Source organism: Grampus griseus (assembly GCF_964374135.1).
Source record: "Grampus griseus genome assembly, chromosome: 17".
Taxonomy (NCBI): Eukaryota; Metazoa; Chordata; class Mammalia; order Artiodactyla; family Delphinidae; genus Grampus; species Grampus griseus.
In genome coordinates this window covers 6,336,546-6,624,903 of record NC_139011.1, presented here as the reverse complement: position 1 = coordinate 6,624,903, position 288,358 = coordinate 6,336,546, and the positions used below count along the sequence as shown (strand labels likewise).

Genomic DNA, 288,358 nt, shown 5'->3' with positions numbered 1-288,358 from the left:
GCCATCGACTGGGTGGCTGAAACAACAGAAATGTGTTTCCTAACAGTGCTGGAGGCTGGAGTTCTGAGATCAAGGTGCAAGCGTGGTTGGATTCCGCTGAGCGCTCACCTTCTGGCTTGTAGACGGCCTCCTTCTTTCTGTATCCTCATGTGGCCTTTCCTGGGCACTAATCCCATCAGACCAGGGCCTTGCCCTCATGACCTAATCACCTCCCACAGGCCCCATCTCCAAATACGTTGAGGGTTAGAGCATCAGCATATGAATTTTGGGGGGATACAAATAATCAGTTCATAACAACTGTGAATTCCTGTCCCCCTACTTGGCAGACAGGAGGACTCAGGTGTGCAGAAGGTGATAAGCTTGCCTACAGCCACCCCGCCCACCAATCACAGATCAGGCCTTCTCACTCCCACCTGCGTGCTCTTCCCGACACCGTGTTGGTCTTCAGCAGCCATTCCCATTCCTTTCTGCCAGGATCGTTATAAGAATATGTATTATTAATTACTTTCTTCCATAGTGCTGCTTCCCACTCTTCCCTATCCCAGTCTGCTTGTCCAGGATATAACTGGGAATATATGTTACCTCTGCATCCCTCTCCTATCCCTGGGAAGGAGCTTTTCTTGGTCTCTGAGGTATGCCTACGAGCCCCTGCACCTTCTCCCAAGAGCTGTTTGCATGTGTACTCATTTAGTCCACGACTGTTTACTGAGCACCTACTATGTGCCAGATACTATACCAGCAGTGGGGATTCAAAAATAAGATGTGGTCTCAGGTCTAACAGTGTTTGGGGTTTAGACGTGAATAGTTGGAAAACCCTTACTGTGTGCCAGACACTGTTCCAAGTTCTTTACTGAAATGGATTCATTTAATCCTCATAACATTATCATCCCCATTTTATGGGTAAAAAAGAAATCAGGCAGAGATGTTTAGGTCAACTTCCGAAGGTCACGCAGGTAGCAAGTGGCAGAGCCAGGATTCAGTCTCAGGGAGTCTGGCTCCAGAGTCTAGCCTGACGAGATATCCCCAGGTAGGTAAGCAGACAAAGACAGGGCACTGTGATGAACTATGAGACCCAAAGCTCAGAAGGCTTTGGGAACCCAGAGAAGGAGGTGTTCATGGAGGGCTGCCTGGATGAAGGGACCTTTGAGCTGAGTCATGAGGATGGCTAGATTTTTTTCTGGGTGAAATTGGACACATGTTCTCTACACAAAGCAAAAACACATGCAAAGACCCAGGGTATGAGAGAGTAATTAAATTCAGGGTACTGTGAGATGTTTGATGAGGCAGGACCAGAAGGATTGAGAGAGGGAACATGCAATTGATCCATTTCAAAATCATTGCCGTTTAAAAAACATAAGGCAGCATAATATATTTTCATGGCTAAGTGGCCATGTTTTGGACCCAAAAAATGCTTGGGCTCAGATCTCAGCCCCAAAGCTTCTTGGCTTTATGAACATGGATCTCATGATGTCTCATTTCCTCATCTGTAAAACGGACATGATGATGTTCCTGCCTCACAGAGTGGGGTGAGAATTAAATGAGTTAAAACACGTGAGGCTCTTAGAACAGTGTTTGCACATGGTAAGTGCTCTTTATCATTGTCATCATCATCACCATCATCATCAGTTGGTTCATTCATTTATTTGGCCTGTTTATTTTGTCCCAGGGCCATGTGATGGAGCACAGAGTTATGGAAGGCAAGTCCTGAAACTCATGTTTAGAGCCATTGTCACTAGAAAGTGTCCTCAAGGCTAGTGAGGAGAGGGACATTCTTCCAGCCTGTCACTTGCAGGAATGCAAAATGTCCCCACATGTCCCTGTTTGATGAGAGCAAGCAAGGTCACTGCTGAAACACAAGGACTTCTATTCACAAGGAGCGCAAAGGCGCTGGGTATATTAACATTTGACTTTGCAGAAGGAGAGACAGGGGCGCTGAGTGGGTCTCAGAGGCAGATCCAGCCTCATAGGGCCCTTCGGGGATCATGGTCAATAGAGAGGTGCTCCACAGGGGCCTCCTGCAACAGGTGACCCTGGAACCCACAGGAAGGACCCGTTAGTGATCATCTCAGCATTATCATCTTTGCTGTTTTGGACAAGTGAATCATAACTTACATTTCTAGGATTACTGTCAATGGGCACTTACATCTGTTAGTTTGTCTGAACCTCACCATACCCATGTTAGTGAGCAGAAGCTGGTCTCATTTTTCCTATTTTGAGTTGTAAACTGGGGACCAGTTATGTGACCTGTTTAGTAATGAGCTGAATCATGACCAAGACTCTCCACACTTCAGGCTAAAGATCTTTTTAGTATAAATATATCCCTTCATATCTCTGACGTTCCCAAAGTACAGACAAAATCCAGGCTACTTCGTGTTCAACTTAAAGAGAATTCACAGTCCACACGGCTGCTGCTAGCTGGCAGCTGCATGGCCTCCCTCCACTAAGGATGCTGTGTGGAGGGAGGAGCATGGCTTCCACCCATGGGCTCCCAGGCTCTGGAATTTGATGTGTCAATGCAATTTCAAAGAATATTCTGAAGACAAACATAGGGTGGCCAATTTGTACTTTTCAAAATGAGGATATACACAAAATATAATTTAAAAAATATAATATTACAAAGAAAGGATATTTCAGCATTCCCACAAAACCCCAAACAAGTAGGAAGCACTCAACATCAGATTCAGGACATTCTCTGCAAGACGGGCAAGAACTTAGACAAATGCACATGCTGCTCAGGACTGATGGGAATAATCGCACAGGTTGTGCACTGCACAACTCCAGGGTTGTGAGTGCCGTTCACAAGAACTATGCTGATTTTGCCCTTATTTTCTCATTTCCCCACAGACAGGCAGAAATTGCTTTAGAAGGTAAACCGGCAGATGAGAGTCCCTTCTAGCATGCCGATTCTAAATTTCTCAGTGTTCCAAAGGAATATTGACACATTCTGGTCCAGAAACTTTAGGTGTGCTTTGAGAATCACAAGAAAAACCACCAAGTCTACTCAAGGGCCCCACACTCTAAGGAAGGCTATGCTTTAATTCCCTTTTGTTCAGTAGCCTCTTAAGCAAACATCTAAGAAAGTGTTTTGCAGTGAACAAAAGTGGTGAAGCCACTGCTCCTGCCCACCCACCTCATTTTACAAAGTCCCTGAGGGGTCACATGACTTGTCAACAAACCTAGTCTGTTTGGCCATGGCTGGAAAGATGGCGGTCATCTTTGGGCACTAAACATTGACACATCAATCTAACCCCTTCCTATACCCATCCCAACTCCACAGGTTCTCAGAACCTAGGGAGCCTACATATATTCCTGGGTACTTCTACCATATATGACCCAGCAATCCTACTTCTGGCTATTTATCCAAAGGCAATGAAAACACTAACTCAGAAAGGTGTATGCACCCCCATGTTTATTGTAGCATTATCTACAATGGCCAAGACATGGAAGCAACCTAAGTGTCCATCAATGGATGAATGGGTAAAGAAAATGTGATATATACAGTTGACTTTTTAAAAATACATTTATTTATATATCTATTTTTTATTTTTGGCTGTGTTGGGTCTTTGTTGCTGCACGTGGGCTTTCTCTAGTTGCAGTGAGCGGGGGCTACTCTTCGCTGCGGTGCATGGGCTTCTCATTGCGGTGGCTTCTCTTGTTGCAGAGCACAGGCTCTAGGCGTGTGGGCTTCAGTAGTTGTGGCACGCGGACTCAGTAGTTGTGGCTCGCTTGCTCTAGAGCGCAGGCTCAGTAGTTGTGGTGCACGGGCTTAGTTGCTCCGTGGCATGTGGGATCTTCCTGGACCAGGGCTCGAACTCGTGTCCCTTGCATTGGCAGGCGGATTCCCAACCACTGCACCACCAGGAGAGCCCTATACAGTTGACTCTTGAACAGCTCAGGGGTTAGAGGTGCCGACCCTCCACACAACGGAAAATCTGTGTAGAACTTTACAGCCTGCCCTCTGTGTCCTCAGGTCCACATCCAAGGATTTAACCAAGCACGAATTGTGTAGTACTGTAGTATTTACTATTGAAAACCATCCACGTAACAGTGGACCTGCACACTTCAAACCCATGTTGTTCGAGGGTCAGCTGTATATAGAGTGGAATATTATTAAGTTATAGGAAAGAAGGAAATCTTGCCATTCACAACAGCATGGATGGACCTTGAAGACCTTAGGCTGGGTGAAATAAGTCAGACAGGTAGACTGTCTGCTTTCACTTATATGTGGAATCTAAACAAACTCATAGCTACCTGGAGCGGATTGGTCGTTGCCAGAGGCGGGGGTTGGAGGTACAAACTTAAGTCCTGGGGAATAAATAAGTACAGCATGGTGACTATAGTTCATGAGGCTCTACTGTATATTTGAAAATTGCTAAGAGAGTAGATCTTAAAAGTTCTCACCACCAGAAAAACAACTGTTAATTATATGGTGCTGGATGTTACCTAGACTTATTATTGTGATCATTTTGCAATATATACAAATATCAAATCATCATGTCTTACACCTGAAGCTAACATAATGTTATAGGTCAATTATATCTCAATAAAGAAAGAAACGTTAATATTTCGAACAAACAAAAAAAGAAAGTCTCCTTTACCCTTTCTCCTCCCCAAAAGGAACAGATTCAACGTATTACTGCACGGTTTTCTAGTTCTTTTCTAAGCCCTTAAACACACACACAAATCTGTATATATATATCCAGGAGATAATAATGTAAGCATGGTTCTGAAAATTCCTGTTTTCACTTAAAATATTTCTTAGCAATAATTCCATGTAGTGCCTGACTCTTTTCGAGTAGATGAAGAGATTTTCCTGGACACGCCATGAATTGTTTTAACCACTTCCCTTCTCATGGGCTTTCAGGTTGTCTGCACTTTTCAGTGTCAAAAATAGATTTCCAGTTAATATTCTAGAGTTAACATATTTGTGCCTAAGAATGAATCTTTATTTAAGATGTTTTCAGAGAAGTAGAACTCTTGGGCCAAAGGTACATTTAAAATTTTATAGCTGTAGTCAAATTTGTTTTAAAAATGTCTTTACCAATTCATCTCCCATCAATAACATATGAAAGTGCCTATTTCCACACATCTTCCCAGCCCAGGATTCTCAATCTTTAATCTTTGCCAAACTGAGAGGTAAAAAATGTTAACTTATTTTCATTTGACTGTCTCTAGTAATTGGATAAATTAAATATTTTTTCACGTGTTTATTGGCCGTATGTGTTTCTTCTGTGACTTTGCGCATTTTCCTATTCTTCTTCGTTTCCTTAACAATTAAAAAAATTCTTTACATATTTCAGATGTTGATGAAAATATTTATAATTTTTTATTTCAATAATTTGATTGTCTTCAACTTTGTCATGTAATTTTTCAAACATAACGATCTTTTTCACTTTTTAAACTTTTAAATTTAGAACAGTTTTAAATTAATAGAAAAATTGTGAAGATAATACATAGAATTTCCATGTACCCCACACTTGATTTTCCCTTTTATTTATATGTCACATTAGCATAGTACATTTGTTACAATTAAACCATTGTTACATTATCACTAACTAAAGTCCATATTGTATTCATATTTCCTTAGTTTTTACCTAATGACCTTTTTCTCTCCAGGATCCCAAGCAAGACCCCACGTTACGTTTAGTCATCTTTTTTTTTTTAATTAATTAATTAATTAATTTTTTGGCTGCTTTGGGTCTTCGTTGCTGTGCGCGGGCTTTCTCTAGTTGCAGTGAGCAGGGGCTACTCTGTTGCAGTGTGTAGGCTTCTCACTGCAGTGGCTTCTCTTGTTGCGGAGCACAGGCTCTAGGTGCGCGGCTTCAGTAGTTGTGGCACGCGGGCTCAGTAATTGTGGCTCGCGAGCTTAGTTGCTCTGCGGCATGTGGGATCTCCCCAGACCAGGGCTCGAACCCATGTCCCCTGCATTGGCAGGTGGATTCCCAACCACTGTGCCACCAGGGAAGTCCCACATTTAGTCTTGTCTCCTCAGGCTCTCCTTGACTGACAGTTTCTTGGATGTTCCTTGTTTTTGATGAGTACTGGTCATGTATTTTGTAGAATGTCCTTTAACTGGAATTTGTCTGAGAGTTTCCTCATGATTAGATTGGGGTGATGGGCTTTTGAGAGGAAGACCACAGAGGAAAAGTGCCATTTTCCTCACACTGTACCAAGGGTACATACCATCAACATGACTTACCACGGCTGGTGTTGCCTCGATCACCTGGCTGAGACAGTGTTTGTCAGCTTTCTCCACCACAGTTACTTTTTTCTTCCCCCTTTTCCTTATTGTACTTTTAAGCACAGCCCACGCTTAAGGAGTGGGATGCTACCCTCTAATTCCTTGAGGGCAGAGTATCTACACAAATTATTTGGAATTCTTCTGCACTGAAGAATTGTCTATTCTCCCCCATTTATTTATTTATTGAACCATTTATTCATAACAGGATGGACCCATGAATATTTACTTTATACTTTAGGTTATAATCCAGTAGCATTTAATGTCTTGCTTGAAGTGTTCCAGCTCTGGCCACTGGGAGTCGGGAATTCTTTCAGTTGGCTCCTGCATCCCTTTGATAGATGCCTCTCCGTCACCGTGACTTTATTTTTTTAACACTTCCTAACTTGCCAGCATTACAAGGCTCATCTTGTATATTTCATGACCCAGTCTTAGAATCATCTGTTTCTCTAAGGAATCCTGGTTCCTTTTATTGGAGAATGATATTAGCAACCACGATCTGGGTGGTAGGTATGCTTGTTGCCAGAAATTGGTATTGCCAGTTTTTTTGGACTTTAACCACTTAATGGGTGTGAGTAGTCTCTTATTGTTGGTTGAATTTGTGATTCCCTGAAGTCAAATGATGTGCATCTTTCCACATATTTATTTGCCTTCTATATATCTTCTTCGGTGAGGTATCTGTTCAGATTTTTTTGTCCATGTTTTAAAATTGTGGTAAAATATACATAACAGGAAATTTAGCTTTTTAACCATTTTAAGTGTACATTCATATTCATGTGCAAACATCACCAAGATCTATCTCCAAAACACTTTTCATCTTCTGAAACTAAAACTCTGTACCCATTTAACAATAATTTCCAGTTCCCTCCTTCCCATAGCCTCTGGCAACCACCAATCTACTTTCTGTCTCTATGAATTTGACTATTTTAGCTGTCCTCTTGCGTCTAGCTTATTTCACTTAGCATAATGTCTTTAAGGTTCATCCATATTGTAACATGTCTCATAATTTCCTCCCTCTTTAAGGCTGAATAATATTCCATTGTATGTATGTGTCTCAGTTCATTTATCCATCCATCCATCAATAGAAATTTGGTTTGCTTCCACTTTTGGTGATTAAAAATAATACTGCTATGAACATGGGGCATAAATATCTCTTCAAGTCTTTGCTTTCAATTCTTTTGGGCTTGCTGAAGTGGAATTGCTGGATCATAGTATGGTAATTCTGTGTTTAATTTTTTGAGGAAACATCCTGTTTTCTGTAGTGGCTGTACCATTTTACATGCCCACCAGCTATGCACAAGGGTTCCAATTTTTCCACATCCTTACCAATACTTGTTATTTTCTATTTTGTTAACAGTAACCATTCTAATGAGTGTGAGGTGGTATGTCATTGTGATTTTGATTTGCCTTTCCCTAATTATTAGTGCTTGTTGGCCATTTGTATGCCTTCTTTGTAGAAATGTCATCTCAAGTACTTTGCCCATCTTTTAATTGGGTTGTTTGTTTCTTAGATACTGAGTTGTTTGCCCATTCTACAATTAAGTTGTTGCTTTTATATTGTTGAGGTTTAAGAGTTTTTGGAATGCTTTGGATACAAGCCCTTTACTAGGTATGTTCTTTCTAAGTATTTTCTTCCTCCTGTGGCTTGACTTTTCAACATCTTAACAGTATCTTCCACAGAGCAGAAGCAAATGTAGATTCTCTCCTATGTTTTCTTCTAAAAGTTTTATAGTTTTGCATTTACATGTAGTTCTTTGGTCCATTTTGAGTTTATTTTTTGTGAAAAATGTAAGGCATGTGTCTAGGTTACTATAATTATTATTTGCATGTGGACACCCAATTTTTCCAGCACCATTTATTAAAATGGCCTTTCTTTCTCCATTGAATTGCCCTTGCTCCTTTGACAAAGACCAAATACTGTATTTGTGTTGGTTCATTTCTGGACTTCATTCTGTTCTATTGATTGATGTGTCTGTTCTTTCACCAATACTGTGCTGTTTGATTACTGTAGCTTTTATAGTTTGCCTTGAAATTAGATATTGTTAGTGCTCCAACTTTGTTCTTTTTCTTCAGTATTGTGGTGACTATTCTTGACCTTGTGCTTTTCCATATAAACTTGAGAATTATTTTGTTGAGATATAAAAAATACCTTCCTGGGATTTTCATTAGGTTGCAATAATTTATAGAATAAGTTGTAAAGAATTGATTTCTTAGTAATATTGGGTCTATCAATTTGAGAACATGGACTATATCTCCATTTATTTAGATCTTCTTTGATTTCTTTCATCAGAGTTTTGTAGTTTTCCACATACAGGTCCTATACTTATTTTATTAGTTTTATACCTAATTATTTCATTTTGGGGGTGCTACTGTAAAAGATACTAATTTTCAATTTTTAATTCCAATTGTTCAATGTTGGTATAAAGGAAAACGCTTCACTTTTTATATTAATCTTGCTATAATCACTTATTATTTCCAGAAAAATTTTGGCTATTCTTTAGAATTTTTGATATAGGAAATGTGTCATCTGTGAACAAAAAAAATTTTATTTCTTTCTTTCCAATCTGTATAACTTCTGTTTCCTTCTTAGGGTCTTCTGTGTGTGTGTGTATATGTGTGTGTGTGTGTGTATGTGTGTGTGTGTGTGTGTGCATCTTATTCCACTGTTAAGACTTCTAATGTGATGTTGAAAAGAGGATATCCTTGCCTTGTTCCTGATTTTAGAGGGAAAGCACCTCATTTCACTCCATTAAGTTTGGTGTTAACTGTGTGTGTTTTATAGATGTTTTTTTTTTATCAAGATGGGGAAGTTGTCCCTTCTTTCTAGTTTGCTGAGAGTTTTTATCAGGAATGGGTATTGTCAAAAGCTTTTCCTGCATAAATTGATTTGATCGTATGAGTTTTCGTTTTTTTAGCCTGTTCATATGGTGATTTGCATCGATTGTTTTTGAAATGTAAAACCAGCCTTGTATATCTAGAATAAATTCCACTTGGTCATGGTGTATAGTTCTGTTTATACATTCTTGAATTTGATTTGGTAATATTTTGTTGAAGATTTTTACATTGATGTTCATGAAAGATGTTGATCTACAACTTTCTTTTGTTATAATTCTTTGAATTGGGTATTAGGGTAATGTTGGTTTCAGAGACTGAGTTACAAAGTATTCTCTCTGATTCTATTTTCTGGACGAGATTATGGAGAATTGGTTTCATTTCTTTCTTAAATGTTTGTAGAGTTTACCAGTGAAACCATCTGACCTTGGTGTCATCTTTTATGGAAGGTTATTAATTATTGATTAAAATTCTCTAATAGATATAAACCTATCCATTTCTCTTTGTATGAGTTTTAGTAGTTTATATCTTTTTAAATAAATTGACCTATTTCATCAGTCATCAAAGAGAATTATTCATAGTATTCCTTTTTATCCTTTAATGTGCATGAGAGCAGTAGTGATGGCATAATTTCTGATACTGTAATTTGTGTCTTCTCTCTCTTTCTCTTTTTCTCTTGATTAACCAGGCTAGAGGTTTATCAGTTTTTAGAATCTTTTCACAGAACCAGCTATTTCTATTGTTTTTTGTTTTTTTTTTTTTTGCTTTCAAGTTCTTCAGTTTCTGTTCCTAATTTTATTACTTCTTTTCTTCTGCTTTAAGCTTAAACAGCTCTTCTTTTTCTAATTTTATTGATTTTAGATCTTTCTTCTTTTTTAATATACGCATATATTGCTATAAATTCATCTTACAGTACTGCTTTTACTACATCACATGATTTTTGATTCGTGTTATTTTCAATTTAATTTAGTTTGAAATATTTTTAAGCGTCTCTTCAGATTAGGGGAGCACTTAAGGTGAGGGCATTCTGAATCAAGGACACAGCCTACCAAGGAGGAGTGAGGAAATATGCCAAGTTCATAGGAGGAAGATGAAGTTTGTATTATAGGTACAGAATATGAAGTGGTGTCCAAGCAGAGGCAAGATACGAGGTAGGAAGTCAGAGCCTGAGCGCCCTCACGTGCCATGTGCTCAAGAGTTCAGCTTGTGTCTTGGAAGTAATGGAGTAGAAAGCATTCTACCTATTAGTTTTGAATCTAGACACTGTACTTCAATCAGAACGCTATGAATTTTTGCTACCCAGCATCTAATCAGTGTGGCTTACAAGAGCCAGTCTTCACAATACCCTCATGTCAGGGAAATGTGGAATGCTCGTCCCTCTCATGCTACTGAAGCCTAAACAAAGGAATTAAGAGGAGTCTATTCCTTATGCCCCATATTACGCTAGTTCACCCAGCTGTACCCTCTCAGAGTACCCCAGAACTTCTTTTTATATAACATGCATCATAATATTAAACAAATAAATACAATTGCAAGTTAACATCTGCCTCTCCCCTCCGAAGGTTGGGATGAGGGTGCAGTGGATTTCATGACCTTTCATCCCTAGCATTTACAAGGACTGGGCAAAATTCTCACTGCCTGTATTAAATCCATTCCTGCTCAGAATACCTGGAGGGATTTCTCTTTTCCTTAGACAAACCACAACTCTTTTCGTATTTGGTACAGGGATGGATCCAAGAAACAGGACATTTGATGTGGGTTAGATCTGAAAATAGTAATGGTCTCATCTCTGGTGGAAAACTGAATGTTGGAAGTGCTTGGCAAATGTTGGCTGTTTGACAAGGCATTGCAAGACGCACCCAGGGGACCATTAGGTGGTTTCTAAGCAAGAATAAAAGGGAATTGAGAGAGTCCAGAAATGTGGGACCTTGAGGATCAGTAAAGCTGACTGATTCTAGACTCCAGATGGTAGAAAATAAGAATTAGAAAGCCTTTTGTCTAAATAAACAAGCAAACAAACCTTGCAACAAAGATCAGATTAAAAATGTGGTCTTCCGGGCTTCCCTGGTGGCGCAGTGGTTGAGAGTCCGCCTGCTGATGCAGGGGACATGGGTTCGTGCCCCAGTCCGGGAAGATCCCACATGCCGCGGAGCGGCTGGGCCCGTGAGCCATGGCCGCTGAGCCTGCGCGTCCGGAGCCTGTGCTCCACAACGGGAGAGGCCACAACAGTGGGAGGCCCGCGTACCGCAAAAAAAAAAAAAAAAAAAATGTGGTCTTCCCATTTAACCTTGACAGCCTCATGTACCATGAAGTTGAGAGAGAAGGGCATAGGGATGGGGAAGCAAAGAAATAAAGTAGATTTGAAAAATATATCCAGGAAAGATGTTTGAGTATCATTACTGGCTCTTCGAGCTGACTGGAAGCAAAAACATCAGATGTCTACTAAGGTTTGGGAAGGATTGTATTACCAAGGAACCCGTAATTTCAGACTAAAAAGATCCTTGATGATTTAATACTTAAAACAACACTTTGTCCTCCAACCTTCCGTAAGGAAAGATCAGGCTCCAGAAACTTACAGTTCCCAAGAAGAGCTTCTCCCCAACACACATCAGAAGTGGTCATGGAAGAGAATGAGCAAAGAAAAATCTCCCTCGGGGGTAAAGCCTGGACCACTGGGAAAAGTGGACATCATGATTCTGCCCAAAGAGCAGAACAGAAGTCTAGGGAGCCTCCCCCTGTCCTAAAACAAGGAGGCTCACAGTGTCTGCACTACAGGATTCCCACATTGCTATGAATCCGTGACTATTATGTGCCTTCTTTTGCGAATGTGAGACTTTACTGTGGAATTTCTGTTGCTGCTCCACCATCGTACATCAGGAGAAAGAGAGAATTTGTAATTTTAGTTTGTAAGTCCCAAGATTCCTAATATCCTTTGTGGTCCTCAACACCCTTTCTCTCTTTCCCACTGGCAGGTTAGAGGTTAATACCAGGGTGATCTTGAGAATCATGTGCTTAAAAATGGTAGTATGTCCATCAGCCTGGGCCCCTGAATGACCATGTCGAGCAAAGCCCTCTGTTAACCCACATTGCATGATGATATCATAGGGAAATGCATGTTTAATGTGTTAGTATGCTAAGAGTATGGATTTGTTTGTTACAGCATCTGGAGTTAATTACCCTGACTAGTATATTGAGTGACTATTTTAAGCCACACAATAGCTCAGAAAAAAACAGGTCCAGAGCCCGGGTCTCCGGATCCCTAGTCCAGTAAGTTTTCTACTTTTGGAATATGTCTTGTGCTGACTCTAAAATGACAAGTCACTCCCCCGAGGCCCTGCCTTTATTCACTAGAATAATGACATGGTCCCATTGTTTTTCCACTGGCCCAGCTTGTCCAGGTTAGCAAGCGTGATGGAGGCATCGTCTGCTGACCCAGTTTCTCTCCCTTTACTGTGTTGAAGGAGTTTATGAAGGTCTGTAACTACACAATCACGCTCCTCCTTTATGAGCTCAGACAACATTTCCCCCCTTTTATTACATTTACTGTCCTTGCTTGCCGAGGCACTTTTATGACTGTGGGAACGATTTCCTCGCTCTTGAGAAACTCAGGAATATCCCTCAGTGCTTCATATAACTTGTCACAATATTTTTAACAGCAATTCTTCTTGTGTTTTTCTGTGAGAGCCTCTCGCCAGCCTCTCCCCTGACAACACTGTGAGGGGCCGGTCTGACAATGGGAGTCATCCTTCTTTGCAGAAGCAGCTATTTTCCAAGGCTCTGCCCACAGCCGGCTTCTCCATTCTTCTAAACCCACTACCCATGGTCTCAGGCTTGAGACCTGAGTTAGAGTTTGAAGGTTTGGGGTTTTCTTTGCATGGGTAGAGAAAAGAAACAGACCATCCTGAAATTAGAGGCTCAGAGGAGCAAGGGCCAATGTACAGCCTTAGACAAAGGTTACTAGCAACAACATTAAGAGCAAAAATTTGTTTACAAAGCCGTTTCATATGTAATCCATTTGGTACAGCAGTTTGGCTGGGGGGACATTACAATTTAGTACATGGTCTTCGAGATTCAGGTGCTTTTGGCCACCCTGGGAAGATTCTGCCACCCCCATCATCACCCCATTTTATTCAATATATGGATGTCTTTGTCTATCCTTTGTTCTCCCATAATATCCTAAGCTTATCTCTCTTGCAATATTTATCTGTTTTGAGAACAAAACAGCCATTCATCTCTCTGAATCCCGGACACTTTAACTGGTGCCCAGCACACAGTGAGCGATCAATATTCATTAAGCCAACATTGATTGAGCACCTACTCTATGCCAGCACATGTCCTAGGCTCTGGTGATACAAGGGTGACCGATAACATACAAAACACCTGATCTCAGGTTTAATTCAGTCGGGGAGAGAGATAGGAAAAATGATTAAAAAAAAAAAAAAAAAGAGAATGTTTGGGAGCGAGAGCTGCCAGGGAGACAGTAAAGTGCTCATGGTCAAGAGGTGATTGGGCTGGAGGGGAAACTAGGTGGTCAAGGGGCCTCTTGGAGGGAAGACATGTGAACCGAAACATGAATGAAGAGACAGAGGAGCCAGGAAAAATCCGGGTGAAGAAAAGTCCAGGCAGAGGACACAGCCAAGTCCTTGCTGTGTTAGAGGAACAGAAGGACAAGAGCGTTGCCAGGTGGGAAGAGTGAAGGGCAGAGCCCCAGCAGGTGAGGCTAGATGGGCAGCCGGGAGGGGCCCAGGTGGGGATGGTGGATTCACTCTGACAGCAACAGGAATTACTGGAGGGTCCAAGCAGGGGGCATCATGATTTACTCCATATTTTTGGAAAGATCCCTCCAGACTGCTGGGCAGGGGACAGATGGCAGTCTGAGTGGCTGTAGGGACTTTAGGGAGGAGTTGGCTGCTCCCAGTAGGGGCTGAGGTTTGGACAAAGGCATACGGTGGGGCTGGATGTACTTTCAAAGGTAGCGCTGAAAGGAGCACAGTTTACCCGTCGAGGCGGAGATACTCCAACCCGTAAATACAGTGTGACATTTTTAAAGCATCTGCTACGTACAAAGTGCTTTCCATTTGTTATCTCATCCCTGCATTCATAAAACATGTATGGGCCTATCCCATAGGCCAGGAACTACGAAGTAGAAAGTATCTTTGTTTCTATACTTGGGAAACTCGATGACAGGAAGATAAAGCCAAGGTCTCAGACGGGGGACAGGATACAAGTCTAACTCCAATGTCTGTGCCACTTTTATTACACTCAACTGTGTTCCCTCCCACGGTTTTCAGGGAGGGCAAGATTTCCCAGGGCTTTATCTCTTCTTCAAAGTACCGGAACTACGAAAAATAATCACATCTGACATTTCTTGAACACTTACTATGTCCTGGGCACTGTGCCCAGAGAATGATGGACATTATCTCATTTAACTCTTGATAACCCTGTGAGGTAGAGGATGGGACTGAGGCTCAGGGAGCTGATTAGCCCAAATTATATGAATAATATAGAATGTTTGCAAGAATCAGTAAGTAGTAGAGCCAGGCTTTAAGACCCAGCTCTTTTGGACTCTTTACCACCATGGTTTTCTGTCTCCAGTAATACACAAAGAACGTCTGCACTGTTCTTCACAGTTCACAGAGCTCCTTCTGAAGTCACATCAGCTCCTGTAGGATTTGGACTTTGGGCCAGAGCAGGCTTAGGCAACCGAATCGCCCGACACACAAGGAGGCCCCATGCAGATGTGATGTCCGCTGAGACCCTCTCCGGTTCAGCCACCTTGTTTTCCGGAAAGAAAGGGGCAGCACGGCATTTCCCATGTGGGTCAACTCCCAATAAGCACATCAAAGCCCTGAAAATGTATCCCAGACATCTTTTCAGACTGACATAGGAGAACCACCCCCAAAATGTTATTGAAAACGTTGCCAATAAAAGTGATGAACCACTTTTGCAAGTGACCCAAGACTAAAACTTTTTTTCTTCTTTGCCTCGAAAGGCATCCCCTTCATCTGTCTTAAATTGTAATCAGATACAACCTTGATAGAATGAAAGCAGAGGTCACACTGAACAAACTGGCACTTTACGTGCTCTGAAAAAGGCTCCTTTGTAACAGGGAAATTATAGCATTTCTATAGAGGGATTTTTCTTAAAAGGACAGGCTGCTTTGTTCAAATGGTGCTGATTTCAGCGCTCTGAGGAGAGGGCGCTTTCAGACTGTCGGCCTGCTGAAATGTGTGGGGTTCCTTTTGTTTGTAGAAACCTGCATATATTACAGGGAATATATTCAAATAGAAATTGTAAACCATTTCTAGGCAATATTTTGCTCGTCCAGAGACATCAGACAAAATGCAAAATGGTCCCCACTTTACATCTTGCTTATCTATAGTATCAGATGTCGTATGAGCAGAGGTAGAATATGGTTCCTGGATCTCTGTGGGACCTGAGTTATACATTTTGTCCACACACGTGCTGCTTCTCTTGGGAGGGGAGCTGACATTTGCAAGCAGTGGTATTCCAGATCACAGAATTTGACTTGCATTTAAAAGGGAAAACAGCAACAAAACAAAACTCTTGAGTTTAGGTAATGTACAAGAAGAAAGGAAATATAACTTGGACCCACGGCACCCTGCAATCTGAGGGAGCGAGGCCAAACTTTGGGAAATCATATTGCAAAGGAGAGTGTGAAAGTCTGAAATGTGTTTGAACTAAAAAACAAGGTTTTGTGTCAATTGAAATGCCAGACATGTCATGTCTCAACATGTAACATTATCAGAAATTAAGCAAAGTGTTTCATTTTCCCGGTGTCAATTTTAACACTTAACAATATTTTTGGCATTGTAATTACTGTTTTCATTCCATTAGGTCTTCTGTGAGTAGGAATGTTTTGTCTGCAACTCTAATAATCATTTATACTTTGTATGAGCAGATGTATTGCTTCATTAAATCTGAGTGTTTATAGCTAATCATAAAAGTTTTACCAAGCCTACTAAACCCCATATTTGGGTTTTAAGTGTTTGTTTCTCACCCCGTTAATTATGTCATGAATGAAATCAGTATTGTCATTTTTCATGAAACAGCTATATTTGTGTTGGGGTGAAATGAGACTTCTAAATTTCATTTCCTAGGTAATAAAAAGAAGGAATTCCAGGGTGATACTCTTTAATTTCATGCACAATGAGTGCTTTTTAATCTAAGTCTGGGCAGGAAGGGGCTGCCTTTCCCCTGGCATCATGAGGCCATTGTATTATTTCCCAAGAAATAAGGTATAGGTTTCATTAATAGGAAAGCTGTGAATGTCTTGTGTGGTCTAGACCATAAATTAGTAGAAAAGGATCAATCCTAGAGGTAGCGGGATGAACTTGATTTTAGATATAGCAGGAGAGACCTGGCCAAGAGAAAGAAGACCCTGTAATGCATCCATTTCACAACCCAGTCTGGGTTTGCGTGACTTGTAAACTTTCATTATGTGCAGCCACTGAGATTCCAAGGTTTATGCATTACTATCACAGAGCCTAACCCGTTCTTTTTTTTTTAATTAAAAAAATTTTTTTAATTAAAAATTTTTTATTGAAGTATAGTTGATTTATAATACAATGTGTTAGTTTCAGGTGTACACAAAGTGATACAGTTATATATGTGTATGTATATATATATAAAATGATATTTATATATTGTTATATATTCTTTTTCAGATTCTTTCCCATTATAGGTTATTACAAGATATTGAATATAGTTCCCTGTGCTATACAGTAAGTTCTTGTTATTTATCTATTTTGTATATAGTAGTGTGTATCTGTTAATCTCAAACTCCTAATTTATCCCTCCCCCGCCCCTTTTCCCTTTGATAACTATAGTTTATTTTCTAAGTCTGTGAGCCTATTTCTGGTTTGTAAATAAGTTCATTTGTATCACTTTTTTTAGATTCCACATATAAGTGATATCATATGATATTTGTCTGACTTACTTCACTTAATATGATAATCTCTAGCTCCATCCATGTTGCTGCAAATGGCATTATTTCATTCCTTTTTGTGGCTGAGTAATATTCCATTGTATAAATGTACCACACCTTCTTTATCCATTCATCTGTCGATGGACATTTAAGTGGCTTCCATGTCTTGGCTATTGTCAATAGTGCTGTTATGAACACAGGGGTGCATGTATCTTTTTGAACTAGAGTTTTCTCCAGAGTATGCCCAGGTGGGGTTGCTAGATCATATGGGAGCTCTATTTTTAGTTTTTGTTTGTTTGTTTGTTTTTTGCGGTACGCGGGCCTCTCACTGTTGTGGCCTCTCCCGTTGCGGAGCACAGGCTCCGGACACGCAGGCTCAGCGGCCATGGCTCACGGGCCCAGCCGCTCCGCGGCATGTGGGATCCTCCCGGACCGGGGCACGAACCCGTGTCCCCTGCATCAGCAGGCGGACTCTCAACCACTGCGCCACCAGGGAAGCCCCTATTTTTAGTTTTTTGATGAACCTCCATACTGTGCTCTACAGCAGCTGGACACATTTACATTCCCACCAACAGCGTAGGAGGGTTCCCTTTTCTCCACACCATCGCCAGCATTTATTACTTGTAGACTGTTTGATGATCGCCATTCTGACCGGTGTGAGGTCATACCTCATTGTAGTTTTGATCTGAGCCTAGCCCATTCTAACCAATAGATACTCACTTCTCAGGCTGTCATGAGGATCGAATGATGTTCACGCAGGGTGCCTAGGGCAGTGCCTAACTTCTTGCCTGTGATCGGTAACCGGTGCGCCTCCCTCACCCAAGCTGCACCCACTGGTTCATCAGCATAGGTGTGAAGAGGCTCACCTCTCACCCCAGTGGCATGTTGTTCCTGCCTCACCTCTCTGAATGTAGTGACAGCCTAGGAATGTTATAGAGCCTACGGAGGCATATGCAAATGCCACTGCCAGATTTATAGAGTTGATAATAGAGCTCTTGGGCTAACAAAGGCAGTGCTGGAGTCAAAGGTTGCAGAGCATTTTGATGCAAATGTATGAAGAGGTGTTTTGTCTCCTAGTCAAGCCTTCCTTGGCTGAGATTATCGATAAACACCTGAGGCAGCCTGGTCCTGTCCTAGGGCTGTTTATCAGTTATGGCATCCAGTGGAGAGACAGCCAGCTGGGTCCTACCAGGCCACTTGCTGGAACTCGGGAAATACCTTGGGGGGAAACAAATTCTTCCCGGAAGGAACTCATCCCATTTGTTCCCTTCTGGACGCTAGGGAAGGGTGCCAGGCTGAAGTCCCTTGTCTGCCCCAAACTAGCTGTGTGCTCTGGGAGTGTTCTGCTCACACGAGGACTTCCTTTCTTCCTCTGATGCACTGGGTGAATCAGAATAGAGCAGAGCTTTGCACATTTCCTGCAGCAACAGCAGAACCTTATGCAGAAATCCAACACAAAGAGCATAAAAGTAACAGTGTTTAGGTTGAAATAGGAACAAGGGCTGAGAGACACTCCACGGCCACCCCTCCCGGCAGCTCTGCAGCATCCTGCGCTCTGCAGGAGAAGGTTTGAAAACTTCAGGCACAGACCATCTTTCAGGTCCCTCTGAGCTCTGATATTCCGTGACTCTCCGGTTTCTATAATGTGAGACTCCCCCCATAGTGGGACCCCAAGCTGCCTACTTTCATGGTTCTTGCTTCCCAAAGGTCAGTTTTTCTCAAATCTAAAGATAGGATTCTTTTCTTTGAAGAGACTGGAAAGATGGTCTTTAACAACTCAAGACCAGCTCCTGTTCCTGAGTTCCTACCTCTCTCCCTCTTCCACTCTGGAGAGACAATGAAGATTATAATATGAACAATCTCGTGTGGTTTTATAGTACTTGTAGTTTACACAAGTCATTGTAAAACCTTTATTTGGTTTAAGAATATGGAAAAGGATGAGAGACGATCAGGCCACCCCCCTTCCCCTAGAAGAGGGTCCACAGATACAGCTCATAGAATGCCCCGGGGGCTCTGTGAGGGGTGGGGATGCTGGCCAGGTCCCATCATTAACCTTCCTCTTTGAAGCCCTCTTGACTGCATCTCTACTTCCTTCTTGCTACCGAAGGTCTGACTTTCCTCTTTCTGGATATTGCTTTCGATTGCAGTCTCCTTGACTCTCACTTCCAGCTCTGCTCTGGACACTGGCTCTGGTCTCGATGGCGTTAGTCCTCACTCCTACAGAAAGCAGCCCGAATCTAGTGCCCTGGTCCTCTAGAGAGTAGGAGACCCCTCCCCAAAGTCATTCTGGGCACCATGTATGTTGGATTCTGCTACCTCTTTACAGGCACAGCCTAAGTGCCCTCCCCTACCCGCCCTGCATCTATCCTACTTGGAGCCCTCCCAGCTACGGAGGCTCTGTCCCATCCTTCCTTTCCAGTAAGACATGCAATATCATCTTCACAACTATGACCTTAATTTCTGTGCGGCTTTTCTCATTCTCCACCCCTGAAATAAGCCTTTGAAAGTGTCAGATAACCCCCTCCAATTTCAGCTGTGACACCTGCAGGTGAAGCTCTCACCTGGTTCTGCCTGTTTCTGTCAAGAAGAAAGTAGGAGAAAAGAAGGAAGGGGAGAGGGTAAAAGGGTGGTTTGCCAGTGCCCTTTAGCCTCGAGATATGGATTTTATTTATTCCTCTTCTCTCGAAAGGAAAATGGAAACTATGAAGAGGACAGATAAAACAATAGGACCGCTAATATGAGTAGTACAGCTGCCCCTTGAACAACACGGGTTTGAACTGTGTGGGTCTACTTATATGAGGATTGTTTTCAGTGGTAAATCCTCTAGTACTAGAGGGTCCGCGGTTGGTTGAATCCGCAGATATGGAACTGCTGGATACAGCAGGCCAGCTGTAAATTACATGCAAAATTTAGACTGTACAGAGGGTCAGCCACTAATGCCCCACTGTTCAAGGGTCAGCTGTGTATTCTGTGCCAGGAGTTGTTCTAGTCCCACGTTACCCATTTGATCCTCACAGCGCTGTGAGCAGGCAGCCTCGTTGTCCCCGCCTTCTTTTCCCAAAGTAATGTAGCGGATCTAGTGTCGGACGAATATGAATTCCAGTGCAGCTTTGCCACTTTTTGGCTTTTCAACCTTGGAAAAGTCACTTCATTTCTCTGAGCCCCAATCTACCCTACGTGCAATGGAAATGATAATGCTTCGTGTCTCACAGGATAATTGCAAGGATTAAAGGAGATTTTCATCTTAATGTTTAGCACAGTACAGGACATAATCAATACATATTGGTACTTTTCTTCATTCATAAACTTACTCAATTCTTGAGCATTACAGAAATTAAGAGACCTTAGTGACAAGGGTAAAATCATAAGTTAAATGGATCTCAAGCCATATGGATCCAATTCATTCATTCATTCATTCAACAAATGCTTCTGAGCAACAGCTATGGGTCAGGGACTGTGCTAGGTCACAGGGAATACAGTGATGAACAAGACAGGCAAGTCTCTTCTTTTATGGAGCTTATATTCTAGTGAGAAAAGCTGACAATAAACAAACAAGTCATGTTAAGTATCTTGAAGTAGATACAATAGGGACAATTTTATGTATCTCCATAAGTCAATACACATAAGTGCATGTTTATACGTTCACACATGGGCACACACATGACACACACACACACATGCACACAGATGACACACGCGCAGGCACCAGTCACATGCAGACTCACAAACTCTCACACATGCTCCTTCACATGTACGTTTTTTTAATGCTTCCTTTTACACCATCTTTACACTAAGCCAGAGGAATCCACTGCTTTCGGGAGGGTTAGGAGACTGAAAGCAGGAACGCTGAGAAGGACTCCATATGGAGCTTTTGATTTCCAAAATAGTCACCCCAAACATAAAGAGACTGGAGATGTCGGGCAAGGCAAGTTCCCACCTGAGAAGGGGAGGAAGTGGACTACTCTTCATAGCAGGAGGAAGCAAAGAGACCTGGAGGGTTCCCATCCAGGCTGGAGATGCTGCCTTCGTCTCTGAGAAGCACCTTCCCCACACAGAGCCTTGAGTCAGCAGCAAGATGGCGCAATGCAATAGAACCCCATGTGAGTGACAGCGGGTGTGACGATGTCCAGCTAGTGCCCCTCTTCTCCACCTTCTCTCGCATGTTCATGATGAAGTGGAGCCAGTAGAGCAGCAGGAGCAGGGGGAGGCTCATTGATGGATGGCCCCAAGGTGGTGCTGCCAGCCCCCATCCTTAGGCAGTCCAGAAGTCCCCAAGTACACTGGGGGAGGGGCTGGTCCCTGAGGTCCTGAGTGGACAGTGGACCCACAGAGGTTTGAAGCTGGAGAAAGAGTCCACAGAGAGCTGCATCACCGTAGCTAGAGTGAAATGGCAGGGATTTTAGCAGCTTGTCCCACCTGACATCCAAAAGAACCAGACAGGATTAGGCATACCTCAGAGGACACTAGGACGCACACTGGTGACCCAGTATTAGACCAAACTGGCCACACTACAGTGGAAACATCAGGAGATGAAGCACACAGAGACCACCTTCTCCCAGTTCTGGCAAAAGCATCCCTGAGTACCTAGACAGTATCTGGGAAAATGGATGGAGAGAGGAGAACAATGGAAAGGGGAAGGGGATCGTTCTGAGAGAGAGTTTGGACTTAGAATGGATGGAGCATTTTCCCAAAAGAGGCTGAACTTACCTGAAATAAGCTGTTTTAGAATGGAGGAGGGTGAGTTTATATTCTCCCCATCACCTACGACCGTTACTGGTTCCAACAGCCGAATAAGGAGGACTCTAGGGAAGACTGAGATCTCCTACAGAGAAAAAATTAAGCTATTGTTTTGCATTTCTGAGTTGTAGTGTGTAAATTTCAACTCCCGTACGTAAACAACAGCAAGAGCGGGACGCTGAGCAAGAGGATTGTGGGAAAGGGAGATTGACATTCTTAGCTAGTGTGGTCAGGGCAGGTCTTACTGAGATGGTGACATTTAAGCGATGACCTAAAGAAGGAGCCAGACACACAAAGAACCTAGAAAAAAAAAAGGATTCCTGGCAAAGAGAACAACATATAGAATGGCCCTAGGGTGGCAAAGAGCTTGGCATGAGCCAAGGAGATGGAAGGAGGAGGGTGACCTGACGTGGGATTGGAAATGTAACAAGGAGCGGATCATTAAGTTCTCATTGACTACAGTGGAAAATATTGACGGGCTTTCAGTAGGGCAACGACAGGATCCAATTTGTATATTTTTATTTATATATATATATTTTTGCGGTATGCAGGCCTCTCACTGCCATGGCCTCTCCCGTTGCGGAGCACAGGCTCCGGACGCGTAGGCTCAGCGGCCATGGCTCACGGGCCCAGCCGCTCCGCAGCATGTGAGATCCTCCCGGACTGGGGCACGAACCCGTGTCCCCCGCACCGGCAGGAAGACTCTCAACCACTGCGCCACCAGGGAAGCCCCAATTTGTATATTTTTAAAAGATCCCTCTGGTGATGCATGGATAGTATAACAGAGGAACTTTGAGCAGAGGGTCTGTTGGGAAGCACTGGACATACCCCATGCAAGAGATGATGGTGGCTTTGACTAGGGCAGCAGGAGACAGGGAGAGACATGGATGGATTCACAAATATTGTGGAGGGAAACTCAGCCAGATTTGCCCATTGCTGGTGAATTGGGTGTGAGGTAAGGGAGAAGGAGAGATGCAGAATGATGGCCAAGTTTTTGGCTTAAACTGCTGGGTAGAAGCGGCTGTCGTTTATTGAGATGGTGAACACTGGCTGTGGAGATATTAAAAATCTTGCAGCAAATTGTTACCTCCGTGCCATCAAGAGGTAGGCCCTGGCTCCTCTTCCCTCGAATCTGGTGACTGCATTGACCAATAGAGTACGGCAGAAGTGACTATGATGTCCAAGATCGGGTCATAAAAGACCAGGAAGTGTCCCTCTTCTTAACTGGAGCATATGCACACTCTCGGGTCCCTAGGTTGTCACTGTCCCACTTATTTTGGCTGTAAAACAAGTTACACAAAATTTTCATGGTGTCAAGCAACCACATACTATGCTCACGGATTCTGAAGGTCAGAAATTCATACAGGACACAGTGAAGAATGCTTGTCTCCACTCAGCCATGCTGGCGGCTTGAAGGCTGGGGGCTGGAGTGATCTGAAGGATCTCTCACTCATAGTGCTGGTGCCTGAGGTGGGAAAACTTGAACAGCTGGGGACAAGAGCAGCCTGGGCCCTTTGGGCATCTCTAACTCTGTGTAGTCTCTCCACCTGTTCCCTCCAGCATGGCAGCTTCCAGGTTGCCTAGCCTGTATGTATCTGCCCAGTACTGCAAGGCCCTTCCTAAGACAGTGAGCAAGGTGGAAACTTTATCACCTTTTCTAACCTACCCCTGAATGTCACACAGCATCACTTCTGTTCACTAGAAGCAAGGCACTAAGACCAGCCTATGTTCAAGGAGAGGTAATTAGACTCCGTGTTTTGCATGTAGGAAGTACACAGTTTCAGCCATGTAAGAAGTTTGACTACCTAGACCACCCGGCTGGCTCCATAGGCCATATATGGAGACTTCAGTTGAAAGTCCAGTTAAATCCAGCCTTCCCACTATGCCCATCGAGCACTGGACGTGTGAGTGGACCCTCCAGAACCGCCCATCTGCCAACTGAAAATCCCCCAGTGACCTCTGTCAAAGCCACGTGGAAGAGAAGAATCCCTCAGCTGAGTCCTGCCCAAATTCCCGAGCCGCACGTTGATAAGATAGAACAAAATGATACTTGTTTTAAGGCACCAGGTTTCGGGGTGGTTTGTTACGCAGCAGTACATAACCGTAGCACTGTGGGGGGATCTAGTTTTGGACTTGGAGGATGGATGGGGCGAGAGAATCAAGAATTTACTTGTAAACTCTTTTGCTTGGGGTTAGTGTCCTGAACAAGGCGGTCAGAGAAGTGAATCTGGAGCTGCAGGGGAGCCTTCGAGGTGCCAGGGCCTCGTCAGTGTCGGGGCAGCTGTGAGTGGTGGGGAAGCACCGCCTGGCACACTCAGACTGCTCCTGGATACACTTCGTTCATTCATTCCTTCATTCACTCATTCACCGTGCAGACCCAGGCAAGGTATTTAAACTCTCTGAGCCTCACTTTCCTCATTTAGAAAGTGGAGAGTTCTTGAGGACATGTGACCCAGTATTCCCAGTACAAAGGCACTCAGCGGAGCCTCTGTACCTCCGTCTTCCCTGTAAGACTAAAGAAACAGTATAAACTGAGGCCTTAGGTGAGGATGGAAACCCTCACATCCCAGTGTGACCTTAATGATGTAGAAAAGATGGCTATTTACATTATAAGTGTTCTTGAGAAGAACAATGTCCTACAATAAAATGTCAAGTCTAAATAAAATGTAAAATATCGAGGTCTCAGGTGACTTCCTCAGCCCCCTCCTCCTGTCTTACATGAACCTTCAAGAATCCTGGTTTGATTTTTTTTTTTTTCACTCAAAATATCTGAAAAATAAAATCCTTTTTTTCTTTTTTGCTCCTGAACCATATTCACATCCCTCCCTACCCATCAGGACTTTTTTTTTCAGCTGCAACTGATAAATCTGAAAAGCTCTCCCTTCCCACCGGAGACTTTGTTTAGGAATAAGAAGGAACGAGGGTCTTGCTGTGACCTCCTTCTGCCTCTGTCTTCCTTTCTCTCATGCAGGTGACATAGAAAGAGAAGAAGGAAAATTACACATCAGGAAAGGCCCCGAATGTAAGACAGCAAACAGACACAGTGAAATCTAAACCAGGGTCAGTGACCTTCTTTCCAAGTTGGATCCTCAATGGGAGGGTGAGAACGGAGGGGCTGCTTTATGGAAATCTGCTGTGGCCCCCCGGGGAGCAGTGACTGTGCCGTCATCACCCCCTCCCTCCCCGTCAGCACCCCACCTTCACGCCCTGCCCGGACACAGTTCTCCTACAGAAAAGTAGGATAATAAGGCCATAATGTTGTTTTCCAGAGGTAAGTGAAAACACCTTAAATGTGTTCCTGGTATTTGGGGGAAAGGGAGATTAGGCTGGGGGTGGTGCCCGGGAAGGGTGGTGGGTACGCTAATTGAACCTCGGGATTAAACTCTCCGGGCCCTAACGCTGCCTGCCCCCTGGCAGAAACATCACAGAGGTCTCAGAAGCGGCTTTGAGGCTTTTCCGGGGCTCGGAGATGATCCTTTGGAGCCCAGGTACGATGATACCTGAGTTTGTCCCGGCCTCACAGTAATGGGGCCACTGGGAGTCTTTCTTCTACAGAAGAGAAAGGTGGGGCTGGCAGGCAGCAGGGGCGAGGCGGGTGCAGCAGGCAGCCGGGCAGCCGCAGGAGGCTCTGGCCGGCGCTGGGCGAGCCAGGTCTGAACCTCAGAGAGGGCTGCTCGCAAATGAGCTCAGCCCTGGCGTGGTGCCTTCACCCGACAGCCGCTGGCTGTTAGGGGCATTTTGAAGTCAGACAAATATATCTCCCAGCGGCCTGGAACGGAGCGGGAAGAGGCACAGAGAGTGGGATGACAAAGCACAGAGTCGAAAGCTGCTCCTGCTGGTTTTGGCAAAAGGGAGGGTGGGGAGAGGTAGGGAAGAGCCCACCCTGAGCTTTACAGGTGCTGTCGGGGAGCACAGCCGTCCTGCACCGCTGTTCGCCCGGACAGGGAGCTCAGGGTTGGAAGGGACCTTGGTACCAGCCGGTGCAAGGATGCTGCCGCCGGGGCCAGTGCAAGACGGTGGAATCCAGCGCATCACATCTCTGCTGCAACTCCTTCACACACCCCATCTTTCCCAGGCGCCGAAGGAATTTATCCTCCTCATGCAGCCCTTCAGACAGATGAAGGCAGTGTCTGAAACCTCCCCCTACTCTCCCCCTCCCCCAGACCTTCCATCTTCTTCATGATGACCGCCATGTCATAGTGACTGTCACGTGGCACCATGACTGGTGAGCTCCTGGGGAAGGAATGTGGTTTGCCTTGTGTTTATGAGGGAAGCATCTCATCCTGGAAGTCCAGCTTCCCTCTGGCTCTGAACTTTAGGCAAGTTTCTCCCCATCTCTGAACCTTAGTCACCCAGCTGTCAAATGAGGGGATGGACTGGGTGACCCTCAAGTGCGCCTTGCACCTCCCATGCCCAGTGGCCCTCTACCCTGGCCACGCTACCAGAAACCAGACACTGGGCTGATGGGTTCGACCCCCTGTGGCTCCCCCGATGCCTCTGGGGTTGGTGTTGAAGCGAGTTAAAATGATTAGAGGGGCTCAGAGCACACGGGATAGGAGACAGGAAGTTAACACCCCAGGAACCAAAGGCTCTGGAGACAGAGTTGGATCTATATTGGTTTCCTGTGCTTGCTTGAACAAATGACCACAAACGTATTGGCTTAAAGCAACACAAATTTATTATCTTACGATTCTGGAGGGTTGGAAGTCTGAAATAGGTCTCACTGGCCTAAAATCAAGGTGTTGGCAAGGCTGCGTTCCTTCTAGAAGCTCTGAGGGAGAATCCGCCGTTCGCTTGCCTTTCCAGCTTCTAGAGGCTTCTGCATTCCTTGCCTTGGAACTTTTTCCCTCATCTTCAGATCCAGCAAGTAGCAGCTCCCAGTCCCTTCCTGACCCTGAGGATCACCCTTGAGCCTTGCTTTTCCACTTTAAAGGACCCTTGTGATTGCATTGGGCCCACCCGCCCAATCCAGGATAATTTCCTTATTTTAAGGTGAGCTGATTAGCGATCTTAATGCCGTCTTAACAGCCTCTCGCTGTATCACACCTGTATCCACAGATTCTGGGGGATTAGGACATGTGCATCTTTGAGATGCCATTCTTTCACCTTCCATGAGACCCACATCCCAGCTCTTAAAAAAGCCAAGAAACTGCCCAGGCGTGTAGGCTGATCTGTGGCCACTGACCCCATAAATGGGATGTGGTCTCCGGCTGCACGTTCCCATAGCCCCTCCCTCGTCCACCATGGATCACTTTGCACAATTTATTATAACTACTTTTTTTTTTAATAGATCTTTATTGGAGTATAATTGCTTCACAATACTGTGTTAGTTTCTGTTGCACAGCCAGGCAGATCAGCCATATGCATACACGTGTCCCCATATCCCCTCCCTCTTGAGACTCCCTCCCACCCCCCATCCCACCCCTCTGGGTCATCGCAAAGCACCAAGCTGATCTCCCTGTGCTGTGCTGCTGCTTCCCACCAGCCAACTGTTTTACATTCGGTAGCGTATATATGTTGATGCTACTCTCACTTCACCCCAGCTTCGCCCTCCCACCCCATGTCCTCAAGTCCGTTCTCTATGTCTGCCTCTTTATTCCTGCCCTGCAAGTAGGTTCATCAGTACCATTTTTTTTTTTTTTTAGATTCCATGTATATGCATTAGCCCACGGTATTTGTTTTTCTCTTTCTGACACTCTGTATGACAGACTCTAGGTCCACATATAACTACTGTTTAATAGCTTCCTCCTTAGATTATAACCTCCATGAGTTGGAAACAGGGTCTGTCTTGTTCAGTCTTTTACCCTAAGCACATACTGTATTAGTCAGCGTTTAATGTGTTAACAAACACCGGCCAAACCTCAGTGAGTTACATTGTTTTATTCAATGCTGCAGATTGAATTCAGGTCTGTCCCATGTGTTTTCACATTCAAAGACCCAGACAAAGCAAAAAAGCAAATAATTGACAATAATAACACATTCTGCCCCCTTAGGATCTGACAAAAATATTACCTGCTGGATAGATGAATGAATAGATGAGCTGCCATCTGTAAAAAGAGGGGAGAATCGGGAATGATTGGCCCATTCCTGTATATGACCATTTCTTTTAATTTTTTAACAAGTTTGCCAGGAGGTCTTGTAATTTCTGTCTTCAGACGAAACACCATCATGGTGGAATAAGAATTAAATCTGGTTCTCTCTGGCCCTAACGTCCATGCCCTTCATCTGATCTGTTTTTCCTTGAAGAATTACTTGGAGGATAAGGCGTGCTAAAATGTTGTCTTAAAGGAACGAAGTTTGGTGAATATGAATATGTACTGTGGAAGCAATAAGGAGCTGATTCCTTAACCCTTTCGAGTCCTGTTTTACGAACATAAGCAATGCTCAGAGAAAGAGCCCGCATCTGGGTTTCTCATCCATTCAGATCCTTTCCCACTATGTCTCTCTAGGCCAAGGCTTGACATGTAACTGGTGAAAATTACATTTGCTTTTCACTGTCTAGTAGGATATAAGAGTCAACAATTCAGTAATCCAATTGTCTGGTGCCAATTTCATTTGAAATAGTTGCTAATAAAATCGAAAAGAAAACTTCAGCAAATCTGAAAACAGATTACAGCAGAACTCAGTGGCACGACGGGCTGATATTAAATATTGTTTCAGTGCTTGGGATCAGATTTCATATTGAATCTCAATGAATGCTGGGTCACAGGCTTTGGATTAAAGCCAGGCAGAGTCAGGTGTTCTGTCATTCATGGTACTTGGATCCTGAGCTGGGAGCTGATGCCTGAAGCAACTTACCTGTCTCCACCTCAGGTTCACCATGATTAAAGATTTGCATTCAAGAATAGCAGTACCTGAAATTAAAGTAATTCTACTGAATATTCCACTTACATCCTCATGCCATCACTCATAAATGGCACGTCCTAGGAAGTAAATATTATTTCCCTCGTATGGCAGCGGAAGAATTTGATTCTTGCCCAAATTCACACAGATGGTGAGGGACAGAGCAAGGATTCAAACCTTGAAGGTTTGTCCAAGGGAGTTGATCATCCCCCTGGACCACACTGCCTCTTAACCTGTCCCAAATACTGGTCGCCATATCATATAATTGAGGGTCAAAATCGACCTTGGATAGTCCTATTTAGCTTTCTACACTGATTAGTTTAGTTATTACTGCCACAGTCCACTTCATAAATGTTGCACAGGAAAAGCTGAACGTAATTAAAATAACCAACTATTGATGTGCGTCTGCAAAGCTGAGCACAAATTGAATTTTTAAGCAACATATCATGTTTTATATGCAAAAACATTTCTATTAATTTGTTTATTCAACAAACATTTATTAGTGCCTTGTTGCTGACAGGCACATAATAGGCCCTGAGAACAGAGAGATAAGTGTGACCCAGCATCTGTTTCGAGAAGCAGAGGCTCTAGTGAGGGGAGACGAACCAAGGAAACCAGCGTCATGACGAGGCTCCCCCTCTGCCTCTCTTCTCCTCCCCACCCTATAGACCATCCTGTCTCTGGATTCCTGCCCCAGAGCAGTCTGCAGCCCATCCGTGTTCTCTGCTTTAGCCAGCGAGTCTGTACTATCTCCAGACAGTGGTTTGTTCTCATCCCGGCTGTGAGGGTCCCCTGACTCTTTGCATAAGTACTTGTTCTCAGGTCACGTGACCCAAATGTCAGTCGTGGTCCCCTGCCCCCGGGAGACCCTGGTGCAAAAATGTCAGCCACCTTCAGATACTTCCCTGGCCCAGGGAGATCCACATGCACCTGTGCTATTTCTGCTAAGCCCAAGAGGCTAACTTTCCTCAGCCTCTAAGTCTCTTAACTTTTTGTTTGTGCTGTTCTTACCTACCCCGTGCTGACCCCAACGTGAAATCAAGCTTGTTCCCCACTTCTGCGTGACACACACACACATACACGTGCACTCCACGCACAGGAAGCATGTATGAGTTTGGTAAACTTTTCTGAGGGTTTAGCAGCTGCAAGAAGGGCTAGCTAGCGTCATACACTGCACAGCTTCCTGCAGACCAGTGTCAAAGTACATAGAGAGCTCCTCGTCCCCTTCCCTTTCTGTCCTTAGTCTCACGTTCAAGCTCAGTCCAGAAACCTTTCTCATACAGTGGCCGCTTGGCCACCCCTCAGGCCTGGGAGTGTCCGTGGTGCTGTCTGCCCGAAGGAAGACAGACTAGGTAAAAAGTCCTGGAGGCCCGGCAAGTGGATGGGTTAGAGGCTGCCTGGGCTGGGAATTCTGGAGTCCGGTGCACCCAGAACACCGTGTGGAGGGGAGAGTTGAGGATGCCAGTGGAATGTCCCCTCGGTCCCCTGGGAAGGGCGTGGCTGGAGGAGGCCAGAGCAGGTCTTCCCACAGCACAGGAGCCAGGTTGCCTTGGTCTAAGGCAGTACTGTTACTATCATTGTCTCCATTCTTACAGATGAGGAAACTGAGGCACAGAAAGATTCAGTAACTTGCCTAAGGTCACAGAGCTAAGAAGAGGCAGAGGCAGGATTTGAACTCAGGCAGGCTGGTTCCAAAGACTCAACCATTTACTCTACTGACTCTCAAAGACAGGGTCTCCTGCCTCTTGAAGCCCAAGATAATTGTTGTGTGTGTGTGCGTGCGTGTGTGTGTGTGGTGGGTGTATGTATGTGTGTGCATGCATGTGTGTGCATGTTTAAAATGATTGCTGTCCTCCATTCTATGGGCTACATGCTAGGAAAGCAGAAAGCCAAGGGACAGGGGTTGCCCAGGGGAAAGAATCCCTGACCTAACTGTCCCAGGGAAACAGTGTCTGAAGGAGGAGGTCAGGGAAAGTGACCCAGGGGACATGACACAGGGCCTGAGACTTAAGGGGAGGTTAGCGAGAGGTAGGGAAGGGAGTTTGAGGCAGAGAAAACACCATGTGCAAAGGCTCAGAAGGTTAAGAGCATAATGCTAGAATATCATTATAGAATATATCCTAGAATATCATCATCATCATCATCATCATTTATATTTATTGAGCTGATTACTCTCCACTCTTCATTACAACCTATAAAGGAGGTATTGCTGTTAATCCCAGTTTTAGGAAAAATAAAACCTGAAACTGAGGTTCAGAGATGCTAACCCAGGTAGTAATAGGATCACCCCGAGGTCAGTCAGCTAGTCAAGGATGCAGCCTGTGTTTTTACCACTCGGCAGGGCTGCCTCCAGCTAGTCAGGAAATGTTTGTTGAGCTGGGTTAGTTGGATTGAGTTGGACTGAGAGGGAGGCAGTGGCCAGGGCACCACACTCTTGGTCAGGGAAGGGCCCCCCAAACGTTCCCCATGAAGTTCCTCTTAAGGGGCTCAGGATCAACCCCCCCACACACACACAGTGGGAAGTGGCTAGTAAATGTCAACTTTAATCTGAAAAATTCGAAGTTTGCTTGCTAGACTGAAGTATCTCACTGCTTGTTTTAAGTTAACCACAAAGATTCATTAATATTCAGCACAACTCCCACTGCAGGAGGGCATCTGTGTTTTCCGTATCCTGCCCAGCACACTGCGGAGGACCCCATTTGAGAGCAGCGGGGTGAGTGATGGAGGCCCACGGAGGTGTAGGGCGGCTTGATTAGATTTCCCTTCTGAATTAACATTTTCTTCTCTTGTCTTATCTACACTGATCAAATTAGCTGTCAGCTTCCTTCATTTTGAGGGGTGGATGCTACCGGCTTCCACTGGCAGAAATTCTTTTATTCTTCAGCCCCGTATGAGGCACCCCAATGAACTTCGGGATAAACGTTTCAGAATCAGGCTTTCACTGGAGCTCGCGGTGTTCGTTCGGGTCTGTTCCTTATCTCCTTACCAACTGTTGGGAGCAAAGCCCAGGGCAGCCTCCTGCCTCCTGATGAGCCCAGTAACCCCAACCCAGCCCATTTCCTCCTGTGCCCTACCTCACCCCACTGCCTTAACCTAGGAGCTGAGATACACATAGAAACTTGCATTCTGCTCTTCCTCCTGGGTCTTAGGGCCCACCCCGCCTCCTTGGCTCCCTTGCGAGGACAGGCTGCCTGCCTTCTTTGATCGCTTCAGGAACAGCCTCTGGGCTGTTGTGAATGATGATGCTGTGCACATTAGTGTGCAGGTACCTGTCTGAGTCCCTGCTTTCAGTTCTTTGGGGTATAGATCCAGGAGTGGAATTGCTGGATCGTATGGTACTGATCTGTACTTTTCATACCAGACTAAAAGTAGCAAGAATATAAAGTGAATCGTTTTGGATACAATCCTTGCCCAGGGCTGTAGGACCAAGCAGGGTCGTGCCTATTGTCAGCCAGTGAGGGTCCCTCTCCTGTCCAATGGGAAGCCCCTGACCCCTTAGGATGGAACATTCAACAGCTATCACACGTGATGCCTATGTAGTCTTTAGTAAACAGGAAAATGCTTATGTTTCCATAAAGTATAAAAAAGCAATAAAAATTGTCTACGTACAGTGTGATGTCTAAGACCTGAGGAGGGGCAGGAATCTTTGCTAGACCCCTCTTTCAGGGTGTAGCTCTCAGAAATTGGATTGGTCAGATTCCAGGCTGTTGATTGACTGTACCCTGAAGGTCAGGACATGAGTGTGACCCCCTCTTCTCTCTCGCCGTTACTTAATAGGATTCTCTTGCCCTCTCCTCTCTTAACACCCACGGCAGAAGTAGTAAGAGATTCCCTTGCTTTGACTTGCAGGTGATAGTCAAGGTGTGATAAGATTGGAAATCTGGTTTGGGTTGAGGTGGTGGAAGATCTCTTAGGCTCCTACTTGAGGCCACCTGTTCTGGTCCAGCTTCCCAGAGTGCTCCTTTGGGGTTGGAACCCAGGCCAGCTGGCAATAAAATATTACATTAATTTTTGCCTTATACTGTTTCTTGTGTATACAGTTGACCCTTGAACAACACCGAGGTTAAGGATGCAGTCCCCCATGCAGTTGAAAATCCAAGTATAACTTATAATCAACTCTCTGTACCTGTGATTCCTCTGTATCTGCAATTACGTGTCCGTGGATTCAACCAACCTCAGATTGTGTTGTACTGTCTTATTTATTGGCTAAAATTTGCATATAAGTGGACCTGTGCAGTTCAAACCTGTGTTGTTCAAGGATCAGCTATATATCTGCCTTATGGATCTCACTGGGAAGGACGTCTATATTTGGACTAAGAATCAGATGGTCCTGTATTCCTTGGCCATTATATCATCTTGATACCACTAAACAGCACCCTAGTCCAGTCTTTATTCCTTTATTTAACATACGTTTATTGAGCACCTACTGTGTGACAGGCACTTGAAATACATCAGAGAACCAGGAAGTTGAAAATTGCTAACCTCATTCTAGAGAGAGACGAAAGACACTACATGGAGAAAAGAAAAGTAAACTATATAAGATGTCATAAGGTGACATAAGATGTGAATAAAACTTTGCCTGTGCAAATGCCAGGAGCAGGAGGGTGTGACGAGCAGAGACTGTGGCGGGGGGGTGGGATGGTAGGAATGGGGTGGAAACAGAGGGCCAGGTCAGGCAGGTCCTTGTAGGCCTTGTTAGGACTTGGGCCTTGACTCGGACTGAGGTGGGAGCCATCGGAGGTGGACACAACCTAATGTCTGCTTGCAAAGGCTCCTCCTGGCTGCAGAGATGAGAATACAGTCTAGGGAGCAAGGGCGAAGCCCCGGAGAGGGGTTTGGAGACCCACAGCAATTCACTGAGAGTCCAGAGAGGGGTCATGAGAAATGCTCAGTTCTGGCTTTATTTGGAAGGAAAAGGCAACATGAGTTTTTGACGGATTGGGTGTGGAGCATCAGAGAAAAAAAATTTCAGCCTGTGCAACAGAAAAAACGGACTCATCATTGAAATGAAGTGGGAAAAACCATAGGAAGTGAAGTTTTGGAGGGCAATTCCCTTATACCCCTTAATAAATACATTTTTTATGTGCATGAGGACTATTTTGGAATTAGAATTGGACTCTGCTTTTTACTAATGGTATAAATATGATTAAATTGTTTAACCTCTTGACCCTCAGTTTCCTCATCTACACAACGGGAATAATAATAACTACCTTACAGGTCTGTAGTATGGATCGACAATAATCTGGTAAAGTACCTTGCACAATGCCTGATGCATAGGACATGCTTTGTTTATGTTAGCGAAATAAGTGCTCGAACAAGTGAAATACCTGTGGGCTTGATAATTAAGTAGGAAAGGTCAGAATTATGGACACTGTATGTTCACTCATTCACTTTTTAGTATGCATTTAAAAACACTGGGACTCGTAGAAAACTTTGATTCCTAGTTCATCCCATAATCCACCCAAAGGTGCATCACTTTTTTTTTTTTTTTTTTTTGCAGTACACGGGCCTCTCACTGTTGCAGCCTCTCCCGTTGTGGAGCACAGGCTCCAGATGCACAGGCTCAGCGGCCATGGCTCACGGGCCCATCCGCTCCGCGGCATGTGGGATCTTCCCGGACTGGGGCACAAACCTGTGTCCCGTGCATCGGCAGGCGGACTCTCAACCACTGCGCCACCAGGGAAGCCCCCAAAGATGCATCACTTTGATGGAGATTTTAAACCTGTAAGAAAATGGGAAAGTAGCTGGTGAGTTTCTTGTCCTGTCTAGCTTGGCGATGGGCCAGAAAGACAAGGCAGCTACTGTTCTTGTTTCTCATCCAATGTTTCAGACAGAGAGAAGGCAGTTTGTTGGAGTCAATTATTTAAACCCTTCTTTCCATTTGCATCCAGGGGAGTTTGCTGCTGGCCCAGTTTGTTACCAAGTAATGAGATGAATTAAATGATCGAGTCAAACATAATGATTACTTCCTTGATGGCTAGAGCCCTGTGTTAGTTTTTTTGTTTTATCCCTCATAGCAGCACACCTGTGTAGGTAGAGCAGGTGCAATACGCCAGTAGAATTTTGTTTGTTCAGCAAACAGAACAAGGCGGAGCCTCAAGTTACACCTCACAGCTCTACCCTCCAGGTGGTAGAGGTGCTGAGGCTCTGATTGTAAACACGCATTGGAAACCTATTAGGTGTCAGACCCTATAACAGACCTGGTTACGACCTTCTCCCTAATTCTCCCAGTGATCCAATGAAGTATTATTATCCCTGTTTTAAGATAAAGACACTGAGCCTACCAGTGTTCGATGATTTGACTTAAGTTTTACCACTGCTGTGAATCAGAGTCAGGACTTGAACCCCAGTCTGTCCAACACTTTTAATCACACCATGAAAAGAAAAGACTTGTTCCCACTTGAATAAATATTTTCTCATCAGCCAGCTGAGCACAGTAGAACCAGATTCAAATTCTATAATTCGCAGCCAGCCAGTCTAGATTGAATTCGGTTCAATAGCGTCATTGTTTGAGCAACTAGAGGGTGTCAGGTGCTGTTCCGTGCACTGTGCAGAGGCGAGGAAGACCCTCCTCTGGGGCTGCCATGTGGTCTAGGCAAGCTGGGAGCCCTGGACTCATCCTGAGCCTATAGGTGCTTTGCTGGCTTTGAGTGGGCAAGGTCTGGGCAAGGGTGCTAGAGGAGATTCAGTTTCCATTTCGACCAGGAATGCTGAGATATTTTGATATTTGGGTGGAATGGAGATAAGGATGGAAAGATGTAGGGTTAGGAGAAGGGGAGGAAGAGAGGAAGAAAGGGAGGAAGGCAGGAAAATGTGAGTTACCTCTACCAGGGCATTTCTGTTCAATTTAAAACAAAGCCTTAGCTAGAAAGAATGAAACCACCGTGGTGAAATCTCAGAGAACAGTTAGTGGAAGAAGATGGTATTTGGGGATCTGAGACACACTCCAAAGATAACGAAAATACTCTGATGAGAACTCTGCCTATTTTAAGAATTTCACTGCAGTCAAGTACTAAAGAGAGAGAGAGAAAAAAAGAGGGGTCAGATGCATTATGGGAAAAAGCACTTTGTATCAGAAAAATAATGGTGTTGTTATCCTTTCAACAGATCTTTAAATACAGTTTGTCCCTTTGCTTAATTAATTGCAGATTGCAGAGAACTTATTTTGTAACAAGACTTTGTTCTATGAACACTACCATCTAATGAAATATAGATTATTTCAGACTATTTTAGAAAATGTCTTCTGCATATACAGTCTGATTACATAGATATCAGAACAAGCATGGGTTCCCTGGTTATATCTTTCCTTCCCCTAATTTCACCTTTGTGGATCTTCATTCAGTTGTTTTGTGTCTGTACCTGTTAACACAAAGTTAGAGTTAAGTTGTGTAAGAAGAGAACAGTTTCCAGATATTATGAGAAAACATTTTTTAAAAGGAGGGTGGGAATAAACATAATCCCATAATGGAATTACTATGATTGTTTTATTGTCAGTGGTTCATAATAGGATCAGAAAAAAAGGGAAATAGTCAAAGGGTGTCTATCTGAGTGGATTTAATTGAATAAGATCACTGACCGCTAGAGGTGGACAGATCTTAGAAATAACCAAGCCTTATGCTGTGTTTGTGAAGATGAATCAGTTAGGTAAGGGAGGACCATGACTAGTGGAGAAAGCTCAGCTTTGGAAAGAGGAGGCCTGAGTTTTCCCTCATCTCTGTCCCTTGCCTTGTACAACAGTCTTAAACCCTTGGGTCTCTATCTCCCCAACTGTAAAACGAGGACGGGACAAAGTGCTCTCCTTCTAGCCTGTCACTTCCCTAACCACCTGGTTTAAGTGGGTCACCTGCTGTTCTTCATTCAGGGCACTTATCACCATTTGTAATTTCCATATCGATGTGTGAGCTTATTTAATACATGTCTTCCTCAGGGGACGAGCAGAGACTATAACTCGATGAGGATGCAGCCATCTCCCTGGTGCTCCCCAGTGCTCAGCATATGGTACCCATTGATGTACTGAATGGATAAGCGAATGGACAATTGAAAAATGTTCTAATCATTATGGAGGTAGAGACTATAACCTGAATTTCCTGAATAACTGTTAAAGGAAAAAGAAAAGCAAGCTGTTTTGGCTCACATAGAATCCAATGTTATTAAAATACATGTGGACTTTTTTTTACATAATTGGCTTTCTAGACCTGATATGTAACAAACTATTAAGTAATTTAACACTCTTTTTTACACTCTTAGCTGCTAAAAACACAGAAACTTGATGCTTCTCATAAGTACAGGGAAAAATGCTCTGTATTTGAAGCCCTCCCCACCTCCACCTCCTTGAAAATTTTCTAGATAATACCTAGAGGAATTTTCTAGATAATACCTAGAGGAATTTTTTTTTTCTAAATGCTGAAACTGGTTATCCATAAGCAGTATCTTTTCCTTTTGTATTTGAAGCTGCCACATCACAGAACAAATCAGCCTAGTACAAATCTGTTGGATATGAAATGTATGCAGATCGCTTAAGTAGCACACATTAAAAAGTGTTTTTTAACCGATTACATTGGAAAGACTTGCCCCAGACGCATGGCTACAACAGTAATGGGTCATTTGTCTGTTTATCCAGCTCACGTGTACGGAGCAGGAAAACACGGCCCAGGTGGGAGAAGGATGAGTGTTTGGAGGAGGTCGCTCTACAATGTGGAAGCCCCTCACTCTGGGAGCCCAGGGGAGGGACACCTCCCCAGAAAGGGCGTGCTATCCAGAGGACTTCTCGAGGATGAAAGCGAGGAGCCAGCGGAGGGAGGAGGACTGGGAAACAGGAGAAGTGATTCTTTAGAATATAGAACAAGGGCAGGAGGACGTGGCTGTCTCGGATCCCGGAGCACAAACATGAGACAGACAATCTGTCATGGGCTCACGGTCCAAGGGGATAGGGACAAGTAAATAGACAAGATGAATGCTTTGATGGGGGAGGTCAGAGCCTGGGATGGGCTCTGAAATGGGATGAGAAGTCATGGCCATATGTAGACCGAGGCTCACATCATCAGTTCTGTGGACCACGGAAGGCTTACAATGGACCTCGCAGGACAAGATGTGAACACACAGAGCGAATAATTCTCAGGAGGAGGGCTTCACCATTTAGTTCAACACCTCCAGCAGCTTAGAAGCTAAATGACTTTTGGCCTCAATTTCTGTCTCTGTGAAATAGGAATGATAACACCCTTTGGTAGCTACTCCACAAAAACTAATTTCAACTGCTCCCCCACCTCAATCCGAAGAATCCCAACATTTTGGCCATCTCCTAACCTTCCTGCTCTGAAATGCATCCTGATTCTTATTCCAGAAAATACGGCCTCCTCTGGAAAAGTACTGTTTTAATTCCGAGATTATTCAGACATTACTTCTGGCTGTGAAGAATAGAGCAATTCACACATGCCAGAATCACGGGAATCATTTTTCTCTCCTCGTTCCCCCTCGCCTCTTATCCAACATCATATCCAGACTTGCCAACGTAGCAAATCCCCAGACCCGTGCAATGCACAAAAGGAGATGGAGGAGAACAAGAATGAAAAGGGAGGAAGGAAGGAAAGAGGCGAACTAATCGGGAGTAGGATATCTTGATAGGTGGAGGGAGCCTAAGGACACGGGAGAACACCCTTCCAGAAAGAGGTCTGTCAGGGGGGCAGGGGCTTGGAAAACAGGCTGCGGACGCCTGGGCGACATACTGCTGGACACGCCACCCATCCTCAGGGCCCCTCTGCCCTGTAAAATGAGGGCAGAGAATAGAATCCCCTCTACCGAGACACCGTGAGGGGTAAAGAGAGCGTTCACAAAAAAGGCCCGGGTTAGGGCAGGTGCTCCACTCATGTGGTAGCTACTGTGATTGTTCTGGATGTGACCGAGTGGTGAGGTGGGAAGGACCCGGGGTTTGCTGGGCTTTGAAGCCTGGCTGACCGGTTGTGTGAATGACCCCAAGGAGGCAACTTTAAATTTTGGAGCATGCCTAGCACCAGGCAGCAGATGCAATCCGGCGTTTACTAAATTGCCTCTGATGCGTAAGCTCTCAGCGTGGTGACTGACGTGAGTTCTTCTTTAAAATCTACCACGCTGACTTTATCTTCTTCATTCCTATTACCTTCATTCTCTTTATTATTGACGTTGTAATTTTCATTTTGCAGATGAGAAGACTGAGCCTCAGGGAAGCGACGAGGCTCTCCTGAGGACACAGGGCTGGAGAGCCACAGAGAAGGCGCTTGAACCACATCTGGGCATCTAGGAGGCCCGCACTGGTTCTGCCTCTGCTGACCCTCAAGGCTGATTCCTTACGTCCTAGCAGTTACCTCTTCAGAGGGGCCTTCCCCGGCCACTCCTCCTACGTAAGTCCCCTGCGTCATTCTTTGTCACGGTGCCGGCTCTTCTCCCTTCAGGGAGCTGATCACAGTCTGCAATTCTGTGTTCCTCTGTTCACGCAATAATAAGATGAATCCATCATTTATGGAAGAAATATTATCCTGATACGATTCTAAGCACTTTTCTTATATTATCTCATTATCTCTCACATTAGTTTTATGAAGCCAGCACTAAGCAATTGACATATGCTATTTTACCTTATTCCATAACAGTGCTGTAAAGGCGACATTAATATTTTCATTGTACAGGTAATGGAACTGGGATACGGGGAGGTTAAGTAACTTACTCAAGGTCATAGAGCAGATAAGTAGCATGTCCGTCTCCTCCACTAAACTCTGTGCTTTATGAGGGCAGAGACCCTGTTCCAAAGCCTGAAGCAGACACATAATATACAGTCAGCAAACACGGAGTCAATAAAGAGATGAATACTAAGGAAAAAGAACATAGATGAGTTATTAAGTGGTGAGGAGGCATTTCCTCTCTGCTCAGAAATAGCTGCTTTGTCTCTGACCACACTGAGTCCAGGCACTGGTTTAGGTGCTATAGTCTGGGGAGTGGTGTGTAAGAGTGTGTGCGTGTGTGTGTGCATAATATTAGTTAATCAATCTCAGTATTTCTGTAAGGTAGGTATTTACAGTCAAGGAAACTGAGACTTAGAAAAGTTGTCAGCGGTCTTGACTCTTCAGAAATTAAAAGACTCTTTAATGATAAAAAGAAGGAAAAAAGAAGAAAATTTAAGTCACTTGCTACAGGCTACGACACATCAGGGAGTTGAAAAGCTGGGTTCCAAAGTCTATGTTCTTCCTACTATGCCTCTGAGGCATCAGCCCTTCTTTCATTCAAAGTAGAACAACAGAGCCAGAGCCTTCTTCAGATTAGCACAGGCAAGAAGTATCATTGTGCATTGCTTAGTTAAAAAAAAAGACAAACCCTGCTGTACACTTGGTTTCAAATTTGTTAACACTTAATTAGCTGGTACCATCTGTGAAATTCAGTCTCCCAAACTAGTTCTCTCCCAGACTTTCTCATCGTTTATAGACTTAGAGATACAAAAGGTAGAAGGGGGACTTCCCTGGTGACGCAGTGGTTAAGAATCCGCCTGCCAATGCAGGGGACACGGGTTCGAGCCCTGGTCCCGGAAGATCCCACACGCCACGGAGCAACTAAGCCCATTCGCCACAACTACTGAGCCTGCGCTCTAGAGCCCACGAGCCACAACTGCTGAGCCCGCACGCCATAACTACTGAAGCCGGCGCACCTAGAGCTGGTGCTCTGCAACAAGAGAAGCCGTGGCAATGAGCAGCCTGTGCACGGCAACGAAGAGCAGCCCCCGCTCGCCGCAACTAGAGAAAGTTCGCATGCAGCAACCGAAGACCCAGTGTAGCCAAAAAATAAATTAATTTTTAAAAAATCAACTGTTAAAAAAGAAAGGTAGAAGGAAAACTCTTCCATTGACTGAGTAACTATTGTGTAACTGAAGGAATATTCGATAGGAATTAACATCCCCATTTTACAGATGAGAAAATGGAGGCTCAAAGAAAGATGAAATAACTTGACCAAGTCATACACACAAGGTAGTAAGGGAAGGAGTGAGAATTTCATTTCCTGTCTGCTAAATCTGTTGTTGGTGATCAGGAAGTATTGGCAGAGCTTTGTTTTGTTCACAAGATGAAAAATCAAAGCATTCTCAGGCTGTCGAATGCCAAAGAGTGATGTCAGTGACTTGTATCAATGAATGGACCTCTTGATTTTGCTGACTTAAGCATTTTCTATCTTTTCCCCTGAACAAACACAGTTTTGATTTGCTCTTAGCTCCCAAGGGAGAACAGTGTCTCAGACCAGTACTGATCACAAAGGAAATCAATTGGTCAAAATTTGTTTACAGAACTGAGATTATTCTATTTATTCAAGAAGCCTTTATAAAGCACATACTATGTACCTGGCTCTGTTCTAAGCACTTACAAATATTAACTAATTTCACCTTCATAACAATCTGAAGAGGTAGGCACTATTGTAATCCCCTTTCTACAAGTGAGGAAACTCAGGCACAGAGATGTCAAGTAACTAATTCAAAGTCACACAGCTAGAGAGGAGCTGGCTCTTTATATTATGGTCTTAACCACTATACTAAACAGCCCTGTACTTGAACTAGGCTTGGATATTTCTTGGGCAGAAGCAGGGAGCAGTGGCTTCTGTATTCATTTTCCTTTTCCTGAAGAACAGGGAGCCACCCCTCATGAAACCTGTCATATACTTTGTTCCTGGTCAGATGCTCTGTTGTATCTAGCCTAACAGGGTAAAGGAGGAAATTCCCACCCTCCCTTTGGAGGAGTCCAGGGAGGGCGCTGTCCATGCTCTCGGTGCTGATCATGTAGGAAGGCTGCAGAAGGGAGCTCAGTATGTATTAAGCGCACAACTGCATCTCAGTGCTTTACTTATAACAGAGTGTTGATGGTAAGAGTCACATGTTGTTCTAATCACTTTTCATGTAATAGCTCATTTAATTCTCACAACAACCTTATACAGTGGGGACAATTTTCCTCTGCAGTGTGGATGAGAAATCTGAGATGCTAAAAGGTTAAGTAACTAGTCCAAGGGCACAGAGTTTTAAATAGCAGAGCTGGGATCTGAATCCAGTCATTCCATTTCCAGAACCGGCACTCTCAGCCCACCGTGCTTCCACAGAGTAGTAAAGGCGTAGGAATCTTGTGTCGTTTCATCTCATGTTCGTAACTAGCCAGCGAGACAGCTGTTTTTCCTCCCGTGATATGGATTAGAGAGCTTGGTTCAGAGTGGCCTGTTAGCTTGCACTAGGTCACTGGCTAGTGAGTGGGAGAGGCATGGTGTAGAATTCTGGGTAAGGGGCTCTAGACCTTTAACACCATGATGCCTCTCTGCCTCTGGACTCACAACAGAAACCATGTGTTCACATAACCTGAACGTGGATACCAAACACCCCAAGCAGAAAAGAGAATTAACCGGAGCGCAAATCCAGCAAGTCAGTTCCAGATAGTTAAGGTGAGACCTTTTACTGTAGCACGTTGCAAAGTAACTGGGTCCTTCTCCTTCTGCGCCTCTGGATCCATTCTCCACCCCTTTCAACGCAGCTCTCTGCCCTGGGAGGCTGGTATCTAGGGGATGCATCAGTTGGGCTTCCCCAGTCTCTGGCTTCAGTTTGGACTCAGTCGGTGAGGGGCACCTGCAGGACATGAGCGGGTAGAAGACTGAGGTCAAGGTGTGAGGTTCCCTGACTCCTTCCGGGTCACATCACCGTCTGGCAGGGGTTGTGCTCTCTGTCTGCAGCTGTTGCTCCTACTGCAAGTCTTCTCCTACTTCTACAGCTCTTGCAGGTCTGGGACCTGTCCTCTCTCTTGCCTCCCCAGGCGTAGATTGGCAAGGTTACCCAGACTGCTTAACGCCTCCTTCTTAGCTTCCCTTTGCCCTGCACATACCTTGTAAAGAGCCCCTTTATGAAGCTCTCTTTATGACTCCTTCTGAGAGCACTGTTTGTTTCTTGCCAGGCTTCTAACCAATATACAACATGATAGGGTGGACAAAAGGAAACACAAAACTCACTCTAGCATGATAAGAGAAAACTCAGAATAATCATTTATTGAGCACTTTCTGTGTGGTAAGGGCTGAGCTAAGCATTTGGAATGCATTAGCTCATTTCATCCTCACAACTGGACTATTAGGTGGTCCTATTACTGCCCCCATTTTAGGATGAAAGGGAGGCTTAGGATGAAAGGGAGGCTTAGATTTTAAGTAACTCTCCAAGAACAAACAAGGTCATCACGTTGGTGACATTGAGGTTGGTAGTGTATCTTTTCCTGCTCAGCGATGAGCAGGGGTGTGGTGCGGAGTCCGGGGGATAGGAATTCAGCTTCCCAAGAAAGCCCTCCAAGCTGCAGCTGAGCCCACAGAAGCACCTTTAGTGTCCGTGAGAAGGACCCTCAACAGGAACTACACTTGCTTTCCATAAAGTGACCCTCCCGGTTGCTTAAGGCACATTTCCTTCCAACACTCTCTTGAGCTGTAGCATCTGCCTCACCTGCACAAAGGAGTTGTTTTCTGCCCACGCCACCCCTCGTTCTGCCCACCCAGGGAAGCGGCCAGTCCTCCTGCCTTCCCTGCTCTGTCTATCCTGATTCCCTGGACCTTACCCAGCTGCATTCTAAGATGTGATGCAGTAAGGGTATTTCTGTTTTCTTTATTCAGCCAAAAAAAAAAAATACACAACTCTATTATTTTCTTTAAGGATTCTTTGTGAGTGCCCCTTGGAGTCTGGTGGCATGAGTAATAATAATTGCAGGTGCCACTTCGGGTAGAGGCTGTCAAATGCCTACCAAATATCCATTGTCCCCCATTCTGTACTGAGGAACTCCACTTTTGTTGGAGGTGCCAATGTGCCCAGGTAAAACACTATGTTTACCAGCTCTGCCCTGTGCAGATAAGGGTGTCCGTGTGTGATACAGTTCTGGTTAATGACACTTAAGCAAAAGCCATTAGTTGGGGCTTCCAAGAAAACTCCTTAACAGCTGAGCAGACTCGACAGGTGATGGTCATTTTCCCTTTAGCCCCTTTGTTCCCCCCCTTTTCCCTGCCTGGAGTGAGGTCAGATGCCCAGGGTGTCATGGGGATAACCCATCCTGCCATCCTAAGGTGGGTGGAGCAGAAAGACTGAAGGAGCCTGGCTCACTGATGACATTTTGTAGCCATTGCACCAGCCCCGGGCAGCCTATTTTAGGCTTCACGTGGGGTGAGACCAGGACACATCTCTTTGGTTAAGCAGTTGACAGCTGCGTTTTCTATTCCATGCCCCTGAATCCCTTCCTCTGATCTGCACTGCCTGATACCATAGCTACTAGTCACATGTGGCCAACAAGCACATGAATTAAGGCTAGCATTATGAAGAACCAGTGTTAATGTTATTTAATTTTAATTAATTGAATTTGAATTTAAAAATGCAAGCAGTGTTAAATGTTTTTCCATTAAACACAACTCTTCATTAAAATGTAGGACCATGTTTTACTTTAACTGCTGAGAATTCTGCTTCTGGATTGAGATGTGCTGTAGGTGCAAATACACACATTTTCAAAGTATAAAAATTTTTAATGTGAAATATCTCATTAATATTTTAAAAATTATTGATTACATGTTGAAATAGTATTCTGGATATGTATGGTTAAACCATCTTATTAAAATAAATTCCACCTGTCTCTTTTCACTTTGCTAATGTGGCTGCTAGGAAATTTACAGTTATGCCTGTGGCTCATGTTATATTTCTGCTCTATGGCTATTCCATCCATTCTGTGCCCACTGAGTGCCAGCTCTCTGCTAAGCGCTTTATGTACATTTATCTCAAGGAGATCCTTAAGGAACTCTTTGTGACGAGAGGTATTCCCTTCATTTTACAAGTGGGGAAAGAGAGGCTGGAAGAGGCAGCTTTGCCCAGAGCACCCAGCTGACTAAGGGCAGGCCCAAGCCTCTGTTTGGTCGCTCAGCTGGTGGCTCCAGCCATTACCTGCTCAAGGGTAACTTGCCAGGTCGACCTGGGCATGGATCACTGTGGTTTGTACATCTAAGTTGCTGCAGGTTGGCAGACCTGTTACCAGTGAGTGTGGCTAGGAAGACCGGGAGAAAATTGATTACCAGGATAAGATCTGACAGAGGAAGCTGGAACTTCCCCACATACCAGCTGCCATCTGAGGCTGGATCAAGTCCACCAAGATTGCCTGAGTACACCTGGCACCCTACTCCCCTCCCCTATCAAGAGCAAATAAGAGATTTGGAGGTGTTCCATATCACCCCGGTATAAACCCAGACAGGGTAGCAGTGAGGGATGAGATTTGTGGGAAGGCTAGTGCCATGTTACACAGAACCCAAAGAAAAAAATCCAGAGACACTTAGGAAGTCCGCAGATGGGATACTGACAAAAGTCCACATTTGTTTTGAGAAGAGATGTTTTCTAATGTAATTCCATGTACATGAGTATACAACTTCAACTTTATGTCCGTTTTTCTTCCACAGCCATTTTTTGATAAGATTGTCTCTCCATTTTTTAGCTACAGAAAAACACAAACACAAGCTGGCATTTTTATATGAGACCAGGATGTGTTTACTTTTGCAGTGGACTCTAAAAATGTCATCACCCCCTTGGTAGCTGTTTGGACACTAAAGGTACCTTGACACTTCCAAAAATATTTTGTTTTGTGATCATTTTGCCGAACTCAGACATGTGCAGTTTTATTGCAAAGTATTCTGCTAATGTGGACGGAATTGTTTTGCGTGTATCTCTATGCATACTGAGAAGAAAGAGTGGGTTAGGAGATGGACATAGATCTTTTTACTACTGTGGCAGTAATGTTTTACATTTCAACAGCGCCTTTCAAATCATGGCATCTTATAAAGTACCAGAGGTCGTGATAACTTGATGCATTGTTGAAATATAGCAAGTGCTTTGGCAGTCCAGCATCACATATCACACTTTTGGTCCAGGAAGTAGAGGATAGAGGGCTGCTGTTGCATAGAGGAAAACAATAAAACACATTCCTGTGATGGTTATATCTGGGAATTTTTCAGAGCACTTTTTGGGGTTTTCTCTGCAAATCTTTATTGTTCTCATCAGATCTCAATAAAACAGGAAGAGAACAGCTGCTATTAGCACACCTTTTAGAAGCTCAAAAATAGAGACAGAGAAAGATTTGGATTTTGAAAAGATTGCCAAGTCAGGCTGTGATGGGGTCAACTACATTGTCCCTGGTCCCTTCTTCTCCCTGGCTCCTCTGTCCCCGCCTGATGGTGCCACAGGGCAGCCAACTGACCCTAGGCATGTCAATTCTTATTTTCCATTACTATTTTCTTGAGTGTTTATCTTCGAAATAGAGAAAGGCTGAGCACAGAGAAATGTCCCTCCTTTAAGCCTTCCTTATTCTCTTGCTCTGTCTCCTATTCTATGTGTCTTCTGCTTTCTCTTTTTTCTTTTTGTTCTCTTCATCTTCTTTTTCTCCCTTTTCCCCTCTCCTTTCCCCTTTTTCTTTACCTCCTATCTTTTTCACTCTCTTTCACCTAAGATCATACTTCTCTGTCCCCTTTGCTGGAAACGAATTAAAATCCTATGTGAGGTTCCCTTTTGGTGGAGACCAGGTTCAACGCGGGGGTTGTCAATCTGGTTCAACACTAACTTTGGGGGGCATGTGCTTTCACACTTAGCCACTAGGGGGGGCCTGCGCAATATCTGTGGTTTTATTAGCTCCTGCAAGAAAGTACCAGGATGGCTCCCTTCCTGGAGAAAGAAGAAAGTGGCTGGACTCTAGCCGCTAGAGGAACTGGATTTTCCATCCACCAACTAGCAAGAGAAGGAAACAGGCTTGTAGGGAACATGGACACAGAGACAGGATAGGACTCTTCAGGTATGTGAGTGACTGGGCTGAAAGGTTTGATCCCATTCATCCTTAGACATGGCTGGAGGGTGTGTGTGTGTGTGTGTGTGTGTGTGTGTGTGTGTGTGTGTGTGTGTGTGTGTGTGTGTGTGTGTGTGTGTGTGTGTGTGTGTGTGTGTGTGTGTGTGTGTGTGTGTGTGTGTGTGTGTGTGTGTGTGTGTGTGTGTGTCCTATTCTCCACTGAATACTTTTGGGTCACTTAAATGTTCTGAGCAACTGTTTCTTCATCTCTAAAAACTGGTGACTTGTGAGCTAGCAGACCTCTGTGGTTCCTTCTAGGTGTATTTCTATATCTTGAATGCAGGAGGTTATGGAAAGTTGGTTGAATAAAGTAGGAGAGAGCCACCAACAGACTAGCCAGTCCTCGGTGAAGGCGTTCCCGATTTATGGATGGACTTTGAACTTTGCAAAGGCTCCCAACTTTGAAGAGTTTCTCTGTGCCCTACTCCACGTGTGCTAAGCCTTTTCAGTCATTCTCAAGGTTTGAAAATGCATTTCCTGCTGTAGCTGACTGGAACCGGGATCACAGTGAACATTTGTGGCGCCTTTCTCCCTGACACATGAATGACTGATTTCTAGGTAAGGCTGTGCCATGTTCTGGTGCTTGTCTTACACGACAAACTCATTTATCTCTGGTCGCTGGGAAGCGGTGCTGTTGGGGGACTGCATTTCAGGAGAAGTGGACTTGAACGAGTGTTGAGTACTGGCTGTGAACTGACCGCCCGGCTGGGCGCTGGGGCTGTGGAGGTGAGCAGGCTCCGAGGACAGCGTGGTGGCAAGAGCGGTCCACAGGTGCCCAGAAACTGATGTGTTAAGTGTGAACAGGAGCCCTTGACTGCTTAAATGCTGGCGGAGCGCAGAGGAGTGAGGCCCAAAACGCTTTAAATGCCATCAGTGCATATGACAAGCTTAATGCTTCAGTTGAAACCTCACAGAATCCTGGGAGGTTGGTATTTCCTCTCCCTGTGCTCAGAGACATCAAGTAGTTGGCTCAAGGTCACACAGCGAGTAAGCAGGAGAACCGGGGGCCAAATCGAGATCCCTCAGGCCAGTCAGATTTGGACACCATCACCCATGGCCCTGCCGGGTCTCGTGGTAACTGGGATAGGATTCACCTTTTTTAAACAAAAGGAATAGGAAGCTTGTAGTGTGAGCAGCAATTCAGTACAAACGTGACAGTGACCTCACAGACTCTCTTCATGTTTGTTATCCTCTGATGACATGGAGTTTCTTTGGCTGTGTCTGACCCACTGCTGTTAGTGTCACAGAGGCCGGGGAAGTGTTGCCCATCTTTCTCCAGAGGTGGGCGTGGTGGTGGAGAGGGTGACAGGCGGGGACTCTGGCACACGCTGCCATGTGGTGGCTGGCTGGAGATGGAGGGACTTGCTGTGGGAGCAGTGCAGTGCCTGAGATGGCCTAGTGTCACCTGGCGAGGTTGATTTGGGAAGTGCCCCTCTGTCTCTGACGCCGAGAGGTTGTCTCCTGACTTGTGGATGTGAGGAGAAAGGGCAGCTGGAGTTTCTTACTGCAGCTTTGGGCCTACGGTCCAGGGCAGACACAAACCATGCAGATGGAATAAGTGGCCCAGTGCCTCTGGCTTGAAGCGGCTTTGGAGAAGCCTGTTTTGTGCACGGCTAGTCCTTTGTACCCAGAGTGGTGCGTGCACCAAGCCTGTGCCCAGCGAGTCCTGGTGTGCGCCTGGAGAGATCTCTGTCTGGCCCGGCAGTCATTAGACCTGACTTGGAGCATTACCTATAGTTGCTTGAAGAAAATCCACGACCTTTCCCAAGACCTGATTTTCTCATCTTCAAAGGGATCAGAGGGTTAGTGCCTGCAGGATGGCCATCTCAGGAAGACCAGCAGAGTCTGGTCAGTAAGGCGTGGAGGTGCCCCACAGCCAACAGCTTGGCCAGGTTGGTGGCTGGGGATCATTTCATGAGCATGTCACAAAGACATTTGTCTCCCTTCTCCCTGGAGAGCCCCACGTGGATACTTGCGGTGCTGGGCACCTGCCCTCTTGGAAGGTTCTGTGAGAAGGAGGGGCCGGAGCAGAAGATTCAGTGCTTTGCTGTCAGCTTCCCAGTATACAGCCCTCCTCCCCAGCTGCTGGCGAGACATGTCTGCCAACTATTTGGATGCGGGAGGGGTGGGGTGTCCCAGACTGCTACCTGGGAGGGCAGGACAGGGAGGGCAGGCAGAGGAGGCTTTGGAGTCCCATGGGCCTGGGATCCCTTGCTGACAGTGGTGGCACTTAAGCAAGGTATTAAACTGCTCTAAGCCTCGGTTTCCTCATTTGTAAGTGCTGATAAACAGTATCTTCCCTACAGGGTGTTGAGAGAACTGAAAGTAGTGGGTACAAAGCCCCTGGCCTCCCACCTAGCACATAGTAAATGCTTAATAAAAACAGCAACTACTCCAGGGCTGGACTGTCACTGGGGCAGAAGGCTGGAATGGAAAGGAGGGTCTTAGACAAAGTGGTGAGGGGAGCAGCTGAGCATCTGGTCCCCTTTACGGATCCCAGACTCTCTCCTTCTTCCTTCCTCCCTCGAAAAGTGGCTGCCAGGGAATCACACCCTAGAATGTAAATCCTGTGTTGTAAGGCATGGAAGCCAAAGGTCTGTGCATTCCACTCTAGTGTTAAAGGAGAAAACATTTCCCCTCAGACCCTTCCAACTGCCCTCCAGGACTGCCGGCGTAAGTTGGGTTTTGGAGAGGTGGGCTCCGAAGCTCAGACAGGTTATTTGACTGAGGGTGCACAGTGGGTCCTGGAAGATCTGGGACTGCAGAGTGTCTGCCCAGCTACACTCTGGGCTCCTGGTCCGAAACAGAGATGTGTGGTCCCAGGTCCTTCATTCAGTCTGCTGGGGCGATGCAAGTGCCCCCAGGAGCTAAAGCTGGTTCAGAAAACCGAGAGAGCAGCCATGCATAGGGGAAAAACTCAACGAAGAACGACGAAGCACTTTCTATGTGCTGGAGACTGGGGATTTCACTGAGAGTTGATACGCTTAATCCTCACAATTCTCTTAGAAGATAGGTTCTATTATCATTTCCACTTTACAGATGAGGAAATCAAGAGGTGAAGTAACTTGCCCAAGATAACACAGCTAGTGAGCAGCTAAGCCATGATTCTAAATGCAGGCTGTCTGGGCCCAGAGGCCACACATTTAACTGTCGCACCTGACTGGCTCTTGCAAGTTTAGCCCAAAGAAAGACGTGAAGAAGATTCTTACCGGGGACTCTGAAATGGCACCGCACCTGGAGCCAGGCCTGTCTAGGGGTGGAGCTTAAGAATGAGGGAAATCCGGCTGGGACTTACGGGCAGCTTAGAGGTCCTTGATTTCCACTCCCAGCATCTTTGGGTGTAGAGCTGCCTCTGTTTATATCAGGAGTACAGGAGGTTGCCTGGGGGGCTGGGAGGAAGATTCACTCCCGGAGGAGTGTCACTCCCGGAGGAGTGGCATGCCCATGGCTTATTCCTTCATCAGATATTTCTGGTGCCTCTCCATCTGTCCTAGTGCACTAAGCGCTGGGAACTTTCCCCATAAAACAAAACTCTAGCCCTGTCCCTGAGATGCTCGTGGTCTGATGGAAACAGAGTTACAGCTCTCTGTGAGCGAGGCTTGATCAGCGCTGGTGGGACACAGAACAGTAACCAGCTTTGCTGGGGAAGTCCGGGAAGGCTGTCCAGGGACAGTGACATTGAGGTCAGGACTTGAAGTGGGGATTTGGTGAGGCAAAGGCAGGACAGATGCGGAGTCTTTGGCCTGCTGGGGGACACTGACTCTACATGGGAAATCTGAAAACGGCCTGATGGAGGATTTATCGGGGATGGGGGTCGGGGCGTGTATGGACGGAGAACATCAGTACCCACGTGTGTCCAGGGGACGGGCCTGGGGCGCAGCTCCCTCCTCCGCATCCGGGCACAGTAGGTTTCTGCGCGAAGAGAATGACAACCCGGCGGCAAATTGGGATGACAAGGCCGACCTGAAGGGCACGCGCTTTTATGTAATCGACCTCGGTACCGAGGGTCTCGGGGGTCGGCGCTGAGCGCGGGAGGCGCCGAGGGAGGACGGCGTGCCCACGTTATTTCCTAGCACATAGGAGGGGACAGCAACGCGAGATAAGTTAGGGAGATTAAAGAGCAGGGCGGCTCGCCCCTTTGCCTTTCCCCAGAGCCCGCTGCGCCGAGCGCGGGCGCTGCTCGGCGTCCTCTCTCCCCGCCCGGCCCCTGACCCGACCCGGGGGCCGAGCGCGCAGCCCTCCTCCCGGAATCCCTCGCTGGGTGACCTTGGGCGAGCCGCTTCACCTCTCTGGGCCTCAGTTTCCCGGTCTTTGCGTCTGGCCACGCGGTAGCCGAGCCGTGGGGCTCCCCGCGCGTCCCGCGGGCCGTGGGAGAGCGCGGGGCGAGCGGGAGGCGCCGGGACGCCCCTCCCCGGCCCGTCCGCGCAGCCGGGAGCGGCCCCCGCTGGCGGCGCGCCGCGGCGGGCGGCGGGGCGCGGGCGCAACGCGCAGGCGCGGCGGGCGGGGCCGCGGAAGGCGGGGCGGGGCGCTCGGCGGGGCAGCTCGGAGAACGCGGGGCGGCGCGCGGCGTGCGGGTGGCGGCTGAGCTCGGCGCTGGCGCTGGCGCCGGCTGGCGGGGTTCGCCCGGGACTGCCTCAGGCTCGCAGAGTGTGCCGCCGGCCCGGCAGGAGGGCCCGCCTGACCGCGCCGGCCCGTGGCGGGAGCTCGGGGACCGCGTCCGGGAGGCAGTGGCCGCCAGCGCGGGGCAGTCGGCGGCCACCCCCTGGGGACCGGAGCTGCGCGGCCGCTTCCCGCCTCGCGGCGCCGCCGTCGCCGCCGGCGCCGCCGCCGCCGCCGCCAGGCCGACCGCCCGGCTTGGCTCCGCCGCGCCCCGGCCGCGGCGTCCGGCCCGGGTTCCGCGCCGCTAGGGCGCGGGCGGGGTCGGGGGTTGCGTGGCCGGCGCTGCTCGCCCGCCTCGAGTCCGCGTCCCGGGCCCTGGCGGCCGGCGAGCATGGAGGAGAAGTACCTGCCGGAGCTGATGGCGGAGAAGGACTCCCTGGACCCCTCCTTCACGCACGCCCTGCGGCTGGTGAACCAAGGTAGGGGCGCGCGCCGGCCCGCGGCCGTTGGAGACCCGGGAGCGGCGGGCCAGGGGGCCGGGGACCGGGAGGGTCGGGACCGGCGGGCAAGGCGGGAGCGTGGGGCTGGCTGGCCGTCGCCCTTGGGGCGACTGGAGGGGACCCAGGTCGCAACCTGGGGGCGTTCGGGTAGGGACCTGGGAGCGTACCGGACACCTGGGGAGCGCCGAGGTGTGTGTGCACGTTGGGGAGACTCGGGAAGGAAGGAGGCTGAGGCGTTTGACTAGGACTTGAAGGAAACCTTTGGGGCCTCGAGGTACCCAAGGGAAACTTATGAGTGGGGGACGGCGAACATCTGGGGGCTTCGTCAGGGCGGGGTTGAATGATCTCATTGGAGGGAGAGAGTGGGGCGGGGGACTCGGGGAACTAGTGCGTTTGGCTTGTCTGGAGGGAAGGAACTGGAGCAAGCTGGAGGGAAATGGAAGGATTTGAGGGGATCGAATGCAGAAGAGGTGAAGGGAGCAGGTGCTTGGATTGTTGGTGAAGTTTGAGGACCTTTGGAGGAGGTTTGGGGTCAGACCTCAAGCACTTTGGAGGAACAGGGCCAGCGGTCCCAGTGGCAGAGATCCGTCTCCTGTCGCATCCCCTCTTTGTCCCGGGTCCAGGCTCTAACCGCCCTCCCTGGGGGTGGGCAGCTCATGCCAAGCCTTGCAGGCTGGCCCTCGAGGGCCATTAGGGGAGAAGAGGCCCACACCGGAGCCCGCTTCTTGGCTTGCCTGTCCTCTCTTTGGGAGGCTCTGGCTGGGCCGCCCTCCTTGGGGGCTGGCTGGGGATTCGGAACGCCGGCCGCGGAGCCTCTGATGCCTGTGCCATCTTAGCACTACTCCGGCCAGCTCAGGGTGTGAGCAGCCCTGGGGAATGCAGGCCACGGGGTGCAGGGGGTACAGGAGGCGTGCGGGCCCAGGACAGTGTTCCCAAGCTTGTTCCTCCTCAGGCTTCCTGAGTAATCTTCTGGGATGGACGGTAAATTAAGCCTGCCTTCCCGGGACCAGCCCTTTATTCCTCCTGGATCTGGAATACGTGTCTCAGAGAAAGCTGGGTTTGGGAGCCGCTGGTCTGCTGTTTCTCTGGGTGATGGCAGAAACATTATCTGGTCAGATCTGTTACCTTTTGCCTGAATCACTCACTGTGCCTTGACAGTCTGTGCTTCCTGACTTAGGCGGGTCTGCTGGTCTTAGTGCTGGCCTTGGCTCTTTTATTGTTGGAAGTGAAAGATGAGGCAGACATATTCTGCTTGTGTATAGATATCTATATTTTAAAACAGCGACCTCCGGTATTTGCGTGTTGCAACCAGTTCTTCCGAGTAGGGTGTGCGTGTTGTTGACTGAGGGTGGTGGTGGAGAGACTCACTGTCTCCAGGAATTTCAGCTTGATATTTAATTTGTTGAACAGAGATTGGTTCACAGAGCTTCCCCATTTTATTTTAATTGTAGGCTTATTTTTATTTCTTTAATAACATGGGCTTGTGAAGAAGTAATTGGCACGCATTAAAGTAAGAGAATTTTAAGTTTTATTGCCCTGCTCTTCCGAACAGCCCTACAGTTAGGTTTGTACTCCTTGCTCTTTGTGATTTACATATATCTTTTGTTGCCTGCTGGGCTGTCATCTCTTTGAAAGATTTTTCTTTGTACATTGTGTGAGATCACTGGCGTTAGAAATATTCTGGATTGTAGAATGAGTGCACTTTTCTTAATAAAGAAGCTGAATCAAAGTTACGTTGTACTCAATTAAGGAAGCAGTTTAACAAAAGTGTAGTAAGTTATTTTATTTTAAAAGTCAGAATTATTTTTCTGTGCCAGGTTGCTGCAGTACATTCATTCTCATACATTCAAAGTTCTTTTGGTTTCTGAGTTTGTACCTGTGGTAACTGCCTCCAGTTATTTGAAACAGATCTTGGACAGTGTTGCCATTTAGTGTTTTTTTTAAGACCTTAAACCGGATTACCTTACTTTTCCATCAAAAATGTAGTTCTTGTAAGAAGTACGCTTCTCACACCGAACAGTTATGTGGAGGAAGAAAGAGATACTGCTCAGGTGCTCTTATTACTGTTAATTTAGATTATTTCAGACTAAAATGTTTCCCCCTTAAATCACAGGCTGGTGTCTGGAATGCAGAACCCTGTCATTTAAAATATTAATTACGCTCTGTTACGTAACTTCAGAATTACAAGTGCATTGCTAAAACAGTGTCTTAAATCTGAATTGGCTATTAGGAAATTGATTTTAAATCTGATGATCATCTTGTGAGTGGCTGTTGAGAGCATTTTTATTCTTTTTTACCTGTATTTTTGACTGTTTGCATCTAAAGGAGGCACCTGGTTTTTCAGATGTTATTCTGAATCTCGATACTGGAATCCAGATCCGGACACTAACTTGTTCAGTGCTGATGAGTCAGCAGTGCACACCTCTGTTTTATTATGGAGTGACATGTAATAGATAGACATGATGGTTAACACCTCCAAATGCTAACAGTACCTTTGTGTGCAGAGTGTTCTAAAGTTTCTGAGGCTCTTTCAGGCACATGCTGTCTACTTGTGTTCTCACACTTGCACGCTGGTGAGGCAGCCTTTGATGTCTCCATTTTTCAGGGGAGGGAGCTGGGGACCTCAGCTATGGGAGCTCGTAGGTAACTGAGATAGGTTAATCTGAACTCAGGTGTTTGGTCTCATAAGGCCCTTGTTCTCCCTACTTATGCCTTCCTCAAAAGATGGCTCTGAAACACTTCGCACATGCTAATTTACCTGCAGAAATCGATATAACTAATATGCTTGTTTCCTGTCGACTCCTGTCGGCTTCCTGTTGATTTTGTTAAAAAGTTTGTTTCTGTGCTTGTCTAGTGATCTTCTTTGAAGAAACAAACATTCACGGTAGATTTATGCTACACGATTTTAGTGCTCAGGTCAAGGGGCATTTTTGAATTAAAGCTCTCTGGAGACCAATATATGATTTCAGTAATCAACACACTATGATAATGAAACAGTTGATAAATGAGGTTTGGTCATTCTTTTAAAAAATTCAGCATTTTTCAACTTCCTAGCTGAATTACTTTTTTCCTAATAATGCTTAAGTAAGAACTTGAGCTGGGATCACATCAAGATGTGTGCTTCTCTGCTAACATAGGCTGGCTTTTACACTTTCCAGGCTTGTGTTTTGTAGTGGACATTAGTTCCTGACTTTTATTTCTGTTTTCTCAGGATAACTGATTTTCCTTCCCCCCACCCGTCGAATATCGAATGCTTTTGTTTCTTTGCCAATAGTAATGGGTAATATTTACTTGATGTTAAACCGAATCAAATAAAATAGACTTTTTTTAATCGCCTCTCTGCCTCCCCCCAAACATCACTGCCTATAGAGTGAGTTGACATTGCAGTTTCTTGCCAAGGAGGTTAATTGGAGATGAAAGTAGCATTGCATGTTTAATATTATATTTGCTGGTAGGGGGTGTGCTGCCTCTTACTAAAAAACATCTTCAGAAATGTCTTACGCTTATAATTTAATCCAGTTCTCTGGTATTGCTTTGGATGTTTTTCAATCCAAGCCAACTAACCATTAAATAAGATTACATAACCCTGTATTTTTAATTATCTGATATAATATATGGATTGGTGGCTGGTTCACTGCCAAGTTATATTTAGCGGTTGGTTACAAGAGGAAGTGGAGCAAAGGATTCCAGATTATGGTGGTCTATTCATGTCGAGATAAATAAGTGTTGTTCGTATTACATAAATGTCTCTAATAATAGGACTCTTAGCATTACTCAGGATATGTGTGAGGGGTAAACATGTATAAAGGAAGGATCATTATTTTGCCTTAAGTGCATCTCTTTGTTCAACAAAACTCAATGGCTTAAGAGTTTCATTTTGGGGGATCCTTTTTGTAAATGTTTTTGATCGCTTGCGTGTTGTCAGGCATTTAAAGTAAGAGAGAAGAATGAGAACGAAAATTACAGAGTTATATTTAGCTGTGGTGCCTTCACGCCACAGTGTGAGATTCTCTGCTTCATCCAGAGAAAGATGTGGTTACTTACGTTTTTCATAGTTTTTCTTAGGGTTATCAGGTTTTGTTTTTTGTAAGAAAATGGATGCATGACTCACATTTTTAGATAAACCATTTCTGAATTTTTTATGGTGTGTTATGATTGAAAGGGATCCAGTGACTGTCAGTTACCGTGTTTTGGTATCTGGACGTTAGTAGCAGGTTTATTGAGAACCTGCCACGCAGGGCATTTGTGCTGGTCCTGAAGGTGGAGAGGGAAAAAGAGTCTCTGCTCTTGAGGAACGTCGGCTCTCTCTGCATTAGACTGAGAGTGAGTTTTAAGTTTATAGATGCCCTCTCCTTTCCTAAGGAATGTCTTATTAGCTTTCAGCTATTCTTTTGAAATATTTAGTGACAGGCAGTTTAGATTTAACTCTCAGTCTAGGAACATTTTCGAGGTGCTTCTCCGTGCCCGGTTAGGTCTATAATCTCAATCTTGGGAACGGCCCAGAAATGTAGAGGCTATTAGCCTAATATTTCACTTGTAGAAACCAAGACTCCAACAATAAAGTTGAGTCACCTAGAGTGACATACTTATAAAATGTCCAAGTGGAGGTTCAGGCTTTGTTCTTCTCCAAGCCCATTGTTCTTTACCGTATCACACTGAGCCTTGGACGTATAAAGGGTCAAGCTCTGATGGTACAGTTAGTAATGACAGAAGGGGGATTCATACCCTGGCCTCTTAGGCGCAGTTTGTTCTTTTCTCCCTGGCCTGTGCCGGAATTGAAATATGGGTTATGTAGCATCTGTTGTTATACTTTATCCTTCCGATTTCTGCTGTAGGTATCTCCTCTGACCACTTACCTCCCCCCCAAGTGGGTTAGAGTGCCTGTTTTCTGGTCCCGAAGCAGCCGCTGCCTAAGTCTCTGATGGGGTCACAGTCATCACTGTACTGATTGGATCTCTTTGTCTTCCCTGGGAGAGTGTGGGGTGCTTGGGAGGCAGGGCTTGGTCTTACACGTCTTTGTGTCTTCAGCACCTCATATAATTCTTGGTACATATCCCTGGCAAACTCTAGTCTTCGTTTCAGTGTTGTGTTTTAATTCTCATAACGGTAGAAGAGTTAGAAAGTATATTTGGAGTTTGGCAGTCATTAAAGGCTTGACTCTTTGCCACTTCAGAGCCCCTGAGTCGTGGGTAGGAGGAGGTCACCAGCAGCTCTGCAGACAGAAATGAAGGGAAGTTCTAAGTGAAATGCAGCGTTAAACAAGCAGAAGAACATCCCAGGGCTCTGTGCCCGTGGTGGAACAGTAGGGGTCCTTCTCAGGAGGTAATGAGAAGATGTTATCAGATCTGCTTTGAATCAGATGCTTATTTACTTTTATTTCTTGAGGAACTTGTTAGCCAGTGCACTGTAATACAATTAGCTCTCCTTCCCTAAACTCCTAATGAGATTTCTTATGGCAGGATTGAACCAGAAATTTGGAGGCCCTCCTCACTTGCCGAATAAGCCTTCTTACCTGAAGGAGTTAATCTTCAATCTCAGATGCCAGATAGACCCCCAAAGCCCAAGGAGCAATTGGGGTCACAGATGCAATGCCAGCAGCAACTTGGACGTCACAAGACCCTTTGCTTGTTGTCATGGCTCCCCCTGAGTGGAGATGGAATGGTTTTCATGTTTCATCAGAAAATAGAAGTAGCGTGTTCCTTAGCTTTGGAATAATGATTATAATGAGGGCCTCTGTGCCAGGTGCTTCCTGTGCATCGTCTCTCATCCCCACGAGGTCTTGCAAGGTAGGTGGTTTTATCCCCTGCCCACTTCGTTTATTTTTTCCAGTGAGGCATCTGAGGCTCAAAAGGGTGAAGTAACTTGCCCAGTCTAGGTATGCAGCTTTAAGTAGTCAGGCTGAACTTTTAAATCAAGTCTGTAGTGTTTTGATAGGATACTTTAAGAGGCAGAGGGGTGGAACCCAACATTGTTGTTTGTTTTTAAATAAGAGTTTCATTGTAGTAAGAAGCCAGTTTGGAATTTCCATTTGTGATGATGAATTTTTAAAAGAGATTCCTGAAAATGTGTTTTACCAAAAAAGGCAAGCTCCTTTTTTTTCTGTGTTCTCTGGCAGTACTTTTCAGTGTTCAGTAAGCATTCAAGGTAAGCATTTTTAATTATGTATGTTTCAGTAGTCACGGAGGAAATGGAAAACTTCCTGTATTGAAATTAATCAAGTGTCTCTTGATAAAGTTCAGTGTCTCTTGAGGGAATCTCTCAGGGACACAGGGCTGTTTGTGTTGGTATTTTAATACTCTATCACAGACACAATTGGTATGATATCAGGGATTTATAGTCAGTTTATGGTATGTTTAAAAATTCTCCATCTTCTAAAAATAGGTCCATAAAAGGAAAAAAGAAGTGCTAGAACATACAAGAACATATTCCTGCAGATAATGGTTTTGGCCTTCTGAAGGGGAGTGGGGTTTGAATATACTTGATTGCAATTGTTAATAATCATAGTTACTGTTAATCAAGAACCTTTTCTGGATTAGATGCTTTATGTACATTATTTCATTTAATTCTTCTAACAGTTGTCTTAAAAGAGTAAATCATTTTACCTTATTTTATAGGTGAGAAAACTGAGGGCAGGAAGGTTAAATAATTTGCCTAAGGTCAGACAGCTAACAAGTGGTAAGCCGGGATTCAGATCTGTATCTGCCCACCTCCAGGGCGCTCGCTGTACCGCAAGCTTACCTGCGAGCTCCAGGCAGAGGTGGGAACTTTCTTCGTGGCTGGGTTTTCATGTTGACTCCCCTGGGAAGATCTCTGTCATGCAGCTCTTAAAATGCACTGCCCGGCATCGGACTGGTCATCCGTGAGCAGAGCCGACTGCACAGAGGGGCAGACAGTGGTGCGAACACGTGGGGTACGAGCTGTGTGACCATGGGCAGCGCGGAATGTCTGGTGGATGCGTTTCGATGGGGAGCGGCGTTACTTCACAGGGAAGAGCTTCTAAAAGGGCCGTGGGATTATGGGAGGCGACAACTTTCTAGTCTGTAACCCTGTGCCAGTTACTTAACTTCTCGGAGCCTCAGCTTCTCATTTGTAAAGTTGGAGACCTTATACCTGCCTTGTGGGGTGGTTGTGTTAGGCGTGAGGTAAGTACAGTGTCTGACATGCAATGAGTGCTAGACAGACATTACCTGCTCATTTCACAGAACTGCCTGAGACAGGTGTGTGCGTACTGGCGGCACTTTGCAGAGTAAAGTATATAATAAGAACTTAATACATAAATTATCCAGTTTCATTCCTCAGGTTAATTTTACGTTTTAGAATGATTTTAGTTTTCCAATCCTGGAGATACTGAAGGGGAAACTCATTCTTTAGGAAGCCTCTTTCATTAATATCATGTACAAAATTAGCAGCAGCTCTGACTGATTTTTATTATGCTATTCACGACGCAGCACCTGAAGCTTCCATTAACAAATGAGGTTTCCATAAACAGATTTATGACTGCACATCTTAAAACATGTCTGGGCACTCAGCAGCCTCTCTCCACAAGCACAAGGTATCTTACTCTGAATTGGTAAGCTTTAAATTTCCATAATTTTTTACATTTCCATAATTTTTCACCCATCAGCCCCTGCTGCTATTTTAAGGACTTTAAAAGGTGTTCCTGGCATATTATTGATGTTCTTCCTTGGTATGATAAAGAGCGTGAGTGTGTGAGAGCACCCTTTTTGATCTCTGTGTTTGATACGAATCTTACACTTGGGGTCACTGTTGGTTCAAGCTCCCATGGAGAAATTGTAATGGAGAGGAGGAGGGAGAAGGGACAGTTTGCATCCCCGTCATTTTTCCTTACTCTCCCCGCTCTACTTCAGTTACTTATGCCACTTGTGCTCTATTCTTCTTCCACTAGATGGCGCTCCACATAGCCAGGTCACCCTCTTCCTCCACACAGGTAGCTTCTCCTGAATCAGTGTTAGTCTTGATCCATCAACAAGCTTGCATGGCTTTTGAAATTCACGTACTGATATTAACCTTTCATATTTCTGACATTTTAAGAGGCATACTCTGTAGCCAGCGCTTGTGAACCATTATGGCCTCTTTCTGTTTTGTGCCTAAGTTGTGCCTGGCACTGCTGCAGGTTCTTTTCCACACGATACCTCCTTTAATCCTGGGGCCTCAGGAAGTCGTGTGGTGGTTCTCATTCTACAGCTAAAGAAATGGAGGTGAGGGAGATGCATAGCTTGTTCAAGGTCATGCAGCTATCTTACGTTATAGGGTTTACTTACATTATAAGGTTTACTGTGCCCTAAAGAAAAAATATTTCAGAAGCTTTGAATTGAAATTGTTTTTAAGGAAAGTATTAGGGTCATCTGATTTATGGCTACCGGCCATTGTAATCTGTTTATTTTGTTGGGGAAAATTATAGTCCTGACAGTTATTTGCATTGGAGTATAAAAGTCAAATTCTTTGATTTGTGTAAAGAAGCAAGCAATAGTAACAAAAGCTTTGTCAGCTGGTGTGGAAATTGCTGCTTCCTCTTGCCTTCCCTTGTCTACTGACTTGAGTGGGCCAAGGAACTTGATCAGTACCAGGAACAAAACCATGGGGAAATTTGGACAAGGCCATGATTCTACTTTTAGTAATTTTAGCAGAGCTGAATACTGGATTGAGTCCATAGGAATTCAGAAAGTTATACTGAGGTTTCCTTCACTCCATTCATTTATTTAATATTTGTTGAATATCTGCACTGCTATATTGAACCGTTTGTTCTGGGCCAGTTACTTCTCTGAGCCTGTGTTCCCCTCTGCACATGTCATTAGGGTGAAATGACAGTGATTATGTATTTGTTTAATTTTACTAAAATTTTTTAAATTAGAATATGTTCTTACATCCAATATATGTTATTTTTTTCTATCTGAATTTCATACATCAACTCTTGGTCGCCTACCAGTGCAGTGGACTATCTGCCAGTAATTTTCTGAGGGCTGGCTTTCTCCTGCCACCTTTTGCCACCCTTGTCCCTTGCTCTCTGGTTGGGTGTGCTCAGCGAACACAAATGCTTAGAAAAATCCCTCTCACCTTTTGTTTGCTTCCTATGTGCAAGCCACAGCTAACTAAAGACTCAGGCGAGAGTGGCTAAGGACATAATTTTAAATCAGACAGACTGAGTTCACATCTGAGCTCTGCCACTTCTCCTTCTCTGGGCTGTGACTTTGGATACATGGACCCCTCTCAGCCTCAGTTTCTGTGATGGAGAAATGGTGATAAAAAATTAATAAATCCCCTTTGAAGTTTTTTGAGGTTTAAATGAGATACGTGTTAAGAGCTGTTTAGTGTCGTGCCTGACGTTTAGTAAGAACAGGGCGAATAGCTGCTGTTCCCGCCATCATCCTCCCCGTCCTCATTTTTTATCAAGGAATTTGTAATCCAACGGGGGAGATAAACATGTGGGGGAACAATTTTAAGAGTGTGTTAAGCGCTGTGATAAAAGAAGGCCGCCTCTCTCACTCAGGACCAAGATAGGCTTTATGGAGGAGGCTTTTTCAGAGAGGACTAGCTGGATGCAGACGTCGTTGCGAAGGCCGGGCGAAGGACTTGGGCAGGGATGGATAAACTGCCTGACTCCTCCAGGTTATTCATTTCCGTCTCCCATGTTTCCATAACTTCTTCATATTCCTACGTGCCATGGCATGTTGTAGGTATTGATCTGTCTTCTCCTTTCCTCTCCCCTTCCCGTTATTTTTTTTTTCCTGGCATTAAAATTTTTATTTCGAAACAACTTTAAACTTACAGAAGAGTTAAAAGAGTAGTGCTAAGAAGCCCTGTATACTCACTTGTCTGGATTCACCAGTTGTTTACATTTTCCCACATTGGCTTTGCCATTCTCTCTGTGTCTGTGTATTTTCATGACTCATTTGAGAGTAAGGTGTGTGTGTTATCTCCCCTTTACCCCTAAATACTTGAGTACCTTGGTGTGTATTTCCTGAGACTAAGGGCTGTCTCTTACATAACTGCAGTTGCAGATAACAGTGATGACAGAAGTTAGTCATCGTTTCGGTACTTTTATTATCTAACCTGCAGTCCATGTGCTACTCTTGCTGGTTGTTCCCATTTTGTCTTTTATAGCAGCGGTCCCCAACCTTTTTGGTACCAGGGACTGGTTTCATGAAGACAAGTTTTCCACGGACCTGGGGTACGGGGGATGGTTTTGGGATGATTCAACCACGTTACATTTACTGTGCACTTTACTTCTATTATTATTACATTGTAATATATAATGAAATAATTTTACAGCTCACCATAATGCAGAATCAGTGAGAGCCCTGAGCTTGTTTTCCTGCAACTAGATGGTCCCATTTGGGGGTGATGGGAGACAGTGACACCCGAAGTGTGTTGCTTATGTCCAGTCTACTCTGTAAGATGCAGCTTAACTGTCACTTGCCATTCACTGATATGAGTCTGCAAGCACTTGTTTATTATGGTCTCTGTGCAGTCAAACGTCTCTGCTCATGATCATCTGTATTTGCAGCCACTCGACTCCACCTCAGATCATCAGGCATTAGATAGATTCTCATAAGGAGCGAGCAGCCTAGATCCCTCACATGCGCAGTTCACAGTAGGGTCTCTCTCCTATGAGAGTCTAATGCTGCTGCTGATCTGACAGGAGGCGGCGCTCAGGCGATAATGTAAGTGATGGGGAGCGGCTGTAAATACAGATGGAGCTTCACTCGTTCACCCGACCGCCGCTCACCTCCTGCTGTGCAGCCTGGTTCCTAACAGGCCATGGACCGCTACTGGTCCCTGGCCCGGGGGTTGGGGACCTCTCTTTTATAGGACCCAGTTCAAGACCACACATTGCTTTTAGTTGTCAAGCCTTTTAGCTTCTTAATTTGGAACAGCTCCTCCGCCTTCCGTTGCTTTTTGTGGCATGCACGTTTGAATATTGCACAGGCCAGGACTTTGTGGAATATCTCTCATTTTGGGTTGTCTGATGTTTCCTTAAATTTAGCTTCATGTTGTGCACTCTTTTTTTTTTTTTTTTGCGGTATGCGGGCCTCCCACTGCCGTGGCCTCTCCCGTTGCGGAGCACAGGCTCCGGACACGCAGGCTCAGCGGCCACGGCTCACGGGCCCAGCCGCTCCACGGCATGTGGGATCTTCCCGGACCGGGGCACGAACCGGTGTCCCCTGCATCGGCAGGCGGACTCTCAACCACTGTGCCACCAGGGAAGCCCCATGTTGTGCACTCTTTAGGCAGGAGTTCCACTGAGGTGATGGTGTGTCCTCCTCAATACATCGTATCAGGAGGCACACAGGGTTGGTGTCACTTTATCCCATTATTGAGGACATGAAGCTTGATCACTGGCGTAGGCGGTGCCAGTTTTCTGCACTGTAAAGTTACCATTTTCCTTTTGTAATTAATTAGTACTTTTGTGGGGAGATGCTTTGAGACTATGTAAATAAATGCTCCTTATTAAACTCTCCCTCACAAATTTTAGTATCCATTAATGTTTCTTATCTGAATTATTACCATGATGGTTGTAAAATTGTAATTTTCTAACTGAGATATTCCATCTACATTTATTGGTTGACATTCTGCTGAAAGGGAACATTTTCATTTTTTTCTTTCCTTTTTTCTTTACCTCTCTCCTTCCCTCCGTCAGCTGTCGGTCTGCATTCAGGGATTCTTCTTTAATTCAATTGGTTGTAGTCCTTTACTATCACTATATAAGTTGATGCTTAATTCGTTCCAGATTTGGCCATTGGGAGCCCTTTACCCTGACTCCTGGGTCCTATTGACAGGATCGATCCACACATTTTTTGAGTTTTTTTTTTTTTTTTTTACACTTTCTAACAGCATTTTGTTCCAGGCTCACCTTGTACTTGCTCTGCCCCAGCTCTGGAATTGGCCATTTCTTCCAAGGTTCCCTGGTTTCTCTTAGTGTGGAATGGTGTTTAAAAACCACAATCTGGGCTGTTGGCGTGTCGTGGCTTCTAGGCCTTTCACCAGACAGAGCCAGAAAACGGATATGTTTCTGTAGGTGTGTCACCATCGTCTTCATGTTAAACTTTAAGTCTAGGGCTAGCAAACTTTTTCTGTAAAATGCTCAATAGTAAATATTTTGTGGGCTCTCTGTTCTACTCAACCCTGCTGTTGTAGCAGAAAAGCAGCCGTACACAATATGTAAGTGAGCGAGTGTGGTAGTGTTCTGACAACACGGTTTGTAGAAACAGGCAGTGTGCTGGCTCTGGCCCTGGGCTGTAACCTGCTGCCCTTCCCTCCTCTCAGCTACTAGAGAGTAGGGACCGGGCCTCATCTCCACTTACCAGTGCTGTCCACATACCCGCACAAAGCTCTTTGATGAACGCATTCATGACTGTTAGCTCTTTGTATCACAGACTATTTATTTCTCTTACAGATCTTTTGGATGTCAATCTCTCGTGACTTGCCAATTTGTTGAGGTCCTTATTTGCAAGATGAGAGTCTTTAAAACATAATATGCACAATATACAAAGTAGTACTGAGAAAAAATAATTTTGTAGAACTCCTGAGGGTGTTTTTCTTGTCATGGTAAAAAAGTTACCTTTTTCTTGATGAAAGCATGTCAAGGCAGAGCCTTCACATGCAGGCGTTAGCACAGGCCCTGCTCTGCTCTGACGTCACGGTCACCCCTGTAGTCTCAGCTACAAGGCAGAACTCCAGCACCAGTCAGGTGGGCGAAAAATCTTGAAATTACACTCCTTTGATTGTCTCAGAGCTGATTTATTTCTTTGCAGTTTTCTTTATGTAATTTATTGCTTGAATTTATTCCAAAAGAGACTTCATTACAGCAGTGACAAATGGGTTTTATGAGAGAGTGAGCCCTTTCTCAGGAAGACTGTGTCGTTAGGAAAGACCACCTGACTGTGGTCAAGGTGGTGTGGACACTGGGAAGGAAACCACACGCGTCACGGCAGAGAGCAGTGGCCCTGGCATAAAGGTGCAGATTAAATCAGGTTAAGTGTCTCTGATGACTAAGTCAATCAGACTTTAGTTCCGTCAGTTGTAAGCTTGCTGGTGAGCAGTTTCTCTGTTTGTCACCAAACCATGTCATTGTTTATCAGAAGCAGCACAAAGTTTTGCTCCATCCTTTCTCTAGAATCCAAAAAAGTGGTTTTAAAGTTCTGTGTCTCAGAGCAGTTCACGGTTCTGCAGGGAGTCCTGGTCTGGTGAGAAAGGGGAAGGCGAGCATGTCTCCTTCCCCCTGGGCTTTTGTCTTACAGGTCCTGAGGTGCCTCATACGATTTTGATTTGCTTAATGAATTTTACTTTTTGTTGTTGTTTTAAGTGTGAAAAGTGCTGTCGAGGAAGTTGTACCTCAGTGACGGACTCTCGGCCAGAGCCCGGGCTCTGTCCACTCTGTGGCTCACGGCCCCTCCCTTAGTGCGCTGAGGCCATCAGTGCGGAGCAGCTGCGGAGCCGGGGCTGCACGCCCTGTTTATGTGGCCTGCGGTGGCGCAGGGGGCAAGGGGGCAGAAACATCCAGGTCATGTAGCTTAACACAATAATTGGTTATTTTCTGTATTGTACTTTCTTCTAGTTTCCTTTTCACCCCCGTTAGGGCTGTGCTCCTTACCTGCTAAATGGGTGCACTCCTTTTGGTAACAGTAAGCTCTCTGGGCTTCGGTTTCTTCATGTATAAAGTGAGCACGAGAGAATCTGTGTCCCGCGCCTGGCAGGTTGCAGGTCCTCACAGTCAGTCCGCTCTGCTCCGGGGCCCTTGGCCAGCAGAGTGCTGCACCTTGTGCCTGTCCCCGTGGAGCCCAGCGTGGGAGGCGGGGACACGGCGCGGAGCCGACCCCTGGACAGTGTGTGCATTCCTGGCTGCCGGTCCTTGTGGTACCGGGCCCCACGTTCCTTTCCACAAAGGGTGCACGACAGAAAGCAGTGCTGTCGGCTTTGGGAGCCAGCATCCTGGCAGGAATAGCACAGTCTGCTCATCGCACTGCAGACTCTCAGACTCTCGGAAACCACTGCCCAGCTTCCAGGGAAAACCCTTACGAGGAGGCTCGTAGGGTGTGTATTTCTCCGCAGTTGTCCCCGCTGGACCCTGGAGGGTGTTCAGTTCTTTTTCATCAAGGATCGAGTTCTTAGGCTGGGCTCGGTGCTGGGACACAGGGCCGGTAATCCTTCATTCCTGCTTAAAGAGTTTTCAGCCCAGTGGGGAAGCAGCCAAATTAGAAGACGTTTACATTGTGAGGTGGGGAGCGCTGTACCACGAAGGTCACGCAGGGCTCTGCGGAAGCCCAGGAGCCCCGCGGCGTTCCCGGGGTGGGGGCGGGGTCCTGACGTGGTGGTGGTGGTGGAGGAGGAGGGGGCCGGGCTGCAGAGTGTGCCAGACCCAGGCCACGCTGCGGAGCACAGGCCTGGCTGCCTGGTGTGTGGTCCCTGTGCCCGTCCCCCTCCCCCTCCTCCCCCTCCGTGTTCATTCCCAGTGCCCAGTACAGCCCCTCCTCTTTGCAGCCTTGGTTGTGTTTGTCACACTCTAGATTACAGTGATTTGTTGGGAGTTACTTTTCCCACAAGAGTCCCAGTTCCCTACAGACAGGAGACCTGCCTTCTTAGCTTCAATTCCTTCTCTAGTGCCGAGCGCAGTGCCTGGGAGATGGTTGGTGCCCAGGAGATGTCTGTAGAACGAAGGGTCAGCTGGTCTCAGTTTCTTCTTCTGTGCATTAGGGCAATGAATTCATCATCTCAGGACGCTTTGGTGAAGGGAAACCGAGAAAGGCTGCTCTCCTTTTGCTTGAGTTTCTGGCTGCTGGTTTTCAGGGGAGATCCTCCATTTCTCAGGCAGGTGTGCCAGGCGTGTACATCCCGGGGGTGTGGGACTCAGTCAGACCTGTGGCGAGTCTCCCTGGGCTGCTTAAGAGTTTCTGGATCTGGGCACATGCCTTCACCTCTCTAAACACCAGTGCTTTAGTTTGTTAAGAGAGGCATGAAACTACCTATGACCCAGACTTCCTGTGAGGTTTCAGTGACAAACACTGAGACTGTGTGTAACCAGACTCAAGGCTTCTGAGCCAGCAGCATCAGACTGGGTGTATCTGTTCACGCTGCCTTCTCTGTGGTTCTCTCTCTCCTACTTTTCTCATCCATTTGTAAGGTCCTTTGTGATGATATTGGGCTCGCCTGGATAATCCAGGATGATCTCCCCATTTTAAGGTCGGCTGATCAGGAAACTTGGTTTTCTCTGCAACCACTAATTCTCCTCTGCCTAAAACTTAACATTCTCCGGTTTTGGAAGTCAGGATGTGGGCATCTTTGGGGAGCCACTGTTGTGTCAAGCACAGAGGGATTGGGGAGGCAGGAGAAACTGATGTTCATCGAGTACCGAGTGTATCTTCAGCCTGGTTTCAGGGATTTTCATATATTAGGACATTATCTCAAACTATACAGCAGAGGTTTTAGAGATGTTAAAATAACTTGTTCGTGTCATGTAATTATCAATAATAATGAGGTATTTTGTTGAGTTCTTGCTAAGTGTCATACACTGTGTCAGGAGATTTACAGAGCATATTTTTCTCAATTCTCCATACAGCCTTCTGAGATGAATGACATAAATTCTACTTTATAGGCGAGAAAACAGGCTTTCGTGGAACTATGATTGGCTCAGTGTCACATGGCAAGCTGGTAACTGAATGCTTTGGACTTTGTCAGTCTGACTCCCAAGTCCATACTCTTTCTGTTAAGTTTCGATGGGTTAAGATAAAAGGGCCTTATGGAGCTGACTTCTCTTGCATCCCACCTCATATTGAAGTTTTTGTCTGGATAACATTCAGAGTACCTCTTAGGGTATTTGTCAGAGATTATTTGGTGTCACATATCACAATGACCAGGTAGTTAATTGACTGACTTGACAACTTCTCTTTCCTTTCCTCTACACTCCAACTTTTTATCCCTTTGTTAGACCATAACAGCCTTTTGTAAGTATTTATTGAGCTCCTCCTCGATTACCATTCTTCCCATCGATTTTCCATATTGTTTCATACATTATTTTATTTAATCTTTGCAGCAGCCTTCTACAGATAACTATTAATACTCCTATTTTATAGATAATGAAACAGCCTGACAAAGATTAAAACCAAGCTCTGTTTTGACTTAAAAGCCTGTGCTATAAAAAGGTGTATCTTATTTACAGTTTTTTGCTTCAGTCCTACATATTCAACATGATTACTTGAAATAATTTCATAAAATATGAGGAAAATATAGATAGAAAAAACTAAAAATGACTGATGTAGTAGTAATTAAATAGGTAAAGAATGCCCAAAGAGCACAAGTTTATATATCAAAAGTAGGGCTAAAAAGTGCTTGGTTTATATTGACCCTGATGAGCTCAGTGACATGGAATAAACTAGGACTTGATTCAGCAGTGTGCTTCAATTAATGTTTGTGGTAGGCCGAAGAGTGGCCCCCAAATATGTCTATATCCTAAGCTTTAGAACTGGTGAATGCTACCTTATATGGCAAAAGAGACTTTATAGATATGATTAAGTTAAAGATCTTGAGATGGAGAAAGTATCCCTGATCATCTGGGTGGGCCCAGTATAATCACACTGGTCCTTATAAGAGGAATGTGGAGGAAGAGTCAGAGTCGGACAGAAGACAGTGTGACAGTGGAAACAGATTGGAGTGATGTGGCCACAAGCCAGAGAATGCTAGCAGCCTCTAGAAGATGGGAAGGACAAGGAAAAGGATTCTCCCTTGGAGTCTCTAGAAGAAATGCTGCCTTTATGTGCCCATTTTAGACTTCTGACTTGCAGGACTATAGGGCAGGGGCCCCCAACCCCCAGGCCACGGACCTGTAGCGGTCCGCGGCCTGTTAGGAACTGGGCCACACAGCAGGAGGTGGGCAGCAAGCAAGCAAGCGAGGCTTCATCTGCCGCTCCCCGTCGCTCTCATTACCGCCTGAACCATCTCCCCTTCCCCCTGCCACTGGTCCGTAGAAAAATTGTCTTCCACGAAACTGGTCCCTGGTGCCAAAAAGGTTGGGGACCGCTGCTGTAAGGTAATAATACGTTTGTGTTGTTGTTTTAAGCCACTAAGCTTGTAGTAATTTGTTACAGTGGCAATAGGAAACTAATACAATGTCCTTAAATAATCATGAGCCGCTTAACAAAGTCATAGTTGGGGACTTCAGTGCCCTTGTTTAAATAATGGAGGCAACAACTAGGTAGAAAGTTGGTAAGGAAATAGAAGACGTGAACAACACTATAAGTTGACTAGACTTAAGGAACATTTATAGAACATGCAGAAACTACATTTTTCTCAGGTGCACATGGAACATTCTCCAGGACAAACCATATGCTGGTCCATAAAACAAACCTCAGTACATTTTAAAGGATTAAAATCATGTAAAGGATGTTCTCTGACCACAATGAAATGAGATTGGAAATCAATAACAGAGAGAGACTTGGGGAGTTCACAAATATGTGGAAATTAACAGACTCCTAAGTAACCAATGAGCCAAATAAGAAATCACAAGGGAAATTAGAAAATATTTTGAGATGAAGGAAAATAAAGACACAACATTTCAAAACTTATGGAATGCAGCTAAAGCAGTACTTGGAGACAAACATATAGATATAAACCTTATATTAAAAATGAAGATAAATCTCAAATCAGTTACCTAACCTTCGATCTTAAGACACTGGGAAAAGAAGAGCAAATTAAATCTAAAAGAGGCAGAATGAAGGAAGTAATACAGATTAGAATGGAAATTAATGAAAAAGAGAATAGAAAAACAGTAGAGAAAATCAACAAACTGAAAATTGGTTCTTAGAAATGGACTTGAGGACACAGGGAGGGGGAAGGGTAAGCTGGGACAAAGTGAGAGAGTGGCATGGACATATATACACTACCAAATGTAAAACAGATAGCTAGTGGGAAGCAGCTGCGTAGCACAGGGAGATCAGCTCAGTGCTTTATGACCACCTAGAGGGGTGGGATAGGGAGGGTGGGAGGGTGACGCAAGAGGGAGGGGATATGGGGATATATGTGTACGTATAGCTGATTCACTTTGTTATACAGCAGAAGCTAGCACAACAGTGTAAAGCAATTATACTCCAGTAAAGATGTTAAAAAAAAAAATTGGTTCTTTGAAAAGAACAACGGAATTGCCAAAATTTTAGCTACATTGACTAAAAGAAAAGAGAGAAGACTCATGACAAAAATCAGGGATGAAAAAGGTACATAACTGCTGACTTTACAGAAATGAAAATGTAAGGGAATACTGTGAACAATTGTGTACTCATAAATTAGATGACTTAGGTGAAATGGGCAGATTCCTAAAAAGATACAGACTACTGAAACCGACTCAAGAAATAGAAAATCTGAATATAATGGTAAAGAGATTGAATTGGTTAAATAAATAAATAAATAACCAAACTACTCAGTAAGAAAAGCTCAGGTCCAGATGGCTTCACTTGTGAATCCTATCAAACATTCAAAAAACTAATTAGTACTAATTCTTGACAAACTCTTCCAAAAATTAGAAGAGGAAGGAATATTTACCAATTCATTGTATGAGACCAGTATTACCCTGATTCCAAAAATCAGACAAAGACATCACAAGAAAACTACAGACCAGTATCTCTTATGAATATAGACACAGAAATCCTCAGTGAAATACTAGCAAACCAAATCCAGTTACCATATAAGAAGGATACACCTTGATCACATAGGATTTATCCCAGGAATGCAAGGTTGGTTTAGCATCTGAAACTCAATTAATTTCATATCTGTGCTAATAGAATAAAGGACAGAAACCACATAATCATCTCAGCAGTCACAGTAAAAAACATTTCATGGATTCTAACACCCTTTGGTGAGAAAAATGCTCAACAAACTAGGAATAGAAGAGAACTTCCCAAAACCCGATAAAGTGCGATCTGTGAAAAACCCACAGGAGACATCATACTTAATTTTAAAAGACTTTTGCCCTAAATCAGGGATAAGCAAAGATGTCAGCTTTCGCCCCTTGTACTCATCATTGTTCTGGAGGGTTTGGGCAAGAAAATGGAGTAAAACATCCAGATTGGGAAGGAAGAATTACAGTTAACTATTCATAGATGACATGATCTCATATATAGAAAAGCATAAGGAATCCACTAAAAATCTGTTAAAACTAACAAATGAGTTCCTCTCTCCCTTCCCTTTTGTATTTAAAATTGAATATTTCTTCTGATAATACGTATAGTACAAACTTTACTGGACTATAAGTTTCACGAGGCCAAGATTCATATCTGTTTTGTAGACCATTGTGTACCTAGCACCTGCACACATGACTTGTCCATAGAAAGTGTTCTTTACATACTTGATAAATGAATGCTTGGAAAAAATAGAAAGTATAAAAAATAAAAAACAGTTGTACTCACCATAAACCAACCATTTGGAGATAGTCATTGTTAATATTTTAGACAGTTGACTTCTCCATAGAAAATTTCATAATTTCATTTTTTTAGCTTAATTTTTTTTTTTTAGGGCTGGATCTTTATTTTTATTTATTTTTAACATCTTTATTGGAGTATAATTGCTTTACAATGGTGTGTTAGTTTCTGCTTTATAACAAAGTGAATCAGTTATACATATACATATGTTCCCATATCTCTTCCCTCGTGCGTCTCCCTCCCTCCCATCCTCCCTATCCCACCCCTCTAGGTGGTCACAAACCACCGAGCTGATCTCCCTGTGCTATGCGGCTGCTTCCCACTAGCTATCTGTTCTATGTTTGGTAGTGTATATGTGTCCATGCCACTCTCTCACTTTGTCACAGCTTACCCTTCCCCCTCCCCATATCCTCAAGTTCATTCTCTAGTAGGTCTGTGTCTTTATTCCCGTCTTACCCCTAGGTTCTTCATGACCTTTTTTTTTTTTTTCCCTTAGATTCCATATATATGTGTTAGCATACAGTATTTGTTTTTCTCTTTCTGACTTACTTCACTCTGTATGACAGACTCTAGGTCCATCCACCTCACTACAGATAGCTCAATTTCATTTCTTTTTATGGCTGAGTAATATTCCATTGTATATATGTGCCACATCTTCTTTATCCATTTATCCGATGATGGACACTTAGGTTGCTTCCGTGTCCTGGCTATTGTAAATAGAGCTGCAGTGAACATTTTGGTACATGACTCTTTTTGAATTATGGTTTTCTCAGGGTATATGCCCTGTAGTGGGATTGCTGGGTCGTATGGTAGTTCTATTTGGTTTTTTAAGGAACCTCCATACTGTTCTCCATAGTGGCTGTATCAATTTACATTCCCACCAACAGTGCAAGAGTGTTCCCTTTTCTCCACACCCTCTCCAGCATTTATTGTTTGTAGATTTTTTGATGATGGCCATTCTGACTGGTGTGAGATGATATCTCATTGTAGTTTTGATTTGCATTTCTCTAATGATTAATGAAGTTGAGCATTCTTTCATGTGTTGGCAGTCTGTATATCTTCTTTGGAGAAATGCCTATTTAGGTCTTCTGCCCATTTTTGGATTGGGTTGTTTGTTTTTTTATTATTGAGCTGCATGAGCTGCTTGTAAATCTTGGAGATTAATCCTTTGTCAGTTGCTTCATTTGCAAATATTTTCTCCCATTTAGCTTAATGTTTTGTCGTTATCATTTTCTTAGATCGTCAGAATGTTGGAAATACTGTTTTTCATGGCTTAGTGGTACTCCATGGTATGTATGTCATCCTGTACTTAGCTGATTCCTCACTAATGAGCATTTCCAACTCTTTGAATTATTGGTAATTCTGATTCGTCTCTTCTGTGTCCTTACATTCTGTACATTGCTGCTCTTACCTAGATCTCTGCAAGAGCCTGAATTTGTTCCTTACCACTAGTGTTCTTCTCTCTTTCAAGATATGCGTTTTAAAAAGAAGCAGTACAAAATGCAAATCTTTTTAAACATGCAAATCCAATAAAGTCATTCCTTTATTTAAAGTTTTCACTAGTATATCATATCCTCAAGGTAACTTGTATCCTCAAGATCTTTCTCAGGATGGTGTTCACTCTCCTACTTACCTCTCCAGTCTTGTATCTGTCAGTCCCCTCTTTGATCCTGAGGTTACAGTGATGCTGGATTTCTTGTCTGATTCATGAAAGCCAGTTGTTCTTTTCTGTAAGGACTTTTGTTTGCTCTTCCGTTCTGTTTTGTGTAACACAAATGCCCTCCTCCCCCCTTATGTGCTTAATCCACTTATGTTCTTAGGGATTCAACTCAGGTGTCACCACCCAGAAGGAACCAATTTGCTACCCACTCTCAATTTTGGATTGGGTACCCCCTTCTGTTCTCATCTTTTAGAGCGCTCTGCATAACTCTGTCATAGCCTTTATCACCCTGGATTGTCATCTCCTTATGTTTCCCCTTAATAGGGTAAGCTCCTTGAAGGCAGGGGCTGTATCCACTGTGCCTGGAACACAACAGGGACTTAGTGAATGCTGCAGGGAACCTCTTTGCACATCAGTCTGCACTGGCCATTCAGATAATTTCTTTAGCATAGCCTCCCACAAGTTTAATAACTAGGTCAGAGTTCATCAATATTGACAACTCTCGTCAAATTGATTTATAGGTGAGATGTACCAGTTAAACTTTCTGCCAGTAGTGTTTGTGAATGTACTTAAATGGGACCTTCTGAATCCTATTTTGAGGTAAGATATGTTGGATAGTTTGTGTTGTTTCTGCTTAGGCATGGTTGTTTAGGGAGATACTAAGTAGAAAGTGTTATTTGGCAGGCTCTCAGCCTGTCACCTTTTATGAGTAGTTGGTAATGGGGGCATAATGTACTAAACTGGAAAGCTGGGTATTTGGTTTTCCATTTCCCATTCTGCTGTATGGTTGCCTTTCAGATGTAATTTGTTGCTCCTTGATATTGTAGACAGGCAGAGAGCTTTCTTTGACACTCAGTGTAATGATCAAAACGGTAATAGGCACACTGCCAGGATTAATGCTTTTTCAGAATTTGGAGAAACTCTTGGAGAAGCACTTTTGTCTGATCTCCCTATGGTTTTTCAGAGTTACAAAAAAGTGTTATGGTATCGTTGAGTATTATATTAATATATAGGTTCAGAACTGCTGGTTGGGCTGATGAACTTATAGTGGCTAAAAGTTGTCCATAGGGCAGAGAGAAAAATAATTAGCAATGATGTGTATAGCATTTAGATTTGCATCTGATAAAATCCACAATAGAATTACAAAGCATTTCACAGTGCTGCTTTGGGAAATAGGAAATGGTTAGGTCTATAAGGGTTAATACTACAGAAAAGGGGTGGTGGAACCGAGCTCTTGGTTACCAGACCAGTTTGTGGAAGAATATTCTCTATCAGTTATATGTCCATTGTCCGTATACCTCCACAGTCCCAAATGTAACCGGTGCCGTCTTTTTTCTCCTTCACTATTTCTTTCTCTAAGTTTTTGATCGGGTGTTTGTGTGTTGGGATGGGTGGGAAGTGCCTGTAGGGCCTGGGAAAAGCTTGCTATGTGAGATTCCGATTTCACTGTTTGAATAAGTAGTCTGACGCACAGCAGATGGGCTCTGGGCCAGCTATTAGCCACGAGGATGTGGGCAGGTATATTCCCTGCAGCACTGCCCTCCTCTGTGAAAGGGGTAAACACCACCCAGCCAGCCGAGTTGTCACAAGATGCGTGTGAAGATCAGGGAGGGAAAGGAACTATTCGTGAGGGGTCTAACCAGTGCCTGGCACATAGCAGGTGCCCAGCCAGCGTTTAGTTTATTCCCTTCTTTCTCATGAGGCTTTTCCCATCAGAACATCCAGAAAAGAACCCAGTGCATTAAACAATAGGTGTTGCTTTGTTACTGTTGTTGTGCTTATCCCTGGGGATGACAGCATTTTTCCTTCTCCCGAGGCATTCCTAGACGTCAAGTCTCTTTCGTCCCTTTGTTTCTCTGTCTCCCTCTCTCTGTAAGTCAGTCCATTAAAAAAAAAAGGTCAAGACTATTGGGTTTTCCCTATTGAAACATTGTATTTACTAATCAAATCCTCTCTGCGCCTGGCTCATGTTTGAAAGTTGCTGATTATATTTTATGGACTCTTTTTTTTTTCCCCACATTAAACATGTGGCACAATGGTCAGACCTGTCTGAAAACGTCATCTTCTCAATCCAGTAATGATTGTGTTATAGTTGCATTGTCGCACAGCACCCAGCCCGAAGATGATGGACTGTGGCGAGGAAACACATGCGGCTGCGGTTAGCGCGTGTGCTTGTGGTTTGCAGCTGCCCACACTGGCTCCTAAGTGCTGTCACATTGTGGCTAGTGCGGCGTTGTCATGGCAGTGGTGAGGGGAAGTGGGGGGCATTTTCTGTACTTTAGAACCTTTGAAGCTAATTAGTCTTTGGAACTAAAAGGTATAAAGTATGTGAATCAGATTCATACTCTGAATTTACATGATTCTGTCCCTCGCCATTATCAGGGCACCGTGCCACGAGGCCGTCGTGTCCAGGCGCCTGGCGCTGCCTCGCCCAGAGCCCGCTGCTCGCCCACTGGCTCCTGCGGGGCCACGCTCACTCTCCCACATCCAGACCTCGGAGTGCTGGGGTCCAGTCGGGACCTGCCCATTCTCGTCCCTGGCCAGGGTTGTGAGGACTCTGTTTCTGGGCCAGTACAGGACATTTTAGATATATTACAGAGCACAAATGTACAATTCCAATCTGTTTGGATGTGAGATGACTTTGAACGTCCAGTATTTTGGAAGACAGTCGTGGATTGTGACTAAGAATGAGGCCTCTAGAATCAGATGGCTTAGGTTTAATTCTGTCTTGTCACTCCTACTTGCTGCCTCTATGCCTGGGGAAAGTAACTTAACCCTTCAGTACCTCAGTTTCCTCAGTGAGGTGAAATGTGGAATACTGTAAAACTTCAACCTTAAAGGACTGTTGTGAAGATAGGCTAACATACGTAAAGCTTTCATTACATGGTAGGTGGTAACATTCAATTAATGTCAGCTGCTATTATTGTTATTTTTACAATTTGTATTTGTCCAGCCCTGAGCTAACTGCTGGGGAGGTGACGATGAATAAGAAAGGAGCTACAGTCTACTAGAATATGCGCAGCATGATAAAAGCTGTGCACAGAAATACCCTCCCCCCATCCCAGTTATCTTCCTCACTTAGTTCACTTCTCTTCAGAGCCCTCCTTTACCTTCTGGCAACTGATACATTTACGATCTGTCTCTCCCTCCTAGAGTGTAAACTTGTAAACAGCATGTTGCCTACTTGTGGCTGTATCCTCAGCACCTGTAATGGTGACTGACACATAGTAGGTATTCAGTAAAAGATACAGGATGAATGAATGCCAAAAGTGCCCCGGGAGCCCTGATGAGAAAGCAGTGCATTAGTATGGATGGGACAAGGAAAACTACAGAGATGATACTTTTTACGTTGGGCGTTGAAGGGCGAGCAAGAGTTTGCCAGCTGTCTACAGGTACTGCAGAGAAGGGCATTGCAGCCAGAAGAGCAGGGGTTTAAAGATAGGAAAGTCTCTGGTGTGTTAATGAGAGGAATGACTCACACCTGTTGTCACATCGGATGCTCTGATGGGTAGTTTGCATGGAGATTATAGGAATTCATTTTCTGTTTGGTTACTTAGTTTTCAGTACCAAACTCTTCCTTTGCTTATTGTAGGAAATTGTTTTTGTAAGATTTCATATGGTAGCTTCATCTTTTCGGGTGAAGTTAATTTCTAGAATATTAGCTATTCCTTAGTGATACAATCAAGCACAAATAGGACGAAGTAATGCTGGAGATGATGATGATGATGATGGCATTTGCGGGTCACTTTACAGTGCTTCTACCAAAGACTTTTACGTGTTACTTCACTAAGCCTCTCGATAGCATGGTGAGGTGTGCAAGATTGAGTAGCATCCTTGATCTGTATGTTTTCTTCATCTGCCTAGGCCTTTGAAATACATCCTTTTATTATTACCAGAGGCCTTAGCTCCTGAGTGCTATGTGTTGTCTTTGCTTCACCTTTGCAGTCCTGGACCCAGGCCCCCGGGGGTGAAGAGCAACGTGTCCCAGAAGCCTGGTCCATGTGCTCCATTTGGTGTCGCCCTAAACTTTCCAAGGGTGGGGATGCTCATGGTCCCGAGGGACTCCAGGGCTCATTGCCAGCATGTGGACCTTGAGTGTGAGAAGCAAGGCAAAAGAAGAGGTCAGTGAGACTGTGGCTGATGAGCCCAAGTCCCTCTCCAGTACCATTTATAATCCTTAATTTTTCTCTCCAGAGGCATCATCCCTTCCACAGAATGTGAGCTTTATGAGGGCAGAGTCTTTGTTATTCACTCCTGATGCCGAACTCGGTACATAGAAAATGCTCAGTAAACATTTTGGATGGATGAATAGTAAATGGGCGGTGGCCTCGTATTGTCTACCAGAAGTCCGTTTTGTTCCTGGCCCTTGTCTGAGCTCCTGTTAGTGGGTCAGGGGGAGATTGGGGAAGTCTAGACTCCTCCCAGAAATTAGAGGTTTGTTAGTAGTCAGGGCGGATGTTACCTCCATTTTCTGAGTGACAAGACGGAGGCTTAGAGAGGTTAAATAACTTGCCTTGGGTTATATGGTAGGCAGGTGGCAGAAACTACTCAAACACAGGTCCCTCCAAAGCAATTGAATGGCTTTCTCAGCTCCATTAGAAAGGAATAGTAATAGTTTATTATATAATATGTGCACATTTAGATATGTATGTCTTGTGTTTTGTCTCCCAGATGTTCCCAGTATATGAGCATATACTCATAATGACAATCATGTTTATCTGTGTAGCAAAACCCATTCTTGTACAGTGTATATTCATTTATAAGTTGGCGTGCTTAATTGTGACAGAACTTGATTCGTGGAAATACTGTTATCAGATCTGATCAAACATCAATAATACTGCACAAAAATACTCATTTTCACAAGCATCTCTGATGAAAGACAGCAGTTTGATTCTTCTCTTTTATGTTCTCTCTTTTTCTAGAAGAGGGTAATTCGAGCTCATCTGTTTGGACAAAATGATTTTTCTCTTCTCTCTGGTATTTTGACCTTGAACCTTTAGACCTATGTAAAACAAATTTTCTTTCAATATTCTTTATGTTTCTCTTTAATTTTTCTCAATATTTTAAATTATTTAAATATTTTTATATAATGTCTGAGTATATTTATCATTTGACATCATTTGTCAGTGGTGGTTAATATATTTAACATTAACACTTAAGGTCCAACGGGGCATGTGATATGTCTCTTTCTGCTCACTGTTGATTTCCTATCACATAGTGGGCTTCAAATGTTTGTGGAATAAATGACATTTGTGTTGTAGATACAGAAACATTTTAGCATTTCCTCGTTACAGAGCACTTGTCACAGTCCTGATCCCTCCAGATGGGCCCCTTGTGTCTGGGAGAGACTGGGGTTCTTACTTGGAAAAGAGAAGCCATGGATCTGTATCTATACGTGGAGGGAAAGTGCCTTATAATCCAAGGCCAATGACTGTTTTGATGACCCCTCCAGCTCTGAAAAAGGACACGTCTACCCAGCGTCACTTACTTTTGACATATGTTGTCTACAGTTTGGGTTTGTAGCTTTTTACCGTAGAAAATTGACTACACTTTGTTAAGTGCAGTGTTCTGGTTCAAGAGGTGTTAGGCCTGCCCTTCCTCGCTCCACACCTACATGGATGTCTGATGGTGTAGTGCCCTTCTTGGAGCCCTGTGACCGCAGACAAATGACTTCCCTGCCCTGCTCTGCTTCCTCATCTTTAAAGTGGAGATAGGGGCTTCCCTGGTGGCTCAGTGGTTGAGAGTCCGCCTGCCGATGCAGGGGACGCGGGTTCGTGCCCCGGTCCGGGAGGATCCCACATGCCGCGGAGCGGCTGGGCCCGTGAGCCATGGCTGCTGACCCTGCGCGTCTGGAGCCTGTCCTCCTCAATGGGAGAGGCCACAACAGTGAGAGGCCTGCGTACCGCAAAAAAAAAAAAAAAAAAGTAAAGTGGAGATAGTGGTGTCTAGCTTTCTCACCCCCATAGAGCTGTAGGTTGAGATAAACTGGAAAAATCTGAAAGGCTTGTAAGCTGCAACACAAAGCCGGAGTATTATCATTACTGCCATCACTGTTATTATTAGAGTTATTAAAACACAGGTGTGGGAGTCAACATCTTTTATATAATTAGGTTTGAAAAGATTAATAATATGAAAGTGAGTGACTAATACAATGCATTGTGCAGTCAGGTGTTAAGAGGAAAGCCAAGGAGCAGACTGAGGGTATGTTGTTTAGAAAAGGCTGTGTCACCGGAGCTTGAAATTCTGGACTTCACTGTCTGTCAACGTTAGTACTAGTGAATGATGGAGAATTGTTCTTTATTTTTTTTAATTGGATTTTTAAAAAAACCACTTCTTTGTTTAACACCTTTAGGTTTAAATGCAGATTGTTAAAACAGGCAGTGACAATAATAGCATTGAAAAATGGCGATTAGCATTTGACTCTATGTGTCCGATATTTATTTAGTATATGTTATATGCCACTTGGTACACATACTTTTTTTTTTTTTTTTTTGCGGTACGCGGGCGTCTCTCTGCTGTGACCTCTCCCGTTGCAGAACACAGACTCCGGACGCGCAGGCTCAGCGGCCATGGCTCACGGGCCCAGGCGCTCCGCGGCATGTGGGATCTTCCCGGACCGGGCCACGAACTCGTGTCCCCTGCATCGGCAGGCGGACTCTCAACCACTGCGCCACCAGGGAAGCCCCACATACTTATTTTGAACGACATTTTAGAACCAAATAATTATTTTTAAATTAATGTTTTTAAATTTCTCAGTTTTAATTTACAATATGGTAAATACTGATAGATTGTAACACATAAACAAAAAGTTCTCTGGGCTTCTTAAAATTTTGTATGAGTCTTAAGTCGAAAGGGCTCCTGAGACTGAAACGCTGGAAAACTCTTGGGTTTGTGAGATCATGGTTCACATCTACAATAATGCTTTGTACTTTTGCAGGGAAATGTAGAAAACTTTGTTCCATGAGTAAAGTGTTTCTTGACCAGTAGCTATTAACACGTTGTTTGATGTTGTGATGGTTGTCTATTTAGTAACTGGTTACTCTATAAACTGCTATTCTAATGTGATAAAGTAGACTGTTCTTAAAATTCTTTTGCACATTTGAGAATTTTGATAACAGGAAAAGTCACTAATTTTTTAAGGATATGTTTTAGTACCTACTGTATACTTTCCCTACCCACAATCACCAATTTATGATTATTTGACAAGCATATAGATTGGTAACCAGATAAATAAGCCTCAAGACTGGAAGTAGCAAATGAAATGCTGATAACCATTTGCCAAAAGTCAGGGATTTCTATGATGCAGTCATACGATGTAATGGATACAGGAGCACTTTGAGTAGTAGATTAGGCTGAACAAATATATGGGATTATTAGCACTACACTTGTGGGTTGTAACACTTTGCTCCATTTTATATTTTTTCACCTGAACTTTTTGTATCTTAAAGCAAAATGCATTTTTCATTTACTTTTTGACAGCAATTAAAATACTTGTGTATCTGTTGAACTAATCCAGTTAGAGAAAGCTCTATGTATGGAGAAAGAGTTAAGCATCAAAGAAAACAGGAAGCAAAAAGGGAATATTGGTTATTTCTTGTATATGGTAGAGCTCGAGATTAATTTGTTTGCATATGTATATCTAATTGTTCTAGCACAACTTGTTGAAATGACTATCCTTTCTCTACTGAATTGTCTTTGAATCTTTTTCAAAAATCAGTTAACCATATGTATGGCTTACCTAGTGTACATGTAGGACGCTGTTCTTTTGTTCTGTATGGCTTTCCTTGAGCCAACACCACAACTGTATTACTTACTGGAGCGTCATACTAAGTTGCTGAAATCAAATGAGTCCTTCAACTTGTTCTTTTTCAGAATTTTCTTCCCTATACTTATAAGGACCTTATACATGCAAGGTGCTTTGAACATGCATATACACTTTAAAATCAGCTTTTATCAATTTCTACAAGAAAGTTTACTGGTCTTTGACAGGGAATTACATTAAATTTATAAATCAGTATTGGGAGAATTGACATCTTAACAATATTGAGTCTTCTGATCCATGGACATGATTCTGTCTTAATTTATTCAGATCTTTAAAAATTTCTACTAGCAATGTTTTGTAGTTTTTAATGTATAGGTTTTACTCATATTTTGTTCACCTTATCCCTCAGTATTTCATACTTTTTGATGCTAATGAAATGTTATTTTTGAAGTTTCTTTTTTTTTTTTTAACGCATGTGCTCTTAGAAATATAGTTGATTGTTGTGTAGTACTTATATCCAGCAATTTTGCTAAATTCACTTGTTACTTCTGGTGGCTTTGTTGTAGATTCCTTGGGATTTTCTAGATTATTTTTTCTTTAAATAAAGGTACTTTTCCTTTTCCAATCTGAATTATTTTAATTTTCTTCTCTTAATTGTGCTGGCTCTGTCCATCCATGTCAGTAAGTAGATGTTCCTGGTTATGGGGGAGAATGTTACAGTCTTTTAATTGTGATGTTATCTGTAGATTTTTCATAGATGTTCTTTATCAGATTGAGAAAGTTTCATTTTATTCGTATTTGCTGAGAGTTTTTATCATAATGAAGGTTTAATATTTTTAAATGCCTTTTCAACATTTATTCAGATGATCGATCACAAGGTTTTTCTTTTGTAGCCTGTTAATGTAGTGAATAACATTGAATAACTTTCAAATGTTAAATAAGCCACTTACCTTCTTGGGACGATCCATACTTGGTGATCTTGTCTACTCTTGTTTAGATATTGCTAAATTCAATTTGTTAATATTTTGTTAAGGACTGTTTCATCCTTGTTCAGGAGGGATATTGAGATATAGTTTTCTTTTCTTCTGAAATCTTTGTCTCACTTTTATATTAGGCTAATGAAATGATTTTGGAAGTGTTCACCTCTTCTCTCTATTCTGGAAGAGTTTTTTTAGAATTGGTGGTATTATTTATGCCTTATGCGTTTGGTCGAATTCACCAGTGAAGCCATCTGGGCCTGGGGTTTTCTTTGAGAAAATTTTGTAAGCTGTGAATTCAGTTTCTTTAATAGATAGAGGCTTATTCGTGTTGTCTTTTTCTTCTTGAGTGATCTTTGGTAGTTTGTGTCTTTTAAGGAAATTGTCCATTTCATCTGAAATATCCAATTTATTAATATAAAACTGTTGGGTAATAATTGTAGGATCTGTGGTGATGTCACTGTTATTACTGATGTTAGTAGTTATGTCTTCACTCTTTTTCTCGGTCACTTTGGCTAGGGGCTTATCAATTTTATTGAGCTTTTCAAAGAACTAGCTTTTGGTTTTGTTGATTTTTTTTCTCTATAGTTTTATGTTTGGAATTTTACTGATACCAGCTCTTTAGGATTAGTACATGATATCAGTCAGAAAGGCGGTATTGTCTCCTTGCTGAATTTGGGCCGATAAACAGCAGTTATACTCCCTTTTCTTTATGGTGTTGGTGGGTCCTTTGTGATTCCGTATTTTCCCTTATATTGTAACATGACTTTGCCTTTACAAGTCTTGTTTGTTTTACCAGGGTTGAATTCCTTAAGGTGAGGGGTTGTTTCATTAAGCTCTGTTTCCCTGGCTGGAGCACAGACCTGGCACCTGGGCAGTCACTGTAGCGGGATGAATGGGCAACTGAACATGTGAGTGATGGGGAGAAGGGCCGTGTGCGAAAAGCCTATTTTTGCCTCTAGGGAGGTGATTAAGAGAATTTGGGGAATGAGTCACTGTGATACAGAAGTAGTTACTTGTGTTTTAAGTGCAGATGTGTGGTATTTTTAATATTTTAGAATGTATAGTTTAAGCAAGTAAATATTCCTTTTGAAATGTAAATATGTGCTATGGAGAATTGTGTTCCTTCCTAGGGAAATAAAAGTAGACTCTGCAGAGAAGCTAAGGGCCAGGTTGGGGACAGAGCTGGCAATCTCCAACTGAGGGGTGCGTTTAACCACTGATCTCTATTAGCAGGAATTGGAGGAAAACTGCAGGGAAATGGAAAGGTCAAGCTGAAAAAGAAAAAAAGCTCCTCAAGAAGATAGATCAAAGGAATTGAAGGAAACTCTTCAGAAGCATTTTTTAAAACAAGTACCAGGGTTTAAAAAAAAGCAAATGTCTGCCATGTTGAACTTGGCAGAGGCGAGTTCATACTGCAGCCAGGGACTGCGGGGGGAATAGTCCCCAACTTCACACCCGCACACCCTGATAGATACGTGTGTTATCTCAGGCCGTGTCATACGCCACCCCAAACTTAAAGTGGTTTAGAACAGCGTGTTGTGGACTCGCACAGTTGTGTGAGTGGCGGGGTTTGGCCGAACAGCTCTCCCGTGGAGCGTCTCATGTCGTGGCAGGTAGAGTGGCTGGGCTGCGGTCATCTGAAGGCTGGACATCCAGGTGCTTCCCTCCCGCAGCTGGCAGGCGACGCCAGCTGTTGGTGGCTGGGACCTCAGCTGAGAGCTTAGCCCGAGTTGTCGGCCATCTAGCCTACTTACAGCCTCGCCGTGCGTGGCTCGGGCTTCTTAGAGCTCCGGACGGGATTGCCAGAGGGAGTGTGAGCGCTTCAAGAGGCCGGGCAGGACCTGCAGTGCTCCTTACAACTAGACTGGGAGGTCCCGGGGTGCCACTTCTGCTGCATTCCATTGGTTGACTAAGTCACTGAAGTGAGCCCAGATTGAAGAGGAACGAATTAGCCCCCCATCTCCCCATGGGGGTAGTAGCAGAGATACCGCGGTCATCTGCGTTATTCGAACTGGGATGAGCACAAACAAGGTCTCAGCATTTTACAGGACACGCTGCTCTCTAGAGCACACGGCACGGTCCAGTTAGGGTTTTCCTCCTTCACTGCCATACTGAGCTCTGAGCGCCCTTTGGGGGCTTCAGAAAATCGGTTGTGCTGTCACCAGTGGATGTGGCAGAAGTGTTCCATATGTCCTAATGGTCGATTTGTAAGGGTATTTCTGAGAGGACAGTATTTCTCAAGACCTTAGCAGCAACCCTTCTGCATGCCTTTTCCTCGTCTTTGTTGCTACATTTTAATGGCTGTTTTGGAGGCTTTCAAGGTTTGTAAATGTTTGCTTTCTGCATGAATTCAACCTTATTACCTTCAGTATAAGCATCTTGTGGTCTGTTACTAATAGGAAGTAACATATGTGAAAGCTCCTTTCTTGGGCTGGGAGAGGGAATGAAAGGCACACATCCTGTAAGTTTATTAGGCCAAGTCTATACAGATGAAGTGACCCATCGGAAGAAACTGATGATGTTTTAATGGAAACGCATATGAAAGCAACAGTCATTAACATCTGCTGTGTGTCAGATACTGTGCTTAGTAGTTGTTTTTCCCCCCAAATAGTAGGTATTCCTTTATACACTGAACTTATTTTTTTCAATAATCATGAAAAGTAGGTAGTATTTTCTCTATTTTTAAAAGTGAGTAAAGTTGTAACCAAGTGAATAACTAACTTACCTGAGGTCATGAGGGTAGAAATTGGCCATTCATTTTGTACTATCCTATCCAACTCCTCAAAAATATATTATTATTCTGTTAGTAATCAGGTCATTGTCAGATGATTTACACGTGATGGTAAATCCACAGACTCACCATGGCACCGTGAAACTGTGTACCTTTTCTTTATGCTGCGCTGTGGTTTGCGGTTTCATTCTTAGGCTAATGTGTTCATTTAAGGATATTTCATGTCTCTATGAAGGGAATGAATGGGCTTCAAGATGTTCACAAACTCAAAGATGAAAAAAACCTGGTTGTGTTGTATCCATATTGTATTGCTCTGCGGCACTGAAGCCGTAGTACATAAAACACGCTTTCTTTGGGAGTTTTGGGGGGATGATAAAGAGAGCTTTTGGTCATTAAGAAATGTCTCAGCAGCCATCTCCTAAGTGGTTCATCCGCCCTACGGAGTTGTTCCTCCCTGGCAGACCCTCCTCTCTAGGGCGGCCAGAGTGATCTCCTAACATCCAGACCTGAGCATATAATTCTTGTGCTGAAAACCTCTCAGCAAGTCTTAACTTGCCTGTCCATCGCTGACCCTGCAGCGGTCTCAACTGAGCTTTTGGGCTTGTCTTTCACAGCCTGTGGACCCCCAGCCAGAACACTCATCGCCTTTGCTGTAATTGTCTCCCTGATGCCTGCCTTCCCTGCTCTGCCTTAAGTTTCGGGATCACCGAATCTCTGTCTTGTTTCTGGAAGAACTCCGCAGCCAGCAGAGCCCCTGGCATGCAACAGGCATTCCATACATAGGTGAATGGAAATGGTTTTGAGGGAGTAGGTAACGATTATACTTGTTTTCTTCCGCTGTTGTTTGTTTTGAATATAAGTACACATGTATTAATCATTTCTTCATTTAGTTGTCTAAAATTCATTGAGCACTTATTCTGAGGTGTAGAGGGTATGGAAGAGGTAAGAAAGACATTATTAACCTGTCCCCAGGTGCAGGGTCTGGAGCTGGGAGAAGACACGCTACTGGGAGTGCCATCACAGCAGGGGCTCCGGCGCACCTGTTTCCCTCTGTGCCGGACCGGGCCAGGGTATTTGAAAGAATCCTCATTATCATAAACTTGGGGTACTTCTGTTTCAGAGTGGTTCTGTTCGTTGTGCTTTACTCTTAGAATTGGCTTGCTTTTCCTATTTCTCTTACCCTACAACCCACAGGTCAGTTTTGGTGCCTATTCTAGCAGGCGGGCACCTGACTGTGCTGGAAGAAAGAGTTGGAAGATGGCAAAGAGCTTTGTGTTTGGGAAGGGTCGATATTTACAGTGTCTTTTTTTGGGGGGGGAGGGGTATCACCTTAGATGTGCCTAAATGAAATATAATAGCAATATAAATAGTAAGTATCTACTGCCTGTCGGGCGTTGTTTACATTTGTTTTCTGTTTTAGTTGCGCACCACAGTGTGCATATTAGACATTATTATCTACATTTTGCCAATTAAAAGACAGACTGTCAGAGATTAAGTAATTTGACCACAGTCATGCAGCCTTCTGTGTTGGAGATACAATTCAAGTCCACTTAACGCTTATTGTTAAGTTGATTTTTCTACTGATCCACTTTCTTGCTATTAAAATTCCTGAATTCTTGGCTATTTATGTATGTGTTTATCTATACAAAAAGGAAATTGCAGTTCTTATCTCTAACTTTGTCTTTCATTATAATTTCCCGTTTCTGAAGATACAAAATTTTAGATACAGGATATGGCCAGCAGGTCATCTTTTTGTTATGGCATAGTGTCTACACATCTTAGTTTTTAAAAAGTATTAATTTTTACTCCAGAGACACATCAGAGTGCCTTAAACTCATTTATCTTACTTACTTTCTCTTCCTGAGTTTTTAACCTTGCCTGGCGGGAGGAGATTTACTCTGGATTTTATTTGATCAAAGAGACTTTTTATATTAGGTGGCAAGGAAAAAATATTTTTTAAATAGTTTCCTTTTATCTTGTTCTCCTCCCATGCTAGAGTTCTTTTTCTTTTTCTTTTTTTAACATCTTTATTGGAGTATAATTGCTTTACAATGGTGTGTTAGTTTCTGCTATATAACAAAGTGAATCAGCTGTACATATACGTATATCCCCATATCTCCTCCCTCTTGTGTCTCCCTCCCACCCTAACCCTATCCCACCCCTCTAGGTGGTCACAAAGCACGAAGCTGATCTCCCTGTGCTATGCGGCTGCTTCCCACTAGCTATCTGTTTTACACTTGGTAGTATATATAAGTCCATGCCACTCTGTCACTTCGTCCCAGCTTACCCTTCCCCCTCCTTGTGTCCTCAAGTCCATTCTCTACGTCTGCGTCTTTATTCCTGTCCTAGTCCTAGGTTCTTCAGAACCTTTTTTCTTTTTTTTTTTTTAGATTCCATGTATATGTGTTAGCATACGGTATTTGTTTTTCTCTTTCTGACTGACTTCACTCTGTATGACAGTCTCTTGGTCCATCCACCTCACTACAAATAACTCAGTTTTGTTTCTTTTTACGGCTGAGTAATATTCCATTGTATATATGTGCCACCTCTTCTTTATCCATTCATCTGTCAGTGGACACTTAGGTTGCTTCCATGTCCTGGCTATTGTAAATAGAGCTCACGCTAGAGTTCTTATCCCCTTTATGCTGCCAAAAAGTTAAATGAAAAAGAATTGTTACACTTAAAGTTTACCTTTGTTAGTTCTATGATAGAATTAAGACTATCATTTAATGGCTACAATGACTTTCAGGATTTTTTAATAGAAAATCATATTCTCATACTTAATGATACTATATCTCTTTTATTACTATATCATTGATCCTAAAAAACCACTGCAGCTAAGGCAGGTGAGACTTAGCCTCAGGAACACGAACAAAGGGCTCCGTAAAGGTGTGATTCCTTGGCATTCAGACTTTTGAAAGCCCATGTATAATATCAGTCATGATTCTTGGCATTGTTGGTTCTTGTTTCACGCAAAGTTTTTTTCTTTTAACATGTTTTTTCTATGACTTGTAAAAATCATTTCTGGAAGAATCAGGTGTAGCAATTGAGCAAGAAGCTTAAAAGGTATCAGAGAATGTTTAGGAGATCTGAATGCGTTTGAAGGAAATAGGCATGAATTCAACAGATTTAAGCTAGAAGTAGATTAGAGGAAAAGAAAAATGAAGTCACACGTTTTTACCCATCCTTCAGTACGATTTGTATCTGTTTTACCAGTTAGTTATAGCTTATCATGTTTACCAGACATGTCGCTTATCACTCCTTTTCTTCCTGTCGTGTAGAAAAGTTGTAGTGTAGGGATTTTTTGGTTGTTCTCTCAGAGATGTTATATAACAGAATTTTCTTTAATATCTTGTTTTTTAGTCTCAGAGTAAAATGACCTTGTATTTACAAGAAGGCATTGCGGGTGCTATTGTGTAGTAATTCTCACTTTTTTCGGTGTTCCGCCCACGGCCTCAGGTTTAACGTATAATGTGTGAGTTTTTTCACTGAAATTCATACCAGCACATCTTGCACTTTTTGCATGAATTATTGAAGTTTGAAAATTTGCTTCACTCTTCTGATGTAGGTAGTTACAAGGGCCTGTAGAGGGTCTGAAGACCCACATTTTCTTTATCATGTTTTTTCATTCCTGTGCAGCTTTTATGGGACATCTTTGTTTGTGAAAGTAGCTTAACCTTAGCGCAAACAGCTGCGGACACTAAAGCACCAGTTCCGACACAGTCGCCGTGGGGCGCTGCCGTCCGAGGCCGCTTCTCTTCTTCTGGACCGTGAAGGCCTTCCTGCTCTTGCCCCGTGTCAGTGCCTCCTGAGGCTGCAGTCCTGACAGGAGGGCTGCTCACCCAGCAGAGCGCTGGGAGTCTGTCTGCAGTCTCCCCGCCTTCTCAGCCGCATCACCAGGTGCTCCCGCCTTTGCACCGCGTGGGTTTGTTGCACTCCGCTGCTCGGTGGCTTTGCAGACATCACCACGGCCCTGTGTGCACGGGGCGGCTCGTGCGCCCCCCTGCGTAGGGCTCCCCTGCACGGAGCCAGGCCCGTTCGTTCAGGGCCAGCTGAGGGACCGCCTGTCCAGAAGTTCCCCTTGATCTGCTGACCTGGAAGTGTTTACTGTATCCTTTAAGTTTTGTAATACTTCATTTGTACTTAAAATGTAAACTTCACACTGTGAGTAGCCACGTGTAGGCTTTCCTGGAGTATGTATTTCCTGAGAGTAGAGTCGGTATCATTGTGTTACACAGTAGCGTGCCCAGCGCTTACTGAGCCTGGCGGCCTGGCTCCAGAGTCCGTGTGCGCTTGTCCAGCTGCTGCCCACGGACGGTAGGTGTTTGCTAGGGAGCGCAGCTGGCATGTTGTCCGCACTCAGGAACTGGTTGTTGAATGACCAAGAAGTGTCCGAACTTCGTGGCACCTCTTTCTGCTGTCACAGGCCTTTTCACGTCCTGTCTAGTGTTTAGCTGTATTCTAGATCTGTGTTGGGGTGGCTTCTAGCCACTTGGGGCTATTTACATTTAAATTTTAATTCATTCACTCATTACAATGAAACAAAAGTGAACATTCAGTTCTCCAGCCCCACAGCTGCACCTCGGGTGCTCGGGAGCCGTTTCCACCCTCACAGAGGTTCCCCCAGGACCGCGCTGGTCCAGGTGGGTCTGACTCCCGTCTGAGTGGTCCCTGCGCACATGTGGAATGACTGTGTGCTGTGCTTCTAGCCTAGGAGTCACGTGGCAGACCAGTGTCCTGTGTCAGAGTCGTCCCAGAAGCACAGTTTTCTGCACACCTTGTGCAAATGCACGGTTCTGTGAGCTGTAGCAGGGAAGGTGTCCTTTACCCAGCACACCACCCTCACTGCTCTGCGGAGGGAGCAGATCTGCTTTTCCTACAGAGCCCTGAGTTTAGAGAGCCGGCCGAGCCCTGAAGGGCAAAGGGAAGGTCTAACCTGCCAGCCCTCTGTTAACTGCAGTTGGAAAGCTTCCCTGTAAGGACCGATGGCCCTGCAGCTTGCTTACTTATCCCACTTAGAGGGACCCTCCCTCCCACACAGGAATCACCTCGGGGCCCTTGCTGTGTGGTCCCACTGATGTTTGCGTGGCTCTTTCCGGTGGTCTCAATTTCCACCTCAACTATGTGAGGTAATAGGGAGTCCTCATTTGACAGGCAATGAAACTGAGTTTCAGAGAGAGGATAAGCAACTCACCCAAGTGAATCCTAAGCAAGGAGTGAGTTAGGACAGAGGACTTAAGGCCCTCCGACCTCATGTTCAGAGAGCTCCTGATTTGACCGTTGGTGCCCAGACCCTGCCCAGGGGCGGCACGACCACGAGTGACCAGATTTCTCACTACAAGAGGATCTAGATGACTATGACTATGATTTCTTCTGATGATCTTTGCTTTAATTATATTAATATTTAAATTTTCATTAAATTTGTATTAGCCTTCTCTTCATATATGCCTCCGCTTGAATTAATATACAGAAATCTGGAGTGTGCAGGAGGCGAGAATTCGTTGTGTGTGGCGTCGAGGCAGGGCACTTGAGGTGTATCATCAATCCCTGCAACTCCAGACGTAGGTCTCAGTATCCCTAATTGATAGTCCAGGGGACTGAGAGCCCGCTGACTCGCTTAGTTTTTTCCCAGTGTCATAGTGTAAGTAAGTGCTGGTCTGTGATTTGAACCCATGTTTTTATTACTTCAAGTCTCACTAAATTAAGCTCTTCTTTCCATATCATCATTAAATTATACACTCTCAATGCAGGTGTCAAAGAGCTAGACAGTCGTGCTTGTCTGCAGGCTGTGGGTTAATGGGCTGCTCTGGGAGTGCCATGAGCAAAAACAGGTGAGAGAATAACTCGATTAAGCATTCACTTCGGGCTATTTTTGAACTCTCCTCTGAGCAGCTTAATTTTACATTCATTTTATGCTCATGTTTTGGCTTCATTTGTTCCCAAGCTTGAGATCATGGAATTTAAAGGACTTGGATGGTTGTAGCATTTGTATGTAATACCTGTAATACAGTTTCTTTGTCAGAGGCATAATTAACAATATGATTTGTACATCTCCTGCCTTCTGGTATTCACAGTACCAGACTTAATTAGTTTGTAAACTTAATTAGTTCTTGGAATAGCAAATGTTTTGAAGATGATAAACACTTTCCCTCTGAATAATGTGTTGAATGGTTATATATTCGTGCAAGTTTACTCTATACGTCTCAAATTAGGGTGCCGATAGGTCTGCTTCTCAAGGTAAACATCACCTGCAGTTGCCTAGTCCCAGATTACATTGTCTTCCTGTGCTTTTCACAAGGGAAGTCAGAGATGTAGCTCAGATAATTCAGCCTCCAGGATATTCATTACATTACCCTGAATGGAGACCGTCTATGCTAATGTCATTACGTAGGTGCCGTTTTCCCACACGCTGATGATCATGGTGGTATATGCTGCAGGGGGAGTGGGAAGTAACAGGCACACCACTCCCACAGTACTTGAGTTACCTCCTGTTCTCAGCTCTCCAAGATGTGGCTGAGACCCAGGAAGCAAGCGAGGAAGCGCTCTCAGCAGGTGAAAGAGATGCTGCCCAGGAAGGCCTTCTTACCATTCATAAATCACTGGTCTGAAAATGTTTATTGGGTTTCCAAGTAATAATGAACTAGAAGCATCAAATTAGAAGGTGCTGATGCCATTAGATTAGTGATGTCCACCCCCCAGACTTGGGGATAGGTCACACAAACCTGGGTTTCCCCCCATTTTTACACACGCAGAAAGGAGGGCCCAGCGAAGCTAGTGACTTGCCAGAGACTCTCCTATGGTCAGGCTGGGGCTGCCCCCCGACCCCTGTGTCCTCCTCACCACTTCACTGCCTGCCTGGTTTGTGGCTGATGGGGGCCCAGCGTGGTGCCTGGCACATAGTACTGAGACGTCCAGCCTGTGGAGTCCAGGGACTCTCCACTGTACTTCCAGGAGCTTACCAAGGTGGTGTGTCCGTCAGCATCTAGTCAGGTGAACAGGAATCACAGCAGGCATTGCAACAAAGGAGATTTAATATAGAGGATTGGTTAGGGAGGTGCTAGAAGACTGAAAAAGCAAATGAGGAATACTGAAGTAACAGAAATAGTAACACAGGCTGTGCCGCGAGCCAGCACCATCAGGGCTGGAGACACAAAGAGAAGACACGTAGGAGGAAGTGTTCTGTGGAGCTGGGACCAAGGCCCGTTGAGTCTGGCTACTAAGGAGCTTGTAAAGGGACCTCAGAGGGCTGGGACTCGGGCCTCTGAGGAGAGGGTCCTGGCTTACTGAGGAGATGCAGAGAATGTGGGGGAAATGTGGAAATCAGTCATGCCAGAATTTGGAAGCCCTGTTCTGTATGCTGCCAGGAACCTGGAGCAAAACGGAAGGGATGGTGCCCCTGCCTCCCTCCTCTGGCACCCCTGATGCAGAAGCTATAGGGAAGCGCCGGCAGCGGAGAAACGGGGCTGGTAGATTCCCTGCCCAGCCTTCCCGATGGTGTGTATGGAGCTGAGATGATAGCTTAGTAACTGGCATAGATGGTTTGCTTATGGAAATGAAAGATAGATGACTTCCGTTTTGCTTAATTTGAACCTTGGGTGTTCTTAAAAGTTCATCAAGTCTTACTGGGCCTTTCCGTGAAGAATATCATCATTCATTCTCACTCAACAAATATTTTTTGAATGCATGTTATATTAATGATGAAGAGCCAGGTACTGGGCATGTGATGATTAATAACACAGTGTTATTTGTATAAGAGCTAGCCAGTGAGACAGATGACAGGGACGTGTGTAAATCTCAGGGTCGAGAGGAACCTTCAAGTTCAGCTTGCCATCAGGCATTTGAATCCTCTCTAGAACATTCCTGCCAAGTGGGTCCAGCCTGTGCTGGTCAGGCCTCTATAGATGAACTTAAAATCTCTTCAGGGTAGCTAGTTCCCTCTTCAGAAAATGCTGTTTTTAGAATCTTCATCTCTAAAATGAGTGGTAGCTCCTTTCTCTATCTCTGCCTTTTAGTTTTAATTCTATGCCACTGGCCTTCTTACCGACCAAATCTAATCTCTCTTTTGTATGACATGCAGAAATAATTGTATATAAGTTAATGATTCTCTCCTGAATCATTTATCCTTTAGGATAAGCATTTCAGTTATTTCAGTTGGTTTTTTTAGATAGTACTTTTCAATTTTTCCCATTATTTCCTCCCTTATAGAGCCTTTTAGACTTCTTTTTTTCCTCTAATCATCCTCCTCCTGTCATCCCCCTTCCCCGATGAAATAGTGATACTTTACATGTACTGTATATCTGATTATGTATGGGGACCATTTGGTGAGCCAGTAACCATTGTTGCTGTGAAAATTGGTAGATTCTTGAAAGTCTAGGGGAACACTTCTCTGGATTCCTGTCCATGTTATTAGTCTCTGTGTTCTCATCTTAGTTTGTTACTCGTTCATAGAGTAGATCAATAAATTATCCCACCTCTGTGTTTTAAGAAAAGAGAATAGAGGACAGTCAGACATTAACCTAACATGCTAGTTGTTAGTTTTAGTCAAAGTAATGCTCTGTATTTATCCTTTGATTGTGTCTCATTTACCTGGGTAGGCCATGCAGTGCAGTTCTGTGAAGTTAAAAGTTATCTGTATTTTCAGCCTTAAAATAGATGGCCCAGTTGTCAGTAGATTTGACAAGTGGAACCCACTAGAGTGCATGATTGCTTAACCAGATACTTCATGGTTGAAGGACAAAATGAAGACAGAAGAATGCTGTTTACTGGCCTCAGTGTAGTTATCTTTCTGTAAGACCCTAGATGATTTTAATGTACAGCTTGGTCTAGAATGTGGAGATCTGTATGTAACTTGACAAATCCCTTTAAGAAAACCCCCAGTGGGAATGTCCACCGTGGAGAGATAGCATCTGACTCATAAGGAGAAGGAAAATATGAAATGTGACTGGAGAATGACCTAGTACGGGTAACACATCCTGGCTTTAAATTGATGTGGGAAGGTGTCCTCATTTTCAATACTTGTATGTATCTGTGTAGAGATATATCCTGTCCTCAGAGGCTGTGACTATTAAATAGTGTGTACAGCTGGATTGTTTATCAGTGTTTTAACTTTCTATGATGATTAAATCTAAGTGACAAAATATGTTTCTGCTGTAATTGTATTTTGTTTTTAAAAAGTGTTTTATGCTTGTTCGGCAGTTTTTAGTTAGCTTAGAAGAGCATTGAGTTGTGAGGGAAATATAGTATTCTAGGCATCTTGTATGTTTTTGTGTTTTTTTTTTGTGGTACGCGGGCCTCTCACTGTTGTGGCCTCTCCCGTTGCGGAGCACAGGCTCCGGATGCGCAGGCCCAGCGGCCATGGCTCACGGGCCCTGCCGCTCCGCGGCATGTGGGATCCTCCCGGACCGGGACACGAACCCGTGTCCCCTGCATTGGCAGGCGGACTCTCAAGCACTGCGCCACCAGGGAAGCCCTCTTGTATGTTTTGTACTAATATTAAGCTGCATTTTTTTTTAGTGACGTTTATTATTCTAGCATTATCTCTCATGATTTCGTCAATATGCCTTTTAAACAGCATCAGAGTCAGTGTTCTTGGGGATCTGGTTGTTATCCTTGATCATGCTATTTATTTTTAGAATTATTTTTATAAAGGTGAACCTGTAAGTAATCATTATATGAAGAAATAGGATTTCATGTCTTAAGGATTATTTTCCCCCAATTATTCTAACTCTTTGCTGCATAAATAGAGACTGGCTATGATTCTGAAACTGACCTAAAAATGTAGAGCCAAAGCATGATCGTATCCTACTTTGAATTTATTTTGAACAGTCTGTCACACCCATAGAGTTTGTATTATTGTATATCTAACCAATAGAAAATATTCATTGGTAATCTTATTAGATATGAAAGTAAAGGAGAGCAAAATGCTTATATTATATGGCTGTTATAGAATATCATTAGTACAGTCATATTTCTATCTCAAAGTGTGATAATGCCTGCGGGATAAATGAGAAAGACATTGACTCTTCACACAAAGGAAATGGGTTTTATAATGAGTGCAGTCTGAACAGAACTAATCTCTTTCTTGGATCATTACTTCACCTAATCATAAAACCTTTTTTTAATTCAAGTCCTTGCAGGGCTCTAATTGGTGACCTCTGGAGCCTGATAATTGTTTAAGATAGCTGGTCTTTTGCAGTATACTTAATGATGTTTGCAATTAAAAGTGAGAAATGTGGTTTAACCCTTAGGCAGGTAAAACTAAACAGTAGATTTTCCTTTTCTTGTCTTTAGTAGTTAATCCCATTCCTCCTCCCAATAGTTACTGACTTAAGTCATTATTGACTTCAATTAACCTGATCTATTGTTGTCTTCATTTAGTCTGTGGGTTTACCGAATCTTCATTTGACAAATGCATTGGGATACATTAAGAATAATCCTGGGCTTCCCTGGTGGTGCAGTAGTTAAGAATCCGCCTGCCAACTCAGGGGACGTGGGTTCGAGCCCTGGCCCGGGAAGATCGCACATGCCGCGGAGCAACCAAGCCCCTTCGCCACAACTACTGACCCTGCGGCTGTGCTCTAGAGCCTGCGGGCCACAACTGCTGAAGCCCACGGGCCTAGATCCCGTGCTCCGCAACAAGATAAGCCACCGCAGTGAGAGGCCCGCGCACCGCAATGAAGAGTAGCCCCTGCTCGCCACAACTAGAGAAAACCCATGCTCAGCAATGAAGACACAATGCAGCCAAAAATAAATAAAATTAAATTAAAAAAGAGTAATCCTGAATCTTTTGGAATTGGTCAGTTTGTGTTGACAAGAACTCCTAGCCTTTTCTTTCTCTGTTGTCTAGGTTCATCTTTCTGCCTTTTTTGGGTGATTTAAGTAGAAGCTGAGACATTTCTTTGCAACCAGTTTCAATAAATGCTTATTTCAGAACTTTCCTTACTACCAGATGAAAGTGAATCAAGAGAGAAATTTGCCAGTGTTAACCATTAGGACTGGTAAAACTGGGGGACCCCGAGCCCTGATCTTTTGTTGTGCCTAGAAGCATCCTGGAAATTAGTTTGTGCTGTTGTACTTTTATTATGTCTTCGTCTTCCTCTGTTGCTCCTGTTACGTTTCTCAGTAAACAGCGGGTATTCAGTGAATGCAGTTGACTGACTATTCCTATAAAATTCTGTTCGTATATTGGAGGTGGAATTTAATCTGTTATGTTACCTGTTGGCTCAGGAGGTTTTGTTTTGTTTTGAAGTGTCGACAGAAATTAATCAGTCAATCTGAAATTTTATTTGAGCCAAATTGAGGGTTATAACCCAGGAACAACCTCTCAGAAAGTTCTGGGAACTGTTCTGCCGGTTCAGGCTCCAGAGGTCACGTATATAAACCAAAGCGCAGTTATATACGTGTTTGAGACAGAGGGCTGTATTCTAAATGATGTATTATTGACAGTTTACACAATCCAGATCTCAGCTTACAAAGCAGGTAGTGGGCCATGGGTCAGCGTGACCCCTTACAAGATTCAGAAGGAAGGGTATCTTTTAAGGAGTTGTCCTGTGGATTCTAGAATGTTGCTCCTCATGGTTGAGCAGGTATTTCTGCCAGTGGGGAGGTTTGGTTGATGCCTAATGCAGTTCCACAATGCACGGTAGAGGGGAGAGAGGAGGCCAAAGGGCAGAGAAAACTTTTTATGTTTCAAGTTTTCTTTTCTTGCCATAAAACATGAATTCTATTTCACAGAAGCCAGTTGTGAGTATTTTGAGGGAGGAGCAAACCTTTTGAGAGTCAGAGAATCCTGCAGTCAGACTTTAGCTCTGCCACTTACTAGGTGTACAGGAGAAAAGGGGGTGGTAATTCCTGTCCCAGCGCTCTGAGAAGTTCTGTGGCCTTCGTGTGTGCAACCAGGGTAGTGTCTAGAATACTGTAATTGTTCAACTTGTTAGATTCCTTCTACCAATTTTGAGGAACATCTCACCTCTGATTTACATTCCTTGGTGTTTATGGTTTTAAAATTATAAAAACCCTTTGCAGGCTTCCCTGGTGGTGCAGTGGCTGAGAATCTGCCTGCTAATGCAGGGGACACGGGTTCGAGCCCTGGTCTGGGAGGATCCCACATGCCGCGGAGCAACTGGGCCCGTGAGCCACAACTACTGAGCCTGCGCGTCCAGAGCCTGTGCTCCGCAACAAGAGAGGCCGCGATAGGGAGGGGCCCGCGCACTGCGATGAAGAGTGGCCCCCGCTTGCCGCAACTAGAGAAAGCCCTCGCACAGAAACGAAGACCCAGCACAACAAAAAATAAATAAATTAAAAAAAAAAATCCTTAAGCTTTCCCATTGCCATTACTAATAAGGCTCAAACTCTCTTAAAAAAAAACACACACACACAAAAACCTTTGCAATCAGAAGTTTATTTTGAAAATTGTTAGACTTTAGTACCAAAATCCAGTGACCTCCTCATTTCTGAAGGTCTTTGAGTCTTTCCCCTTGTTTAGATGATAAATTTACATTTCACTGGGGCATTGAATGATCAACATGTCTTATCTTTGTATTTTTTTTTTCTGCCATGCCTTTTTTTTGGTGAATGACTGCATATATTTAAGGGGATGAAAAGGGGCCAGTACACTGGAAGCATGTTTTTTCTCTTAAAAATAATTTGATAAAATTTGTTATAATAATTCTGAGTAGTGCTCAGAGTTTTTTAGTTAACCTTGATTTGAATTTGTAGAATCATATTGCTTTCACAAATTCTTCTTGAAATCCGTTCTACAGTGAGATACATGTAAATCAGTCATCACAATTTAGGCTTTGTATTGAGTAAACAAGAATAACCTGTATTTGCATTATGTGTTATAGTTTTCAAAGCACTTTGATAAACATCATTTCTTTTGATACTTGTAATAACTAACTTGGTTAGTTTCCCCCAAAACTAAGTAATAATCCAAAGAATTTTTTCTCACTCAAAATCAAGATCCCTTTACTACAGTGATACTAAGAAACTGGAGGGGAGCATGGCTTTAGGAATCAGATACACTGGGGTTGGAATCCTAGATCCGGGCCTGCTCTGGGATCTTAGCTAAATCACTGGATTCTGTAAGCAGCTGTTTCCTTTCTGTAAAATGAAGATTACATCTACTCTGCTGCATGGTTACAAGGATTAAATACCTGGACAATAGTTAGTAAATAAATTCCAGCTGCCAGTATTATTGTTATATTCTTGTTAATTATCCATGATGGGTAGAATTACAGTTGACTATTGAACAACATGGGTTTGGACTGTGCAGGTCCGCTTTTTACCCAGATTTTTAAAGAATAGAAAATAATGGTTTTCTCCGCAGGTGCGGAACCGTGGATACAGAGGAACTGTGGATACGGAGGGCCAACTATAAGTTACATACGGAGTTTGGACTGTGGGGAGGATCAGCGCCCTCGACCCCTCCTTGTTCTAGGGTCAGCTGTAATTCCCTCCTCTCTCCCTCCCTCCTTATCAATCTTCCTTTTCCTCCGTGGAGGAATTTGACTGTCATTTCCTTGTGTGTATGTTTTAATCTTATGCCTTGTGTATGTATTTAAGGAGACTTTGCGTACAACTATTAACACTGTCTTGTCTTCATAAAAAGAGGTTTACTTCCAAGCATTTTAGTATTTAAAGTATTGACTGTTTTTTGCTCCCCGGATGATATATTTTTGTGTATTTATGATGAGCTTATTCTTACCAGATAGTGATATGCATCTCTATTCTGCTGTGCCGTTTATTTCTGTTTATGGAAGATTATTTGCAAGATCATGAGCTGTATGAATCAGTCTAGTCTGGGCAGGTTTTAGTGTACTCAGCTCTGGTTTGAATCTAATTGGTGTTCTGTTAGGTTTGGTTTGCTTAAATAAAATAATTCCGTTGTGAAAACATTTGTCATGTTGGAGGTTAAGGAATATCTTTTCTGACCAGAAGGCATAATAACATTTTAGTAATCTGTCAAACAGAATTTACAATGGCTGTGAACACTATATATATTTTAAGATCATTTTAAATCCTCCAACTAGGCTCTTGTATTATTTTGAAATAGCTGTCTGAATGTGGAGCATGTAGGTATTATCATTCTGCTTATGTGGACTTCTTGTTTCATTATAGATCCAGGCTAACCCCTGTCCTTTAGTAAGTTCACACATAGTTAAGGTCCTTGGGAAAGGGCGGGGGGCAACTTTTGACCATGTTACTGTCTGCCCTAGTAGTTAATTGTGCAGGCTGATTTGCATTATTTATACTTATCTGAACCTTTCATGAATTTTTATTACATAGCTTTTAAACAGCTAATGAAACAGGCTTTAATGTTAGCTGAATCTTAGCGTGAATCCTGCCTTGGTACTTATGAACTGTCCAACCTTTGGCAAGCTTCGAACCCATTTGAATCCTCAGGGTCTTATTCTGTAAAATGAAGGTGATAGATCATAAGTTCATTAGAATAAAGAGAGACCTTAAGTCAAACATGCAGCCCTTAACCTGGTGAACCATTGTCAACAAAGTCATGATAATTATTATTTACTTAGTACTGTCGTAATAAGTGATCTCTAAAATGATTTTCGTTACTTTTCAGTATTTTGCTGTGTAATATTATATGTGGTGTAAGCCCAAAAGGAAACTTTTGTATGTATCGGAGGCATCAGACACTGTTTAAAGCTTCCTTCAGTTACCAAAGATGTGGGGCTGGATTGCTGTTTTTTGCCTCACCAGTTCCTCTTTCACCCTCCTCCGCTCTGTGCCCGGGGCTGATGTGAGTGCCTGAGGGCTGCATCAGCAGACACTGTCACCCTCTGGCTTCTGCTTGGGTTGCCCCTCCCCCGTGGAGCCACCAGCAGCAGGTCTGCAGGAGGAAGTGAGATCCCAGTGTGTGTCCTCTTTGGCTTCCCCCCTGTTAGGTTAGCACAGGCTGGCTGCTTCCTCTGGGGAAGTTGCAACCCCTGCCAGGCTGCCCTCTCCATGCAGTCCCTCGTTCCCTTTCCTTGCCCCTTCCTGCCTCCCAGCTTTGTTAGGACCACGAAAGGAGTTAAGTGTGGGGAGGGGACTGGCAGTCTGTTGGAGAAGACGGACATTTAGTTGGAAGTTAACACCTGTGGTGAGTATCATGCTGGAACGCTGCGTTGTTTTGGGTAACTAGTCTGGGAATTCAAAGACAGTCTTTCTAGGAAGTGGAATCTAGGCCGAGGCACCAAAGAGAAGGCTGTTATTCCAGGAAAAGTCCCCAGAAGTGTTCCAGTCTTGGGGAACAAGTGCAGAAGCCTGAACCTCGGTGAGCTGGTGCTTTAGAAGCCGTGAAAAGCTGGGCATTAGGTTAGGGGTAGAGGGCAAGGGAGGGGAGAGGTGTGCAGGCACGCCTGTGTGTTTGCTCCAGCCCGGGTGTCCTGTGGGCTTGATGCCTCCTCTGAATACGAAGGGTTTGCCTCTCTGGTGGCTTTCTGTCCAAATAGAAATAAGCCCTCTAGTTCCATCCATCATGCGCTGTTCATGGGACAGATTGTCTTATCATCCAGCTGTGATGTCATCTGCGCTCTCTCTCCACACTCCATCCATTCCATTTCTGCTCAGGCCCCCCTTTCCTTGAGGCTGGTGCCCATCACCTCACTCCTTAGCTGACAGCTCTCAGTATCTCCCTGTTGTTACAGGACCCTTAGTATATCAGTGCTGACCTTAAGAACCTGGCCTGCCTTTTCATGCTTTTGCCCTCATTTCTCCTCTGTGTTGGCCGCAGAGAACTACCCCCTCTTCTCACCCTGGTTCTTTCTGCAGGAACCCAGGATGTGGGATGAGGAAATGGAGTCCATGTCTCAGCTTGTTCACTGACTGGCTCCACGGTGGCAGGAGCTCGTCATGATTACTTGTGTGATTTATTCTATTTTGTACTGTTAAAGGAGAAAAAGGTGGGGGGGAGTAAAACTCCATGTATCAACTGCACCGTCTAACTGGTCAGATGAGGTAATGTGAACTGGTGTTACCCAGGGTTACTTTACTTCACAGAAGAACTCATCGGCTCTTTGCCTGGCAAACTCTGTTCCTCATCCTTTAAGAACTTAGCACGCATTTGCTACCTTTTTGAATAATTTTCCAAGTTCCAAAGCTGTTAGTCCCTTTTCTGCAACGCTGTGTACATTATATTAAATTCATTTGTTTACATGCCACATATTCTGTGTATTTTCTTCCCAGCACCCAGTACAGTTTCTCCAATGTATCAGACCTCAGTCAGTGTTTTTTGGATAGATACCTGTTCCTCTCTCCCTCACTATGTGAACCCCATTGCATTGGAAGTATTATTGGATTCTCAAGATAAAATATTGTGCATGTAGTTTCCAGAAACACGTCTGTTGCTTCAAGTGGGATAGGCAGTCCAGGTAAATTCCTCATCACAGTTTCAGTGAAAGAATATTTTAATGAAGAGCTTAAATGAATGATCAAGAGAGAGTCAAGCTCTGGATTTTCAGCCAAGACGCAAAATATAAACATGGCAATCTCTGTATACATTCTTATTTTATTCTGTTCCAATATTAAAAAAAAATTCTGCCAAAGTGTTTAAAGATTTAAAATTTGAAGGGTAAAATATTCACATAATTCAAAATTTTAAAACAATGTAAAAGATACCGCGAAAGACCTATTTCTGTTTCTTATCCACTGCATTTCCCCCTTGACAGTTAATCACTGTTACTCGTTTCTTATATAGAAGAAGTGAGCTATTTTCTGTGCATATACAAATGAATATGAACATATATTCTTACACTGTTTTACAGTGTGTGTGTGTGTACGTGTACTAAACAGTTATTTGGTGGAGACCTTTTCCTATCAGAACATAAAGAGTTTCCTGACGTTGTAAAGTGGCTGTATGTGATTTCGTTGTATGGCTGTGCCCTAGCTTAGTAACCAGGTTCTTAATTATAGACATTTAGATGATTTCCAGTGTTTTGCTATTAAAGACAGTGCTTTAAATGGATAACTTTTTATGTAATATTTTATAATCTATCCAAGTATATTTGTAGGGTAAATTTGTAGAAATGGAGTTGCTGGGACAAAGGAAAATGTCAATTTAGATGTGTTTGATTCTGTGAGAGAATTTAAGCAGTTTTTTTTTTTTTTTTTTTGCGGTACGCGGGCCTCTCACTGTCGTGGCCTCTCCCATTGCGGAGCGCAGGCTCAGCGGCCGTGGCTCACGGGCCCAGCGAGATCTTCCCGGACCGGGGCACAAACCCGCGTCCCCTGCATCAGCAGACGAACTCTCAACCACTGTGCCACCAGGGAAGCCCTTAAGCAGTTTTAATGAAAATTCACTAGTTTTTCTTACATTGGAAATTTAACTTATTTAAATTCAAAGATTATTTTGCTGTGTTTTAGAGGATTAGTGGATTTTAGTATATTTGGTAGGCTAAAATGTAAGTGGCCATTGCTTAGGGAGGCTCCGTACGGGACCAAGACAAAAACAAAAAGAAATGGAAAAACAAAAGCCAAAAAAGACATAACTGACACTAGATTTCCAGGTTGACAGAAATTTGGTGTCCATGGTTTGAAAGCATAGCATTTTTAATCCCCTCCATCATCTAAAACCTAATCACACATTTGCTTATTATTTCTGCACTGGGAGATGGCATTGGTACATTAAACTGTATGTAACAAATGTAATCTAGGGATTAGTGAAAGTCAGATCCCCTATGTGTTCCACCTTGAACATCTGGCTGGATTTTCTATGGTTGACCTTCATATGCTCCAATTTACTAAAAGGTTAAATCCACCTTGGTAGGTGTCCAGTGCCTTCCCTTCCCTAAGGAAGACCGGAGGGGTAGTAGCCTGAGTTTTAGAATATGAAACTCCCAGTTAGGGACAGTTTCAAGATTTCATTAAATCATCTTGTACACTTCTGTTACTTTGCATATTACTTTATTGGACTTCATAAAAACATTAACCTACTTATAATCTTCAATCAAGCAGAAAATGCAAAATCGTTGATTGAACAACGCCTAAAAAAACAGAAGTTTTGAGCAGTTTTGAATGTTACCACAGGAGGTCACAGGGGCCTGAGCTGTGCTGAAAACCAGATCTGTTTGATGCCAGTGACAGGAATGGGGCTCTTTCCATTGCTATGTGGTGTGTTAGGTCCAGTACATGCAGACCTACGTGCTTTAACATGACATCGGGCTTTACACTTTTTTCTTAAATAAATCTTAAACAGTGAAATATTATATTTCATCATATTTCAAAGCTTAATGTAACGACTAGGTATTTTAGCAATATAAGATTTGCAAAGTTGACTGGAGAAGAAATGAGGTATTTTATATATTTTTCCTTGTAAATTTTACTTTCCTCTTTAAAATCATAGATATATCTCAAACTTTGATATATGGTAAAATATATAATTTTTTCTAATTTTTTAATCTTACCTTTATGACTTTCCATGTTACTTCAAATGTTAAACATCACTGATGCAAGGAATAACATTTTGAGTGCTGATTAGGGAATTAAATATTAAATTATGCATCTAAGTTCTCAAAATTATAAGAATGCTTTGTTATTTAAAAAGAAGATAGGTAGTTAGATATTTTGGCAAATGTATACATAACATTAAAAATCCTTTTTTCTGATAAGTTTCAGTGTACCTAATTTTGTTAAATCTTCTAACTCGCTAAAGGTACTCCCAATTATAGCATAAATGGATAAATAAAAATAAAATGTGGAATTTATTTTCTTCTACTGATTAAAGCTGAAGTCAGTGGAGCAGGTGACATGTGACTTATTGCTTTTTACTGAGGAAAACAAAGCTAATTTAGCTCATATCCACCGTTAGTTCTACAATTTTCAAACAGATTGTATATGTGCATGCCTGTGTGCTGATTTATCCATGGAAAATTTCTGAAAGAGTATATAACATTCTTTATTATTACCTCTGGAGTATGGGTAAGGGGGAAACTTTCTTTTACTTTTATATTCTATGATACTGTTTTAACTTTTCACCATATGTATATTTTATTTTTATAGAAAGATGTCAAAATTAAAAGTACCCTGGAAGAATTTTTTCCAGCAACAATAACAAGAATTATCTATGTAAACGTTTACATTTCACATACTTCTGTTTCAGTGTATATTGTTCCCATGCAGATTCTATATAGAATGATCAGTGTTACAGGATCAAAACTTAGGATAATACAAGAAAGGAAACAAAATGATCAGCTCATTTGGAGACTTAGTAATTATCTTTATTTTTAGAAGCTTTGGTCGGAAGCTGCAGAGCTAAGCTAGAAATGGTAGTAGCATTGTGCATGAAGTGCTTTGTGAGTACCGTGGTGGGAGGGACTGATTTTCCCACTGCTGCTGCTGCTGCCCAGTCGAGGAAAGGGACCGTAACACATAAAAAGTAGTATTTAATGTGGTTGAATCTCGAAGGAGATGGGTGACATTTAAATCATCAGAATAACATCACAAGAAGAGACAAGAGCATTAACAAAGCCATGAGCTTGTAATTGGGCTTGTCACTTGTGAGGAGGGAGGATTTGGTTGGGGAGGTCGACTGACAGAAGGTTGTCCAGGGCTTTTAATGCCACCTTGGAGAACCCATTCTTGATGGGAAACGCCTTGGAGAGCCAGGCGGGGTTTGATAAATAGGGATGTCGGTGCTTGGTCGGTGAGCTGAGAATAGTTTCTGGCTTTTCTTTGCCATTTGATCGGCCTTTTCTTAGGATTCCAAAAGGCCCCAAAGAATCTATTTTTATGTTTGTGTTTGTTCCCTTCCATTAGCTTGGGCGATCGAGATTTCACGTTGTAGTGCCCTGGTGTGTGCGTTTTCCCGCTGTACTGGTGGAGAATCATCCAGACAATGGGACATATGTCATTACCTGAAAAAACTGTAGCCATCTGAAGTCCATATTCTGTACTGGGTTTCTTGCCACCGTATAGCTAAGGAGAACCCCCAGCCTCTGGAGTTCTAAGTCAGACACTTCACAGTTGTCTGTTTTTCTTCCACAGAAATAGAAAAGTTTCACAAAGGAGAAGGCAAGGACGAAGAAAAGTACATTGATGTGGTGATTAATAAGAACATGAAGCTGGGACAGAAAGTGTTGATTCCTGTAAAACAGTTCCCTAAGGTAAGACCGTGAGCCTGCACTGCAGGTGTGTCAGAGCTTATCACAGGGGAGCGCACGCTCCGTTTACGTTCTGTTTGGTGTGTTCTTGAGGTGTTCTCCCTTAGCACGATGCCCCAACACACATACTTTTACAATCAGGTGAAACCTTATTTGGTGATTCTGTCCCTCCTGTTTGGCGTGAGTTGCGGAACTCTAAAATTTATTCTTCTGAGTTACATTTTGGACTTTGGACAGCCTGTTCAACTTCTTCCTGCTGTAGTTTCTTCGTTTGTAAGATAAGGTTGGATGGATAAGAAATAAGGTTATCCATGTTAAATGCTTGGCCATAGGGTTTGGCACATAAATGCTTAAAATATTCCCTAATTATTCTAGAAAAAAGTTTGATTTTTATTCACTGTGTTATTTTATGACATTTGGCACAGTTACAATAGGTGCTTTAAAGTCTAATTCTAAAATCTTGATCATCTCAGATTTGGCCTAAATTGATCTTCTTTTTACTCTGCTTTTCTTTTTTCTTTCCTCTGAGTGTCCATGTACATGATTTATGCATACTGTTGTATATATTAGTAGTTAATTTCTTTTGATTGCAGAACAATAATCCAGTGCCTGAAAATACCACAATGTATTTATCCATTTGCCTGGGCAGTTTTCAGTTTGGGGTTATTATAATTAAATTTCTGGGAACCTTTTCGTACATTTTGTGACCATACGTTTTCATTTATTTTTAGTAACTATTTAGGGTTTAAATTGCTGTGTATTTAGTTTTATAATGAATTGCCGTAATTTTTTTCCCAAAGTGGTTGTATTTGTGGCATTTCTAGAACAGTGCATGCAAAGTTGTGGTTGCTCCATATATCTAAATCCATATTTGATGTTGTCAGTCTCCTTAATTGTAGCCATTCTGACAGGGCATTGGTATTTTCTTGTGGTGTTAATTTGCATTTCCCTGTTGATTAATGATTTTGTGTACTTTTTCATGCACTTATTGACCATTTATATATCTTCAATTTTGAACTCTCTTTTTAGATCTTTTGCCGCTCCCTGAGTGGGCTGTATGTCTTGTTATCATTGAGTTGTAGGAGCTTTTTTTAAATATATCCTGGCTACAGATCTTTTGTTGGATATACGTTTTGTGAATATTTGACTCAGTCTGTGGCTTGCCTATTATTTTCTTAACAGAGTTTTTTGATAAGCAGAAGTTTTAAATTTTGATGACGTCTAATGTATCAAGTTTTTCTTTTATGATTTTACCTTCTGTCAACTAAGAAATCTTTGCCAACCTCAAGGAAATGTTAGAGTCCTTTATAAGTTATAGTCTCCTGTGTTTCCCCTAAAAGCTTTACCATTATAGCTTTTAATTTTACGTCTGTGATACATCTCAAATTAGTTTTTGTGTATGGTGTGAGAAAGACAGTCAAAATTCATTTTTTCTTCCTATGGATATCCAGTTTTTTCAGTACCATTTGCTGAAAGATATTTTCCTCCCATGGATTGTGTTGGCATCTTTGTTGGAAACTGGATGACTGTGTTAAGTGAGGGTCTATTTCTGTACTTTCTGTTTTGCTTCATTGATCTATTTATGGATCATTATGCCGGTACCATACCATCTTCATTACTGTTGCTTTTTATAGTAAGACGTGAAGTTAGGTAATGTAGTCCCTTCAACTTTGTCCTTTTTCAGGATTGCTTGCATATAGATCCTTTGCAATTCTATATAAATTTATTGTTTTATTTTCACAAAACATTCTGCTGGGATTATGATTGCCGTTGCATTGAATCTGTTGATCAGTTTAGGGAGTTCTGACATCTTAACAATATTAAGTCTTCCCTTCCTTGAACATGGTATATCTTTCCATTTAGATTTTTAATTTCTGTCAGTAGTGTTTTGTACTTTTTAGGGTAGAGGTCTTGTCTTTTGTTGAACTTATTCCTAAGTGTTTCATGTTTTTTGAACACTTTTGTAAAGTATTTCGAAATCTTGTTTTCCAATTTTTTTGCCTCTACTATAACCTTTTGCCTCTAGTATAAACCTTGTATTCTGCTACCTTGCTAATAAATTCACTTGTTCTAGCAAGTTGTTTTATAGATTCCTTAGAATATGCTATGTACATAATCATATCATCTGCATAAACAGTTTACTTCTTTCTTCCCAATTTTTATGCTTTTTATTATCTTATTATTGTATTGGCTAGGATCTCTAGTATAATGCTTGAATACAAGTGGTGACGTTAGGCAGTTTTCTCTTGTTCTCAGGCAATGTGGAAAACACTCAGTATTTTACCATTAAGCATGATAAAGCTGTGAGGTTTTTTTTGTAGGTGACCTGTATCTGGTAGAGGAAGTTTTCTTCTATTTTAGTTTTGCTGAGAGATTTGATCCTGACTGGGTGATGAATTTTGGTGAATACCTTTTCTGCATCTATTGAAATGAACACAGGATGTTTCTCCTTTATAATGTTAATATAGTGAATTTTATTGATTGATTTGGCTAAATTAAACCAGTTTTGCATTCTTGGGTTAAACCCTACTTAATGATGTATTATCCTTTTTATACATTGTTGGATTCAAATGCATCTGTATTCATGAGTGATAGTGGCCTATAATTTATACACACACACACACACACATATAGAAGTGTTCTTTCCCTCCTCCCCCCCCCCAAAAAAAAAATGCATGTCAGTTTGGTGCTATTGTTTTCTTTATTATTAGATAGAATTCACTAGTGAAGCTGTCTGGGGCCTGGAGTTTGGTGGTGAAAAACTCTTTTCAAATACATATATTTATATATGAATCAAATATAAGTTCTTCAATGTCTTTAATTGACAAGGCACTAATCAGATTTTCTATTTCATCTTTTGTGAAAATTGTTTTGTGTTTTTCAAAGGATTTGTCTATTTCATCATAATATTTCAGGTATTGCTTCTTTAAATACTTTTTCTGATCCTTTCACTCCCCGCCCGTTGAGACTCTAATTACAGGTACTTTCAACCTGTTGATATTCTCGAAAAGATTCCTGTGACTCTGTTCACTTTTGTTATTAGTTTTTTCCCCCTCTTCTTCAGTTTGGATCATTTCTGCTGCTGTATCTTAAACTCATTGACTCTTTCCTATGTCATCTTTATTTTTTTGGTAAAGCCTATCAGATAAAATTTTTGTATCACGTATTGTACTTATCTGTTTCAGAATTTATATGTGATTCATATATAAATATATGTATTTGGAAACATGTTTTTTTCTTTACCGGGATTTTCCATTTATTGCAGGTGTTATATTTTGTGTAATTGAGCACAGTTAAAATAGGTGCTTTAAAGTCTCTAATTCTAAAATCTTAGTCATCTTAGATTTGATGTGAATTGATACTCTTTTATCTTGATAATGTCACATATTTCCTATTTTTTATATGTTGAGTAATTTTGGATTGTATACTGGACATTGTGTTATACTGTGGAAATTGGATTCTGTTATGTTTCTTTGAGGGATGTTGATATTTTTGGATTCAGATGCAGACTCTGTCGGATAGGGGTGCAGAACTCAGTTTACTTCTCAGTTTGACTTTTGCGTTTATTTTTGGCATACATGACTGACAGATTTTATACACAAAATTTGGGGCTCCTCAAGTCTAACTCTCATTTCTAGTATTCCTCCCACACATTTCAGCACTATGGTTGCCTCAAACTCTGCTACGCAGCTAAAAGCTCTACAATCAGTGAATTCACCCAGCCATTCCCTTCTTCCAAGTCTTGACTCCCTTGTAGAACCTCCTTGCTTTTGAGCATTCTGCAGAGGCTTTAGATGTTTGCTTTTTGTATTTTGTTCAGCGTTTGAGAATTTTTAGTTGTTTACCTAGAGACAGTCAGCCTGTTAGGAACTTACTCAGCCATACTTACAAAACTGAAGATATATTAATACATTTTAGTAAACAGAAAACTGTTGTGAGCATTTTATAGACACACTCATGACTAAACACAGCATGGATTATGGAAACTTTTATAAATTGATTCACCAGGCTTGATGTGCTCAATATGCAGTTAGGTAGAAAGATGCACAGACACCATCCCCAACTTTAAAGAGTTCATAGTCTGGTAGATAATTAATCTGAAGTTAATACTCTGTTGTGTATGAGTTAAGTATGTGAAATAAAACCTCAAATGTTGTTTTTCAGTGTCAGCTTTGATGAGAGTAGGGGAAGACGAATTATAATTTCTGTGTCTCACAGAGAGCAGAGTCCGTGTCAAGTCCTCCTAATGTCTGAAGTAGGCTGCTTAGAAATCTGCTTTCAGAATGCTGAAAAGGATATTTCTGCTTAGCAAATTGAGCATTTGAGTTTCAAGCCAGCCTTGTGGAAAGGCTAATACAGGACTTGCATCAGTTCTAAGAAAAAGCTTTCATGCTGGTGTCCGTTAATAGTCTGAGATGGAGGAAGCTGGCAGTACTTGCCCCTCTGGAATAGCAATGGGCAGAGGCAGCTTGGTGTGGAATTGAGGCTATTGTACACTTTCAGCTTCTGGGGCAAGAAAGAAGCACTGTTTGTGAAACTCCAACTAATAAAATGATTTCCATTAATTGAGTAATTTCTCTCAATGAACCATTTCAGCACTCTTTCAATGGTAAAACACCGAACATGAGTCTTTAAGTATTCAAACCCAAAATATATTTGCTCTCTTGAGCATATGTGCGAGCTTGCAAAGTGTGAAACGCAAATAAACACTGTTTCATGATTTTTTTTTTTAACGACTTTAAGCTATAGAAATTGTCCTCCAAAGTTTCCCCGTGGGTAAACCCTAACCCTTGGTTCTGGGCAGTGACTCGATGTAACAGAGTTAATCTAAGTGCCAAATCAACATTGGCACACGGCACCCTGTCTGTGAGGACCTTAAATGCCTTGCGGTTTAGATTTTACGTTGATTTTTTTCTTTAATTCACTGTTTCCTTCATCATTGATCCCATCTATCCATTCATATACTAACATTTATTAAGGGCCTTCTCTGAGCCAGGAATTGTGCCTGGAAAACAAAACTGATTAAGACATGTCCTTTTGTCACAAGAAGCTCTCCGTTTTGTGGGGAATACAGATGAATAACTTAATTTAGTATAATACAGTGTGAGGCGTTCAATGTTGGGGTGCTCTAGAAAGACAGAGGATCATGCTGACAGTGTCAGAGAAGTCTTCCCTAAGGCTCTGAAGGAGCTGGCTGGGTAGGGGTCAGAAGTAAGACAGGGTGAGATGGAGGGATGGCCACGACAGGGGGATACAGGGCAGAGGGCATTTGAGAAACTACCAGCCGTTGTACTTGGCTAAGCAGGTTAATTTCAATAAGATGTGCAGGTTTTTATTGAGGATTTATAAATAAAGTGATAAGGGAGCAGTGAATGGAGGCTGATCCCTCATCACTTTACTTATATAAGGTAGGGTGGGCCAAGGGGGGGCTGTGAAGTTAGAACAGGAAGTGACCTTTGAGCTGCTTTGGAGTATGAGGTGGGTTTCTCCAGGTGTTTAATTATTGGAAACTATTTCAGGAAATGGAATGCCACATGTAAAGTCATGCTAGGGTAAAAGAAGGCTTATGCACCATTTTAAAAAGTCAGTTGTCATAGGAAATTGAATTATATCTGTATATATCATTATGCATACATGCTCTACTGCTATGGTAAGATTGTCTTTATTATACTGTTAAATAAAAGAAAGAAAAGCAACATGTAGGACAGATAAAACCCTAGTTGAACATTTATTTTAAGAAAAACTAACTTGAATCTTACTAGCAGTTATTTTCTGGAGGGTAAGGATCATGTGCTCTTTTCTACTTTACATGTTTCTGTACTTTAATGTTTTAATAATAACTTGGTGTCACTTTTATAATTAGTATAAAAAAAAAAAAAGATTCCCATTTTGGGGGAAAAGAAGTGCCCGAGATTGTTAACTTAGGAGATACCTGTGTACTATGATTATGGTTTTTAAGATTTAGTGTACTGAGTTAGATTCTACCGGTTTAAATTAGATGTATTAATTTTCATACTTTGGTAATTGTTGTCTAATCTCTCAGCATTCTAATGCTTACATATTATTTTCAGTAACTTTATATTAGGCAATATGGGTTCTTACATTAAATATTTTCCTATTATGTGCATATTTTAAATTTGATATATTTGCTGTCTCACAGAAGTTCTTTGGTTAAGAGTCTTTGAGAGAGAAGAACGAAGTATTTATAAAACATGTTTCCTCTGGAGTTTGAATTAAAGCTCGAGAAGCTTTCTTTTTAAAGCTGGCTTGCATTTTTCCCCTGTAGTGAATTGCAGACAGTTAAAAACCCACGAATTTACTACTGGGCGGAAGGAAGCCTATTCCATAGAAATCATCATGGCTATCAGAATTTTCCTAGAATGGTAAATATTTGACAGTCACATCGGTATGTTAAAAGTGGCCTTTTCTGTGACTCCTAATTAATTTTTGGAGGCAAATAATGTTTTTTCAAGAGGATTCATGTGAAAATCCTTTTTATTTTTGGTGTCCAGTTGATACTTTACCTGTAGAAATAAAATGATAATGCACTTGTTTGTTAGTCCTTACGTGCCATTACCGAAATCCACAATGCTGTCTAGGGGGGATTTTGAAACTTGTTGGTGTCGAGGAAGCCTGATAATAAAAATCATCACTTAAAGACACATGTGTTTATGACAAGTCCTGGTCAGTGTCCCTCCTGGTATCCATTACATCTTGGACCCTCTGGGGAAGCAGAAAGGCCACTCTGGAACACGGAGCCTTAGGAAGATGTCTTGGCCCGCAGTCCGTTGCTTCACTGAGCGCAAGTCCCCTTCCAGGCCAGCCCTCTGCCACCTTGACAACCCGTGTCTTACAGTGGGAGCGGGAGGAAAGCGCAGCTGTAAGTAGAGATGAGCCTCTTCGAGGCTACTTTCGTTCTTTTCTCAGAGGTCTTCTCTGGACCCGTGAGGGCTTGCGATACACGCCCCTATGTCATGAGAATTAGAAAGTTAAGTTGGTGTTTGTGAATATGATAGCTTTCAAAAAACACTGTGAAGGAATTTCAAATCTTATGCTGTGACTTTTCCCTTCTTCTCTTTTAAAATGCTTGATTATTGACCCAGAAAGCAGCCCTTGAACTTAAGGTTGTTAAGTGGACTTCAGAAACAGCAATGCATATATTAGGGGGCTTGTGACAGAATTTACTCACGTTTTTTTTGGAGGGGGTGTTATTGTTATTACTATTTTATTGAGCCAAATGAAAATTTGGTTATCTATAGGTCCCCCAAAACCTCATTACATTTAAAAGAGTAGAAATGCTACCACTATATGTGCTTTGGTCACAATGCAGTGCATTTAGAAATTAAAGTCCGTGATGAATATTGTTCTGTGTAAATCTTTTGTTGCATCACTGCTTATTTTTGAGAGGTGATGGAGGATCGGTCTCTTAAGTGTGTTGCTGAGCCAAAAGGTAAAACAACTTTAGTGCTTAGCGATATGTTACTGGCTTAGATGTGTTCAATGTTATTGGACGGCTTATTTTGGCTCTGGGCCCCATGAAGACCTCCCAGTTGGATCACCTGAAAATTGCACAGCTGTACTGTTGGACACAGGAAATTTGAACAAAGCTTAACCCCTCTCTTCTAGGATTCCACCCACCTCACCTCCACCCCCCACCCCCGCAGTGGAGTAAAATGGCAGAAATTCATTAAATGGCCCAAACTGTGAACTTTTATCAAAACAAGTAATTGACACACAATTACATGAAACAGAGGGCACAGTATATACATTGATACTGAGACACTTACAGAGGGGAAAGCAGTCAGGTTTAGAAGTCAGCCCCTCTTTGTTATGCCTACTAGCTCTGCCATTTACTAGCTTTCTGACACCAGATGTGTCACATCTTCCTTTCCCTCCCTCCCTCCCTCCCTTCCTTTCTCTCTCTCTCTTTCTTTCTTTCTTTCTCTCTTTCTTTCTTTCTTTCTTTCTTTCTTTCTTTCTTTCTTTCTTTCTTTCTTTCTTTCTTTCTCTCTCTCTCTCTCTCTCTCTCTCTCTCTCTCTCTCTCCCCCCCTCCCCCCCCATCTCATCAGGCTAAACACTTACTGGACCACCTCCACTTGGATATCCTGCAGACTTCTTATCTTTGATGTGCCCATAAGTGAACTTCATACCTCTTCTTGGCAAACCTGGACCTTTCCCTGTGCTCCTATTTTAGTGAATGACAGACAGCCCCTGTATCTAAGAGCCCATGCCTAAAACTAGCATATCATTTTTGTCTACTAATTTCTCCTTCATTTACCTCTCCCCCTCCATTCTTGAAGTACAATGACATATACACTTTATTACTTCTACTTTTAAAGTAATTCACATCTATTTCTATCTCTGCATTCCACTGCCACTCCTTACTTTAGACCACTGTCATCCATCACCCGGTCTTTTGTAATAGCCTCTTATCCAGTTTCAAATCCTCCATCCCATTCTCCACACTTGAAGCCAGACTATTGCAGTCTGGGATTTTTCTGGATTAACAGTTTCAAACTTAAGTATATATGGGCTACATTGCTTGTTTTATTTGTTTTGCTGTCCACCCAGTCCCCCACCCCTGCCCAAAGAACATAATCCAGCTTTGAGCATATAGAGATTAAAAAGTACATAAAGTAGATGATTTCAGATGGTGTGTCACTGTGTGTGTGATTTTGCCCATGTCATCTCCTGAAGAAGTTACTTGTGTACTTTACTTGATTGATTTTCAGGGTTGCTGATGTCTAAATAAGTAGGGTTGTTTACCATTTGAAAGTAGATAACTGTGTTAAAATTACAGTCAGTGGAGCAATACCAAAGAATCTCAACCACTACCAATAATGCTTAGTGATTTCTGGTTGGCAAATTAATAAATTTAAATAATATTTATATAGCTCTAATATGTTGCAATAATTTCTGCAGCAAAGAAAATCAATAAAAACTATGTTGACTAATGCCATTTGGTTTGGGGCAAAATAAACTTTAGTTTCACAAGTATGTATTGAGAAATCATTATGCAGGAAGGATGATGAATAAAATACGGGTCCTAATTACTCTACAGGGATTTATAGTCTAACAGGAGAACCACAGTAAATTTTACTAAATAATATAGGGTAAAGACTGAACTAACATAAGAGAAATAGATGGACACTGCAAGATTTTAAAAGAGTGAGGAAGAGTTATTTCTGGAGAAAGAATTGCAGGTGGAATTAAATGTAGTCCTTAAGTATAAATTCAGGATGTTAACAAGCAGAGATCAGGGGGAAAGACAGAGTAACTCTTGGGCCAGAATGATTTAATTATGGGGAATGGTAGTTTGTAGCATTTGTTGGAATGGTGATGACTAGCGTGGAAAGCCTTCAAGTGCTGTACTTGCGCATTAGATTTTTATATGGCCTAGGGAGCCCTGAAAGATTTATGACAGGTACAAATAAACAAGTAGAATATATAGTAGGAAATATTCTGCATTATAAAAGATCTTACTTTTTTTTTTTTTTTGAGTCCTCAACATTTAGGAATGATTGATTTAAACACAAGTTGGAATGACTTTTATTCCCTAGAAATTCAAGTTCTCATGTAAAAGTGATTGTTATTGTTAGAGGTGATTATCAGAATCGTGAAAATTATTGTCAGTAATCCAAAGCCTGACTCAGTTACTAACGATCCTAAGAAACAAGTGTTCTGTTACCAAAGAGGCTGCTCCATTTCATATGAATGCCACGCTCCCAAGCTTGTTGTTAGGTTTACTACTGTTTGGAGTCTTGCATTTATGACATTGGCTTAATTCAAATGAGATCAGTATTCTGAATACCAACTAAGCGGTGGATTTATTTAATTAATCATTGTGTGAGTGGTTAAATTATTGGAACCTAAAATGGCTCGTAAAGCTAGTGAAAGTAGTGATCTGGTCTTTTCCTTTCAAGAGAAGAAGATAGGTAAAACAAACCTCGTTTATTTTCTTTTCATTCTTGCCGTTGGGCAGGAATTAGGTGAATGTGGAGGTGATGAACCAAGTGTGTTTCCTGACAGTTTAATTCTTCCTCTCCAGTAAGGTCTAGAAAGAGAATATGGGGTGACGTTTTCCAAAGAGGGATGTGATGTCCAACCTTACATTTGGGTGCTAGAAGAACATGCTAGAACTTCTATTTTAATGTATGTATGTAGCGTATGGTTTCTGCATCTCAGGCCCTGTTCTAAGGGCCTTACATGTATTAACTTTTCACGTGTTAATCTTTACAGTTTTAGGAGGAAGGAATGATTATCTCCTGTTCACTTATGAAAAACTAAAAAACAGAGACGTTAAGTAACTTGCTAAATGTTATTACACAGTAACAGGCATTTGAACCCCAGAAATCTGGCTCCAGAGCCCATGCTCCTGTTCAAGAGATTAAGCTTTATTAATATTTATTACACAGGTTAACACTAGTCCTATTACCTGGCACATGTGAGTCCAGGACAATTGTGTGCACAGTGAGACAGGATGCTGGAGTAGAAGAGGGGATTCTCCGAGGCAGAAGCTCCCAGGTTTTCATCGCTCACTTGCTTTCAGTAATTGGGGCAGATAGCTGTGTATGTGCCTGCATATGGATTCTTGGATTGCATCTACTAGTTTTAGTTCACTTACCTTTTTCAGTGGACAAAGATTGTTGCAAGAGAGACTGCGACTTCAGGGCCACTGTAGATGCAGTCGAAATGAGCAGGAAAACGGCAGAGCCGCTCCGTCCCCGTGCCCAGCGCAGGCTCGGCACCGGGACAGGGGGAGAGCAGCTCCCGTCCAGATGGGCGTAAGAAGAACAGTCTTTTCAAATTGGTACTGTTTTTTTACATCCAGTATCGTTAATGATGCATCTCTTGACCTAAGTAAGGATCGAAATATTATTACCCAATGGTAGATCAGGTGTAGCATTTTAAAATAAATGTATACATACATATATATGCACACACACTCACATCCATTTTATGTGCATATAAACTGTAGTGCAGGGGCCAGGGATCCTTCTTGGCTGCCTAACTTAAGATTTGGAACACTGGGCGTGATAGTCTGTGGGGAACACTTAGTCTCCATGGACTGCACCGGTGGACCTGCTTCCTTTCACCACCTTCCTTTCTCACAATTTATTAGCTCTTCATTAAACTTGAGACATATACTGTATGCAAACAAAGGTTTTTTTATTTCTTTATATCCTCTCGTTTCTCACATCCTACTTCAGACCTACCTCTACAGAAATGAATTACATTGTTTATGTATTACAGTACCTCCTTATTTTAGTCTTTGTCAGATGCCTTTTTAATCATTTTTAATAAACACGTAGATTTTATACAACGCTCAATTACAAGATGTTGGACAGTTAGGACCATGTACCCAAAATACGCCTCCCTCCATCTGTGCCTGTGTGGTATACTTTAGGGTTCGTTTTAATTAAATCTTGGATAGCGATTGGTACATTTTGGACGTTGATTTTGGTTGGTAGTCATCAGTCACTCGCAGCGCATGAAATGCTGCTTCCTGTTGGGAGCTAGTGCGGCTCTCGTCTGTGGCCGAGGCACACGGCGGGTGACTCAGGGTCCCTGCCTTCAGAGAGTGCCACCTCCATCCCCTCTTAAGGGAGGGAAGGCAGGCAGGTGATTGCTAGGCCTAGAAAAGACCGTGATGTTTGAGACTCTTAAAACTTTTTGATAAATGACTGCTTCATCGTTTTTTGTCTGGGGCAGTGCGCCCCCCAGTGGCCACTCCCTGCGTTCATGACCTGTATCGCGCGTGCCCTTCCCTTGAGTCTGTCCTGACCCTGCAGCTCCCTTTAACTGACAAGATATGAACTTCCAGGCTGGAGCTTTAAGGGAGCCTGACAGCTTCTGCTTTTCTGACCTTGGAAGACATATACCATGCCAAGGTCCTATCACCCCGAGGCCACCATGGGAGGTGGAAGCTTGGGATACCCAGGTGGAGGAGAATCAAACCAATAAGAACTGAGGTCCCCATCTGACAGCCACCACCAACTTAAGAGACATGGGAATAAGCCGTCTTGGAAGTGGGTCCTCCAGCTGCAGTTGGTCTGGCTGTTGCCACATAGAACTCCCCCCAGGGCTCAGATTGCTGAACTGTGAGCAAATAAATAAAACGGTGGTTGTTCAAGGCCATTACATTTTGGGTTAGTTTGTTATGCAACAGTACATGCCCAAGATGTCATTAAAGCATAACCTAGTCCCTCATTTTCTAATTACCAAGGCAGATGCCGCTGTGTGTATGTCGGCTGGACCGGGGTTTTAGGGTCAGGTGGGGAGGACGCTGAGGGGGAGAAGGGACTGTAATGGACCAAAGGAAGCTGCTTTTAGCGCATATGAGATTTATCCCAGACTGTTCTGTCGATGAAATAGTGAAGTACATTTAAGAAAAACAACTAATGTACCAGGAGCGTTAAGTAGTTCATGTTATAGTCAGGAAAGATACCGTAGCGCTTTTGAGCATTTTTGCCATAGTGAACAGGAGGGACTCTACCACTGAGAAGACCTTTATGTTTTGAAATTCCTTTCCTTTTGTGCCAAAGAGTGTTTTGACTTTATGTTACTGCTGATACAGTTGTGGCCTTTTTAAAGTAAAGCAACGATAGGCAGAAGACTAGGTTCCTGGACCCAGAATTTATTAACCTGTTCTTTTGCTTTTGTTGATCCAGTACAAGTTTTCTTTTTCTGAGTATTACTGTGTGTATTAAGACTGATGACTGGGGTTAAGATGTGAAGATTCCACAGTTGAGTAAAACACATTTTCTCTTGTCCAAGGAGTACAACCTGAAAGGAAATGTTTTAAACTGTAGTTTGGTAAGTGGGAGAAAAGAAGGCAGGAGGAGAGGGAGTGCGGGGGGGCTAAGAGGGTCGAGGTGCCTGGAGGAGCCGCCCAGGCTTGCCAGACTCTGCTGAGCCCGGGAAGGGCTGGCTGTGTTGCGTTTGTCCTTTACAAAGAAAAACTGAAACCCCCTTAGACCCCAGATTAAGTCCAAGCTCTTACCCTGGATGTATGACTCTGCCCCTTCCTTCCCCACCCTGGCTGCTCTGCTCCATCAGGCTGGCCATCTTCTTATTTTAGAGAAGGTCCGTAGTGCCTGAGGGCTTTTGCACTTGCTACTCACAGTGCAGGAAAGTCTCTGTTTCCAGATCCTTGCATAGGTTGCAGCTGAGCTGACCATCACAGGCCAGCCTGGTCTGACGTTGCCCAGCCCTCCATGACTACCCACGCTCTCAGTAGTTGGCTTCTGCCCACCTCCATAGACGCTTAGCAGTAATTAACAGACGTTGTGTCTGCGCTTCTGTTTTTCTTGTTTGTCATCTGGCTCTTCTGTGAGCAGATGGGGCTCAGTACGGACGCGGCCATTGCTTGTTTCGGTTCTTCACCCAGCACCTAGAACGTGTCTGCATTTCACCAGTGTTGTAGCGAGAATAACACTTCCTGAGGGCTGGACACTGATGTCAGTACCTGTGTTGTTGATTTTATGAATATTTTAAGAAACAAAGCAAAGTGGGTTTTGTTGCCCTTCCTCCTGCAGATTAGGAGGGGAGATGTAGGGGATGTGGCTCTGAGCAGATTTCAGTAGAGGCTGTTTTCCTCTCCCCCACTAGCCAAGGCAAGTGGTCTCAGGATTCTTCCCTGATCTTGCCTGTGAGCACTTGGGGGTTGGGGGTGGGGGTGGGGGTGGGGGTGAGTTCCTGCAGGAAAAACCTTTGAGAAGGTATCAAGTTTCTTAATTCTGGGCTTTTGGTCTTCTCTGCTCTCATGCTCGTCCCCCGTCCAGAGAAGCAGGTGCTTGAGTCTTATCTCTCCCCGCAGGTGTCTGTACTCTCTCCAGCCGTGTGGTTAGTGTTTGCCTTGGCACTTCAGCATTAGTTTGTATTCTGTTCCGTTTTCTTCCTGTTTTAAGGGTGAGAGTGACGTTCTTTACAAGCTCTACATCTGAGCTGAAATGGGTACTTCTTGGAACACGGTAATTTTGAGAAGCTGCAATGAGTCCAGAATGGCTAAAGTGAAAAGCAGGAGAGTGGTGAGGCTGGGAAGGTGAGCAAGGGCGGTGCTGGAGAGGGCCTTGCACGGCAGTTCCGGGGCATGAGGACTCCTCGAAGGGGAGTCGGACAGTCCCGTTTGCAACAGAGATGTAACAAGGTCCCCTTTGGGTTAAGACCTCTCTGCTGATCCAGGGAGATAGAAGTGGATGCAGAGATGGAATTCTGCAGTGGGCAAGGTGAGGGATGGTGATGGCGGGACTAGTGGTTGTGGTGAGGCTACAGGAAAATGGGCAAGTTTAAGAGAGCTCTAGGAGTTAACATTGTTACGATACAATTCACTGATTCACTGGACATTGACTGAATGCCCTCGCCGCACAGGTGTTGGATCAGTGACTGCAAAAGGCCTCGTCACTGCCCTCATGGAATGAATGTCAGGTTTCTGGCTTGAGTTGCTGCATGGACGGTAGTGCCATTTGCTGGGAAGAATAACGTATCTGCTGCTGCTACGTTGGCAGAGATTACAAGTTCAGTTTTAGTGTTGAGTAAGAGGTCGATAAAGCATCCCTTTGTTAGACTAATCCACTTTTTGGTGAGCACCCAATTAAGGGAAACGCTTTAATGGAGACAGTGACATGTCCTTGATTGAAGCTTAGTTGTTTATGAAATGACAGCTTAACTTTAATTGTCCCCATGGAACAGCGTCATGTCACAAATGTAGTTTAGATCAATTAAAGCGAGTTCTTCCTTGATCTTTACTGGGGAAGAACATCATTATTGGATCTTGTCCGTTATGTGGTAAAGCTCAAATATACTGTATATTGGTTTACCATCTTCATAATCATTTGAAAAGTTTCCTATTTACAGTTGTAACACTTGTAATACGATAGTATTTGTATATAGTATAATATGATAGTATTTGTCATATAATAATTGGCATCTGGAGAAAAATCTTTGGTCTTGGAAATAACACTTTTACCTGCGATTCAAATCTGCACACAAATGAAATCATTAGTAAAAATGAAGGCTGAAATGTATTAGGTTCTTACTGTCTGTCTTGCCAATACACTCGTCAAATAGAAAACAAATCCTGGCTTAAGGAAGGACAGACTTTGTATTTGGAAGGGTTTCTGGAAGATCAGGGGAAGGGGCTGCTCTTGTGATAGGGAGAGCTCTGAGCCTGAGGCCTGTCGGTGTCTCAGAGGTCAGACCACAGAGAGAGAGAGTGGACGAGGCCGGGAAGGTGCAGGGACGTGGGTGGAGGACAGGACGGGGGGCGGGAAGGGACAGGCGGCAGAGAGCGTCTCGCCCAAGGCTGGTCCCTGGGAGCAGAGGGCCTGTCGCAGAGGCCTGTGCCAGCCCAGGTTGCCTGTGTGAGGAAAGGACAGAAGCTTAACTGGAGTTCGATCACGTCAGGTTAAGGGACATTCTCTGACTGATCAGTGGAGACAAAAAGAACAGCTAATCTTTTATGGCGCAAAGAAAGGAGGGTCTGTGTCCAGCCTAGAGAAGCAAGGGGGTCGCCCGCGTCTGGGGAAGAGTAGTTCTCTGCAGTGAGCCGTTCCCAGGAGTGCAGAGAGTGCGTGGGCTCAGGTGGCTTTCAGCAGGTCCCAGCCCTCAGCGCTGGATGCGCTACCTCTTCGTCTTCATGATGCCCCTTCAGCTTAATGACCCCTGTGAACCTCAGCCATGGTGGACTCGGTGGGGTGAGGACACTGCTGGGGTCACACCGCGGGCGAGAGGGAGCCCTCGACGCGCCTCAGAGGTCGGCAGCAGGTGGCCGGACCCTCGGTGGGTCGTAGAACTCGGCAGATCGGAGGGCTGTGCTGCTCAGTTGCTCATTTAAAGTCTGAACCGTGCTCAGCCCGTAGGCCCTGTCGCAGGTGCAGGCCGTCGTGGGCTTCAGGGGTGCGTGTGTGTGGGGGGTATCTTCTAGAACCCCTGGAGGAAGTGAACTTGTGATCTGAGGGAGACAGCAGCAAGGGCTGCGAGCCGAAGAGGCAGAGTAAGCAACAGGTCTGTGGCTCCTCCTTTCAGCCAGCAGGGCTTCTGAACAGGCACGACTGACGTTTTACACAGGCCCCTTCCTCGCTGTGCAGGGCGGCCCCATCCACGCTGATGTGTGACGCTAGGCCTTTGACCACTAATGCAGTGGTGGCCCACAGTCATTGTCATCAGGTACTCTGGCCATCTCCAAACGCCTGCCGGGGAGGCGACGCAGCCTGGGTGGAGACCCCCGTCGGGCAACCAAGCCCATCGCCGTTGTGTGGCTCAGCTGTGCAGACGGTCAGCATCCACATGCCTGGTTCTGCCTCACACCCCGACTCCCAGACAGAGCTCAGCCCCTCGACCCACCTGGGTGGCCTGGGTGCGGCCGTGTTGTTCCAGGTGGTGGCTTCTCGGCAGCCTTGTACACGTACAAGGTGGGCATTGTTCACCCCAATTTATGTATGTTCACAATAGTTAAATTCATCCATTCATTACCTACTGATTTGTCAGCACAGAGAGTGCACAGCCTGCCGGCTGCTCTGCTAGGTGATTTTTGTGCATTTTCGTATTAATTCATACATCAGGCGCCCTCAGTAAGCGGTTGACCCCTGTGTTGTGGATGAGGCGTCTGCAACTCACGAGGGTAACTTGACCAGGGTGATGCAACTAACGCGCAGTGTGTGGTGACAAAGAGGAGAGCAGAAGTGCTTCCGACGGTCAGAATGCGCGTCTGTATACTTCTTGTGAGCAAAAGACTAATAGAAGTTAAATGGAGAAAGAAAACTGCAGATAAAATGCTCTTCCTTCTTATATGGAATCTCGTGGTTTTATGTTTTATCAAGTGACTTTGAGTAAATCATATCATTCTGTGGACTTCAGTTTCCTCAGTATGAAATTAGATGTTTGGACTGGATGTTTTCTAAGGTCTCTTAATTTTTATTAATTGGGAGATATTTAACTGTTACAGACGTGATATAAATATGGTTGTTTGAATACAAATTAATTTTTATGCTATCCTTGAAACCTGCTAAAATGAATATAAATGAATTAAAAAGGCACTGATCTATGAAGGTAAGAACGGGAGTGTGAGACAACAATGGACAAACGGTGTTAGTAAAATTCGGTGCTGCACTGTGTTTACAGTAGCCAGGACACGGAAGCAACCTAAGTGTCCACTGACGGATGGATAAAGAAGATGTGGCTCATACATACAGTGGAATATTATTCAGCCATAAAAGGAAACGAAATTGAGCTATCTGTAGTGAGGTGGATGGACCTAGAGTCTGTCATACAGAGTGAAGTAAGTCAGAAAGAGGAAAACAAATACCGTATGCTAACACATATATATGGAATCTAAAAAACAAACAGAAAAGGTTCTGAAGAACCTAGGGGCAGGACAGGAATAAAGGCACAGATGTAGAGAATGGACTTGAGGACACAGGGAGGGGGAAGGGTAAGCTGGGACAAAGTGAGAGAGTGACATGGACATATATACACTACCAAATGTAAAATAGATAGCTAGTGGGAAGCAGCCGCATAGCACAGGGAGATCAGCTCGGTGCTTTGTGACCACCTAGAGGGGTGGGATAGGGAGGGTGGGAGGGAGACGCAAGAGGGAGGGGATGTGGGGATATATGTATATGTATAGCTGATTCACTTTGTTATGCAGCAGAAACTAACACACCATTGTAAAGCAATTATACTCCAATAAAGATGTTTAAAAAAAAGAAAAAATTTTTTGGTGGCTGCAAAATACATGGATAAATGGTAATGACCTTCTCTGGTAAAGACCAGAGAAAGCAGAATCCTGAGCTTGCAGGGCAAGAGAAAGCCAACCAGAAACATGCCTATTAGTGTGGGAAAACCTCGAGAAGACTCGGGAGTTGTAGCTACCAGTTAGCTGCATGTGAATTTACGGGGTGGAACTGACAAGAGGGAACTTGGTGGAAAGTGTGCATGAAAGTAGTTAGACCCCTGGATCCTCTCCCCAGCTGAGAAAAGCAGGCGTCTGCCCTTCTTAACCTAGCAACAGACGGGAGATTTCCTGAAGAGTTTGAATGAGAGAAACTTTAGGTTCTAAGACCCAGATGGATACGGCTGAGGGCTGCAGTGAGATGCCACACTGAAGATGTGGGAATTATTTCCTTTAAACAGAGGTGTGTGTGCTTCATAATGGGATTCTTCGTATTCTGGCAGCCAGGCTTATATACCTCCTCCTAGGAAGTTGGGTAATTCCTATTCAGGGAAATGCCTAGCACAAGGAAAAAGAAGTACAGATATCGATATTTGAGTAGCTTTGGGTGAAAAAACTGGGCTGCTGTGTTGCAGTGAATCGTTATGTCCAGTTGTCAGATTGCATGTATGAAAGCAGAACATCCAGTTAGCCTGTTTGAGCCTCAATTTAAAATTTTTAGAAACAAATAGCAGAGGATTACCAGTCATGTGAGGAAAGGCCATAGTATAGCAAGAAACAGATTCTCAGAACGTGGAGGGTAAGGGGAATCTGTGGGGAGAAGCAGGCTCTGTGAGCTCCACGGCGTCGGGGAGGGGACAGCCACCGCCTTTGACGCCTCAGGAGGATAAGAATTTGTATGACTTCCAAAGTGCCATAAGGAAGGGACAGATATAAGAAACTGCTGTTAGTAGTGAAACATGTGATAGCAGAAATGAGAGAATCAGTAGAAATGTAGGAAACGTAATTAAATCTCCCAGAAAGTAAGACAGAGGGAGGTGAAGGAGGGAGGAAAAATCAGAGAAACTTAGAGATCCAACTCAGGAGGCCCAATATCCGATAGTAGGATTTCCAGAAAGATAAAGCAGAGAAAACAGGGAACAAGAATGAGGGAGGGTGGGTTGAGACATTGATTCCCCGCCCCCCCCCACCCCTTGTAGTAGTATTTGATATTTTAAACTCTGTAGACCTCACTTCTATATTTTTAAAAGTAATTTACTTAAAATTAAATTTTAAAAAGCAGGGGCTTCCCTGGTGGCGCAGTGGTTGAGAGTCCGCCTGCCGATGCAGCGGACGCAGGTTCGTGCCCTGGTCCAGGAAGATCCCACATGCCGCGGAGCGGCTGGGCCCGTGAGCCATGGCCGCTGAGCCTGCGCGTCCAGAGCCTGTGCTCCGCAACGGGAGAGGCCACAACAGTGAGAGGCCCGCATACCAAAAAAAAAAAAATTTTAAAAAGCAGAAAAAAAAGATGACATGTAAAGGTTAAAAATAGACAATTTAGTTTTTGTTGAAGACCAATAAAATTGAAAGTGGGCGAGGAAAAAATACCATTTTGACTTTTTAAAAGTACATATTTCAGGAAAATTACTTTAATTACCATAGTTAGAGACACGAGGAACGATTTTGTCTTAAAAACAGCAACAGCACAGCAATGGCATGGCTCATGGAAGGTGGCTGATATCACAGCAGCAACCACGTGAGTTTGTGATCAAGAATCCTGCCAAAGAGAACAGTTTCTCTCGTGGTAAATAGGGCTGACTTTCTATTTGGAAGCAAGAAGAATTCATAATTATTGTAAGGCTTTTAGAAGTTGTGTGAAATTCCTATCAATAATTATTTCATTCAGTTGTATGTATTTATTCTCTATTAATGTGCTAAACATTGTTCTAAATGATTTGTTTATGTTGACCCATTTAATCCTCAAAATACCCTGCAAGGGTAGGTCCTATTGCCCTTCATTATTCCCACTTTACAGATGAGGAAACCAAGGCCTAGTGACCCCGAGCCCAGGGTCACTCAGCAAGAAAATGGAAAAGCCAGGTTTTACAACCATGGCAGTCTATCCTCAGAGTCCATAGTACCCTTAATTAATTCACTGCTACTCTGCATGCTGACTAAAGAGTCCTCCGCATCTAGGCTAAATAGATAGATAGATAGATAGATAGATAGACAGGTGGATTTTGTCATAAAGCCTTGGTCAGCCACTGAAGGCGTAGCGCTCATCTAGGCCAGTGCACTCAGTGGTTGATTAACTGAGGCTTAAGTGCTGACCAGGTAGAAGAACCCAGACACTCCATGGTGACCAGTTTAGTGCACATTACAGGACACTTGGTGTCGTTTTTCCTCACCAACAGTCTAGTTCCAGCACTGTTCGTGGTTAATGTTGAATGTGTGCTGAAATTGTCAGGATGGCAACTAAGGAATTCTGGGAATTAACTTCATTTATTGGTACAATTTGTAAAATACAGCCATCACTGAAGTGATTTGGTAGAAAGAAATACATCCTTTGTTTGTTTTAGCCCTGTTTTATGTGGTTTGTGGGAAACATTATAGGGTGATGCATGTGGCAGTAACTTAAATACTTGTCGTTAGTCAATGACGTGTAGCATACTGACTGCAGTGTTCACTAAAATTCAAGGAATAAATTATTTTCCTCAGATATGCATGTTACAAATTTGTCCTTTTGTTTCTCCTAGTTCAACTTTGTGGGAAAACTTTTGGGGCCACGTGGCAATTCTCTGAAGCGCTTGCAAGAAGAAACCTTGACAAAAATGTCCATCCTTGGAAAAGGCTCCATGAGAGACAAGGCAAAGGTAATACTTATTATAAACAATGGCTACTTTTTTAGTCAAGTTATATAATGTACTTTTAGATCATCCATGGTATGAGTACATATGATATAAAAGCTAACTAGGACCTCAAATGAAATTATGTGAAAATGCTATATATAGTGATATATTTGTGATACTATTTAGAAAATTGGGTCACTCTGGCCAGTTTCGGAATATGTAGTACCTTAAACCAAATCTGTAACTATTATTTTTATTTATAGAGTGAAATTGTAGCACCTGTGCTTTTGATTCTAGAAGCAATACCTTCTAGAAAGTACAGTGGTATTGAAATTATCATGAAGAGAAATGAAAGTTATCTATAGTCTCACCATTACTATTTGCATTTTAGATTAGTTCTTTCAGGTCTTTTTTTCTATGCCTGTGTTTCATATTGTTGACTTTATAAGGTATATGCTTTTATTTGCCCTTTTTGCCTTTCTTTTGATATCCTATGCATTTTACCAAGTTAAAATTGATTGTAAATGTTTTAATAATTACTTCCTGTTCTAACACATAGTTGTTCTTCGTGCATGTATTCACATAACTGCCTCCTCTTCTAAATAAGCTAAAATTACTGAGTTATTTTTATTGATCACTTTCTTAAATATACCAATTCTGAAAGAAATTTTCACATTTCATAATGTGCTGTCGCTTATGTAGTTCTATTATTACTTTGTTGTTCTCTCATTATTAAAAAGATTTATACTACAGAGAACAAAATCCACATTGAGTGATCACTTTCCATGAAATGATTGTGTTAGAAAAAAAGTTATTTAGACAAAATCCAGCCTCCTCACAAAAAAGTCCATTTAACAGTAGCTTTTATAATTAAAAAAAAAAGCCACCATTTGTTTATTGAGCAGCCACTGTGAGTCAGGTACTCTGTGAGACATTTTACGTGCATTACTCCATGTTACCCTTGGAAAAATGGTGACAGATACATAATAGTTTCCTTATTTTATGGAAGAAAAGTGAGATTCAGAGAAACTAAATATATTATTGGATTAATCAGGGAAGTTCATTATATTATTTGATTAAAACATGGCTATATGTCAGACTCATATGGGATGCTGTTTAAAAATATAGAGTCCCGGACTTCCCTGGTGGTCCAGTGGTTAAGATTCTGCACTTCCACTGCAGGGGGCATGGGTTCAGTCCCTGGTCGGGGAACTAAGATCCTCCATGCTGCGCAGCGTGGCCAAAATTATGTGTGTGTGTGTGTGTGTGTGTGTGTGTGTGTATAGAGAGAGAGAGAGAGAGAGTCCCATGCACCAACCTGTTTAGGGTGAAACCTCAAAATGAATTTCCAGTAGGTGTTTAAAAGATTCTAATGCATGGCCAGGTTAGGTTGACTGCTCACTAAACATCACTGTCTCCAATGATGTTACTCTGGTTCCCTGACTCATCTATTCTGGCAGTAGGAGCAAGTGGAACTGTATATTGGTCAGTTGGTCAGAAATTATGTGTATCTTGTTGGAAAGCATCCCATCCTTGCTGATATCTTAATTAAGTTTTCAGGAAGGCCATCTGGTAATGAGGTCCATGATATGACCAGTGAAGCCCATAGACTTTGTGCTGCTCTTGTTTGTTATTAAGGGAGTTCCTTGGTGAGAAGCAACATTTTGTGCTCTGGCGGCAGTGATCAGGGCCCCCAAAGATCCTTTTACAGGTAGAAGGGAAGCAGGGAAGGCAAGTCTTTAGCCAGATTATATGTCCAAAACTAGCAAGTGCCTGGCTGTGCGTTTAATGAAAGGGATGCTAAATAGCATAGCAGGGCTGGGTGGTCCTCCCAGGCCATATTGCCATTTTAAGGGCTGGTGGTGGTTCTCTGCTGCTGGCATATTAGACAGTCAGCAGTGGCAGTAGCCTGGAATCCTTTTTGAGGGGAATCCGTGTTGTGGAGTAATGCATAACCGCTCTCCCTGTGAGGGTGGGATGAACTGGGAGATTGGGATTGACATATACACGCTACTACATATAAAATAGGTAACTAATGAGAACCTACTGTATAGCACAGGGAACTCTACTCAGTGCTCTGTGGTGACCTAAATGGGAAGGAAACCTAAAAAAGAGTGGATATATGTATACGTATAACTGATTCACTTTGCTGTACAGCAGAAACTAACACAACATTGTGAAGCAACTGTACCCCAATAAAAATTAAAACAAACAAACAAAAACAAGACCTCTTTCCCTGTCACCATAGGTACTTTGTTCACGAGTCCTTTGAGTAGCATTGAGGTGGCTGGGGAATGAGGTGCTTTGACGTCTGCTGCAGTGGGTCCCCGTGGCTGCCTGGTCACCGAGTGCATGCTCTGCCTCACGTGGGGCTCCCTGTTCTTACACACTTGGGCCTCTTCCCAGACCACTTATCACCCCTTCACTAATCCTCTCATTTCTGTGTCCTTGACCACAGGGGTCAGCAAGTCAACAGGGGGATTCTGCAAGTGGCTGATCATTTACGTTCCATCAAGACACCTAGAAACTGAGGAAGTAGCGTAGTCCATTGGGCCCACGGTCGACGGCCTGGGAGCAGAAGCCCTTCACCTCTCGGCCCCTAAACCCCACTTCCATCGGCGGCCTTCAGTGGGGCAGCAGTTGCTCAGAGCCTAGTCTGTGAATCCTCAAACTGCATGAGTGTTTCTTCATCTCAGTGTGCAGTCATTCTAGTAAAAGGTTCCAGATCCTTACTGGGAAGACTGGGAGGAAGCGTCCAGTGCATACACACCAGGAGACGTTACAGTTACTATACTCACGCAGCCTTCTCCTCTAGATTTAGCTTAGCTCTTTTGTTCTCTGCATCTCTGGGGCAAGCAGGGATCTGATCTTAGGCCAGGAGGTGATAAAGTGTAGCAGTAGTAAAGCATGAGAATTGTCGTCTCCTTTCAAGGAACTACCTTGGCTGTTCGAGACAGGCTTCTGCCAGTGTGGAAGGCTCAGTGGGACTTTAGCGTTCGTATACTCAGAGTTATTTGAATCTTTCCAAATGTTGCCAGTCCAGCTCCCAGATTTTCACTGTCCTCCGGACACCGTCCTAAGCTTCCCATAGCGATGACCAGGCAACGTGCTGGTCGTTAGCACACGCCTGAACTCTGCCTGGTCTGTTGACTCCATCAGCCTGTGGCCATAAGCAGTAGAATCTTCCGGGATGCTTCTGGCTCTGTGGGTCTTGGACTGATAATGCCGCGTGCTGAGTCTGTCATGTCCTTCTTTAAGTTCTTCAGTACAGTAGGAACAGCCCCTTTCACCCCACCCAGCCCACCGTGTCTCCTTCTCGCCCGTCATGCTGTGCCAGGTGGTCCATCAGTTACACCTTCAAAAGCATTTCACTGACAGTAACCACAGGTGATAATTTAAGTAGACAGGTGTCCCATCTGCTGTATCGTAATCAGATCCTCACTGCCTGAACTCTTGAATACTGATTTCAGTTGATCCTTTTTACTAATTTTTAGTCTACAGAAAATTCTCAGTTAACAGTGTTTATTTCTAAAGAGATTTCCATTCCTTAGTACTAAAATTTCATCCTTTTAGATTTTCAGAGTGTTCACCATTTAAATTCTAATGTGAACATAATTCATTTTCTTCTTGTATTTGCTACATTGACGATATTATAGGAGTCATTGCTGACAGGTATCAGGTGGTTACGTAGCATAATAATCAGTATAATGCTGCGGTCTGTGGAGCCTTCAGTTTGTGCCAAACATGCTAGACGTTTTGCCCACCTCATCTATATTATAGGATAATAGAATAATTAATACTGTTGTTATGTAATAATAGTTATCATTACTGTATTTATCATTTGAGTGCTTATTACGTGGTAGGCATAATTCTAAAGACTTCCTGTGTCTTTCGAATTACTCCAATTCCTTTATTACTAATAACTCCTAATGACTGTTATAATCACTCCTTTATTACTACAACAACCCTTTGAGCAGTAGGTACTACACTATTATTATCCATTTTAAAATCACCTCTTCAAGATGGGGATAAAGTAACGTCACCAGTCATTGGATTTGGGGCTTGAAAGCAGCACTTCAAACACAGTCTGTGTTCTTCCCCAAACACTGCATTGCCTCTCGTCATTAACCCAAGAAGTAACCCATTCATAACTGCTCAGTCTATGGAGCTGCGTGACAGCTGTGGTTATGGTAAGAAGGCCTTCCTGTTCCAGCTTAGGTTTGTAATAGCAATGAGAATGTTTGCCTATGAATCAACAATTATAACCTCTCATTAAAAGCATTAGTTTGGTGCCATATTAGAAAAAGATAAGAAATGTTCATTTCAGTAGTTCATGCTTTCAAAGATGAACTACTGTGCATAGAATCCAGTTTCTAAAACTTCAGCTGTGAAAGGCAGAGTCAGATCAAATGATTGAAAATGTTCCGATTAGAACAAGAATTAGTCCACCGTTGGCATGAAAGTATAGTCCTTTTCTTTTTTTTTTTTAAATTTATTTATTTTTGGCTGCGTTGGGTCTTCATTGCTGCGCGTGGGCTTTCTCTAGTTGTGGCGAGCGGAGTCTACTCCTGTTGCGGTGCGCGGGCTTCTCATTGCGGTGGCTTCCCTTACTGTGGAGCACGGGCTCTAGGCATGCAGGCTTCAGTAGTTGTGGCGCACGGGCTCAGTAGTTGTGGCTTGCGGGCTCTAGAGTGCCGGCTCAGTAGTTGTGGCGCATGGGCTTAGTTGCTCCGCGGCATGTGGGATCTTCCCGGACCAGGGCTCGAACCCGTGTCCCCTGCATTGGCAGGCGGATTCTTAACCACTGCACCACCAGGGAAGCCCCAATAGTCCTTTTCATACTTGACAAATTTTGAAGGAAAGGCGTAGGGTATTATGGTAGCCTATGTTTGCTCCCCCTTCAAAAATATTTTTCTTCTTTTCTTTCAGTTTCTGGCCCACTTTGCATAAATGTGAAGGAAACTAGCATTTACTGAGTGCCTGCCACGTAGAAGGCAGTGTCCTGGGCACTATATATACACTGTCTCCTGGGCCAGGCCTTTACACAAGCTGCCTTTGTAGTCTTCTCAGTGGACCTACATTAATATACATGTGTTAACCCCAAATTGATTTTGCAAACTAAGTGTTGGATTACATATAACCTGTTCAAACTCACACACATACCTGGTGACCACCATGGCTAAAATTCAGGTTTATCTAACTCTAAATCCCCTGCCCTTTTCATGCTCTTTATCTTGATATGTCTTTTCTTTGTAAAAATTCAGATTAGTTAAGTAACAAAAGTTGAAGCCTTAAGGGGTGAAGTCAAGGGCCTGTGTGCCTCCTCATCCTCTTGGCTAATTTTGGAATCAACAGGTGCTGTTGCCAGGAATTCCTGGGTTCTCTCTCTTACGGGGTGGGTTTTGGAGAGGCTAGGAAGGTTTCCTGCCGTTTAGAAATCACTCTAGGTGTAGGTTCCTACTAATCTTAATCTCTCTGTCTGATTTTAATGTTGAGAACAAAGACTATTAAAAGAACCCGATTCTGTAATTGCTACTCTAACAAAGACTTGTTAGAAAAAGATAATGGAGCAAAGTTAGTGGTCTCTTAATGATCTGGGGTTTTTTCCCCCCTGAATTTCATTATATCCACCAAAATTTTTTTAAATGTTTCTCATAATCATATAAAATCCTATAACAAAATTTTTCATTTATTTTATTCATTGTTTTATTCTCAGATATAGTGCCTGGCATGTAGAAATGGTTTTTTGTATGAATGAGCAAATGAACATAGAAATGAATAAATAATATTTACCTATTCATTCAAAAATATTTGTTGAGCATCTACTATCTACCAAGCACTTTTCTAGACAAGGAGCATGCAGCCCCAAACAAGACAATCATGGGTTCTGCTCCATGGTGATCACCTTAAGTGAGAAAAATTAGAAAATGGACGAGCAAAAAGTAAGGCATTTTAGATAGTGGTAAATGCTTTGTGACAGCTCAGGGGCACACAGGGTAGCCAGTGCAGAAGTGAGCTTGGTTGCTTGGCCAGTCTGAGGAACACGAAGCGGTTCTCTGCAGTGCCTGGAGGGGTTGGGCCGGGTAGGCTGCAGAGCGCGTGGCCTTGGGGAGATGGCCGGAGGACTCCTGGGCCAGAGGCAGGACTTGAGACCCCTCCCACAGCAGCAGGAAGCCTTTGGGGTCTCCATAAAGGCCTGGGGACAGCAAGATCAGATTTATGTTTGAAACTTTCTTCCTTAGGTGGTGTTTGCTGTTGGGTGAACCTCTTGTGATAACCACGTGCCAGATAAGCTCGGGTAGTTTTTCTTTTCTTTTTCTTTTCTTACAGTGACACCCTTTTAAACATGATTTTTCTTTTTTCAGGAAGAAGAGTTGAGGAAAAGTGGAGAAGCAAAGTACTTCCACCTCAATGATGATCTCCATGTTCTGATTGAAGTGTTTGCCCCGCCAGCAGAAGCCTATGCCCGGATGGGACATGCTCTGGAGGAAATCAAAAAGTTCCTCATTCCGGTGAGTACAGTTTTTCTTGATAGTTAATTTGTACTTTAAAGTCCTCCCTTTGTTTTAATCCTTGACAGTTGTTATCAGTAATTGTTATTTGCATAGCGCTTTGTCTGTTACAGTGTCCCTGTGAATTACTTGGCATCATTCCTTCTTTACCTGTGAGGCCAGGGATTTTTAAAGAGATTAGGTAATACTGCAAGAAAGTTGAAGAGCACAGTCACTGGTGTGCCTTTGGGGTCTCAGGCCCTGAGCCTTGCTGTGACACTCAGTCACTTCACAAATTCGTTGCTCTCGAGCGCGAGCTCGTTGGTGCGGTCCATGTGCCAAGCGCTGTGCTCGGTGGTGTGTCGCGTGAGTAAGCGCAGCCCCACAGGAGGCTTGTGTGGTTTAGGGGAGAAGCACGTGGTTTCTGTGCAGCGTGAGGAATGCTTGATGGTGTCGGAGCGGCGGGCACAGAGAGGAAGGCACTGTGTGGGTGTTTATGTTTTTGTTAACAGTTGATGGTCTTTTTTAATCCTTTTCAGACACCCTGACATTGCTGAGAATGTGATAATTTGAAGAGAATTTGTCCCTATTTCCATTACAAAAGTTAATTTTGGTCTTTTGTATAATTTGCATGTTCTAGATTTAAAAAACAAAAACTTGAACACATTGGTTCTTCAGACAGTTTATTTTAGAGAAACTGTCACATCTGCCAAACAGCTGTCTGAGATAAGACTGTGTTCAGCGATTCCCAGTGGTGTAGTAGATTGACTTACCTACTGTAGCATGTGTCACGATTATGTTATCTGTGAGGAAGACTGTCACATTTATAGGGAAAGGACGTTTTAAATCATGATTGTCTTGGAAAAGCCAGGGCATAAGACCATATTAAGTATTTTAATTTGGGAGCTTAACAGAGTTTTCATTAGTTCCCTCAAGCCAGTGTGATGATCCTATTATTCATTTAGTTTAAAAACAGAGCTTTTGAGTGCTCTCTATTTGATAGACACATGTGGACTAATAAAAGACATGGCCCCTGCCCTTATGGAGTTTATATAATGGGAGAGACAGGTAAGAATCAGATATTTATATAAATGACTTTAAAATTGTAACTGACAAGACCAAGGAGAGGTTTAATGTCCTTGTGGTCATTCAGTGTGGACGAGGGAGTGCCGGCTTAGCCAAGTAGGACAGACTCTGTTCTCCAAAGGTAGCAGCAGCCGTCCTCCCACCCCATCACTTCTCACTCTTCCACCAAGAGGTAGGCTCGAACTTCTTTCACCTTGAATCTGAGCTGGCCAGAAAACTCTTTGCCTAACCCAAGGTCGCCAAGAATTTCTGCTGTGTTTTCTTCTTAATGTTTTATGGTATTAGCTCTTGCATTGAACTCTATGATCCACTTGAAGTTACTTTTTGTGTATGGTGTTAGATTAGGATCTAAATATATCTTTTTCTATGTAGATATCCAGTTGTCCCAGCACCATATGTTAAAGACAATTCTGTCCCTATTGAATTGCCTTGGCACTATTGTTGAAGATTAACTGAATATAAATGTATGAATTTATTTCAGAATTCTCAGTTCTGTTCCATTGATTTATATACCTGTCCTTATGCCAGTACCATACTCTTAATTACTTCAGCCTTATAGCAAATTTTAAAATCCCGGTTGTGTAAGTTCTGCAACTTTGTTCTTCTTTTTCAAAATTGTTTTGGCTATTCTGGCTCCTTCGCATTTTTATGTATATTTTACATTCAGCTTGTCAATTTCTACCAAAAAAAACAACAAAAAAAACCTTGCTAGGGTTTTGATAGTGCGTTGAACTTATAAGTCAATTTGGGGGTAATTTTCCATCCTAACAATATTGCACCTTCTTGTCCATGAACACGAAATGTCTCTCCATTTTTTTAAGAGATATTAAAATTTTTTCTCAGCAGTGTTTTATAGTTTTCAGGATACCAGGCTTGCATTTCTTTTCTTAAATTTATTTCTAAGTATTATATACTTTTTGATGGTATTGTGAACGGAATTTTTTTTTTTAATTTCATTTTCAGGTGGTTACTTGTGTATAGAAATGCAGTTGATCTTGTTTGTACCTTGTGACTTTGCTGAATGTGTTTATTAGTTTCAGTGTGTGTGTGTTTAATGGAATTATCAGGATTTTCTACATACAGAATCATGTGATCTGTGAATAAAGAAAGCTTTACTTCTTCCTTTCATATCTGATGCCTTTAATTTTTTATTTAATTTTATTTTCTTCCTTATTACACTGACTAGAACTTTCAGTTGAGTAGAAGTGAGGATAGACACCCTTTCCTAGTTTTCAGTCTTTTACCGTGAAGTGTGATGTTAACTGTGGGGTTTCTTTTGCTGCCCTTTATCACGTTGAAGAAGTTCTCTTCTGTGCCTGGTGGTAAGAGGTTTGGGTTTGTTGGTTTGTTTTAGTCACAAATGGGTGTTGGGCTGTGCTAACTGCTCTTCTGTCCATTGAGCCCCTCACGTGGCTTTTCTTCTTCATTCTGTTAATAACGGCGTATTGCATTTGTGATTTCAGATGTCAGGCCAGCTTTGCAGTCCCAGGTGTAACTCTACTTGGTCGTGATATGTAATCCCTTTTATATGTTGCTGGAGACATATAAAAAACCCTAATAGTTTAATGATTATTACATCTATAATCATGAGGGATATTGGCTTGTAGTACAGTATTTTTATAGACGTTTCTGTTAAAGCACACATCTAGCATTTCTGGTGCTCTTTGTTTCTTTATGCGGATAGAGTTGACATATGGTGTTACTTGTTTTCAGCCTGAAGGACTTCCTTTAGTCTTTTTTGTAACATAGGTCTGCTAGCAAAAAAAGTTTTTTCTCGGCATGTCTATTTCACCTATATCCTAAAGTTTAGCTTACAAACGTACCTCTTTTTATTGCGCTTCACTTTATTGTGCTTCAGAGATACTGTGTTTGTTTTGTGTTTGTTTTTTTTAACAAATTGAAGGTTTATGGCAACCCTGTGTCAGGCAAGTCTGTTGGCATCATTTTTCCAATAGCATTTGTTCCCGTTGTGTCTCTGTGTCACATTTTGGTAATTCTCACAATATCTCAAATGTTTTTACTAATTTTATATCTGTTATGGTGATCAGTGATCTTTGATGTTACTACTGTGACTCAACTGAAGGCTCAAATAATGGTTAGCATTTTTTAGCAGTATTTTTTAATTAAGGTAAGTACTTTTTTTTTAAGACATAATGGTATTGCACACTAATAGACTACAGTGTAGTGTTAACCATAACTTTTATATGCACTGGGAAGCTAAAAAATTCGTACGACTGGCTTTATTTCAATATTTGCCTTATTGCGGTGGTCTGGAACCAAATCTGCAATACCTCCGAAGTATACCTGTGTATAATTCTTGGTCGACGGTTTTTTCTTTTATGTGGTAGGAGGCCATTCTTCTATTTTCTGGCCTCTACTATTTTTGATGTGAAGAGTCATTAATTATTTTGTGGTTTTGTATGTAATCTGTTGTTTTTCTCTTGCTGTTGCTCAGATTTTCTTTTTATCTTTGATTTTCCACTATTTGACTGTGGTGTACATGTTTATCTCAAGCGAATATGTGGGTTTATGTTTTTCTTCAAATGTGTGGGTAGTTTTCAACCATTGTTTCTTTAAAATTTCTCTGCCTTTCTCTTCCTCCTCCACCACCCCCAACCCCTGGATTCCCATTATATGTATGTTGGTACATTTGATGGTGCCCCACAGATCTCTGAGGCTCATTTTTCTTCATCCATTTTTCGCTGTGTTTTTCAGACTGAATACTTTTAATTAACTTCAAGTTCACTGATTCATTCTTCTGCCATCTTAAATCTGCTGTTGAGCTCCTCTGATTAACTTTACATTGTAGTTATTGTGGATTTTTTTAATCTCTTTTTTTCTTTGCTGGTGCAGATTTGGGCCCTCTCCTAGGCAGTTTCTTCCTGCCCTGGGTATAGGTGACATTTTCCTGTTTCTTTGCATGTCTCTTAGGTTTTTGTTGAGAACACTACATTTTAAGTAATGTATTGTAGTAAATCGGATTCTGATTCACTTTATTCCCAGAGGGTTATTGTTGCAGGTTTCTTTTTTTTTCTTTAATAATTTAGTTGGACTAAATCTGCAAAGTCTGTCTCCTTCATGGTTTAAAGTTTTGTTAATTTTTTTCCTTCTCACTTTTATTTTGAAGCCTGGCCTGCTAGGATTTTTCTCTGGGTCAGCATTGCTGAAAGATCAGCCAGTGGTTGGTCAGAGGGTGTGCTCAAACACCTGTGTCAGTAAGGCTTCCCCCGTCTGCTGATGGAACTGGGTGTGCATTGGGGAGTACATCCAAAGGCTACTCAGTTTTCCAGTCTGCCCTGGCTTCTCCTTTCTGCCAGGAATCCTTGTGTCTCCTTTGTACGTACACAGGCGAGGAGGTGCGGGGCACTTTAGCTTTCTCCGTTCTCTGCTGTACGTGTGCATAGCCCTCCCTTCAGCAGGCGGAGACGTGCAGAGAGCTTATCGAGGCTCTCCAGGCTGTTAAGTTTCTGGCTACTTGGCCAGTCTATTTGTTGCTTGCCCCACCCAGAACGTGATTATTCGGCTTGCTGATTGACTGGTCTTCTCTATTCATTTGCTATCAGAATTGCTACTGATGTTGACAGTGCTGCTGGGCATGGAGTCATTTCACACTTTCTTCAAAATTACGTGAACATCCGTCACTGGTTTTCACGGCTTTCCCCATCCTAGTGGAACTTCTGCGTCATCTGGGCTGGGGAGGAGGGGTGGGAGCACAAGATTGCCACAGACTCCCACTCTCCTTTCCAGAGTCCCGAAGTGGTCGTTTTTAACTGTTTGGTCAGCCTTTATTGTTGCTTTTTATGGAAAGGCTTTGCTGAGCTCCTTGCTTAGTTATCCTGAAAGTCCTGTGCTCTCTCATAACCTTTCATTTTTTTTTTTTTTTTAACTTAGGTTGTTTTGGATCTCTGTCCATACGAGCATATGTAAAGTTTCACTTCATCCTTTTTAATGTCTGCATAATGTTTCATTATATGCGTGTTCCAGAATTTATTTAATTAGTCTTCAAATAATGGACACTTACTTCTTATAGATTATAATTCAAACAGTGATCCCAGGATTAACCTTGGACATAAATATTAGCATATTTGGGCAAATATGTCTGAAGAGTACATCTCTGGCTAGTTAGAGAACCCACTGAATTTTTAATAAATTACTTTTAATGATTTTATTTTAAGACTTTTTTCCTATTCTCCAGGCTAACACATTTAGATAGATCCTAAACTTACTGGCTAGAGAAATCCCATTTACACATATTTAATTAGAATTCTAATCAATTTTCTACTCTTCACAATTGGTGATAGTGTTGGTGTTAATGTTATAATAGTTTCACTTTTCAGGTGGGGAGTTGAAGTGATAATTTACTAGTGACTAGTTTAAAATGTAAAATTGTAAAAATAATTTAATCTGTAAGCTACCATATGTGATTTGGTTTCCCTACTGATCTAAAAACATTATTTCAAAGACCAATAAAATTGTAACTACAGTGTGTATGTCAATAGTGTCTATCTGACCTTAGAAGAAACAGTTACCTCACATTTAACGAAGTTGTCTAAAATCACATAGCTGGTCAGCCCGATTGGGTAAATTCAGGCTTAACCTCAGATGTGATTGACTCAGATTCCGTTTTTTTGCTTTTTGGGGTTTTTTTTTTCCCTCCTAACTACACTATCTGCTGTAATGTATTTTTACACAGCTGATGTTTAAAATAGGCTTTAATTCTAGTTTTCGTGGGACCATTGTAAATCACCTAACTTTACTTAGAGCAATGCTTTTCTTTTTTTTATTTTTCTTTTTAAATTTTTAATTGTATTTTTGAATAGGGCCTCAGTTATCTTCCTTTCCCATGAATCAATTTTTAACCACATACAATTTTATGTCCTGCCTCCTAACACTTTTCAACAGGGCCAATATTCAGCATTTAGGTAGCACATTTTATTTAGAATGTGCTTTAAAAATAATTTATTAATCACACGTTTTTAGTAAAATGGTAAGGAGCATACTGTTAGTAGGCAGAACCCACCACGGATTCCGAGGTTATCTGCCAGGAGCCTGCCAAGGGCCGGCTGGGATGACACACCCTTCTCTGTAACGTGTGGGGCCTTCCTTCCCACTTCTGTGTCCATATCTTTAACTTCTGAACTCCCAGTTCCTATGTCGGATTGCTCTACAACAGCTCAGTTTTTGTGTGCTACAGACTGTTGCAGACTCGACCTGTACGAAATTGATTAAATCGTGATGTCACTTTGTTACTCTCCTTACCTTCCAGAAACCAGTCAAACTTCTTGACTTTGCTCATATACCCCCATATCCAATATTTTACCATTTCTAATAAAATTAGGCATTATAAATAACTCCATCTCTACCTGTCACCATCCTTCCTGCCACTTCCCTACTCCAGGCCATCTTTACCACGTACTGGGATTACTTAAGTGCTTCCATCTGGTGTTTCTGCCTCCAGTGTGTTGTTTTTTTCCTTTTAATATCTTTATTGAGATATAAATCACACGGCATAAAATTCACTCATATAAAGTATACAGTTCAGTGCCCTTTAGTATATTCGCAGAGTTCTGCAGCTGTCCCCCTAATCTCAGCTGGGCCATTTGTATTACCTCCCAAAATGAACCTTGTAACCAACAGCCGTCACTCCCCATTCTTCTCCCACCTTCGGCAACCACTAATTAGTTTTTGTTCTTTTTACACAGCTTTTATGGAGATGTAATTCAGATACCATACAGTTTACCCATAAGGTATACAGTTCACTGGATTATTGTATATTCACAGTTTTGTAACCATGACTACCAACTGGTTTAGATTTTTATCATCCCCCAAAGGAACTCCCTAGCCATTAGCAGTCCCTCCCACTTGGCTCCCCTACCTTCTCACACTCCTCTGGCTTACATCGCCACTAATTTCTCTCTCTAGATTTCCCTGGGTTTTTTTGACATTTCATATAAAACACGTACAGTATGTGTAGTCTTTTGCCCTGACTTCTTTCACTTAACATACTGTTATCAAGGTTCATTCAAGTTGCTTTTTATTGCTGAATAATATTCCATTTTACAATATACCACATTTTATATGTCCACTCCTCAGTTGAGGACTTTGGGGTTGTTTCTACTTTTGGGCTATTATGAATAATGCTGCTGTGAACATTCATGCACACATTTTTGCATGAATATATGTTTTCGTTTTCTTGGGTATTACCTAGGAATGGATTTGCCAGGTCATATGGTAACTCTTTGTTCAGCATTTTTGAGGAACTACTACGTGGTTTTCCGAAGTGGCTGGACCATTTTACATTGCCACCAGAAAGTTGTAAGGGTTTCAATATCTCTGCAATCTTACCAACACTTGATATTGCTTATCTCTTTGATTACTGCTATCCTAGGGAGTATGTTCGTGGTATTTCATTGTCGTTTTTGTTTGCATTTCCCTAATAACTAATAATGTCGAGCTTCTTTTCTTGGGCTTACTTTCTGTTTTTCTTAGAGAGAAATGCCTATTCAAATCCTTTATCCTTTCAAAATTAGGTTATGTGTCCTTTTATTATTGAGCTGTGAGAGTTCTTCATGTATTATGAATACAAGTTGCTTATCAGGTAATAGGATTTCAAAATATTTTCTTCTGTTTTGTGGGCTGTATTTTCACTTTTTTGATGGTATTTTTGTGGCACAATAGTTTTAAACTTTGACTTGGTCCAATTTGACTGTTTTTTCATTTGTGCTTTTGGTATCTTAGCTAAGAAATCATTATGTAATACAGGATCATGAAGATTTACTTTCACATTTTCTTTCAAGAGCTTTACAGTTTTAGCTCTTACATTTAGGTCTCTGATCTATTTTGATATAATTTTTGTGTGTGGCAAAAAGTAAAGGGCCCATCTTATTTTTTTGATGTGGATATTCATTTGTTACAGCACCATTTGTTAGAGACTATTTGAAAATCAATTGACTATAATGGATAACTGGGCTCTCAATTCTATTTCATTGATCTTTATGTCTGTCTTTTAAGGCAGTACCATACATTCTCCATTACTGTAGCTTTATAGTAAGTTTTGAAATGAGAACATACCAGTCTTCCAACTTCGTTCTTCTTTCTTTAGATAGTTCTGGCTAAACTAGGCTCTCTGTAACTACTAGTTGATTGAGTTGTAAATAATAATGCCATATATCAGTTACGTGCCATTTTAATTTTATTATAAATATTTCACTTGGAAAGTATGCACAGCAGAAGGAGATATGGCTGACTGTAGAAAATTCTAGTTTAGGGGAAAAATACTGGTTTTTTTTTTCTTTTTACAACAATTTATTGATAAATTTTCATTTCAACAAACTCAAGTCTTGTTTTATGAATTTAACTATTTTCCTTACCTTTTTTTTTCCTATTAAAAATTATTTGCTTCATGTCCTGAATTCTTTGTTATCTTCTGTCTTTTGTGTAGGACTATAATGATGAAATCAGGCAAGCACAGCTCCAGGAATTAACATATTTGAATGGTGGTTCAGAAAATGCAGATGTACCAGTTGTTCGAGGGAAACCTACCTTGCGTACAAGAGGTGTACCGACCCCAGCAATAACCAGGTAGGTGTGATTTATTGACTTACCTGTTTGTTGTTAGAATAGGGTACCATGGCAACAGTTTTAATGTTTCCTTTTTTAACGGGCAAGCGACTTTACCAGTGTATTGGTACAAAGCCTATAGGAATACATTCAGGCAATATGGTGTCGTATTAAGAGGATTCACTGTGGACTGAGGTATTCCTGGGCTTAAATATAACCTGTACCACTTACTAGCTAATGACTGTAGATAAGTTTATTTAATCACCCTCACGTTATTAATCCCCTAATTCTTTGAATGTAAGTCATAGCTTTGATGCACAAATGGAGATAGTGGAAGCTTGTGTTTTCCCAGTGAGCGCAGACAGTACCAGGCTAGTTCATTGCCGCACCTCCAGTGTTGAGCAGTGTCAGGTACCAGGTGAGTGTCCCGATGCTCGTTGTCCTTTTATGCCGTGTAAATGCTCTGTGGTATCTGAAACTCCGAAGCTTGTCCAGGCACACCGAATTTTTATTTCTGTCTCGGAATCACGACTGCTTTTATCATGAAAAATATGATAATGAATTCGTAAGTCAATTGAAGCAAACTATAAATTGAGACGTGACTCTCAAACTTATTTGAAAATTATTTTTAATTTTTGCATTTTTGCCCCCAGAAGAACTCAGTGGAAATTAGTAACACAGACTTTTTTTCACTGGTGACTGTATATATTTTTTCAGGTAGAGTTTTGCATGAAATAATTTAAAATAGGTTTCTTCCATTTATCCAAGTTCCTTTGGAGGAATAAAAAGTGAGTCCCCCTGCTGAGTGCTGATCGACACGCTGTCAGAGCAGTTACAGACAGGTGTTATTGCAATGTAAAAGGAACACAGATCTGGGCATGGTACCAGGTGGGTTTTCTCTGTAAAAAACAGGCTAATAATAATAGGATTGCTGCTGATGATTTAATGAAATAATTTATGTAGCTGTTCAGTAAACAGTAAATCTCTATCATTTCCATTTCTCCTGTTAAATAATTTACTTGCAATCATAGGAAATTACGTATTTGCTATATTCGTTTCCAGTGGCTGTTACAATGAATTACCACAAATTTGGTGGCTTTAAGCAATAGAAATTGGTCATAGTTCTGGAGGCTAGATGTCTGAAATCAGCTTTACTAGGCTAAAATCAAGGTACTGACCGCTCTCCCCCTGGATGCTGTAGTGGGGAATCGTCGTGGTGACCCTCCCAGCTTCTGGTGCCTGTAGGCGGTCCTTGACTTGAGGCCATCGCACTCTGCTCTGTCTCCTTCTTAGCGCTGCCTTCTCGCATCTCCAGTTGCCTCCCTCACATAGGGATGCATGGGACTGTATTTAGAGTCCACCTGGGTGATCCAGGGTAGTGTTTCCATCTCAGGATTCTCGACCTAATGTCACATCTGCAAAGGCCCTTTTCTCTAAATCAGGCAACCTCCACAGAACGGATATCCCTTGGAAAGAGAATGTAGATAATAGAGCACGTGCAGTGCCGTCATTTAGGGGATGCCCTGTTCCTTAGACCAGGTCTTCCATTTTTGCTGAAGGTAATTTCTAATCTAGTTGTCTCATTTTCACTTCAGTTGAAAATGTTATGTTATGAATTGACAAGGAAGGCAGAAACTTTCTGTTCTGAGGGAGTGTAGTATCTGGAGAGATAACCTCCATCTGCCCAGGTGAAAAATTATTCCTCTTGGTGGCAGCCTATACCCTGCTTGCCATTTTGAGCTTTTCCATTGCCTTGGTAGTGGGTATTTTGGGATGGAATTACCGTTCAGGTCACACTTCAGACCCAGTGGTTCGCCTGTGGAGCAGTGGCTGGTTCGTGCTGATCCAACACCTGATGCGGGGCACTTCCGCTCCCCACGTGCCAGGGAGCCAGGCACCACCACCTTCCCTCCATGTGGTTGTGGGCTTGCGTGGCACCAGATCGTTCAAATACTCTGTTTTCTTCAGTGTGAAATTCATGTTCCTCTAAGAGGCATTCAGTTGCCCTTCTGTACTTTCTCTTAAGACCTCTCTCCCAGTTGGTCTTTGTTCATTACTTTGCCAGGTTTCCTGCTTTAGCGCCTGCCTCCCCCCGACACCGCCACTGGGTTAAAGGGTGTGCTCTGCCCTTCCAAACCTTTGTTCACACTGCTCCTGTGTCTGCAAGTCTGTGGTTCCGCTCTCTAACCCTCTCACCTGTTTAAGTCCTACTTGTCTTTACATCCCGAACTGAAACTTCCTTTAACAGACACTCACATCGTGCCTACTACTGACTGAGTGCTTTCCGCGCACATTACAGATATTAACTAGGTTAAGCCTCATAACAGCCCTGTGAGGCGGGCACTGTTTTGCTAAAGTCACCATTTCACAGATGAGGAAACCAAGGCCAGAGGAGTCAGTTACTTGCTCCAGTCACTCAGCTGGGGATTTTTAGAGCCTGGCTGGAATGCAGGCAGTCTGGTTCCAGAAACCATGCCTCTCCCTCTCTTTGATCCTTCCCTTCTGTTTTTATCCAGAATCTTTTTTTTTTTTTTTTCTTCCACTCATTCTCCCCTTGCAGTTTTTCCATAGAATTTTCATTCTGTCACTTTTCTTATATATTAATTACAGCACAATTAATACAAACTATGATGAAAAGACATATTTTTACTACTTTTTCTCATCAGATCACATATAGTAACTTGCTAAGTTAATGTCCATCTACCAGAAGAAAAATAAATTAATATGGAAAATAATTAGGATAGAAAATTACAAAAATCCTAAGGGTGAGATTAATACACAAAAAGGTACATGTTATTTTGTGGGGTTGGCAAAATTGGTCTTCAGATTACGCTTTGAGCTTTCTAGTGGCCAAAGTGGAGGAAAATATGGTTTTAGAATTCACAGCATCTAAATGGCTGAAAACAGCCATAAAACAAAAGGCAAATGCACTTATTGCAGCCTAGCGCTTTCTAGTCCTGGGACCACTGGACGGTCATAGGTAGGTCCTCGCTACACTCAGTCCCTCAGTAAGTCATTTTGATTTTAGCTCTGAAATAAGCCTTAAACCTGTTTTTCTTTGATCACCTTTTCCACCCTGCACTCCAGCCAGACTGGTCTCCCTTCTGTTCCTTGAACAGGCCGAGCTCGTTCCTTTCCCTGTCCTTTGCCTTCACTCCTCCTCCTTGGAAGGCCTGTCTGCAGTTGCCTGCCTGCCCCTCAGCATCCTGTTCTCAACACACACAGGCACCATGTCAGAGAAGCCTTTGCTGGTTGCCTTGTTTGAAGTGGCCGCCCCCATAACCCGGAAGCCAGCCCACAGCACCCTTCTTGGTTACATGGTAGCACTTATCAAACTGAATTTACCTTTCTGACTTGTTCAGTTTTTCATTGGTTACTCCTCAGTATTATGTAAAACCTTAAAGGCACTTGTGTCCATAATGTTTGGCATATAGGAATCACTCAGTAAATACATGTTGAGTGAATACAGTACAATCGCAAATTCTTTAGACTCTTCTGATCAAGTGTGGACCATTTACAACATTTTTTGTTAGTGTAGTTCTTGTTTGTCATGTGACTAGATTACCAGGGGATCAGCTTTTTGGGAATGGTCACATGGACAGCACCACTTTGGAATTTCACAGCAGAACAAGTCATTACTAGAATCTTCATGAATGTTCCCCACTGGTATCACTTCAGGGTAGCTTTCTGCTGAAAGATGTAAATGATCTAAAAGTAAATCCTGCAGAAGGGAGAAATAAGTATTTTAATAAAACCTTTTCATTCAGTTTCAAATGAGAGGACTAAACTTACTCCTTTTTAACTTAGGAGATAAGGAAGTTTCTTTACTTCCGTTCTGCCCTGTGCAGCCCTGTGGTACGTCACCTCCCTAACTCCCCGCACGGACCCCAGCAGAGAACACATCAGGGAAGATTAGGACTGACGCCACTCCAAGCAAACTCTCTGTTTAGCTCTGTGGTTTTCCCCGTAAGGTCTCCACCGCATATATTGCCTGCTGCCCTGGTGGTCTGGGCTGGACAGTTTTGAGCCCTCCAGGATGCTCCCTTCCTTTCCCCTCTTCAGAACAGCTGGCTAGTTCTGTGTTGCTTCTCCACTGGCCTTGTCTGGCCCATCTGGCCCTTTCCCCAAGTAGCATGCAGTGTTCTCTCCCTGCATGTGTTACCAGAAAGAGCAGGAAGAAAAAGTGAACAAAGCAGATGAAGCCTGTCTTTCTAAGTAGTAAGTACGCATTCACCAGCACTGGGTGCCGAACGTGGTGGTTTTGTTTCAACCTAGGACATGAGGCTGACCCATTCACGCGGCTTTTATCAGCTTTCATCAGATGGGGAATATTTTCAGCTACAGTTTCTTTAAAGAGTTTGCCTTCCCCTTATCTCTTCTTTTCTTGGACTGCAACCCCATGTTAGATCTTATGATTGCACTTCCCAGACTGTATGCCAGGGCGCTGGGATGCTGCCTCACGCTCACAGGGCTGCCGTGGAGAGTTTAAAATTTCATGGGACCACTGCAGTAACCGGCAGCTTTCAGACACTGAATGAAACTATCAGCTTAAGTTAATCATTTATTGTTTTAACACTAGGTCATGCCCCACTGATTTCAGTGACATCGTATCTTTGTAAAACCGGCATCTCAGCAGCTGCTGTGATAAATATTAGGTAGCCACAGTTGCTCTGCCTGTTGGGCAGAGCACGTGACTTCCCCAAACCAGGGGATCAGATGGGACTCGGTCACTCTCATTTTCTCATCCACACAGATTTTCACATGGTACCTATTCTCTTTTTAAAATGGATTATGAATAGTATCACAGATGCTAAAGATTGTTTTAATGACAGAAAATGATCCATTCTTCTCCGCAGTATGTGAGAAGTGTTATCGGGAAAGCTGAATAGTTAATATATGGGCCATAAATATTTCACCAGCATATGATATGATTTATATTATTCTACCAATCTCTATTAAAAAGTCCTTCTTTATCATTAAGGGAAGGCTGGATATAGGAAAATGGTATTTCTTTTTCTACTAGCCAAAATTACAAGAATTTCCAATTTTAAAAACCCATTAATTTGGGATGTTATGTAAACTATATGATTGCCTCCTGGATTTACCTTCTGAGGACCTTGTACCACCTGACCTGTCAGAACAGTCACTCTCCTCTCCTTCCTTCCAACTCTGTGTCTACTGTCCGTGCCTTTCTTAAAACCCTGACAGTGGTTGACCACACACGTGCCCCGCGCCCCGGGCAGACACTAGAGGACTTTCCTTGGACACGAGCTTCTCTGCTTCTCTTGCCGTGAGACCTGGACTGCCCCTCAGTCCTCAGCATTCACTCCCTTGGGTCCACATGCTCTCTGAGTGTGTGTTAGTGCAGCCACGCTGGGGTTGATTAAGGGGAGGCAAAAGGAGAAAAACGTGTGCTTTCTTTTAAAATCACCTTAATAGGCTTTGGGAAGGCAATAACTGAGGCAAATAATGTGCCAAACAGCGAGAAAACTTCTGACAAGAACTTGTAACTTAAGTGCAGCCTGGAACAGACACGTGAGAAAAGCCACTGAGCACGGTTCTCCTGCTTACGGTGCATCCGCGCAGCCCGAAGCCGGGTGTGGGTTCCCGGTCCTCCTGTCGACTCTAGTGCCGGCTGAAGGAAGGCTTGGATACCCATCAGGCCAACTGACTTTTCCTAGAATAATGTCAAGCAAGCGCCGCTGTCAGTCTGCAGCCCTGGAGGGTGGAAGGAGCCCAGTGAGTGTTTCCGGTGCAGTGGGCATCTCCTCCCCTGCCCTCCCCTCCCCACCCTGGCTCTTCAGAAGTTTTAATCAATTTTTTTCCTCTTTGGCCATCAGTCAGTTTCTGGTGTTAGGTCATTTAATGTCACACATTTTCCTGAGCTCTTTCCTTGACAAATTGAAGTTGCAGAGATGATGACCAAGTCATTGTCCTGCCATTCTGGGATTTTTAAGAGGAAAGTCAGAGAAACAAGTAGTTATGGCAGAATGGCTGAAACAGAGCACGAGGGTTATGAGGAAAAGTGAAGCGGAAGCAGAAACGATAGCACAGATCATCCTGGATGGGGAGCGTGGGTACAAACACACTTAGGATGAAGGTAAAGTAATAAGGCAGGGTAGTGCCAGAGGGAAGTCATCCTGCGCAGAGGGGCAAAGGCTTGAAAGCAGGAAAAATGGGGCCATCTGCCTGGAGTTAGGGTGTGGTTATGGGAAAATCAGAGTCACCCCCAGCCCCTCCTAGCTGCGTGGTCTCAGGGAACTTCCCTCTCTAAGCCTAGTTTCTTCGTCTGTAAAATGGAGATAGGACGTTGAGCACACATTAATCCATATCCTACTTAATTTTTTAAATGTCCCATCGGAGCCCAGACTGTGGCATGATTCCTTTTCTGATTACTCAAAATGATCCCTCACTAAAAATAGAATTCCTGTAGCACAGATATTTGATCAGTCCCTGGGCAAATTGCACATCTCTTCTTCACTCCTTTATTATCAATTTCACCATCATCACAGAGGAAGAAGACTTGTGTGGCATAGTCCCAGAAGGCAGAAGTAAGGCTGATACTTAGAAATGATAAAGGTTTTTGCTATTTTTGTTTATAAGGAAAAAAAGTAAAAACATGCTAACAATCAGAATTGGAAGACAGTGACAGGCTTCAGAGTACGGAGCGAGCTGTCTCTTTTCAGGGGCTACGTCCCTGGATGAAACGGTAAGTTTCTTGTACTTTTAAGAGGGTGGACTCTCTCACACTGTCTTATGTGGTCAACAGTTTTACTAGTAACCAGTTTGTAACTTGTTGGAGAAGAAACAGATTGCATTGGATTTCTTACAGACTGTGTACAATGTAGGATAACGTAACACTTAGTCTTTTTTTTTTTTTTTTTAATTGCATTGAAGGTTGGATGGTTTGCAGAATAAAGAAAAGAGATAACCGACAGGTTTCATAACAAGTCTATAACCTCTGGATCCAAGCTACCCAAGGCAGCACTTGAAATGCAGAGTCTCAGTCCCCAGCCTAGATGTACTGATGCAGACTCTGCCCCGAAACCAGGCCCCAGGTGATGTGCGTGCACAGTAACGTGTGAGAGGAGAAGCACGGCCCTAGCACCGTGCTTCAGATGATCTGTAAAGGTGGTGAGACAGAGAGCTGCCAGAGTCTCCTATTCAGAACTTCTAGTCTCCATCAGCCCCGATGGCTTCTTACGTTTGTTCTGAGGGATTATGACCATAGGCTGCGTTTACCTTTCCCTTCCGTCCAGCTTCTCGTTCCCTTGTCAACCTCTGTCAAGAAAAAAAAAAATATCTCAGTGATTAAGCTTTCAGAGAAGTGAAGGAAAGTTGTCACAAGTCTTAGGGATCCTACAGGAAAATAAATTAGCCCTCAGGTCATTAGCGCATCAAGCATGGGTCCTCGGATGGATCTCTGGGAAAGCTTATTCTTACTGTGAGACCGGCTAGACCTTGACACTGGATCCAGCAGGCACCCCCTCTGTGATCAGCTGTAGACCTTTCTCTTCCTGAGGCCCAGGCATCCCCTGTGTTTCCCAGGGTCACCCAGCTGATAATGCTGGAGCTAGCTTGAGCTAATTCCACGAAATTCATTGTTTTATCATATACTTTTGCTTCTCATAAAATATATAGACAGGGCTTCCCTGGTGGCGCAGTGGTTGAGGGTCCGCCTGCCGATGCGGGGGACGCGGGTTCGTGCCCCGGTCCGGGAAGATCCCACATGCCGCGGAGCAGCTGGGCCCGTGAGCCATGGCCGCTGGGCCTGCGCGTCCGGAGCCTGTGCTCCGCGACGGGAGGGGCCACAGCAGTGAGAGGCCCGTGTACCGCAAAAAAAAAAAAAAAAAAAAAAAAAAAATCCACATTTAGGAGGAGTAATTCTCCAAGGGCTGGGTCAGGAGAAAGACACGCTCAACTTACATCAAAAGGCCAAGTGGTACTTCCCTGGTGGCGCAGTGGTTGAGAGTCCGCCTGCCGATGCAGGGGACACGGGTTCGTGCCCTGGTCCGAGAAGATCCCACGTGCCGCGGAGCAGCTGGGCCCGTGAGCCATGGCCGCTGGGCCTGCACGTCCGGAGCCTGTGCTCCGCAACGGGAGAGGCCACAGCAGTGAGAGGCCTGCGTACCGCAAAAAAATATATATATAGACAAAGGCCAGACAGTGTGGTATATATACCCTTACTGTGTACCACACTGCGTCACTGTTGCTACATGTATGAAACGTACGTAAATGCGCTGCTGCCGCATGGACGACAGGAGCACAAACGCGAGATGCGCCTCTGTCTCCTCTCTCTCCTCACCCTTGGGTTAGCAGCCAAAAGGACAGCGTCAGGACAGAGTCCAGGTAGAAATCCACACGGTAATTACCGCTTGCTGAGCGCCTGTTTCAGCTTAGGCACTGATGTGGTTGGAAACCTCACAGCCGGTCTCAAGAGCCAGATGTTATTAACTGGACTTGTCGATGGGAAAACCAAGGCTCAGCAGCCCAGTGACGACAGGACTAGATTTGAGTTTGAGTGTGGGTGTGCTGGAACCCACATCACATGCCTTTTCATCATAGCCTAAAACCTCCTATTAATATATAAACTGAATAATTAGTTCCTAATTGACTGAACGCAAGAAGTTATTGATCATCCAAAGCACTCTTTCCATGGAAAAAACTTTTCTCAATTATTTTCATATCTGAGTTTCAAAACCAGAAACCAAGGCCACCCTGCTGAAAAATGCAAACAGAAAGAACCATTACAGTCACACCCCTTTGCTTATGAAACTTTCTAGTCAGATGCGTTATGTTTCTGCTTTTCCCTTATCCCCGTTCTGAGCGGTGTAGCACCCAATCCTATCAATTTGAATCAACCTTTCAAGTAAAAAATAAGTACGTTCCCATTGATTGTCGTTATAAATGTCATCTCCCAGACACTTTTCTGTTCTCATCCCATGTTATGAGCCCTGCTGTTCAGCTCTACCCTGAACTTCATTTGTAGCGTTGAGTGAGCACGAGGCAGTGCAGCGGGACCTTCACGTTGGCCTGTCACTGCGTCGTGCCTTCCTCTCACCAGAGACCACTTAACGGCAGTACTAAGACCGTGCTGCTCGACACCATTCCCGTGGGATTTGAAACTCTTAAAAACGAATCTTCAAAGTGTCTTTTGTAGACAAGTATCCCGAGCTACATATATCAAATGACTTGTCTAAAATTCTATAACGGATTCTTTAGTATGATTCCATATACCCAGTGGGCACATAGCTTGACAATGTCGATGATGATAAGAAAGAATGGTGAGCTTCTTAAATATAATGTCTTTCCGTGTGGTAAAAGACATGAATTTATTGAAATACTGAATATTTTGTGATCGATATAGTACCTTGGACGGCAGAGATGGGGTATTAGATAAAGAAGCCAGAGGCTTCTTTAGTTTGAATACACACAGGTTGACTGAAATATCACAGATGAGTTAGATGTACCATAGGTAGAAACTACTCTTTTCGCTAATCACATTGAAGATTTTTCTAGATGTATAGCAGAGATAAAAAGGTGAGGAAGACTATAGCTATTACAGTGTCTATCAGTACAGCTCAGAGAGACTGAAATTTATCTAAGTTGCTGCTATTCATTGAGTAGCCAATGGGCTAAATACCGTGTATGTCCTGCCATTTTTCCTTCACCATAGTACTAAGAAATGGGTTCTGTATCCCATTTCACAATTGACGAGACTGTCTTGGAAAGTTCAGACTCTTGATTAGTTTGAATGTTAATTGGAAGGCAGAGGTAAATAAGTACAGTCAGGAAATCGATCTGAATCCAGTGTCCTTGCTCTAGACCACCAATTTTATTGCACCGATTTTTATGACCTAGTATGAAAACACACACAAAAAAGATCTAACTTACAGTGCTCAAAAAAGGGATAACGCAAGTTGCCTAAAGGTGAAAGTCATGGATTTTGACAGTTTTGAGAAGTACCAGTCAGGTTTTGGTAAGGTGTCCCTCCTTTGGGATTTGTCTAATATTTTGCTCACGATTAGCCCAGGGTTATAGGTTTGGGGAACAAAAACCGCAGAGGTAAAAAATAAAATGCTATTTTTATTACATCATATCATGGGAACATACTGTTCACATGACTTACCACTATTAGCTCATGGCTTTTTGTTGCTGAATCATATTCCATTATATGAATGTACCCCAGCTTGCTTATCTGTTCACCTATTGAACAAAGGGCATCTTGGTGGTTTTAGTGACTAATTTCAAAATTTCAGATTTCAGGTATTCATTGCAGCTGTGTAGGAAAGCAGTTGACTTATTAACTTCGTATTCCAAGACCTGTTTCACGTGCTTATTAGTTCTAGTTTATTGTTTGTTCGTATGGTTGCTTTGTTTTGTTTTGATCTGGTTGATTCTTTGGGAATTCTTACATGGAAATGTCACCTGCAGACAAAGTTTTGTTTCTTCCTGCACAATCTTAAAAGTTTTATTTCCTTTTCTTGTCCTATTGAATTAGGTAGGACTTCTAGTACAGTTTTTTTTTTTTTTTTAGAGTGATTTTTTTTTTTTTAACATCTTTATTGGGGTATAATTGCTTTACAATGGTGTGTTAGTTTCTGCTTTACAACAAAGTGAATCAGTCATACATAAACATATGTTCCCATATGTCTTCCTCTAGTACAGTTTTAATTGGAGTGGTAAGGCTGGGCATCCTTGCCTTGTTCCCAATCTTAAGGGGAAAGCATTCAGTCTCTCACCGTTCAATATGATGTTAGTTGTAGGTTTTTGTAGATGTTCTTTTTTAACTTGAGTAAATTTACCTCCGTTCCTAGTTTGCCGAGTCTTTATCGTGAATGACGTTGCATTTCATTAAACGCCTTTTCTGCTTTATGTGACCTTACGATTCTTCTTCGTAAGCCTTCTTGGCAGGCTGGTCACATGGATTTTCACTAATGCTGAAGCAGCCTTTCATACCTGGAACAAATCCCATGTGGTCGTGACGTGTTTAATACATTATTAAATTCAATTTGCTGCTGTTTTTGAAGATTTTTGCGTCTTTGTTCATGGGAGATACCGATTTATGGTCCGCTTGCTTGTTTGTTTCATTGTATAATGTCTTTAATGCCTTTTGCCTCCCCTTGGACCACATGTCTCTTCCTCGGGATGTCAGAGACCACCTTGCTCAGCTCCCTGCCACCCTTCCTCGGCCTCTCTGTCTCCCAGCCCCTTGACCAGTTGTGGCTTCCACAGGTGGACTTAGAGAAAAAATCTTGGGAGGCACCTCCTGTGACAGGTCCCCATAAGGGCTCAAGACCAAGTGGAAGCCGGTCACTTCTGTCTTCCCCGGTGGCCCAGGCCAGTCTCAGCCTCTGACTAGTAATGTAGAAATAATTTTCAGGAGGCACGTCCGGTGGCCACCCTCAGAGAATGAGTTAGGAAATGTTTCCTCTGATTTGATTTTCTGGAAGAGAGTGGAAAACTGATATCATTCCTTCCTTTAATATTTGATAGGATTCGCCAGTGAAACCTCTGGGTCTGGTGCTTTCTTTTTTGGAAGATTATTAATTATTGATTAAATTTCTTTAATAAACATAGGTTTATTCAGATTATTTAATTCTCTTTATAGGAGATTTGGTCATTTGTATATTTCAAGGAATTAGTCCAGTTCATCAGAGTTAACAAATTTGTGGGCCTAGACTTGTTCATCATCTTCCTTTTTTATCTTTTAATGTCCTTGAGGTCAGTAGTGATGACCCCTCTTTCATTTATGATATTGTTGTTTTTTTCTTGTTTAGCCTGTCTAGAGGTTTATTAATTTTATTGATCCTTTCAAAGAACGAGTTTGTGGAATTGGAGCTTTCAGCTGTGTATTTGCTATCCCAATCAAACAAGAGAAGAAGAGAGAACTGGTCTGTAGGCAGCCTCATTATCTGCTTGGTTCTCCTTGTTTGGAGGACATTGTCCACAGGAGGTGGGTCAGGCTATGCCTTTATTTTCTGGCGGAGCCGAACTTCTGTCCTCGTTTCTTCATGGGACTTGCACACTTCCTCAAGTTTTACCTTATGTTGGGCTCTTCTGCCTCCTGCCTTCCTCTCTGACTTGGAAGTCTCATATTTTATGTTAGAAATACATGAATATGTTGAATTCTACTTCAGAAAATATATGTGTTTATTTAACCTAAGAGTGATGCTTTCAGTCCCTAGGTAGTAGGTACACTCTTTGGGAAGGTTCATTTTATTCCCTCTCTCGTGGAATCTGATATGTTTTGGTCCCGGGTGTGCCAGCTGTGTGTTCTCAGACAGTCTTAAGGCCTGTTTAGGCCTCCGTTTCCTTGTCCGCAGACAAGCCAGGTAAGGCCCAGGTCACAGTGTTGGAGTGAGGGTTGGCTGTGACCCTGGCAGGACGTGATGGAGTGCTCAGTAGATGCAGCCTCCCCAGATGTCAGTTTCCTATCCTGTGTCCCAGGCAGACCCTGACTCCTGGGGTTTCTTTGATGTTACCATCTTTATTGTTGCTGGACGAGCTGCCTAAATGACTTAATTTCCTTCCTTTAGGTAGGTGCCTGTTTCTCATTTGCTTTTAGTTTTCACTTTGCACGTGGTTTCCTTATTTCTTTTTACAGAATTACGGGACACCGATTTTTGTGAGGTATAAATGCATGCGCACAGTGGAATGCTAGAGAATACCACGAGTGTTGCTAATTTGACCCTTTTGCTTGCAGGGGGAGGGGAGGAGTCGCGGCCCGGCCAGTGGGAGTCGGGGTACCGCGAGGGACGCCGACTTCCAGAGGAATCCTTTCCACCCGAGGGCCAGTGAGTCGAGGAAGAGGACTTCTCACTCCCAGAGCAAGAGGCGTCCCCCCAACTGGGTACAGACCTCCACCGCCGCCCCCGACACAAGAGACCTATGGAGATTATGTAAGTGGAGGTGTTCTGATGATCTGTGACCCAGACATAGCGTCGGGTGTTGTGACCGATATCCCTCACCTTGCTTTAGCTCTTTAGCAAACGTTTATTGAGTGCTAAATAAGTACTTGGTACCAGAGGCACAGAAAATGTGAAAGAAATAACCTCTTTCGTCAAATAACTTAAACCTCAGATATGGAAGATGAGTTTGGGTGGTGGCGAGGTTCAGGACCAGGTTCAAGGAGGCGTGCGGGCAAGCCCGCCAGGCGTGTAGCCTAGCATTGGGCCACGGTCCTCTGCAGGTTGCCTCTGAGTGATGCAGTCATTCAAAAAGCAGTTGCCTACGTACACCAAGCTGTTTTTACCCTTAAGCGTTTCCTCTTAAGCTGTGCTGCTGAATACCGATTCTTAGTGGAAATTCTTTTCAGTGAAGAAAATAAAAGTTCCCAGTTTTTTTAATTAATGGATTATCAGTTTTTCCATTTATCATTCCATAATTCTTTGATATGGTTCATAGACTTATTTAGCATAAGAGAAAGAAAATACATCCATGGAAAATGGGCGGCAGGGGGTGGGGAGGGCGGAATCTTTACCAAGAATACAGAACCCCTGGGATTCTTACTGTAACTTTCTGGTTAACATAAATGAGGAAGATGAGTACTGGATAGATGTTTCGTATTAGTAATTGAAAGTATTAAAGAAAGAGTATATGAGCTGTTGTCAAAGAAGGGGGAAGCAGTGACAGGCCTGAAATGCCAGAACCAGTAGGTTTCCATGTCTCCCTTTAATGGAGGTCTCCTGCTAGGAACTCAGCACCTCTTGGCACAGTTTCTGGAACGTGCAGTAATCCCTGGGCCACAGACAACTTCTTCAGTGTCATCTGCAGCCACCGAAGGAGCTGAGTCTTCGTCCTGGTCGTACTGCACTTCTTATAATTCCCTAAATGGGCTGCGTCCTCTTAGGCGTCCAGAACTTTCCTCGTGTAGCAGCCTCGGCCTCGAGTCCTCCTCCCCCTCATCCGACTGTTTCCTGTCTGTCCTTGCAGACTTAGGTCAGCTGTTACTAGGGCAGCTCATGGGAGGCAAGAGCTGGCCTGTTGAGCATCACCGCAGTCTCCCACGTGACTGTGGCCGCTGGCGGGGCAGGGACGGAGAGCTGCACCCCTTTGCACTGGCAGAGCGCGCGCTGGGAGCGCAGCGAATTATATTCTGAAAATCAGTGCCATGTGGGCAGCTTCACCATCGGGCTGTTCGCTTGGGGAAGGCTGTGTCTGTGTCTCGGCTCTGTGTTCTTTACAGCTGGACGTGGTCCTGTTTACTAGTGTTCTTAGCAAGCTGGCGGTGGTGCCTCAGATTCATCCACAAAGACCGAGTCTCATGAGAGTAGCAGAGACTGAGGGAAAGGAAACGTTGTGAAATTCCTCTGAGGTGGCCCGGTGTCTGCTTTTTCCCACCTCGGCCTGCCTTGAGTTCTCTCAGGTTTGGGTGCTGTAGATGTGGCTGGATGGTGTCGCCGTAATCGCCAAGGCAGGGGGTGTGGGAAACCTGGATCCTAGGCCCCCCTGTGCTATAAACATGGTACGAGTCAGGCAAGGTACTTAGCTTTTTTTGGCTAAATCCACCAATCCACCCGTCTCAGAAAGAGCTAGTGCCTTCTTTCCATACATTAATTCATCTTTCCACTCAGCAAAGATCGATTGAACTCCTACAGTGTGAACCAGACACACACATCCTCTGTCTCAGTGTGTATACCCCGGTGAGTCTTGAATGAAATTAGATGAATACAAATAAAAATCTCTTGAAAGGTTAAAGTCGAGGGGAGCAAAAGGAAGAGAAATTCAAGGCACTTGGTTTTTCTGTGTTTAGCTCTGAGTTTTATTGATATGTGATGGCAAAGGCCTGAAAACAGTCGATTTGCAAAGTATTCTGTTGAGTTAATAACACCCCTTCCCATCCACTACCGCGGCTAGTGGGATGGTGGCCGTGCAGAAGAATATGTGTCCTGTCATTAGCAGACGAGGGCTGGAGGGCTCTGAGCAGAAAGGCAGCCTGCATCGCGTGAGCCCACACTCACGCCTGGCCCTTCCCAGGCGCGCGTTGTCCCTGAGGCTGCATTTCCAGCACAGCTCGTACTCATTCTGCCACACCACAGCGTTGCCTTCACATCACAGACGGCCACGTTGGCCGTCTTGCTTAGCATTTGCCATTCGTCTTAACCGTTTGAGATTCTAAAGATTACTCGCACTGTACGCTTAGCTTTGCAGCATGGGAAGGAGAAAGAAAACCTTTAAAAAATTATTTTGTTTATTTGCTTATTTCTAGGATTTTAGATCATGTGGGTATACTACAAAATATCCAACTTAGCCTGGGTCCTGGAACCCCCCACCCCCAAGAATGGTTACTCATTCACGTGGCAAGTGGGAAAGTTGAAGCTGGTCTTCTTAGAGTCTACTAAAATACCTGTTCCATTGGACTGGAATAATCATAAATTAGACTGTAAACTCCATGGGAGTAGGGACCCCCGACCCCACCCCTGCACCCACCTTTATATTCTCAGCACCTAGCATAACGTCTAGCACATAGTCGGTCCTTAGTACATGTTTGCTGAATGGATGAATATTCTCAAGACCGAGTTTCTAAAAATTGCCGCCTGTGGAGAACCCACCCCAAATGCCTCCTGTGTGCTTTGTCGTTTTTAGTCACTTAGCGGGTTATATCTAACTTATTAGCATGTCGCTGCGTAGTGCAATCTTCACTTAGTGTGCGTCTGTTTCTCAGAAGATTGTAGACTTGTCAGGAAAGGCACTGTGTCTCGTAATTAGTCTCTATCCACTAGCCTAGTTTCTGGCACATTGCAAGCACTTAGTAAATGTTTACTGGACTAGACAACCCGGCACAGGGACCAGGTAAGTTTTCCTAACGAAGGTTGCCATTGATCTTTTCTAAGTCAGTTACTGTAACCATCCCGTGGGAAGAATATGATAGTTGGCATTTGAACAAAGATCTTCCCTTCCTTATTCTTGTGCTCAGAGGGCAGTTGCAGGTTACAAAGACGTAAGACCGATTCTGTGTAGCTCCTGAAAATAACGGAGTCGTGCGTTATAAGTCTGATCTCAGTATGAGAATGAACTTTCAAGAAGGACGTAACATTTAATGAGAAACTGCTCTCCATGAGGCACTTTCTTATATGTCATGTCATGTTGTTCTCACAGCCACTCAGAGAGGAGGTATTGTGATCCTATTGTACAGGTGAGAATTTCAGGTGTGGGAAGTTAGTGTCTTTCCTCACGTCACAAGGATGATACAGAAGGGGCAGATGCGGGATTCACGACGCAAGGCCTGTATTCTATCTTGAACAGCCTGTGCTTGTTTGAAACCAGCGCTCTGCGAGCTGAGTTGATAAGATCTCCTCACCTTTGGGGAAAGTGCAGCAGATCCTGTACCCTGCTGTCATCAGGAGTGCAGCAAAGGATGGCAGGAGATTATGTGACCACTGTGGTCCCTTGCAGTTTAATAATTCTCTGGTTAAAAGCTACCTTAAGTAGGACAATGGAAACTGAGAACCATTAGGAAGAATGGGATGGGTTAGGATTTAAAAAATAATAATAAGCAAAGCATTATTACATTGATAGGCAAAAAAAAAAAAAAAGCGCTTTCACTGTTTAAGAATTTCCGAGCATCTGTATCTCTAAAAAAGGCTTGTCATTCCTTTGGAACTCAAAAATACAATTTTTAATGATTTCCTTGAAATACATTTGTCGTAATAAATGTGCTGTTTCTATAGAACTTGTTGGTTATATCTAACCAATTCAGTTTACTTATTTTAACTCTGATTTAACATTTAGTATCTGAGGCCATTATTTCCAGAATAAAAGATGCAAAGAAATCATATCAGTTGCTTATTTAAACAAAAAAGGGGATGAAACCTGTTCTTTCAAATCCTGCCACAACTGGTGCTTTTTTGAGAAAGTATACATTTCAGCCCTTAAAATACTCAGTGTTCTTCAGATTATGTATACTAAAGTGAAGGTATTTCAATACAGCTTTAGGCCCAAGAAAAAACTCAGTGTATGGTATATGTTAATATTATTTTTAGTAAATAGTTATAATCTGCCCATTATAAAAATGTTCCCTATTAGCCCAAGCAAGAAAGCCTGATAACTTAAAGGTATTTTCTTGTCGGAATGTTGTGCCTATTGAAATTGGACCGATTTTTCTCAGGGTGAGTTGGTGAAGATAACCTGATCATTTACAATGTCATCTGAGCCAGCTGTTCTTCATCGGAGTCACTGTCACAGAATATTCCCTGAGTGTGTGTCATTGAGAAGAACATCTGTCAGCAAATCTGTTCCACTGTGAGAAACGTTATTATCACAAAAGTACATGTAACACACAGTAGCCACGTGAATAGTATAGGCTCACCACCGCTCCATGAACACTAGGCTTCTGAGAATAACTCTTAAGAATACAAGGCAATTCAACACGATTAGCTTTTTTCCAAAAAGGAAGAAAACAGATAATGGATGTGTTTTCAACCATTTGAGTACAAACTGGGACCTTCTGCTCCACTTTTAACTTAGTAAAATTGGATATAATTACAGTAACTTCACATCTCTTTTTCGAGAATAAGAAGCACCTCTTTCCCAGAATGACATTCATTCATTACTTACGTCCAAATAATTAAATAGCTGACAAATAATTAGTGTAACCCAGAATATATTCAATGAGAGCACTTTAGCAATTCAAAACGTCGTTGTAATTACACAAAAGGACATGTTTGATGCTTGCTGGCCGAGCCCAACTTACATATGAATTTCTAAAGTGAAGTCATTTTTTATAAATTGCTTTAGGCTCCACATACAAAGAAAACACACAAGCAAAGTACACTCGGCCCTCCATTATCTGCAAGTTGGGCATCTGCGGATTCAACCAACCATAAACGGAAAATATTTTTTAAAGAGTTCCATAAAGTTCCAAAATGGAAGCAAAACTTGAATTTGCCCCATGCAGGCCACTATTTACATAGTATTTACATTGTATTTACAACTATTTAAATAGTATTTACATTGTATTAGTTATTATAAATAATCTGGAGATGATTTAGAATACAAGGGAGGATGCGTAGGTTATATGCAGATATAACTACATATCCGGTTTATATAGGAACTTGAGCGTCTGTGGATTTTGGTTCCGAGGGGGTCCTGGAACCAATCGCTCGTGTATACCGAGGGACGACTGTAGCTGCGTGTTCCCCAAACACTCAGTCTGGTTGTTTTATTTTACTGTCTCTGAAAAATCTTGTCCATTGCCGTCATTTCACGTGACATTTGTGTGTTAGTGACTACTAGATCTGCCGCTCCTCCGAGCTCTCTCTAGGGCCCCTTCCTGAGTCCCTCCGTACAGGCCCGCAGCTTTGTGCAGGCTGTGGTGTGGCCCGCAGGGGCCTTGTTCCTCCCAGGACCCTTGTTGAGGGAGCAGCATCTCCATGAACCCAGGCGCCCAGGATCTCGTTCGTTCATCGTCATTCCCTGCATTCACACGGTAAACACGGCTCACTTCTTCATGAATAACTGTTTGATCTCCAGTTAATCTACGTCACAGCTGCTTTAGGGAAGACGCTTGTCCTCCTGCGTCTTAGAAGATATTCTTGCCAACCTCCCCGTGTCCAACTCCTGTGCTCTGATGATGGCCTCTCACAGTGCCTGCACTTTCCACAATTGGTAGTTACTTGTTTGTATATCGTTTTCACGTCAGACTTCTCGCTAACTTTAAGTCTTTGTTTATTCTTTTATACTACCACCTAACATATAGTAGTCCCTCAGTAAATGCTCGTTGTTTATTTCTTTTTATTAATTTTTAAATTTAATTTTATTTATTTTTTTATACAGCACGTTCTTATTAGTCATCCGTTTTATACACATCAGTGTCGACATGTCAGTCCCAATCTCCCAATTCAGCACACCACCACCACCACCACCACCACCACCCCCCGCCGCTTTCCCCCCTTGGGGTCCATACGTTTGTTCTCTGCATCTGTGTCTCAATTTCTGCCCTGCAAACCAGATCATCTGTACCATTTTTCTAGGTTCCACATATATGTGTTAATATACGATACTTGTTTTTCTCTTTATGACTTACTTCACTCTGTATGACAGTCTCTAGATCCATCCATGTCTCTACAAATGACCCAATTTCATTCCTTTTTATGGCTGAGTAATATTCCATTGTATATATGTACCACATCTTGTTTATCCATTCGTCTGTCGATGGGCATTTAGGTTGCTTCCATGACCTGGCTATTGTAAATAGTGCTGCAGTGAACATTGGGGTGCATCTGTCTTTTTGAGTTATGGTTTTCTCTGGGTATATGCCCAGTAGTGGGATTGTTGGGTCATCTGGTAGTTCTATTTTTAGTTTTTTAAGGAACCTCCATACTGTTCTCCATAGTGGCCATATCAATTTACATTCCCACCAACAGTGCAAGAGGGTTCCCTTTTCTCCACACCCCCTCCAGCATCTGTTGTTTGTAGATTTTCTGATGATGCCCATTCTGACTGGTATGAGGTGATACCTCACTATAGTTTTGATTTGCATTTCTCTAATAATTAGTGATGTTGAGCAGCTTTTCATGTGCTTCTTGGCCATCTGTATGTCTTCTTTGGAGAGATATCTATTTAGGTCTTCTGCCCATTTTCGGATTAGGTTGTCTGTTTTTTTCATATTGAGCTGCATGAGCGGTTTATATATTTTGGAGATTAATCCTTTGTCCGTTGATTTGTTTGCAAATATTTTCTCCCATTCTGAGGGTTGTCTTTTTGTCTTGTTTATGGTTTGCTTTGCTTTGCAAAAGCTTTGAAGTTTCATTAGGTCCCATTTGTTTATTTTTGTTGTTATTTCCATTCCTCTAGGAGGTGGATCAAAAAAGATCTTGCTGTGATTTAGGTCAAAGAGTGTTCTTCATATGTTTTCCTCTAAGAGTTTTATAGTATCCGGTCTTAAATTTAGGTCTCTAATCCGTTTTGAGTTTATTTATGTGTATGCTGTTACGGAGTGTTCTAATTTCATTCTTTTACATGTAGCTGTCCAGTTTTCCCAGCACCACTTATTGAAGAGACTGTCTTTTCTCCATTGTATACCCTTGCCTCCTTTGTCATAGATTAGTTGACCATAGGTGCGTGGGTTTATCTCTGAGCTTTCTATCTTGTTCCACTGATCTATGTTTCTGTTTTTGTGCCAGTACCATATTGTCTTGATTACTGGAGCTTTGTAGTATAGCCTGAAGTCAGGGAGTTTGATTCCTCCAGCTCCGTTTTTTTCCCCCAAGACTGCTTTGGCTATTCGGTGTCTTTTGTGTCAACATACAAATTTTAAGATTTTTTGTTCTAGTTCCGTAAAAAATGCCATTGGTAATTTGATAGAGATTGCCTTGAATCTGTAGATTGCTTTGGGTAGTATAGTCATTTTCACAATATTGATTCTTCCAGTCCAAGAACATGGTATATCTCTCCATCTGTTGGTATCATCTTTAATTTCTTTCATCAGTGTCTTATAGTTTTCTGCATACAGGTCTTTTGTCTCCCTAGGTAGCTTTATTCCTAGGTATCTTATTCCTTTTGTTGCAATGGTAAATGGGAGTGTTTCCTTAATTTCCCTTTCAGATTTTTCATCAGCAGTGTATAGGAATGCAAGAGATTTCTGTGCATTAATTTTGTATCCTGCAACTTTACCAGATTGATTGATTAGCTCTAGTAGGTTTCTGGTGGCATCGTTAGGATTCCCTATGTATAGTATCACGTCATCTGCAAACAGTGACAGTTTTACTTCTTCTTTTCCAATTTGTATTCCTTTTATTTCTTTTTCTTCTCTGATTGCCGTGGCTAGGACTTCCAAAACTATGTTGAATAATAGTGGTGACAGTGGACATCCTTGTCTTGTTCCTGATCTTAGAGGAAATGCTTTCAGTTTCTCACCGTTGAGAATGATGTTTACTGTGGGTTTGTCATATATGGCCTTTATTATGTTGAGCTAGGTTCCCTCTGTGCCCACTTTCTGGAGAGTTTTTATCATAAATGGGTGTTGAATTTTGTCAACAGCCTTTTCTGCATCTATTGAGATGGTCACATGGTTTTTATTCTTCAGTTTATTAATATGGTGTATCACATCGATTGATTTGCGTATATTGAAGAATCGTTGCATCCCTGGGATAAATCCCACTTGATCATGGTGTATGATCCTTTTAATGTGTTGTTGGATTCTGTTTACTAGTATTCTGTTGAGGATTTTTGCATCTATGTTCATCGGTGATCCCGGTCTGTAATTTTCTTTTTTTGTGGTATCTTTGTCTGGTTTTGGTATCGGGGTGATGGTGGCCTCATAGAATGAGTGTAGGAGTGTTCCTTCCTCTGCAGTTTTTTGGAAGAGTTTGAGAAGGTTGGGTGTTAGCTCTTCTCTAAATGTTTGAAGAATTCACCTGTGAAGCCATATGGTCCTGGACTTTTGTTGGAAGATTTTTAATCACAGTTGCAATTTCATTACTTGTGATTGGTTTGTTCATATTTTCTATTTCTTCCTGGTTCAGTCTTGGAAGGTTATACCTTTCTAAGAATTTGTCCATTTCTTCAAGGTTGTCCATTTTATTGGCATAGTGTTGCTTGTAGTAGTCTCTTATGATGCTTTGTATTTCTGTGGTGTCCATTATAACTTCTCCTTTTTCATTTCTAATTCTATTGATTTGAGTCCTCTCCCTCTTTTTCTTCATGAGTCTGGCTAATGGTTTATCAATTTTGTTTATCTTCTCAAAGAACCAGCTTTTAGTTTTATTGATCTTTGCTATTGTTTTCTTTGTTTGTATGTCATTTATTTCTGCTCTGATCTTTATGATTTCTTTCCTTCTTCTAACTTCGGGTTTTGTTTATTCTTCTTTCTCTGGTTCCTTTAGGTGTAAGGTTAGATGGTTTATTTGAGATTTTTCTTGTTTCTTGAGGTAGGACTGTATAGCCATAAACTTCCCTCTTAGAACAGATTTTGCTGCATCCCATAGGTTTTGGATCATCGTGTTTTCATTGTCATTTGTCTCTCGGTATTTTTTGATTTCCTCTTTGATTTCTTCAGTGACCTCTTGGTTATTTAGTAACATATTGTTTAGCTTCCATGTGTTTGTCTTTCTTACGTTTTTTTCCCTGTAATTCATTTCTAGTCTCATAGCCTTGTGGTCAGAAAAGATGCTTGATACGATTTCAATTTTCTTAAATTTACTGAGGCTTGATTTGTGACCCAAGATGTGATCTATCCTGGAGAATGTTCCATGTGCACTTGAGAAGAAAGTGTAATCTGCTGTTTTTGGATGGAATGTCCTATAAATATCAATTAAATCTCTCTGTTCTATTGTGTCATTTAAAGCTTCTGTTTCCTTATTTATTTTCACTTTGGATGATCTGTCCATTGGTGTAAGTGAGGTGTTAAAGTCCCCCAGTATTACTGTGTTGCTTTCGATTTCCTCTTTTATAGCTGTTAGCAGTTGCCTTATGTATTGAGGTGCTCCTGTGTTGGGTGCATATATATTTATAATCGTTATATCTTCTTCTTGGATTGATCCCTTGATCATTGTGTAGTGTCCTTCCTTATCTCTTGTAACGTTCTTTATTTTAAGGTCTATTTTATCTGATATGAGTATTGCTACTCCAGCTTTCTTTTGATTTCCAGTTGCATGGAATATCTTTTTCCATCTCCTCACTTTCAGTCAGTATGTGTCCCTAGGTCTGAAGTGGGTCTCTTGTAGACAGCATATATATGGGTCTTGTTTTTGTATCCATTCAGCAAGCCTGTGTCTTTTGTTTGGAGCATTTAGTCCATTCACGTTTAAGGTAATTATTGATATGTATGCTCCTATGACCATTTTCTTAATTGTTTTGGGTTTGTTTTTGTAGGTCCTTTTCTACTCTTGTGTTTCCCACTTAGAGAAGCTCCTTTAGCATTTGTTTGTTGTAGAGCTGGTTTGGTGGTGCTGAATTCTCTTAGCTTTTGCTTGTAAAGCTTTTGCTTATAAAGCTTTTGATTTCTCCATCGAATCTGAATGAGATCCTTGCCGGGTAGAGTAGTCTTGGTTGTAGGTTCTTCCCTTTCATCACTTTAAGTATATATCATGCCACTCCCTTCTGGCTTGTAGAGTTTCTGCTGAGAAATCAGCTGTTAACCTTATGGGAGTTCCCTTGTATGTTATATGTTGTTTTTCCCTTGCTGCTTTCAATAATTTTTCTTTGTCTTTAATTTTTGCCAGTTTGATTACTATGTGTCTCGGCGTGTTTCTCCTTGGGTTTATTCCTGTATCGGACTCTCTGCACTTCCTGGACTTGGCTGGCCATTTCCTTTCCCATGTTAGGGAATTTTTCTACTATAATCTCTTCAAATATTTTCTCGGGTCCTTTCTCTCTCTCTTCTCCTTCTGGGACCCTATAATGCGAATGTTGTTGCATTTAATGTTGTCCCAGAGGTCTCTTAGGCTGTCTTCACTTCTTTTCATTCTTTTATCTTTATTCTGTTCCACAGCAGTGAATTCCACCCTTCTGTCTTCCAGGTCACTGATCCGTTCTTCTGCCTCAGTTATTCTGCTATTGATTCCTTCTAGTGTAGTTTTCATTTCAGTTATTGTATTGTTCATCTCTGTTTCTTTGTTCTGTAATTCTTCTAGGTCTTTGTTAAACATTTCTTGCATCTTCTCGATCTTTGCCTCCATTCTTTTCCCGAGGTCCTGGATCATCTTCGCTATCATTATTCTGAATTCTTTTTCTGGAAGGTAGCCTGTCTCCACTTCATTTGATTGTTTTTCTGGGGTTTTATCTTGTTCCTTCATCTGGTACGTAGCCCTCTGCCTTTTCATCTTGTCTGTCTTTCTGTGAATGTGGGTTTTTTCCCACAGGCTGCAGGATTGTAGTTCTTCTTGCTTCTGCTGTCTGCCCTCTAACGCTGGTTGTTTAGATGGATGGACAGACACACGGACAGATGATTGCCTTAGCCTCCCTAGTCCCACCTTTGCTTGTTGTCCTGCCCTAACCCTGGGTCCTTCCCTTAAATGATGTATTACTCATATTACTTCTGGTATACTTTCTGGTATCTAAAGTCTGATGATGCTACTGCCCCGCCAGCCCCAGAACGTAAGAGCTAGTTGAGAAGTTTAGGAGGATAAAGTCGAGATTCTGCTGAGTGATGTCTGAAGGCTTTCTTGACTACCCTCTTCAGCCTCTTAACCCCCTGCTCTCCCCACATCATCATTTTATTTCAATCAGTACCTATACTGCAGTTCCTTAAACATACCAGGACTGTGTGGCTATCTGTGTATGTACTATTGCTTCTCTTCTAATGCCTTTTTTAGTTCTGTCCCTACCAATTCTTTTTACTATTTATTCTTCAGCTGTGAAGCCTTCCTGGTCCTACTCAGGCAGCCCTGGGTGCACGTGGTGCCTGCCTCAGTGTCTGCTTACTTGTCTTTGTCCCCTGTAGGCTGGATTTCTTCAGGGCAGGAACTATGTCTTTTTTTTTTTTTTTTTTAAATCTTAGTTTGCCCAGAGCCTATCACAGGGCCTGACATTTTGGAGATACTAAATAAACATATGGAGGATGGCTTTTATTAATGCCAACTAATTCTGTCATTCCGTGTGTCGTGTGCCTTGTTAAACATACTTAGTGAAATAAAATTAAAGCCAATTTTAGCAGACATTTAGTGACCTAATAAATAGGAAAGACAATGCAGTTTAATAAAGAGGTTATTATTCTGAGATGTAAAATACTTGGTTTCTAATCCTCCTTATTGTCTGTATGACGTCTACTTTTTTTCTTTTGTAAACTATTTAACCTTTTTAGTTTCTTCATCTGCAAAGTGCAGGTGATGGTACTTTACCTGTAAATCAGCAGGTTAGACCAGATGCTGTTCTAACCTCTTTTCCAACTTTAAATTTCTATAATTGGTTGTTTTCTGAAGCTTACCTAGTTTCCACTCACCCTAAACATGTTCTTTTAATAAGAAATTGTATTTTCATCAAATAGAAATCTTGATATTGAAAGGAAAGTCACAAAATAAACAAAGCAAACATTCTCATGAGAGAAACAAGCTAAAGGTGAGTGGCTCTGAATGTTTTGAATTCTGAAACAAGTTTTGAAAAATAATTTTAAAAGTGAGATCCTTTTTTAAATGCAAACTCACCTTTCAAGATGTATAAACTAGAATTGTCTTAGAAATTTTAATCATATTATTTTTTAACTCATTTAATTATGGTTGCATCAGCCTTCTATTCATGGGAGGTATTTACCATTCACTAATATCCCTTGATATCTTAATATTGTGTAATCATTCTAAGCTTTTGAGCCTGAGCTGATGGGTTAATCACCTTTAAACATACGTACAGTGGGGCGTTCTAGATGAAGTCGTAGGAGTTCATCAGAATATGAAAGCTCTCTCAGGTACTTAAAATGCTCTGATTATCCAGCTGTATGATGTTTACTGAACAGAATGTGGAATTGTCCTGAAACCACCCCATCTGGTGTGGCAGTGCCTACTTGAGCGAGGCAGGGGATGGCTGGGCACACGAAGGAGTTTTACACGTTTTAGAGAAGGATGTGCAGGCTCCTTGAGGCTGCTGGGCCGTAGGAAGTAGCAGAGCCAAGTACACCTGACTAGAGCACCAGGCGCTTTTCTCTTCAGATCCTCCGATCAGGGCCTCCCCACGGGGGATGTGGTGTGCATTGGAGCACATGGTCCCCCCGTGCTTCCCCGTACGCTGCTGCCCCAGCCCCTCACAGTGCTGCCGGGTGGTGTCTTCTCCTAGACAGGAGGAAGGAAGGAAGGTCACTAAGCCACAGACACACGGGATGACCCAGCCTGCACTGTGCAAGGGTGGACATCCCGTCCAGTGGCCTGCGGGATGAGAAGTGGGTGAACTGAGATTGGATCCCAGGTTCCCTAACCCGGGGTCTAAAGCTTTTATTCACAATGTTCTAGCTTGTGTAGTGTTTATGACCTAGAAGAAGTGAGAAAATAAGTGAGGAAAGAGTATAAGAACCAGAGCCGGAGACACAATCGTAACTGTATAGCGGAGGCATCCCTAGGCATGGACCTTTCTTCCAGGTTGATGCCCTTATCTGGTCTGTCTGACTGACTGAAGAGGATCCTGAGCTTTCTAGGTGCTTCTTTGTAAAATCATCCACTTCAGTCTTAAGGTCAGAAGTTGCTGCTTTAATTTATTATATGTTTGGAAGGACAGTATCTGAAGGAGATGGCTTCATTTGGAAGCGATCACAAGAGTGTAGGGCAGTGTTCTCCTGACTGTTTTAGTCCTCTCATATTTTTCTGATTCCGTAACCACAGGAAAACAGTGCACTCTGCAACTTCTAGAAGCTGATGGAAGAAAAGGCAGCTGCCGCTTGTTGGGTATTTACTTTATAGAACATATTAGTGTGCCGCGCACTCCTCCTGTATCATCTTATTCAATCCTCACTTCAGTCCTGTGAGGTAAACATGATCACCAGACCGTTTAGAGAGATTAACTAATTTTTCCCAAACCACACTTCTAGTAAGTAATGAAACCCACATGCCCTTATTTTTCTTAACCAGCACTTTCCTCAGCGCTTTACGTGGATCTGTCATATCCTTAAAACACCACATGAGATATCAATACTTTCTAGAAGTCATACAACTGATTGGGGCAGAGCTAGGATTTAAGGCCCAGCAGTCTGGCTCCAGAGCCCACGCTCTTAACCAAGATCTGGTGCTTCCTGGACAAGTCAGTTTCATCTAATTTAAAACTCTGTTTGTGGACAGAGAAACTGACAAGTGAATGGGTAAAATTATTTAATCACTTCAGACATGAGGGTTCCTATGCGAAACTTAGAGCACGAGGCCCATGATTGGTTAGTAGTTGGTTTTACTAGTCCTTCTGCAACTACTGGAGGGTGTGTCCTCATAGGACTTCTGCCATTGGTTAACCTAACGCAAGTGTGAAGGGTCAAAGAGCCAGTTTAAATGGGAGCAGAAATCTATACCTTGTGTTTGTACACAAAGACATGCCTTTCCTGCCTGTTCTCTAGCATCAGACTCGTTAAAGCTGTAGGAAAAGAAACTTGTCTCAAGAAAAACGCTGCTACCACCATCAACAGTGTCCTTGTCTATAAAATGGCTCCGCGGGGACCACCATTTCTCCGTCGGCCCTAAGAATAAACTCTTCTGAAATTTTGTCAACTAGGAATATCAGTGAAAGCCTGTAGTGGAAAACCAAATATATCTTTAAAATGTACACGTAATTCTGTAATGTAGACTTCGCTTAAAGACTCAGGGAAGTCACATTCCTTGTCATTCTTCTGAGAGCTCACCTGAAGTTTTAATTGTATGACTAGTCTGGGAGTTTCGGTCCAGATGAGAGTTGTACTAACGGCAAATTTTCCCATTGCAGTGACTGCTGGCGTAATTTTTTTGACAAATAATCTCTAAACTGCTTCAATTATCTTGTTTTCCACAGTGAGAAATTTAATTAAAACAGAGTTACAGATTGTGAAAAGGTTATTTATGAAAATGCATTTTAAATGTGGATTGAAAAACCTAGATAAAAATTTATCTAAAATTTTTATTTTAGATAAAAAGATGAAGGTTCTGTAATTTTTTATATCTGTTTTACCAGAAGCAAGAATAAGAGCAGTGTGCAATTTACTTGAAATGTCTATCAGGAGCTTCACGAGTCTATCTCTTGAAAAGTTGACCTCTTTTATAGAAATGTAAAACTTTAGGAAATAATTTCAGATTTTAAAGTTGTGAATATGAAGGGATTTTGTTTTTGTTTTTCCTCCTTTAAGCAAAAACAACCCCCCAAAATGTGCTTTATTAATAAGGGAGTAGAGGACTCTGAAGTGGCAATGTCTCTAAGGCATGGAAAGCAGATTCTGCCTCCCTAACTAGGCTTGCCCATCCAAGTAAGGTGAGCGAGCGATCGTAGTTGAGCTAATGTGAGGGGCGTGTCACATCCCTTGGGTGGATCAGGGCAGAGGCCGGGAGGAACTTGAGAACCACTAGACTAGTCCTCTGTTACAGTGGATTTCCCACAAGAACCTGCCATCTTCGTTTTATTGTTTTCCTTGAGCTTTTCACCAGCATGTGTAGAACTCAGTCCTCGCCTGCAAGCAGACCAGAGTCTGCGAAGGAACAGTTATCACCCTCACTTTGAAGCCTTTCACAATCCCCTGGAAACGTCAGGTGGTCATTATTTGGACCCACGTGTGTACATCCTATTTAGGGTACTTACCTTAGAGTGATGTGATCGCACCTTTATTTGTCTTACTGTTTCCCATTATATTTTAAGCTGATGATAGGGGCCATCCCTTTTTATCCACAGAGCCCAGAATTGAGTAAGTAATCAATGTTTGATTTCTTGATTCAGAAACAAAGCCCAGTGATTATTCAGGAGAGGAACACCTGCAATTGACTTACAAACAGAGCGTTTAGGGAGGACGGAGGAAGGAAGGCTAACTGCTTGATGGAACATGGGAAGACTTTCCAGAGGAAACTGTGTAAACCAAACAGGAAAAGGGGCTGGCAGCACTCAGACAGGGAGAGCTGGGGCGGGGGGGGGACACTTTGCATGAAGGCTCACGTGACATTCAAAGGCATAGGCACATGCAGGTGCAGGCGTGTGCAGGGACAGCCGGAACATTGCTGGTACAGTACTGATGAGGTTTACTAGCGTCTTTTTATTTATACCTTTATTTTTATTCTATTCAGTTTGTTCATAGGTAGAATAGAGCTGAGGTACATAACAGTACATGGAATCTTGAACGATACTTTAGGGCTAAAGCAGTTTAAAGCAAAGCCACATCATCAGGTTGGGTGATACAAGTGGAAGACTAGCTGGCCATCTCGATATGTCCTCATAGTGTGACATTATCTTGGGAAGTTCATTAAGGTACAGGGTCTGACCCTCCGTTTTATAGGGTCAGGCAGAATATCCATGGTTAAAAGCAAAGTCAGGAGCCGAACTCACTAGTTTGAAATCCTTGCTGTGCCTTTAATTGCTGTGTGACCTTAGGCAAATTGCTTAACTGCTCTGTGCCTCGATTCCTAATCTGTAAATGGAAATATTAGTGCTTATCACATGGGGTTGTTAGGAAGATTAGGTAAATTAACATATGGAAAGTATTTAGAATAGTGCCTGGCACATTAAAAGTAATATTTAGTTCTTCAGTTTACCAGTATTGCTCCATCTTTCAGGGCCAACTCTTGCTAACTGTACGCCAAACATTAATATATGAAAGACAAAATATACAGTGCTATTCACACCCACCAGAAAGATTAAAGTTAAAAAGATAGTTTCAAGTGTTAGCTGGAATGGGGTGCTATAGGAATTCTCATCCACTGTTGTGGGAATGTAAGTCGATACAACTGCTTTGGAAGAATGTTTGTACCACGTGTTAAAGCTGAAAACATGCCTCCCCAAGAGCCAGGGATTCTGCTCTGGGAACCACTCAACAGAGACAAGATGTGCCGAAGAGGCATGCAGGCAAAACTAGAGAGAAGCAAAGTGTTCATAACTGGGGTGGATAAAGAAGTGGTAGTACAACCATACAGACCAAGTTTTCACACAGCGAGAAGGAACCAGGGGCTGCTGCCTGCAGCACCGTGGACAGATCTCACGGGCACGCAGTTCACGGAAAGAAACCTGGCACGAAGGGGTAGCCACTCTGATTCCATCTCTGTGAAGCTCGAAAGCAAGTTAACCTCCCTGGTGGTGTTGAAAGTCAGGATGGCGTTCCTTTGTGGGGGAGATAATAATAACTGAGGGTGAGCACAAGGGGAGCTGCTGGGGGCTGTTGATGTTGCCTTTCTTGATCCGGGTGCTGGTTACATAGCTGTGCTCACTTGGTGAAAATTCACTAAGCTGTGCACTTAGGATTTGTACCTTTCTATGAATTATTTTATGCTTGAATAAAAAGTTTAAAAATGTGATCGGTCTGTGTATTAAAAACATTGTATTAGACAGACCAGATACTCTTGTTTATAACAGAACAGCACGTCTTCCTTCAAGCAGATTTGTTCAAGCCGAACAAACCTTCAGCACATCTGGTCCCTCTGCTGTTAAACCAGATGAGAATCTGAAGGTTTCTGGGTGAGTCTCAAAGCTGAGCAAGGAGTAATCTTAATACTAACATTATGAAACCCTGATAGTTGATGTTTTCATTGTGGAGAAACCTCTGCACCATGAATTAGGTGTGCACCTAGGTGGGCCAGGAGCCCCTTCCCTTTCGTCACGGGACTGGAAGCACTTGCTACCTCTCTCCTGGCCAGTCACAATAAGAACACTTGGAAGGATGAGTGAACCCATATAAATCCGTCAGTGCCAGCCAGGCATCCATTCAGGAAGTGCTTATTGAATGCTTTCTTGTGCCAGGCACTGGGGACACAGTAGTAAACAAGGTAGGCGAAGCCCCTGTTCTCAGGGAGACTGCATTTCCAGTGGAGGACATAGGTAATAATCAAATATATTGGGTATTGATGGGAATCAGCGGTCAGACCCTTTTAGCATTTCTGGCTGATTTTCCCTTGGGGCAGCCTTTCTCAACTGGGGTTCCAGAGCCCACAGAACATAGAAAATGATGTGCATAATTATTTCCTGAGCTTCCCAGGGGTGGTACAAACGACTGCTGTTCTAGATGCACAGGAGAGACGTGAACTCACTTTATACAGAGTGGACACCTTAGGGCACCGGGCTTCACTCTCTGGTGGAACCCTGGTTGAGAAAGGCTGTGAACGCTTCTACCAATTCCTGAAGAGGTAGCTGAGAAGCTGAATTGAGCCTTAAAAGAAATCCAGAATTTGGGAAGGATAAAACAAAATAGTTGGAGTTTAAGGCTCCCCAAGTTTGGGTTTAGGGGGCTGATTAATCCCCTAGGCTTTGGATCAGAACCCAGAAAAGCTATACTCCCAGAGGAAGGCTTATCATCTCAGTCCTGTGTGGGGTGCAGGTTGCTAATTCTTCTGTCCTCCACCAAGAGCAGATACACAGTCTCTCTAGAGAAATAGAACAGTGTAGGCCTTAAATTATTTCTCTTAATTTTTCATATGTAATTGCAATTAATCAAAAATTACAGGCATACAAGATGAGGAGACAGTAAAAAACAGACCACGATAGATTCATAGAGCAGACGCAAACTTTAAAATAACTGTGCTCTTTATAATCATGGAATTAGAAGATAAAGTTGATGATTTAAGCAGACAACTGGAAAATATAGAAAACAGCTATTTTAGAACTGAAAAAAAAAAAACGGAATGGTTTTAGTTGCAGACTAGACACAGTTAAGGGAAGAAATAGTGTACTGGAGGTTAAACCAATGAAACAGAAACCTGGACGACACAGATGGTCGCATGAGGCACAAGAGCCTCCAGCAGCACCTCATTCCCTTCAAGCCCCAAAGGTGTGATGCGGCGCCTGCACTTCTCCCCCCGCTCCCCCGCTCAGGCCTCTGTGTCCTCTGTTCCTTCTGCCTGAGATGCCAGCATAGCTCGCTGCTCCGTTGGCTCACGTTTGTCTGCGGTCCTTTCTGTGAGGACGCCTGTCCGAGATCTCCAGCTCCTCCTTGCTCTCCCTGTGTCACGCGCTGTGTATGTGAGCATTGATGTTTGTCTGCTTCCCCGCTGGAATGTAAGCCCCATGAGGACAGAGGTGTTCGTTTTGTTTTGTTTGTTCAACACGATATCCCCAAGGGCTCGGAACAGTAGGCATTCAACAAATGCCTGCTTCCTGGGGAAGATGGCAAAACCGATACCAAAATCCCTAGCATGAGTTACATAATGTGAGCTTAATAAAATTTAGTTATCCCCCTTTTTCTCATCTTTGTGGAATTTCTGGTTTAATTTTATTTTCTTTAATTTTCTATTTACAAGTTTTCCCTTCCCTTTGTGGGATTTCTGGGTTAACCTCTTTGTTATTTTCTGTATTGTATTATATTGTATTTCTTGTCAAATCTAGATAAATCTAGTTCTATCTCAGATACAAACTGAGAGAAGAGAAGACTTTGAATAATTGATGTAGATGTGTTTTTAAAAGCTGTGTTCAGATGTGGATAGAATTACAACTACTGTTGGTCAGCCGTTCCTTTATCTAAAAACCACAGTAGTCGTTAATACTAGTATTTGCAGAATGAAAATGTAGACATCACAGTTTAGACAACATTTTAAGAATTTATCACATTCAACAAAAGAAAAATACCTGGATAGCTCTGATGTTTCTCTGGCCTAATAGCTTGAGAGTGTTAAAGGGAACAGGTCTTCAACAAAATGGAACTAGCTTTATTGGGCAAGAACTGTGCCAAACAGCTTTCATAGACATTTTTTTTTTGGTTAATCCTCCCACAACCATTGGAAACAGCCAGGATGTGGATTATGATTATAAAATTGAGGGGGAAGGAGGGTAGGTGATTTCCCCGAAGCCACATAGCCAGTTAAGAGGCAGAGCTGGAATTTGAACATGGGCATCAGACTCCAAAGACTGAGATGAAGAAGTTGTATGAGTCTAGAAGCTGCATAATATACTCCTCACAGCCATAGATCAGCACGTGGGGATGCAATTTGATTGTTGAATTAATGATGTCTTATTTAAGTGATTATGGGGGACAGATTCTTATTTAGCATTGTTATTAATGTTGTGGTTTTGTCCTTAATTATAAAATAACTTGGTTATGTGATGTGTTCATCACAACCTTGTTGCTGATACTCAACAAGGAAATTAGTATTATTCAGAACCCCAGCAAGAATGAATTTCTCAAAAGACTATTTTTAGCTAATGTGTGTGTTTTATAAACTCAAAATAATCATGGTAAGAATAAACTTAAATAATCTTTTAACACTCTATTTTATGTGAAACCTTTTTACATTTTGAAATGACCAGGTTTCACCCTGGTGAGGTGGTGTGTAGTCAGCATAATTGTCTCCTTTTAAAAGGACTCAAAACCTAAACATTATTTTCAAATCACTTTTGTAAATTCTCTGTTTAAAATGGTTTTTCCCAGCTTAAATTTTATGCTTGATTTTACTTGTGACAGAAATAGAATTAAACGCTGTTTCCTTTATCCTAGAAAATCTTTTCTCTTCAGAGCAAGATTTCTTTGGTGTTGGGCCATATGTCGGTGGAGTTTTCAGGTCGGGAATGGCAGATGAAGGACCTCTGCCTGTGTTAGGGCATGTTTTGCCATAATGTGACCCCCCTTGACACCTATCAAGTGTCCAGGTCACCCTGTCAGTTCCATTTAGACATCTTCCTTATCGAAGACAAAAACTCAAAAGTGGATCTTGATGAATAAGTCTCTTATAATGATTCAAGAATGTTTATTAATATACATTTATTTCTTGTCCATCTTTGTTCACTCTTTTTAATAATGTTCTGACTTTCAGGAATAGAATACAGAGGGTTTTTTTTTTAAATATTTATTTATTTGGATGTGCCAGGTCTTACTTGAGACACGTACGTGGGCTCTAGTTCCTGGACCAGGGATCGAACCCAGGTCCCCTGCATTGGGAGCGCGGGTCTTAGCCACTGCACCACCAGGGAAGTCCCGAATACAGAGTTTTACTGGGAAATTTTTTTCCTGAGGGCAGGGAATGTAAGATTGATAGGTAACGTTTGAAAAAAGAATTCAGGTGAGGTCTCCCTATCAGATTTTTACACTATTTGAGTAAATATTGCATTTTAGCAATATTTAGCATATCTCCTCAATTCGCATTCATCTTAGAGAAGCTATTGCTATGTTTCCTGCCACTTGGTCTTTAATTAGTTCCTTTCTTTATTCGTTACTGTGTTCCCGACATTGAGAATACAGGAGAACAAGGTCTGTTCCTTCCTCTTAAGGACCTTGTAGACCAGGGGGAGAGAAAGGAGGCAGAGAAATAATTGTGGGCACTGAGTACGTGCAAGTTATCAGTTATCAGGGAAGCACAGAGAAGGGAGTGATAATTCAGCCTGGAGTCTCCCAGCGAAAGACCTAAAGAGGGAACAGCATGTGCGGAGAAATAGCAGCATGAAACAGACAGGCTTCCTCAGGGCTCTTAACGTGTTGATGAAGCTTACAGTGCACTGTCTCTCTCATAGGAACCGGGAGAGAGGAGTGGAGATTTGTAAGCAAGGAAGCAACAAGCTTAGGTTTGCATTTTAGCAGATAATTCTGGAGAAAGGGTTAGATAAAGAAGCACTAGGCAGCTTCTGGGTGATTCTAATGTAGTCACGTTGGGAATGTAGAGGAAAGATATGAGAGAGAAATAGGAGATAAAGAAAGATTGGCAGGTGGAATGGTGGTGAGATGGGAAAGTGGAGGCATGGATTCTGTCTAGGACAGGAGTCCTTCAGAGGTTCGTGCAGACTGATGGTCTCCTGGCACTTGGTTAGAGAGGCGTGCCTGCAGAACTGCCTCACTCACAGGTACAGGACCCTGTTTTTAAAGTGCAAAGAAGGGGGATCTTTGCAGTGCATTTTAACAACATAAAGGAGCTCTGTTAAGCTTCTTCCAGAGGAAATTCAGTTAAGTTGCTTAGAATCAAGGAGTTTATCATGCCCAGTGTCTTCACTCTGGGTCGTCTGAGGAATGGCTCCAGAGATGTGTAGACAGGCGGAGGCCAACTCGGGGCAGCTGAGAGGACCCGGTGCAGGAGGGATTTGGCGCGCTTTCCTCAGGAGCGTTCAGTCCAGCCGTCTAACGAGCACTTGCTGAGTGGTCCTCCTTATGCTCCAGCCCTGCTATTACTCTGTGCAAAAGAATCAGTACCCCACAGTCCGTGCTCATAAAAAACAGTAGGTGAGGCCAGAGCCAGTCAGTCGTTTCTGTGCAGTAACAGCGGCATATGTTGGTCCATTGTTGGCATAACAGGTGTGGTGGACTCTGCGTTTGTGGGAGAAACAGAGGAGGAGGTTCACTGGAGCCTCATCGTGAAAAATTGACTAGGCAGAGAAGGCAGGTGCAGAGACTCACAGGGAACAGCATGTGAACTGGAAGGAACTTGCACGTGGAGCGCCGGACTCACTGCAGAGCAGGGGGCTGACACAGAGACTTTGCGGCATGTCGTGAAGGGGAACGTTCTCTAGGAGAAAATGGAAATACGAGAAGTTACGCAAAGACGTCAAGTGTAAAAAGAAATCGTTCCGCACATCTGAGCTCTGCCGACAGTGGAGTCCTGAGTCCCCATCCCAGGTCCTGGCGCCTTTTAAGGTGGATTCTGAGCTTCTCTAGATGGATGATTCCACTCGATTATTTGTGGACTTGTGACAAAGAATGCACTCACTCTTGTTTAAAATTTCTAACTAGCCTCAGAAAAATCTGAAGAGGAATTTCATAATGTCAGATTATTTAAAGGGAAGCAGCCAGTTGTTGGGAACACTGGAAGATAAGAGCATTAGGAGAAGAGGGACAGAGAGACAGGGTTGCTCTGCCTCAGATCCCCCAGCCCTCAGACAGAAGCCCTCAGGCAGCCCGCCACCCTCATCCTTCCCTGTAGTAACCATTTGTTGATCCTTTGCTGGCTGACCTCCCCAGCTGTTCTTAGCCAATGACCTCATCTCCTTCTTGCAATAAAATAGCAGGTAATCAACAAGAATCCCCTCCACTCCCTCCCAGAAACGCACACATTCATCTGCAGTCACACTCCTTTTTCTTCTTTTGTCGGTCCCAATCTGCTTTTATGCTTCCCTACATTTTTCACGTCCTGTCCATTGAACAGACAATACTTGTGATGGCAGAGGCTGCACCCCCAAGGCCAAATCCAACTGTGAAATCATCGTCATGAAAGAAATATTGTGAAAATTGCATTTTTAATCTTTAAAATCTTCCCTGTAAAATATGAAAGTCAGTAATTCAGTGACCGAAACAATTTGAAAATTCAAATAAACTAACATTGTAACATCTGACAGAATAATTGAGCAAGGAATGAATGACGTAAGTGTAGGTTTTAAATAGTCTACTACTTTACATTTCAGTTACTTAAGAAGATTCCAGTCATTTACTGGAGTTTAAAGCATCTTGATTCTTTTAAATAAGCATGGAAAGAGAACTCTGCATGGGTGAAGCCATATTCTTTTTAAGCTACTAACAAATGACTGAAGCAGCCGTGGGCTCTGCATTTCGCCAAGCCACGTGCTCAAGGCAGTGACCTAGTTGCAAGTCCCGCCCTCCAGACTGACCTTCCCGGCTCCATGCCCACACAGTTTCCAGAGAGAGTCCCGAAGTGCGGAATCTAAATCCACACTCCGTAACTTGGCCACACGTGGTCTGGTATATGGGTGTCTCCGGGCCATTGCTCTCCCCTTTCGTGTGCATTCCACAGTGTGCTCACCTGAACCCTGGGTGAGAAGGGTTCTTGTGTCTGTACCTCCATTGTTTTGCACCTGCTGTTCATTCCGCCGAATTTTTAATAAATTTTCCCAGCTGCTTTTGCTTTTCTCTGCTTTCAACACTTCTGGGAAATTTTCTTCCCCTTTCCCTTACCCGGTGCCACGCCGGGTGCTTCCCTTCGCCACAGCGTGTGACACGTTGCCTGATAGTTCTCTTCAGTCGCCTGTCGTCTCCGTCCCGCCAGCAACCTCACTAGACAGGACACCCCTTTCCCGCCACGGTGTCTAGCAGGAGTGCCAGCCACAGGGTAGGGGCTAAGTAAAGGATTTTTTTTGGTTGTTGTTTTTTGGGTTTTTTTTTTTTAACGCGGTGAGATTACTTTCTTTTTGTTGAGATGCTAGCTGCTTTTGTTAATTCACCAGAATTGTAATATCTGCAGTTTGCTACTTGTAACTAAAATCATCTCAAATATTTTTGTTTGTTTGAATCTTATCTGAGAGCTTTCTCCTCCTCGCGTTGGTCACTGGAAGATCATAGCTATATTAGCAACCTGCCTTCAGCTACTGCAAGGGACACCATGGCTTACCAATATGTTCTAAGGATATTCTTGACCTTTATTCTTCCTCTGCCCCTATTTAATGAGTATTCCTTTTAGATTCTGTCCACGTTCAAAGTTGTGAACACATAGCTCTTCAGCAAATATTCAGTTCCTCCTTTATGAGAAAACATTTTTAAAAATTTAAGGTGGTCACGTACCAATTGTATAAGCCTTACCCCTGCAAAGATAGTATCATCCCTTCAGATTAATAGTTGTCTTACAAAATGGAGCACATTACAATATACCTTGCCATTCAGATACTTTTGCTTTTCTAAATCAAATAAATTGAGGTATACTATTTAGTAGATGCTTCTTAAAAGAGAGTAACTAAGGTCAGCACTTTAAAATCAGTCACTTGGCTCCTCCCCTTGTGTGTAGTGGCTGCTGACGTTCATCACCTGTGAGTCTCATCATTTTAGAAATCCAGGAGAGAGGTCAGCAGGGGTAATGCTTTACTAGGATAGTTAACAATGTAAGCTATTCTTTATAAAGTTCTTAATACATATGTGGCATTTTGCTGGAGTACGTACGTATGTATATGTAATTTCTCATCCTTTCAGGACACTTACTAAGGATTCACATTTTACAGGTAAAGAAACAGGCTCTGGGGAAGTGGATGACCTTGACTGAGATCAGTGACAGTAAAACACAGAAGCCCATCTGACTCCACATCTTTTCTCTTACCCCTTGACCACATTTCTCCACTTCAAAAGCTCTGGTGATGATCATTAAATCGATGACCATTGATAAAACTGATGTTCCAAAATACTTAGATTATTTCCTGGCTCTTTTAAAGATTAAGTAAATACCAGTAAGTCCAAAGTCACTATGTAATTGATTATCCCCAGAAACTTAGAAATCAGTTGTAGGGTAGGCTTCACACTTTCATAGATATGAATGTCATTGAGCAACATATCTAATTTGATCTTACAGAACGATCATCTCTCTGGACCTTTTTCAGTTTCAAAATACCTTTAAAATAACCATAGTGTACTTGTTATCACATCTGCAAAATGTCCTCATAGAACTAGGAGAATGGCTTTAGCTCTTTTTGGGTTGTTTTTTATTGTTGAGTAATGAGAGTTCTTCATATATTCTGGACACTAGACCATTGTCAGATATGTGATTTGCAGATATTTTCTCCCGTACTGTAGATTGTCTTTTCACTTTCTTGCTGATGTCCTTTGACACAGAAGTTTTTAATTTTGCTGGAGTCTGTTTTATTTATATATTTTTTTGGTTGTTTGTGCTTTTGTTAGCATATCTAAGAAACTAATAACTAAGGTCACAAAGAGTTACACCTGTGTTTCTGCTGTTCAACCTGGCTAGTGAATTTTTCACTGGAGTTGTTACACTTTGCACCTCAAGAATTTCTTTGGATTCTTTTCTGTATTTCTTATATCTATATTAATATTCTTGATTTTGGTGAGGCATTGTTCTAAGACCCTTCTTTAGCTTTTTAGATACAGGCTATCATTTAGTTCCTTGAATATATTTCAAATAACTGATTTAAAGTCTTTGTCTAGTGGGATGAATTGGGAGATTGGGATCGACCTATATACACTAATATGTATAAAATGGATAACTAATAAGAACCTGCCGTATTAGCACAGGGAACTCCACTGTACAGTAGAAACTAACACAACATTGTGAAACAACTCTACCCCAATAAAAAATAAAAATAAATGAAGTCTTTGTCCAGTAAGTTCAGTGTCTCAGCTTCATCAGGGGTATTTTTCTACTGACTACTTTTTTTTTCTCGTGTATAGACTATACTTTTGCTTTTTCTTTGCATGTTGCATAATGGTTTTTGTTTGTTTAAAACTGGACATTTACTATAGTGTGTCCGTGTGAAAATCAAATTCTCCTTCCTCCCTAGGATTTTTTTTTTCTTGGTTTAATTACTTTTCCAAACTAATATTGTAAAGTCGATATTTATCATGCGTGGCCACAGAAGTGTCTTTTCTCTCTTACCTTAGTGGTCAGCTAATGATTGGACAGAGATTTTGTCAAATGCTTGGAAATGAAATCTGTCGTCTTTACCAAGAGGCTGTGGGTACCTGCTGGAGCTTGTCTTCAACACTGATCCAATCAGTTTGCAGCTAACTGGCTTAGCCTTGACTTTCCTTCTTATACTGAACCTCAAGGTCAGCCAGAGGAGAGCTCAGGGCCTTCTCAGGTCTGTGCTGGGCAAGTACCTGACACTGTAGCCTTTGAGATTCCAGAAATATGTCAGAACTTTGCAGAGCTCCTAGGGACATCTCATTCCCCCACTTTTCCTTGTAAGCTTTGTGGTTAGCCTGTTATTTGCTCCAGTCTTTCTCCACCACTTCAAGCAGCTAATCTCATAAACATTTGCCTCTAATTATTTTCTTCAAATACCCTGAGGGAAAAGACTTTGTGCACTGGATGAGCTCTCGGTCAGGTCAAATAAAGGCAGTCCTCTGGGGATGGGGTTTTGAAAGCCTCCACCCTGCCCTGCCCCCTCCAGTGACCTCCAGCCTGCTGGCTTCCTGCATGCTGGATTGCGGCTCTGCAGCCGGGGGTGAGGGGTGGGAATAGGACCGAGCTCACCCTTCATTCCAAGGTGCGCCAAATTTTTTAAATACAAATGCTCCCTAGATCTCTGCAAGCCTTTGGTTAACCTCCAGGCATCTAAAAATGTTGATTCTAACAATTTTTGCCAGTTTCTCTGCTTTTTCAGGAGAATTTTTGGAGGTTCTTACCCTATCATTTTCACTGATGTCACTTTTATATTTTTCCTTACATTATAATTAGATATATAGTTAAATGATCGCCGAATTAATTCACTAAAAGCAGAATGCGTCTTCCTTTCCAGAAATTTCTCTGAACCTTTTTGTACTTCTCCTGTTATATTTTAGGACTATGATGATGGATATGGCGCTGCTTATGATGAACAGAGTTATGATTCCTATGATAACAGCTATAGCGCCCCAGCCCAAAGGTAAGAGTCAATCTTTATGACCAGACCCCATAGCAGACACTTGTGCCCTTCCACAGTTGCTGTACTCTGGGAACAGGGTGATGATTGGCCAGTGACGGTGAGATTTGACTCGGCCTGCTTGGTTTTGTTTGTTTTAATCGGAGAAGCACTGTCTATCCTACCGAATAGCATGTATTGCTCTCAACTTTACTGTAGTGCTAAAGCAATGAGTCTTGGAAAATAAAAGTTGAAATTTTATTTGCTCTAAAAATTTAACTTAAGCATTCAGTATATTCTAAGGAAGAACAGTGTCTACCAAGTCTGTGGCTCTTCAAGTCCTAAGGCCCAAAGTCATATCAGAAATGTGTAACTATCCCGCATTGTCAGTGCCTGGGGATGGAAGTGACAGAAGTTTTTTTCAGTGTTCATAGATCATTTCTGTTTCTTCGCAGCAGTGCTTCTGTTTTCTAACAACTTGAAGTTCCTATTTGTGAAAAATGAGTGAGTTCTAATTTGTTTCCTAAAGAAGTGTTGGCTTAGAAATGAGTGTTATTAGAGGGAAACACAGCTTCACAGTTACGTCTTCTGATAGCAGACCTTGATGTCCATTGATGTATGAAATCCATGTTCTGTTCAGAATGTTTTCCTAAATGCCTAGAAACCTCTTGCTTTATGGTTAAAATTCTGAGTGGTAGACAAAGACAGACAGACGCAAACCAAAATACTGGCTTTATGAAGCATAAATAAATATGGACTACATGGTTATTTCGATGAAGCATAAATTCACTTTTGAACTCATTCGGGGCCAGGCAAGCTTTGAACAGACGGGCACCCTGGTACTGAGGTTGACAGGGATATAATTTTTTCTCTTTTTGTTCATGCCAGATTTTTTACTTATATAATTTATAACAATTAAGTAGCCTTTAAACTTTGACTCCCAGCTGGTCTTCTTTACGGGAAGGCTTGTGCATGGTGTTTGCATCCTTGTGGGTTTTGGCACGCCCGGGGGTGACTGGCACACAGTGGACGTTAGACAGGACTTTACGTGTCTCACCCTGTATAGGTGTCCCGGCAATGTCACGAAGTATGTGGGGCTGTTCCCGTTATACAGATGAAGGGAAGGAGCACAGAGCATAAGATTAAGTAATTAGCCGGAAATCACACATGGAGTGCAATCCTTTAAAGACTCACACGTCTCATTTAATCTGAACGGCAACAGCCGGAGTTAATGTGCCTGTTTTACAGATGATGAAACTGAGGCTCAGAGAAGTAAATAACTAACCCAGAATGTGAACCAGACTTGGAAAGCTTGTAGTCTTCCCACTTTAAGCTGTGATAACGTATTAATATGATTGATCACACGCATTCGTTCCTTTGGTCATTTATTCATTCAGCCAACATTTATTAAATGTCCACTACGTGTATTAAATGTAGGCACTGTGCTCGATGTTGGATTACAAAGATTATTGAGACAGAGACCCTCTCCTTGGGAAGTTCACAGGCTAGAATGAAATACAAATATTTAAAAGCAATGTAATGTGGTAACCACATGAGAGTCTGAGGAAAAACACAGTATTTCCATAAGAAGACAGTGCTCAAGTCTGGTTGGGAACACTGGGGACATTTCACTGAGAAAGTGAAGGGCAAGTAGGGGTCACCAGGGTACAAACAGAGAAGGACATTTCCCAAAGCCAGAGCAAGGCACAGAGCCTGACACAAGAAGTGCTGCCTGAGCTGGAGGACGTGCCGCACGGGACAGATGAGGCAGGAGAGGGAGTGACCGCATCCTCCCCAGTCTCAGGGTGCAGGCTCTGGACCGTGGGCAGCAGCAGGGAGCCAAGGGAGCAGTGTGTTCACACCTGGATTCGGAGAAATGGATTAGAAGGCGGTAGAGAGGCCAGATTGGCAGATGGCGAGCCTGGAGGCAGAGACCCATTAGGAGGCTGGCATGTTCCGAATTATAAGCCCTTTAAATGTCGGGAAGACTCACGTGAAAGAAACACCTTTCATGACAGCCAGCCCACCTGCCCGGAAGTGATCTTTTCAGTGCTACCTGAAGGAGTTACAGAGAATTGCATGAGAATGCCACACGTTGGTCGGTTACTCTTAATATTCATTTAATCCTCATAACCTGTGAAATAAGTGTCAGTCCTTTTAAAGAAGAAAAACTGGTTTACAAAAATTAGGTAACTTGCCTAAGATCATGCAACTTACAAGCGAAGGGGGCCGACTGAGCACCTCGGTCTGTCTGTCTGTCTGTCTCCCTCTTCACCGTCTACTGTAAATCACAGTGAAGCAGCTATATTATGGAGCAGCGTGAAGAAATGGTTCCAGGTGCTGTATTAGTTTGCTAGAGTTACTGTAACAAAATACCACAGACTGTATTTAAAGCAACAGAAATTTGTTTTCTCAAGGTTACAGAGGCTGGAGGTCCAAGATCAAGGCGTTGGCAGATCTGCCTTCTTCTTGAGGCCCCTCTCCTTGACTCGCAGCTGGCCGCCTTCTCACTGTGTCCTCTGTGCGCGTGCATCCCTGCTTTCTCTTTGTGTCCAAATTCCCTTGCTTGTAATGACAGCAGTCAGATTGGACTAGGGCCCACAAAAGGCCCCATTTTAACTTAATCACCTCTTTAAAGATGATTGATTGTCTCCAGATACACATTATGAGGTACTGGGGGTCAGGGCTTCAACATATGATTTGGGGGGAAACACAGTTCAGCCCATAACATGCACAATTTATAACATCGGTTTAAGTACAACACTGTGTATCTCATAATTAGAAATCTAGTATAAACCAGGTAGGAGAGCAGATTTTTTTGAAATCATCCCCAGGATTGAGTGGTGGGTGTTGACCAGGAAATCACCATCACATCATCTTCAGCAGTGAATGTTGGCTGTGTGCTTGGTGTACTATACCATGGGCTTCACACAGATTCTTTCCCCTCTCAGCATGCCCTGAACTATTGCAAAATTCAAGTCTAAACACGTCATTCCCTTGCATACAGGTTCAGAGAGGTTAAATCGCTTATCCAAGCTCAGCAGGCTGAGCAGTGGTAGATCCACATTGGCCCCGAGCACCCTCGTTTGTACTTCCATTGCCTCTCAACTCTCCTTTTGTCATGGTTTTGATTTCAGTCACTGAAACTGGTTCCTATTAATATTTTCCATATACAGTATTCAAAAATCTGATATTTTGTGATGCTTTTAAATCCCTTAGGAATCATGCTTTCATCTGAACTGGAACTGTTGCCTTATCAGACTGGAATGCCTTAATCAAACCTAAGAATTTCATTTATCCTGCATATTAATGTTGCGGGCTAAGACGAATGAAGTTAAGAACCTGGTTTTTCCAATTTTACGTGAGATCCTTTCAGCAAAGAACATTCACGGCCACTACTTTCAAGGAGCAAACAACCTAGTATCCACTAACAGATAATACCATGTAACACTTGATATTCTGGGGTCTAAATTTTCTTGGTTTTTACACTCCAGGTTCTATAAAATTTATTTCAGACTTCAATAATTCTCTCAATTCAGAATTTGAAAGTACAGTCTGTGCTGTAGTTATATAGCTCAGCATTACTGCCGAATTCTTTACTTGGTCTCCTTTTAGATTACAAGCTGTTCTGAAAATGTTCTTTGACACGTCAAGACGTAGTGAAAAGAGCACAGAGCAGAAGTCCTTAGGACCGCACTGTCCACCCTGGCAGCCTCCAGCACATGCGCCTGTTGAACACTTGAAAGGTGTCTAGTCCAAAGGGGGATGTGTTGGGGGTGTCAGGCACATACCCGATTCCAAAGGCGGTGTGGAGTAAATAAAGGATGCAAAATAAATACACGATTAAGATCAGCATCACCTGTTTCTTTTTACTTTTTGTTTAAACGTGGCTACTAGAAAACTCCAAATTACAAATTTCCCTTGGACAGCGCAGAGTTAAAAGACGGCGGTGTCTCTGGCACCAGCACAGAGGAGCTGTGTCTCGGGTTCAGGGCGATGCACCCTCGGGGCAAGCAGGTCAGCTCACCAGGAGCAGAAAGAGAAGTAGAGAGTGTCCAGTCACGTTGATCCTTTTGAAACTTCTATTTTAAAGTTTTGTACTATGTTACTCCCACTGTAGCACACGTTACCCATAAATAGTTTCAGTTACAAGCTCAGAAACCATTTCTTTGTGATGCAGATGTGTTACCAGAAACGTCTGCAGACCCAGGCCACGGTGTAAGAGTCTGACGGAGCTGGGTTTAGGTCCCACTTTTAACGCTTACTGGTTACGTGACTGTGGGCAAGTCATTTCACCTCTCTAAGCCTCCATTTGTAAAATGTGTAACTTGGTTTTTTCTTTGGAGGATCGACCTGAAGGTTGAACGAGACAGGAAAACACACAGCCCTAGTGAACCACGTGGAGGTAGGCGGGCTGCCCAGCGTCTTCTCTGTGAGGGACTAAATGAGACCTTCCCCGGCGTAGTTCCACATTCCACCAGGTGGTTAGCGTAGCGCTGAGGGAGCCCCAGTGCCCGCCCTACATAGAAAACAGAAAATTCAGCATAGTTCAGCTACGTTTCCCCATTGATGTTTGTGATGGCCCCCATAGCGTAAAACAAAATGTAAAACAAAGCATTGTTTATCTAACTTCACACATTTAATGAGTAACAAGCTGTCATCTATTACTGTGAAGAGAAATATGAGCTATTCTTTACAATACTGGAGTTATTCTAATATACATTGGCTCAAATAGTTATTGATTCATTCCTGTGGGCACACCGCTCTGGAGTAGCTGCGGTGAATTAAAAAAAAGAGCAGGGGATGAATGGCCTCAGTCCTCAGGGACCTGCACCTGCCCTGACATGACTGGAGCCTTCACAGAAATCATAGTCTGACTCCTGGAAACCCTTTGTAAATGTATCTATTTCATTCTAAACTAAGTGGAATTAGTTTTCATTTGATATTCATAGCATGATGACTATACTTAATAATACAGTATTGAGTTCTGGAAATTTGCTAAGAGTAAATTTCAGGTGCTCTCATCACACGAGAAAATGGTAACTGTGAGAAAATCTGTTAGTTATCTTGACTGTAATAATCATTTCACTATGTTTTTGTACCTTATGTACAACTTTTATTTCAAATTTCACTTTTTTTTTTTTTTTTTTTGCGGTACGCGGGCCTCTCACTGTTGTGGCCTCTCCCGTTGCGGAGCACAGGCTCCGGACGCGCAGACTCAGTGGCCATGGCTCACGGGCTCAGCCGCTCCGCGGCATGTGGGATCTTCCCGGACCGGGGCACGAGCCCGTGTCCCCTGCATCGGTAGGCGGACTCTCAACCACTGCGCCACCAGGGAAGCCCCCAAATTTCACAATATTTTAATCTGTGTTTCCAAATAATTGTAAATTCTCCAAGGAGATATTTGATTCCTCCGATGATCAGTCATAAAGAAGGTAGAACAAAAAAGGGTTTCCAAAAAGTGCTAATAACCCCCTGAGCATAAGTGGATGACTCTGTAATAAAAAGTTTATTTTCTTGCGGGTTTAATGTTGACATGCTAATTTCCCATAGCACTTTGTGGCTTGATGGTATTTTTGAGTGCCTGTTTCCTTTCATCCTCCAGAATCTCTATGATTTTCCTGAAAACACTTAGAAATACTGAAAAAGGGAATTAGAAATAATAGCTGCTGGTTTTGGAGAGCCTGTTAAGTCTAGCACTCAGCCATCTGCATCCTTTCTATACATTATCTCCAGTTTTCACAGTGGCCCTACGTGCTAAGCTTTTCCATGTACAGAAGTTGAAGATGTGACGTTTAGCGACTTTCCCAAGAGTACGCTGCTGAAGAATACTGAAGCTTAGGTTTTTGTCTGACACTAAAAACCATTATCCAGCTAAAAAAATTTTAAATGTAAAATCATTGACTTGTTTTTGTGACAAAACAACACCTCAGCCCCTTCATCCAAATAGGCAGAGTAATGGAAGCTGTCAGAAGCTACGAGTACTCTTGGTGTGTTTTCAGATGCCAGTTCCAAGGAAGGCAATGAGACAGAAATTAGTGTTGCCGTATGCCCAGCTGTCTAGTTTGCTGTTGCTTCTGTTGGCAGCCTTAGCACTGTATGTGCAGTAATGTCTTCTCAAAAGCTGACTTGTAGAGGTCTGAATATAGTTTGGAATTTTCACTTTGGAAATGATGACCTGGTGTTTAGTTTAGGATGTAACATTGAAACATCAGTAAAACTGTCTTTTGGAAGATATTGCTGTGTTGTATCAGGGTTGGCTGTTTTGGATTTTTAAAAGCAGTAATGGTCTGGCCTGGATTAACCATGCCTTGCAGTATTTTTGTGAAATATACTTTTACCTAGCCTGGGTTTTTGGCTACTTGCAGCACAAGTACTGAAGGAGTCTCTTAGCACAAACTAAGCCGTATCGCTATTGACAGACAGATACTTCTAACACAGTATTATATAGACATTGACCAAATAACAGAGACACCAACCCAGATTATACTGTAAAACTGTAAATATCTAAATTCTCAGTCAAGGACCATATGCTAAGAAAAAACAAGGAGATGGCTATAGTGAAAACGAAGCTACAACCTAAAAGGGAAAAGGGAGGGAAAAGCCCAAGGGCCAAAGTTTTAACATGTATAAGTATTGCTGTTAATAATAATTACTGTGCATTGACCACATCTACTGCAGCATTGGTTGTATCTAGATAAGTTGTGTGTGTGCACATGTCTCTGTGTGTATGTGTGAGCGCACGTGCACACGAGCATGTATCATCCCCTCTGGTCTTAATTTTAACTTTAAAAGGTGGATGTTCTCATCCCCGTTTTTTTCTTGAGAAAACTGAGACACAGAGAGAGGTTTAGTAAGTGGTCTGAGTTACACACTTAGCGACATTACTCATCTCAGTCCATTTTGTTTCTCCTGTTGTCGTGCTTCTCAAAGAGTCGTACATCTATCGCTGAGGCTTCACAGCATGATTTCAGGTGGTACATGGCCGCCTTTTTTTTTTTACAGTTTTAACAATTAGATTTTAAAGTTTCTGGAAAAGTACGACTACCATATCAAGCACGTGATTTTATGAATAGTATTGCTATAAATAAATTACAGTAGGTTTAAGTTAAAATAAAATCAGTATAGGGAGTAATATGAAGTCACTAACAGGATGAGTGCTGGACATGGATGGGAAAAGTCCCAGAAGTGGTCCATGAAGGGCTGAAGTTGGGCAAACACCGCACTCAGCACTTTTCTGTTTTCAAGATTCATTAACAAATTTTGAAGGAATGAGATATCTATTGAGTGCTCATCAAGTGTTAGTTACTATATTAAATGCTCTCATGCCTATCATTTTATTTAACTCTGCAAGATTATCAGTTTTTAGTTTTACAAATAAGGAAACTAATGCTCAGAGAGTTTGAGCTTGCCAAAGTCACATCGCTAATAAGTAGCAGTCAGGCCTCACATCCAATTCTCTTTAAGATCAAGTTCTTTTGCTTAACCTGAAGGCAACCAAGATGGGGGGTGGGGGGGTCCCTACAAATACAGAGAATACCAGAATGCCTGAATTGGCCACGTGGAATCTTCAGACATGATCTCCACAAGTGGATGAAACAGCAGCAGGGCCAAGGCGTGCTAATGGCAGTAAATCAATTGCCACTGTCAGTTCACTCGTTCATGTTCTTGAGAATACGTGAGATTGATCACTGAGGACTGTGGAATAATGGTAGTATGTGAAAACAGAGTCCACCGGGGAGATGTACTACATCGTTTGGACTTAGCGCTGCCATCTGCTTAATAGCATCAAGAAGACGACAGTGGTGCTCATGATCACCCACTCATGGCGGTGACAGATGCTGCGGGGAGTAGAGTAAGCATCCCCGGAAACGAGGCTCCTCGCCAAAGTGTAGATTGTGTGGCAGGCTTCCTAAAAAGTGCGATTGTTGGTTATCACGCCACAAGTTTAAAATCTTCACTATAGAATTTTAAGTTCTGTTAGATAAGGATCTACTTGGTGAATCTCCCGTGTTTTCTTTCCCCATGTTTCATACATTCTTGAAACGCATTTTTATTAGTTCTAGAATAATTTTCCTGACGAATTCTGCCCTCTTTCTAGTGAAAGAAAATGATAGAACTTTTGTATAATTCTTGACGCTTACAGTTAGTCACGTGATTTAGTTAAAAAGGCTTGTGGGCTCTGAAACCACACAAACCTGGATTTGAATCCCAGCTGCGTCGCTTTCTCACCCGTATTATTTTGGCCGGGTTACTTCTTCGAGTCTTCATTTCTCATCTGTAAAATGACGGCAAGAATATTTGACTTGTGAGATTGTGATTAAATGAGATAGCAGATGTAATGTACATAGTGGAAGTTCAGTAAACTTGGAAAGATAACGTACTGGGTGCGGCACGCTGTTCTAAGCATTTTACAGCCTTCCTTATGAGTAGGTTACTATTATTATCATCCCACGTTATAGATGAGGAAATTGAGGCACAAAGATTATGGAATTTCCCTAAGATTACTGGAGAGTAAATGCTGGGGCTGGCATTGAACGCGGGCAGTCTAAGCCCTCTGCGGTACTGCCTCTCTGTGTAACCTGTTCTTATCAGTTTAGTTATCCCATCTAGCAACTTGTACAGTCTTTTCCTGAGGAAGACTGCAGTCAATAAAATCTCAACAAAGAAACAACCTGCATAAAATTATACATGCCACTTTGATTCCCCATTTGTGAAATAAAAACGTATTAAAGGCTTCATTTTAATTTAGATTGTTTAGAGTTCTAAGATGTTTGGAAGCACAGACTTGAGGTCAAAGCTTGAAGTAACTTGTGAAGAATGATTTATAGTAGAGAACGTCAGTGTGCTTGAATTTCTCAGAATCTAGTCAAACCTCATTTACTGGACTCACAACTCCAGAAGCGGAAATAATTCGCACATGATGTGGACGGTGTTTTTCCCTTTTATTTGACATCATGAAGGGATGTGTTCTTTTGGAAAGTAATTTACAAGTGTCCATCAAGACCCTTGAAAGCGTTTGTAACCTTTGACCCAATATTTGCACAATAAGTGCCTGAACTTAGTATATAACGAGTGTTTGACAGTGTAAACATATTTAAGACCTCTTTAAAAAGAATAAGCAGTTTCTGGCAAAGTTCAGGGAAAGTAATATGGCTCTTTAGATATGGGGGAAAAACAACAACCTATGCGTATCATCTTGGCCAAAGTAATGTAGATAAAACAGCACCTCAATTAAGGCTGAATCCAGACTTGGTTAAATGGGCGGGAAGACCTGGGTTTGCATCACAGCTCTGCCACTTGCTAACGGCGCAGCTGCGGTCAAGTTACTCTACCTGTGCTTCAGGTTGTTCATCTGTAAAATGGGGATGATGAGAATAGTAACCACCTGTTAGGTTGTTGTCATGTTAAATGAGTTAATATTCAATATGTGGAAAGCACCTGGCACTTTGTATACGCTATCATTAGCTATCATTAAAATTCTATAATATATTATCTAAAAGCCTTGGGGCTATAAGTGTCTTAGACGTAGAATTTTTGAATTTTGGAAAGATAGTGTGTTACATTCCACGTGTTATACAACTCTGGGCGGGGGGTGGGTGTCTATTTGTGTGTTCTCCAGGACAGTGATTGCCCCTTGGATTATTTGACATTTATGATCAAGGAAAACGTGATTACAGAGGGATGGAAAGCATATATGGCAAATTGAAAAACAAGGGGATTTCTGAAGGGGAGGGTGGTTGGTGTTCAGCCTTTGCAGTTTGTAATCCTACCAAGTATAACAAATGGTTAGTGCTAGCAATTAATTTTTAAACAGTACAGATTTAAGGATTAATAACAGGACTCTCCCTTCTATTAGAAGCCATCCCATTAGCAGGGCCTCTGTTGATCTGGCCCTGATCTTTCCCTAACCTCATGTCAAGTCACCCACTCATACAATCTAACCTTACATTGAATTGTTCAGTCATGACTCATTTATAATGTGCTCAGTTACACACCAAGTAGATCTCAGGGCATAGCTATGAGAGTAAATTTAATTTCGTCAGATTCTTCCTGGCTCCTTCAATCATTTTCTTCGCTTACACCTTTTAAAGACATTGCAGTTGTTCGGCACATTTCTATAAAGATTACATGCAGTGTTTTTTAGACTTTGCCACAATGGTGCAAACAGGATAATTTGCTTTTCTTTCCATTTTAGTGCTTGCTAGATTGCTTGCAGCAGAGCAGAGGTTCCTTGACTCGGCCGTTAACCTCATCCCACAAGCTTCCTTGATGCTCTCTCTGCCCCTCCCATCCCCTCCCATGTTTACTAAGTACTCAGCCAGGCTTCTGTGTTTCCACAATACTGTATGCTTGCCTCTGCTGGCCACTAGTACCTGCTGGACTGGAGAACCTCTCTCTCCTTTTCATACAGAGAGGCCCTCAGTGGCAGAAACCCGCTTGTATTTATCCTTTTATCCCCAGTACCTAGTGTAGTGCCAATCAGAGAAGTGACCTGTCTGTGTTTTTCACTTAAATTGATAACATTCAAGAATCCTGCATCTGTTCTAGAAAGAAGTCTGATACCATTGAACATCTAATGTGAAAATGCAGGTAGCCCTCCTTCAACTTGGGCTGTATGGAAGCGTCACTTATACAGCCTAAAAAAAAAAAAAAAAAAAAGTAGGTGCCCAAGCCAGTCTCCTGTTTATTGTTTTTAATCTGAGTCTTTGTATAGCACAGCTATCTGAAAATTTTTAAACTCTACAGTCAATTTTTATGAGCAACCAAGGTTGAGAACTACTCTTCTTGACTAGTAAGTACTATGCAAATGAGATATTATATATAAAGCACTTTTCAGAGTGCCTAGCAGATAATCGCTAAGTAAATATTTGTTTCCCCAATAAATAAGTCATTGACATGTCTTCCATTCGTTCATTCTGCAAACTATTGAGTACCTACTGTGTGCCAGCAACCATCCTAGGTGCTTGATAAGTACCAGTGAACAAAAACGGATAAAGAATGTGCCCCTGTAGAGCTTACGTTCTAGTGGTGGTCATGTTTGAATATGGCAGGCGTGTTCAGCCTTCTGAGAGGATGATTTAAGACTTGCAGGAGGTGAGAGAGTTTGCCTAAGGGTATATCTGTGGGAGCAGTGGTCTGTGCAAAAGCCCTCAGATGGGCGTGTGTCTCGTGTATTCTGAAATCCTTGAAGTTACCATTTTCTTCCATTTGAATTTGTAATTTCAACTTCTCCTAACAGAAAACTTGAGATTTCCCTTTGGAGTAAGGTATTTTTGAACAATTTGGAAGAAAATGTTTTAGCATTTCAGGAATGTGTTGTAATAACTTTTCCCTATCTAAAGTTAATCCCAGTATGATTAAAGGAGCTTGCAAACCTAAAACTGTGAAGTTACGGAAGACTGTGGCCTGTACATGCTGATATCTTGGCCTGTGGCAACTTTGGTAGGCAGAATAATGGCTCTCAAAAATATCCATAGACTAATCTTCCAAACCCGTGGATATGTTCTCTTACATGGCAGAAGGGACTTGCAGGTATGATTAAGTTAAGAACCTCCAGGTTCTTTTTTGAGCGGGCCCATGGTAATCACGAGGGTCTTTAAAAATGGAGGTGGGAGGAAGGCAGAAGTGTCAGAGGAAGAGGTGGCTATGGAAGAAAGGTACAGAAAGATGCAGTGTTGCTGACTTTGATGATGAAGGATGAGGGCCATAAGTCAAAGACTGTGGGCCACCTTCAGAAGCCAAGATGGGTAAGAAAACACATTCTCCCCTATAGCCTCCAGAAGGGAATGTGGGCCCGCCAATACCTTGATTTAACCCAGGAAGACCTGTGTGCAACCTCTGTCCTATAGAACTGCAGCATTATGAAGTATGTGCTGCTTAAGTTGCTACGTTTGTGGTCATCTGTGACAGCAGAAATAGAAAATTAATAGGCAACCAACAGCCTGACAGAAGAAGAGAGATGTCCTTTACAGATGTAAATCTTATTTATCTAACTCTCTCTCTCTCTCTTCTTTTTCATGAACAGCCAGCATTCAATTATGAATAAAAATTATGCAGTTAGAAAATATGACCCAGAGTCAAGAGAAAAAATAGTTAGTCAAGAGAAACAACCCAGATATTAGAATTGTCAGACAGGGTCTTAAAATTGGTATGTTCAGTATGCTAAAGGATATTGTGCGAAAGGTGGACGGCATGAGCGAACAAATCAGAATCTAGCCAAGAGAACTCTTAAAAAGGAACCAAGTGGAAATGCTAGAATTGAAAAATTACAGTGTCAGAGGTGAATAATTATTTCAGTGGGCTTATTAACAGATTGTACACCATAAAGGAAATAGTAAGAGAACTCGAAGACAAATTAATAAAAAGTATCCAAACATGGAAAGAGAAAAAGAAAATGAAGAGTAAAAGGAAAATTGCACATGAGATCTGCAAGGGTGAGGTGAAACAGTTTAACATGTTATTGGAATTGCAGAATGAGAAGAGAGAAAGTGCAGGGTAGAAGAAATAACGACAGACATTTCTAAAATTAACAAAAAACACCACCACACAGATCCGCGAAGTGCAGAGAACCCTAAGCAGGATAAATATGAATAAAAACACATGAAGGTGTAACATATACCAATTGCTATAAAACAAAGAGAAGAGATTGAGAGCAACCAAAGGAGAAAGAAATATAAATGTAATCAAAATATAAGATCTTTTGCATCAGGTATTTTCACTGAGCGTTATGTTTTTGAGCTTCATCCACATTATAGCTTTCATCAGTATCTCATTCCTCCTTATTACCGAATGGTTTTCCATTTATGGGTCTACCACGTTCTGTTTATACATTAACTAGGTGATGGATACTGGGGTTTTTTTTCACTGCTTGGCTATTATGAATAGTGCTGCTTTGAACATTTATGTGCAGATCTTCATGTGGACTTGTTTTAGCTTCCCTTAGATAGATATTTAGGAGTGGAATGGCTCAGTCAAATATTAATTGTATGTTTAACTTTTTAAGAAACTGCCCAAACTGGTTTTCGAAGTTGTTCTACCATTTTAAATTCCCACCAGTGGTGCACAAGGATTCTTAAGGATAATTTTAACCAAAATGTTCAAGACCTCTATACTGACAACTATTAATAAAACATTGCGGGCTTCCCTGGTGACGCAGTGGTTAAGAATCCGCCTGCCAGCACAGGGGACACGGGTTCGAGCCCTGGTCCGGGAAGATCCCACATGCCGCGGAGCAGCTAAGCCCGTGTGCCACAACTACTGAGCCTCCACTCTACAGCCCACAAGCCACAACTACTGAACCTGTGCTCTACGGCGTGCAAGCCACAACTACCGAAGCCCACGTGCCTAGAGCCTGTGCTCCACAACAAGAGAAGCCACCGCAGTGAGAAGCCTGCACACCGCAACGAAGAGTAGCCCCCACTCGCCACAGCTAGAGAAAGCCCACGTGCAGCAACAAAGACCCAACACAGCCAAAAATAAATAATTTAAAAAAAAAAGAAAGTTGCTTATAGAAAGTAGTGAAGACCAAACTAAATGGAGAATACCCCATGTTTTTGAATTGGAAGACTCAATATTCATAAAGATATCAGTGCTCCCTGAAATTATCTGTAAATTCAGTACAATTCTAATCAAGACCCATGCAGGCTTTCTCTCTCTCTCTCTCTCTCTCTCTCCCCCCCCCCCGCTCTCCCTCTCCCCCTCCCCCCCACCCCCCCCCCCACTCTCTCCCTCGCTTTTTTTTTTTGGTGCAAAATGACAAGATGGTTCTAAAATATGTGGAACTTCAGAGGACCTGGAATAGCCAAAACAACCTTGATGACGAAGAACAAATTTGGAATACTGTACTGACTTCCAGATTTATAAAACCACAGGAATCAACACGCTGTGGTACTATGAAAGGATAGGTCACAGGTCAATGAATATCCACAAATGGACTCACACTTAATTGCTTTCAAGGGCTCCAGAGCAGTTCAGTGGGTGAAGAATTGTCTCTTCAATAAGTAATGCTGTAACAATTAGATGTATGTGTAGGTGAGGTTAGCTTTGATTGCCCCCCGCCAGATACACGCACCACCCTCACACGATTTAGGTGGTTCATGACTTCAGGTTAAAAGTTAAATTTATAAAGCTCCAAGAAGAACATATTGAAAAAGACACAAATCACAGAAGAAAAAAATTTACAAATTTAACTTCATCAAAAGTTAAAACATCTCAAAAAAAAAAAAAGTTAAAACATCGTGTAATCAGAGGACATCATGAAAAAATACGTAGATAAGCCACAGCCAGGGAAAATATATTTGCAACAGACACAGACACACATATCTGACAAATGATCTTTATGTGAACTATATAAAGAAACTGTACAGCTCAATAAGAAACGCATAAAAGTGTATATATTCAAACGGCCAAGAAGAATATGCAGAAGTGCTCAAAATTACTGGTCACCAGGGAAGCGCAAATGCAAGTTGAAACCTCATCAGGACACGCTGCCCTCCCACTAGAAGGGCTGAAACAAAATTGTCGACAGCACCAAACGTTGGCATAGTTACAGGGCAACTAGAACTCTCATACGTGCGTGAAATGCCACAACTGTGGAAAACTTGGCAGTTTCTCTAAAAAAGTTAAACATATATCTACCCTGTAAACCAGTCATTCCACTCCTAATAATTTTATCCTGGAGAAATGAGACTGTGAATCCAGGAAAAGCTTTATGTAACAGTGTTCAGCGTAGCTTTATGTGTAACCGCCCAAAGCTGGAAACAGCCCAGATGCCCTTCCACAGAGGAATGAACTGGGATGTATTCACGTGAGGGAATGCTACTCAGCAATAAAAATGAATAAAGTCGTGGTCGCTGCAGTAACATAGATGAAACCATAAGAAAACTTTTAAAACATACTTCCTACGAGGCTTTCAGTGTGAGTGAGTTATCGTTTCGTAGTTACCCACGTAACTGTCGCTAATAGTACATGAACGTTTTAGTAGGCGAAACAGGAGGAAGAGAAGGGAACAAACAACGTGGAACGGTCCTATGAAGGGAACTGACTTGGTATGTGCTGGTACTAGCTAGTCCCTGCGCAGGCCATAGCCTCAGTCTGGGTTGCCTGAGGAGGGTGAGCCTGATACCAGGCTCAAGAGTTTCCTAAGCCAGTTTGTCCTTACAGACCAGGGTGCTCTCCGTACCCTCCACCACCATGGGGCCCCACCCAACGCCCCCTTAACTCGTGGAGCGCCAGTAGTCTGCTTGCAGCCTGCCCTGTCTCCACTTGGAGCCGTTTCCTATCATTTCTTCATACTGTAGCCAGAATGATTTTTTCCCCCAAATGTGTTATGATTCTGTGCTGTCATAATACCAAGCAACTTCCCTTCATAACTGCAATTTTATATTGAAGTAATTCTCTGATCAATGTCTGTCTTCTTTAAATTTCTTTACTGTCATAACCCTCGGTTCCTATCCCAGGGCTTGAAACATAGAAAAAGCTTAATAAATATTTGTTGAATAAATATGGGGAGGTAGAATTTTACTTCACATCAGTAATTTTAAAACAAAGTAGGTGTTCCTATCTGAATTTCCTAGTGTTGAATTGGAATTTAAATACAGTTGCTATAGGTAGTATAGTTTAAATTGTTTTAATTCTACTTATTTGAAGAGTGAGACTGAATAATTTGATATGCAAACTGATGCAAGTTAGTGTGCTACTGGGGTCTCCAGAAACACTGAAACAAGGGTGCTGACCGTCCCCTACAAAGTCACATGGGTTCCTTCCACACTCATATATGTATTTCACATACATAAATAGTGTAGATCACAGTCAAATATCCTTAAAGAGTAATAGACAATGGCTTTGAAATCTAACTATTGAAAATGGAGCTAACCGATCGATCGGAAATCTCCCAGAAAGGATACCTCAATGTAGCCGGTGGAGAAGTTGACTGAAAAAACAAATTCAAGATGCCACAAATAAATCTCATTAACAAATGATCCCATGAAATACTGTAAACTGCTCATAAAGTGTTGATGGGCTCTTTTCAAATGCTCTCCGAAGAGCCAAAGAATCCAGTATTGAAAGCTGACACGCCTTGGCACTCAGCGTCGTTGGAGTAAGAATCCAGTATTGAAAGCTGACATGCCTTGGCACCCCGTGTAGTTGGACTTGAGTACTGACAGAGAGAAGTACTAGTAAATAGGCCAGTGAACCCAATGTCCATTTTGTTCTCTGTCCAAAAATCTTTTTATGTTTTTTAAACTTGTAGGTACATATTTCATTGGTTAGAGATTAATTCTCAGCAGCCTTCCCAGCCTCCTTCTGAATGGTGACTCATCCCTGACCCCCTTCCCACTCTCAAGACTTGCCCTGCAGTCTGTGGTGGCAGTCATGTTCTGTCACGTTCCAATTTGCAGTTTTGATACTTCACGCAAAGAATTCTCAATAAAATTTCTTGGGATGTCTAGTGATGATATATGTTACTGGGAAATTTTTAAATTATCTTTTTGCCAGAAAAGTGTTATAAAAAACAAGTCTGTTCCTTTCTGGGTTTTTCATAAGAAATTTTTGTTCTAAATGTTGGTGTTTCAGAGAAATTAAATCATTGTTGAAAGTAACAGCTATAGTAGGAATACTGAAGCTTGACTCAAAGGCAGGTCTAACCTTGAATCGCAGCTCGGTCATTTAGCGTGTGACTGGAGCCAGCCACCAGTGAACCCAGTGGGTCCTTGTGTCTAATTAATAAAGTGAGTGGACGAAATAGCACTTACTTTCCTGAAAGTTAAAATTATGAAATTGCAGAGAACTGTGCAAATAGAAGGAACTTATTAGTTCCTGTTGGTATTTTTGTTAGACTTGCATCACTGAAGGTACATTCCTCACTCTAGCAAATAAGCAGAAATAGATGGTATAACATCCAAATAAGACTGTGGGACAAATATTACTCATTTAGAAAGAACCTCTACTTCAATAATATTGGTAACAGCTGTCCGTGAATAAGAGCTTAATATATGTATGTAACACATTATCTTATTTAAACCTCACAACAATCTCATGAAAGATTTATTTTTAAACCTGTTTTACAGATGAGAAAACTGAGTTGACGTTGCCCAAGCTTAACACACAGAGAGGTACATGCTAGAGCCTAGATTCTGACAATGTGTTTGCTTGACTCCAGAGCCTGATTCTTAACTATTAATTCTATATCGTCTTCCAAAATTATTATAATAAGACAAGAAACCTGCTGAAAAGTGAAGATGAGTATACAGAGTAAATTTAGCATTGCATGCACATCACATCACAGCCTCGGTATGTGTTGCTGTGAAACACACACCCTGAGTATCACTGAAGCCTCTTTGCGTGCGTGCCTGCCTCAGGTGTGCGGGAAGAAGAAAAAGACACAGAGTGAACTGAAGAGACTTGTGTAGACAAAACTCTTTTCCTTTTACTCTTTCATTTTTCTTGGAATATAATCAAAATTCATAGTTTTTTAAAATTGTATAGAACCATCTGCAATCTTCTAAGCAACTTTTGATAGAAATAGCCCAACAGAGTGCTGCAGCTAGAAAAGAGTAGCTTACAGAGTGCTGTTAAAATAAGCATAACTGGATATGTCTGCAGCAAAAAAATACAGATACTCAACATCCCTCATTTCAGAATTCTTGCACCACCTTTTAGGACTGGGATAAGCTCTGAATTAACCATAAATTCAGACGAATTAGAGGTTTTGTCTCTCGTGCAAGAATGTTAGCAGCTGCAGACTAATGGAGAACTCTTTGTAGTTACTAAGGACCCAGGCCTCTCCCTCTGTTTTCACTATCCTCACCCTTGCCTTGTGTCCTTAGGCTCACCTCGGTCTCAGGGTGGCTGTCACGGCCCCAGCCACCAGGCTGGGGTTCAGGCAGGAAGAAAGAGGAAGAGGAAGCCATACCTCCTGGGCGGGTCAGCCTTCTGTTAGGGAGTTTCCTGGAAGCTTCACTTCCTGAAGCTCACTCCTATCTCGTTTGTGGCCTCATCTGCAGAAATGGGCGAGAAACGGGGTTTTGTGGATTGATATGTTATCACTAGCACTTCACCCTCAGTCTTACAAGGAGTCTTTTGGTAAGAAAGAAAGGGAAAGTGCACACTAAACAGGCAACAACCGCACAGTGATCCTTCCCTTTTAACATGTATGTTAGATTGCTTCTTTTAGATTTGTTTTCCTTTTTCTGAAATATAATGTACATACAGCAAAGAGCATAAATTCACACTTATCTGAAGCATGCACATAGCTGAGTGAATGTTTCCAGAGTATACACCCACGTCACCAAGAGAGCGATTCCAGCAAGTGTAGTGATCGGTAGTTAAGTTAGACAGTGGCGAGTGTAGTGATTGGTAGTTAAGTTAGACAGTGGCGAGTGTAGTGATTGGTAGTTAAGTTAGACAGTGGTGAAAGTCACCTGGGGGAGTGGGAGAAACTAGCCTCGCATCCTGACTCCCTGGCACTGTGGCCAGTCACTGCTTTCCCGTCCCCGAGGCAGACCGAGTATTGTTCTGTTTGGGATGCTTTTCTCTTCCGTGTTGTCTGGCTCTTCTCTTAGGTGGCAGTTTAGACCCCAAAACAGGTTCAGGCACCCCACCCCCGAGTTCCTTCAGAACTCTGGGCTTCTCGGGCTCACAGTACTCCACTGGCCTATTTACGGTTGTCTGACTTGCACACTAGACCAAACGTGTTTTATCACAAAGACCGGATCCTGTTCACTGCTGCAGCCCCAGTGCCCAGCACGTGGTAGGTGTTCCAGAAATATCTGCTGAACGGATGTTGAAACAAGGTGATATCTGAACTTCATAAATTCCTGCCAAGAGCATCCTTCTCAAGAGAGTGTAAGAAGTGAGAGTTTTCTCTCTTAAATGGTGGGAAAATGTTGGTTTTAACCTAAATTTATGAAATAGAGATGATACCAGATTGCAAGTTTGTTTTAAATATGAGAGAATTTGTGTGGAGTACCTCGCACAATACAAGGCTCCTACTAGGCATTTGATAATATCTAATAGATACTATTTGATAGTGTCTATTATTAGTGTTATGTTAGCTAGCTCTTGCTTGCATGCGTCTGCCCACCACCCGATGCTAGTAGTTGACGTAGGTCCTTTAAGTTAGGTTTGCCAGTCGCTGCCGAGGCACATGCTTCAAACTGCTGTGTGATGTCTTCCTGAGTGGTCTCTCACAGGAGGTGGTACTCTCGAGCTCTGAGGAGAACAGAATACGAGAAAAGGATTCTGAGTGTCTCATGAGAGATTAAGGTTAAACATGGAACTTTCTGGCAGGCCAGTCCACGTGTGTTACTGTGACAGGTTATTCAGACTCTATTTCTGAAGTCTTTGAAAGCGCGAGGGAATCATTCTCTCAGATGGTTGAGACAGTTTGGCCTGAAGCCCGGAGGATGGATCACATGACTTCTCAAGGCCGATTTCTCCCCTTGATCAGGCAAGTACCAGGAAGTTCCTGCACTTTATAGTGAGGTCAGATTGAGAAGTTTTTCACGGTACAGGTGGAAGATCTACCGTACCGCGTGTCTCTGATTCTCTGGCAGACCTACGTTAACATTTAAAATCTCTTTATTTGACAAAGTAATTGTTCCATCTGAAATGAGGCTTTGCAAACTGAATTACAACCCCAGGGTTAAGAACAGTCGCTGCCGTTTATTCTGTGCAGAGGAAGTGGCCGGCGGCGAGGGGCGCTGTGTGCGAGCCCACTGAGTCACAGCTCACTCCCTGTCGCCCTGTCACGGGAGGCGCCGCTGCACTCCTCACCTCCCGGGCAGCACACACTTCATTCACTCGTCCCTGTCACGACTCTTCTTGAGCACCTTTTACGTTTCAGACGCTTGTAGCAGCAGCAACTCAAAAAGACTAAGCTGCCTGTCCAAGATCACACTACTTCCAAATGGAAGAACAGATTCAAAACTAAGTGAACCTTTAATCTGGGATCCGAGCTCTCTGTCCCTTTGCATGTGTTCCCTAAGGGATCGCATCCTGCCTCATGGTTTGGAGTACCTTCTATGTGGTGATGACTGCAGATTCACGTTTCCAGTTCAGACCTCTCCCCTGACCTCTCCATTTCTCTTCCCAGCTGCCTCCCGGTGGCCTCCTCTGGGAGGTCTGGGAGGTCTGGGAGGCCCGTCAAACCTGGCCTCTGCCAGGCCAGACTCCTGATGGCTTCCCACCCAGAGCGCTTTCTGCCTCAGTCTTCCCCATCTCAGGAAGTGGCAACATCGTTTCTCCCTGGAGCCGTGGAAACGTCCAGTAACTTCCCATCTTACTCAGGATAAAGAAACCAAAGCCTTTCAGTGGCCTGCGTGACCCTACATGACTCACCCCTGCCTCCCCCTCATCCCCTCTGCTCCAGCTCTGCTGCCTTCCTGGTCCCAGATGGACCAAGAACGTGCCTCCTTAGGACCCTGGCACTTGGTAGTCCCCAGCCCAGGAAGCAGTCCCTCAGGCGGCGTCTGCTGTGTGTGATCAGCTGTGTTACATCTACTGACCAGTCACATGACAGGCCTGAGAACTGACCATTGAATTTAGCAACTTGGAGTTCATTGGTTACCTTGACAAGGGATGAAAATGTTAAGAACAGTAGTGGGGATGATTGCAGTATATTGGAAAGCATGGTCAGCATAATCCTTTTGAGGGAGGGAGTGAGACTAGAGAGAGGAAATTGTAGTCGGAGTGGCATATACGAAATTGGAGCGAGGTGGGGGAAGAGTGAAGTTATCAGTATGACAAGGTCTAGGATGTGACCTGGGAGTTGGTGGCTAAAGGAGACTCGAGACAGGATCAGTGGACAAGAGCGGTCCAGGGACTCGAGAGACCAGCTTGTTTGAAGGATTGTCTGTCTGCATATGGAAGGCACCAGGACTTAGGACAGCGATACTGTCGGGAGGTTCAGAGCTGGGCGTTTGTACGGCGGCGTGGAGCATCGTGGTTAGAAGTGGCAGTGGTGTGTCTGTAGGGCGGCGGTGGTCGCAAAGAGAATACTCACCCTTCCTGTGCTCCCGGTGGTATGTGGGCTGTGGGGCATAAAAGAAGAGGGCGCGGCTGCCAGGTAAGAGCTGTCAATAGAGGAGAAGCAAGTTTCCATTGAGGAAGAAGGTAAGAGAATGTCCAAAGAGGAGGCTGAGAATATGTAAGGTGTTTTGCCCACGATGAGCCATGAAGGAATTCCAGAGGGCACAGTCGGGATGGAGATGAGGACAGATGGGGGTGGGCAGAACTTTACAAGTACTGGAGGTAAAGAGTAACTAGTGGTCTAGAGTTCCCTGAGCTGCACAAATACAAGCAAAGGGCCTAATGAGATGAGTTCCAGCGACTTTAAACTAGAAATTCTGGAGAGGCGTGAAGAGGTTGAAGGGATATGGGACAGATTCGTGTCAGGAGTTCCTTCTTAATCCCGTTCGTGGAGACAGGGTGATGTGGGAACCCGGAGTCTCTGTCCTCCTCTTGAACGCCTGTTGATGGCCTGGGGAGACGTGGACTTGGTCCCAGTGCTGCCGTTTGCTCCTTGACCCCCAGTGTTTTCGTCCACTGCCGGGCCTATTTCTTGACTCTGGTTGATGGGATCGAGAACCTCCAGGAAAGCCAGGAATTATGCTGAACGTTTGGACTTCCTTCACCCCCTGATACGGGGTAGAACACAGAGGACAGATACAAGGCCTGGGGAGACGTGGCCCTGGTGCCAGTGAGGGGAGCCCATTCTTGATCTATTGAGGGAGGGGGCTTCCCTTGACCCCTTGTGATGAAGTTGAGGCATGGTCAGCCTAACGTGTTTTCTTGCATATTATTAATATTGTAAGTGTTGTACACATAAATGAAGAAATTTTTAGAATTTTTTCCCCTTTGCCGTATGTTGGTTTTTTAGTTTATCCTTGGGAAATAGGACACGTCTTTAGTTAATAGACATTTGAGGTGCGCGAAATGAAATGCTGCAAAAGCAATTCAGATGGAACTGACAGGTACGAGAATGGGGCTCAGCTGCTCCCAGCTTCTTGGTTTGATGACAGTCTTGAAATAAATAATCAGAAACTGGGTGAAATGTTAGCAAATGTCAGTTTAAAGTTTTCACTTGTCAAAACTAAGACTGTCTTATCACCAAACCATTGCAGGACCAAATTATGCTACCTTTTATTCTCCTGTTCATTGGGAAACGTTCTTCACCCCTGATTTTTTTATGCTGGACCACGTTAGAGCACTCCGCGGATGGACTTCCGGTCGACACTGCTGTTCACTCCTGCTCACTCCGTCTAATAGAGAGGACTTGGTTTGGGCAGAAGGCGATTGTTCGATTCCTGTTTGTAGGTCTCAGTGCCTGTCACTGACGGTTCCAAGTTAAACAGTGGGGACCTGTCTCAGTAAAGAGAATTCTTTTCAGTTTTATGAAGAGGGCACTCTCATTGTTTCTGTGCAACGAAGAGAAAATTTTAAAGAGCATCGCAGCTTTATTTGTCTAAGGAGCCATTATGATGTAACTTCTGACCTTTGGAAAGAAGACTGAGGTTCACTTAATTTAGTGCTGAGTTTTCCAGAAGCAGGAGCCAATTTATTTTCAACAAAATGAGAATTTATGTTGACTGCTTGTGTCCAGATGCTGTACATGAGCCACGGAGAATGTTAGGGCTGCTCTGCCCAGAGTCTGGGCAGCCCAGCGCAGGGGGATTCGGCAGGGGAGGGGCACTCAGACTCAGCGGGAGGGTGGGCAGCTGCCGCAAGTCTGCCCAGCCCTGGGAGGCCCAGGTTTTAGACTCAGATGTCTTGACCCGTATTTGGCAATGACGTTTTATCAAAAGTTTCGCTTCTAAATTTCTATCCACAAGACGAGAAAAACCTTCTACTTTAATAGCGGTTCTCATATTGAAAGCTGTTAAATCTTAAGAGGTAGGGATGCCGTATTTTTTTGCTGTTGCTTGTTTTTGCTGGATTTTTTTCCTTCTTGAATATGAAGGTCTCTCTGTTCCTTTTTCAGCTAGTCTCTCTTTTCTTCTCGCCATAAATGTGTATAATACTTGGATGGAAGATTAGGACTATAGAAAGGGAGAGGAGGAATTTGAGACCAGAGAGAGAACTAGGCAGTTAGAATTTGCCATGATCGTATGGCATTGGGTTTCGCGTGGACCCTGACTTCTGTCTCTGAGCACGAAGAGGGATCACGTAAGCCCCAGGGGAGCGAATAGGACATTCTGGAAGAGTGGCAGAGCAGGTGGGAGTCAAGCAGGAACCACCGGATTAAGGGGGCCGGGCACGGCGAGCGCCGTCCGCCTCTAGCGTGGGTAGATGCTCAGCACAGGGAAGAGGCACGTCCTGAGCCTTGAGCACAGCTGCTGCCCCATGAGCTGTGTGACTCTGGGAGGGGGGCGCCCTCACCGAGCCTCGTCTGTAGAAGCACAGAGAGTCCACGTAGACCCGTGGGCTCGTGCCTGTGGAGAAGCTGTCAGGACAGCAGGGGTCCAGCTCAGGAAAGTCCACTCCTCTCAGGCTCCCTTCCTTTTCCTGGGGTTCTCTAGGAGTGAGTGCCAGCTCTCAGCTGTCCCCGGAAAAATTGCAGATCGCTGCCTGGTCTAATAGGTCAGCCGTGGGAGGGACTGCTGTGTTCCTGGGCTCCAGTTAAAGCAGCCAGCGGAGCCCGCAGCACACTCTAGGCCAGAAAGCTCACACCATCACCGGCCTGGTGCAGTGTATTGATTAGCTTCTGAGGACGTGATGAAACCAGGATAACAAGAATCTGGCCTGTGTTTGCGCGTGGAGGAAGCATTCTGTGCTGAGGAACATCCCAGCGCAGGCCTTTTATCAGTGCTTATTCACCCTGCTTAACACGACTCCTTACAGACGCTCAGCTTGCAGCCCGCTTCCTCCTCTGTGGCCGGCACGCCACGCCCACCGCTCACCCCGTCTTCAGCTTCACCAGGGCTCTCAGAACGTGCTCAGGCATCGCCATCTTGTCCGGACACAGCAGAGGGCGGAGGTGCCCCTTCCTCTGTACCCAGGCACTCAGTTCCTGGAGGGCGAGGGCCCGTGGGGGCCAGGAGAGGGGTGAGACACGGAGGAAGGGCTGTGACGGGGACACACCCAACCCTGGGAGGTGGCAGTGTGCTCTGAGGAAGCGGCAGTTAGGCTAAAGAGTGGGTGGCAGGCGCTTGGAAGGGGAGGGAAGGGGCACATTTCCGGCAGAAGGAGGCGCCATCCCCACAGGCTTGAGGCAGACGGGCTCGCAGCTCCCCGCCTCGGGCCCTTTCCCTCATAGGACCTGCCTCCTTGGGCTGCAGTCAGTGGAGTTGATGATTAGCCTCTGGTGATATTTGCCTGAGAAACCAAAGGTGGGAGGAGAGGACCAGGTGCGGGTCTCGCCGGTTGTGTCGCCTGTATGTTCCCTGTGAGATTTTAGGCTGGCCTCCCAGCTGTTGTGATCTGCAGTATCCTTGCCTGTAAGGTGGGCACGGCAGCCCTGCTTTCTCACCTCAGGAGCTGAGGTGACGGCTGCTCGGAGCTGGTGCAAGGCGACGCCCACAGCATGGATTTTATTACTCACTCCGTGGCGTCCTAGGGTGTTGCTGAGCTGAGCTGGTCATTTTCCATTTTGATTAGAATTTCTTACTTGATTGCATCAAGTTGGAATAATGAGAATGTTTATTTCCAGGACAATCCAGGATAACAAATTCAGGATGATTGTTTCCCTACAAAATTAAGAAGAGTGGGAAAGGGGAGAGCAGGAGAGAGTGCGTGAAAGCCCTCCTCCGATGCTCAGAATAGCGTTAGAAACTGGATCATACCCGCCGTGGTCGAGTCATCCAGATTTTCCACAGATTCGTTCCTGTAAAAGGTTATGCCTAGTTCACATCCTTCGTGTGTGTGTGTAGCCTGTTTTGCATCATCTACAGAATGGCCGTGGTGCCAGACCCCCTCCCTCCCGGTGTCTCAGGGATGTTGTGCCTTGGAATACAGCTGTGCCTGTGCTTTGGAAAGATTCCTGGCCTCTGTCCTCACAGACTTGGCCAGGGCTGGTGACTGGACCGCAGGGGCCTTTCCTTTCCCACCCCTGTCACACACAGTCCTCCTGCTGGGCAGCCACTCCCGATGGGAATGGGATGGTGCTGGGCAAGTAAAACGTTTCATCCCGTCATGTTGTTACTTTATTGTAAAGTGAACTGCCCACGGGTCACACAGCATCGAGTTGTCTGGTCCGTAGGTTTGTGCCTTCCGTGAACTTTGCATCAGTTGGAAAGAAGCCGTGGCTGTCCTTCCTCCTGTCCCCTGTCCCTCACACGAGCCCAGCCCAGGTTCCGGGTGCACAGGCTGTGATTGTCCACCGCACATGCGTCTCCTCTCAGGCCACAGGCCTCTGTCTTCTCTGTGGGAATTCCTTTCAGTGTTTATCCCTGCCCTTTATTAGTTATCTTTAAGTTTTAGAATTCTTCCTCGAGCATGATTTAAACTCACAGGCAAGTCAGTTTGTCCTAACTGTGTTTTCGTCTTTCTCTGCTTGTTTTGTTTTGTTCGATACAGTGGTGCTGATTACTATGATTATGGACACGGACTCAGTGAAGAGACTTATGATTCCTACGGTGAGTAAATGGCCAGAGTGGAGCCGTAAATAGAAAGGTCATAGAAACAGCTTGAAGATCTTAACTCAGGGGAAATCTCATACAGACCGAAATTGAGACAGCAGCTCCCTCTCGGTACATCTGTGCTTATCTAGCTATCTTCAGAAGCTCCTTAAGGTTTAAATTTAATTTTTAAAGAGGACTGAAGACTTGCAGAAGATTACAGGAATTCAGATTCTAAACTTAGATTTTCTGTTTGGGATGATTGCCATGTGCTGATTTTCTCACTATTGAACAGTGTGCCAAACGGCAGACACTTGATAGAATGGATCTCTTTGAAGTGTCTTTGCTTCTTGACAGTAAAGAAAATGAAGCAATTGAGACCACAGCCCTACAGTGATTCCACCACCCCCATCATTATATTTTAATTTATTCGCAATCTCAAATCCTCTAAAAACATTACGGTGAGAATCATTCAGTAAAGGTTACGGAAGCACTGAGCCGGGAAGGAGATACACGGCTCTCTCAGGCTTACGGGGAGACATCGAAACCCCACTCATTTCAGTGGGAGCTGGCCGAGATGCCGGGGAACCCATGTCCAGAGTCTCAACATGCAGAAGGACGACAGGTTTAATTAAAAGAATCGGTGGCAGCAACTTAACCATACTAAGAAGCGCCTTTGCCACGGGGCAGAGATCAGAGAATATGAAGCTTCAGTCAGTTGCAAAGCTCTGATGAATGCTTCGTGCCCAGTGCAAGTGAATCAGGATTCTCGTTAAATGGATGTTATGACATTTCTCTGAACATAACTGAAAAACCATTTGCCAGTGTTCCCTTTGAAGTGCATTTTGTTGTATCACCTGCCCCAAGCCTTGATGAGCGCACCTTGGTTTTTTTTGTTGTTGTTGTTATTCGTAACAGACGCTTCAGAGAAATACCTTGGCTTGCTGAATGCTGTCTACTTAAATTGATGCAAGTTAGCTGGAGGGAAATGACGTTGATTGCATGTTTGTATCAAATAAGAGGTCATTTTCAGCGTTTTTTCCTTCACAGCTTTTTTAAATTGGTCTCCACGGAGGCATGGCTTTTAAATCGCAGTGTGTTGCAGCATGGATGTGAACTGCTTGTTGTCAAAGGCCCGCAGATCACTCACTGACGGCCCAGAGATAGGGGGTGATTGAATGTCCCTCTGTTACAAATAACATCGTTCGGTATGGATTTAGTATTGGGATGAAAGCAATTTGACATTATGTCATTGAGATTATTTCATATCCAGGAAGTATTTTTGAGGCATAACTCTCCACCCAATACAACCTTCATTGACTCTTTGAAGGACCTGTGGAGAACGAGGCATCGTTTCCCCCTCCCAAGCTGCCCGTTTCCATTTTGCGCTCCAGTTTGCTCTCCTTTTGCCTTCACAAATTTTTATCTGTGTTTTCTTTGTTTTTGAAGAAGAAATCCAAGTGACCCTTTTCCCATTCTCTTTCCCATCCATAGATGTCTTCACATTTAGCAAGAGGCAGTTCATTTTGCTGCTTGAGTTTGCATTTGTTAAATGAGTGGCCGAAAGGAAGTTCCTGCAAAGTTGGTTGCCATTTAAGATACAAAAATTATTTGTCTTCCCAGGCTGGTAGGTTTTGCTAGTGAGAGGACCATTTTCCATTGTGTTCGTAATTTTTTTTTTTTTTTTTAAAGCGAATTCCCTTGGGTTTTTTTTAGGACCTCGGGGGATACATACCTTCAATATGGCATCTACCGCTGGTTCAGGGCTAAGTTAGATTCTGAAAAATGAAGCCAGTGGGATCCCTGGCAATGGTCTAACTGTGATTGATCTGACTGACTTTAGGGCAAGAGGAGTGGACAAACTCAAGACACAAGGCACCCTCGGCGAGGACAGCAAAGGGCGTCTACAGAGACCAGCCATACAGCAGATACTGATTGTACTGTCTGATGTTGTGACATAGCCAGTCTCCACCAGTCCTGTATACTGTTCAAAGTAATTGTTTTCTATGAACAATCCCTTTTTAAATAAATCAAAATGCTTAACATCTGAATGGATGGAATTTAAAATTACTTTGTTGAAACATCAACCTGGGCAGAAAAAAGAAAAAAAAAAAGACATGTAAAATTTTGTTATTTCCAGTCTGTATATGAAAAAATAGGTCATCAAAAGGAAAAAAAATAACTTTGATTAACTAGTGTTAAACAAAAAAGATAGGTTTACTAAATATGTTAATCCATCCTTTTAACATAAGCCTCACCTTTCATTTTAAAGGTTTCCATAGAAATTTAGTTATTTTATCTTTCAGCCATATGCTAGTTTTTTTTTTTCTCTTGCCAACATGCGTAAAAAGGGAAGCCAATTACAAGTGCAAATAATGTGGTATTCTTTTGTAACTCAAGTCTTGAAATGTTCTGTAGTGTTAAGCAAAGTCTCCTCTTGCTTGATACTAAATAAACTTTTGAAAGAAATTTTGTGTGTGTGAGCTAACAGTTTCATGTCTCTCTTATTTAAAAAGGCCTTCATAAATAGTCGTAAACAGGGAAAGGATTCATTTAACAACGCTTGTCAAAAAAGGGTCACACTAAACATTGTACAACTTATTTAAAACATGGTATAAAATTAAATGTACCATTATATACTCACCGTAGATTTAAATGCTGTTTAAAGAGTCCAAATGGTATCAAGCTGCTTGAGTGGCACGTTAAAAACTACGCAAAACCAAATCTTGTTTAAAAACTGGTTTTAAAATAACTACTGATTTTCTGAAAAAGATGTGATCAGTTTTCATCTTGTTGAGCGTTTTTTCACTAGTGCAACTTTGGATTTTTTATGAGAATTTTGGTACCTTAATGAACACCTCGCTCCATGCTGGAAGCAATAAGCACAAAGCTTTTAAAGACATTCTGACTTGACTAATTGAGGTCGCACTCGCCAAGGCTGAGGATGTGTAACCCTTAAACGGTCTTCATTTTCAAAGGTAAATAAATCAAATAAGATTTTAATCTCACTTAATTTATCTTAATATAACTAATAAAACCAGGAAGGTTACAACTTAGCAAGTTTCATTATCCATTTTAGAAAGGTTTTAAGATCACCTAAATTCTCATTTTAAAAAGTTTAATTTGTTTTAGTAATCTAAAAAGCCTTAGTTTAGTCAGTTTAATTGGGGCCAATTATTCCCTATTAAACAAATGTAAAACCTCATAACTAGTTGTTTGTAATATACATTCTTTGGTTAGTAATTGAGGGCACTTCTTAAAACTGACAAATATTTAATAAAGTTTTTCTTTAATCATTTGGCTAAGTTTTTTTTTAATTGTAGATTATGTAAAATGTTTGATTTTTATTTCCTGAGGGGTTTCCTTCTCTTTGAGTAAAAAGGTCTTTTCTTTTGTTAGGAAGTGTTGGCCATCTTGGAAAGTGAAAGGAAGGTTGTGTCCGTCCAGCAGACACAGGTGAGTGCCTTTGTTCCAGTCATTTGATGTGCTTCTCTGAAGTCGCGCGGAACATTTCCCACACTGTTCCCACCACCAGCACTAGTGACCGTGGCTAACTAACTTCCTGAATGTAAGCAAGTCAGACCCAGGGAGCTCTGCGTAAGCTGCAGAGGTGGGAGGCTCGGCCGGTCACACTGTGTAAGTAACTCCGTTACTTTCCTCAGTAAAAACGTAACAGGCTAGTCGGTAGCATGAAAAATTTTTCACAAGTATCAAGTGAAAAAGCAGTTTACTGCTAGCGATACTGTCGTCCCAATTTTATTTTATTTTATTTTTTTATTTTTTAAATTTTATTTATTTATTTAATTTTGACTGTGTTGGGTCTTTGTTTCTGCGCAAGGGCTTTCTCTAGTCGCGGCGAGCGGGGGCCGCTCTTCATCGCGGTGCACGGGCCTCTCACTGTCACGGCCTCTCGTTGCGGAGCACAGGCTCCAGACACGCAGGCTCAGTAGTTGTGGCTCACGGGCCTAGTTGCTCTGCAGCATGTGGGATCCTCCCATACCAGGGCTCGAACCCGTGTCCCCTGCATTGGCAGGCAGATTCTCAACCACTGCGCCACCAGGGAAGCCCCCAATTTTATTTTTAAAAAATAGACTGTATATATTCTCTCTATATATATTCATAGGCAAAATATTACATGGATATGCTGGAAATTTTTGACAGTAATCATCTTAAGCTTGTGAAAGTATGATTTGTGTATGTGTCCTTTTCTACTTTGAGTTTTGCAAAACAAATTATTGCTTTTAATAAGATAAATATGATAAGGTGTATTTTATAAAATTGTTTCATAAAATTTTAAAAATAGGGATCTGTGAAGGAAAGGTGTCCTTAATCAGGTCTCACTTTTTAGATATTCTTGCTTTTTCCTACACCGTCAGAAACACTGCTTAGGCCCCGACGTTCCAGAGAATCTTACTTAAGAGTGTGTGTATCTGAGCCCTGCCCCTCACTGGGTGACGCTGGCCAAGACCCCCTTTGGACTCAGCCCAGGGAGGACCTCGCTCATCTCTCGCAGTTGCTCTGAGCATTAAGTGAGGCAGTGTTGTGAGAGTGTGTTGTAACCTGGAAGGTGATAACAGTAACGCAGAGTTTAATTGTTGAAGTTGAACATGCATGTTTCGTATGAAGGGGAAATATATGAGCTTTGTTTTTTTCCTTAAGCACCAAAATTAACCTGAGATAATTAAATTACTCTTAGGAAGAAAATAGTTCTCTTCACTCTCATAAGTCAAAATAAGTGTTCTGGTTTTTTTTGTTTCTTTTTTGTTTGTTTGTTTTTGGGGGTTTGGTTTTTTTTTTTTTTTTTTTTTTGGTGCTTCTCTTCTTGTACAGAAAGGGAATGTGGTATGTCACATATTTTTTCAATTTGCGATGTTATATTGAAATTTTTCCACTATTTAATAAATAATTTTTTTTTTTTTTTTAGGAATTGGCATATTGAATAGTAAGTGTAGGTTTCTTTAATCAGAAATTTTGGACAGGTCCCTGGAGGGTAAATCCCCAGATAGTCTTCAGAGCTAATTCATGGGACTTGTTCAATTTTATGTTTATTTTCATTTTATTAAATAATCCACAGCTCCATTGGACTGTAAAAAGGGGTTGTGAGCCAGAAAGGTCAGGAACCACCAGGAATGCTCTTGGACAGGAGTTCTTCCGCTTGGCTTTCTAAGGCTTCCCTTATTCGGCAAATACTCTACTGAGCCTCATTTCTCCCTGTTTCAGTAGGAGGACTTGCAGACAAGCAGCCTTCTCCTGTCCCTGAGCGCACCCTGCATCCTTCCCAGATCTTTCCCCTGGCCTTTGTCTACCCCCTTGGGATTCGTGTATCTTCTCATTTGACAACGTTTACTGAGCGCGAGTTCTTCCCCAGATGCAAAGGAGGCACCAGGAACACAAAGACCTATAGGACATGAACCTTACGCTCAAGTAGTTCAGCATGGATGGAGGTGGTAGAGGACACACCAGCACTTGCTGCCCCTGGGACTTTGCCCCTAGAAACCATGCCCATCCTTCAGGACTCGGCCCCACACCCTCCCTTCCGTGTCTTTAGCAGTGAAACCACGATCCCTCCGTGCTCTCTGAAATAGTGTGCTTAGTTTATACTTCTGCGTTTTAGTATTGATACCATATGACTCAGATTGGTTATAAGTTGCCATTATGACCAAGCCTGTGCTTAATCGCTTTCTGTAAATGATTTCATTGAATCCTCACAACGCTAAGAAGGTGCGTGTCATCTCCATTTTGCGGAGGAGGATGCTTAGGCTTCAAGGGGTGAGATCACCGTGTGGGACCCCAGGCCCCGTGACTGGTAGAGACAGTTTTGGACCATCCACTCTGATCCAGAGTCTTTGTCCTAACCGTGCTGTTACACTGTCCGCTCTCTGGGCTAGCACTCGCTCTCCCATTAGATTAAAGGCTCCTTGAGGGCAGGGGCTAATTCTTATGTCGCCTTGTGTTCCTAGAAGTAAGCCTCACAACACTGAGTGTTGGCAGACGCCCCTCTGCTTCTGTCCCACCCTGCCCCACATTCCTCCCTGGAGAGATTCTTTGGCTGTAGTTAGGTTCTGAATCTTGCTTTGTTCAAGACACTGCAAGTTGAATAAGTATCAGCGTTCATGCAGACACGTTGGCTGGGCATCTGCTATGCTGCAGGCAGTGGGGGCGCAGTGGTGACAACAGTCTGCTGGGGAAGTGGGCCAGCCAGGCGCCAGTGACTGGGCGGCGACAGATGTAGCGTGGGAGAGACATGGACAGCAGGCGGGGTGGCAGAGGTGTGACGGGTGCCAGCAGGGCTGTAAGGACCAGTAGAAGGCAACCATGTAGGGAAGGTCTTCTTGGGAGCAGTCGTACCCAGCTCTGTCATTTACCAGCTTTGTCACTTAACCTTACTGAACTTCAGTCTCCACTGCAGTTTCCCCATCCATACAGTGGACACAGTCGTGGAATCTAGCTCAGTATAGCTGTGAGGATTAGAAGCATGCCTGGCACAAAGCTAGGTACGTGCTCTTGCTTGTTGCTTTACGCAGATACTTGGATTATAAGAAAACACAGTTATCTAGGAAATTTCGATTATTTAGGTAATTAGAGAAAGCTGTAGATGATGCTGTCTGTGTGGGCAAGGGGCACATAATGAAGGAGGCCCTGCTGCAGCCCCCTGGGCAGAGGTGGTGCCTTTTTCAGCCTGTGTTCCAGCAGGAACTCTGTACAGACCTCTGTTTGCACTGGTTATTGATGTGATAGCCAGATGGTGAGAGCCTTAAAAAGGGGGGGCCTAACCTTTCCATCCTTTTGTTCCATCTCTTAGCACAGGATTTGGCAGCCGAAAGCGTTGAGCAAGAGAGTGAATGTGAAAGAATGACATCGTCGGTGCGATCAATATGATTCGTTAATAGGCCGTGTTAGGAATGGTTAGGAATAGTTCACAGAGACCCAAAAGAAGGAAGAAAAAAAATCACTCATGTAAATAGTAATAGTCTAACTCAAAATTAGACAGTGACTCTAGTCACTGTGTACAGAGAGACAGGTCCCAGAATTTAAAACAGATGATTTGATGAAAAAAATTAAAGCGTAGTCAAAAATCTAATAAACCAAGTTAAGCCGCTTTACAGGTTATACGTGATAAGTATAAATAATAAAGTTAGTTATCTTATATGCAAATCATATCTACTATTTATAGTGATGTACTATTTATATTGATTTATATTGTAGGAATAGAAAAGAAAAAATCCATCATTATGTTTAAAATAACAAAATCTACTTTATGCTTGATTCTGTTTCCATCTTGAGGAAGGCTGTGCAACATTTTAAAATCTGAATTCCATCCTCCGCTTGTCTAATGGAAAATCCTTTCCGGTTGAAGCTGATTCTGGATGGGATTCTTGTTCCAGGAATCCGGTTATCTTTCAGGAACCAGCACCCACTGCTGTGCCTGTTTTTCGCGTCTTAGTGTGAGTCCTTCCGTGGCTCCCAGCGCACCATCCTGGTCCGGCCTGCGCCTCCAGCCGCTCCCCCACCCGCCGTGCCGCTCTCAGCCTTGCTCTGCTGCAGCCTTGCTCTCGAATACCCTTCGCGGTGTTTGGATATCTGTGCCATTGTCTGCCTGAAATCACATTTCCTTACTCTTCTCCCCAGCTCTCGATATAGCTGGTCAGTACTGGTCTGTCCAACTTTGGAGTGAGACTTGAAGCGTCACCTCGCTCAGGAAGTCTTCCTTGGCCCAGTGTCTCCACATCTCCCTGGGTGCAGAATCCCTACTGGAGGGCCCTCATCTGCAGAATGGGGTCCTACGATTGACTGTTTACTCTCCTCTCCATCCCCACCCCCCACCCCCCCGAATGTGAACATCTTCAGTGCAGGTACCATGGCTTAGCACAGCCGTCATGTAGGTGGTGAGTGAAATGAACAAGGTGGCGTGGTGTCTCCTGGTGCGGGACAGTGTAGATTAGGACTTCACCGGCTTCATCGGGTCAAGTTAGAGTCCTTCTTCCACTGGAAGAGAATTTACCAGGTTGTTAAATGTTGCTGTCTGCGTGTGCACGTATGTAAGAGCTCACCCGACCACCAGGGCAAGATGCACGCCTTTCCTCACCTCCCCACGTCTGCTCACTGCCACACTTCCTAGCACCTAACAGGCTCTCACAGCACGGAGGTGGAACAGATGAGCAGACGCCGCTGTGGCGGGCGCGGGGCTGGAGGTGCCCTCCTGAAGCCGATCTCTGCTCACTTGTTGACGCGTTTGTCTTTCTCACCAGCGGCACCACTTCAGGTTCTTTAAAGACGGAACCACGTCTCATTTGACTTTCCGTCCAGATCCCAGCGAGGTGCCTGGCGCAAAGCGGGGGCTGACAGTGCTCATTGAGGGGCGAATGACTGAATGAATTAATGAGCAAACGACGCTGTAATTCTTAAAATACTGAGCCTTTCTCAATGTTAGTTTGGTTTATCAGTGGAAATGAGATAATTGACTTCTGTAACCATTGGCTTTTTCAGTGGAAAAGGAGAAGTTGGAAAACAAAAACATGCCCTATATTTAGTAGGTGATAGCATGTGCTCGGTACAAAATCCAAAACTTTGGAAAAAAGGGTACAATGAAAAGTTGGTCTTAATTCCCACCCCTGCCCTCAAGCACCCAGAGGCAGCTATTGGTCTTGGGTTTTTTGGGGGGTTTTTTTTGTTTTTTTTCAGAGATAGAAAAACATGTGCTTTGCTTCTTCACAGACTAATGGTTACTGTTTTTAACATACAGAACAGTACACTTTTTTATACCTGCCTTGTTTCACTTTAGAGTATACCTTTGAGTTCGTTTTCTATCATTTTAAATTCTAAAGGTATGTTTTTTTTTATTGGCTGAATAATATTTATATGAACACATCATAATTTAAACAACTGTTGACAAGTAGTTTTGCTTCCGGTGTTTTGCATTCATTAAAGACAGTGCTAGAAAGCACAGCCCTTCATGTCTGCGCACGTTCGCCTACACCTGTAGAATAAGTTTCTAAGGTAGATGTATTGAGTCATTACATTCTCTTAGAGGTATTACTGTATTGCTCCCCGTAGAGGTAATGGTGTATCTTAATATGCTTTTCTGAAGGAAACTTGAACCCTCAGTGCTATACTCTCCATCACCACGTACAACTGTTAGCACCTGCTGGGGGGGGGGGCGGCCACACAGAAAACTCACCCGCGCAGAGTGGGTTCACAGTGGGCTTTCCTTCCCACGGAGGTGGGCACGTGGTGGGCTGGATCCCCGTGTGAGCAAGTGAGTGAGGACAGCTCTGGGCGCTCGGCTGTGTCCTACAGGGATGGTGAAAGACCAGCCTTCCTCAGGCTCCCGCTGGTCTCCTCACTCCTGGAGCCTCCTTTCACGAGCCGATGGATTCTAAGGCCGACCTGCAGTGGCGGGCCCTGTGCTCAGCACTGTGGACGTACCCGGGGAAGGGGAGGCCTCTGCTCTTAAGGGGCCCACAGTCTCTCTGAGGAAGCCGGCCCCCAGCTGGCCCTTCCATCCGCCGTATCTTTGCCCACCTTCTCCTCTCCTCTGGGTATCCAGAGCCTGCCAGTTCCTCAAGATCTTCTCTCTCTCCTTCTGCCCAGAGAGCCCTTGTCTCTCTTCACTCTGAGAGTACTGGCCAGTAACACCCAAGTGGCGAACCCCTAATTCTGATCTGTTGATTGATGTGTGGGTTGTCCTGCAGCCCTGAGAAGTCCTCGGGGGCCAGGAGCAAGCCCGTCATGTGTAACTTAAGAGCACGCAGTCATCAAGCCATTCAAGAAACAGGCACTGATGAATTAAACAGTACCCTAATGAATAGATGCACTGTATTAGCTGTTTCCTTTTTTTAAGTATTAGCCTTTAAAATAACTGTCTGTGTCTGGTTCGTCCTGGCACACCGGTGCCGTGTGCGGGGGCCAAGGCTCACTGTCCCTGGCTCCGCGAGCGGTCGTGACAGGCAAGGTGAAGGCAGAGGGTGCAGAGGCACAGGTCACGAGCTCTGGCCGAGGAAGGGCGAGGAGGGAAAGGCTTCACAGAGGAGGAGAAGCCTGAAGCGGGGTTTAGAGTTAAGTCGAAATCTTGAAGCAGACACCGGAGGAGGAGATGTCAGAGTTGCCAGGCTGGTGCAGGTTGTGGGGGAGGAAGGGAGGGGCCTCGTGTGTCTGGGGACGAGTAAGCAGTTGCTGGGAACTGAGGGGCAGGTGCCGGTGGGGGGCGGGGGGGGGGGTGGGAGGCGGGAGGGGTGGGCGGGGCTGGGTCACATCACAGGGAGCCTCGAAGATGGTCCCCCTCCCCTCCCCCTCCCCCTCTCCCTCCCCCTCCCCCCTCCTCCACGCATCTGTGACCAGAGCAGTGAGGAGCAAGCATGGCGAAGGCCGCGTCTTCTCTTGTGATTAGGTTCTGTTTTGTGTTTTGTTTCCTTCTGGTTGCCGCTTGGGTTTTGAAACAACAGTTTTTGTTGTAATTAGCACGTCAGAATATATTGTTTGGTGTTAGTAAATAAAATTTTGTTTAAATATACCTGAAAGCTGAGTCTCTTCTCAGGTGACAGGAAGGCAAGGACAGTGCCCGTGTGTATCCATAGGAAGTCGCTGCACATTTTAGTACGGGAAGTTCCGTGTGAAAAGAGGCACGGCCGTCCTGAAAGCCTCCTACCCATGCATGTCATAGCAGGGAGGAGTCTGGTCATCACCATTCTGTTTCATCACTCATCTGCCTTACTGAACGCAAATATTTTATGTCCTTAATCTCTACATTTCTCTTTGCATTGTTGTTCTCATTTCTATCCAATTTCAGTTTGCCTGCTTCCTCTGCCTAAATCCTACCATTCCCACCAGAGTGTAAATAATTTGTTACTTGAAGTATACAAATATATATCATTTTCCTCTCTTTCAGGAACTTTCCTTGCAATTATGGACTGCTTAAGAATAATCAACTCACCAACGTGCCTAGTCAGTAAATGAATTCACTTGAGAACTTGAAAATAATCACTTTTTTTTTTTTTGTACAACTTTGTTTCATGAAATGTTTTATAAAATGGTGTGCTTCTTAATTTGGAAAATCTGTTTGAGAAAGGGAAAGAAAGTCAATCTCTTTGTCTCCTCATAACAGAAAACAAATGATTTGTGTATTGCTTAACAAAGGCTGCCCATTTCAATCTCTTCTACTTTAATATAAACCTAGAAAAACAAAGGCTTGTTATTTCAGCCCAGCTCTAAATTCTGCACACTTGAGAACCATATATGGCTGCAACTCACAGCTCACAAGAAGTCAAGCCTCAGCACAAATTCCAGCTTTGAAAATGATTTATCCAACTCAATTATGGACCAATAAATACGAACATGTTGTGCCAAAAGTAAGCGGCCACGTAAAAGGTTAATTATAAAGGCTTCTGCGGGAAGCAGTGGCACTGTCAGAATAGAAACCCGATTTTCATGCCTCTGTACTTTGTTGTGGAACATAAAGGTCATCATCCCCATGGACAGTATTATTCAGTTCCTTCTCTTTTCATCACTTACTGGTGCTTTGTGATTTTAATTCAGTACGCCCCGGGAGGATGCGTTTTATTCCTTCTGCTAGAAGCCCACACAACACGCTTCCTAGTCTTGGAATTTCGGAAACAGTCTTGTGCATCATTAAGTTGTCACTTTCTTACCTCAAAGACACATTCCCTCAAGGCGTTCACTTTTTACAGGGTACCGTGTTGGGAGCATTGTGTTAAAAGCACAGAACAACTTCTGATAGGTTTGCTTTTCCTTATCCTCTCGTGATGCACCCTAAAGACATGATCTTCTACTCCTGCAGTTGGCACTTTTGCGTTTGTCAGATACGTGTTTCTCCCTCTCAGAAGTGCAAGGAATAAAGGCCCGCGTCCCAGAGGGCCACGGCAGTGCTGCAGTGAGTGGGTGTGGGTGCTCACCAGAGCACGGGCAGCAGTGCCCCTGTGTGGAATTAATCCTAAACAAGCAGGAACTCTAGGATGGGAGCCAGACTGTCGTAAGTGGGGAGGAATTTGAGCTCCCTTTCTGCCTGCAGCCTTTTCCCCTCCTGAGCTGCGGACACAGTCACAAAGCTGCAAGTGAAATCCCAGGGATTCGAACTGTCCACCTCACCTCCTGTCTGTCCTGCTTCTCCCAGCCTCACTCTCGCTGCCTTGGTCTTGGCCTCATACTGTGCCGCCTGTATCACTTAAATTCACTGAGCACACATTTACTGAGAGCCTGCTACATGCTGGGCACCGCCCTGCGTGTGAGAGCACAGGACAGAGCACAGGGGCTCCTGCCTCGAGGAGCTTACATCCCAGTGGGGAGATCCAGGCCATCACCCGCAAACCAGAGGACGCCAGGCAGTGACAGAGCTGGGGGCGACAGAGCACAGTCACGGGAAGAGGGGTTAGACTTGACTTGGGGCCACAGGGGAATAATAAGGTGATGTTTCAGCCGTGACCTAGAAAAGTAAAGAAATGAGCTACATCAAGACGCTAACAGGTGCCAGGATCCTGAGGTGGGAACAGGAGGGCTGGAGGAGCCCCGAGGATGCAGGAAGGACGTCAGGGTGGGGGCGGGGCCTGGGTGTGGAGGGCCGTCCGGAGCTTTACTTCAGAGGGACTATCAGGCACACTGAGCCCAAGAGGAACGCTGTCCATCCGATGTATATCTCAACAGAATCACTTCGGCAACCACGTGGAGAAGCGGCGATGGTGGGGCAAGGTAGGGGGGACCTGTTAGAAGCCCCTGCGGTGAAGGTCAGAGGGAATGCTGGCATGGCCCGGGGTGGCCGCCCTGCAAGTCCTGAGGACTGGCCAGACTTGAGACGCACTTAGAAAGTAGAGCCGATAACACTTAGTCTACAGGTTGGATGTGAGGTACAGAAAAGAAGGGGTTGGATGATGCAAAGATTTTGATGTAGAGCCATTGGGAAAATAGAAACTTCTTTCTGAGATGGGAAGATTGCAGAAGGGACTGTTTAAGATACAGATCTGAAGTTTGAGGGGAGATCTCAGCTGGAGATGGGAATTTGAGAGCCGTTAGAATATAGATGTCTTGTAAAGGTATAGCCTGAGTGTGGACATGAGAGAACAGGCCCAGGGAACATACGACACGTACAAGTCAGTGAGATGGCGAAGAACCAGAGCCCAGGAAGGAGCTGCCGGGAGGTAAGAAGAGAACCAAGAGTCCTGCCCTCGACGGCATGTGTAGAGAGGATTTCCCGGAGGAGGGCCGTGACCCTCTGCTGCAGGGGGCAGGTGACGTAAGGAAGACTGGACACGGTAGCTGCGTAGAGGCCGTGCTGGCCATGCTTTGCTTCAGAGTGAGGCCTAGGCAGATTCAGGAGAGAATGGAGCAGGCAGACCTCGGAGGTACTGGGGGTTCGCTTCCACACCACGCAGTAAAGGCAACAAACACTGCAGTAGTAAAGTGAGTCACAAAGGTTTTGGTTTCCCAGTGCGTATAAAAGTTAGACTACGGTGCAGTGGAAACATGTTAAGTAGGCAACAGCATCATGTCTAAAAAAACAAGATACATACTTTAATTTAAAAAGACTTTATTGCTGAAAAATGCTAACCATCACCTGACAACGCAGGGTTACCACAAACCTTCAATCTGTAAGAAGCGCAGTATCTGCGAAGCGTAGTAAAACGAGGTCCGCCTGTGTAGTCAACTCTTCCAAGGAGTTTGCTTTAAAGTATCGCTGGAGAGGGCTGTGGCCTCGAGATGAGAAATTTGAGAGCGTGGGAGAGAGTGAGGGTGCTGGGGAGATGCCCCGGCAGGAGCACAGGAGCGGGCGTGGCCGACAGCAGCCAAATGGCAGGGCTGGGGCCGGGCGGGGAGGTGGGGACAGCTCGGCATGTACGCGCACCGGGGCGCCTGCTGCCAGAGCTGTGTGACATCGCCCTTCAGAGGCGCGGCCGGCACCCTTGGGTGCCCGCGGCTTCTCCGATTGTTGCCCAGGCCCTCCGCGATTTGGCCCCTACCGACCCCTCCAGCCTGAAATCCCCCCTGCGACGACCATCCTCAGGTGGCTCTAATTCTGTACGCCAGCTGGGGGCAGGGCCTAGCTCCCCACTCGGCCGCCCTGACGCTGCGCACCGTGTGCCCCCGTGCGTCCCCCTCACGGGGGGGCTGCTCGAGGCCCTTCGCCCGGACCGTCGGTACCCGTTCATTGCGTTTCACCTCAGCACACGCGTCCTGTCGGCCTGGTCACCTCTCTGCTTGCTCCGTGCTCCCTGCCATTTCAGGACGTGGCAGGGAAAAGGAAATGAGGACATACACACAGCTCAGAGCCCCAAGGCCTCACTGCGTGGCCCCCGGGGAGGGAGATCTGGGACCCGTTTGCATCACAGGGATCTGGAAGCGCTGAGATTCTGCCAACTCCTGTGCCTCCTTTAAGACTTGGTGCCGGAAGCTCTGCCCCAGAGACCCCGCCTGGTTGTCACACTGCGTTAGAGTCACTGGCCGCCTCGTGGGTGCTGCGCTGGCTTCAGGGCTCTGCAGGCCCCACTGCATCCCAGGTGCCAGTGTCCCCAGCTCAGCCCCGGGCCAGGCCCCTAACGGGCTGGGGAGGAGGTGTGAGAGGGTGCGGTTAGCCCTGAACAACTGGACAGAAGTCTTTCGATTTGGAATTCCACTTTACTTTTCTCCAGCTAAGCTGGTTTTGGTCCGTCTCAGCGGGGCTTCCTCCTTGGCCCGTCTGTCAGCAGCAGCTTTCAAGCATGGCAGGCTGAGATAGCCATTCTAGTGTTTGATTTTTAAAGGATCTGAGCGACTTCCCGTGGTTTTAAAAATAACAGCTGATGGCGTCTTCAATGTGTATTTAACTGTCTTCAACCCTTAGAGTTAGCTTTTTAAACGGATGCCTTGGTGGAGTTGTGAAAATCACGACCACGACGCCGAAGGAGCTCTGCTTTCTGCTAGTCCGACGGCCCTGCCTTCGGTGCGACTTAAATCTTGCAAAGTGGCCCAGGCCTGGTGCTTTTGCATTGCATTATGGGAAGCTCCGACAAATGGATGCTTCTGTGCAGAAGCTAAGAGGTTCTTGTCCGTGTTCCGGCTCCGTGGTGATTTCGAGTCCCTCCCCGGGCCGCCTGGCTCTGGCCTCTCTCCCGGTGCCCATGTCCGCGCCCACCTTCCTGCCTTTAGACAGCACCTTCCCCAGCAGCCTGTCCCAGATGGCTTGCTGTCCTTGCTCTGCCCTCACCCCAAACGCTCTTCCTCCAAATTGTCCCTCATTTTGGCTCATGGAGGTGACCCAGCACAGGGCATCCTCTGGAGGCACAGCGCACTCCCTGCAGTCCATACCTGGGTGCACTTGTTATCAACTGCCGTGTAACCGACCACCCCAGGACTTAGCAGCTTAACAGAACAAACATTTACAATGTCACACATTCCCTGAGGGTCGAGAATCAGGGACTGTTTCTGGCTCAGAGTCTCACGAGGGTGCGAACCGTCAGCAGGGGCTGCGGTCCCTGGAGGCTGGAGAATCCACTCACCGACTCACTCACGGGGCTGCTGGTGGGAGGCTCTGGCCCTTGTCCCACGGGCCCCTCCACAGGCCGCCCGAGGGTCCTCACGACACGGCGGCCAGCCTCCCGCAGAGCAATAGGTCCAAGAGAGAGAGTCCCCAAGCGAGGGGGCCACAGGCTCGGCCCTGATTTCAGAAGTCACATCACGTCGCTTCCTCCACAGGCTTGTGGTCCTTACCCCCCCCCTCCCCGGCCCGCCCCCCCCCCCCCCGCGGGATAGTGTGGCCGGGGGACTGCTCCGGGCTCCCCCATCCCCAGGGGGGCCACTTGACACCTCTGTGTCCTCCCCTACAAAATGGGGAGAGTCGTGCCCCCCTCCCGGGTCGTCAGGAGGAGGCCTGGCACGTGGTAAGCTCTCGGCAGCTGTCAGCTGCGCACTAGGACGGGAAGAACCCTGACTGACGTGCGCGCCTGCGCAGAGGCACTTCCCAGGGGGACCGGGGACGCCACTCTCCGTCCCTCCCCAGGTGAAGAGCCTCAGCCTTCATTTCCATGACAGTGACCTCCTGAGGGTAGGACAAGGACTCGCCTCCCCACGACACTCACCACGACAGCAGGCTCCCGTGAAGTGCCCGCCAGGTGCAAGGGCCCCTTCCACCCACCAGCGAGTGGTCCCCCAGCTGCCGGGCACGCACTCGGCGCGCCGGGTGCAGCCCCTGCAGTCCTCAGGTGTGGGTCACAGCCTTCCCTTGACCCTCGAGGCCCCCAAGGGGGCTTCAGCCCAGCTTCCCCGCTGGTTGCAGAGCCATCACTCCCAGAGGCCCTGGCCTCCTCCGCCCCAGGACCCCAGCCCCCTGGCCGCCGGCCAGCCGGGAGCGAGAGGCTGCCCACCGAGTGACTCGTCACCCACTTCTCCCAGTAGCAGACCACCGCGGTTCCAGACAGAGGCGCCCGGCCCCGTGGGTGTCGTGTTAACCCCCGATGTCCTATCACCCTTAACCCCTGGCTGCTTCTCCAGAGCCAGGCCCAGGCTTCCCCGTTCCTGTCCTTCCCCATCAGCTGAGCCATGTTGAAGCTCTCTGAGCCTCGGTTCTTCCATCGCTAAGACGGAGATTCTCTGTCGCCACCTCGGGGTGCGGTGGAGGGACTCTCAGAAGCCAGCAGTTGGGGTGATAGGGTGGGGCCGGGGGCGGGCTGAGCACCTGTACTGTGCGGGGTGTGGGGAGGACGCACCCACCCTCACGTGGGCGGGAAGATCACACAGGGTTTCTAAAAACCAGAGCCCCTTTAGCTCTCCGGGCTAGCCTCACGTGGTATTTCTGCTCAGCAAAATGTAGGACGATCTCCCCAAACAAAATGCTATGCTGTGCTCATTCCCTCGCCCAAGGCCGGGCTCCTAGGGAAGCCGCCGGCGGCTGTCGAAGGGACATCAACGTCAACACCCAAAGCGAATCATAACACAACAGTGCAGGCAGAGGGGATTGGATCTGCTTCCCTTTGCGGGCAGGAAGTTCATGATTTCCAAAGATGATGATGCAGGGGGCAAGATCCAAAATCTTCCAAAGAGGGGCGCGAAGGGCAAGTCCACCGGGCAGCTGAGTCCAGAGCCACTCGGGCCCCCGTGGTCGCCGCGGTGCCGTCTGCAGAGCAGCTGCAGGGGAAGCCCCAAGCCCAAGAAGATCCCAGGAGCGTGGGCCCTGTGTAGGCCTCGCCTGGATTCTCTGGATTGAAAGGGATTCCGAGTTCATAATGGGAAAGCACAGACTATTTTCATAATGAACACACATGCTCTATCCGTCGTTCCTAAGGCTGTGCAGGCTTGATCCAGGAGAGCTGGGCCTTCCCTTGCTTAACTTCTCCATCTTAAACCAAATGGTGCAACTGTATCACAGAATATTCACCTCCCTAGATACTTTTTCCTACACGTCTATTATACTGAATAATTTAGGTCAAGCTGTAGATACCTTAGAAACACTTTTGCATTAACTATCAAGCGGTGTGCCTATTTTCTCTGCTTCTGACTTGCCAACAACAAGTGTTGTTAGATTATTTTCCCAGTGTTTTAGGTTATTTTCATCTGCTACCAAATAACGCTACACAATTATCTACATTTCTGATTGCACGATAAGCAGGGGACCTGCAACCTCAGCCCGCGCTCTGCGTGCCCTGGGTCTGCTGGGGCGTGGAGCCGTGGAACCGAGGCACAGGCCCCGGGGTTTGCCCCAGTCCCCACGGTTCTTTATCGCCTCCCACTCAGGCCACTGCAGGCATTTGCTGGTAACTATTTGGCCTCATTTGCTATTTGCATTTGAAGTCCATGGCCCAAGCAATAAGGTTTTGTTCCATTCTTTCTTCTGCGTGCTATGAAGGAATCAAGTTAGCTGGAAAAGTCACAACCCAGTCCTCCCTCTGTGTCACAATAGGATGGTGACTTGCACCGTTAAGCAAAACATACTCCTTACACCTCCTGGCTCACTGTGAGCTCAGCAGGGGCAGGACTCAAGAAACAAGCAGTGCCTTGTCCGGGTTCCCCGTGGGTCAAGGGGAGAGGATCCCCCGAGCAGACGGCACCCAGCGCGCGAGACTGTCAGGGGCATCCTCCACCCGCCCTCGGCTGCAGCAGCCCCTGCAGGTGAGAAGGGAGGGGCCCTGCCACACTGGCCAGAGATGCCAGGAGACATGCCCCCACCTGAGCAGGAGCCTAACGCACAAAGCTGACCCTGCCCCCCACTGAGCAGGGCCGCGCGCAGCACCGGCCTCCGCACGTCCAGATACTCCCACACCCGGGGGGGGGGGGGGGGGCGGGGCTTCTCTCAACCGCGCAGGCTCTCGTTCTACTACTTTGTTTTAAGGTTGCGCCGCGCAGAGCCTCCGTGGAGACAGCGGCTCCGGGGTCTCGGGCTCCTCTTCGCCCTTGTTCATGCCCAAGGCTCCCGTCTCCTTTCCTTCGGCGTCAGAGGCCATCCCCCATCTGGAGAGCTGTCCCCTTGATCCGCGGCCGCAAGGCTCTCCCAGGCACAGGGCAGGCACCCTCGGTACCCTGCGGGGTGGATCCCAGGCAAAGAGGTGCATCAGGGTCCCCTATCCCGCCTCCCAGGCAGGCCCCCCAGGAGGGGGCGGGCAGAGAGGGGCCCCGCACTTCCCAGGGTCTCTTCATGGTGTCAGGGCCCACGTCCCAGAGAGAATGGTCCTTGGGGACGTGAGGTGGAGCCCCTGGCGTGATGGACAAATCCCCTGAGACTGACCTGCCACTCCTCCCAGCTCTGCCACCCGCTGGCCTCCTGATCTGGGGACAGTCCCCTGCCGCCCAGAGCCTCGGGTCCTTCAGTGGACGAATGGACGAGAACACTAGCCTCGGGGGGATTGTCGAAAGAATCAAAGGGAAACCAGGTTCTGCCCGGGCTGGGTTCTGGGGCTGAGCCAGGACCCAGGTGGAGGTGGCGCGGCGCGTGGGCGGCCAGGTGGCCTGTGACCTGCAGCTGCGGTTGGTGCTGGGCCAGGCGGGGCTGAAGAAGCAAAAGGGGAGAAGAGGCGGGAACAGCGCTTCCCCAGCTCGCAGCTCTGCAGGCCGGAGCTGGCGCTTGTCTGCTGCGTAATGACTTTCTATTTTTAGACGGCAGCGTGCTTCTCAGATCGTGACCTGCTTTGTAAATAGACGCTTCACAGAAGAGATGGGCCGCGCTGGGGCCGGGGGTGGGCGGGGCGCTGGGGGCGGGGCGCGGGGCTGATGGGAGGGGGCCTCCCTCCGCCTCCAAGATAGAAACTCTCCTTGAGTGAAAAGCTGCAAGAAAATCAGTGAGTGGGGAGAGGACCAAGCGGTCTCCGGGGCCTCACCCTCTCTTCTGGGGCCACTTTGAGGGCACTGGGTGCGTAAAAGTTGTTTGTTCGGTTTTATTAGCATTGTAGTAAACGCAGCCAAAAAGGTAGAGAAGAGGGGCCCGCTGGTCACGGCCAGCCCAGCCTGACGAAAAGAGGGTCAGACCGAGATCCAGGAGGAAGGAAGGGACTTCATCTCGGGGCCACTTCCCGGGGCTGGGGGCGGCGCTGGGCGACTGGGACAGTGGTGTGTTCGGTCACCCATAACCCTACAGTGTCCCCTCTCCACTCCTGGGGGATCTTCCCTCCCCTCCCCTCCCCTCCCCTCCCCTCCCCCCCCCCATGCTGACTGGCCCGAGATCCGGTCAGGCCGGGGCACCTCTGGGACAGCAGGTCCCCTCCCGCTCTTGGCGGGCCGCACAGCCCCACTCCTGGCATCTGGCTCTCGCTGATGACAAGTGAGGGGCAGTGGCAGGGCCACTACTGGGGCTCAGTAGTTGTGGCTCACGGGCCTAGTTGCTCTGCGGCATGTGGGATCCTCCCAGACCAGGGCTCGAACCCGTGTCCTCTGCATTAGCAGGCAGACTCTCAACCACTGCACCACCGGGAAAGCCCAGATTTGCTTATATATTTATCAACTTATTTGCTCACTGTCTCTTCTGAGGGACTTTCTGCTTTCAGAGGATTTTTTTTTTTTTCCTGAAACTCTTCCTTCAGAATTTCCTTCAGCGAAGGGCCGCTGGTCATAAATGCTCCTGGTTTGCGCTTGTCTGGAAAATGTCTTGACTGCATGCTCCGTTTTAAAAGATGTTCGCTGAATATGGTTTTAGGTTGACAAACGTTTTCTCTCAGGACATTTGTGATACTATCTCATTGTCCTCTGCATTTCACTATTGCTACCCGGAAGTCAGCTCTCAATCTGTGCTGGTTCCGTGAGAGGGAATCTGTCTTCCGTCTCTGGAAGCTTCTAGAATCTTTGTTTTCAGTGTTCTTCACTTTCAGCCTGGGTGTTTTCTTGTGGTAGGCTGAGCTTCCTGAATCCTGACCTGTCTTTCATCATTTCTAGAAAATTCTTAGATTTTTTCTTCAAAATTTCTTCTTCCCCATATTCACTGTTCTGGAAATTTGATCATAAGGTTGTAAAAAGCCTTTTCACGTGCGTCTTCTCGTTTTTTTAATCTTGCTTTTATATTTTTCAGCTTGGTCTCTTTATGCTACATTTTGAGGCAACTTCTTCAGAATTATCTTCCTGTTCATGAATTCTCCCATCGTCTGTAGCCAATCTGCAATTTGACCTGCTGAGTTTTAAATTTCAGTTATTATTTTTTCGATTTAGAGAAGCACTGCTTTTTAGATCTGCTTGTCAATTTTGCCATCTCCTATTCCTGTGGGTAGTTTCTTCTATTCCTTTAAACAGTAAATGTATAAATGATACGGTGCCTAATTATTTGTGGGTCTGGTTCCACATTAACAGTGTTTTGTTTCCTTAAGTGTTTCGAGATTTTTTTTAATTGTGAATTCATGTTCCTTGGATATTTATCTGTAGAAATTCTTCCAGTACTGGAATGAAGTTGCATTCTTCTAGAAATGGTTCATACTTGCTTTACTTTAAAATGAATTCTAAGCTTGTGATTGGTTATGGACTAAACTGTGTCCCCCTCAAATTCATATGTTGAGGCCCTAACCCCCAGTGCGACTATATTTGGAGATAAGGTCTTTAGGGAGATAAGGTTAAATGAGGTCATAAGTGTGGCGCCGAATCCAGCAGGACTGGTGTCCTTATAAGAACAGGAAGAGACACCAGAGCGCTCGGTCTCTCTCTCTCTCTCTCTCTACGTGTACACAGAGGAAAGGCCATGTGAGGCAGAGAGAAGGGACCTCTCACCAGAAACGAACCCTCCAGGAACCTTGATCTTGGGCTTCTAGCCTCCAGAACTATGAGAAAACAATTTCCACTGTTTAAGCCCCTGCTCTGTGGCATTTTGTTATGGCCGCCCTTGCAGACAAAGGGTCTTGGAACTACAGGTAGAGTAATAGTTTGGTCTGCAAATATGTGTGAGAGCTGGTTGGTGGTTACGGATCCTCAGGGGAGGTTTCTCTCTACCCCGTGCTGAGGCAGGTAGCAGTGGGCAGAGTCTCCTGCTGTCTCTCTGCAGTGTGTGCTTTTTCTTTTTCCCCGTTTCACACATATGGAACACATCCTAGCGCTTTGGGATTCCAGCTTCATTTAGACTCTCCTGTCAGACTTTCCACCGGCCGGCCCTACATTTTCCTTCTCCTGGGGAAGCTGCATGTCTGTCTGCGGGGAGGATGAGTGTTACAGACAGGTGCCTGAGTGCCCCCAGGGAACCCCACTTCCTGGCATCCCCTGCCCCTCTGACATTGACTCTGAGTTTGGCCGCATGACTTGATTTGGCCAATGGTCACATTAGCCCCTGTGATGCCAGCAAAGGCTTTAAATCTGCCTCCGTGTTGGGGCTTGTCCTCTTGGAAGGCTGCCCCCGAGAATCCAGTTGCCATGCTCTAAGAAGTCCGGGCTATCGGCTGGTGGACACAAGGATTCACCCAGAGGCCACAGGAGTTGAGACAGCACACAGAGAGTCGGGCCACCTGGAGGAGAGCCAGGGCTCCCCAGCTAAGCTCTCAGCTGAAGGCAGCGGCGTGAGCTGCTCCACCAACCCAGAAGCAGAACCCCTTTCTCCCCGACCTCTGTGTTCCAGGTGCCAACCCGGGCCTGGGCCCGGACGAGGAGGCCTGCAGTGCATGTGTGTTTGGTTGCTGAGGGAGAATGAGGAGAAATAGTAAACATGTTTTCAGCCACTGAGCTCTGGGGAGGGCGCTCTGCTGGACAGGTGACCTAGTCGATGAGAACTGACCTCCGTCTCCTGTCTCCTCGGAGCGCAGGGCACACGTCGGAGGATTAAAGGAGAGGCTGGTGGGGGAACTCTTCTCTTGGCTATTGCCCTCACATCCTCAGGTTTTAGGGATGCGTGACAGCTTCGTCTCTCACTCACTGGGGACTTAAGTCGGCAGTGTCTCCCCTCTGCCTCCTTTTCTTCATTCAGACACAAAGGCTTAGACCACTGGTTCTTCTCCGAGTTCCTCGGGTCCTTTGCAAACCCAGCCTCCGGTGTTTCCCATCTTACTAGGACCTCAGGGAGCTAAGAACAGAAATCAAAAGTGCCACCCTGGCCTTGTGAGTTTGGTCCCAGCCGTGACTGGAACACGCCTCGGGCAGGCACTGACCAGAGACTCATGGGGGCAGCAGGGAGCCCTGCGCCCTCTTGGGAGGTTCTGCTGCCTTTTCCCCCAGCCAGGCCAGTGGACGGGTAGGGCCTCCGCACAGAGGGCACCAGGGCAGGGGCTTTGCAGCTGAGATCAAAGTGTGAGGGCAGCTGACCCTTGAACGCCGGGAAGTTTGCCCCAGCACAGGGCCTGAGAGGAGAGCAGGAAGGGAAGCATGGCTTGTGGCGGGAGGACAGGTCAGAGTGGCAGCAGGGCCCATGGCACGGACAGCCTTCGAGGCCATGGGAAGAGTCAGGCACCTTCCTCGACGGTGACGAGAAAGCAACGAAGAGGGTCATGGTTTGTCTTCTGCTTTAGGAGATCACTGGTGACTGCTGTGTAGACACAGGCTTTTGGGAGGCGAGAATGGGCACTGGGATCGAGGGGCCAGACGACCACAGACGAGAGGGCTCACCTGGGCCTCTGGATTAATTTTCATTTGCTGCAAGTTAGCTTCCTTCACACGGGGGCTTCTGTTCACTTTCAGCTTCTGAGCTTCATACCCCGTGGCCTCCATCATCAGAGGCAGGTGAAGTGTCTACTGTAGCTGGAAGTTCCTGGGTAACAGCTCTGCTGGGTCTGGGTCCAGTTGGCTTCCCAGCCCTAGAAGAGGGAGGGGGGCTGAGGATAGCCCTGGAGCTGCAGCTGCGGTGGGGAGGGGCGGTTTCCAGGTGAACCGGGCTGGGGCTGGGGCCTGGGTATAGAATCCCACCAATCCCACTGTTCCGCCACTGAGCCTGGGGGACTCAGGCTGGGGGGTCATGAGCGCTAGGGAGTAGAGGCAAGGTCTCTCAGAGAGAGACACACACAGGAGCAGAGACACAAAAAGAGACAGAGAGAGCCAAAAGTCTAACCTGGAGAAGCCATACCTGTTAGTAGCCCAAAGAGCAAGGCCAGGGTCAGGCTCCGGAGGCATAGACGGCAGATTGGAGCGAGCATGGGCACCAGGGGAGGGTCCCTGGCTAGTGCTGGGCTGGAGGAGCCCCTCATGTTGTGTTGCAGGCGTGGTTCTGTGTGGTCTGACTCAGACCTTCTTGGCTGCAGCAAGCCTGGAGGGAAGGGATCAGTGACCTGCCCCTGAGAAGCCTGGGAAGTCTTCCTGGAGGAAGCAAGATTTCTTTTGTGAGTTTTTTATTTTTGTATTTTTTTGTTTTTGTTTTTTTTGCGGTACGCGGGCCTCTCACTGTCGTGGCCTCTCCCGTTGCGGAGCACAGGCTCTGGACGCGCAGGCTCAGCGGCCATGGCTCACGGGCCCAGCCGCTCCGCGGCATGTGGGATCTTCCCAGACCGGGGCACGAACCTGTGTCCCCTGCATCGGCAGGCGGACTCTCAACCACTGCGCCACCAGGGAAGCCCTTCTTTTATGAGTTGAGTTGGCTTTTCTTTCCTCTCTGGACTCATTGGCCCTCGTTTTTGTTTCTCATCGCTGCTGCTTATAAAGTAAAGAGATAGAGGTGCAAAATGCAGCCACAGCAGCAGGTGCCGGCCCTCACCGAGCTCTCACTGTGATAATCAACTTACGTAGGATTTAACACTTCCACGACCTTATGATATTTGTATTGTTAAACCCATTTTATAGAAGAGAAAACTGGGGCTCAGATAGAATAAGAACTTGTCCAGGGCTCCACATCCAGTGAATGCTGTGACAACTGAAGAGCCTGACCCCAAGCTTGGACTCGTATCTCCTCACCGGTCTGCTGCTGACTGGGAGTGGGGACACGATAAATACATCTCCATAACTATATAGATCACTTTCTTGGAAGTAGGCCTCGCTTTTCCCTCCTGGGACTAGCAAACTCTGCAATTATTGCTACAGGTAGTGCTGTCGTTTCTGAACTCTCGTCAAGAAGATCAATTGGCTCGTCTCCATAGTTCCAGCTCTCTGCGAACTTCAATCATTTGGCAATTATCAAGTCTTTCAGCCCAGTAATTATTTTCCTTGCTGCTCTCTTTAATTTCTCCTGTTCCCCTGGTGAACTTGTAAGAGAAGGGGATGAGGTGACCCACAGTAATATGAAATTCTGCATCTCAGGGGCTCTGGGGAGATGTGTGGGACCACAGCTGAGCTCTCCATGAACCCTGCTGAGAAGGAAGGGCAGGCCAAGGGGTTCCAAGGGCCCCCGGGGATGGGGGGGGGACCCAGATCTGAATCTCTCCCTGACTTTGATGGCCTTGACACCTTTGAAAACGTCAGGCCAGTTATTTTGTCAGTATCCCTCACTTCAGGCTGACGTTCCCTCAAGGCTGGGTCAGGCCCCTTGGATGGGAACGTCACAGAAGCGGTGCCGTACTTGTGGCTTCAACTTGTCCCATCATTTCGAACATCTGGGTAGGATGGGATGTCCAGATTTCCTTTACTTCCCATTTCGAGCAAATTCTGTGAGGAGATTACATTCAAAATATGTCAATAGCTGTTGCTCAGGAAGGCCCGATTCCTTTAAGACAAGGGTACCCAGAAGCCAAGCGCTGGGTGAGAGGTGTGCCTGGTGTTAATGGAATATGGCTGCCTGGTGGCATCAGACATTTACATGGATGTTTATTTCTAATTCTATCGTATGTACTGAAAACCGTGAGTTGGGAATTCCCTGGCGGTCCAGTGGTTAGGACTCAGTGCTTTCACTGCTGAGGGCCTGGGTTCAGTCCCTGGTCGGGGAACTAAGAACTAAGATCCCACAAGACATTCAATTCCAATCCAACCCCAGAGAGTTTATTCTAGCTTTCGCTCTTCCTGTATTTGTAAGTCCAGTGGTGAGAAACCTGACTTCCCTCCATCCTCCTTAACGTATTCATTTATTTATCAACCCTCCTGTATGTGAAATCTCCTCTATTCATTCCCACCTCCTCCCCCAGGCTCTGACTTCTCCTGTCAAGCTGCCCCACCATGAGGCTGTCCTCTTCCCCCAGCTTGGGTTCCACGCCAAGCTGGACGTGTCCATGCCAGGCTGCCCTCCTCACCCCTTTCGGGCTCTGACACCTCACACAAGGCTCCCCTCTCAAATGTGCAGGTCGTCCTGTGCACACTGCTTTTTGATGATCTTTTTATGTATCTGTCTTCCCCACTGGGCTCAGCAGCTCTTCAAAGCTTGGAATGTATCTAATGCATCCTTATACACTGTTACTTGTTCCAATGCCAGGTACACAGAAGGCACTCAGCAAATGCTTGTTGGGTACATGAAGGAAGGAAAACATGGGTCAAGGCTCAGAGGCGTGAAGGAGGGAAGAAGTGAGTGGATCGGTACTGAGGGAGCAGAGCCAGGAACAGGCAGCAGGGGAAGGGGGCCAAGGTCAGATCACAGAGAGCTCAGGACTCTGTGGAAAGAAGCCATTCCCAGGCCTCGGGACAACAGAGTTCGTGGGCATCTTTTGGGCTGAAAGGGACAGGTCAGCTCTGCGCTCTGGAAGCAGCCCTCTGGCTGCCTCCCTGCCCCCCTGATCCCGAGGATGCTCTGGCTGGGACAGAGCGGAAAACCCAAGGGCCTCCAGGTGGCCCAGTAGCGATGCCACTGCTCCCTTCCACCAGACTTTCAGTCCCAAGGTTCCTTCTGCAAATGGGAACGCAGGCCCCCTCAGATGCGGTAGTTTTGATGTCCTCATGTATAGATGCATTAAAAGGAAAGCTGCTTCTCATACTTCGTGTACTCTCCTGTACAGTCTCGGCTTCATTTCCAATTCCCTACCCGAGTGTCCTCATTTCCTCCTTGATGGATTGCTTGACTCCATCCTGACCGACTTGCTGCTGAAGGAAAGCTCTTCAGGGCCGGGTTTTCTTTTTTTTCTTTTTCAATCTTAGAAGTAGCTGGGGAATCTTGGTAGGGTTCAGTGAAGGTGGGATTCACAGCCTGGGATTTGTTTTCAGACCCTACACAGCATCCTGCCCCCGCCTGGTTTGGGGCTGACTGTGGACACTTTAAAAGAAAACTCAGGGGGCTTCCTTGGTGGTGCAGTGGTTGGGAATCCGCCTGCCAATGCAGGGGACACGGGTTCGAGCCCTGGTCTGGGAAGATCCCACATGCCCCGGAGCAACTAAGCCCGTGTGCCACAACTACTGAGCCTGCTCTCTAGAGCCCGTGCTCCACACCAAGAGAAGTCATCGCAGTGAGAAGCCCACACACCGCAACAAAGAGTAACCCCCTCTCACCACAACTAGAGAAAGCCCACGCACAGCAACGAAGACCCAATGCAGCCAAAAATAAATTAAATAAATACATTTTTTAAAAAAAGAAAAGCATTAAATATATATATATATAGATCTTAAAAAGAAAACTCAGGGATAGGACAAACGGTTACTGGGTGCTACGTCCTATGGCCATTGTCTCTGCTCTGATAAATCCATTTGCTTTCTTCTGGAGAGAAATGGTTATTATTGACTTGGCTGTTCTCCATTTTTGCCTTGACGTCTAGGTTGCTCAGGCTGCCATTCTTCCATTTATAGACACATCTTCCTTTTACAGACCAGAGACAGCTTAAGGATGCTGTCAAGAACCCGGGTCCTTTCCTTCTTTCTACTCTGTCTCCTTAGTGCGTTTTGAAGTCCTCCATGTCACAGGATTTCTGACCTCCTCACATAGCCAAATAAAAAATCAAGACTAGGGGCTTCCCTGGTGGCGCAGTGGTTGGGAGTCCGCCTGCCGATGCAGGGGACGCGGGTTTGTGCCCCGGTCCGGGAAGATCCCACATGCCGCGGAGCGGCTGGGCCCGTGAGCCATGGCCGCTGAGCCTGCGCATCCAGAACCTGTGCTCCGCAACGGGAGAGGCCACAACAGTGAGAGGCCCGCGTACCGCGGAAAAAAAAAAAAAAAAAAATCAAGATTGGAGAAGACAGGGCTGAGGCTTTCTATTTGTGCATCTGTATCTTATCAGAGAGAAATGTTCCTCGGAAGCCTCAACAGGTTTGCCCTCCACTCTCACTGGCTGGCATTGATCACATGACCACTCTTAGTGGCAAGGGAGCCTGGGAACTTGAGAACCTGCCTTTGGAACCTCTGTCATTGAGAGGCAGGTTTTGCTGGTCAAGAAGGAGGGAGAGAAAGGTAGCTATTGGATTCAAGTAGCTTCCTGTGCCCAGCGCTCGCGGGCCAACCCCCCTTCCACCCATCGTGGGAAAGGCTCTCCAAGGAAGTACACTTGATGGGGCCACTGGCTGGGGATGGGTGAGCGCTCCTCCCTGCCTTGGTTCCCTCTCTTCCCTCTCGCTAGAGTGCGAGCCACATGATTGCCTCCCCAGGGTTGAGATCATCGCATGCAGTAGGTGCTCAATAAACGTTGATGAAATGAACAAGACCGGGGCTGAAAATCACAGCTATCTGGGAAAAACCCTGTTAGCATCAAACATTGCCAGGAAAATGCCTTTTGAAACAGACTTTGTTCTGGGGAGAAATTTGCCATAAGGTCCAGTTCAGATAACCAGACCAAGGGAGTAGCTGGGGATTTGGGACTTTATCAAATCTTCCCTGGAACCCGTGGAAATAGGGGATTGGTGGGGTGCAGGTGCAGCTGGGGAGAGTGGAGGGGCTTCCCACTTTAGAGCATGAGGAAGTGTGTCAACCTTGGGGATCTGGGTGTAATTTCTGTGATGTGGTGGGAAACGTACAAGCTGGGGTTCACATTTGGCTCCTTACCCACCTGTGCAAGCCTGGAAGAGACACTTACCCTCTCTGATCTTAGTGCTCGTCAGTCAACAGAAACAGGGAATAATAGCAGCCTGCCTTTCCTGGCTATTTCAGAATCTACAGGAGGGAGCTCTAGAATAATTACCATGTCCTGGGATCTTTCAATAAATGTTAGTGACAATAATAACCAGGAATATTAATACTCGCTATTATTGTTCTTAAAAGCCAATTTGCATTTACTGTGTGTTCAATGAATTATTCTGGCTGGTTTAATTTCCTTTTGATACTCAGAAGCACAGGAAAGTCCCTACCGCAGACAAGAAGGCTCCCTCAATGAACTCTGTACGTTGAAGAGTCAATAAGGGCAGGGAACGGGCATTTTTTTGCCTCACGTTTTTATGATCTCATCATCTGCTCCGGTTTTTAGATGGGAACATGTGATTGTCAATTAAGAATCTGAAAAAGAGTTCCCTTTGTTAAACACACACACACACACACACACACACACACACACACACACACACACACACACACACACACACACACACACACACACACACACACCCCCATAAGCACCGTATTTCATGCTGTATCAGAGCTGCTGCCGGCTAGCTGGAATTTACTGCCTTGGGTTGCAGCAGAGAAAACTTGCAGCTGGATTAATACCCCTTCTCTGGCAGGAAATCCATTTCACACATGTGGCCATATTTCCGCCCAAGTGACAGGGAGCAACGGCCGCTGTTTGTAGTCACCGTAGGACACCGGGATAACTTCCAAGGCATTCGGAGCCTCCTCTGTGAATAGCGTAGGACTTGCAGCATTTTCCTGGGGGGAGGGGTGAGGCACTTTAGAAAGCTTGGCCCGGTCACTCCGAAGACGGGAAAGCTGACGCTGGGGCCTCTTTAAGCACACCTCGTCTCTCCATCCGGCCAGTCCCTTACCGTGGCTCTGAGGACACACAGGACCGTCCAGTGAGCCTCCTGGGGCCGCTCTCCTCTTTGCTTCCATACTCCGGGAGCTCTGGACTTCTCGTGGCCTCATACGCACGCTTCCTCTGTCTGGCCTGTCTTCATACTCTGAGAGGCATCTTCTAGGTTAGACCCCTGTTGTGTGCTCTCATCACCCAGAACGTCTCAGGCAAGGCCCTCACATGGACGTAATTAATCGTCGCATAATCAGTCACTTAATGTTTAATGACTGCTCTCCCCATTAGTGTCTTTCTTATGGAGACACTAACCTCCCTGAGGACGAGCGCCCCCCAGTCCCTTGCCCTGAGCATCGGTGTATCTTTGTGGAAGGAGTGAATGAATGATAGCTGAATGAATGAATGAAAGGGCCAAATGTGGGGACACACAACAGTAGCGTCTGGGGGATGGTAAGTAGCTCGCTGTATTTGGAGTGGAAGGTTCTAGGGGCGCATGGAGGGAGGGGAGCTGCGGGAGAGGCAGCTGGGAGAGCTAAGAACATTGTCTTTCAGGGTCTTGTGAAGGTGCCCTTGACGCCGGGGTGAGGTGGCACGGTTGGGGTGTGGGTTACAACACGGCTTCTCACGCCTTATTGTACGTGAGAATCCCCGGGGGATAGTGTGACCGTTCAGACGGTGTCCTGTAGGTCCACAGTGGGGCCTGAGGTTCTGTGCTTGTAACAAGCACCGAGGACCACAGCTCTAGAATCATCCCTCCTGGCAGCTGGTGGAGGATGGCCCGGAGAGCAAGGAAGGGGGATGCAGGGACACCAGTGAGGAGGTGATGGAGATGGTCCAGGACCAAAGAGATGAGGGTCAGATGGAGGCAGAGCTGTGGGGATGGAAGGAGGGGCTGAGCGCTGACGCTTGGAGGGCAGGCCAGCAGGACTCAGTGGCCATCAGGAGGAAAAGGGAGTTGCTCAGTGTGTCAGTGTCCGCGTTGCTGGTTGTATCAGTGTCTGAGTTGCCGGTTCTTGCATTTTTAAAATTTTATTTTATATTGGAGTACAGCCGATTAACAACGCCATGATAGTTTCAGGTGCACAGCGAAGCAGCTCAGCCATACATATCCATGTATCCATTCTCCCCCAGATTCCCCTGCCATCCAGGCTGCCACACAACATTGAGCAGAGTTCCCTGTGCTCTACAGTAGGTCCTTGTTGGTTATCCATTTTAAATACAGCAGCAGTGTGCTCATGTCAATCCCAAACTCCCCAACTATCCCTTTCCCCACCCTTCCCCCTACCTCGGTAACCATAAGTTCGTTCTCAGTCTGTTTCTATTTTGTAAATAAGTTCATTTGTATAATTTCTTTTTAGATTCCGCATGCAAGCAATATCATAGCTATTTCTGTGTCTGACTTACTTCACTCAGTATGACGATCTCTAGGTCCATCCTCGTTACTGCAGACGGCATTATTTCATTCTTTTTTATGGCTGAGTAATATTCCATTGTATATATACAACACATCTTCTTCACCATTCTTAAAAATTAGTGTTTAGTGGCATTGACATCACTTTTCAGTGCTTGTGATTAATTTTAAAATGGAAAGAACTAAAAAAAATTAATAAAATGGAAAGAACTCCATTATGTTGAAAATAGTGGCGTATAAATCCATGCAGATGCTCTCCACACCCCAGCCCTGGGGGCTCACACAAGGTCCAAGACCCCAGCTGTGGGACTGGAACCCTGACCCTGAACCCAGCTCCCTTGTTTGGGATCCAGGCCTCCCAGACCTCTCTCCTCTTGGCCTCTATGCTGTCTCTTGGTCCTCGCCCCCTACGCCCTGTTTTAAGGAGATGGGCCAGCCAGGGGGAGCAGACAGTGAGTCCTGTCTCCTCCGTCAGCCTGCAGCTCAGGCCCTTCTGGAGTCCTCTCTGGCCCAGGGTGGCCCAGATGCTCAGCCCCCCTTACCCCCCAGCATGATGTTGGCTATCTGGGCAGAAGCCGCCTGTGGCAGAATCAACTGGTCCCCTAGCCATGTCTATTCTGCTCTTCGTCACTGCCAACAAAATAAGAAAACTCTCATTTTGTTAGAGGGAGCCCTGACCTGCTGAGAGGTTACCTTGCTCACCGCCCCCTGCAGACGAGTTTGTCCATGGGACTGAGTTCAACCAATGGACAGGCTTCTAGAAGTGCTCCTTGCATTCCCCATTTCCCTTCCTGCTACCTGGAATGAGGATGTAGTGGCCGGAACCCCGCAGCCATGTTGTATGGAGCAAATAAGCGATTTGTGACCCCCCCCACCAGCTGCAGTGCTGTCCCCTTATTTTTTGACATCACTAGCTGCTCATGTGGGTCTCTTACATTCAGTCTTGGCAACTTGATGTTTTTCTGGGGCTTTTTTCCACGAGAGAATCTCATTTCTCTCTCCACAGGATCCTTGGCCGGTTCTGAACCTGCACGAGAAACTTTGGGCCTCTCAATTCCCTGCTCTCCCTTTGCTCTGGGAACACCCAGCCCCAGTTCTCCCCGTGGCCCACAGATGGCTGCCTCCTGTCTCCACTGGCAGAAGGAGCAGGCCCAGGTGTGCCAGGCATGGCGCTAAAGTTCTCACCTATTTTGGGCCAATCATTAAACTGCTCCTAGGGATAAGAATAGTTGCATTTCTTTACTGGTGGGAAAGTGGCCTCCAGGAGATTATATAACTTCCCCAGTGTCCTTCATTTGTTCACTCAGTAATTATTTGCACCAAAAACTGTATTTTAAAAAAAAATTTTTTTGTTTATGGCTGCGTTGGGTCTTCGTTGCTGTGCGCAGGCTTTCTGTAGTTGCGGCGAGCAGGGGCTACTCTTTGTTGCAGTGCGTGGGCTTCTCACTGCGGTGGCCTCTCGTTGCAGAGCACGGGCTCCAGGCGCAAGGGCTTCAGTAGTTGCAGCGTGTGGCTCAGTAGTTGTGGTGCACGGGTTTAGTTGCTCCGGCATGTGGGAGCTTCCCGGACCAGGGCTCGAACCTGCATCCCCTGCATTTGCAGGCGGATTCTTAACCACTGTGCCACCAGGGAAGCCCCCTGTTTTAATTGTGGATGGTACCCACAACATGCCACTTTCTGAGATAGAGGAGACGCAGAGACACAGGCTCGGTCATGCCATGTCTAAGTTAGGACACCCAAGGGGAAGGCCAAGTGTGCCTCTGGGCACGGGGGTCACCCGGCAAAGCCATGATGGCATCATGAGTGGAGCCCAGCTCTTCTCTGCCTGATGAGGCCTTTGGAATCGGGTGGGACCCCAGGGGAGACAAGAGAGAGAAGGAGAGAAGAAAACCTTCTCAGGCAGGTCTGGCTCAATTTGAAAATAAATAACCAGTTTCCTAAGGGGAAAATGGCAAAAACTTTTCAACCACCTAAAATAAAAGATCTCAATCTAATTCTATATCCTCCTGAGAGCTGCGGTGACGGCCTCGTCAGAGAGTCAGTGACCACACTGTCCGACTTGAAGAGTTTTCTGTTCTTATTTCAGAAAATGAAGGTGCCTCGGGCACCGTGAGTTTGGCGTGTGGAGCTGGGGCTGTTTCTATCGACCTCTCTGTGCCTTGATGGCCCGGCATTGATTGGAGCTATCGATCTCTTGGTTTCAAATAACTGACACGGTTTCCAATGGGTCCAGATAATTAAGACTTCTCAAAGGGCGACCAAAAACTTGCAATGCAGTGTGGGCAGCCCACGCTGGTGGACGTGCAAGCAAAAGCTGGACCTGGCGTTCGTCTGATCCTCGCTAATGGAGCCTTAGAAAAATCATCTTGCCCGCCTGACCGATCTTCCCCAAGTTATCAAGTGACCGAGGGGAGTGATTTTCATTTCCTGGAAAATGCCTGGGCCTGGCGCACAGCACTGGGGAGTGTGGTCTGTTTCTCAGATTCATCCCTCGGTCACTCACAGGGGTCAGGTTGTGGAACTCCTAGGGGGTCCCTTGTAAGAGGTCTTTCTGCTTCGAGTCCCTCTCTCCTCTAAGGCAGCCTTCTCTCTGTAAACAGCATGATCTTCCTGGGGCCTTTATTCCTCTTTCACACCTCCGTTGTGTTCAGAATGAACTGGAGTCCAGGCTCCCGTGCAGATTGGGCCCAGTTCTTTGCACCCGCGCATTCTACATCCGCACCCCCTGCCCAGAACCGTGTGGATGCAGAGTGTATATCATTACACCTTGACTCTGGGCTTGCCTGTGTGAATTTCTTTAGCCAATGGGATGCTAGTGAGTGCATCTCAGATAGAGGCTTGAAATGTGCTTGCGTGGTTGGACTTGCCTCTTTAGGTTGTGATCTGCAGAGAAGAGCGTGCCCTGGGTGGCTGCAGGTCCGGGGGGAGGAGAGACATGTGGCGGAGCTGAGCACAGGGTACATCGGCTAAACACGCAGCACCGTAGGCCACGCTGCAGGACTGAGCAGTGTGAGAAGGTGACTGTTGCTGTAAGCCACAGAGTTTAGGGAGTGCTTGTTACACAGCACTGTGTAACAATAGCTGAGAGGTAATGACCCCATTGCAATATGGTTATTTATGAGTTTGTTTCCCTTCTAAGACAGATATTGAAGGCAAGGACCATACTCTTCCTCACCCCGAATACAGCCCAGGGTCTGCTATACAACGGAGCTCAGAATTTGCTTGTAGAACTGAAATAACCATGTGACAGGCAAACCAAGAAAGGAGAAATACCTTGGGGAGGGGTGCATTGTTTATACAACAGGTGTAACAATTACAAACGTATTTATTGAGCACTAGCTGTGTGCCTCGTAGTGTTCTAATGTTTTTAAATCTATTTTCTCATTCAACCATCATTACCCTTGTTTGCTTTTCAGGCGAGGAAGCTGAGGCTCAGTGAAGTTACGGGGTTTGCCTGCGGTGAGTGACCACTAGGCGAAGGAAGGCCCATGCCTTCCGGCTCCTAGCTGAGCATCCCTCCTTTCGTGTGTACAGTAAGGACTGGCCTGCCCCACCTGCTGGGACAGAATCTTCCCAGTAAATGCTCTAGCTCACCAACTAGAACAGGGTGGAACCAGGATTCGAGCTGGTTTCTTTGTTTTCAAAATCCTGCCGAGTTGGGGGTGGGCGCAGAATGAGGGGGAGCGGTCCCTGAGGAGAGGAGGTGCAGAGTGCAGTGCTCTGAGGGGCTGTGCTGGGTGGGGCAGGGGACGTGGAGGGGGCAGGGCGCTGACCGGGAGGCGCTCCCTTGGGCCTGGGTTGGGGAGATCTTGGTGAGCAGCTGGGTTTTATTCTGTCTCCTCTTGGTAAAGTCTCTGCCCCTGAATGTGCAGGAGTTAAACACAACCCTCATTGTCAGCTTGCTGTTCTTTGGATCTGCTCTGTCCTGAGGGGCCTGGCTGCCAGGCTGACCTGACTTCCTGGTCTTTGATCACAGCCCATGGAAACAGCTGAGATCCATCTTCGTTTATGAATCTGCCTCCCAGGATCTGTTTGGTTCATCCGTGGGCGCCCAGAGCCCAGCGCACGCCCATCACAACAGCGGACAGTCACCGAGTACATGCGGGGTATCTACCAGCACCCTCCCTGCCCCCCGCTTAACTCACTTAAGCCTCAAGGAGCTATCAATCCCGCTTTACAGAGAAGGAAACTGAGTCGTGGAGGTAACTGTCAAGGTCATGCACTTGGTAGGTGTTGGGGCCAGGATTTAGCCCCAGGCAGTGTGACCACAGGGCCCAAGCTCTTAACCACCAAGCCATGCTTGTCAGATGAATACAGGATCCCTCTCCCCTTTCCCCTCTCCTGTCCTCACCTTCCCTTCCTCCTTCCCTCCCCTCCCTTCCCCTTGGGTACTCAGCTCCCTACAGGAGGCCTTTTTGTGAACCAGCAAAGGTGCCCTTCTGTTGGGCAGGTGCACCTCTCACCACATGGTGCATGGCTTGGGCAGTGGGGACTGGGGCCTGGGTTTCAGTTCTCTTCAAACTTTCCTTCAGGGCACAACACTGCCCCACCTCCCTCTGCTGTTATCGACTGCTGACCCTCTGGTTTGGTGTCTCATGCGTGGCTATCTTCCAACCTCGCCCCCAGATGGCTGTTGCTGACATCTGTTATTGCCCCCATCCATGGTGGCGTGGTGGGCAGGGAGGACCCACAACTTTCTCCGCAGTCCCAGAATCCAGGCTGCAGTACAAGGGTGGCCCTAGCTGGGGACAGCAGGGAATGGGGCGAGGAAGGCTTTATGTTGAGATTCTACACCATTTAGTTTGGAAAAAAGATCACACTTGCTTTTAAGTTTCAGACGTCATCTTCGAGTCAGACAATTAAACTGAACTCCTGACCAGCCCTTCTGCTAAACCTTTTTGAGAATTAACAAAGGTTGCCTGTTGCTCAAGCCTTCTCACTGCCCTTTGCTGAGAGTGTCCCAAACTGTGATAACAAAAACAGCATCCCTAGAGCCTAGAGCTGTGCAGTGCACAACCTGTGCAACTGTGTATGGCAGCTCTGACCCTGACGAGTTGCAATGTTTTTGAACCTTGTTATCTTCACCCATAAAGTGGGGTTTTATAGTCCCGAGAGAAATTGGTTAAGTATTAACTGATATATTATTATTGCTCTTATGACTTCAATTCTGATAAAAATGATTAAGATGCTGATGAAGACACTGGTATTTATAGAGGATTTATGCTTTTCCAGTGGGGTTCCTTCCAAATTTTCTAACTGCTTTGGTACAGTCACAAAGCAATCATTATTATCTGCATTTGACAGGTCAGAAAATCGACCCATGCATTATTTCATGATTTAGGATGAGGCCATCAGGAAAACCAAAAGTACCATATCAACTCGCAGAGTTCTCACTCAGCTTCTTCATTCCACATCTGGCTTCCTGAAGTCGTGGGGATGGTGGTGATGGGGACAGTGGTGGTAGTGATGTGTGTTCTTGTTCAAAACGTGCTTTTGTTGGAAAGCCTTATTAAATTGCCTTCTGTCACTGTTCCAGATTTATTGCTTTAATTTATTTTGGCTTTTTATACACAGGAGCTGCATTTTCCTTTGTTCTACCTCATTTTCAACCTGCCTGTAGGGTATAAAAATATTTATATTTTTATATTTCACCCTCTACAGTTTTCTTCTCTGGTGACCGATGTTAAGAAAATGATTTACTTTGGACTTGTGGGTCAGCAGAATGTGAAGCCATCTGTATCTGTAGTACTCACATGTTTACAGATAAAAAAACACATGGACATGAGACTAGACTACTGAAGACCCCTGGAATCCTGACTGATGAGGCACGATTTTCAGGAGAATCTCTCTCTTCTTACCTAGACGATCGTCATCTCGTTCTAGATCACCCAGCATGGCAGAATTCTCCCTCCACACCCACCCCCGCCCCCCACCCCCCAGTGCAACGCCCACTCCCCAGGTGGGTCTCCGGGCCTCTGCAGAGCCCTCTGGTCACGGGGTGGTGGTGGTGGTGGTGGTGGTGGTGTGTGTGTGTGTGTGTGTTTGTGTGTGTGTGTGTGTGTGTGTGTGTGTGTGTCAAGTCTGGACTCTGCCCTTCCTCCCGGCTCCGCGGGGGCTGCCCATGAATTGACTACACCATCTCAGAAAGAGCGGATATGGTACTCAGCACAACGTGCCACCCGTAACTTTTATAAAACACACAGGTACTAATTTTATGTGGGGAAGCCACTGGGGGAAGGAGAAAGGTAAAATAAGGAGGGAAGGGAAGGTGGCAGGGAGGGAGGAAGGCAGACCAGAGCCTGAGGATCTGAGCTTTGAGAGACAAAAATCACGAATTCCTGTTCTTCCCTTCCTTGTAATCTTCTCTGCAGGAATGTGGACCCATGCCCCCTCCCTCACCAGCCCATCTCCTGTCCCCTCCCCCAGCCATCCTTGCATTGCGTCCCGTGATCCTCCCGGGCCGGTCCCGCTGGCCCCTTCCTCAGGCGCGTCTTGTCTGCCCCCAGCTGGACGGGTCTCCCTGTCTCCCGCTTTTGCCTTTAGAGCACCTACAGCGACACATCTGGGGCCCACGTCACATCCTCCTTGCCCTCCCCCACCTCCCTCCGCCAGCCTGGGCGTCAGTTCACAGAACTCAGGTGGGTCTCGGTGCACGGCGCTGAGTCCAGGGCTGGGGTCTCGGTCTCTCTCCTCAAGGGCTCCCCCGAGAGCAGCCACATTGGAGAAGTGGGATCGAGTTCATAGCGGGGGGCACCCTGGAGCTGCGGACAGTGCTCCGGTCTCCCTCCCACCGCGTCTCTCCGGCTGACCTTCCAGGAGGGTTTCTGCCTACTTCTCAGGGGTCCCAGGAGCACTGGCCCCTGCTCGTCTGCACTGACCTCCCAGAGGCATCCCTGTGTGTGTCCTCTCCTCCTTTCTTTCCCTGCCTGCCCACCCTCCCTCCTTCTGCTTCCTGGGATCACATCCCAAATAAAGTCTGTGCACCCGAGGCCTAGTCTCAGCTCTACTTTTGGGGAAATCAAAAGACAGCACTATTCTCATGGTATGATTTTACACGTAGGGGCTGCCTTGTCAAATGCATGTTTGTTTCATGAGTCCATGAGCTCCTTGGGGGCTCCGTGGGTCTGCTTTGCCCATCACCGTATCCTGAACATAGTCGGTGCTCAATAAATCCATATAACATTCCAGACTCTCCACTTGGTGATGAATTTCCTCCCAGTGGACTGGGTTCTTTCTGCAAGAGGAAGCTTGGTCTAAATTTTCTGGCTACTCCCTACCAGGGACTGACTGGGCCACGAGCAGACCCACACAGCTTGGAGCAAGGTAGTCTGTGTCTCATGGCCACCCCTGCACCTCAGTGAGAGAGGAGGTCTATGCTTGGACACAGGCAGCCCTGCCCCTGAGAGCACCCACCGTCTTCACATCTGGTATCTACCACCTTGGCCGAGTTCAGACTGAATCACCTCCAAGGAGAAGCCTCCTTGACTCCAAGAGTTCGTGACCTGCAGGGAGCCAGAAAGGAGGGCTGGAGTGGTGTGGTTTTTTTTGTTTTGGCTGCATTGGGTCTTCATTGCTGCACGCAGGCTTTCTCTAATTGTGGCGAGTAGGGGCTACTCTTCGTTGCGGTGTGTGGACTTCTCATTGCAGTGGCTTCTCTTGTTGCAGAGCACGGGCTCTAGGTGTGTAAGCTTCAGTAGTTATGGCTCACGGGCTCTAGAACACAGGCTCAGTAGTTGTGGTGCACAGGCTTAGTTGCTCCGCGGCATGTGGGATCTTCGCGGACCAGGGCTCGAACCCGTGTCCCCTGCATTGGCAGGTGGATGCTTAACCACTGGGCCACCAGGGGAGTCTGGATATGTTTCTTTTACTTTAACCTTTGCTTCCCGCTGCACTAAAAGGATACTGTGTATACACAATGGCCTGCCTCAGGGAACCCTGCCCCTCTGCCTGAATGTTAAACCAAAGTGCCTTTGTTCAGGGAAACATCCGGGCCCTGTCCACCTGTGGGTGGCTGCAAGAAAAAAGAAATTAGCACATCCCTTCCCTGAGGCTGGCCATTCCAGGGGAAATTTGCAAAACTTAGGGCCTTTTTACTTTACTTCCTCATCTCCTCCCCCTCTCTGTGCTATAAAAGAAACTGGCATCCAAACCCTGACACGATGGTTATTTTGAGATTTTAGTTTGCCGGCTTCTCGATCTGCCGGCTTCTTCCCTGCCTCAACACCTCGTCTCCGACTCATTGGCCTGTCATGCGGCGAGCAGAGCAAGCTTGGACTCGGTAACACAAACAGGAGGAATAAACAAGCCGAAATACAGAGCAAAACCAACCACAGCCTCCACCTGCAGGGACTAGCACATTCTGCCTGATCCCGGAGAGAACAAAACGCACACACCTGGGTGGCTCACACACCTGGGTGGCTCTCCTCCCCCTCCGGGGCTGGAACGCCCTACCTCGAGGACGCCGAGTGCCCGGGGGGGCCTCTGCTCTTTAAAGCAGAGGTTGCAAACCCTTTTCTGTAAAGGGCCAGGTAGTAACTGTTTCAAACTTTGTGAGCCGGGCCAGAAGATCTCCTCCTATCTACTCAGCTCAGCCTGAGTAGAGTAAGAAAGCAACGACAAGCCATCAGCGAGTGCGTGTGGCTCTCTCCCAATCAAACTTCTTTCGCGAGCGAGCAGACCGGGTCCACGGGCCTCACCCTGCCGCCCCCTGTTCCAGGCATCTCAGGGCTCCCACCCCGGCCCCTCTGATGGGTGGGCAGGTGTGACCTGCCGCCCCAGGACGCGCTCACGCGCAGCTTGCGGGAGGGCTGGACTCTGACCTGGGCTGGGGCAGTGGCCCCCCGGTCTGAAGGGTCGCCTGAACTTGTCTGCGCTCCTTTCCTACGGCACCAGAGCACGAGCCCTGTGAGGGCAGGACCCTGTCCCGTGGGCCGTGCATTTCCATTCCTGGCCCTGCACTCTCGACTGCGTGCCTTTAGCCAAGGGCCTCAGCCTCTGAGCTGGGCTCCTCTGCCAGCAGAAAGCACGGAGAAGAAAGAGGTGCCGGAACCAGCGCGGGGCATGGGGGGAGGGGACGCGGTGGCTGAGCTGACGTCGAGGGGCTCATGTGAATACGGAGGGAGGCGGCTCCAGGCAGAGGGACCAGCGTGGGCACAGGCTGGGTGGCATCAGCTTTGCTGGAGACTGCCTTTATGGAACGTTTAAAAAAAGAAGAAAAAACAGTAAGAGAACCTCTTGCATGGATACTTGCCCATCAGCACCTGCCCACTTCAAGGGACTCGTGAGGCCCCTACAAGGGAAAGCACGTACAGCTGGGACCCAGGGGAAGGTAAGCAGAAGCTGGGAGTCAGCATGTGGTGGTTTGCTGAGTCCACGAGCTCTTAGCCCTTCAGGTGTTTGACTTGCTGGAGTAATTTGCCTGGGGAAGGGGGCGGGGATGGAGGTTTTTGCCCTGAGGCCTGGGCTCTCCTCCCAGCTGTGGACCGGGGCCGAGTCCAGCGGGGAGGGACGGGCCCTGGAGACAGGATGGAAGGCCCGCAGCCTGCATGCAGGGGCAGGGGAGGCCGTGTAGCTGGGCTCTGCTCCTACACCAGCAGGAGGGCCCGGCCTGGCCTCGCACGTCTTTGCTAGCGGAGAACATGACCCAGAGTGTTGGCTCCTGCAGCCCCATGTAACACGGAGACGTGGGGCCAATGAGCCCGGGAAGTTTACAGCTAAAGGACCCAACTGCCTCATCATTTCCTCTGACTGTGAGGCCCGGGGAAGCCAGTCAGAAACCAGCTACAAATCTGGGAGCTACGCGGCTCTGGCCCTTAGGTGGGTGTATTAGTTTCCTAGGGCAGATGTAACAAGTTACCACAAAGTTGGGTGTCTTAAAACAAGAGAAATTCAATCTGTCTCGCGGCTCTGGAGGCCAGCGGTCTGAGATCAAGGTGCCGACAGGCTTGGCTCCTCCTGGATGCTCTGAGGCTCACGCCAGGCCTCTCTCTGGCTTCCGCTTGCCGCTGGCAAGCCTTGGTGTTCTTGGCTTGTAGATACATCACTCCAACCAGTGCCACTAACTTCACGTGGATTCTCCCTGTGTCTCTCTCTGCCTCAAATCTCCCCGTGCTTTGTCTTATAAGGATCAGTTATTGGATTTCTGGCCCACCTTAAATCCAGGATGATCTCATCTCAAAAAAACTTTTGCAAAGACTCTATTTTCAAATAAGGTGAATGCACAGGTAGCGAGTTGGGACTTGGACCTCTTTCTTTTGGGGACACAATTCAACCCACTGCTGTGGGTGTGTGTCATCATGAAGACACCCTCCATCCCCCGTCTTTCCCGCCTCCTCCCCTTGAATCCCTCCAGGTGTCCTCTGGATATCCCCCTCTCTCCAGAAACACCCCAGGCCTGACTCTAATTCTCCCTTTGGTACTTCTTTTGGGGTCTTCCTGCATGGGTCTCTGCTGGGAAAGACATCCCATTAGTCTGGTAGCCACAGCACAGTGTCCTGGGGCTGGGCTGGGCTTTTATTGAGGCTTAGGGGATGAGAGACCATCTGGGAGGCCAGCTGATGAGCCTCTCGGGGAGGCTGATGAGATCAGAATCCGTTACCTCCCTTGTAATTTTCTTGTTCCGAGGAAAGACTTTTCTCTGGGAGTGAGTTTTCCCAGAAAAGATTTTTTTTTTTTTTTTTTGCGGTACACGGGCCTCTCACTGTTGTGGCCTCTCCCGTTGCGGAGCACAGGCTCTGGACGCGCAGGCTCAGCGGCCATGGCTCACGGGCCCAGCCGCTCCGCGGCATGTGGGATCTTCCCAGACCGGGGCATGAACCCGTGTCCCCTGCATCGGCAGGCAGACGCTCAACCACTGCACCGCCAGGGAAGCCCCCAGAAAAGATTTTTTAAAACAGCCTAAAAGCTCTTCTCAAAAACCACACCTAAAGACAGAAGGCTTCCCTCTAGCCATCTTGACTCCTGGCAAAGAAAAGAAACTAAAAAGTCAAAGGAAAGAGCATAAACCGAGAAGGAAGCACTTGGGGGTGGATTCTAACTGCTGGATTCGAGGGGCCAGGGCTTGTCTGGTGGGGGGCATGCAGACTTCTCCCCCTTCTGTTTTTGTCTGGACTGGTTTTTCTCTATTTTTTTAAAGAGAGGGAGAGTATTATTAACCCTGTGCCACTGGCTTTGGGCAAAGTTGCGGAGTCACTGGGGCCGCAGTCCCCTCTTCCAGAAAATGGAAGTAATAACACTCGCTCTGCAGAATGGTCTAGAGAGTAAATAAGGTTGCAGGAGTGTCCAGCACAGTGCCTGGCGCATAAGAAGTGCTCAGTTGTATTTATTGCAACCTTTTAATTTCATGAGCGCTTGATGAAAGGGGTGTAATTCTCTTTTCCACAGATTTGAACATGTCTCACAAATGTTACGTCACTAGTCCAAGCTCGCCCAGCCGGGCGGGAGAGAACCCAGTTCCTGATCGCTTCACCCCTGCCCTCTCATCCCCTTCTTCCTCTATCCTCCTGTTCCTCAGCCCTTCCCTGTCTCTGTAAAACCCGAGTTTATGCTCGGGATCGGAGCAGAGATGGACAGAGGTCACGTTGTGCAGAAAGCGCCGGATTTGCAGTCAGGAGCCGAGAGTCCAAGTCCAGACTCTGCGTGGAGTGAAACCTGGGCAGTGCCTCCCTGTCCGGCTCTCTTTTCCTCCCCTGTGACCAGCTGTGATAGGACCACCCGCCCTGGCCACCTCTTGGGCTGCAGTGAGATCATGCAGGGGGTTTGTGCCCTGCTCTGTGCAGGCTGCTGTAGGTGAGTCACAGAGCCTTACAGTCTGCCTGCCTCATTTCAAGCCCAGGTGTCATCAACATACCTTGCCCATCACTAGGAGGCTGGAGATGGCTCCCACCTGCAGGCAGTTTTCCAAACCCTCATTCCTGACTCAGCACTCTGCTCTCTAGAAAGGAGCTATTGCCAATTTTTCTTGTCTGCTTCCTTCTCCCCCAACACCAGTTATCAATGATATCTTTAGTTTTTCTCACTTAGTGTTCCTAAAGGGAGAGAGAACCGCCCCCCTGCCCCCAAGAAAAGATGCAGTCCTTCATGCCGCTGGACCTTTGCACATGCTGTTCTCTCTGCCTGGAGCACCCTTCCCCCATACTTCACTTAGGTCCTACCCGCCCTCCAACCTGTAGCTCATGTCGCTTTCCTCTGCACCCCTGGGCTGGCTGTGGCCTCCCTGCTTCTTCCAAGCTCTGTGCTGGGGGCTTTCATTTCCTGTCTGCATCAGTCTCAGCTCCACCCATCTTTGTCCCTGCGGTGGACAAGCTCCATCAGAGGGACCCACTTCTAATGTGTTCTCAGTCCCCACCGCCACGGGGCAGCAGAGTGAAGAAGGTGGCGTTGCCCACCCATCTCTGCTCCAGGCAGCCTGGAGGACCAAGCCACGGGGGTTCCAGAAACGCAAATCAAGTTACGTCCGCTTCAAATTAAGCCCATATTCTGGTCTAGTGGGGACAGAGCTGTTTCTTAGCCAATAAATATTAATAAGAAAAATAATTCAATCTTTTAGGCTTCCTCCCCTCAACTGCCACCCCAGAATCATGCATTATGTACTGCCCGAGTCCGTTTCGACACCTGTGATGAAGTGGGCTTCAGATTCGGAGAGCATTTCTCCTGAAAGGCTGCAGCACTGCGCGTTTCACGTACAGTCACCCCCCACCTTTTCCTGTCTAGGAGGAAGACTTGACTAGAGGTTTTCTACTCTGGGGCCTCCTGTCACTTTTTCTGCCAAAACACTGACTTAAAAAAAATTCGACCCTTACCACAAAAACCTAGAAAAATTCTATCCAGCAAGAAGGACAAGCTCCCCGCAGGGGGCAGGCTGTGATCGACCCCCTCCAGTGACCCTTGTGCGTGGTCTTCACCCTGCGGGGACCAGCCCCCTCGTCTGCCCACCGATCCCCGCCGACAAAACCCAGCCCCTCGCTGAGGGCCCAGATCAGGCTCTGGCTTCTTGCACGCCTCTCTGAGCGCTATTCCCTGTTGCCTCCCTTCGCTCCCGACTAACGAGACGAATCTTTTCTCATCTTCCCTGCTTTCCACCCAGCTGGTTCCCACTCTTGCTTCTCCCACTGTTACCCACCCAGGGTGGCTTTAGCCCCAAGCTCAGCAAGCCAAAACAGAGAGGTTTTCCTGAGACAGACGGACAGAGAGACAAGAAGACCGGAGGATAGATCTGAAACCAGTCTCCCACAGGCCAGGGGCTGAGGTATTTATGGGTTGAGGACTAACGCAGCAGGGAGGTCCCGGCGCAGCAGGGAGGTCCCTGCGTGGGGCGCGTGGGGCGCGTGGGGCGCGTGGGGCGCGTGGGGCGCGTGGGGCGCGTGGGGCGCGTGGGGCGCGTGGGGCGCGTGGGGGAGGGGATTGCAAAAAGGTGCGGCAGTCGTCGTTCTGCGCAGGCGTAACTAAGCCACGGGCCTCTGCACGTTCAAAAATGGAGGCGCTTGGCACGAGTGGAGGGTGGAGTTTTCTGCCCTCTGACGTCAAAAGGTCACTCGGGGCACTCGCGCATGCCCAGTGGGAGGGTGCGTGGTCCCGTTCAGTCTTAACCAGCTCAGCTCCAACAAAACGCAGCTTGAGTCCAAGTTCCCGGGAAACCACTCGGGTAAGCGTCTTCTGGTTTACTTTACTTGCGGCGTGGAGGACGTGCAAGTCTTTTGCAGACCACTTTGATTAGGGAAGGCAGGGGAAATGGGTTTCATGTCCGCGCGTCACCACCGCACCCAGTAGGTGTCAGGTGCCTTTCCTCTCCATCTCCAGTGCTTCCCCGCCCCTCCCCCCGTCGCCTCACACTTCCATCCTGGCTCACGTGCGCTTGCTTTCTTCTTCATTCAGCCATTACCTGCATAAGCAAAGTGCACAAACCCCGGCTCTACCTCCAATGAATTTTTTTTGTGTGTTTTTTTTTTTTTTTTTTGCGGTACGCGGGCCTCTCACTGTTGTGGCCTCTCCCGTTGCGGAGCACAGGCTCCGGACACGCAGGCTCAGCGGCCATGGCTCACGGGCCCAGCCGCTCCGCGGCATGTGGGATCTTCCTGGACTGGGGCACAAACCTGCATCCCTTGCATCGGCAGGCGGACTCTCAACCACTGCGCCACCAGGGAAGCCCCAACCTCCAATGAATTTTTACATATGTCTACACCTGTGGAACCTCCAGCTCGAGACAGATTTCCAGCACCCCTGCAGCTCCCTTGGGCCCTCTTGTTGGTAACCAAAGGCTCAATTATCTTTCTCACTTACATCAAGGTTACTTTCACCTGTTCTTGAACTTCTAAATAGAATCAGAATGCACTTTTTTGTGTCTAGTTTTTTTTTTTCTTCTCACCGTTATGTCCATGAGATAAATCCAACTTACTGTATTTAGAAGTAGATTTTTTCGTTATGACGAAGGGTTCCACTGTCTTTGTTCTTTTGGGTTGCTTTAACAAAATACTGTAGACCCGGGGGCCTTGTAAACAAGAGAAATGTATTTCTCACGGTTCTGGGGACTGGAAGTCTAAGATCAAGGTGCCAGCAGATTCAATGTCTTGTGAAGGGAAGCTTCCTAGTTCATATCCATGTTTTTGTCTTTTTGCTGTTACCTCACATGGTGGAGGGAGCAAGGGGTCTCTTTTATAAAGGGTACTAATACCATTCATGAGGGCTTCACCCTCATTTCCTAATCACCCCTTCAAAGGCCCCCCACCTCCTGATACCATCACATTGGGGTTTAGATTTCAGTATATGAATTTCAGAGGGACACAGTCTGTAGCATCTGCTAAGGAAGAAAATCTATCTGTATTTATATCTCTATATCACAAATGATTTATCCTTTCTACTCTTTTTTTTTTGCGGTACGCGGGCCTCTCACTGTTGTGGCCTCTGCCGTTGCGGAGCACAGGCTCCGGACGCGCAGGCTCAGTGGCCATGGCTCACGGGCCCAGCCGCTCCGCAGCATGTGGGATCTTCCCGGACCGGGGCACGAACCCGTGTCCCCTGCATCGGCAGGCGGACTCTCAACCACTGCGCCACCAGGGAAGCCCTATCCCTTCTGCTGTTAATGGGCGTTTAGTAATTTCCATCTTTCTGTTACTATGAATAGTGCTATGAACATTTTTGTGCCTGTCTTGGTGGAAAGAAGTTTTCATTTCTCTTAGGGACGAAGCCCAGAGTGGAGTTTCCAGGTCATAGAATATCTGTGTTTAGCTTTAGTTGATTTTGCCAAATAGTTGGCCAAAGTGGTTGAACCAGTTTACACTCCCACTAGCAATGTAGGAGAGTAGAAATTATTCCATATCTTCTACACTTTGTTTTTGCCTTTAGACTCGTGTGTGTGTGTGTGTGTGTGTGTGTGTGTGCGCGCGCGCGCACGCACACGTGCATGTGTATGTTTGGTCCATTTAAAGAAATTGAGTTATAAGTCTCTGCATTGTAGGAATTATATATTCTGGATATGAGTCTTTTTTCATATATATGTGCAACAGGTATCTTTTCCCACTCCGTGGCTTGTTTCATCACTCTCTTAACAGTATCTTTTGATGAACAGAAGTTCTTCGTTTTAGTGAAGTCCAGTTCGTCAGTCTTTTTTTCCTATGACTGGTGCTTTTTTTGTGGCATGTTTAAGAAATCTTTGCCTACCCAAAGGTCGTGAAGATGTTCTCTTATGTTTTCTTCTAGAAACTTCATTGCTTTACCTTTCACATTTAGGTTTATGAACCATGTCAGATTAATTTTTTATGTACTGTGTGAGGTTCACCTTGACTTTGAAATAGCCTCTTGCTTGGTACCCACCCCGGCTTCCTATTATGAACTATCCTACTTTTTGCTCCAGTCACGGTTGTCTGTTCCAAAGCCAGGTCTGATCACATGACTTTTCTGCTTAAAGCTGTTTTGTGTTTCTTTGACTGTAAAGTCTAAAGTCCTTAGCATGGCATGCAGTGCCTTTCAGGATCAGACAGATACTTATCTTTCTAGTTTCATCGCCTGTTAAGTATAATTAATGGATATTATACTCCAGCCACAAAAAATCTAAATATCTGCTTTGTGGGTTGAATTGTGTCCCCCCCACCTGAAAAAATCAAAAAAGAAATATTGAAGTTCTGACCCTCAGTACCTCAGAATGTGACCTGCTCCAGGGCAGAGGATAAGTAGTTTCCTACGGCAATCTGTCTCCTACTGGCCACATCCAAGATGGCTCCTGGTTCGGGTCTCTAACACCGGGTAACAAACTATCCCCAAAGTTAGTGACTTAAGATGATAATTTATTACAATCTCTCTAGGTTCTGTGGGTTCACAGGTCTTCACTGGGTGGTTCTTGCTTGGTCTTCCGTATGGTTGAAGTCAGATGACAGCTGTGGGTGGAGTCATTTGAAGACTCAGCTGGGCTAGACAACCAAGGCGATGTCTTCACCAGTGTCTGGTGCCGTGGTTGGCTGTATAGAATCCTGGGGGCTGGCTGGTCTCTCTCTTCACGTAGCTGCTCTTGGCTAGCGTGGGCTTCCTCACATCATGGCAGTATTAAGGTTATCATACTGCTTACATGGAATCTGGTTTCCCTGAGAATGAATGTACCAAGAGATCAAGGAGGAAGTTGCGAGTTTTCTTCTGACCCAGCCTGAAAAGTCACTTCCTAAACATTCTATTTGTTAAAGCAAAAGGACCAGACTAGATTCAAGTGGCAAGCATTATGCAAGAGTGTCAGTACTGGGAGACCTGGCTAAGTAGGGCCTGTGGGGAGACTAGTTATGATAGCTCCTTTGTGTATCCTCCTTAGCTGTGGACAGAATATCTTTTGTCCCTGGAAGGCTCTAATCTGAGTCAGGAAAGGGCATTTATTAGAGTAGTAATTTATTTTGCAGTCGATTTCCTATTACATAAAGCATGCCAAGCCCTGATATCTTATCTAGATTAAAAAAGGACATAAATGAGCCTAAAGGATGGCCTAAAACAATTCCTTCAAATCACGTAACCTCAACAATATAGACGTGTCTCACAAACTGCTATATAACACACTGCACTGAGTAACTAATGACCTGTGAGGCTGTATCAAGAATGATATCCAGGGGCTTCTCTGGTGGCGCAGTGGTTGAGAGTCCGCCTGCCGATGCAGGGGACACGGGTTCGTGCCCCGGTCCGGGAAGATCCCACATGCCGCGGAACGGCTGGGCCCGTGAGCCATGGCCGCTGAGCCTGCGCGTCCGGAGCCTGTGCTCCGCAACGGGAGAGGCCACAACAGTGAGAGGCCCGCGTACCACAAAAAAAAAAAAAAAAAAAAAAAAGAATGATATCCAGTGTACTCTTTGAAATACAGAAAATAGAATAGCTCCCAGATAGTACCTGGGAACTTCAGGTTAAGAAGCACCAGAATAGATTACCTCATTTGAATCTCGGATAATTAGCATTTTCATTATACCCAACGGAGCTCATCAAAACAACCATGTAACGGAACTAAGATGTATTATACACATTTTATACAAGGATAGTTGGAGTTTCAGAGAAGGAGACGGATCTCCCCAAGGAGTAGCTCTTCCGTGGCTGAGCTGAGGTTCACATCCAGATAGTGTGATTCAAAATCCACTGTTCTTTTGACTATAGTAGGTTTGACTATAGTAGATTTCTTTTGACAGCAGGTTGGTGTCATACATAATATTGCTTCCCCTCCCATGTCTGCACAGACATCACTAATCAATCATGGATGTCTGTCCTGCTGAATTGAGACATTGGCTCATAATCCTTCTCAACCCAGCCCTCTACCAAACACTTGAGGCTCAAGATAACATTTTCTCGCCACCCTGGTAGTCTGTGTGTTGTCTTTCTGGGGGCTGAGCAAGGCCCGGAAGGTATCTTGGGTTATATTTTGGTGGTCCTTTCCACATTGGAAAGATTGTCTCTTCTTTGATCAGTTTATTTTTAAACATAAGAAATATTCTCCGTTTACTCACTTCTAAGATGCACATCTCCCCCACCTCCCACTCATTTGAACATTTCTGGCCTGTGGTGTATTTTACAGTCATTGTGGTGCTGTTTCCTCTCCCCCGAACCACGTCTGTTAAGCTGGTAGTACGTTCTTCAACTGGCAGCATCTTAGCGCTGAGGAATATGTATCCATACACACTCCGTGCGAGGCTGGGTACTGGGAAGTGAGCCCCCATCAGTGAGCGTGGTGCAGACTCAATGCTTGAGGACAGAGTTCCTCAACCTTGGCATGATTGACATTTGAGGCTGGATAATTCTTTTTTTTTTTTTTTTTCTAGTGGGGGATTGTGAGAGGCTGTCCTGTGCATTGCAGGATGTTTAGCAGAATACCTGGTTCACACGTATTAGCTGCCAGGAGCATCCTCATCCCAGTTGTGACAACCAGAATGTCCCCAGACATAGCCAGATGTCCCCTGCTGTGGAAAAACACCCCTAGTTGAGAACCAGTGCTCTAGAAGTTAGCTCCCTGGGTCATCACAATCTTTGGTCTTCTTTCTCATGTCACTCGTTCATAAACTGGAGATTTACCCAAATTAAATCCAGGCAGTTTTTTTCTCCATGTGCCCTGGGAATTGAATAACGACCACGATTTTTAGGGCACTTACTATGTGCTGGACACATACTGTGCTCTCTGCATACCCTTAGCTCGCTGAGTCCTGATACAGAAGGCCGGGATGTATGAAGAGGGGTTAATAGTGTGGGCTCTGGCATCTTCTGTCTGGGGTTACCTCCTGGCTTGCCACTGCTGGCTCTGCATTCTCATGATCCTCTCTTCTGCCTTGCTTTCTCCATCCATAAAATGGGAGTGCTAATAGTTGATGTTATAAGAATTAAACAGTTAAAACATTAGAAATGTTTAGAACAATACTGGGCCTATAAGAAGTACTCGTAAAACTTGGTTTTAATTCTTAAACTCAGTGATGTAGGTGTTGCTGTCTCTATTTTTCAAATGAGGAAATTGAATCGGGGAGGTTACATGGTCCACGTTCACACAGCTAGGTGAGTGGCAGAGCTGAGGTTCAGTCACTGTTAGACCTGCTTTCAGCGCTGATGGAAAAACTCAGGGAGCACACACGTGGCTGTCCTGCGTGTCCGCTGTGCCACACTTTCTGCCCACAGCATTTGCAGGCGGCTGGAGTCTGAGGCTCGCACGCACTACCTTATCCAGTCAGGGTCACCGGGGGTCACGGGTTAGAACATTCGGGGCGGCCCTGCGAAACAAGATAATGGGAAAACACCATGGACTGTGAACAGGGTAAATGAGAAGCACACAGAGAGAAAGGTGGAAAATAAGACATGAGAACCAATATAGGAGAAATACACTGGCACCCAGCTGGGGCTTAGCTGGAGACCAAGGTCAGTGTTCCTTATTCTCTGTGCGCTTTGAGTCTGCCCTGTTGAGCGTTGGGCCAGCTGTGGCCTGTCCACTGGCTGTGGCTGTGCCCCCTTCCTCAGGGGGTGCTGTGTGTGGCTCACAGGGTCATCCGTCTCACCTGCGAAGATGACCTGCCCTGGGCTTGGAGCCACTTACTGCTGTGGGCAGTGCCTTCCTGTCCCTGTGTCACCAGGGTGAGTGCCCTGTGGTGCTTGACTGTGGCTTGTTTCATAGAGGGAACAGTGATGGCGTCTGATTCTTGTGGGAATCCTCTGACTTACCGTCTCATTTCATAGTGAGGAAACTGAGGCAAATGAGAACAGGGTGCTTGAACCCCAGTGCATATGGTCAGTGAGGGGTGGGATTAGATCATGGCGCAGACTCTGTCACCGCTGTTCATGCAGATGGATAGATAATACCTAACCGTAATGCGTGACATATTCATCCATTCATTCATCTAGTGAAGTTATGGGCCCTCAGTATGTGCCAACCACCTGCTGAACTTCCTGATCCCATCTTATCTGAACCACTCACTCCATTAGCACGTGAGCCTGTTGGGGGTCCGTGGAGAAACTAGACCTGGTCCTGTCCTCACGGAGCTCCCAGTTTAGTGCTTGAGCCACACTGATAAGTAACCATTATTTCATCTGACAGTTTTTAAAATATACACAAGGCAGAGTGGGGGCAGTGGCTTGTCGATTGTTGTTAGATGTGCATCTTCTTTCTGCAAGTGGACGGTGAGTCCCTGGCAGGCTGGGAACATGTCTCCTGCACTTTTCCTGGTGCCCTACTAGGGGCACCTTAGGCTTACAATATTGTAACTTGCTCAGGTTCAACTGGTGTCTGTGCTAGGACCTCTTATTGAGCATCTACTATGGGACAGACACTCTGCTAGGTACTTCACATGAGGTAGCTCACAAAATCCTCACAGCCACCTAGAAAGAGTCTTAGTCCCATTGTACATATGAGGACATTTAGGCTCAAGAATTTTGAACTGATTGGTTTAAAATGTTACAGAGACTTCATGTTTCCCACTCAATATCCATTCTCCTTTCTTCTTTAATGACAGAAGCCATATATATCTATATATCTGTATATATCTGGACGTGGCAATGTGTCAAATTATAAAAGTGTATTTTACATTCTCTCTTGCTGATGAGAACGGCCAATGAGATGTGGCAAGAAGTTGTTGCTTGAGACTTTTGGGGGGAGCTCTTTAAAAGGAGATAATTTGGCTCAGAGCAGCATCCTTTTCCCTGTTCTTCCTCTTTGCTTGGGACAAGGATGTGATAGCTGGAGCACTTACAGACTTCTTGCACCATGAGGGGAACTTGAGAATGGAAATCACAAGTGAAGAGCGATGGGGAAAATGATAGAATAAGTCTGAGCCCTTGATTACTAGGGAGCCACCAGCCCAGCCTGGGATTGCCTACCCCAGGCTTATTTTAATGAGAGGAAAATAATTACTGTTTCATTTACTACATCATATAGGTTTTCTGTTCTGCACAGCCAAGATGATTTCCTAAGGTCGCACTGCTAGTAAGTGGTAGAACTGGGATGTGAAGTGAGGTCTTTCTTAGGTGAAAGCTCATTTTATTAATCACAATGCCGTTTGTTCTCTTGGAAAACATTACATGACTGTCACTGTGCCAGCTACTAAAGACACCAAAATAAATAAAACCACATGATATTTGAATGATAACATATGCTAGAGGCACATGATAGAGAGGATGGCTAACTATCTGGTTCACAAAAGGAAATTGCAGACTGAGCAATATTAGCAAGGATTTTAAATGTTTGAGTTCATCAGCAAAGTGGAGTAAAAAGGCATCTAAGACAGAGGGGATAGCACATTCAAAACAGCTAGATGACTCGGGGTTATGTTCAGAGTGGACAGAAGGCAGAACTTGATAAACATTATAGCTGGCTGTCTTTTAAATGGGCAGCTTTGTTAGCGTGTCAGCCTTCGCTGTGTAACAAACCACCTCATAATATAATGATTTAAGACAACACATATTTCATTTGCTTTTACTCCCATAGGTCAGCAGTTGTGGCTGGGCTCAGCCGGGTGGTTCTTCTGGTCTTGTCAGACTCTTCAGGGTCCTGAATGATGGACAGAGATCTTGGCATTGCTCCAGGAATGCAGTGTTTTCTGGTGGTCCTTGTATTAGAAAGCATAGTTTATCATTGTGTTTTCTTGTTAACCAGCTCTGAGAAGTCAGTTTGTCTTTTTCTTGTTTTTCCACTGACCAACACCTAGCATCTATCAGAACCTGTGTAGGTCAATGATTGCAAATTATCTGGGAAGGAGAGAGATTCTGAACAGTGGAGCAATGGGAGAGGCATTTTGTAAGGTATTAAAGTTTAATAATGGCTCAACATTTTTACCCCAAATTTACATCTTCACTAATGCTGTCCTTAGGTCTTGTTTTTTTTTTTTTTGGCTGCATTGGGTCTTTGTTGCTGTGTGTGGGTTTTCTCTAGTTGTGTCAAGCGGGGGCTACCCTTGGTTGCGGTGCACAGGCCTCTCATCGTGGTGGCTTCTCTTGTTGCGGAGCACGGGCTCTAGATGCGCGGGCTTCAGTAGTTGTGGCACGTGGGCTCAGTAGTTGTGGCTCGCGGGCTCTAGAGTGCAGGCTCAGTAGTTGTGGCACATGGGCTTAGTTGCTCCGCGGCATGTGGGATCTTCTGGGACCAGGGCTCGAATCCGTGTCCCCTGCATTGGCAGGCGGATTGTTAACCACTGCACCACCAGGAAAGCCCTCAGGTCTTGTTTTTATATACAAGATAATATTACTGCTCTTAACATTTTGTGAGGCCTGCAGATTGCACAACTACAGGGGCTCTCTTTAAGAAAAATACCACAGGATTGTGAACAGAAAATTAGATATAAAATAAATATTTATTTAGAGCTGGAAAAGAAATGTTATACAGATTGAAAATCTATAAAATTCAATGTAATCTCACAAAATCTAGCCTAAATTAAAAAAAAGATATTAATAACTTCCAGGCACACATCGATTACAAGTTTTCCCTAAGATTTTGGGTGCATACCCTTTTATTGTCTCTTCACAGGATGACAACTGCATAATTTTCTTTTTTCTTCGTTTTTTTTTTTTTTGCGGTATGCGGGCCTCTCACTGTTGTGGCCTCTCCCGTTGCGGAGCACAGGCTCCGGACGCGCAGGCTCAGCGGCCATGGCTCACGGGCCTAGCCGCTCCGCGGCATGTGGGATCTTCCCAGATCGGGGCACGAACCTGTGTCCCCTGCATCGGCAGGCAGACTCTCAACCACTGCGCCACCAGGGAAGCCCCATAATAATTTTTAATGAGAGAATAGAAAGCTTATTCAGTGTTTCTTCTAGCATGGTAGACTAAAATAGTTTTATTCATAATTTAGAAAATTTCTCTTCAGTATCCCAATCTGCTGCTGGTCCTGTCATGTAAGTTTTTAGGATTGTTACCAACTTTAGGGAAAACTCTATTTAACTTCTTCCCTAGATGGGCTATAACATGTAAGAGCATTTGAAGTTTTCTTGTGTAACAACTAAATACTGAATCACCTTTGAATGACTGAGGTTCAGTGATTTCCTCTTGTAATGGTATATTTTGAGTTTTGTGTGACCTTATTGATGTCAGCATTTTGTTTCAGATCAGGCAGGCATTTGAATATCTCCCCAGTATATTCAGATGATCCATTCCTTTAGGTTGATCAAAATATTAAACAATTTAAGAGCCTGTGCATTATGTCTGTGAGAGTCACTCTTCCTTCTAATGAATGACCACATTTAGTTTTCGTTATAATTCACTCCTAAATGCCAGATTAACTTCTATTGCTTTTCTTCCTTCATTTTTTCATTTTGTTTCCATTAATTTTTAATTGAATTTCCTCTCCTCTCCTTAACAAATAAAGATGATAAATGGGATGTTCATAAACATCCACTTCAGGAGCCTGTATTTCTTATTTGTTTTATTGAAACATTCCAGAATGCCTTTTCAAATTGCAGTGGAAATGGTGTATTGAAGCCTTATCAACTTTTTGAATACATTCTTTTTTTTTTTTTTTACATTTTCTTTGTGCTCAGATTTCTCTTCTGAGTCTTCAAAAGTGTATGTCAGAGTCTTTTTAATGTCTTTAAGTCCATGTGCAAGACTTGAATAGCTTTATAATGGCCAGGCCATTTTATCACCCTTAAAATCTTTAAAGAAAAATCCGACTTGGCATGTGTGGATAAAATAACACATCTACAATTCAAATCTGAAAAGAAAACATTTAGTGTAGCAGAATACCAAAGGCATCAACAACCTCAGCACCGGGGAGGCAGCTTTCTCTTCAGTAGGTTTAAGGCAATGACATGCTCACTGCACACACTGTGCCATTTTAAAATGTTTTAAAAGCGCATGTGGAGTCCTTTGTTCTCCATAGTAGCCGTGTTTTCATGTGACTGACCATGAATAGCATTCAAGGGCGGGCTACAGTAGTCCCAAACTTGTTTCCCTTGGTTGAATGAAGTCATCGATAGATAGTTGTCAGTCTGCAAAAAAGTTAAAATTTTCTCATAGGATTTTTGGTAAAAACTAGCACGCAGTACTAGCCACAGCTCAGTGTTGGTTACATCCCAAGGAGGACCTACAATAATGGAGTAGTATAATATTTAGGGGGTGGTTTATTTGATATAGCTCTCTTTTTCCCCACCTGGATGTTAATTAATTTTGATTGTCTCAATAGTTACATTGATTTATTACATTATATAAATTTCATGTGTACAGCATTATATTTCTACTCCTATAAACCCTAGAATGTGTTCACCACCAAAAATTTAGTTTCCCTCTCTCACCATACAGTTGACCCCCCTACCCATATGGTCCTCCCCCAGCCCCTCCCCCCCATAACCACTACTCTGTTCTCTGTAACTATGTGTTTGTTTATGCTTGCTTTGGTTTGTTCACTTATTTTTTTCCCACTCAAATGTGGAATATAAAAAATGAATAAACAAACAAAAAGCAAAATGTTCAACACCTCTCTTAATGGAACATGATTTATAACCAAAACAGCACCAAGCCATACAGGACACACCTATAGGACATCCTATAGGACAGCCAGGATCTCAGAAGTTTGGTCATTAATTTTTTACGTACTTGTTTCAGAAACATTTTTATGTGCATTTTTGTTCTGTTGGATTCTTTGTATTTCTTTGTAATACGATGCTTCATATTACTGTGATCATGATATTAGAAAAAAGTTATTTTTAGTTAAACCTATATGAATAAAAATACCGCTCACTGTAACAGTCTATCACGAAATAGCACAGAAGTTACTGAAGTTGATGAATTCAGCAACGGGGAGCTACTGTTGACCTTCATGCCAGTTTTGTCACTTGTACAACTTGTGTCTTACTTTGCTTTTATTTTCATCTCCCTCCTGACTTTGTTTTCTCTTTGGGAGTGTCCTAATTTTCCAGTTTTTGTTATCTTTCAATTGTCATTTTAATTTTATCCTTTTGGTTACCAGGATCCTTTTCTGCATCTTTCTCATTTTGTCCATCAGAATTTTAATTCCTGTTATAACAATAGAGTATTTGACATAAAGATTCTGCCAGTCTTGGCTTAATTTTTTTTTTTTTACGTCTACTGAGATATTTCCCATCAGATTTTCATTTTGCTTTGATCAATACTTCTTAAAATGTATACAATTATTCTGAAATTAAAGCATAAACAAGAGCAATTGAAATGCTTTTAAAAACTGCCTTTTCACTTTGTATTGAGCTACTTAATAGTGTAATCCAATGATTCTTCCTCCTCATCCATTGACTTACTGATGAATGTGTAGGAGATTGTCACTTGTTTGTCACTTGTTACTTCAGGCTGTTTTTCTGTGTCGCTGACAATGTTGCGTTCTCTTTAATCTGGAACCAGCAGACTTCCTCAGGACAAGATGTGTTGGCTGTGGTAGATGCAATCCAACATGTTAGAATACATGAAACACGCAGCTTCTCACACAGACACACTTGCTGTGATTGTTCTGTTTATTGTTCTCATACTGGTTTCCACTCTACAAACACAGGGATTCTGATAAATTCTATTTTGTTTCAAAGAAAAACGCATACGGTCCATTTATAATCATAACTTCTGAGATTTTGAGCATATTTGAGCATATTGCTGACAGGAGAGGGCCTCTGTTTTGATGAGACAAGGAGAAACAAACTTATAATTGTTCACAGTTGATGACTGGAAATATTTTCAGCCCTTGGAAAATTCTGGCTTCTGGCTGTGTACATTTCAAACCTTGTTTCTCTCCCACTAGCTACACAGACCCAGTGCCAGGGAATAGAGCACAGATTCCTATCAGGGTCAAACCCTGAATCTTCAAGTCACCGTGCAGGGTAATTTGGCACAGAGGGAGGTGGAGACTTCTAGAAGTTCTTCCTCTACCAGGATGGCTAGCAATAACTCAACTATAAATGGCAGTGACAGCAAATCACATAAATAATATCAACAAGTCCCCACTAAATATATCCCCAACTCAACCTCCCTTTAGCCAGACCTCCAAAGCACTTGGGGTAATTTATCACAGCAAAATGATAAAAGGCCCAATCAGTCAAAGAAAAGGGGACCCGGGGAAAATTCAGAGGAAACCGGGAACAAGCTTCCTAGCATCCTTTCCTAATGGAGTCACACGGGATGTGCTTAAATCCTCCAGCAATGAATTGTGACATACATGATAATAGAAAATCCTAAATAAAAACTTAACAAACAATTCAGCAGCACATTAAAAAAAAAAAAAAAAGCACAGCATGACAATATGGCATTTATTCCAGTAATCAAGTGTGGTATGTTATAAGGCAATATGTTTAATTCATCATATTGGTAAATCTAAGGAAAACAACTTATGATAATCTTCATAGCTGCTGAGTAGGCATTAGATAACACTGAAAATCCATTTTTAACTTTAAAAAACTTAAAGAGGAATTCATGATATTTTCCTAACTTGGTAAATGGTATTTCTTTTGTCCCAAAGGCATTTTCAGGATGAATGTGAAACATTCCCACTAAATTCAGGAAAAAGACAATGATGCCATCACTCCCGTAATTTCTCATCATACCAGACGTGTTAATAAGATAAAGAAATTATATGTACAAACTTGGAAGGGGGAGGTGAGACAGTCAGTAATTAAATATATGATATACCTGAAAAATTCAAGGCAATTAACAAAAATATTAAAAATAATTTAATAAAATAGTGTGATTCAAAATTAATATCTAAAAATCAATAAACTAATTGCATATATATACATACACATATATACACTGCTATGTACCAAAAGCTGTTTATTACATTGTGATATATATGAAGGAAGAAAATTGTCAGTGGACTGTGAATAGCTTCGTTTACATTCCATGTTTCCGAGTGCATTCCTTCTGCCACTTTCTCAGAAACCATGTCAGCAGGGAACCAAAGGTTCTGTATCTGCAGGAGGCCAGATTCCCCTCAGATGAAACTCCACGCCTGCATCCTTCCAGGTTGCAGGTCTGTGCCCGCGCAGCAGTAGAAAATCCGGAGCGGAGAAGAAAGCTTCCCGCTTGGAAGTGGAGACATAGAGGAAAGGGCTGCAGAAGGCCAGTTCAAGGAGGGTTTTGAACATCATGGTGAAGACCCTGGGCTGAAGGCAATAAAGCCATCGAGTGAGCTGGGGGCAAATGTGGAGGCAGAGAGACGAGTTCAAAGGCTCCGGTAGAAACGGTCCAGCTGAGAGCTGATGAGGGGCTCATCTCTTGTAGCCATGATAGAGATAGAGAACAGATGGATACAAAATATTTAAGAAGTGAAGTTGGCCAGATTTGGATAGTTGGTTTGGCCCATGCTGGAGGGCAGAATCTAATTGGTGCTATGTCTTTAGAATTCATCCTTCTAATATGGTTATTAGAATTTTAATTATTATTATTATTTTAGTAAATTGACAGAAATCAGAAGCCAGTGTTTGTATCTTGATAATTATAAAAATGCTTCACAGATCCCCTCTCTGTAACTGTGGCCCCTGTTTCTGTAGCTTTTACTATTACTTATAATTCACAAGAAATGTCATATTACCATCCTAATTCTTCTTCCCGGAGGTGTTTCAAGTTTCAGGTCATTGATGGAATAGAAAACTGGGAGACAAAGATAAGGAGTGAATTCCTAGGTAGAAATTGAAGTGACAAGTCTGGGATGAAATGTTTGGAATTGCAGTAATTGCCACAAAGAGCCCTGGAGTGTGTTCGGCTCAGTTTTATTAGTTTTTTCTTGCGTGATCCGTTGGGGTGCTTTAAAGATATTGTGTGTTTTTTCGTGAGCGTGGGGCTACATGTTATTCTGAGCAATGAGAAAAAGAAAAAGAAAATGGTAGGTGCATCCTCATGCTTTTTTGCACTTTCACATTTTTCAATGATATTTTATGAGCAACTGCCTACCCACTGACTTGTGAGCTTATTTTTGCCCAATGAGCCATTCAAGATGAGCACTGCAATTCAGAAGAACATAGACTGAAGTTATCCTTTAAAAAGTCTTGCTACACGGGAACATTAAAAAATATATATTCATTTGGGAAGCAGACTTTCACAAAATTAGAAAATCATAACTTTTCAAGTCCTTAATACCCCAGTCCTCAACGTTTTTTGACCTGAGTTTCACAGACAATCAACCCAGGCTGGCAGTGCAGTTTATCACCACTGAACTTTGCCACCTGGCTTAATTTCCCTTTCAGCTTGACTTGGTAATGATATCCGCCGAATGGAATCCCATCTCCAAAATTTCCAGTCATCCCTGCGTTGCACAATGGATGAAGCTAATCATGTTTTAAAGAGACTGAATATTACAGTGACATAAAAAGGTTCATTATGTCTTGGTTAGGAGTATTAAACATCTGTGACCCGGGGGAGGAGAAAGGCAGAGATTAAGTTTGATGTTTGAGTGAAAACTAGGTGATAAAAACAATTAAGGGCATTAATGGAGGAAGATTCTGGGCATTTTAGTACCACTGACCTTTCCAAGCCCACTGCTTCTCTTTGCATCGTCTCTTCAATTGCTACGTCTCCTGAGAGGGGAAAAGGATAATTTAGGGGATTGGATGGAAATTCACTCAGTTTCTTCAGTGGAGGAGGGCTGCTGCTCCACCCATCACCCAGGGATTTGTGTGTCTGCAGGCTCGTTTCCTGATCAGCGAGCCTCTGAACCATCAGGACCCACACCTGTACTGCTGGACACCATGAAGGCAGTAGCGTCTGGATGACCAGTCTGATTTTTAACCCCCACTAGTGCATGCGTTTGCAGACGAAGCTTGGTGGGGTGGAGGAAAGAACGGATGTTGAAAGTCAGACGGAGCTGCTGGCAGCCCTTCTCCACCACTGGCTGGCTGTATGAACTTCTGTAAGCGGCTTAACCTCTTTGAGCCCCATTTTCTCATCTGTAAGAGGGAGGTGATGACATCAAGGTCTGTGAGATCAAATGAGACACATAAACAAAACACCTGGAATAGTACTCAGGACAGTCTCCACCTCTTTGCCCCTCACTTTCTAGATTCCTGTGAAGACCTCTTTCTCTATGAGGATATTCATCCACTTACTCATTTTCCCCGCTGTGTTTACATAGTACTGACTGTGGGCCAGGTACTGGGCTACATGAGATTCAGAGATCATTAAAATGCATATTTTCTTTAGTAGGTTCTAGTTAAGTTGATCAGAGAACGGAGGGAATAGGATCAAGTTCATAAATTTGAGCTGAAGATGAATCACTTAATTTTGTTTTGTGTTCTTGCTTCAAATGTCTGTTAAGAGTAACAGCTGTTTAACGAGCACCCGTTACAGCCTAAACACTGTACTGAGTGTTTTAAACGTAATGCTTGTTTTCATTTTAAAAATACTATTTTTGATTATATAACAAGATTCATCATGATCACAGAAGGATAAAAGTGAAATTTGGGATATATTTGAAGACAGAAATAATGGCTTAAAATTTTTCTGGCAAGAACCACCGCCAAAACATATCCATTGTTAACATTTGGGTGTGTAACTTTCCAGAACTTTCTGAGACTTTCTCTCTCTAATTATATACATAACTTTGTATTAATTTTTGTATGTGTATATATGGTAGAAAATAGAAAATTTTGAAAACAAAAATGGAATCACATATCACGAATTTACAGCATGCTTTTTCTGTCAGTAGTATATTATGAATCTCCTTTTGTGTTCTATAATTCTTAACTGGTTATATGTTTGTCTCCAATTTTTACACCACAAGCAATTCAGAAACAAATGGTTTTGCACATACATCCTTTTGTGCTGAGCCAATGATTCCCTTATGATCCATTCTTAGAACTAGAATTCCTGGGCTGACTTTTAAAATAAAGTGTTTTTATGGCTGTGGCCAAATTTGTCTCCAGAAATGTTTTGCTTTTTACACACCCACCAACACTCCATAAGAGTGCTGATTTCTTTTCAGTTTCACCCTCATTTTTATCGTTCTTTTCCATTCCTTCAGGTGTAATAGCTGAAGGTATTTTCTTGTTTTAGTTTCTGTCTCTTCACTTACTGGCTAGGTTGATCATTTACTGTCCATTTATGTTAACCTTGCCAATTCCTTTTTGAAACCATTAAAAAAAATTGAAGTAGAGTTAATTTACAATATGTTAGTTTCAGGTGTACAGCAAACTGATTCAGTTATATATACGTTCTTTTTCAGATTCTTTTCCATTATAGGTTATTACGAGATAGTGAATGTAGTTCCCTGTGCTCTACAGTAGGTCCTTGCTGCTTATCTATTTTATACACAGTAGTGTGTATATGTTAATCCCAGACTCCTAATTTATCTCTTCCCCTCCCACTGCTATCACCTTTGGCAACCATAGGTTTCTTTTCTATGTCTGTGAGTCTATTTCTGTTTTGTAAATAAGTTCATTTGTATCATTGTTTTAGATTCCACGTATGAGTGATACCGTATATTTGTCTTTCTCTGTCTGTCTGACTTCACTCAGCAGGACAATCTCCAGGTCCATCCGTGTTGCTGCAAATGGCATTATTTCATTCTTTTTTATGGCTGAGTAATATTCGATTGTATCTGTACACAACATCTTCTTTATCCGTTGATGTACATCTGCGGATGTACATTTAGGTTGTACGCGTCTTGGCTGTTGTAAATAGTAGTGCTGTGAACATCGGGGTGCATGTATCTTTTCGAATTAGAGTTTTCTCTGGATGTATGCCCGGGAGTGGGATATATGCTGGGTCACGTGGCGGGAAATCTGAAGCCGGCACCTGTTGCCAGGTCAGTGTCCCTGCAATCCTTTTGATCTTACCCTCAGGGCTATAAGATAGCTGTTGCAACTCTAGTCATCACAGCTGCATTCCAGGCAGAAAGAAGGCGGAGAGATGTGTACATCTTTTTTTATTAAGAAAGCCAAACAATTCTCAGGACCAGCCCCAGAAGACGTCTGCTTCAGCCTCAGAGACCAGAACATGGCCATACTTCTCTAGGAGAGAGGCTGGGAAACGAGAGACCACGGATACCCTGATGGCTGGGGTCAGTCACGATCTATTCCTTGGGTTTGGGTGTTTGGCTGCTCCAAGCCAAACCGTCTTCTTTATCAAGCACGGAGGGGGCGAGAATTTGGATGACCAGCTAGCACAGCTTGTTTCCTGCTGGCGCCCCTCTGGGCAGGTTTAGGGTTAAGATGCTTGCTTTCCATTGTCTGAAATTTAGTGTGCGCCTCTCATTGGCTGTCCTCTCTTGTCTTTATAGGTTTTGATTTAATGAATTCCCTTACTGTCATTCTTTCAGGGTTTTGGGACGTGGCTGCTTTTAACTGCAAAGCCAGAATGCATTCTACTCCTGCTCTGGGCCATCGAAGCACTACTTTCGCCCTCTGTTTTTTTCCTTTGTTTGTTTTTAACATCTTTATTGGAGTATAATTGCTTTACAATGGTGTGTTAGTTTCTGCTTTATAACAGAGTGAATCAGCTATACATATACATTTATCCCCATATCTCTTCCCTCTTGTGTCTCCCTCCCACCCTCCCTATCTCACCCCTCTAGGTGGTCACAAAGCACCGAGCTGATCTCCCTGTGCTATGCGGCTGCTTCCCACTAGCTAGCTATTCTACATTTGGTAGTGTATATATGTCCATGCCACTCTCACTTCATCCCAGCTTACCCTTCCCCCCCCCCATATCCTCAAGTCCATTCTCTAATAAGTCTGTGTCTTTATTCCCGTCTTACCCCTAGGTTCTTCCTGACATTCTTTTTTCTTAGATTCCATATATATGTGTTAGCATACGGTATTTGTCTTTCTCTTTCTGACTTATTTCACTCTGTATGACAGACTCTAGGTCCATCCACCTCACTACAAATAACTCAGTTTCATCAAAAAATCTAGAAACAATAAATGCTGGAGAGGGTGTGGAGAAAAGGGAACCCTCTTGTACTGCTGGTGAGAATGTAGATTGATACAGCCACTATGGAGAACAGTATGGAGGTTCCTTAAAAAACTACAAATAGAACTACCATACGACCCAGCAATCCCACTACTGGGCATATACCCTGAGAAAACCATAATTCAAAAAGAGTCATGTACCAAAATGTTCATTGCAGCTCTATTTACAATAGCCAGGAGATGGAAGCAACCTAAGTGTCCATCGTCGGATGAATGGATAAAGAAGATGTGGCACATATATACAATGGAATATTACTCTGCCCTCCGTTTTTTTTTGGTTTTTTTTTTTTTTTTTTTGTGGTACGTGGGCCTCACTGTTGCGGCCTCTCGTGTTGCGGAGCACAGGCTCCGGACGCGCAGGCGCAGCGGCCATGGCTCACGGGCCCAGCCGCTCCGCGGCATGTGGGATCTTCCCGGACCCGGGCCCGAACCCGCGTCCCCGGCATCGGCAGGCGGACTCTCAACCACTGCGCCTCCAGGGAAGCCCTGCCCTCCGTTTTTAACAATATATTTTTTCAGAGACGACTTTACACATTCCCAGGGGGCAGGAAGGCTCCCTGCTCACCCTTCCCTTCCAGAGCCTGACCAAGGGCCTGGCTCACCGCGGCCCTGGCTCACCGCAGGTGCAGAGAACATCGTTGCTGACCGGAGCCACCCGGGAAAGGAAACCTTCCTTACATCTTACTCAGGTCCTCCAGGTGACAGCTTTGCCAGTGTCTTCTCATTGCTGGCCTCTACAGAACTGTGAAATGGCGCATCCTGTCTTTTCAAGAGGAAGCAAGGAGAGTAATAGAAGCTCCTGGGGGCAGAGTTTCAGAGTCCAGAGCCAGGCCGAGGTGTATTTTTAGTTACAGGCTTCCGAGGCGGCAGATTGGAGTTGCGGCTGCAGGGAAGGAGTGGGCGGGGTGCGCCCCCGCCTGCCGGGGGCTCCGAGGAGCTGAAAAGCCCTCAAAGCGCCTGGCTCTCCTCGTGGCGGGCGGGGAGGGAGCCGAGCATCAGAACCTCAGACTCACCTGCTCGGGGGGCTGAGGGGTCCAGAGTGGGCGTGGCTCCCTGCGCAGTTCCGCCGTGGACTGTGTGCAGGGCAGCAAAGGGAGAGAGAGCGGGGACGGTCATTCGGGGCTCCGAAGGGGACTGCCTCACCTGGATTCATCCGTTTGGGGCCTCGGAATGTTGAGTTAACACTCAGTAGCATCCACACAACCCAGCCCCCGTGTAGGAGTAATAGTGACATTTAATAAGCCGTACACATTAACAGTTTGTAAGCTCTCTGTTACACGTACACCCATGAAACCATCACCACGACTGGCATTGTGAACACATCCATCACCTCCAGAGCGTCTTCCCATTCCCTGGTAATCCTTCCTTGCCACCCTGCCATCCACCAGCAGCCGCAGATCTGCTTTACATCGGTGCACACGGAACATAGTCTGATAACCGATCTACAGAGCTGATGGAAAGACCCAGCAAGCATGTCCCTGCTTCTGCGTGGACAGCTTCTCTTGACTCTTTTCTTTCCTGGGTATGGGACATTTTTCTTTGCAGGTGAAATCACTTTTGTTGAAAGCCGTACAGTTTCAACAATATAATGTGGCTACTCTGGGAATGTGACTCCCCTCTCGCTAGGGTTGACTGTTGTTACTCTTTGTTGCTGTTATTGACGCTCCTTGTTTATTTCGTGACTTTTCTGGACTAATCTTCTAACACCTGTATTTCCTGTCCTGTGCCGCCACTGAGGTCTGTGCCCACTTAGCTCCATGGTCAGTTGGAGACTGGACAGAGATGTCCTCAAATCCTTGAACCAATAAGTCTCCTGCTTTGCCAAGGAGCTGTGTTTGTGTGAGTGTGTTTGGACACCTTTTTGCTACTCTAGCAGTTTGTAACTGCCTTAATCATTACTTCCTGTTTGCACAGAGTCTCAAGGGGAGCCAGAAGTGGTCCTTCCTGGGAACGTGCACACCCGTGCACGTGTGTGTGGCCCGTGAGATCCCAGGGATGCGCTGCAGCTTTTCAAAGTCCCCTGTGAACCTCGCGTTCCTCAGATCTTTCAGAGGTTTTGGCTCGCCTCTTTTTTGCCCCCAATAGCATCACCACCTCAAGCTGTCGCACCACAATATGAGACAGTTGCCGCTCAGTTTTAAGTGTACTTCTCTTCAGAGCAGTGTTAGGTGCGCACAGTAAAATTGAGCAAAAAGCACAGGGAGTCCCTGTATGTCCCCAGGCCCCACGAACACACAGGCTTCCTCCACATCAGCATCCCGCCCGAGTGGTACCCCGATGCCGCATCGCCCGAAGTCCGGAGTTTACGTTAGGGCTCACTCTGGGTGGTGGACAGTCTGGATTTTCACGAACATATAATGACATGCATCTACTGCTGTAGTTGCGTACAGAATAGTTTCAGTGCCCTAAAAATCCTCAGGGCTCCGTCTGTTCCTCCTCCCCTCCTCCCTGACCCCTGGCAACCATCGATCTTTTTTACTGTTTCTATATTTTGCCGATTCCAGAATGTCATGTAGCTGGAATCGTAACAGTCCATAGCCTTTTCAGATTGGCTTCTTTCACTTAGTAATTGCATTTAAGGTTCCTCCATGTCTTTCCATGGCTTGATAGCTCATTTCTTTTTAGAGCTGAATGGTATTCCATTGTCTGGATGGACCACAATTTATGTATCTGTTGACCTGCTGAAGGACATCTTAGTTTGCTTCTAGGTTTTGGCAGTTATGATTTCAGCTGCTCTAAACGTATGTGTGCAGGTTTTTGTGTGACCATAAGTTTTCAACTCCTTTCAACATCCCTTCCTTCCCAGCTCCATAGGGACCTTGAAAACCAGCTGCCTTGCAATCTTGATTGCTGGGCAAACAAGCAGCCTCGCAGACACTGAAGGGTCTGGGGCTCTTCAAAAGTCCCACCCCCATCACACTGCACTATTTCTCTCGTCTGGCAACTCCCTGGAAAAGCCCCGTTATTTGACCTGATTCAGAGCTCACACAATGAGAAAAGTTCTATCCCCAGGGTGTTTGTCAAAAACAATCAGTGGTCAAGAGGATGAGAAAACAAACCACAGACTAGGGGAAAATATTTGTCAAAGACATATCTGATAAAGGACTGTTATCCAAAATATACAAAGAATACTTAAAACTCAACAGTAAAAAAAATGAATAACCCAATTAAAAACTGGGCAAAAGATCTGAGCAGACACCTCATCAAAGAAGATATACAGATGGAAAATAAGCATGTGAAAAGATGCTCAACATCGTATGTCATTAGGGAACTGCAAATTAAAGCCACAGTGAGATGCCATTGCACACCCATTAGAATGGGCAAAACCCAGAGCACTGACAACATCAGATGTTGGTGAGGGTGTAGAGCAACAGGAACCCTAGGAAGGAGGAGCACGACTGCTGGATGATATGCTGAGAGTAGGTTTAGTTTTGTAAGAAACTGCCAAACTGTCTTCCAAGGTGGCACTAGCATTGTGCTTTCCTAGCAGCAGTGAATGAGAGTTCCTGTTGCCCATTTTTTAACTGGGTTATTCTTTTTTTTTTTTACTGTTGAGTTTTAAGTATTCTTTGTGTATTTTGGATAACAGTCCTTTATCAGATATGTCTTTGACAAATATTTTCCCCTAGTCTGTGGCTTGTTTTCTCATCCTCTTGACCACTGATTGTTTTTGACAAACACCCTGGGGATAGAACTTTTCTCATTGTGTGAGCTCTGAATCAGGTCAAATAATGGGGCTTTTCCAGGGAGTTGCCAGACGAGAGAAATAGTGCAGTGTGATGGGGATGGGACTTTTGAAGAGCCCCAGACCCTTCAGTGACTGCGAGGCTGCTTGTTTGCCCAGCAATCAAGATTGCAAGGCAGCTGGTTTTCAAGGTCCCTATGGAGCTGGGAAGGAAGGGATGGAAATAGGGCAAGTTAAAACATCACAGCACTCCCGATTCTTACCAAGATTCAGCTATTTTTTCTTGAATAAATGCTCCTTGGATTATTGCAAGATATTTGTTAATTTCCAGAATTTTGGAAAATGTGATTAGACTTTTCTTTTTTCTTTTGCCAGCGCTCTTGTTGTCTTTGTGGAGGAGTGGATCTTCAGAGGGTTCTTTCTCTGCTCTTCTGGAAGTCGGTCCTCATTGGTTCTTTTTTGCATAATGGACTGAGTATTTTCCACATCGTGTGTGATGTTAAAAGTTGTTTCATACAGCAAGGATTCTATGCTCAAAAAAAATTGAGAAGTAATACACAAGCAGATTAAAAACATCTCCTGTGTTATGTGCTCTTCTCCACCTTTGATTCCAACACAGCCTTGGTACCTGGTTCCATGCCCGCTGGGGTCCTACCTTCTGCCGCTGCAGTAGCATCTCATGCTATATTCCTCTGTGGTTTTGTCTCATTGTTTCCCCTAAGCTGCAGCAGATCTCTTGGCCTGTGTGAAGGTGTCCAGGGGTGTAAGAGAGTTAATGCTTTGGGGGTCAGCCCTCAACCAGTAGAGGATCAGAAGTGGTGGTTAAATGCAAGCTTCGTGAAGTTGGAAGGAAAACTCTGAGGGCGTTTCCCTCTATTCCATGTAGGGACCCTCCGGAGACCAACCCCCAGGTAACCATAGTGGTGGCCACCTCCATAGTGTAGCATTTATTACCTTTTCCTCCTTCCCCGTCTCGCCGTTCCTTCTATCCTGATTCCTGTGATCACCTTTATAACTCTGTGCAAATCTATGTCTCAGACTTTGCCTGTAGGGAAATCGAAATGAAGAGACATGGTTTCAGGAAAAGCTAAATAGTTCCTCTCTATTACAGTTCTCAGAGAGTTGTATCCACTATTTCGGATTATCATTACCTAAGAGAAGGTTATGGTATGCTTTTAGCCATTGCACCTTTTAAAATTTATCAGCTGAGGGTATGTGCCCCATGGAATATGAACATGCTTTCAGAAGGGTTGGTTTAATGTATACAAATACCTACCCGAGCTCAGGATATCCTTTTAGGTGCCAGTTAACGTGAGGTAAGAGTCATCCAGCATTAAAGGCATATAGTCTCCCCAGGATAGGAGCAAAATCCTCTGGGGGTTGGGCAAAAATGTCGTCACATCAAGATGCCTCAATATTTCACACGCTTTATAATATCCAAGCTCACACAACAGGCCAAGGCATCGCTATTCGCCAGGCTCAGTCTGACGTAGAGATGATAGATCTCTCCATGAGATAGAGTTCATACTTTATATTTTATTTGATTTCTCATTTTATTTGGTTTCTCATTTGATGAAAAATTTATGATGTCTGTTCTACAACAAAACAATGTGATTGTGATTTAGCTGATTTTATCTGTTGTGCTATATTAAAATGTGCCATGTTTTATCACTTAGAATATCCAATTTGGGGGATATTAGAATTATATCGTAAGGCTGGCTTGTACGCATGTGTGTATTAGGGAGGTGTTGACAACTTCTTGTCAACATCTCATGGTTTGGGGTACCGCTCCCCCCTCCAAGTGACTTTGGGGATACCTCCTACTTCCAAGATATTACAAGAGTCTAGTGATTTTCAGCCAGTTGGGGACCTTCCTGGAATTTTCCATTATTGGCAGTAGATGAGAAGTTGTCTTTTTCTTTTGAATCAAGGGTGGTAAACATGTAGGCGTGGGGCTGGTGATGGCTGTTTCGACTGCTATGTGGAGAAGGCTTGACTACAGGAAGAAAATCCAGTTAACAAAGGGAACCAGAGAAGGACGTTGAGTGGACAGAAAGGTGGAGAGCTACTGTTATTGCTGAGCCCTTATCCAGAGCTGTGCCTGAAGGCAGCTTTGTCTCAGGACTTGCCAGTTGCATGCGTCTATAAATTCTCTTTATTGCAACTTGCTGAACTAGTTGGCCTTAGAATTCTGTCACTCGTCACCAAAATTCTTGACTTGGTGCATGGTAAATATCTGTGCTTGGTTCTGACTTCCTGCCCACCCCCCTCTCCTATCCCCTTGCCCTTTCTAGGGGAGAATGTGTTTGCTATGGACTCAGGCAGACCTGGGCTTATAACCTGGTTTTATCAAATGTTATTGTCACTGACAGTTTCTGAGAGAAGTATGACAATGTCAGAGTAAAAGGTATGTTTTGGGCCAATCACATCTAGGGTTCAAATCCTGGATACGTCACTTTTAATCTTTGTGCTGTTGGGCAAATTTCATAAATTCTTTGAACTATGTTTTCTCAACGTAATGTGTAAATTATACCTTTTAACTTTTGTAGTTACTTTGATGATCAGAAATGATTTGCTTTGCAAGCTTGATAAATAATTGTTACATATTTTGAATACCTCATTAGTTTTTCTTATTCCATAAAAGCAGTTCACTTAATAAAAACAAAGAAAAGAACAAATGAAACAAAAATAGAAACATTCAACCTCAGAATCTTCTTTCCCAGGAATGAATGGAGGTCTAGCAAACTAAGGTTCCAGGACAAAATGCCTCTGATACATGATACTGTTTCTATTTTTGCTCTCCCAACAGAAGGACTAAATAGGGAATGTTTGTTCATTGACCTGTAAACTTATGATCTTAACAAATAAAATAAATATTTGCTTGGTGGGACAGTGGTATTTTTCCTCCTAAAATAACAGAAGGGAGAGAAAAAAATTTCTATGCCTCTTTCATCCCCACATTCTGTTGCTAATCCTCCACAGTATTGAAATCAGATATAATTACTCATTAAGAAAGGGACACGAGATTGCTTGTGCATGAATTGTGTGCCAGGTAGTTTATATTCCTTTTTTTCTTTTAACTCTTCTGTGAACAACCCTGTGATGCCCGCAGCCACCTTGCTGCAGGAGCCCGCTGAGGAGTTACTAGGTCTCTGCTAGGTCTCTTCAGCGCCCTCTGTTGGCAAAGTTCACAATGGAAAAAATGTTTAGAGGGCCCAGCTCCGTTTTTTTGCAGAACTGACATTGAAGGATTAATTTTCAGTCGAGAGGCAATAAATTGATAATGGACACACTTATAAACCATCACAGGAGGCACTCAGTAAGGGAGAATAATTAATACCAAGAAAAAGACACCCTAGGAGACTTTCCTTTTAAAAGAAGAAAATGTCGTAGTAAATGGTGATATTTTAATTTAGAAACATAAAATTCAAAATTTGAAAGTGAGTGCATTTTACTTATAATGAATCATAGTTAGGTTATAATTAAAACTATGATAACCGTCCTGTGCCTTAGTTCTCACATCTGGAAAAAAAAAGTTTACAATAATGGAACTTATTAGGGTTATTGTGAGAAACTTAATGGCATATTACACATAATGGATTTAGAATAGTGCATGGCATATATTAAACAGTCAATAAACATTAGCTACTATTTTTAATTTTTAGAATGCACAAAATGGTTAATTTTGAAAAGCAAAATAAATATTTGTATTATAATAAATACATTCAGTAATTTCACTTAATAGATATTTGTCAATCACCTACAAAGGTGTATTTAGATCAGTGGTGAAAAACGGGAAAAATCTCTAGTAGAGTTAATATTCTAGCATGGACTGTATAAGCACTAATAACCTCATGAGGTGTGTCTTGTCCTTCTCTCTTTCCTCTCTACCTTTTGAAGAAAGAGAAGGATGAAGGTCTAGAACAGAATTCGGCAAACCACAGCCAGCAGGCCATAACTGGCTCACCGCTTATTTTTGTAAATGTCCTTTTATTGGAATACAGTCAAACCCATTCATTTATGCATTGTCTGTGGCTGTTTTTGTGCTACAATGGTAGACTTAAGTAGCTGTGACAGAGACCAGGTGACCTGCAAGCTGAAAAGATTTACTGTCTAGTTTTTACGGGAAAAGATTGCCAACCTCTGGTCAAGAAGTTGGCAGATCTACATGGATGGAAGGAGTCTGATTGGAGGAGAACTTCCCTCCCATCCCATCCCATCCCACCCCGCGCCACGCCACGCCACGCCAATCCACCCACATCAGACCACATCTTGAGTGAGAAACATACTTGCATTCATGTTAACCCTCTGAGAATTTTGAGGTTGTTTGTTACAATAGTTAGCTTACCTTTATGAATTTAAAGTGTCCAGTTTTCTAAGGGATTCACCAGTTTTACCAGCGGCTACTTGTAGTCCTGTAATACTCACATAAATCTCTTGTGAACTGCCTGTTCTGGTTGCGTATTTTATCTTTTTTTTTTAAATTGGAGTATAGTTGATTTACAGTATTGTGTGTGTTTGGGGCATACAGCAAAGTGATTGTTATACATACGTATATTCTTTTTCAGATTCTTGCCCATTATAGGTTATTACAAGATACTGACTGTAGTTCCCTGTGCTCTACAGTACATCCTTGTTGCTTATCTACAGATTTTATCTTTTTACCTGACAACTGTCTCTCAGATCGTCACTTGTCAACGGGTATCCTGTGCTTTGAGTAGTTCTCCAGTATCGCTTTTGTTAAGTTCATGGAATTCTGTATCTTTGTAAGAATTACAATTTAATTTTGCAGACCGTTTCCACAGTGTTTGTACAACATCTGAAATGTTTGCCAGGCATGGCATAATCAACGAGAACACAGAGCTGATGGTAGGAGTAGACGCGAGTGTTGTCACAAGAACTGCTTTCTTTTCCACAGTTGATCATGATTATTATTTATTATTTATTTTTTCTTTGTGGTACGCGGCCTCTCACTGTTGTGGCCTCTCCCGTTGCGGAGCACAGGCTCCGGACGCGCAGGCTCAGCGGCCATGGCTCACGGGCCCAGCCGCTCCGCGGCATGTGGGATCTTCCCGGACCGGGGCACGAACCCGTGTCCCCTGCATCGGCAGGTGGACTCCCAACCACTGAGCCACCAGGGAAGCCTGATCATGATTATTTTTGTGTTAAGATTGTTGTGCTTCTCTATTCAACCGTGGAGAGTAGCTATCAGTACTCAGAGGAGGCTCTTGATTGTATGAGTATAAAGGTCACTGGGAGGGTCGAGAGGAGGGAGCATCTGATCTCTGCTGGGAGAGCTAAGGAACGATGAACAGAGGACGAGGCATTTGAGTTGGGTGTTAAAGGGTGAATGTGAGTGTCCCGGGGAGGATGGGGTTAGGGTGCAGGGTGGATGTATGTTAGCAGATGTTGCTGACATGCATCTGGGTGAGTGCATTTAAGATACAGAGTTGTTTGTGGAAGCATTAAGTGCATACAGAGGGCATGGCCACGGGTCGGGTCAGTGAGGAAAGAGCAGCGAGGTGGGGAAGGTCTTGAGTGATCTTGAATGAGTTTTGTTGACTTTTTTTTTTTTAGCAGTAGGCTACTGGTTTTCAACTGCAAACCTGCCATTTCAGAGTCCATATCTCTGCTGTACCTTCTGTTTTACTCCCTCAAAAAAGTCATTCGTAGGCTGACTGAGGAATTTTAAGACTTGGTGGAGCCCATTTTGAAAGCCATTGCAACAGAGGACAGGATGCCACTGAGGGCTTTGGAACAGAGGAGTGGCCTGAGGAGGTCTGTGTGTCAGCAAGACCACGCCGGTGTCATGTGAGGCTGGACTGCAGGAAGGAGCCAGGGAGCATTCAGGAGAATTGTGTACATGTTTACTGCAACCGCATTCAGAACCGAGAACGGTACGGGTCCCTTGTAAATATATGGAAATATACGTGGGTTGAAAAAAATCCATAACCATTTTAGCAGCAGGCGTAACACCTGTTATGTATCTCACTTGAAGAGCAAGAGCCCTCCATCACTGTTTGTTAATTATCAAGGTCATCAAGATGAAAGTTCAAGGTTGAGCCTTGGTGTCCTCCTTTAGAGGCAAGAGCATTTTGTTGAAAGGAGGGATGCCTGCCCCGACTTGGGGCCATCTAGATGGGAGAATAGAAATCTGAGCTGACTCTTGACTATAAAGAGTAGACTGTGAGCACAGGCAGTGGCCTTGCCAGTTCAACCAAATTCTAGGAAGTAACGCTAGGCTCAAGGCTGAACGAACCAGGAGCTCGATATCCTCCATGACTGCGCAAAAGCCGTTAACACGAAGACTTCCTCATAGGTAAGACATACCAATTTCAAACTCATACATCCTGAGACTCCAGTCAGGATAAAGTATAAAAGAAATAAAATGGAAACACTAACAACTGACATACCCATTTGAGACTAGCTAGAGTATCATCATTATTATTATTATTAGCTGCCATTTATTTAACTCTCACTGTGTACCTGGTGTTTTGCTTATGCTGCCTGTAATTCTTACAAGTGCCCTGCTTGGCTTAATTGGTTCAGTCTCCAGCCATCCCCCAAGTTTTGTTTCACATGCCACTTCCTCCATGAAGCCTACCCTGATCACACCTCCCCTCTTCCCCAGCAGTAGCTACTGTCTAGTTCATGCTTCTAAAGGCTTTCTTGAGCGTTTCTCATCATGTTTTTCACTTTAAGATTTCTGTTAATATTATTCCATTACTACTTCCCCTTCTAGACTCTTCATTGATGACAGAATCTGCGTTTAACTCCTCCTTTCTTCATTTGCCCATGTGTTCTTTAAGAAACACCTATTATCCATCTACTTTTTCAAGGCAATTGATCGGTACAGGAAGTACAAAGTGAATGAGGCCTGGTGTCTTTGTGGAGTGAGTTCCCATTATTATGGAAGAAGCAGACTTTTAAACATAATTTCAGTGTGCGCTGACTGATCTCAGATGTTTAGGCTGGGCGTCGAAGCCCGAAATGGTAAAATACAGGCAAAGGTTTGGAGATGTTATGGTCAATGCCATGTTTGCATCTGGACTGCAGATCGCACTTTGGACGGTTGGAGTAGAGGGCAGATGGGGGGAGTGATGGGCCATGAGTCTAGAAAGGTAGCTTGAAAGTCATATTTTGTGACTCTGCTGGTGCAGCACAATATAGGTCCTCAAATGTCTGTTGACTGTCTCGCTTTCACTCACAACGTGGCACCTCATATAAAGCCCTTTGATACCTCCTGTGTGATATTTCAACTCAAAACTTTGTGGACTGTGGGGAGAGAATAAGAAAGTAAGGTTTTGAAGACCTGGGTTTGGGATTTGATTTCCTAGCCCTCTTTTGGCCTCTTCTGCTTTTGTTCCAACCCAGAAACCCTCCTTGAAGTCAGCAGAAAGTTTGGGATCTTGGCATGATGTAAGTTCAGGCCCTTAGACATTCTATTTTTAATAGAAAGGCATGGTTGAGTTTTTGTAAATGAAAAAAAAATCAATAAGGCTTTGATATGAAGACTTTGCTTTTCTTTCTTTTTTTTGGTCAGGAGTGAAAAAGTCACTCTGTACCAAAGAAAAATGATGTCCATAGATGAAATATGTTTTCCCTGATGGTTTTTGATCAACTCAATGCATACCAAGTGCTTTCAAGGACTCAGGATCCCGCTGGAGGTGGGCAGGCCTGTGGAAACTGAATCTGTGCATCTCTTGGCATTTTTGTGGACTCTGATTATTTTAACGTGTCTGTTGGAAGTCAGAGTTTTCACAGTTTATTAAATTTAGAAATAGAGCTCACCAGATAAATGGAGACTCTCATCTGGAGGGCAGGAACTCTTTTCCCAGCTCTGGTCCTTGCCAATTATTACACACTTTTGGTGTCCAGCCCTGATGGGTGATTCATCATGTCACTTCTTGGTAATCTTCGATAAGTTTCCATCGTTCATAGGACAAAACTTAGATGCCTTCATGGTACGATACCATTTGGCAGCAACAAAATCTCTGGGCTAGTAACTGGAAGGTCCAGGATCAGGTGCAGTGAGGCTACTGATTGGTCATGCTGCTCTGGAAGGATCTCCGTGCCTCCCTGGGGTTCAGAACCTCCATAAAGCAGTTTTGTTGGGGAAAATAATCTCTAAATTCTATTTTAATTCTTTGTTTTTGTTTGAACATTCTGTATCTCTGTCTGAAATTTTCAAACGTATCTCCTACCAGTATGTGCTGGAGGTCTGCTATATGCCAGAAAATGACAATACATTATTCTTTTGGCTCTTCGTATAATTACAACAAATATTTATATGTCAGAGGAAAGGAAGCAGAGATCCAAGGTCACACAGCTGCACAGGGCAGAACTGTGACGGAGTAAGGGTTCTGGTGATCTTGGTGCCCTCTTCTGCTCTGCCCAGTGGTCAGGATTATGAGTCTTACTAAGCTGAGACCACTTAAGCAAAAGGGGGCCGGAAGACCTCAGTGCCTTCACGAGGTGAGAATTGACTCTAGTCTTCATTAAAGAAGTCCAGGAAATGTGCTGTTTTATTTTTCGTAGAGACGTATATATAAACCCGTAAGCACAGGTTGGTGTAGTGGAAATCGTCTTGTATTAGCCACAGGACAGAGATTTTGTCTGAGTTGCATGTGGTCAGTACATGTTGAACTGTACTGACTGTACTGAGTGAATGGCCTATTTTTATTTATTTATTTATTTACTTACTTACTTACTTACTTACTTACTTTACTGGCCGTGCCGTGCGGTTTGCGTGATCTCAGTTCCCTGACCAGGGATTGAATCTGGGCCATGGCAGTGAAGGCCCGGAATCCTAACCACTAGGGCCACCAGCGAACTCCCTGAATGGACTACTTTTAAACTAGAGTTGATGAGCCTTCCATCACTAGTTCGTTATAGTATTTATTATCACCTTGGTTAAGTGGAATAAAGTTCTGAGATGGCAGTTTTCTCCAGTAAAATGAGATGGTTGGACACCAGATGATTCTAATTCTCAGGTTCTATGAAATAATGGGGAAGACTGTTAGTAAAACTTATAAGTATTGGATCTGAAAGGCTCAGAAATCATACTTGATTATTTAGAATAACTCCTTTGAATAGGCTGGGGGCCAAAGGAAACTACCAATTAACTCCAAAGCAAAGATTACCCAACTTCCAGCTATAAGGGAGGAGGGCTCAGATTCTCCCCAATCAGAAGGTTTTTGTTGATCAATTAAGGGCTGGTCTTAGATTTTCTTTTCTTGTTTTTCATTAAGTTTTATTGGAGTATAGCTGCTTTAAAGTGTGGCGTTAGTTTCTTGCCGTACAGCAAGGTGCTCTTAGGTTTTCGGATTTTCTTTCCATTGGCTTCTTCCCCTCACCATCTTAATATGTTAAGTCTCTGCATCTTTAAAGTAGATTATTTATTTGTGCCCATGCTTCCTCTGGTTATCTCTCTTCCCCTCATCTGTCTCTAGCACCCATTCTTTTCTCTCCCTCACCTATCACTCACTATACAACCTGGGATGTGCAGACTCTGGCCCTCACCGCTCCACTGACATTGCATTTCCCAAGGTCTCCAATATTGTCTTTGTTGGTAATTCCAAAGGACCCTTTCTGGACGTCCTCCTGGCAATCGGCAGTGTTATGACGAAAAATTTTCTAAAACAATACTTTGAAAGATACAAAATTTAAAGTCATTTTTATCTTTGGACTTGGGTGGGTGGTGAAGGCAAGGGACTGGGATGAGAAGAGCCTTAGATTAAGGCTTAGATACTAATGTTCTTCTTCATGGTTAGGCGATGGATATATAGATGCTCTTTACCTAACAGGTATGATTTTATCAAAACCCTAAGAAATAATAGAAGGCATGGACCACTGGTGATAGTGTTTCTTGAGCCAAGAATTACAACTTTTGTGTGCTTTAGGTTCATAAAGTAAACAACACAAGTATAAAATTTTGATTTACATTTTCCTGTAAGCTACATGACAGTGTGTTTTATTTCTCTCTGATCCACATCAGGATAGTGCTAGGATTTAGAAGGGGATGTAAGGAATCAAAATGCTACGTAGGATATTTCAGAAGGAAAACACATTTTCCCCTCCCTCCCTCCTCCCCTCCCTTTCTCTCTCCTATCTATCCACCCATCCATCAAGCCAACAAGTGCCATTCTGCCTTTTACTCTAAGGTAACTGAGGGATTTAAAACTTGCTTGTAAACTGCCTGAGGGCAGGGGCCACACCTGTATCTTTTTTGTTTGTTTGTTTGGTTTTTTGGGGGGAGGGTACGCGGGCCTCTCACTGCTGTGGCCTCTCCCGTTGGGGAGCACAGCCTCCGGACGTGCAGGCTCAGCGGCCATGGCTCACGGGCCCAGCCACTCCGCGGCACGTGGGATCTTCCCGGACCGGGGCACGAACCCGCGTCCCCTGCATCGGCAGGCGGACCCCCAACCACTGCGCCACCAGGGAAGCCCCACACCTGTATCTTTGCACTCTCCAGCGTCTTGCCTTTGTTGTAGCTACAAAAGTGTTTGTTATACACGAAGTATGGAACTTTAACCATTTTCTCTCTAAACAGGATATTAGGGATAACATTCATCCCACATATTTCACAAATGAGAGAACTGAGGTCTAGAAAATGTAATGAATTTACCCATGCTCACATAAGGAATTAAGGGCAGCTTTTGGAAGCAGCATTCATTTCGGTAGCCCAGAAGTTTTCCAACGTGACTACACTTCATACTCACATAAGGAGCTTTTATTTTTCTTCTTATTTATTTATTTTGCGGTACGCGGGCCTCTCACTGCTGTGGCCTCTCCCGTTGTGGAGCACAGGCTCCGGACGCGCAGGCTCAGCGGCCATGGCTCACGGGCCCAGCTGCTCCGCGGCATGTGGGATATTCCCGGACCGGGGCATGAACCCGTGTCCCCTGCATTGGCAGGCGTACTCTCAACCACTGAGCCACCAGGGAAGCCCTTTATTTATTTTTTAATAAATTTATTTTATCTATGTTTATTTTTGGTTTCGCTGGGTCTTCATTGCGGTGCACGGGCTTCTCATTGCGGTGGCTGGCTTTTCTTGTTGTGGAGCATGGGCTCTAGGAGCGTGGGCTTCAGTTGCTTTGGCTCTCAGGCTCTAGAGTGCAGGCTCAGTAGTTATGGCTCACGGGCTTAGTTGCTCCGCGGCATGTGGGATCTTCCCAGACCAGGGCTCGAACCTGTGCCCCCTTCATTGGCGGGCGGACTCTTAACCACTGTGCCACCAGGGAAGCCCCATAAGGAGCTTTTAAAACTTATTTATGCCCGGGCCTTGCTGCCAGGTAGTATGATTTAACTGGTCTGGACTGGGATTTGGGGATGTGTCTTTAATGAGCTTCCCAGGTGACCCAACTGTGTGCAACTAGTGACTCTCAAGCCCATGTTTTCCCGGTTAGGCCTCCTATGGGTTGGATTATCCACAGATGGAACTAACAGTCAAGGTAGGGTTGTTTCAGGCTCCGATGTGAGTCCCCAGTGTAGAGTCTTCCTAGCTTTCCATGACAGGGCAGGAACCAGAAGAAGTTAAGAGTTCCTGAAGGTGCAGGGGAAAGAGAGTGGATTTGATGCATTGAAGAAGAGAAGCTGGAATCTCTCTTGCACATCATGGCGTTTTGAAGAATGTAACTTGCTCCTGACCTTTATGCTGTGCTCTGGTTAATTTAAAAAGAAATTCTTCATCAATCTTCTATGCTTAAGTTAAGTGAACTTCCTGTGATGAGAAACTCTAGAGATTCTGGTGCTTAGAGAATAAACCAAGTCAGGTTTCTCCCTCTCTTCCCTCCCTCTCTCCCCTCCCTCCCTCCTTCCAGTTTATCATCAATCAGCCATTAATTGGGTGCCTACTGTATATTAGGATGTTGCTCAAATAAAAAAGTGGTCGGGCTTCCCTGGTGGCGCAGTGGTTGAGAGTCCGCCTGCCGATGCAGGGGACACGGGTTCGTGCCCCGGTCCGGGAGGATCCCACATGCCGCGGAGCGGCTGGGCCCGTGAGCCATGGCCGCTGAGCCTGCGCGTCCGGAGCCTGTGCTCCGCAACGGGAGAGGCCACAACAGTGAGAGGCCCGCGTACCGCAAAAAAAAAAAAAAAAAGTGGTTAATGAAGAGAGCAGTGCATACAGAGAGCTGGAAAAAAAAAAGCATAGTTCTTACCTCCAGAAGCTGTTCACCTTGAGTAAATTGGGAATACTTACGAGGGCATGTCTTGCCAGAGAACACAGAGGTGGTCAGGCAGCTTGGGTATGATTTCAAAGCAGATCTCTATTTATGTATTCACATAATCATATATTTTTGTAAAATGCACACAGTTAAGATTTTTCTGTATTTTTCTTAGTTTCCCAAATTGTATAAGGTTTTGTTTTGGCAAAGCGTCAACTGTGCCTGTTCCCAGGCTCCCTGTTCCCACCATTCTTTTCCTTTATCACTTACATATTTCCTGCCCACACTCTGCTAGAGGTGCTTTGACACAGGTGATACAAATGCCTGGGCCAGCACACAGGGCAGGTGGAGCTAGAGAAGACCGGCTGGGACGTGTCCCTTAGTGTGCTCCCATCTTGGCGGTCGCCACGCACCTTGCTATTTTAAGTGCTCTGAGAACTAAAGACACCTGCACAGTTTCATTAAAGCCTGAGTTCCTGAACTTATTTCACCCACATTGAAAAGAACAGTTTTTTTCCTTTTGGCATAAAACCTGGAGCTGACGTTTTGTTTTGTTTCAAGACTTTTTTTGATGTGGACCATTTTTAAAGTCTTTATTGAATCTGTTACAGTATTGCTTCAGGTTTTTTTTTTATGTTTTGGTTTTTTGGCCGAGAGGCATGTAGGATCTTAGCTCCCTGGCCAGGGATCGAACTCACACTTCCTGCATTGAAGGGCGAAGTCCCAACCACTGGACCGCCAGCGAAGTCCCCTGGAGCTAGTGTTTTGTAGACCAGCGGTCCCCAACCCTTTCTTGGCACCAGGGACCGGTTTCGTGGAAGACAGTTTTTCCACAGACAGGGCGGGGAGGGGCAGTGATGGTTCAGGCGGTGACGCGAGTGATGGGGGGCGATGGGGGGCGGCAGATGAAGCTTTGCTCGCCGGCCCGCAGCTCACCTCCTGCTGTGCCGCCCGGTTCCCAGCAGGCCGCGGACCTGGGGGCTGGAGACCCCTGTTGTAGAGTACACTCCGAGGAACCTGAGCTAGGAATGCATCTGGTCTGGCTCGGCAGCCCACCCTGGTGTTGGGGAAAACAGCAGCGTTTTCACTCTATTCATTATGTAGTGATTGTTGTGGAGCCCAGTTACGGGTTGAACCCTAAACTAGATGCTGAGGATTCAACGGCAAGCAGAAGCAGACCTGGTTCCTGCTTTCACGGAGCTCACAGAAAAGATAGATGCGTCAGATAGATGCGTGGTTATCAATTATGATAGACGGCGTAACATAAAAGCATAGAGCACCAGGGAGACCCTCATAAAGAGGGGGTAGGATTTGTTCTTGAAAGTCTAGGAGAACATCCTTGAAAGAGTGACAAAATATTTGAGATCTGGAGAGTAAATAGGAGATGAGTAGATTAGACTGGGGAACAGCAAGAGTGGGAGTAGTGTATACAGCATCCCCGTGGTGGAGAAAGCACGCCAGAGCTGAGGAGGTAAAGAAGGAGGTGAGAGCCACTCTCCTTCCACCCTTTGCTTAGTTCTAGAGTCTTCTGGATGTTTTCTTTTTTCCAGCACCATAAGGATTATGTGTTGACTCTGAGTCACCTCTATGGGCTGCTGGATTATATCCTCGTGTTAATGACCTGAAGGCATTTCAGAACTTTAGAGAGATGTTGTTTCCATGCCAACGGCATTGGATTCCCAAGGCAGGTACCATAGGCTCCTTTGAAAGGCCTAGGTGCCTGTTCTGTTCTGTATACCTTATCCAAGGGAGAGCCTTCTCTTAGCTTATTACCTAAATTTCACTGGAAGAGTATAAAATGTTGCCTTTCTTATTTTCATTTTTTAAAATACGAGATCACAGTTAAAGAAGAAGATGGTAGTGAGAACTCTCATATAGGAGGAGTCTCGTATAGGACAGAACGTAGCTGGTACCACCCTTGGCCTGTAGAAGGTACTCGTTACATATCTGTGGAATGAGATGCCTCTAGGGCATTTGAGTTTGAGGTGTCAGTGCCCCATTCTGTTTTCACCCCCAGTGGATGCTGATGCTTTGGTTACTATGTGTGCCTCAAGTTGATTTGACATTTCCCTATGTCATTCTTTTACAAATTGTCCCCTTCCTCAGCTCCTAACTCTGCCCCTGAAGGCAAGAGAAACTGTCCCATGCCCGGATTAACTGTGCAGGTTAATGGTACCGACCAAGACCTCAGATCACCAAGACCTTGCCCATCGGGCAGGGAGATCTCTGGAGAGAAGCTCTGAAGCAAGACTCTCGTCCAGATCAGGGCAGGGGCCTGCCATCGTTGGGCTCCCCCAGAAGCTGATCCTGAGATCAGAATTTTAGTGCTGGTGACTTACTTTAAAGATGCTTCCCAGAAACACTAGCAAAAGAAGGGCGAAGTAATATAGGGAGAGAAGGAAGCCAGCAAAGTGTATGTTGCCATGAAAATGACCTCTGTGGCTGCAGGAACTCAGTCCTGAAGAGCTCTGGGAGCCAGGGTGGAATACACACTTCTCAGTTATCCACCTGGGCTGTGAGGGGCTGGGGTTTTAGCACCCTCTCTGCTTCTGTCTTTGCCGAGAGCCACTTTCAGGGTTGTCCAGCTTGCCTGTGTGCAGGCAGAGTCACGAGTGTCCAGGAAGAGCCCTCCCTGTGTAGCGGTTCAGAGCGGGGTCCCCAAATAGTGTCTGCCTCAGGGCTCCTTCCACACAAGCCTGGACTTGCAGTGGTCCCAGGGAAACATCAGGGCATCCTTGGAAGGGGCAGATGTGAGTGGCCAACTGACTGCATGTTGGCAGAAGTCTGATTCGAGAAGAGGGAGGTACTTCTCCTAACGAGGCCATGACCTTCGAATACAAGATACATCTCCACGTTTAATACACACGGTGCCGGCTTCCATGGCAGGGTGTCAGTTCTTTCTTACTTTCCCGGGTGATGCTACCTCATTGTTTTTTTCGTGCTAATAACTATCAAGAAGCTATCAGAATTCTTCTTGTTCTGTTGTTGCAATCATGGCAATGTTCCTTGTCTACCTTTGCCACCCAACAAGACCTCTGTGGACCAGAGATGGGAAAACTGGTGAAGAAGGGCATACGGGGGCAGGAGAGGCATTTAACAGTTCAGTCAGGGAGGGGGATGCACATTTCTTTCCCCCAGATGGAAAGCATTTAAATACACTGGACGTAACACAGCCATGGTTGCTAGAGAGAGAGAATTAGGTCTTGCATATGCTGCTTTTTAGGAACAGAATTGATCTGTTCTCTTGGGGCTTGCTACAAATAGAATTGGGAAACTCTGGCTATTATCGTACTGACCTTACTCTGAACAGGTACGCTGGGGTTTTCATCTAAGACACTTGCCAGGTGGTTGCTTGAGATCACTTAGAACACTGGATTAGAAAAAAGAGAAGCAGGGTAGAGCTGTGCGCAAGTCAACATTATTGTTCATTGTTTCTCATTAATCCTGTCTAATGTGACTTTTCTGCCAACTTTTCACGGCCACCACTAAAATAAGGTTATTTCTGGACCTGAGAAAACAGGGAGCAGAGGTCAGATCAATCCATTTTCAATTTACCTAACGCTGTTAAGGTGCTTCTCTACACCAAGGTCTGGGTAGGAAGCTGGTGCAGAGGAGTAGACATCACCGATTCTGCCTCTGGAAATTTACAGCCCAGTGGGGAAGATGATAAATGATGGGAAACACCTACCAGAAAGCTGGTAGCGATTGTAGGAGAGCTTTCCACAGTGTGTGGTGGACAGTGGGGGGAGTAGGAGGCCTTGAATGAGTCCAGGTGGGGACTGCGGAAGATGTGACCCAGGCCGAGGGTGGTAAGAAGGGGCAATCCGGAGCTTCAGCAGGATTGGCTCATGGTTGCGTAGCCTGGATGACCATGATTTCTGCACGAGTTGGGGGCTTGGTTGGCAGGAAACGGTGAGTTCTGTTGCATGTTATGTTTGGGACGTCCTTGCCGAGAGACAAGTGGGAGCTTGGAGGACAGATCTGGGCTGGAGACATGGATTTAAGTGTCGGCACCATAGGTTTCCATCTGTGGCAGCTGGGTGGAAAGCGATTCTTTTAATTAAAATAGGTCTCTGTTTCCCTGTCCGTAAAATGGGGATAGCACTGCCTGCCATCAGAGTGTTGTGGGAAGTAAACGCAACAGCCTGTGAAAACCATGGCACCAAAGAGAATATTAGTACCTTCCCCACCTTCACCTCAGAAAAAAATATTCATCATCAGATCCTATGATCTTGCTCTGCTCGTCTCCTTCTTATTCCAGTCCCAACGTAGCCAACTCAACCGACACCGTGAAGAGATGAGATCCTACGTAAGTCATAGGAGAGAAGCCCAGGGTCCTTCCACTCCACCATCTTGCTCCACACACCTGTCGCTTAACTTTCTCCACTGCTGCCTTTGCCCTTTCAAATTCCTCTCCTAAGGAGTGGTTTCTGGAGAGCAAGGCCCTTCTCGGCACAGTTCTTTGGTCTGTCGAGCCTTCAACTGATGTCACTTTTAGAGTGCTTTGCAAGCATAATGGTGCCCGAGCCAGGATGGTGCCAAGATGTGTGCACACACGCGTGCACGAGTCTTCCGAGAACTACATTAATCAATTCTAATCAAACACTTACTGAGCACCTACTGTGTGCTAGGTATGGACAATATTGGAATAGATGCAGGATATTAAAGAGGTACTGAGGGAGTACCTTTGACCCAAACTGGGGAGGTTTCTTAGAGCAATTGATATTTGAGTTTTGTTTTAAAGGGTGATTCGTAGTTATCTAGGCGAAGAGGGAACACAGACATTCTGGACAGAAGGAAGGACACAGACCAAGTCTCAGAGGTGATACAAAGTGTAGGGCATTCTAGAAATTTCAAGAAGTTTAATGTGACTGGAATGCAGGGGGGGAGCGGCCATGGCGCTGGTGTGGAGGGGATGAGGCAGGGACCTTGGGAAGGTGGGTCATGCTCCTGTCACAGACAGCTCTCTGTGCTGTGCTCAGGGGTCTGGCATTCACC

The 288,358-nt window shown here is 44.4% G+C and overlaps 1 protein-coding gene and 1 long non-coding RNA gene across 4 annotated transcripts; both read left to right on the top strand.

The window, feature by feature from the left end:
* Positions 1 to 51,388: 51,388 nt before the first annotated feature.
* On the top strand, positions 51,389 to 216,623 carry KHDRBS3 (KH RNA binding domain containing, signal transduction associated 3). 3 transcript variants are annotated; one of them, XR_014297996.1, is made up of 11 exons: positions 51,389 to 51,546; positions 104,102 to 104,220; positions 124,625 to 124,741; positions 131,083 to 131,229; positions 139,736 to 139,875; positions 152,561 to 152,756; positions 179,567 to 179,649; positions 205,144 to 205,202; positions 207,028 to 207,177; positions 208,584 to 208,640; positions 216,070 to 216,623. XR_014297996.1 is itself a non-coding variant. In XM_082674876.1 (10 exons), exons 1-9 carry the CDS (start codon positions 51,459 to 51,461, stop codon positions 208,607 to 208,609), a joined length of 975 nt encoding a protein of 324 aa, XP_082531002.1. In that variant the 5' UTR covers positions 51,389 to 51,458; the 3' UTR covers positions 208,610 to 208,640; positions 216,070 to 216,623. The 3 variants fall into 3 exon arrangements, 2 of the variants coding, with proteins under 2 accessions (XP_082531002.1, XP_082531001.1); XM_082674876.1 differs by lacking the exon at positions 207,028 to 207,177; XM_082674875.1 differs by lacking the exons at positions 208,584 to 208,640; positions 216,070 to 216,623 and having other exon boundaries at positions 207,028 to 207,653.
* Positions 216,624 to 224,372: 7,749 nt separating this feature from the next.
* Positions 224,373 to 240,030, top strand: LOC309835566. Its single transcript, XR_014298026.1, has 3 exons — positions 224,373 to 224,502; positions 239,099 to 239,141; positions 239,659 to 240,030. It is a non-coding gene; the product is annotated as an uncharacterized lncRNA (long non-coding RNA).
* The last annotated feature ends 48,328 nt before the right edge of the window (positions 240,031 to 288,358 follow it).

Coding starts and splice junctions, on each gene's coding strand:
- KHDRBS3 (XM_082674875.1), top strand. CDS start 51,459: ATGGAGGAGAAGTACCTGCCGGAGCTGATGGCGGAGAAGGACTCCCTG. Junction 51,547..104,101: donor CCTGCGGCTGGTGAACCAAG/GTAGGGGCGCGC, acceptor TTTCTTCCACAG/AAATAGAAAAGTTTCACAAA. Junction 205,203..207,027: donor AGAGACTTATGATTCCTACG/GTGAGTAAATGG, acceptor GACTGACTTTAG/GGCAAGAGGAGTGGACAAAC.